At 41.3% G+C, this 288,358-nt stretch overlaps 13 protein-coding genes and 2 long non-coding RNA genes across 26 annotated transcripts; 9 read left to right on the top strand and 6 right to left on the bottom strand.

Moving 5' to 3' along the window:
• Positions 1–3,237: 3,237 nt before the first annotated feature.
• Positions 3,238–15,808, bottom strand: slc20a1b (solute carrier family 20 member 1b). The gene is made up of 11 exons (XM_061800943.1): positions 15,470–15,808; positions 13,655–14,284; positions 12,296–12,436; positions 11,321–11,406; positions 11,104–11,200; positions 7,989–8,108; positions 5,468–5,743; positions 4,517–5,081; positions 4,251–4,436; positions 3,992–4,076; positions 3,238–3,893 (listed from the first exon to the last, which is right to left on the bottom strand). Exons 2-11 carry the CDS (start codon positions 14,001–14,003, stop codon positions 3,729–3,731), a joined length of 2,070 nt encoding a protein of 689 aa, XP_061656927.1. The 5' UTR covers positions 14,004–14,284; positions 15,470–15,808; the 3' UTR covers positions 3,238–3,728.
• A 2,037-nt stretch (positions 15,809–17,845) lies between these two features.
• On the top strand, positions 17,846–24,021 carry stard7 (StAR related lipid transfer domain containing 7). Its single transcript, XM_061800944.1, has 8 exons — positions 17,846–18,681; positions 19,178–19,341; positions 19,416–19,465; positions 20,057–20,167; positions 20,712–20,794; positions 21,123–21,222; positions 21,318–21,402; positions 22,779–24,021. Exons 1-8 carry the CDS (start codon positions 18,257–18,259, stop codon positions 22,958–22,960), a joined length of 1,200 nt encoding a protein of 399 aa, XP_061656928.1. The 5' UTR covers positions 17,846–18,256; the 3' UTR covers positions 22,961–24,021.
• An 11,093-nt stretch (positions 24,022–35,114) lies between these two features.
• On the bottom strand, positions 35,115–41,032 carry drg1 (developmentally regulated GTP binding protein 1). The gene is made up of 9 exons (XM_061802129.1): positions 40,841–41,032; positions 39,707–39,830; positions 38,631–38,806; positions 38,449–38,518; positions 37,927–38,096; positions 37,669–37,799; positions 36,669–36,836; positions 36,420–36,542; positions 35,115–35,467 (listed from the first exon to the last, which is right to left on the bottom strand). The coding sequence occupies exons 1-9, from the start codon at positions 40,877–40,879 to the stop codon at positions 35,368–35,370; spliced, it is 1,101 nt and encodes a 366-aa protein (XP_061658113.1). The 5' UTR covers positions 40,880–41,032; the 3' UTR covers positions 35,115–35,367.
• Positions 41,033–42,028: 996 nt separating this feature from the next.
• Positions 42,029–80,185, bottom strand: kcnn2 (potassium calcium-activated channel subfamily N member 2). The gene is given in 10 exon segments (XM_061802004.1): positions 42,029–44,748; positions 50,108–50,177; positions 57,729–57,737; positions 62,379–62,506; positions 62,593–62,703; positions 63,786–63,927; positions 64,169–64,587; positions 78,855–78,950; positions 79,256–79,846; positions 79,849–80,185. Coding segments are annotated over 10 exon segments (1,983 nt in total). The 5' UTR covers positions 79,990–80,185; the 3' UTR covers positions 42,029–44,472.
• A 10,456-nt stretch (positions 80,186–90,641) lies between these two features.
• LOC133490617 (solute carrier family 2, facilitated glucose transporter member 9-like) lies at positions 90,642–98,175 on the top strand. Its single transcript, XM_061800899.1, has 13 exons — positions 90,642–90,681; positions 90,803–90,901; positions 90,978–91,138; positions 91,218–91,342; positions 91,863–91,992; positions 92,950–93,098; positions 93,180–93,367; positions 95,723–95,833; positions 96,302–96,403; positions 96,505–96,579; position 96,654; positions 97,037–97,164; positions 97,252–98,175. Exons 1-13 carry the CDS (start codon positions 90,658–90,660, stop codon positions 97,465–97,467), a joined length of 1,509 nt encoding a protein of 502 aa, XP_061656883.1. The 5' UTR covers positions 90,642–90,657; the 3' UTR covers positions 97,468–98,175.
• On the bottom strand, positions 91,438–149,593 carry LOC133490618 (uncharacterized). 2 transcript variants are annotated; one of them, XR_009792254.1, is made up of 8 exons: positions 149,317–149,593; positions 147,770–147,858; positions 123,791–123,857; positions 116,297–116,464; positions 94,907–95,014; positions 94,629–94,796; positions 93,465–93,549; positions 91,438–92,004 (listed from the first exon to the last, which is right to left on the bottom strand). It is a non-coding gene; the product is annotated as an uncharacterized LOC133490618 (long non-coding RNA). The 2 variants fall into 2 exon arrangements; XR_009792253.1 differs by lacking the exon at positions 123,791–123,857.
• LOC133490616 (solute carrier family 2, facilitated glucose transporter member 9-like) lies at positions 110,385–116,590 on the top strand. The gene is made up of 13 exons (XM_061800898.1): positions 110,385–110,562; positions 110,684–110,782; positions 110,859–111,019; positions 111,099–111,223; positions 111,744–111,873; positions 112,831–112,979; positions 113,061–113,248; positions 114,849–114,959; positions 115,419–115,520; positions 115,616–115,690; position 115,767; positions 116,109–116,236; positions 116,323–116,590. The coding sequence occupies exons 1-13, from the start codon at positions 110,515–110,517 to the stop codon at positions 116,536–116,538; spliced, it is 1,533 nt and encodes a 510-aa protein (XP_061656882.1). The 5' UTR covers positions 110,385–110,514; the 3' UTR covers positions 116,539–116,590.
• nt5c2l1 (5'-nucleotidase, cytosolic II, like 1) lies at positions 118,113–132,311 on the top strand. 3 transcript variants are annotated; one of them, XR_009792252.1, is made up of 19 exons: positions 118,113–118,246; positions 119,791–119,864; positions 120,225–120,342; positions 120,448–120,543; positions 120,670–120,761; positions 121,997–122,054; positions 122,141–122,234; positions 122,324–122,377; positions 122,582–122,665; positions 122,754–122,789; positions 123,045–123,143; positions 124,010–124,076; positions 124,217–124,387; positions 124,474–124,525; positions 125,812–125,872; positions 127,288–127,464; positions 128,963–129,045; positions 129,142–129,297; positions 131,639–132,311. XR_009792252.1 is itself a non-coding variant. In XM_061800897.1 (19 exons), the coding sequence occupies exons 2-19, from the start codon at positions 119,830–119,832 to the stop codon at positions 129,152–129,154; spliced, it is 1,425 nt and encodes a 474-aa protein (XP_061656881.1). In that variant the 5' UTR covers positions 118,113–118,246; positions 119,791–119,829; the 3' UTR covers positions 129,155–131,395. The 3 variants fall into 3 exon arrangements, 2 of the variants coding, with proteins under 2 accessions (XP_061656881.1, XP_061656880.1); XM_061800897.1 differs by lacking the exon at positions 131,639–132,311 and adding an exon at positions 120,106–120,140 and having other exon boundaries at positions 129,142–131,395; XM_061800896.1 differs by lacking the exon at positions 131,639–132,311 and having other exon boundaries at positions 129,142–131,395.
• A 5,702-nt stretch (positions 149,594–155,295) lies between the features above and the next one.
• On the bottom strand, positions 155,296–246,694 carry sppl3 (signal peptide peptidase 3). Of its 5 annotated transcripts, XM_061800727.1 has the most exons (13): positions 246,659–246,682; positions 245,409–245,509; positions 205,505–205,602; positions 170,636–170,713; positions 165,668–165,759; positions 165,477–165,596; positions 165,203–165,281; positions 162,401–162,513; positions 161,681–161,787; positions 161,101–161,264; positions 160,670–160,860; positions 159,057–159,166; positions 155,296–157,704 (listed from the first exon to the last, which is right to left on the bottom strand). In XM_061800727.1, exons 3-13 carry the CDS (start codon positions 205,573–205,575, stop codon positions 157,636–157,638), a joined length of 1,194 nt encoding a protein of 397 aa, XP_061656711.1. In that variant the 5' UTR covers positions 205,576–205,602; positions 245,409–245,509; positions 246,659–246,682; the 3' UTR covers positions 155,296–157,635. The 5 variants fall into 5 exon arrangements, with proteins under 5 accessions (XP_061656711.1, XP_061656714.1, XP_061656710.1 ...); XM_061800730.1 differs by lacking the exon at positions 205,505–205,602 and having other exon boundaries at positions 246,659–246,694; XM_061800726.1 differs by lacking the exons at positions 245,409–245,509; positions 246,659–246,682 and adding an exon at positions 208,783–208,943.
• On the top strand, positions 187,292–231,702 carry gnaz (guanine nucleotide binding protein (G protein), alpha z polypeptide). Of its 5 annotated transcripts, XM_061800732.1 has the most exons (4): positions 187,292–187,413; positions 188,041–188,148; positions 218,156–219,404; positions 230,188–231,702. In XM_061800732.1, exons 3-4 carry the CDS (start codon positions 218,682–218,684, stop codon positions 230,530–230,532), a joined length of 1,068 nt encoding a protein of 355 aa, XP_061656716.1. In that variant the 5' UTR covers positions 187,292–187,413; positions 188,041–188,148; positions 218,156–218,681; the 3' UTR covers positions 230,533–231,702. The 5 variants fall into 5 exon arrangements, with proteins under 5 accessions (XP_061656716.1, XP_061656718.1, XP_061656715.1 ...); XM_061800734.1 differs by lacking the exon at positions 187,292–187,413 and having other exon boundaries at positions 187,909–188,148; XM_061800731.1 differs by lacking the exons at positions 187,292–187,413; positions 188,041–188,148 and adding an exon at positions 203,212–203,722.
• Positions 242,248–252,615, top strand: slc5a1 (solute carrier family 5 member 1). Its single transcript, XM_061800724.1, has 15 exons — positions 242,248–242,406; positions 243,513–243,584; positions 243,657–243,761; positions 243,887–243,946; positions 244,034–244,138; positions 244,849–244,954; positions 247,571–247,651; positions 247,890–248,098; positions 248,651–248,786; positions 248,851–248,958; positions 249,025–249,175; positions 249,265–249,433; positions 251,080–251,295; positions 251,373–251,472; positions 252,169–252,615. The coding sequence occupies exons 1-15, from the start codon at positions 242,269–242,271 to the stop codon at positions 252,381–252,383; spliced, it is 1,971 nt and encodes a 656-aa protein (XP_061656708.1). The 5' UTR covers positions 242,248–242,268; the 3' UTR covers positions 252,384–252,615.
• Positions 252,616–256,857: 4,242 nt separating this feature from the next.
• LOC133490852 (uncharacterized) lies at positions 256,858–266,006 on the top strand. Its single transcript, XR_009792302.1, has 3 exons — positions 256,858–257,293; positions 263,819–263,950; positions 265,986–266,006. It is a non-coding gene; the product is annotated as an uncharacterized LOC133490852 (long non-coding RNA).
• On the top strand, positions 266,006–267,788 carry rnf208 (ring finger protein 208). The gene has a single exon (XM_061801419.1). It carries the CDS (start codon positions 266,727–266,729, stop codon positions 267,501–267,503), a length of 777 nt encoding a protein of 258 aa, XP_061657403.1. The 5' UTR covers positions 266,006–266,726; the 3' UTR covers positions 267,504–267,788.
• Positions 267,789–269,628: 1,840 nt separating this feature from the next.
• Positions 269,629–275,233, bottom strand: si:dkey-106l3.7 (uncharacterized). Its single transcript, XM_061802035.1, has 6 exons — positions 274,643–275,233; positions 272,184–272,327; positions 271,937–272,087; positions 271,761–271,843; positions 270,686–270,774; positions 269,629–270,501 (listed from the first exon to the last, which is right to left on the bottom strand). The coding sequence occupies exons 1-6, from the start codon at positions 275,231–275,233 to the stop codon at positions 270,402–270,404; spliced, it is 1,158 nt and encodes a 385-aa protein (XP_061658019.1). The 3' UTR covers positions 269,629–270,401.
• A 2,752-nt stretch (positions 275,234–277,985) lies between these two features.
• Positions 277,986–281,474, top strand: cimip2b (ciliary microtubule inner protein 2B). The gene is made up of 6 exons (XM_061802036.1): positions 277,986–278,041; positions 278,172–278,329; positions 279,536–279,690; positions 280,213–280,345; positions 281,068–281,253; positions 281,365–281,474. The coding sequence occupies exons 1-6, from the start codon at positions 277,986–277,988 to the stop codon at positions 281,472–281,474; spliced, it is 798 nt and encodes a 265-aa protein (XP_061658020.1).
• Positions 281,475–288,358: the final 6,884 nt, after the last annotated feature.

Raw genomic sequence — 288,358 nt, forward strand, 5'->3', positions numbered from 1 at the left:
TTCTTTTAAGTGAAGAATGGAAACATTGTAAATGAGTTCAGTGAAATAATTAAATCATGCATTCGTATATCGTTTTGATACAATAGCAAAATTCTGACCTTCTAACTTTACCTACATGACGTACTTGATACACGTACGGAAACAATACCATGGCAAAAACATGAAACATCAGAAAAACCGTGTAATGACATGACAATACACGGAATTTAACATTTTTTAAAATTTGTATTAATTGATAATGTTAACATGCAGTACATAATACTGGGCAGTAGGTAACGTCCATCCATTTTCTTTGCTGCTTATCCTCACGAGGGTCACAGGGAGTGCTGGAGCCTATCCCAATTGTCAACGGGCAGGAAGCAGGGTACACCCTGAACTGGTTGCAGGCCAATCGCGGGACACATAGAGACAAACGGTCGCCCTCACAATCACACCTAGGGACAATTTAGGTCTGCACATAATTCACGCCTATAAGCACAGAAAAAAATAAACCAGATTTGATCATATTATTTACGTTCTGCCAGACATTTTCTTTATTTTTTGGGGGGGGTCGGGGGTGTTAGCACAGTGGTAGAAGGGTACACGTCGGGTTGCCATCCACGAACACCCATCCCGTCGACCCCGCGATGTCTCACTACGACCCGAAAGCAGGCCTGCCGTGGCTGCCGGCAACATCGTGATAAACGTCGCAGATTTAGTGGACGCGTCCACCGGGCCACCAGAACCAAATTCAGGATGAGAGATTGTCAGTGTGCTTGCGTGTGTGTGTGTGTGTGTGAATGGGAGCTTATGCAATGCAGCACATTGTGGGGGAAACTGGATGCAACCGGTCTGGGTCAGCTGAAAATAGTCGAGAGCCATTTATAGGCCTTGGCTGAGAACACATTTACACATACCACACTGGCGGCTTTTTTTTTTTTTTTTTTTTTACAAGATGATGTCTGAAATTTACCCAAAACAATGTGAACGCTACAGAGATGACCAAATCTTTGTACTGGGTTATAAATGTATGACACAAACCGGGACTGTTGGGTTTAAACACCACTGTCCCTGAGTACTTATTGTTCTGGATATATACTGTCCTTTATATATAGCTATCTATATTTGCTTGCGGTACTTGCAGCAATTTATGAATGAATGGCACAGTTGTAGCTTACACACACCTTTACTGCACCTGTCTGAGCAAAACCGGTTCCGTGACTATCGATCCACCAGGAAGCTGAATTTGAGTCATGGCCAGCAGTGCTGGTAATTTCACTTTTTTATGTTTTGTTTTGTTTTCCTGCCTTACAGATGAGTGAGAGCTTATCTGAGTGAATGGGAGCGCCCTTTACAGCATGGCAGTGCCAAGTCAAATAAATTCTAAATTAAAAAAAAAAAAAACTGTCAAGCTTGTCTTCTCTACTTTGTAAAAGGTAAGCAGCAACATTTACGGCAAACCTCAGGACAAGTTCTTGAAACTTCTGAGGCAAGTTCAGCAGGGGATTTATGAGAAATATTTCAGGTTGGATGGGTTGTTATGCTCACTTGGGATGATTACAGGTAGCTATTCATTACCGGTAAATATAAACAAATATCCATCCCTTTTCTGTAGCGCTTGGTAAGCGGGCCCTATCCCTGCTTACTGTGAAAATGATTAGTAATTTAAACTTGTACTTCTGCGGGTGCTAAATCACAAGTATATCCATACAATTTCCATGTTTATGCTCTTTAGTGTTACTAGTGGTACCGCAGACTACAGAATGAACCCAATTTTAGCCTCAAGGCAGCTGGGATAAGCTCCAGCAAAGGTTCTGTAAAAAAATGCATTCACTCTTATCGCTGGACAATTTAATCTTCTGTAAACGCCCAGCAAGAGAACCGGATTATGCCCTGGGATAGCCGTTGGCCAATCGTAGCGCACTTGTCGACAAACTGTTCACTCACGTTAATACCTGTGGGCAATTAAGTCCAGGGAACCCAACGTATACTCTTGGGGTGTGGGAGGAAGTCCAAGTACCCATAGAAAAGCAATACAAGTATGGGATGACATGAAAACTTAAGAAAGGAAGCCCAGGATTCAAACCCAAACAATCCCTTACCATTATACAACCGTGCTCCGCATTACGTACTTGGTCGAATGGAAGGTTTCCAAAATTTCCACACAGAACTCAACTTTTATTGAGCAACAATTGAATTGAACAACTTAGACAAAACATTTGTATAATTTTTGACTCCATCCATCATTCCATAATGTGGCTCAGTGTGTCTGTATGTTTAAATAAAAAATATTCTTTGGTACCTAAAGGGCAAATGAAAACATTTAAGGCAACTAGAGCATGTAGATCAGAGGTGTCAAACTCATTTTTGTCATGGGCCACATTGTAGGTAGGGGCCGTTATGATCAAAACCATAAAAATCTTAAATCGGCTCATCATATTTAGACATGAAATTTATTAACTAGCTTTGGAATCACAAATCATGGATAATGGGTTTAACTATTGTTTGAGTTTTACTAACACAAAAATGCTTGCAATATCTCAATTTAGATGACAATTTGAAACTTTGGTAGATTTGAACTTGCCTTCGCGGACCACATAAAATCACGTGGCGGGATGAATCTGGCCCAAGGGCCTTGAGTTTGACACCCCTGATGTAGCTGTATGTATTGATAGGCAAATGAAAAGTAGCAGTGGAATCCAACACATGTACCCCCAAATGCACCACTGAGTTTATTCAGTTACCAGGTAAAGGAGGACACCCCCCCCCCCAAAAAAAAAAAATGTTTTCAGAGCAGTTGGACACCTGCGTGTAAATGTAACCAAGGATCCATACCGATGGGCTTCAGGACATTCTGGTTTGGATATCCAATTCAAGTAACAATATTCAGTGTTTCCATAGCTGCACAGATATTTTCCAAGGCGCATATATTAGAACAAGTCAGCTGTTTGTTTTCCACAGCCTTTTTTTTTTTTTTTTTTTTGGGTGACGCTTGCAGTGTGTTCTAAAAATAATTAACATTGCCTGGCACACTCAACCATCAAAATATCACACTAACCATTTGCCTTGTCACCTAGAACACAAAACGGAGATAGAGGCTGCTTCGTCTATTTCACAATCGCCACTTTTTGAGCATAGGTGAACGATGAAGAATTACCCATTAGGCTATTTTATGCACACCCATTTCTGATTTGCTGCACAATTAGCTTGTTGTTCCCCTCCAGTCATTAGCAATATAATTAGGGAAGTGGTCCAAAATTTCCAGTCCTCACCTTTGATTTTTTTAATGTAGAGAATACATCAGTCTCAGTATACCAGAAGCCTAAAAGAGCAAGAATCTGGTTTTTAACATTATCTATGCCGACTGTTGAAACAACTGCAAAAGTCCAATACTGCATTTTATTTACATTTTTGTTTAATCTAAATTGTCCTCAAAATCTAGACTTGGCCTTTTACAGAATTAAAAGATATGAAAAGGGAAGTTTGAACAAGGAAATGGAACCATCTTACTTGGAGGCCTGACTGGAAACAAGCGACACAATGTGAGCTTAACGCAGCCATGAACCTAAAAGGCCTATATCGCAAGTCCCATTAAACATCTGAAGTTTGTTTGTGGTTTTTTTTCTTTCCATTGGCTTGAGGTAAGCGATATATGAACCCCGCCCAACTCCACTCCTCTCCTCTCCGGTCTCGGTACACACCGGGGCGGTCGTCGGTTTCTCTCTTCTCCCCGGGAGGGGGCCAGAGCCTCATTCGGTGGGTTTGAAGCCATAGACGAAGATGGCCATGATGGCGGCGCTGATCAGGCCCGAGATGGGCACGGTGACGAACCAGGCCATGAAGATGTTGCGGAACAGACGCCAGTCCACCGCCTTCCTGGAGCGCAGCCAGCCCACAGCCACCACAGAGCCCACCTGCCAAAAACCATTCGGAATGAGTCTAGCCGACTGCTTCCTGTTTACTGGAGCCTGCCACAATGAGTGTGTGGCCGTCCAGCGTGAGCGCAGCCTACCTTGCAGTGGGTGGTGGAGACGGGCAGGCCGACGTTAGAAGCCACCACCACGGTCAGAGCAGACGCCAGCTCGATGCTGAAACCACTGCACGAGGTAATTAAAAGTCTTTTAGACGCTAATCCCAAAGCGACATTCAATAGATGTCTGTGCTCAAGGGCCACATTGTTTGGAGCTTCAAATGGAGAACACTTGATCATGTGAAATCCTCGGTGGGCCAGATGAAAGAATGGACAGTGGCAGGTCTGTGGAGAACCTTACCTGGAAGGAGTAATGGGGGTGAGGTCCCTGCCCATGGTCTGGATCACTCTGCGCCCCCACACCCACAAGCCCATGCAGATGCCCAAGCCCCCGTAGAGCAGCAGCCACGTGGGCGTGGGTTCATTGGACGTCACGCTGCCGCTGATGTACACCAGCCAGAGGGCGACCAGTGGGCCGATGGCATTGCTGCACAACGCAAAGCGGAACCGTTAACCCCGCCGATGCGTTCTAGAAGACGCGTGGCTTCACGATGAACCGACTCGTACCTAACGTCGTTTCCTCCGTGAGCGAAGGAGCCAAAGCACGCGGTGAGAATTTGCAGGAACTGGAAGAGCGTGGACACTTCGGGTTTGTCCGCATCCAGTCCGTCCTCGTCCAGGGAGCTCTGGGTGCTACTCGCGTCCTCCTTGCCCATCTCCAGCGTCACGTCGTCCTGGCCAAGGCCTTCGGGTGCGGCGTGCTCAGCCACGGCGTTGCAGTAGCTGGTGTAGCTGTCCATGCGTATGCGCTTCTTGTCCTGGCCCTGTCCAGGGGCCTTGTCCCCGTCCTGGGACTCGCCGTCCTTGTGCTTAAAGTCAGCGCGCAAGCCGATGATGGCCATGGTGTACGACGTGTAGCTGTTGTTGCGGCGGATGGGCCGCTCGCCACCCTCGCCCATACAGTCGCCAACCTTGGCCAGGTGGAGCTTGTGCAGCAGGTCCTTGTAGAGCCCAGAGTCCTTGTGGACCGTGTGGTACTGACTGTAACCGTTGCTCGGGATCTGCGCCGGCCGGTTGTTGAACTGAACCTGATGGGCTCCGGTGGCAGAACCGTTGCCGGGCTGCTTAGGGACTGCAGAGCGAGAGAGTGAGAAAGAAGTCCATTGGAGGACAGTTGGTTCACACTGATTGTTTTTTCCCCCTCCCCTTATAATAAAAACCACTTAAAAACTGAATTTTGCTTTTACTTCTATTGTCTTTGACCAATATTTAAATTTGTTAGTTCATGGCAAACATCTAAGTGTGACAAACGTGCAAAAAAATAAATCAAGAAGGGGTAAACACTTTTTCCCTGGCACTGTACATAAACTAGAGTTTGAAATTTCATCAGCCTGTAGCTAACATTAGCTTTGGTCTTCACTGGTCACAATGCCATCATGCTGCTGTAACTTTCATGTGACCTTTTTGCAGCTTTACCATAGGGTACCATGCAAAAATGCTGTGCTCCAGTATACTCACCACCGTTAGCATTGTTACACTCCATTTCATCCGACTCCCCAATGTCAAAGGCCACCTTGCGCTCTTTGATAGGGTCACTTTCGTCACAATCTCCAATGTTGAACGCGACGCGGCGCTCCTCGGGAGCCGGCGGCACCGCGGGAATTGGATCGGCAGCCAGACAGGACGGCGCTGACGCCTCCTTCTCCGTGTGTTTGAGGATGGGCCAGTGGGGCTCCTTCAGCTCGCCCTTCTTCATGAGGGGGCTCTCCGAGGGGCTGGAAGACTTGATATCTCCTAGTAAGCGGACGAAAGTTGGGAGTGAGATGTTAGTTGGGACATTTCTACATGGATTAAAAAAAACAATGCAATTAAAAAAATGACTTCCCCTATCATGAAGAATACTTATGAATAATAATAATGATTACTATTTTTGCCTAAAGTGTGCAGCCCAACTTGAGACACATCCAAATATAAAAGAAAAATACAAGCACGGGACACGAGGTCCCTTTCAAACAAAGTACATGACCAGTGGAGGAAAAATACTGTGAAAAGGCTCCACTGACCTGGGATGTATTTACAATACCGCTTACAGCTTGCCTTATAAAAGCTGTCTTGTGTCTCACATGACACGTGTTTGTAGATTCAAGATGAGCCAGTAAAGCAGGTGTGGGAAACTTCATTGCTCGGGGGCTACATTTTCATAACCTGATCTTACCCGCTGAAATTAAATATCATAAGTTCATTCCTGACCTGCCCCCCTCAAAAAATATTTATGAATACTTTTTATTTGTAAAACGGCACTATTGTGTAAATAAAGTAAAATGCTGAAAATAATCTAAAAGAAGTTAAGTGGTATTACATGCAAATAAGTCAAAAATGGTGCATTTATCTGTTGACGTGCACTTTCAGGAGCTATAAACAGTCCTGTTGGCCATTTACCGCACCATTCGTTCACTGTTAGCATCATCATCATGTTCCTTGCAAATGTTTTCATTTTGCATTTGTGTTTGATCGGGCCATTCAATTAACGGCTCATCCACAACTTTTATGCCCCGTTTCACTAAAGCGACGGCGTATCTGACGTTCGCTTGCAAAATCTTTCGGCTCACAAAGTAAAGCAATGAATAAATAGATTTACAACCTAAAACAACTTTTTAATTCCAGTCCGCCATGTTAACATGGACATTTGAATTCAACAGCCATCAAAGAGACAGCTTGTTACTCCCCCCAAAAATTCAGTCAGAAGGACTATTGTACAATTATGGAATAAAAATGTAAAGTGTTTTTAAATTTGTAATTCAATGAGCTAAATAAAAGATTGCAATTACCATAATTTCTTAAATAATGCGCACATTTTGTCAAAAATATTTTCAAAAACGTAATACGGCGCATTATATTTAGGTATGGATGAAAAATACAACCACATTGTATAGTCGTATACAGGTACATAACTAGGTAAAAAATGTATGCATATACATTTCGATATGCTATTGGATGTCTTATCTTACACATTTATATATATTATGGTAATGTGCACCCCCAACCTGAGCTCTCAGAGCTCCTCCAGGAGCTTGCATTTTACGATTGTTGGGTAGTATGTTTGTTGCTACTGCACCAAAGATCAAACACGACTGCCCATGTATTTGTTTAAACTTAAACTAAGACAAAAAATGTCCACGACAATGGCTCGTTGTGCAGCTGCTTTTAAAAGAAATCCGCCATCGCTCGTCCCAATGATGCTGGCAACCCGGAAATCGCGCCGCAGTCCGAAACAACGACAGCTCCCATCATCAATGGCTTCAGGTGGGTATCAAAACAATGTGAGTTCAAACAATAAAATACGAGCATCATGGGGACATTAAAAAAAAACGGGGGAGCACACACAATTGAAATGCTCGCTTTTTAAAAAATGTGCACATTACGCTTGTTTCTACGTAGTTTGACCTCACGTTGTTTTGATAGCCACCTGACGCCATTGTGAAAGATGCTTCGGATGGGGAGAGGTTGCACTGTGCAACCCAAACTCTTGGAATTATATCATCCTAGCGGCAAATTGGTGGTGCGCATTGTTCATTGGTAGAAGGGTTTTCCCGAGTTTTTAGGTCAACTTTGGGGGTACGCATTATACTCGAGAAATTACTCTACTTTGGGGAAAAAGAAACAGTGCTACAAAGATTACAGGCCTGTAAATGCTCGGTAGAATACGCAGGCGTATTGATGTGTACGCGGATACAGACTAGCAATATTCTGTACGCGGTTCTGACTGCCAGCCAGTCGTCTGCGCTCTTCATATGACACGCAGATGGCAAATATCGCATCAGCACCCTACAATCAAGCGTGACATATTTTCGACGGATGAGTTAAAGGCCGGTTAGTTGGGTTACTATGACCCACATAGAGCAGACTTACCGCCTATGAGTTTACCTGAATACCCAATCAATGGATTAAAAAGTAAACCGTCTTAAGTAGGTGTAGCTTGAGCGAGTTAATGGTTTAAGCGCTGTGCTCAGCAAGGAACCTTTTCCACTCATCCACTTACGTTCGATCTTCTTCTTCAGGCGCGGGCACACGATGAACCACACCACGACGGCCGTCAGCAGTGCGCAGCCAAGCGAGATGAGCAAGACGCCCCACCAGGGGACCCTGTCGAATCCCAACACTGGCGGATCGCCGGGTGCACAGTATAACACACAAATGGAGAAAGACAGAAAAAAAAAAAAAAGAGGCAGGTTTTTAAACAAACGGGCAGCGGGTGCCACCTTCCTTTGTGGGCAGCTCACACATTTGCTGCGTGAACTTCCAAGATGGAAGGGGACTTGAATACATTGTTCGAGAGTGGAGGGGCACATATACAGTTATTGGTTTCAATATTTCTAAAATACTAAGGTGGAAATTCCCAAAAGAGGTTCAGTGAAGACTAAATTCAATTGCCAGAGGGGGAATGGCTGCCCAAGTGACTGCTGAAAAGTGGTGAACTGACTGAAGAATCTCTGCATGTTCTGAACTCAACAACCACCATAGTGTGGCTGTAGCACCACTATAGAGTTGAAAGTAGTGCACTCAATGTAATGAGTTTGCCTGCCCACTAGTTAAATACTAATCCATTTTGCGTAAATACGTCGTGGGGATTGAGGAACATGCTTTGATTTGTGCCGCAGCAGACTCTCTGTGGCTCTGACACCCAGTCACGCGCTACTCCTGTGCTCTGTGCATAAATATTTACACAGTGCCGTTGTTAACCAGGTCTAGTTAAACATGCGTACCCCTTCAAAGTGAACACTTATGTAACGTCTAAAAGAGCACAGTTAGCATGACCCCCTAACAAGAGCACATAGACTGGGATTCCCTTAAAAGGAGACATTTCCGCAGGGAGTGAGAAAGGGGGTGTTGTAGGAAAGAGGACCTCGATGCCAGCACTGCAGCAAGCGCTGGTGCAGCTGACGTCGGCATGATGCAGCACGGGAGCACAAGTAACGACTTCCAGCTCCCAGGGGAAGCCGACATCTTGCTGCCGAGCGACCTTGTCGCTGGACAAATTTAATGAAGGCAAACAAAAGGAAGTGGGGGAGCGAGGCCGAGCGATAAGCTGTTTGAGGTCAGAGGCTGTGGTGGATCTGTGCGCCGACTCGGTCACGCTGCAGCATGAGACCGAAGAGCGCCTCGCTGCTGTTTATTCAGTTATGCAACAGAGCTGTGCACCCTTCGAGGTGGGCGTGGCACGAGGAGAAGAACCAGAGGGGTACGGCCCAGTAAACATCTGCGCTCGCTGGCCTTCACGGGGCTCACGAGGAGCGAGAGGTTCACAAAATAAAACACAAATAAATGATTCAAAGAAAGGGGTGGGTTTGCAGACTAGATGAGATTCACGTCAGTCTGTCTGTGTGTCATTGTGACTCACTTACGAGCATCCGGCAAAACAGTCCTGCCGCAGCCATTAAGTGGGATGGATGGGGCTGCGCAGGAAATGGAATTTTGACCACAGTGGTGTTCCACACCCCTCCTCGAAAAACCTCCGCACACCGCGAGCTGCATTACACAATTACGCGGTGTCTCGCCCCCAGAGTGGGCAGCCAAGTTTAATTACACAAGTGACAGCAAGAGTGAAACTTTATGGACGAGTGGGTGACTTGACCTGACTTCCAGCTGAGTGGTTAAGCGCTAAGGAAAAAGGTCTTGGAGTTCAACATTACAGCCTGACATATATAATCAATATATAAAATTAGCAACCTCCAAAGGACACTGATAATTCAGTTTCAGGACCAAGACTCAAGTTGAACAACAACCCCCCAAAAATTGGTCCATTTTAAGTTGGCTGCTCATGTCGCCACAGTGACAAATTCCAACTGGTGTTTGTTTTTGAGTGTAACTCGGGCAGAAAATCCCTGTCCAGTCAAATGCGTCCAGCACCCATAAGCGGAGGCTGGTGCCAGGGTCAGATTGCACCAACATAATGACACGCAGCCAGACACACACACTCACTTTGTCTGGCGGGCAAAAAGAGGATTTGTTTACTGCTCTGTGCACTGCCTGATAGAGAACATAGTCTTCAAATCTCAATGTGTACATTTGGGGTAAAATGCATTTTCATTTAAAAACACAATATAGATTTAAATAGGGCTTCCTTGACCTCATTTGTGGAAAAGGGACAGCTGACTCCCAACATCTTTGACCTGCAAGCTCGCTTGCCGACTTGGTCTCTGTCATGGTTATATGTGTATGTATATATAGGTATCCAGTATATGTATACGAGTCGGAATGTGGAATGCCTGGTGTCCTCTCACACCACTACGATAGCATCTGAGCCTCGAGTCTTGTCACAGAAAACCCAAGTGAACCGTCCTTACTTGGCTGCTACCATGTTACACTGTTATATTCACCAGGAGACTACGACCCCTTTGGATTTTAGACAACTGCTACTCACTTAAATATGGCCCAACTGCAGCCCGACTAACACTATGGTAGGGGGGAGGGTGTTGTAGGGGGATTAAAATGTGTGACCTACGATGCAGCAGGCATTTGATGATGTGTCTAAATTGCATTCTCGCACCTTCTTTTGTGTTTTTTGGAACCCAAGTACAAGGACAATTGTACAGAATGTGCCTGGCTAAGCAGGCTCACGGGTTACGATGGAACCGCAAGTGATCGCCTCTCAGTGCGCTGATGTGTACGTGCACATCAGCGCACCATATCTGGTCCTACTCTGGCCTGTAGCCACCATTTAATGGCCCAGGCCAGCTAACATCTTGTTAGGCCCTGTAGAGAGAAGAACACAAAAGGAGCAAAAGTTGCTCATTTAATAAAAGTGTTTCTTGACGTTAAATGGGGCAACATGTATTCAGAATGAACCAAAGTTATGACTTCAAAGACTACAGGCATTAGTGCAAATGTAACCGATGACAACACCGTTGTTACTTCTCTTTTCCATCTGCCTGCTGTGCTCCTCTTTTAACATTTTCATTCCACCTATGACCCACTTCCAACCACAAGCAACCAAGAGAGCCCCGAAAAAAACATGTTAAAATAAACAAGAGTCATAAGGATAAACAGTCTGGGTGAGTGTGGAATATGCGTGGGCATCCTGCAGTCTGAATAAGGGAGCAGTTTTATTTTAAGTTGCGGCCGAGGACAGACATGACCGAGAAAGTGACACTCACTCGGAGCTCCAGTGAACATGATGGAGAACAGGTTGATTCCCATCGTTATTGCGTAGAACACGGGCAGGGCCTTCAATCCATTTGGCACCGGGTCTTTCTGCAAAGAACAAATCGCATCATGAAAACCAGAACAAAGCCCTTACGCCAGCATTTAATTGACATCACACCAAGAAGAACTTACTTCTTACATAGCGCCAAGATCTAATCTTAAACGTACCTTGTGCAAGATGAACACGCGGACAAAGTAGAAAACCACAGCTGACGTTATACCGGACAGGAGCGGACTCAGAAACCAAGAAGCGACTGCAAAGAATCCAAACAGGCAAGTTGAAACGTCAGTTGCAATAAGAAAATAACGAGCAATAATATTATGCAGCAATGTTGAACTTCCAGGCATTCTTCCTCTCAGAATCTTCTAGAAAAAGCATCGCCAACCCTTGTTTAAAAAAAAAAACAAAAAAAAAAACAGCTACCGCAGTTTGAGAAACGCTTGTAAAATCGCAAATGTGCACAGATCATCTGACAATACAGTACCTGTTAGTAATATTCATCAGTGTGAAGGAACTCACCATGATAATAGTTTCTCACAACAATGATTACACAAGATCACTAAGCAACACTGTTTTCATCATTCTTTGCAAGCGTTTACATTTTCAAATAATTAGTTTCCTGGGAAATTGGGCAAACTATTCTTAAGATCAAGCCCACAGGCGATTCATGGTCCTTGGGGGTGGACCTGGCGCCCACGGGTACCACGTAGGCGGTCTTTGTTCTACAGCAATACCGTGGCTCTACTTTTTGGGAAGCAAGAGCCTCCCGTCAGGTTACAAACAGGAAATGCTTGCTCAGTGTCGAGTTACATCAGTTACAGCCAGCATTAGTAATTAGAACCCACAACGTGCTTCTGCGTCAGTGTGGAGGGGAGCGGTACAACAATGTGATATTCTGGTGTAGTTTTAAGACATCTGCTGCGCCTTTAGTGGGCACAATCGCCAAATTGAAGAGTTCAATGTGGTGTTAAACTTTAACGCCTCGAACAGGCCAGGGTCTCATGTGTCCTAGTTACAGAAACATTGGCACTCATCCTAGCAAAACAACAACTAGCATACACCATTATACTAACAAAGCAGCCACACACCATTAGAACATTAGAACCAGGGCTCGGAAAAGCCGCCAACGAGTCGTGCGTTACCGATTCGAAGAAGCTGGAGCCACCTGACTCCCTGCTGGCCTCTGGCTACCAGAGAGAAGCCGATGGTAGCGCCGACGATGCAGTGCGTCCCAGAGATGGGCAGCTTGAGGAACGAGGCAGCCAGCTGCCACACAGCAGAACCTGAAGGCAAAACGAGACGTGGGTCATGCGCAGCATCTTTGCTGTCCTCCACGTGTCTACTTGGCGAAATGTCTTTTTGAGAAAGTAGGAAAAAAAAAAAATTCTAAACCAAATATACACTGATACCACCATGTGTCACGGTAAACATTTACCACAATACACCGCCTGGGCAAGTGACATGGCCCTTGTAAAGCCGAGTAAGAGAACTTGGAACTCAATGTCCCCAAATATACTTGAGTATTTGAAATCAAGCAGGATTACTTTAGTGTGTGGGTGGGGAAATCAGGCCTGGTAAATCTGGGGTGAGTAAATAAAACACACATCGCCACAAGTGAGTCTTAATAAATAAGAATAAGGCAGAAAAGTGGATTTTTCTCACCAATTAGACTGAGTGAAACTTGATTATAGACTTAATACATAGCTAAATGCTTTTAAGGTCAATCATTAATTTCTATCTCACGCTTCTAGTTCCTGAGTATAAGGGGTTTTTGTTAGTTGTGCACTAGTATGGTATACATCTTTTGAAATCATGAAGTATTTCACTCTAAAAAGTGGTACAAGTGAATCTCCAAAATGTCAGTTTCACTTTTCTTTTTTCCAAACTGCCATGCGATTGGCTGGTGACCCGTTCAGGGTGTACCCCGCCTCTTGCCAGAAGATAGCTGGGATGGACTCCAGTACACCAGTGCAGAAAAATTAATAATTTTCCAATATTTTTAATGAAGTGCTTCATAAAGTGTCGTACTAGTATCACCAGTCCTACATATGCTCCCTCTAACGGTACGCAAAAGAATCACTGAATTAAGACAACCAGAAGAGCGCCCCCCCCCCCAAAAAAAAATCAATTCAATAGCCGCAGAATAAAATGACCTGGATGAATGAGAATATTTTATTACTATACATTTTCATTGAATCATGGATTCTCTATTTTAACACCAGTGTAAAGGTTTAATCCATCCCAAATGTTACAGTGTCTTATTATATTAGTTTCTATACTAGTACTACACTTCTGGATGATACTGTTGATTATTATTTACTGTTATCTAACTTGAAAAAACAAGTTTTTCTTTTGAGGTAGTACTTGTTTTTGCAATGTTTTTTTTTTCCAGGAATATTCCCTATCTGCTTAAATTGAAACCCGACATGGTGAGAAGAACCATTTGCTCTTTGTTGACAAATATGTGTGAGCCTGATCAGAAAGTCGGCACAGATACTCACCAAACATGGCACTGATGGATCCGGCCATCAACAGATGCTCGGAGCCGTTGTACATGCCCACGTCGATGATGCCCTTGCGGATGGTTTCGCTGACCTTGGCGCCGAGAAGCACCGAGCCCAGCGTCTCAAACACAGTGGCCAGGATGCAAGCCTGCTTTAGTGTGACCACCCCGGAGCCCACCGCAGTGCCAAACGAGTTGGCGACGTCGTTGGCGCCCACCGAGAAGGCCAGGATGAAGGCAATGATGAAGCCGACGACCAGCAGCCACAAGTAACCCGTGAGGGGGCCCTGCGTCGCTACCGTGGTGGCTACCATTATTGCAGTCACGGTTGCTGTTGTTGAAACCATGATTGTAGTTCACAGTACTTAAAAAAAACTATGAATGCAATGATAAACAATACAACTATTGGAGGTATGAGGAAATAAATATGTCTTGCAGGCTTGGCCTTACAGGACTTATCAGGGAGAGTCAAGAAAATGAAGAGGTACAGTGTGCCAATTTATGGGGCTTATTGCTATCCTATAATTATACTAAATGAGTTACAGTTTCTTTGGGTCTGAGTTAGTGCATGGTGTGAAGAGGCGGCCATTGTGCAACTGTTACAGCGGGAGATGAACAGGGGAGCATCCTGAAAGAACAAGCAGGGAGATTTGCTTTAGAACAATCCTTCCCTACTAGTGGGTAACAATAGATTGTCAGGCATGCACCAGGAACTGATCCAATTACAGTTAATCTGAAAAGTTATTGACTACAAATAATGGATGCTGCTTCTCCTATCCATTCCGGCCAAATACAGTGACAGAAAGAAACCATTTACCTATATATCCAACTTTTTACATTAACAACAACAACAAAAGAATAGCTTTGTCTTTATCAAATCACATTTGGGTATATCGAGACAAGATCAATATTTCAGCAAAGATTTTTACATGATATTATCGTTTTCTGGGATACTATACAAATAACAATTTTACCCACCCCCGGATCAATTTATTTGATACTTCTCCCAGGATGATGACCATACAAAGTTAGTTTTGAAAACACAGTGGAGTGCCGAATAACATGAAGCTGTAAAAGTCTCGGTCAATTAACTCCACGGCTGCCATTTTTGGCGGACGTCGTCGCACAAAATCGCATTTTTATTGCGCGGATACAAAACGGACTCGCGCACGACTCGACTTGGGAAGTCCGAGGCGTTCAACTGAACCAAAAGTGTTGCGTGCTGGCGCCGGAAGAGCCTAGGATCGCGGAACGAGACGTTTTCACGGCGACCACGTGTCGTCATCCATTCATAGGACTTTTTAAGTCCACACGCACTAGCGCCATCTTCGCCTCTACCCTTCTTCGTCGTTTCGCTCTCCACACACACACTGCAAGCGGGCCGGGGTGGTGGCCGCAGTCTTGCTCATTTGACGCAGAAATGAAATATCCGCACCGTCCGGATGTGGCAAAATTACTAAACCGTGCCGAGCCGCAATCAATGAGCTGCCGGACAGATGGCCACCACTTCTAGTATCCGAATGACGACTTTCATTGTGTCGCAAAAATGTAGATACAACTGGACTCAGACATTCGCCGAAATTGATAATTGGCCGGTCAAAAGACATACAAACTCTCGGTGTGTTTTGTCACATTTACGCTGTTTTAATAGTAGTGGTGAGACTTTATTCACGCTGACGCGTCAGTGAGATAATTCCGGGTATAACAATGCTAACAGTTAGCTTACATTCACCGGTGTTAACGTCGCCAACAAGTCGCTGGGGGAATAAACACGTTCTGTACTTTTAACGCGACACTGCAAAAATCCACTTACCGCACGTCCAGTTGTCAATTGTCCTTTTTAAAAAAAAAATCCTTCCAATAGCCAGCAAGCTAATTAGGATGGCGCGCGCGCCACCGGAACGTTATGACAGTGTGAGAAATTCAAATAAGATTTGAATCGAGGCCTGATAGTAATCACCCGCAAATGACTTTCAATCGGTATGTAGCGCAATCTGTGGATAGCAGTCTTCTTGTCCTGAACCGTCTCAATTGGACCGGGTTTCAGGACAGTGTGCCCTCCGACCCGTTTTCGCCGGCGAAGGAGTAGAGCGGGACGTGTGGGGGGGGACTCGTCCCGCCCCCCTCCACCGCCCAGTTGGCGGGCGGACAGAACCGCTGCTCTCATATTCAATGAGGGACTTTTTTTTTCTTATTTCCCAACACTAGTCGAAAAACTACTCACACTCTGTACTAAAGTTCAAATCAAAACAGTTGTGTAAAAAAAAATGACAGTGGCTCATCAATAGCACACTATTTATCAGATATTGAATTTGTCTTTGCTTTGTTTGCTGCAACCCTGTTGGCGAGGCCTACTGAATGACACCCGAAGCTGGAGTCGGTTGGCCATTTTGTTTGCATGTGAGAATCTGGGTGTGAGTCGGAAGCTACAGCAGCTCCTTCCGAATGTTTGTCCTTTGTCTCATGCTTACGCTCGAGTACAGATACCTGAAAAATAATCAAGTACAGTAATCAAGTATTTGTACTTTATTTCCAATATCTGGTTCCAAAACTCTGCACTTAGTTGAATTATTATCATGAGATACTCTGCATCAGGGCGGGACAGAGGTTCGGCTGGAAAGCGTTGGCCTCACAGTTCTGAGGTCCTGGGTTCAATCCCGGACCCGCCTGTGTGGAGTTTGCATGTTCTCCCCGTGCCTGTGTGGGTTTTCTCTGGGCACTCCGGGTTCCTCCCACATCCCCAAAACATTCGAGATTAATTGGACACTCTAAATTGCCCCAAGGTGTGATTGTGAGTGTAGCTGTTTGTCTCCATGTGCCCTGCAATTGGCTGGCAACCAGTTCAGGGTGTACCCCACCTCCTGTCCATTGACTGCTAGGCTAGGCTCTAGCACTCCCCGTGACCCTCGTGAGGATAAGCGGCAAGGAAAATGGATGGATAGATATATTTGTATGACAATTAGTGGGGGAAAAACACCACCAAAGTTGGTATTCCTTGATTTTCACTTTGTCAGTGCCCTTACCGACATTAAAGCAGCATTTGGAGCAGGATTACTTATCGTTTCCGGATAGTTGAGCAATGTCCTTTTGCAAAGACTGCTGCAAACCAACCAGGATGAACTCAGACTAGGAAGGCCGCACTGCCGAACACTCTATCAGCCAAAGACAACATATGCTGAGAAAGTTTAAAAATCAAAGTTGAATTTTAAGACATAACTGATATGATAACTTTTAAAAGTTGTATTTACGCGGTCTAATTATAGAAGAAATTCGATTTTGGCTTTTCCCTGTCCAGATCATAGCTATCAAGACGAAATTCAGCAACGTACTGGAGCAGCACGGCTAGCCGACGTTCCCACTCGGCGGCCATGTTGGGGACGTTGACCTTCCCAATGGATGGATGTTAGTACACTAAATCGTAGTTTGGTCGTATGTCATCGGAATTTCCCGTTATTTACATCTTTTGCATGCAGCACAATGCGAAGGTTGTTTTAATTTGCGTGGTGTCCACACATGTAATGGATACCGGTTTTGACTTCCCGATCTTGACTCTGTGGCCAGCAGTCACTTGACGCCACCTTCCGCTGGTTGTGACACATTACTTCTCGCTACACGTTTACCGTTATGTTCATTCAAATATTTTCTACTGCTAATCCCATTCATTCAATATTGTTCAATTCGGGAAGTTTATGAATTTGATTCGTATAAAATATGTTTTGTCCCATTTTTTGTTTGTTTTGCTAGCTATAATATGTTATAAAGTTTTACATTATAATTAAACGACAACGAATACAAAAAAAACCTAAAAATACTTTAAAAGACATTAATATCATTAATTTACAAAATCAAAATTCTATCCCACAAATAAAACGTGAATATCTGTGTAGCGGACGCATATTGATGACGTGTTATGCACCGTTTGACCGTTTTTTTTTTTTAGTTATTTAAAAAAAGTTGCAAAATAACTTTAATTACGCTGATTGTCATGCCCAAAACGATGATTATGTTTTATAAAAGAACTATATGACACATGGTACAAAAGCTGGCTTGTGAAAGTTCGGAACAATACATTTAATCACACTCGAGTCGACAAAGGTGACCAAACGCACTTGCTGCTCAGCGAGTTAAAATATTTAGGCGGAACTCACATTTTCACCAATCACAATCGCCTTAACGTCTATCGCTTTCCAATCAGATCGCCTTTTAGAACGCCGACTTCCGGGTAGGCGTGTCTCTGACCGGATAGGAAGAGAGGAGGTCAAATGATCTGCAAAGGATGCGAAACGTGTGCAACACTGCAAGTTATTATCCTCTTTCGAAGTTATTAACGGTGGATTTAAGCCTCTTATATCGCACGTAGTGGTACGATTAATTTTAAAACAAGCTCAATTCGTTCAGTTGTGCAAGTGTCTCGCTAACGTTAGCCGATGCTAAATGTCGCGTGTTCGCCTAGCGATAATGTAAGCGAGATTTGCGAGCGCAAGTCTGCCTCATGAACTTTTGATGTAAAAAAACCTACGTCGCTCCGTCTGCTATCATAGTTTTGGAGGAGTCCAACATTCTGTTGGGAGGGTTTTTGTTGGGGTCATAGCGAGCCGTCATGTTTCACTCAGTCCCGCGTCGTGTCAGCACCGAGGTGGGTGTGAGGTCACTCCGGCGGGCTGTGCGGGAGGACGGCGCCCGAGGCTCTGGGTCGTGGCTGGGAGAGGCCGCTGGCCTGCTCCTGTCCACTCTCCACAGGGTGGGCGTCCTCGAGACCTCCACCAGATCGAAGCAGAGGAGCAAGGGCTTGCTGTCCATATTCGCCGACCATTGCGGCTTTGTCACCGGCCAGAGGCTTCGGCGTGCTTGTCGGATCGCCGAGCTATACTCCAATCTGTACTCGGAGAAGACCCGCTGGACCCTGGCGGGCAATTTATGGCGCAGGTTTCAGAGCAAGCATTCGTCCCCGGGCAAGCTGATCGCGGCCCTTGCAGGGGTCTTCATGTGGGACAAAGAGAAGATTCAAGATGAGGAAATGCACAGGTTTGGAAGTTTTCCCCCCTAAACATTCCAACCACAAAGGAACTCCTTCATTTGTTATGCACCCTTTATTTAGCTAGATCGGGGGTCACCAACATGAGGATCAAGGACCGCATGAGTAACCTGAAGGCATTTTCTAAAAATAGCTCAATAGTGATGGGGCATTGTGATTTATGAGAAATATTGGAGAAGTAATCATTTGAAAATGTAAACACTGATAGAAATACAGTGATGCGTATTGATTTTTATGTACATCACCTTTCAAAGTCCGATGGGATTAGCGCCAGTTTAGCCGTAATCCAGACCAGAACGAAAACACTCCGGAAAAATAATGGGTGGAAACAATATCTTACTTTATGTTTGTCTTTGTGTGCCCTGTGATTGGCTGTCCGGTCCAGGGCGAACCCCGCCAGGCGCAGCTCACCAATGAGAGCAAGGCAGCCCAGTCAGAGCTGAATGATGAATAATGCAAATAACGTAATATTGTATGACCGTGCAGATGCGGGCTGGAGCTGCAGGCCCTTGAGACCGTCAAGAGCCTCAACGGACTCGCAGGCCCAGCGAGCGGTCACGCCGAGCCCGGCTGGGAAGTTGTGATGGAGAAGAAGGACTTCCGAGTGTGGAAACGGCCCATCCCCGACAGCCACCTCTACGAGTACAGAGGTTAGCGAAATCCGCTCGGCACAAGTTGACCATTTTGCGCTGTCAGCATGGTTTCGGTTTATGTTTCATTGCAGTGTTGGGCTCATACACAGATGTCACACCGAGGCAGTTCTTCAATGTGCAGGTACAAATAATCCATTTCTGTTTGGTCTCTGTTTTTTTTTTTTTTAATGGCCCGTTGGTTTGAACTGAGTGCTTGCATTTGCTTCTTGTCCAAGTCTTGACACACTCAAGAATTTTGCAAAAATAAATTTGAAAAATATAGCAAATATTTTGTAATAAACATAGAAATCACTAGTAAACAACAAAAGCAGAAGCAATGCACTTTAGTTGCTGTTACCCCTGCATGACTATCAATTCAATTTCTGCTTTCATGGTTGTCATTATATTCTTTATTTACCTGGTGGCACCACAAAACAGCCAAAGAAAAGTGTTTAAGTACAAATACGCTCTGCTATAACGTGCTTATTACACATTGACAGCCAAAACTGTCTGAATGGTTTTTACACCATCATCACTGTAAAAAAATAAAGTTTACAATCTCTCTCACATCTGTTTCATGTGGAAAGAACCCGCTCAACTATTTGTGGCGTCGCCTCTTGCACAACAACAAGTTTGCCACAAAGGCAACGTGAAGCGCCGCGGTTGCTAATATGGCGACTATAAATAGAAGCACTGTAGGCCGGAGTGACCGCTGCTTTGTTTTTGTCCCCAGTTGGATACAGAGTACAGGAAGAAGTGGGACGGTCTGGTGATCAAACTGGAGGTGGTGGACCGAGACGTCAACACGGGCTCCGAAGTCCTGCACTGGGCAACGCACTTTCCTGTCAGTTCCACTTCTTCTTCTCTATTTTCCCCCCCTGGCTACCTGTTAAGATCCGTAGTTGTCATTGTGCTACTCTGACCACGAGTTTTAAACGCACTCCCGCTGGTGCACAGGTGTCAAACTGAAGGCCCCGAACGCAGGATTTTCTGTGGCCCGCGAAGGCAGCTAAAGCCCATCAACTTCAATGATTGTTGTTCAAATCTACACCAAAATTTCAAATTGTCATATCATAAATGATAATGAGATATTATGAGCATTTTTCTGCTACAAAACATCAACAATGGTTGGAAAAGCTGCTACCCTTGATTTCCGCTTCGAAAACGAGTTAATCAATTTCATCTGTAAATGTGATGACGTGAAAGACTTTCAGGATTTCAGTCTTTTAGTAGAGTTTATTTCGCTCCAGTTATTTCACTTTTACGTGCAGTTTTACTATTTTGAATTTTCCTCCATGTATTACAGTGTGATTGTTCAAGCTTTTCAGGCCTTACGATGATGCCGAAATATTATCCAAATTTCAAATTATGTCCGATCTCCTTCACAGTACCCGATGTACTCCAGGGACTACGTATATGTTCGACGCTATGAGGTCAACTTGGAAAACAACCTGATGATTCTCGTGTCCAGGTTAGAAATATTTATGAAAGGATATTTATTATTATTAATTTTAAACTCATGCATTTGCATTTTAAATGTGGCTGATCCTTTGTAGATAAGGCAAAAAAAAGCTAAATTGAATATGTAAATTATTTTATATTCTGATTAGCGTTTATATGTTTTATGTAATCTTTTACTTCAAATTATTATGAATCAACCAGTAGGTTTTTGCTTTCTCTCAATTTGTAATATTTGTATTACAAAATAGCAATGTTTTAATGTGATTAATTAATACACAAGTGTAAACATGGAAGAATCCATTTGAAGTAGCTGGCGCTTTTGTCACTGTGTCGGCCAGAGCCGTGCAGCATCCTCGAGTTCCCGAGTCTCAGGATTTTGTGCGAGTCCACTCCTATCAATCCAAGATGGTCATCCGTCCGCACAAGTCCTTCGATGAGGTTGGCGTCGAACACTGCGAATTTCAGCCTCATAAAACACTCCCATGCCCCCGTGTTTGACGCATTTCTATCACTTGCGTTGACGTTGACGACAGAACGGATTTGACTACCTGCTGACGTACAGCGACGACCCTCAGACAGCCTTCCCTCGTTACTGCGTGAGCTGGATGGTGTCAAGTGGTGAGCTTTTCCTCTCGACTCGGGAGTGACCTTTGCACATTTTCACGCCTTTTATTGTTCGTTAGTCCAACTTTGTATCCAGTACGACTCATAAACATTTTTAAAAGTAACGTCTACCACTGACAGTTAATCCAAAACAAATCGTTCGCATGTACCGAAATTTCCGGCCTATGAAGCGCACCTGGTTATATGCCTCACTCAGTACATTTGTAAAGGAAATACCATTTGGTACAGTAGAGATGAAAGCCCTCCGGATGTTCCCAGAATTCCGGATTTTTAAATTTTCATGAAAATTGCTCTGGAAAATTGAGGAAAAATTGCCTAAAATTAATCCGGATATTAGTTGACAACATTGAGCGAACGTGTTTGAGTTCGTTGTTTTGCTTTCATGAGCATAGCCATGCTGAGGCACTAACACTAGTAACAGTAACGCCCATCCCCTCGCATTCTCTCAAGACGTCGCTTATTTTGTGTGGTCTTGATTAATTTATGTGTTAATAGTAATTACTACAGATCAACTTCTTTAACATGTTTTGCTGTACGGTGTAGAAATTCTAGGATACATTTTCGTGAATATTCTATACCTATACTATAATGTGGGGAAAAGGACAATTTTAGATGTCTTTTTACTGAATAGTTCACTTAATTTATTTGTCTTGAGATAAGATGGCCTATTTTAATGACAAATATGATTTTGTGCTATGCAGTGATAGGGGATGGGGGGCAAAAAAATTTTGACTTAGCCCTTAGGGAACTTCTGTTAGGAAAAAATGCACAAAATTAGCCACATCACCGAATAAGCCGCAGGGTTGAAAGCGTGTGAAAAAAGTCGCAGTTTATCGGCCGGAAATTACGGTTCTTGTTTGATCTGGTAAATTGAGCTTTTTTCTTTCTTTGAGATTTTAAATACTTTTTTAGTTAGTTTTTTTATTTAACATTTAAAATACACATTGAACTCATGCTACTTTTTGCCTTAGTGATTAATTGATTGCATTTAATGTTTGTTAATTAAAATGGGAAACATTGTTTAGCATTTATATTTATTAATATTTATTATTACACTTTTGATTTTGTTTTTGTAAAAAAAAATCATCTAATTTAATAAAAGTATGTTTCTTTAAACATGACGATTGACTTTTTTTTTATATTTAAGTAACTTTAAATATTTTAACTGTTTTTTTTTTTTTTTAACTAAGACAAAATGTGGTCCAAATATATTTATTTTAATTGGCTGAATTATTATGAGGATTTTCTCATGGGTTCTCCAGCACAGAATAAGAAATTGCCATTTAACCTTATTCAACCATTATGTGTCATGGTCCTTTTGTACAAAATGAAGCACATTTACGGCTGCGTCTCCTATCACGGCGCCACAGGCATGCCTGACTTCCTGGAGAAGCTTCACACGGCCGCATTGAAGGCCAAGAACTTAGAGGTGGGCATTCAGGACTACGCTGGCGTCATCAAGTCCAACGACAATGTGGGCCGCCAGCAGAACCCGGAGCGCCACTCCGCCGAGAAGAAACACACCGGCGGTCCCGGCCAGATGTTCGCCTGACGTGGCACAAGGATGCAGACGGCTTTTCACAGATGAAACCCTCCAAAACCCGTCTTTGTGGGTACCATGTGTGTGGAAGAAATATATTAATATTTGTAGGTTTTTTTTTTTTTTTTTTTTTTTGTAGTTTTTGGTTGGGCTGAATTGTCAAAGGCGAATTGTCCTCGCCCAACCGGTGTAGACTGACAGTCAGGCCAAAGCGTTCATTGTTTGGCCTTCATTGACATTTTGGTGGACATGTTTTTTGCAGTATTTCCAATACAACATGAGTACGCATTTCTGCACTGATAGACAAAGGCCTCAATGGGAGTACACTGGTCTGTTTTTTATTTGTATTTTTTTGTCTTCATATGACTCATATTCAGGCTTTTTCTGCTGTGTCCACACAATATGAGGGCTTTTAAAAACAAGCTAAACCAGTCCTTCTGCATCGGGGACGCAGTGTCTTATAACAACCATGGAAATCCTCACGTCAGTGGTACAGACGTGGTAGTCCTTGTTTAAACAAAACAAAAAAAAAAAAGCACTTCGTAATCTGTTCGCAGATCATTTCACAATGGGAAAATATGAAGGGAAGGGGAGGGGGGGTTAACTCCTTTGGTAGCAAGTGAACATGTCACACTGTGATTTTTTTTTTTTTCCACGCGGCGACTGTCCTTGACTAGAATTAAAATGAGACGCACAAGTTCTGTTGTTTTCCGTTATCCTGCTGCGTTCGGCCTGTTGTGAATGTAAGAAGAGCGCAACACGTGTCGCGTTGAAAAGCGTTTACAGTCTAGTGGCGTGCATTTCCATGTTATTCCTTTCTGTCTCGAGCTGTCCTGTGTTGATGTGTTCTTGTCGTATGGTGCAAATTGGCAATTTCTTGCTCTTCGGTCTCTCACCAATGCAGGGTGGTAAATTGGCTCTACTCCCCCTGCTTTATTTTATGTCTGCAAATGTCACACCTGCGTGGATACAAAATGTTTTTGCTATTGCGCGGCAACTGAGAACGAAGGTGTGGAATTCATTCTGTTGCATGTTGATCTGGAATGTCATTAAAACAAAGGAGATGATTAGAATAGCGTGGCTCACATGCTGTGTCTGTGCCAAGATGGGGCTCACACTTGGAAAATATTATGGGGAAAAAATTGCAACTATGTTGTGTAAATTTGTGATCATATTATTACCAGGGGGGAAAAAAAATCACAACAAAGTTTGAGTTTTGGGAGTAAGAAATTGGTAACAATAAATTGTACACCATAAAGTGGCCTGGACTGTAAGAGCATTCAATTTTTGAAAACAGTATTAATATTTTGAAGAAGAGTTGAGCAATACAACTCCAAGAAAATTATAAAACATTCTTTTCTATGTATTATTTGATTGTATTCAGACAGAATCTTCATTGACAAAGAAAAACATTTCATTGATGTTACGGTAAGATATAGCAATTATTTGGCTAAGCATATGACAGCAATGAGGGGAAAAAATGGCAAAAATGTATGCATAAAAATTTAATGAAGAGTAACGTTTTAATACAATATTTTTATTAGAATGCATTTAGACGACAATGCTTGTAAGAAAAATAAATCACATATTTACCGAAATTAAGTTGTAACATACAAAGTCAGAATATTACAAGCATCGTCAAAGTACGCACTGTATCATGAGAAAAAAGGTAAAAATCCATCCATCCATTTGCTGAGCCGCTTATTCTCACAAGAGTGCTGGAACCTAAAATAAGCCTCAAAGAGAAGCTACTAAAACCATTTTTTGTGAAGTATATATATGTGTATAGTGGAGGATTTCCAACCCATACCAGAAAAGCCAAGTACTTTATTTTAGTCACCCCCCCCAAAAAAAAAATGGATAACTGAAATGGGGGAAAAAAGAAGTGAATCTTACATCGCGCAACCTCGATGGTGTAGTGATGCACACACCTGACTATTGTGCAGACAGTGTGGGATCAATTCCCGCTCAGTGACGGTGTCAATACGTGCCCTTCGACTGACTGGCAACCTGGTCAGTGAGCAGTCTGGCTTTCGCCCAGTGTTAGTGACTCCCGTGACCTTTGTGAGGATAGGCAGCTTGGAAAATGCAGATGTATAGTGGAACCTTGATTTAACAGACTAATAGAGGGGCAGGGGTCATCCATTAAATCAGATTGGCTGTTAAATTGAATCGCTTTCTTTCTTGGGTTAAAAACATCCAGCACAGGACTGAAATAGGATTATTATTTTTAAATAGCCTTTAAAATTTTTTTTAAATATATATCCAAATTTATCTCGTTGGTGCATGCATGCATATATATATATATATATATATACACGGAGTTTTTTTGTCCAGTCCTTTGTGGCGTGCGACCGCACACTCTCCCCCACCCAGTTTACTTCCATGAGCGATTAGCATTTAGTTTGTCCAAGACAGCTGCCGTAGTGCAGCCTAATGGGATCATGTGCGTAAAGCCTGTCCCCCCCCCCCATCCCATCTAGAGTCTGGAAGAAAGGTCAAAGCAGGCAAAACACACTGTAACACATGCCTTTGTGTGCTTCATAATAATAATATTCTTATTATTAATAGTCTCCTATTGTGACAGAAATGAGAAACAAAAGTACTATTTCAGTTTTCAGATTATTGCTGTACTGTTGCTGCAATATTAAGAAACACTGTCTATGGATATTCACGATAATGACTGACACCATCAGAGAGGTATTAATGTAGCAATATGTTTATTATTTTAACATACAACAATATGTTACTGCAATGCGTCAAACTGAGAGCCGTTCCTAATATTTTGACTTGACCTGTGACCTTTACGTAGCTGTAATAATAACCTAATTGGTAAATGAATACCTCTCCGCAAATATCGACATAAAAGTGAACATTAATTTATAATACAAAAAAAATATGGTATGAGTGTTCACAATGATGGGTAATTTTGAAATAAATACATAACTCACGCTCTTTATTAGGGTGCAACAACAACAAAAATATTTTGAATTAAAGTAAAAAAAAGGGAAAAACTGTACTGCTTTCCATTTAAATTCTATGATTTTTAGTTTATTTTTTTCCTGTAAAACTCTGTAACAATAAGTTATTAAAGAAGACAGTGGTGTCTTCCTGTATTCAATGTGTACATACAGTATTAAAACGTGTATTCATTATGATCCAAGTATGCTTTCTGCCTTTCCAGGGAGCCGAGGCTCATACATTAAGTGGAGTACCGCAATAACATTTGCTCATCTCCATCGCCTCGTACGTGTCATTACGCAACGTCTGCGCGCTTTGATTTATGGATCCGCTAACAGCGTTAATAAATATAATAAATCGACCTCTACCGACTTGCACTCATTTAGCCGCATAATTGAGGCACTTACTCTGATTGAGACGCCTCACAAATTTGCCACGTCGGCTTTGGACACCGGATGTTGCCATGATGTTTATTACAACTTTGACACGTGAAGGCCAAACAGTCGGACGTGGTGTGAAGAACAAAAAAAAAAAAAAAAATGACAAAGGGATATTTTGGATGCAGCCAGCGCCCACAAGGCCCCAAAGTGCTTGGCACAACCATGGACAGAATCACACTGCATGGTTAGATCAAGCACAATGGTGCCCTGGGCAGTCACGGGAGGAAAGCGACAGGAAAAAGCCAATAATCATAAGCGTCATAATAATAGAAATTGCAACTTGAGTTGAGGGGGAGATGGAAAAAAAACTCGAGTTTCGTGTGGAAGAGAAAATAGGAGCTTTCTTGTGGATCTGTTTGACATCATCTTTAAGACAAATCAGCACCGGCTTCAAAAATACACTTTCACATCCTAAAAACACGTACATTTTGTATTTATTGTTGTTGTCATGTGAATCCCCAAACGGTTCATACTTGGGCCCCCATTTTGGGTTTGTTACCAAAAAAAGACATTTAATTATAACAATAAGGTTTAAGCCCTTTTGTGACTTTTTGATTTTTAAAAGTAATTTTAATTTTTACACTTTTTTTTAATAGGTGCACATCCAATATTCTAATTGTGTACTTCATTTGAATAACCTACATGATGCAAGAAGTTCGCTTCGCCTCTTTTGTCTCGTTGATGCGCCTCAGAAGACGTCAATGACAACAGCTGTCTTAAAAAAAAAATACAAAGAAACCAAATCAAAAAAATCACATGCCACATTTTTCTAATTGTATTGTAAAATGTATTTTTTTCCCTACAGTTTATTTTTTTGAATGTAGCCAACATAACCAAAAATTTTAACAGGTTAATGTGACCAGCTGTAAAAATGTATATCAGCAAAATGAAAATACAAAGAAGAAGAAAAAAACTAGGTACTACTTAACTTTATACTCAAAACAAAATTCTACTCCAAATTCGTGTCTTCTTTTATAGGGCACTTGAATGAACATAACCACAAAAAAAATAAAAAGTCATCGGTCAATGCAACCCAATGTATCTATTACTGCTAGTTAAAAATAAAATATAAATATGTATATAAATTCAAAAACATTTTTTAAATGATAGAAGATTCAAATCCCCTATATCTTACACACATTTGTAAAAGGTTTTTTTAAAGTAGTTTTTAAATTTTAAAATAGGTCACGATGACGTGCAACATAAGAAAAATGGTTCCTGATTGTGACCCGCAACCAGAAAAAAAGTGTATCGCAGCCTGTAATAAGCCATGTAAATTCAAAAAAGAAAAAAAATTAAAGGTGACCAAAAAAAAAAAAGAATTTTTTTTCTTCAATATTGTCCTTAAAACTCAAGTGCCTGTGAATACATAGAATGAAACCCCCTTTTTTTTTTTTTTTTTTTTTAAACAAAACGGTTCAAAATTTTTGGAGCTGTAGCATTAAAAACGGCAAAAAAAGATTAGTCATAGGTCGGGGCTCACCGCGGTAAAAAAAAAAAAAAAAAAAAAGGAGGAGGAGGGCTCCACCCTTGTTGCGGACAAACTGCGTCAAACCCCACCCAAGAACCATCAGTCCCCTTTTGGCGGACGTCCCGACTTTGCCGTAAAGAATCTCTCCAAATTGTGATCTTTTTTAAAAAAAAAAAAAATTCCCTCCAATTTACTGATCGCGCATGAAAGTCGCACCCAATCAGGCCAATTGACTTTTCGCGCCAATTCCGAAGTAGCTAAGATGTCACTTTTCATGTGGCTGGTGACGTTTTCCTCGCTAACCTCGTCGAATGACAATCTGGTTACCTTCCCTCGAGCGTTTCTCTCCTCCTGTGGGACGTTTTTCGTAAATGGGGCGAGAAACTTTGCCATTGGTGCTGACCCAATGGCAAAATGGGAAGATTTTGATGGGATGGCTGATGTTTTCATGGATGATTGTGATACTGAAGTGAAGTACTCTACGCATCCTTACCCCGGGTTGCTCACCAATGTTCACCTGTTGCGCTGCAAGAACGAGTGATTAATAACAAATCATAAGAGAACTTTGACTTTTTAGCCCGCCATCTGGGAAAAAAAACAACAACACGACCCACCTTTTCCATCGTGAGGACGCGCCTCTGAAGGTGACGACTGCTGCCCGGGATGCTGGAAGATGTTTCCAGACTGCTCTACTGGAGCCAGACTGTCCCGACTGGGTCCTCAACACCCTTCAAGTCCCTACCGCCTTCCTGCCCCTCCTTCCAGCTAAAGGAGGGGTCAGCGATGTTCTCCTCTCGGGATAGGTGCGCTGCCAAGGGGCGATGCTACACGCTACCATTGGACATGAGAAGTGGGGTGGGGTGGGGTGGGTGGGGTGTGGATATTTCTTTTGGAGGATGGCTCCTGTTCCGCATTTCATAAATATTAATACAGAGGCCTCCCTCCCGCGCCCACCCTCCCTAAATGGCTAGTTTCTTTAATTTTGTTAGTGGGGGGAGCGGGAGCGCTTTATTCACTAAATGGCTTTTATTAGTGGCCGGTCTTCAACTCTTTCATTAGCCAAAGTGCTGCTATAATTTACAGGGAGAGAAAAGGGGGGGGGGGGGGGGGTTGGATCGGAGGCCGAGTCTGATTGGTGAGCATGCCAGGCCGACTGGAAAGTCCTTCAAGTGCTCGGATTCATACTTGCTAAAATAACCGTGTCCCACCACAAATCAGAGTGACATGAAGCCCAAAAGGAAAAAAAAACAAAAACAATAAAATTATACCAAAGAGCGTTCAGTTGTGAAGTTAACTGCAATATTGATTGAATGCAACCACTTTGGATCGACGTTTGTGTGCACAAAAGTCTAAATACGCTGCACACTGAGAAGTTCATGTTAGCATGTCTGCATCCCAATTGAAAAGTTTTGGCCGTGGTGTTTAGTTTCTCAATAATAAGTCCGAAACTTTGGTGTTCTGATTGAGTCCGACCTGACTTTCAACAATCATATCAAATCAATCACAACAACTGCCTTCTACCATCTGAAGAACACATCTAGAGTCAAGTCTTGTCTCTGTAAAGCAGACCAGGAAAAGCTCATCCGTGCTTTTATCTCAAGTAGACTTGACTACTGTAATGGTCTTCTGACAGGACTCTTCACAAATTTGCTTTGCTTTGCTTACTATTGTTAATCTACATCAGGACTGCTTTCGATACCACATCTGTAATAAAATACTATTAAATCACCTCGGAACGTGTAAGTCTTTCTTTGTTTAGACCTCATCTCTCAGACAGGATGCACCTCTGAGTCCAGCACACATTAAGAATATGACCATAGCTGTTTTTCCATCTCTGCCATATCACTAAGATATGGCCATTTTTTCCCCTCACTAGCGACGCAGGTCATAGTCCACGGATTTGTTCCGTCTCGCCTTGACTCTTGTCGCCTGCTTCCATGTTTCATATTTATAGCCTGCAGTTAGTACAAAACGCTGCTGCAAGATTTTTAACAAGAATGAGAATGTTTGATTTTCTGCCTCTGAAACTGGAAAACATTCCTTTTTTCGTTTTGTTTCTCAAGCCTAAAATATTTTATGACTAGTACCATACGTTTCGTCCTGAAACTTATATTAGCAGGCAGGTCTTTCGGAACCAAAAAGAAGTCCGCAGGTTCTAGAGCATCTTTCTATTCAGGCTCCAGAACTCCTGAACACCCAACCTGTAGATCTTAGAGCAGTCAGTCAGGGATGACGTCAAGGATCAAACATGGTCAACTATGGGCTTAGTTTTTTTTTTTTTATTTTTATTTTGTATTCTGGACATTTTCTTATCCTTTTAATAGCATTTTAAAACATAGCTCTAAAATCTATTTAAAATTCCAGTGATAATATTTTGATTATCAATGCTTCACATGGTCCAACTTTAACCCGAACATGATTCAGAAATACATAAATCCCAATTTAAGGGGGAAAGAAAGTCATTTTTAAAAATCCAGAAAACCACAGTCTGAGATTTAAATAATTTATTAGCTAATTATGGGGGAAAATGAGTATTTGGTCAATAGCAAAAAGTTCATTTTAATCTACACTATTGTTGCCAATGACAGGAGGTCAAATGTTTTCTGCAAGTCTTCACAAGGTTTTTACTGACTGTTGCCGGCATTTTGACCGATTCCTCCATGCAGATGTCTTCTAGATCAAGACATCAACTCCCTCCAAAGATTTTCTATGGGGTTGAGATCAAGACACTAACTAGGCCACTCCAGGACCTTGAAATGCTCCCGATGAAGCCACACCCTCATTGGTCAGGCGGGAGTGATTGGGATCATCGTCTTGCTGAGAAACGCACCCATGTTTACTTTTCAATGCCCTTGCCGATGCAAGGTTTTCGCTCAAAATCTCACAATACATGGGCCCATTCATTCTTTCGTGTACACGGAGCAGTCGTTCTTGTCCCTTTGGAGAAAAACAGCCCCAAAGCATGCCGTTTCCTACCCCCCTGCTTCACAGTAGGTACGGTGTTCTTTGGATGCAACTCAGCATTTCCTCCTCCAAACACAACATTGCAGTTTTCCCAAAAAGTTTTTTTTTTTTTTTTTTCACCCGACCATGACATTCTCTCAATCCTCTTCTGGATCTTACAGTTGCTCTCTGGAAAACTTTAGACTGGTCTGGACATGTACTGGATTAAGCAGGGGGGACACATCTGGCACAGCAGGATTTGAGTCCCTGGTGGCAGCCTGATGATAGCTTTTGGGACTTTGGTCCCAGCTCACTGAAGGTCATTTCCCAAAGAGTAGTTGTAGGATTTTTACTTACCATTCTTGTGATCATTTTGACCCCTGGGGGATGAAATCTTGCATGGATTCCCAGATGGAGGCAGATAATTAAGGGTCTTGTATATCTTCCATTTTGGAATACCATAATTTTAGGCCTATAAGGCGCGACTTTTTTCACACGCTTTCAACCCTGTCGTTTATGCGGCTAATTTGTGCATTTTTCTAACGGCCGCAAGGGGGGACTCGAGCGGAAAAGGTAAGCGTGAGGCCAGTGGAATATATGTCCCGAGGACGTGACTTTTACCGATCCGGCCTTGTTAGCGCTGCACTCGCATGTTACTCCCGTGTCTCAGTGATTTTTACCGGTATTTTTTTTTTAAACCGACCCTGTCAGCGTGGCGCTAGCGCTAAACTCTCTGTGTACCGTCTTTGTAAATATCTCGTGTTTCAATGTGGGCACTTGCGGCTTTTACACAGCTGCGGCGTATGTATGTATTTCCTTTACAAATGAGTGAGGCTTATAACCAGGTGCACTCTGTAGGTTGGGAATTACGGTAATTACTCCCACAGTTGATTTTTTCCACACCAAGCTGCTTACTTGTTGGTAGTTTTGATCTTCCCAGCCCGGTGCAGGCCAATAATTTTGTTTCTGGTGTCCTTTGACAGCTCTTTGGTCTTGGCCAAAGTTGAGTTTGGTGTGACTGTTTCAGTTTATGGAGCACATAACATGGATGCTAGGATGAACATTATACTGATAATGAGTTCAAACAGGTTCCGCTAACGAGTAGAAGACAGAGGAGCCTCTTAAAGAGGTATGTGTCTTGCTTTTTTTTTTTTTTTAGGTTACTAAATACTTATTTCACAGAGAAATGTATTAATCCATTACAAAAATGTGATTTGGAGATTTTTCCCCTCTCATTTTGTCTCTTACAGGTGAGGCACGCCTACCATGAGAATTGACCCCTCCGTGGATATTGCGCAATCCGCGTCACTGACCAATCAGACGCCAGAGATCTGCATACACCAAAGCCCGTTTTTGCTCCCATCATTTTCTCAGACAACATTGCATGGTCCAGTATAGGTTTAGTTAGCGTTTTATCGCGTATTTGGGTTATTTAACAAAAAATATGGTTAAGAGGTGTAGTCACACACTTTGTAATAGTGACGACAGGTATACTGAAAGGCTAGTTGGTGGAGTTCGATTCGTACCCTTTCCAAAACCAAAGACCCAGTACGAAAAATGCCTTCCATGGATCAAACTTTGTGGAAGACCGGATCATCAACTAAATCCATCTAATATCAACCGGAACAGATATGTTTGCACGAAGGTATGCCCTATATTTGACTTTCAATACATGTTTCGTATAAATGAATGAGACGTTCTCCGCTAGCATAACACCGCTACGTGTGAACGATTGACACACTTATTCTTTGTTGAGCGATATTTAGCGATGATCGGACTGCACAAACGTGTCGCTTTCTTGCTGGCTCGCGGCCGAAGCTTAACCAGACTGTTTGGACGAAGATATGCCCTATATTTGATTTTTAATACACGTCTCGTATAAATGAATACGAAGTTCTCCGCTAGCATAACAGCGCTACGTGTGAACGATTGACACACTTATTCTTTGTTGAGCAATATTTAGCGATGATCGGACTGCACAAACGTGTCGGTTTCTTGCTGGCTCGCGGCCGAAGCTTAACCAGACTGTGTTTGCACGAAGGTATGCCCTAAATTTGATTTTTAATACACGTCTCGTATAAATGAATGAGACGTTCTCCGCTAGCATAACATTGCTACGTGTGAACGATTGACACCCTTATTCTTTGTTGAGCGATATTTACTGATGATCGGACTGCACAAACATGTTGGTTTCTTGCTGGCTCGCGGCCGAAGCTTAACCAGACTGTGTTTGCATGAAGATATGCCCTAAATTTGATTTTTAATACACGTCACGTATAAATGAATGAGACGTTCTCCGCTAGCATAACATTGCTACTTGTGAATGATTGAATGAAATCAGAAGCATGGCGTCTCTCTCAGTTCAGAATGTATTGTATTTAGAATCTATAATATAATGTTGATTTGAATGAAATCAGAAGCATGGCGTCTGCACGTCTAACAATGTATTGTATTGGCCATTTTTTACGAATTGTTTGTCTTACGGCAGCGCACGTGGCGTGATGTCACTTTAGGAGGCGTGGTTAAGTGCACAGGGGTCAATTACAGGCCTGTCTTTTTTTAAGTGAGAAAACTAAACACAATTGGTGGCTGCCTTAATTCTGTTTTTGCTCCGTTGTAAATATTTTTAAAGTGCACTGTACATTAAACCCCAATACGTTTTTTGATCTTGATATCCATGCTTTATTAGACCGTAGTATATCATCGACAAAACAGTCCATACAAGGGCATCCATTGTTGAGCAGAAAAAGGCTGTGCCTCTTCACACAGTATGTAACGGATCGACATATGCAGAGCACGCGCCGACTCTGATGAAATGCTTTTACGCCTGTGTGTGTGGGTGTGTGTGTTCAACAAGGTCTTGTTAGTTGTGAACAGCTGCTGCATGATGTCTCTAAACTGCATCTGAGTGAATGAACTGATTAACCTGAGTGGCTGTCCCGACTGGCGAGGAAGAAAAAGGGGGGCGATGCAAGGATGGAGGGGGCCACCAGGCTGAATAAGTGCCTTCATCATCAATGTCCCGTAAATCACTGAGCTGGACAGGCCTTTTAACTTACTCTTTTTTTTTTCCCCCCCGTTCTCTCTTTCTGAGCCAGAGTTGAATGGTCATGATGCTGCGGAGAGTCCTTTGCATTACAAGAAAAACTATCATACACAGCCTACCCTAATCGTGTACTGGGTTCATTTTTTTTAAAACTCACCTAATATTTAGACACAGCGGAATGCATGAGAGCCAATACAAAGCAAAGATTTAGTCGACCTTAAGTGTACTTTGGTTGTGGTTCCATGAGTGGGAAATGGAAATGTGGTTGCGTTCAGAATTAAACTAAACTCTAACCCATCTTAAGTGCGAGTCAGCACACACCTGCCACCATTTGTGCTTGACCGCGTAGGCCATGGTCCACAGATAGCCTCCACAGTATCAAGGTTGGTCAGTCAGGGTTAGGATACAATTTCCAAGGGTTTAAATGTAGCAAGGGATGTAGTGAATACAGTCAAGTCGTGACTTTATCAATATCAGGAGGTAACTGGTTAACTGAACACAGCCACACCTCCGAGGCCTCTGTCAGCCTGAGGAGAGCCGTCAGTCAGGGTTAGGATACAATTTCCAAGGGTTTAAATGTAGCAAGGGATGTAGTGAATACAGTCAAGTCGTGACTTTATCAATATCAGGAGGTAACTGGTTAACTGAACACAGCCACACCTCCGAGGCCTCTGTCAGCCTGAGGAGAGCCGGTGCTATTCTGATGGACTCCTACCACCCGAGCCACTCCGTTTGCACCACTGCCATCGGGAAGACGGTACAGAATTATGAAAACCAGGACAAATAAGACTAAAAAACAGCTTCTTTCCAACTGTCGTAAGAGGCCTAAACAATCACTCTCTGTAATATGTGAACGATACCAATGCAACACCATAACGTAGTATGCAGTAATTGACAATGTGCACTATTCAATTTCAGGTGCACCATATGTAAATATCTGCTCAATCTGTGTTTCTGTAATGTGCCTATTTATTTCACTTTAATTTTTTGTTCTTGAGCATGTTTTTTTTTTTTTTTACCTTTGACTTTGCAATGAATGGTTTGCACCTTCATTTTAAATTGCAATGACAAATCTGAATGTGTTGTATGGTGTGCACACCAGTGCAAGCACATTGCTATTTTAATTGACCCTGAGTCCCCCAGTCGCATTGTACAGACTATAGGTCATTTATGGTAGAAAAAGTTTTATGCATTTCTAATCACAAAATCCTGGCATTAGAAAAGGAGGGTGAAGACTATCCACCGTAAGTAGCTAGAAAAGTTAGGTAGGTTATGTTGGAAAAATGGTGACAGAAGAAGGTTCGATGTCTTACAAAGTTCTTAGACTCGCTCTTTTATTGTTTTATATTTTGTTTCCATTTCAATACAAGCGTTAACCAATATTCAATATGAACTAATCATGGTGTTGAAGTATTTCCATGTGACATGTACATCCATGTCATTCATTTTAAAAATAACAGCGACGAGCACACAACAGATGCTATGATGACTTGTTTTTGGGTTTGTGATACTGGAGCCATCCATGCACATTTTTTTTTCCCGCCTTGCCCAATTACTCTTACTTCTTCACCAACTGAATAACATCCTCGTCTTCCATCACGTGATCCTTGCCAACTTTTTGAGGGTTGTGTTTGACAGACGATCCCCACACCAGTGCGCTGAAAAGAAGCATTGCATGAATGACGTGGGATTGAAGCAAAGGTAAGCGATAGCAAGCAACACTTCGGTGACACAAAAGACACTAATGCGGTGTGACACCGCTTTGCCCCCGCTGCCTCCCCGAAGGATCGCTAATGCTTGGCAGCACTAATGTATTGACGACCCGGGCGCTCCCATTTGGAGATGGATCCCCGATCCAAACGGCTGCAGTTAATGTCTTTGCAGGATCTGTCCATAAGGAGGCCAACGACTAACTGGTTAAATGGGCTCTTTTCGTGCACTGCAATTCCTGGTTAGTGGTTGGTTTGGGACAAGTCCTGCCTTGTTCTGATAGCGGACAAAGCTTTGATACTTTTTATTAGCGAGTGAGTCCAAGTGGATACATCTAAATAAAGAGCTACTACTTGTGCGGCAAAATACAACACTTCTAAAGACACCCACACTGGGCAAGGAAGCACTAAAAATCTAATCTAAATAAAATCTTAATCACACAATGAAAACATTTGATACGCTTACTGGACAACTCATTATGGACACCTGCACATTATGTTGAAATACAATGTTAAAGATTTAGGGAGGTATTTGTTTAACAACGGGTAATGTCTAATGTTAATATACAAAATGGCCCCAAAAATGATAATCATTTGAAATATGAATCTGAGTAACCTGTCCTAATGTACTAGGAAGGAAAACTGTATTAAATGGGCTTCATTATGAAAAAAAATTAAAGATCTATTTACAAACCCCAATTCCAATGAAGTTGTGTAAAATACACAGACAAAAGCTGTTTGCAAATCCTTTTCAATCAACTATCAAAACTGGGAAAGTTAAGGAAATTAAAAACTATATATATATATATATATATATATAAATAAATAAACACACACACACACACATACACTTTTTTCCAAACATCTGTGTTGTATGTGAAATGAGTGCTACACTACTCACTACTTGAATTCTTTGATGAGGTTCTTGTGAATTTTCAGGCAGAAGTCCTCGACGGCGGTGTGCTGGTCGGGCAGGACAACGGGGGACGTGTAGTCGGGGAGTTGCCCTTTGGGTTTAGTGTAGCTGCGCACAAGAGCATACCACACCTCAGGTTAGGCAAGACAGGACAAGATGGTGGGGGCTAGATGTTGATTTGGGAAGCTTTTTTTTTTTTTTTTTTTAAATACAAAGTTTTGGGCAAAAACTTACATGCGTACGAGCTTGAGGTAGTCCCACATCTTTTCCAGCAGGTCGTCAAAGTTCCAGCGGTGGTGGGCTGAGATGGGCACGCAATGCGGGACCTTGTAGATGACGTCAAGCTCCTCGATAGAGATCTGGTCGATTTTGTTCAGTACATAAATGCAAGGGATGTACACCCTGTAGAGAGCACAAACTGCTGTCACCATAGGGAAAGCAAATTTATTGACCTGTCACGTAAATATGTCGAGGCACCCCCCCCCCACCTAAAAAAGACATTCAGATTAGAGTATGATTTGCAATGGTTATATAGTACAATACAGGACAGAGCACCTGGCCATTCCAATACTTTAGAAGGGGACTGTGTTTATACAAAAATTGAAAATCATGCAAAAACGTATTTCCAAAATTCCATTCAAAAAGTTAATCAGGGCGGAAAATTGAAACCATTTCAATTAATAATGTTAATTTTTACATAATTTGGGCTTCCAGCTCATAAATCCCACAAAATTAGGAACTAAAAAAACTGAATGCAGTGAAGAAATCATTTACATTTCAGTTTTTGCAGGAAAAAAAAGGAAATAAATTAGGCTCACATTAAATTCCCGATTTTATAGTTCTTAGGGGCTGAAAAACCAAATTATTAAAAAAAAAAAAACTTGTTTAAAATTGTGGGCCCTAAATCTATAGATTTATATCTATGAAGGTTTAACTTCAATAGAATTATGGAAAAACTTTTCTGTGATATTACAATTTTTTTGGAATGAGCCCATTTCTCCTGCATACACACGCACAAACCCCTATTCTTATACTACTAAATATTCGTCTTTACCTCCACAGTAACATTTTCAAATTTTTAGTATGGGTCACAGTGTGCCGCAACCTTTATTAAAGATTAGGGATGATTCCTGTTCAGAACCATGTCTAACACAGCCGGTGTCAAAAAAGCGGGATGTCTGCCGAGTGGCCACGCCCATAGCAAAGGAAAGCCGGTGGCGGCTCATCGTCTCACCGATTTCCCTCCACAACATCGATGAGGTCATCTGCAGTGGCATCGCTGCGGAGGGTGATGTCGGCATTGTGGATCTTGTACTCTGACAAGATTGTCTTCACTGTGTCCCCATCCAGCTCACTTTGTGCACACTACAGAGCATAACAAACACACCACATTTTACACACAGGACACAAAACTCATATCACACAGTACTGTGAACATGAAATCCAATATGCAAAATCAACTTCATCGTTAAATACGTCTAAAAGGACATACGGTGGCTGTAAAGTTGATGCCGCCTTTGTCCTTTTTCTTGAAGCCGATGTTGGGCGGCTGCTTGTTCAGTCGGATGCCAAAGCCCTCCAGCTCGTGTTCTATCAGTCTCTTGTGCAAAAGAGGCTTCAGCACATCTAACACTATCAAGATGAGGTTGCAAGTTCGAGCCACTAGAATGCACAGAGTGGGGGAGGAGGACGGGGGGGGGGGGGGAAAATCAAGCAATGTAGCATTTTTAGTGTGGTAAACATAAAAAAATGTTTCATTACAAATCTGAAAATAGTACAGTAAATATTTGTAAGAAAAAAACTTATAAAATATGAACATAAAAATACTGAATGAAAAACAAAGTAGAGCAGCAATTGAGCATGACTTCTTGTGCCACACAATGACATTCTTATCCCGCTACTTCAACTTACTGCATGGTTGTAATTTAAAAACTGTATGTTGGGACACTGCAACACAGCCATAATGTCGTATTTATGTCAAAGATTAATAAACGAGTCGGTGTTTTTGTGTTACCTGCAATAACTTGTCTGCCTCTGCCTTTGCCATCTTTCGCCCCTTCAATGATTCCAGGGAGATCCAGAAGCTTTTCAGGTGACATGGCAAAAAAAAAAAAAAAAAAAAACCCCTCACCATTAAATCACACACTTAAAACAGTCAGTCGCCGCTTAGCAGTTTTGCCTTTATGTTACATGTACCTGGATTTTTGCTCCTTTGTAGCGAATGACTCCAGGTACCGTTGTGAGGGTGGTGAACTCGTAGGCGGCAACCTCGGAGTAGACCCCTGCCAGGTTGCTCAGCAATGTCGACTTGCCCACTGAAGGAAAACCCACAAAGCCAACACGGGCGTCGCCAGTTTTTGCCACGTCAAAACCTGGAAAAAAGGCAACATGGGATCACACAGAGTGACTGGACACATTAACGTTGTTATATTGGATTTATTTAATGTTCATACTGACAAGGTTTTGTTGTGTAGTTGCTAACACTTGCAGACATTGAGGCATGAATAGATTTTACCAATTGGCAGCAACCACCAGAGGGTGACAATATTTCAGGCCAAACTACTTTCCTGCCTAACTGTGCTGCCACTAAAATCTAAAAGGGAAATAAAAACTTGGTTTTGTTCAGGGCCATTTACAACCAAGTAATAGCTTGCAGTAGAATCTTACACTACTGGGGGTCCCTTGATTCAGTTCCTATCAAAGGTACATTAAATTTGTACAAATGTGAGATGCTGTAATCTAACTTATAATACCGTAGTAGAGGCATAATTACAGGAAATATTTGTATTAAAAAAAACACTATGATGTAAATATAAAACATTCAAATGAAAAAGTACCTATGAGGCTAACATGTATTCTTTTGCCTTTAAGAAATCTACTGCATGAACCCAAAACTTCATGTCAGAAATGTGGGTAATTGTAATATAGATTAGTGGGAAGGAAATGGAAAACAAGCATGCCCCCCCGATGGCCAAGTTAGCTTGTCCTTAGAATTTGACCTGCTTTACTTGTAACGTAACAGCTGTTAACAGTCACAGAATGGTCTCTTGATGAATATGATGAGATTTGAGACTCATGTTCAACTAAGTTTTCTGCTTTTTTTGAGCTAGAGATTTGATTTAATTGGAATCAAATGATGGAATAAATGCTACTAATAAGGGGTAATTTTAGCCAGTCACTTCCTTGAAACACCAATCAATGACATTCAAAATTCAGTCCCTACTTTAAACAGTGACATGCGATTGTAAAGCATAAAAACTCCGTGAGTTAACCTTCTCCAGTGCCGCCACCGCTGCCTCCCTTTGGTGTGATGAGCTCCCTCCTTAGCTTGGCCAGACGTGCTTTGAGCAGACCCAAGTGGTGAGCGGTGGCTTTGTTCCTTTGCGTCCTGGCCATCTACAACAAAAAAAGCAAAGCAAGAGGAGGCACCTCCATTAGGGCTTCTTTGCCTGAAGAGCATTAAATCTGCCATAAATCAAAAATTCCAGTCATCCCTAAATTTTTTTTCTTAAGACTGGATTTTTTCAAATGAGCACAATGAGCATATTCTATTGGGATATTTTTATCAATTAAACCTTACTTTTGATGGTATTTTTTTTAAATTCTATTTCTATCCATTTTAAATAACAACAATAACAATACACTGTATATTTTTACTGCAGTATTGGTGTGTAATTGTTTACACCACATTCCAACTTGTGTAAAATTTGGTGTATATAAAATCTCCATAGGAACGGAAAACTGGGAGATACTAAAGTGTCTATAATGTGAAACGTTTCCACTACATATTTAGTATTTTCCAAATGCAATTTTTTTGTAACCTAGCATCGGTTATTTGCTGAAAAACTCAATTTTCATCATATTTTTGTGCTTAGACAGAAGCTCTAATATAATAATGCTATGATGCCACATTGGTTTACATGGAAAAGGATGACTGTGGCAACAAACAGTAAAAGTAGTGCTTTGTCGCGCGTAACCCTTGATTTAAATGACTAAACACGAGCCTAAAAGAATGAATACATTTAAAAAGCTCTCGTTGAGAAAGTATCAGCCACCACTAACGGTTCTCAACTGACGGCTATCACATTCATTTTGTTGCCAGACAGGTTTATTCGTGTACTAAAATTCTGCTTTTGAACCAAGGGTAAAACGCCAACTATCACGACTAGACAACGACGACAGCAATACTGTTAACCTTCATGATAAAGATACAACTTAGTGTCATGACAATTAATGTTTATTCGTCAAAAAATGGAGAACGGGCTTCCCATAAAGAGCAAAGGTAATGTATTAGAAGGTCCAGCTGTGGTAGCGCGGCTAATTTCTGCTAGCGCTTCCAAGCTAACCGTTAGCTACAACGTGACTTGATTCATTCCGCGAGCGCATTTTTCCTTACTCGCGCTTACCTCATTTTCAATCTCTGCTATTTTGGCGAGTATGCTCATGATGGCTGAGCTTCGTATCGCCGCTTAAACGTGAGGCAAATGACACAGAAACGCAGCTTAAGTTAGGAAAAAAAAAAAGGATTGTGCGGCTAGCACGCGACAACCAACCCACGCAGGCGTCAACGTGCACGTCCCGTCACAAAATCTCGCGATAAGTTACTTTTTTTCATTCTTTGGCTTAGTTTGACTGAAGACGAAAAGAAACAATTCCCATGTTTAGTTTTTCTTTACAGGAGTAAAAGGTGAAATTGTGAAGCAAATTTTGTGTAACAGTGACAGTAAAATATGGTATATACGGTTCACGGCTGCACTGTATGTACCAGCTGTAGAGCGTTGGCCTCACAGTTCTGAGGACTGGGTTCAAATCCCGGCCACCAGTTGAGGGGGTAACCTGGCTCCTGCCCGATGACAGTTGGGATTGACTCCAGCACTCCTCCGACCCTCGTGAGGATAAGCGACTCAGAAAACGGATGGACATACAGTACATATGTGCACATATAATTTTGCGACTTTCGTAGCTTTTTTACATTGCAGATTTTTACCCAAAGAAGTTGGCTACAGAGGATTTAAATTTTGTAAATTGTTGTTTGCTTATCATTTGGATTCAGTGGTTTTGTATGGTACCCACTCTTAATTGACAGTGTATTGTATTTTATAATATTACAGATGGAGGATAACTGAACTAAATTTGTTTACAGGATGAAATGATGATAACCACAAGTAACATTTCCTATTTTCCTTCCCTAATATGTTCCATGTGGGAACATGGTACACCTCTCTGTCCGCGACACTCTCAAAAATGGGAATGAGCAGCAAAATACTGGAGGCCCAACTTCTGTTGTTTCCATTATTTGAGAGAATAGTTTATGAAAAGATGAGTGGCGTATGGATCAAAATTAACAGGAGACACATCACTTGTCACACACATTTATCATTTCTGCTCTTGAATAGACCTCAGTCGAACAATTTCCTGTAAAAATAATTGCAATTTCAATGATGAGATATTTGAGGGGAAAAAAAACATCCATAATTACATTGTGAAAAGAACCTCGCATCTTTTATTTCATATTCATATATATATATATATATATATATATATATATATATATATATACACACACTTTATGTATGTACTCCATTCTGATGAGTTTCACACCACATGCTTGATATGCTGAATCTGTTTGTGCCCAGATCCCTGTTGCTGTTCATTATTACACTGTAGGAGGTGTGCTTGTCCTCATCAAAATATACAAAAATAGTAGTTTTTCTATAAGGTAGATACGGTATTCAGCGAGTTGTTCAGCGTCAGTAGTTGTCCAGCTGAGCACGAGGCGCACACAAAGGAAGGAGGGGCAATAGGAAGTGAAACACAGCAAGACAAGACAAAATTCATTATTATTGAGTTTGTGACATCTGTACTGTATCGATATGTAACTTTAGCTTGTGTAACACAAACACGGAGGGGGGGGGGGCTTTGCCCCATTCATCCACCCTTGCCGTAACTCACAATCTTCTTAGTTAGAATACATCACCGAACATCAGTCTTCTGCTGAAGTGCATTGATTATTAAACGTAAGTGCAGTCACCGACTTTGATGCATTCCCTTGACTGAAGACGTTTTAACTAAGACGGACGGGTACACGCATATCAGAAACGGGGGCAAATTTCCAGCATTTTTCCTCTCTTTTGATCAAAGCCTGCAAAGGCCCACTTGTCAGTTGCGTCTAAAAACTCATTTTGAGCCATCATCTTGTAGTGCGTGTTAAGAGTGACTTTCTTCCCCTCCCTGATCTACCAGTAAAACGTTCATGGCCGACCATCTCAAATGTTAAACCTGGTCCTTATTTTGGCTGTCAAATCCTTACTTGCAGTGGCGTTCCTAGCTTTAATGTCACCCGGTGCAGGAACCCACCCAATTATGCAGTATCGTGTCCCCTTCCCCAAACCTTTTTTTTTCCTGCATCCACATTGGTTCTTTTCGCTCATGAGTCATATCAGTGAATAGCTCTAGCGTAGCTCTAGAATAGCAATCAACTACCTTTACTGGATTTTTTTCGGTGGGTGATATTTAATTAAATATTTACGTTGGAACATGCTAATATTCAAATACGGATGCCGCTACTGTGCAAGCCCATTGCACAAAATCATGATACTACGAAGAAAGGATAGAAAGACAGCGTGGTTTGTGCATCTGCAAAAGGGCTCGGCATTGTGTCGTCTAAGATGTGCCCCCTTCAGGCTTTACTCTGTATCTCTCAATCAAATTTACGTAGTAATAAACTTGTAATAAATTTAAAACGCCATAGTATTGTTGTTAAAGACAGCCAAATTAATGCTACTGGTTTAATTTAGGCTGTAAGGTAGGTCTTTAAAATACTATCATAATATTTCAGCGCATATGATGTATATTGTTATTGGTACTATATACGTTGAATATTTTTGTAATAACTTTACTATTGACACTATGCACTAAATACATTTTATACTCTGGAATATCATGGGATTATTTTGAGGACATGCCACACAACCCAAATCACAGCATCGGATGTACTTAAAAGCTCCACTCTCTTCATACATGGCAAGCCCACCGGCTGACACATAAACCACATTTCATTCTTTTTTTCATTGACGTTATGAACGGCCATTTTATAACTGAAAATCAAAACATATCTCACGTCTTTTAGTGTCACATGAGCACCTGACCAATTTGTCTTTCATCTTTAAGCGTTTTGCAAAATTATTTCTTACAGCTGAGGTAAAGAGTGCAAAAAAATAGTTGGAAGTGTTTTTGACTTTGAGGTTAAAAACCCGATGCATTTGTTTAATTGATATTTAGCTCAAATGTGTTTATTTCATCTCTCATCTGTTTAAATATTCAAAATGTCTTCCTTTCTGATAATTTTTCCAAATACGGTACATTCTGCTACCCACAAAAGGGTGTGTAATTGCGCATAGATGCCACTAGATGGCAACCACTCACTTTTTTTTTCTTTGAGGCAAGCCCGTGGTCTCAATCATTGAACCTCCTCCCCTCAGTTCAACATAGTCGCTTGGTACCAAGAGTCCACCAGATGGTACCAAATTCTTTAGACATGGCTTTGGCAAATAGTGGACTTTTCCTGTGACTAACTAAGGATAGGTTCCCCAAATATCTGCAACTAGGTGCATTTTTGCAGGGGTTTACTGTATGTACTAGGCCTGATACTTTGCAGGGTCATACAATCAAGACGTGTTGACTTTGATGCTGTTTCTAACTGAAAAGATGATATTTGTTGGTATTTGCCTTCAGCTGTCACTACAGTTCACCCCGCTCAAACATTTCCTCCAATATCACAGCCAGTTTCCAGTGAGAAGCACTATTTTAGTGCAGTAGTTTCCCACCCGCTGAAGGGCCTGTACTGAGGGAAGCGTCACATCAACACTGAGGTAATAGGAAGCAAAAGCCTAAAAAAGAAACTGCATGTAGATACCCACTAGCTTGGATTCTGTCATCAGAATTTGGATAATACTTATTGAAGCCATAAGGCTTTAAGATAAATGCAACTTGGCCATATGATGGCAAAAGTCTTCAATGGAGGCTTTCCCTTCGGACCCTAGCTGCTCTCGGAAGAGGTGGGCGGTGCCGTGGACAAGGACCGCCGCCGTGACGCCGACTGCGAGCGTTCGGGGCTGTGTTTGTCGTAAGGCTGCAGCTGCATCTCCAGGAAGTCCCTGTGCTGCTGGCTGATCACCTGGCTGATGAGCGCGGGCAGAGCCTGCAGGTTGCTCAGCAGTGTCTCTAGCTTTGTCTCCAGCAGCGCGATCCTCTTCTCCATGTCTTCCCCCCGTTCGTTCAAGTCCGACACCATGTCATACATGATGTTCTGAGTCTGGGACAAGGCACAGGAGATGGAGCATTAGCTTCGGATCACTTCGTTCCCCCTTGATCACCTACATTACGCGTTAATCAAGAGACTTCGACCTGGCTGGCTGAACATGGATTTCTGAAAAGAAGGGAAATGAGAATCATATATAGAGGCTGCAGATGAAAATATCTTTAACCCTTCTACATATCTACAATGTAATCGGCAGTCACAGATACACATAATTAAGATTAGCAACATACTGTTAGAAGACACAGAGTTCTCCCGTTATTCACGTCGGTTACATTCCTTACACCCTGTGAATAATGAAAATCTGCAAATAATGGATGCAGTATTAATACACACTGGTTATACTGTCAGCATGCATGCCAGCACGTGTTTTGGCATGTATGTAGAGTACATGTATGTACAGTCTGCATACTTGTACACCAGTTAAAAATGTTAAAAATACTTGTGCCCTATAAAAAGACATTGTACTTAAATGAAACAGTCAATGTCATGCTATTGCCACCTATAAAAAATAACCTTGTTGCTACTAAACGGTAATAGCTGATCAGCAAAGTCCAAAGCAGCAAGCCCCCATAGTAGTAAGAACTAACAGACTGTATCCAAAGAGGAGTAAAGGTTAAAAGCAGAAGACCACATCCAGTATGGTTGGAGGCACATTCAATAACATGAGCAGATTACTTATCTTTACAGCTGTACTCGAGAGAAGAAGGCTGTAGCAGCGAATTTGCTGGAGGAGACACGGGCCACAAGAGCTAGTGTTTTAAGAGAGGGCACGCATGTTTCAGCACATTAGCCCGACTGACCTTGAGTTGACAAAAAAGGTGCCGCTGAGTTTTACTGTGTAATTTCAGCTTGTCTGGTGCATTTTGTTCACACACACACATTTACATGCTCGATGGATAGGGAGGGTCATTAAAAAAAAAAAAAAAATAGAGCTCGTGCACGTGACGGCACCATTTTCATGGCACCATATTGCCAGTCAAAAAGAGCTGCTCGACAGTGTGGGGGACATTGAACCGGAGCAGAATATTCACAATGCCCAAGACTTGTTGTGGTGTTGATTGCTACGACAGACAAGACAGATATTCAAAGAGATCATTCTATGGAATACTAGCTGAAAAGACCAAAAAAGATTGATGGATTTTGGTAATTAAACTTGATGGATGGTGCCCAACCAAATACACACGACTGTGTACCGATCACGTCACTTCAGGTTGGAATTATTCTTCTCAATCTCAAATTCCCAAGAAGTATTTATAATGCCAAGTTAGCTCATTTGAGAACAATGCGTTTAAAAAAAAAAAAAGACAGGGAGTCGTCTCCAACGTACACGGAAGCCTGTTGCGGCCACACGCTAAACTTCAGTAAACCTCTCCCTAGCAGATTTTTAATTATTTTAAAAATATGCATTGTTCTCAAATGAGTCCAATTCGTATTGAAAAAAAGAAAATAAACCGTCGGTCACACAGAGGTTTACGTAAGTTAATGTGTGGCCACAACACGCTTCCGTGTACGGAGGCTGAAGCCTATCCCACCGGTTTATTTTCTTTTTTTTAAATACGCATTGGACTAATTTGAGAAAAATGGATATTTAAAAAAAAAAAACATCTGTCACGGAGCGGTTTACTGAAGTTTAACATGTGGCCACAACATGCTTCCGTGTATGGAGGAGCCGACTCGCTGTCATTTTTTTCCCCAATCATAATTAATGAATGCGAGTTTGTGTAAAACCAGGGGTCATTTATTTAAATATTGGTATTTGTATTGAAAATATCTGAGTGGCTCCATCACTATGTGGGATTTATTCTTGATTGAGAACAGATCCAGCGACAAAGTATTTGTCTCTAGACTTTTCTACACTTTCAAACTTTTCCGTGTAAATCTCGACGACTTACTCACCAGATACTTGCGTAGATCCAGTTGTCCAAGACAAGCGGAAGCGGGTTAACAGTTCAATTTCTTATTGGCGAAAACATCGACTTCTGCATTGAATATGAGTCCTCTAATGTCAAGTGTCTCTCATTTTCCCACGAACCTTCATTTATTATCACCTAAATGTTTAACAGTATCGGACAAAACTCTGGGCGTCATGCTATCAGATGTATTTTCTCATCGTCTCCAACCGACGTAGCATTGAACCACACTTTGCTTGACCGGCAGTCTGGCCAGTCACGTGAGTTCGGTGACATAGGTGCATGAGCTCCATATATAGTGTGTGAAATACAGTTGTTGTTGTTGTTTTCCTTTCGGCTTGTCCCTTTCGGGGTCGCCACAGCGTATCATCTCAAATGAACGCATACATATGTTTGGCACAATTTTTACGCCGGATGCCCTTCCTGACGCAACCCTTCTCAGGGAGTGGAGGCCCCAGTGGGATACGAACACACAACCCCTGGTTTACCAAACCGGTGCTCTAACCACTGAGCTACGGGGCCTCAGTGTGTGAAATACAGTGGTACCTTCATTTACAAATTCTCTGACTTGTTCCGTCCGGTAAATAAGTAATTTGTCCGTAGATGTGAATGTTTTGTTTGCCTGTGCCGAGTGACTGACTAAGGCCCAGTTCAAGGTGCACCCCACATCTCGCTTCTAGGCATCTTAGATATGCTCCAGCTAATGTGCAACCCAAATGAGGAGAAGCGCTATACAAAATGGATGGACTGATCCGTACATTGCAAGGCTTCCAATTTAATAATGAACAGCTTTCACCCAACAGTTACCTGGTACTTGCCATAGATGAGAAAACAAAGGCCTTGGTTATATGAGAAACTCAACCTCTACAGCAGTGATTTCCCAACAGTTCTACTTCACTGAAGTGACCTTAAATTATTATTGGTTTTCTACTACTGTGAGTCTTTGTTCACTTATCCATGCCAGCGACGTGTAGTGACGTGCAGAGCAATTAAATGCTCTCCCACGAGATAACAGAAGGTACAATTCACCTGTGGACACGTGTATCCATTCATACAACAGAATACTGTACCAGATTTGTGTTCAACTAAAAAGGCTCAGATTTCACACTGCGTAAGCAAAGTAGAAGATCATCATTATTTCAGTTTTCATAATATAATATCTGTGACGTATTTGTTTGCTAGTGCGTTTTTTTCTCGTGTGAAAGACAGTATGCGCCTTGGCTCAATAAAAGTTGGGAAACACTGGTCGAGAGATACAAGAGAAGGAGTATCTTCATTTATTCGGAAAAAAATACCGGAGGAAAAGCGTTATATAAAATGTATAATATCATGTGCAGAGGCGCAAATGGTACTGCAGCTCCACGGAGAGCAAATTGCATCTACGTGTACTGCTCTCTTGTGGCAACACGTTCTCACAACAAAGGGGCCACAAACCAGCTGCTGTATGTGTAGACTTGCGGCTGTCTTTGTAGCACATGGCCAAATATTAGACTTCATGAAATGCTGGCGCTAATCCAGTTTGACTCTAGTGTTCTTTTGAATGTCAAACACTTGCTCTTTTCCCTGTCCTATCTGTGTGTGTGTCTGTGTGTGTGTGTGTGTGTGTCTGTGTGTGAATCATCAGACCCCAGAAATTCTTTTCCTCAGGTTACTGGTTCTGCTGTGTCAGGTTGGCCTGCTGCCGGGTCTTAGCCTAAAAGGTCCCTTTAAAAAAAAAAAAAAAAGCTATACAGACTGCTTTTGAGTGACTCTTTAAACATGGACTTAATATAAGTGTCAATTTCATAAAAAAAAAAAACACATTTGTTTTGTCATATGAAGATCACAAACCGGCCACACTGACAGCTGCAGTGGTGTGAAAAAGTATCAACCCCTTTTCTCATTTGTTTTTTTGCACATTTGTCGCACATAATTGTTTCCCATGATCACATAAGTATAAATATCAATGACGCAAGTAAACATACAATGCAGTTTTAAATGTTTTTTTTAAAGGGTGGAAAAAAATCCAAAGCTACATAGCCTTGTGTGAAAAAATTTGTGACAACTTGCAATGAGTCTCTTACAGAGGTGTGGAGGAATGTGGGCCCACTCATCACTTTTTTTTGTTTGCTCCCTTTAAACGGAAAACATTAATTTAAAACAGTATTTCTTTCTGCTGTATTTGGTTAAAATTTACATTTGTTTGATGAAGACAAAAACTTAAGTGTGACAAAAAAAATGGAAAGGGGTTAGCTAACCCTAACCAAAACTTTTGGGATTCAAAAAATGTTTCCCCACAAACGCCATGGATGGCACAGAGGATGACATGCTGTTGGAGTAAAATAGGATCGCTGTTGATGAATTCAGGAGGCACCAGAACGGGACCAAATCACCAAAGGTAGCTACGATGGATATTTTTCAGATTGGAGATGAGCCAGATGTTGCTTTTGAAGTCTTGGCCAAGGATGTGTAATGTAGAGGATTAACTGCACTATGCACAAAGGTTTTATGCACAAATATTTAATGCAAAAAATGTTTAGGTCAAACAGTGCTAAATATTTATTTAAGACTGTAATATGCGTTATCAACAGAACTAAGAAAATGTTATGCCATCATTGAGCATTTATTTTAGTTGGTTAAGGGATTCTGTTCTGACAATTACAGGGACCATGACAAGTGTCTCCTGTGGCATATCCCGAGATTATATTACGGCTACATCGGCACGTGCACAATGATTATTATTAATGACTGTTGTACAGACAATTTTTTTACAGGTAATCCCCAATATTTTTAAGTATATGGGTAGCAGCAAATTGGTGGTGCGCATTGTTCATTGGTAGAAGGGTTTTCCTGATTTTTTTAGGTCAATTTTGGGGGTGCGCATTATACTTCAGGACGCATAATACTCGAGAAATTGCGGTAATATCGAGAAACTCAAATGATCCAATTTCAAGTCTCTTGACAGAAAAACGTCTTAGTTATGAATGCATGGACGACTTTAATGTTTACTGAGGTATACCATAAAGACAATATGACATCCTAAATAGTACAAAAAGTTGGTTTGGGGAAATATGGGAGATTTAAAGCTAGTGTTTGGTGCATCTAGAGACAAACCTTTACAGAATAACCACACACTCTCACACACACACACACACACACACACACACACACACACACACACACACACACACACCACACACACACACACACACACACACACACACACACACAGTGTATGGGTGGGTGGGCTGTATTGTCAAAACACATTGTGTAAGAAAAGACGAGATGAGTGCAGACAACCAGAATAGGCACATGTGAAACGCCTGTCTGTTCATTTGACACCTGTAGACTTTGAAGAGTGAAGGGGCACGTGTCACAACAACAACACACACACACACGAGAAGTGTATCGGTCCTTTCTCGTGTGCAATGCAGCAAATATCTGTGATAGTCCTTATAGCTTACCTTGGCAAGGTCCACTAGAGAGTTTGCTTGGTCATTCAGCTTGCGTTGCTCCATTTTAACACTTCTCAATCTGAACACAAGACCATCCAGAGGCCAGTAAATGAACGCTGCCATCAATAGTGGGTGGGGTTAGCTTTGTGCACACATGGGGCATACACAAGCAGCGCAGTCCTGGGTCATGCACAGGGATGTGTGTGGAAAGAGAATGGAATGCAAGGGTTTGTGAGGCGGGGGGTGTCCACTCCATTTGCTTGGAGATGCATGCAAGTGAAAAGGAGCCTCAAGAAGGGAACACGCTACCGTACACCTTGAAAAGTTTTTTTGCATTTTTTTCTTTTTTTTTTGTTGAAACATCTTGACAGTGACAAAAATCATACTACAATCCTTTTGGTGCTTTTTAAAAGTGAGACCTGTGTTGATGTACTGTATAGTTGGGAATGGTTTTGAAAAGAGGAATGATGTTGGATTTATGCACCCCTGGGTTTGCTAAAATATAAGTTTGAAAGTGTCTGATGTTTTGAGATGGCCTCATGAAGCAAAGTGGATCCAAACAAATGACTAAACATGTTTAATCACTTAATTTAAAGAATTGTATTATTTTAACAGTTCAATTTGTCAGTCTATGCTTATGTCATTCATTTAACTGGTATTCCTAGGATTTAGAATTTAGGTAAACCTATGTTATCTCATACACAGTGGCTGAAATAAGTACAACACCATCTTTCTCACTAAATATATATACAAATGTGCGACTGGTGTGCAATTTTCACTAGAAGTTAGGAACAACACAAATAATCCATATATACAAAAAGGTCGAACAAATAAGATTAGAAATTAAGTTGTGTGTAAAAATGTGAAATGAACACATGAAGAAAAGGAGGTGCAAAAAGTTGTGCAAAGCCAATAAAACACCTAAAATTGATCAATAATCAAACAGCGATCTAGCCCCTTGTGAGTACAAATGGATATCAGCTAGTTCAGTCCTGATTGATGGCCTACAACAAGGTCTCAGGAGTCAAGACACATGAAAGACAGAGCTATCTCAAGAGCATTGCCAACTAATTGTTCCAAAAGATTACGACGGCATTGGTTACATGACTAAGCTTCTCAATGTTCCAGTAAGCATGGCTGGGGCCATAATACGTAAGTGGAAAGCCACTCATACTACCATAAATTATCCTTGATCAGGTGCTATTTGCAAGATTTCTGACAGTGGAGTGCAAAGAATAATCAGAAGAATTTTCCATGAGCAAAGACCACTTGTGGAAAGCTTCAAAAAGACTTGGAATCAGCAGGTATTGTTCACCAAAGGGAAACAGTGAGTAATCCACTCTGCCGCCATGGCCTATATGAATGCTCAGAGAAATGGGAATGCACACCACCCTAAAAACACCATACTAACACCGAAGTCCGAAAGGGGGAACAGGATGGTGTGGGGATGCTTTTTCACTAATAGTACTGGTAAATTTCATATTATTGGATACGCAAATCCACCGAGACATTCTCTGCTGCCATCAACGAGGAGGATGAGAATGAAATGAAGATGGACAATTCATCAGGGTAATGATTCAAAACATCCAACCAAGGAAACTCTTAATTGGTTTCAAAGAAAATAAATAAAGCTACTAGAATGGCCTGACTTGAATCCAATCAAAACTCTACAGGAAGACCTGAAACTCAAGGTCCATAAAAGCAGCCCACGGAACCTTCAAGATTTGAAGACTGCTTGTGTGGAGGAATGGACCCAAATCACAGCAGAGTAATACATGCGACTAGTTTCTCCACACTGCAGGCGTCTTGAACCTGCCATTGCAAAGAAAGACTTTTGTACAAAGTATTAAATTAAGACCGGTCAGCCCTCTCCCATGTGTCATTTCACATCACTATACATAATTAATGCATTCATCTTCTGTTCCACCTATCCTCACTAGGGTCGTGGGTATGCTGGAGCCTATCCCAGTTATCTTCAGGCAAGAGGTGGACTTGATCTGGAACTGGTCGCCAGCCAACTGCAGCATTTGCTTAAATTTTCATGTCAATAACATCTTTGGAAATATATTTACTGAGGAAAATGATGGTGTGTTAAACACTTTTTTCAGCCGCTCTATCTTTAAATATATTACAAAAATAATTGTTAACAACTCCAAAACTCACAGAATTGTTTTTTTAATCAAAAGAATAGTTTAGGTAATTGTAAGCATAATTGTATTTTGTATATCTTATTCAATTATACCATTATTATTTCACTAAAATTGAACAACCCTAAACATTGAGTTTTAAATTCCATTTAAAGAACAACTTATTTAAATAGTGGTGTAATTGTGGTTTTTACGTATTTCATTGTAATCTATCAATCCCCCCCAAACAAGTATTCCTCAAGTCTGAACTGTACCTACTCCACACAATATAATTCACCTGTACTAATTCGCTATTCTCCTTTCAGTGACTTATAAAAAAAAAAAAAAAAAACAGCTCCTGAGTTTTGACCGCGTGTGCTTTTAAAAAGAAAATCTCCATAAATAAAACGCTAGATAAATTGAATGCACTTACAGGATGAATTGGTCATGTAAATGCCAGCAGAATCACAAGGGAACTCAATGTGCTGACGGGGGCTCTCGTGTAAGTGGTGGAACACCCTTTGTCCAGGAGACAGGCACACACGTGGCCAGCAGTGGGCGACATAGAGACACTAATTCTCCAATGCCTCGACACCATCCATCCAATTTCTTAGCCGCTTATCCTCACAAGGGTTGTGGGATCGCTGCAGCCTATCCTAGCTGTCATTGGCCAGGAGGCGGGGTACATCCTGAACCGTTAGCCAGCCAATTGCAGGGCGCACAGAGGCAGACAACAGTCACACTACTCACATTCCCACTGAAGGGTAATTTGAAGTCTTCAAAATAAGGCATGTTTTTGGGATGTGGGAGGAAACCGGAGTGCCAGAGAAAGCCACGCTGGCACAGGGAGAACATGCAAACTCCACGCAGGCGAGACTGGGAATTGAACCTCAGTCCTCAGAACTGTGAGGCCAATGCTTTAACCAGTTGCCCCACTGTACCGCCTTGCCTTGACACCACAAAACCACGTATGAAACTATAATGACTCCAAAAATGTGGCTCTTCCTACCATCTTTATCCATCAAGTGTGTGACGGACAATATGTAACGATGCATTCAAAGTCACGCGAGCCTGCCCTCAGCTGATGTAGGACACCACTTCTGGATGACCGATAGCCGCGACATCTGTGTGGAGGTCAGTGCAGGGAGTCCGCCTCGCCCTGTCTTTTATTCCCTACGCGTCCCCTCTCCTCGGTCAATCAAGCGCCATGGGCGCCTGTCCATAGGAACAGCCTCTAAATCTGCTTGTTATTCATCAGGAGAGCCAGCCAACACAAAGCCTCTCGGCGTGTCACTCCTAGTTAGCGCTGTGCGCTTTTATTTATTTATTTAGTCTTTTATAGTGATCCTCTTCATTATTTTGGCTGGCTCATAAAAGGACGTGGACATTTGCGCCACCGAGTCATACTTTCATCTTAGCGGACAGTTTTATGGCGTCCATGACGCGGCCGTGCAAATGATGAGCCGCTGGCTTCGGCCTGACCTTCCTTCCGGGTCACGTTTCTCCCCGCATATCTCGCAGCTAAAAGGCACATAGAGTCGCTTTGCTGGCGTAGCTCTCACCTTGTCTCCCACATTGACCGAGGGGGTGGGACGGGAAAGTGCCTCTAATGGGATGGGATACTGTGGAACCTATAAAGTCCAACCGGGTGAGTGAGGGACATCTGTGATTACAATTTTATCAACATTTAGAATTAATGTTTTATTGTTTTTATTTGAATAATTAATAAGGTTAACTTACTTTTAGATTCACGTATGACAAATAATGTTAGAATGTATATGCCAAAGCTACATTTGCATTGCTAATCACCATCACAGTGTCTTCATTATTGAAAACAATGGGTGGGAATCAAACAGACGGATGGCAGACGCAACTGTGAGCCAAGGGCGGGTCAGATCGTTGTTGCTAAGTTCGTAGACCACCAGAGCCAGGCGGATCCGAGTGTGGGTGGGTTTCGCCAATGTCTGTCTGTCAATGTCAATGGACCAATCAAAGAATCTCTCTTATCGCCTTGAAATGTGGCACAATGACAGTTTTTATGGAGACCTCTCCATGCGAAAAGTACCACATACCCCCCACATTGCTCTGCTGGCCAGTGGGGGGGGGGGGGGTTAAAAAAAGTAATAATAATACTAATAATACATTGGCCACTTTTCACACATTTATGAATGGAGCACTTCTGAAATCCACCTCACACCGCTTTTGCCCCGCTCAAATTCGCCAAAATTGTATTAGCTCAGTGGGCTAAAAATGTCCCAAGTTAGACGGGGTTTGAGGAGGTTTAAAGGGGAAATGCAGTGCTTTCCATGAACAGTGTATCCAATAGGTCATGTCATATGTACCCAATTTTGACAATGTAATGTTAAATCCTCTCTCATTTAATAATGTTTTGAGAAGATTTTATCGACAATTATGAATTTTCAGGGGGGCTGCCATTTTCGTGAGTCACATGACCTACGTGTGCGGATGTGACGTGTACCGTGCCGCAACACACGCTCGATTACATGGGACACCATTTATGCCGAGCGCCGATTTCTTGGATTTATCTTCATCTGATGAAGAAATAGCAGTATCGGTTGATCGGGAAGACGGAGGAATACTTCCATACAGATTTGAACCTGTGGCTGTAGTTAATGTTGACTATTCGGAGGTTCTTTGGGCGGAATGATGCAGAGTCTAACTACTCGGAGGCCTACGCACGACATAAGCGCGTAAACAAAGGCCCCCGGGAGCTCCGGGCTGGAAGCTGCGCATGGTTCTTCGGACGGGAATGACACGGAGTCTGACAAGCGAGCTCCGGCGGCAGGCCTTTAGCCGAGCTTCCAGGTGGCGGAGGCTGTTAGCCCCGGACGCTGAAACTCAGTTAAAGGCCTCTGCCGCCACTGAAGGCAGGCTGCGAACTCCGGCAGCAGGCCGCGAGCCAGGCTTCGGCGTCTGGGGAGGCCGTTAGCCGAGCTTCGGGACGGCGGAGGCCTTTAGCTGAGCTTCGGCGTCCAGGGCTAACAGCCTCCGCTGCCTGGAAGTTCGGCTCGCGGCCCGGCGCCAGAGCTCGCTCATCAGACTCCGCGTCATTCCCGTCCGAAGAATCATCTGCGGCTGCCGGCTCGGAGCTCCGAGGGCCTTTGTTCACACACTTATGTCCCGCGTGTAGGCCTCCGAGTAGTCAGACTCTGCGTCATTCTGCCCGAAGAACCATCCAAATTCAACATTTACAGCCACATGGTCAAATCTGTATGAAAGTATTCCTCCGTCTTCCCGATCAACCGATACTGCAATTTCTCCATCAGATGAGGATAAATACGAGAAATCGGGCACAATGTAATCGAGCCTTTGGTGCAGCACCTTACACGTTACATCCGCGTACGTAAGTCATGTGAAACGCGAAAATGGCTTCGCCCCTGAAAATTCGTGACTGTCAATAAAAATATTCTCAAAACACAATTAAATGAGAGAGGATTTAACATCACATTGTCAAAATAGGGTACATATTACATGACCTAATGGATACACTGTTCATGCAAAGCACTGCATTTCCCCTTTAAATGTACATCAACTTTCTACCATCAAGTTTTCACTTCTCTCCAAGGACACACCCTCACTGCGTTAGAACACCCAGCTCGTCACAGACGGTCAACAAAAATAGAGACTGGAGTGTTAATTTGTTTGTAACACACGTCACACGTCAATACTGAATGTGTTTAATTTCTTCCATCCATTCATTATTTATGCCGCTTATTAGCAGTCAGCCAATCGCAGGGCACACAGACAAACAACCATTAAGACTCACCACTGCACCATTCAAAGTGTTCAATCGATTTAACAGATGACTGTGTGAGGAAGCAAGAGTACCCGGAGAAAAACCAAGCAGGCGAGCAAATTCTACACAGGAAAGCCAAAGCTTGAGTTCAACATCCTCCAACCTCAGAACTGTGAGGCGGATGTGCTAAAACACTCATCACACATGCCTGGTCAACTTCGTTCAACGCTGAAATTATAGAATGTTAAAAGATGAGATGCAATAGAACATACACATTACAATTTTGTCGTTAGTCTTCAAATATGAGAATTACACTGTCATAGGTTCCACTCCATTATGTCATAATAACATACATCACAATAGTCCCCATTTATGATAATTGAGTAAGATTTGTATGAAAAGTAAAGAACTAATAATACCGAAAGAGGAAAAATACACATGTATGTATTGGGGAAGTGTTATGAAAATTTTGCAATTTTTTACCGATAAACTTTGCACTTCACTGCTTTTAAATTGCAATGTTAACATGTTTTACTGTAGCTTGTCCACAGTGTTTTGATTTATGTACGCACATGTACGCTCATAGTGACGGAAAATAATTCAGCTTCACCTTTTGTATGCTTCCTACTGAGGTCGTAACAAAGGAAGGACCGAAAGGTTACACGAAAGGAAAATGTATCTGGAAGTAAATAAGTACCACCAGGATTTGAATTTAAGATGCCATAGAAAACAAGATTTGAATTTAAAATGTAAAGTGATCACATTTTCAATAGTTGCAAAAATTCGCTGTCTGAAATACAACCGGCTGCAATTCGGTGTCTAAAATTCATCATCTGTGCCACCAGGCAGGGTTACTCCAGGTAACCAACCAAGCAGGCAGCCAATCCAGTTACGCTTTCTTATTATGTGATGTCACGTGACTAAGAAAGTGTAACTGCGATTGGCTGGGTTTTCAGTTGCGACCTGAAGTAACCCTGCCTGGTGGGACAAATGGTGAATTTCGGACAGCGAATTGTAGCCGGTTGAATTGTTAACATTGAAAAGTTACACTGAAGTACAACTATTGAAAATGTGATCACTTTACATTTCAAATTCAAATCCTGTTTTCTGTGGCATTTCAAATTCAAATCCTGGTGGCGCTTATTTACTTCCATAAATGTATGACAGTTTCCGCCATCATCTCTGCGACCGTGCTATCCGACAGAGAAATAGGATGAAAACGTAGGCTGCAAATGTAGTAACAGGCCAAACAATGGTTCCACACACCGAAAGATGACCCCCCCCTGAGCCCTGATCCGGCTGACAAAGTTGTTCAGCGAAACACAAGCGATATGGTGGAAAAATGTTGCACGGGCTAGCTGTAGAGCTCTAGTTGTCATCCTTTGGTACATGAAAGCACAGTTCACTGGAGTTTAATCAGTTCCTTTCTGATTAAAGATCAAATAATCATCACACCCATGCAAAAATGGAAAGAAGGACACCTTCCATCACTGATAATTGAAATTCACTTGACGGGCATCTGTTGGCGTGTTGACACTGCGCAGTGTGTCCCTCCTCTGTCATAAAATCAGTGTAATTGTAATTTGCTTGCAGCGCGAAATGTGTGATCACAAAAAGCAAACTACGGCATGAATTTCACTTATCAGATGAAGGTGTGTCATTTTCAGTCACGCTGTCGGGTTCGAGGACAAGCTCTCGTTAGCATGCACACAACAGGTCTGGGTCTAAATGTGAGGCGAACACTTACTTTCGAGCTCTATAGCATTGAGTGAAGACAACAAACAGGAAAAAAATAAAGGAAACATGAAGTAGACAAATGAATTATTGCAACATCATATAGGACATATATTCAGATGGCAAAATAATCTGTTTCTCTCGAGTCTGGCTGCTGCGCAAACCACATCTCGACCGTCTTGGCTTATTGCTTCAGTAACCACAGTGTTATCTCTCTGCAGTCTCACTTGTTAGCTGCTGTGCTTGCTCTCTTCACTGCATCCAATTCCCCTCTTACACTAAGCCATCACACACACACACACACACACACACACACACACACCACACACACACACACCACACACACACACACACACACACTCTCTGAAGAGACGAAAACAACCTTGCTGCTGACGTCAGGATGCTTATGCTTGGCCAAACAGACAGACGGTGCCTCAAAGCGTTAACGGCCTTACAGCTGTTTGCGCCTCGCATCCTTTACTGCCACAAGGGAGGACGTCTCACAGCGATGCGATTTGATGTTTCACATTGCTGCTCCACACATCACACGGTGCATTCTCAGTGTGCCAAACTTTTCAGCTTTTTTGTCTTTCCTTTTTAGGCCCCTCGCAGTTTCACTTAAAATGATTTTTCTTCGTAATAAGCCACTGCCGAGCTACTCCTGGTTTTACGAGGTACTATTTCTTTAGAGTTCCAAGTGTGCCTTTTCTAAATATTCCAGACATTTTATTCTCATATTTTGTATATTAGTGCAACTGTTACAATACTAGTGTAGCCTTAACATGGCCTCTGTCTCTTCAAGCCTTGTTTTTGAACTACTCTCAAACTCCTAAAATCTTGCTTTTATTTATTGTAGTTGGACTGCAACACTGCTGAATATAAGGGGTCACAATAGATTATAGATTTGTCATAGTCCTTGTAACATTTGAGGATATACGCTGAGAAATAACAAAACATGAAAACAAACGCGACCATTATTTTATCATGTTGCTATAGGCTTTTATTGCGCAATCTTCACTTTGCTGCAACAATCCGTTTTCATGAGTCCCTCAGTCTCCTCTGCACGACAACAGACACAAACGAAGAATTAAATACACAATATGCGCCCACTCTTTCATTGTTTGTGAGTGTGTCTCATTCTGACTGATTCGTTTAGTGCAGTCGCCTAAAATTTAAAGGGGAATTCAGGTGGTTTGGATTAACAATGTATCAAATAGGTCACGTAATATGTACTTTATCTTGACAGTGTGATGTTAAATCCTCTCTCATTTAACAGTGTTTTGAGATGATTTTTATCGACAATTAGGAATTTTCAGGGGCACTCCCAGTTTCACAAGTCACATGCCCTACGTGGGCGGATGTGACGTGTTACGTGCCGTTTCAAACGCTCGATTACATAGGACACCATTATGCCCATGAGACACCATTATGCCCGACGGTGATTTCTCGGATTTATCCCCATCTGATGAAGAAATAGCAGGGCCCCGGAGCTCGCTCAGCCAGGGAGCTCGTCAGACTCCGCGTCATTCCGCCCGAAGAACCATCTGAATATTCAACATTATTTACAGCCGAGCGGCGGAACTCGCTCCCCGGCTGAGCTCCCATGGGCATAATGGTGTCCCATGTAATCGAGTGGTTGCAGTCACTCACATTTGAAAAATGTACGGGTGTGGTCAGTCATGCTCGCAGATAAAGTTGCGGGTGTGATTACGGACGACCTTAAAATAACTTACTGGATTAATATAACATAACTGTAAATCAAAAATAAAATAAACAAATACATAACTAAAATAGAAAACTAAAATTTCAAACTCAGAAATGATCATTTCCAATTTCAACTGATATTAGTACAACATGATATAAAACGGTATTTAAAATTTTTCATCAATAAAAATTCTGGATCTGACAAACTTTATCTGAAGAAAAGTTAAATGCACTAGGCTGTCAAGGAATAAACATGAATGGTCTATACTCGTAATGTAATGAAGATGCTGAAAGTTTAGTTCAACATAATCGGTGTATGTGGCAACTAGCTAGTGATAATTTGTAACAAACATTCCTGTCGCCAATCGTGATGTGTTGTTGTGGGGGGAGGACGCATCGTCGCAATCGCCGTAAACACGAGGCCAACTTGCGAGAACGCACCTTTATGCATGCGCTCGACGTATTGGCCACACCTGAATCAAGCGACGAAGTGGATGATAGTCGAAATACGGTTAACTTGCATTTCCTGTTTATGGGTGAATACTGCGTGTTTTAGAGCAGGCTCGTTTAGGTAACGTTTATGAAAGAAACATGTAAATTAATGTCAAGACCACACAAAATAAGCGACGTCATTCAATATCTATTTTTCTACTCGTAACAAATTTTATGCATGTAATTTTCGTGCTCGATTGTGCAGATTTGTGAGCACGGAGGCGCGCGGGCGCAGTTGCGCGCGTCAAATGTGAGTGACTGGGTTGCAACGGCACGTGACATGTCACCACCGCCCACGTAGGTCATGTGACTCTCGAAAATAGCAGCGCCCCTGAAAATTTGTAATTGTCGATAGAAATCTTCTCAAAACACTATTAAATGAGAGAGGATTTAACATCACATTGTCCCCAGACGCCGAAGCCTGGCTCGCGGCCTGCTGCCGGAGTTCGCAGCCTGCCTTCAGTGGCGGCGGAGGCCTTTAACCGAGTTTCAGCATCCGGGGCTAACAGCCTCCGCCGCCTGGAAGCTCGGCTAAAGGCCCGCCGCCGGAGCTCGCTTGTCAGACTCCGTGTCATTCCCGTCCGAAGAACCATGCGCAGCTTCCAGCCCGGAGCTCCCGGGGGCCTTTGTTTACGCGCTTATGTCGTGCGTAGGCCTCCGAGTAGTTAGACTCTGCATCATTCTGCCCAAAGAACCTCCGAATAGTCAACATTAACTACAGCCACAGGTTCTGTATGGAAGTATTCCTCCGTCTTCCCGATCAACCGATACTGCTATTTCTTCATCAGATGAAGATAAATCCAAAAAATCGGCACTCGGCATAAATGGTGTCCCATGTAATCGAGCGTGTGTTGCGGGACGGTACACGTCACATCCGCCCACGTAGGACATGTGACTCTCGAAAATAGCAGCGCCCCTGAAAATTCGTAATTGTCGATAAAAATCTTCTCAAAACACTATTAAATGAGAGAGGATTTAACATCACATTGTCACGATGGAGTACATATTACATGACCGATTGGATACATTGTTAATGCAAACCACCGGAATTCCCCTTTAATCCAAAGTGAAGAAGGGGAATAACATTTTTGGTCCATATTGAGAACGTGATCCACATAAAGCAGGGATCTATTTAAAAAAAATATCTCTAAAGTGGATAGACAATCAAGTATACCTTACATTAATGGGAAACAATTAAAGTGTGTCTGAATACTTTCTGAACGGACTGTACAAGGCATCACAGTCTTTTCTAACCCGCTGCTTTGATCTACACGCTGATGGCCATTTCCCGTCCTACATTTATCTTGATACAAGCAATGCAGTCAGTTAGGCCAATACTTGAGGCACTCTAACATAACGCACACATGCTGTACGCAACAACTTGCGCGTGTTAACAATGTGTACTCGACAGGATGCTCAGGATGCTACACGACCACGCAGCGCTGGACATGACTCTTTCCCCTCCCAATGATTCAGCTTTAGGGTCAAGGTCTGTGTTGTCATCGTCATCACATCATCGCTTCGAGCAGAGAGTGCACAAGGTCACGTCGAGGTGACCGTAAAAAAAGAAGCTTGACTAAACAGAGCCAAATGTGGATGTGGGTTGCAGCAGCAGCAGCAGACATTTTGTGTCGTAACTCGCCTTAGAAACATGAAGAGATATGTCAAATGAAAGGCAGACACAAAGGCCCATTTAGAGACATCAAACTACAGAGGGTGACCAAACATACAAACAGCAGCCCATAGTGCAGTTCTACGACTAAATAAGAGCACAGTTTGTCACCTTTAGTTGAACAAAGCACTGAGCTGATTGCCGCCGAAAGAAGCTTCTGTGTCAATGGAGAAAAAACACGAGCAAGGTGAGGCTACGATCGATACTTTAGCGGACTCGTGGCGCACTTTGGCTATCCTCAGAGGCTCGGGTTGAAAGACCGACGGCCAGGTAAGAGTGAGAACGAGCCCATTAGAGAAACCATCAGAAAAAAACGCTCAAGTCAGCCTGGCGCCAGGCTCAACTCATCCAGAGTGACGGCAACACATCAATACTACGTGAGTTCACGGCATTTCCACGGCAACACATATGCACGCACACACACCCAAGATGTTTTTACATCGCTCATTCCAGGAAGAAGTCTTTTTAACAGCTTTTTATGCTGACTACTCTAACGGTGCTCTTAATATTCATCGGCTTATAAGAGCCTCTTAGTCTTACGTGGTGCCGTGAGTGATTTACATGGATTTGTCACTTTTCCATATTCTAGCGCATATTGCAATGCAGAGCTCACACAAAGCCAGATCAACTCGTTAACTCTGAAATGAAAGCGAGTTAGTGAGGGGGAAGGAAGAAAAAAAAAAAATCAAATACGCATGAGAGCTCTTTAGTTTGCTACAGGTGTCAAACAATTCAGGATTCAGTTCCGGCGGAAGAAAAAGTGTGGTCGCAGGGCGTGGCGTGTGTGGCACCTACTGATGAATGGCTTGGAGAAATTTCCTCTGGTGCTTCCTGACTCTGGCATGGTCCATCTTCCTCACCAGTTTGGTGTTCTTGTAGATGAGCCACGTCTCCCTGAGAACATTCGCAGCTGTGTTTTTCACCTGGAGGGCCGAGCACAACGCAAGTTTAACCAGAATCTGAACCAAGCGATCGGGGCGACGGGAGCAGGCAAGGAGGGACGGCTCACTCGTTTTGTCAGCTGGGTGTCCATCATAAAATTGTGAACGTGCTTTTCAGCTTTGGTTAACTCCAGCTTCTTCGCCACCACGGCCACCACCAAGGCAGTGCAGCCTGCGCCCTGGGCAAGAAGCAGTAAAGGGCCACTTTATATGCAACTCAATTTTCACTTCAATAAATTCCAATGTAATGACCGCCGTGTATCCCAGGGGGCATCTTCTGAAATGTTTCATACATTCTAATAGGCAAGTCCAGGAAGGCAGCAGTCAGTGGGGTGTAAGGGTGCTGGCATAACATGTTTTGGATTCAAAATTTTCCAGGAAAATCAAATATAGATATTAGATTTAGAGGTGGTAGTAGTTGTAGCAAAACCCCGAGACAAACAGCCGCACTCAAAACCACACATAGGGGCAATTCCAAGTGTCCAATTAATGTTGCATGTTTTTGGGAGGAAACCAAAGTACCTGGAGGAAACCCACAGAGGCACGGGGAGAACATGCAAACTCCGGGATTGAACCTAGGACTTCAGGAATGTGGGCCAACGCTTTACCATCTGAGCCACCGTGCTGTGTTTAACATATCATTAGAATATTTTCAATGAGAAGGCGGGATTTCAGTTTACCTCATTTTGATCATGAGCTTTCAGTGTAGATGCTATCCCACGGGATTTAAGCACCAAAGTTGTTGGAGATAATAGAGACGTTATCTTTGTCCCCTTGTAGTAAAATACAACACACAATTATAAATACAATGTACTGTACCGTATATGATGGACAGGAGCATTATAACTCATTCAATCTATCAAGAGCTGGACCGGACCACTGGCTTGTTCATTCTGACTAACGTAGTCTAAATTTTCAGGACAAGTGAGGGGAAGGCACTTCCTCTTTCCCAGTGTCCAAAGCAAGATCCATAAAAGCACGCTTGGACGAGCTCGGCGTGGAAGAACTTAAATCACCAAACACTTTTGGACTGAACTGCAACAGAGATTGTGTGCCAGGCCCTCGCTCTGACCTCACAAATGTTGTTCTGGATGAATGGACAACATTGCCCACAGACTTCAAAATATTGTAGAAGAGTGGAAAGGGATGAAAAGCAATTCTGTATTTTCTTCTCTTTTCACTTCCCGTTAATGTAATTTCTAATTGTCTGTAATTTTTGCATGCATTGTATCACCCGTCGAGGCAATGTCAGCGTTCTTACCATAATACCAGTCAGGAGGCAGACTCCTTTCCCACAGTACGTATTTGGGACCATGTCTCCGTATCCGATTGTAAGAAAGGTGATGGAGATCAACCACATGGCCCCGAGAAAATTACTGTTGGTGTCGTGGTTGTCGTGGTATCTGCAATAAATTATAATGCATGCAAAAGGCTAAGCACATTTCTTACGCACATTGCGGCATTTCTCCCACAGAATTTCATTTCTTTTCAGGGTACAAGTAGAAATACGGCCATTCAGACACCAACTGACAGCCAAAACTGGCCAGTGCACTATTTTTCTCTTTATTGCTGTATATTAATTGAGCTCTTGGAAGTTCAGAGGCACAGCACGACGTGAGAGGAAAAAAAAATGGATCCATGTACCTCTCACAAGCTCTCACTGTCCACGCCGCGATGATCCACAGCGAGATGGTGAAGACCAGCAGAACCGTCCCGGGGCAGATGGTCATGAGGGTCTTCATGACGAAGCGCGTGTTGAAGTTGATCTTGTTGAGCGCCCCGATGCTGCGAGACGAGGCGTCCGTGAAGAGCTTGCTGTGCAGGAGCATGACGCGGGCGATCAGGTACAGCCGCAGGAACATGGGGATGGACAGGATGATGTCCACGTCGGCGTCCGTCTGGGATGGCACGTAGGAGTAGGCCAGGCGGGCGTTCCAGGTGAAGGTGTAGTTTCCGGGGATGGGGTGGATGGCACACACGAGGATTTCCAGGCAGATGAAGAAGATGCGCTCGTACGTCATGGCTATCCTCCAGTCGTCGGCCGCGTTGTCCACCATAAATAACTGCGAGAACACCAGCCAACATTTTCATCATTGTGACACCACCGGCAGCAGGAAATCATTAAAGCCTCTGACCACTATGTCGCTAATGGCCTCGGGTCATTAAAGTGCATTTCTCACCTCACATTACTCAAAGACCCTTATTTCTGATTTGGTCCAAGAAACAGGAAAGCGGGAAACAATTGATTGTGACTATGCCAAACATCCAATACAAATATTGTTTCAGGTCAAAAACCCAAATTAGAAATTTCCTCCCCAGAGGTCTGACGTACACAAATAAATGAAGTATTGATTGAACATCGACATACACGTACAAATTAATGAAAAAAAAAAAAAAAAACTCTAACGTATTAGAACAAATGTGGATCCAAAAGCCCTTTGCCAAGAAATCGAGTGCCTGATTGATGATCAATAAAACAGTTTACAGCATTGCACTCTGACAATCTGCAACCAAATAAAAATCCAAGCCAACATTCAGGAAAGTCAGCAATAAAAAAAAAAAAATACATAAATCAAAGATATACTGTATGCTTCTGCGTAAATTGACTGGTCACAGAATGAGAGGGATTCTAACATTCTTTATATTGTACAGTAGTTATTGTAATAATTCTTGGGCCATGTGGAAACTTTATGCTGTCGTTGTCGGCATTACTCCAAACCATTTGACTTTAAATCATGCCAATATCCATCTCCCATGGATTTTCTATAGCGCTCTCTCAGCTGATTTTGGGCAAGAGGCGGAGCACACCCTGAACTGGTCACTCGGCAGTCGTAGGGCATATTCAGTGAAGCTCACGTGCAAGTTTATGGAATTCGGGAGGAAGAAACCTACACAAGCACGGAGAACATCCAAATGACACACAGACCCTGAAAAGCAGAAGTTGAGTTTCATAGCCCGAACCTCAGAACTATGAGGCAGATGGGCTCACCACAATCACACCGTGCTGCTACATTCCAAGATTGGAATACAGTGATGCCTTGGTTCTTGACCCCTATCCGTTCCAGAAAACGGTTCGATAAGTGAATTGTTCGAAAACTGAATCGATTTTTCCCATTACATTGAATGGAAAAAGAAATAATGCGTTCCAAGCCTAAAAAATTAGGATTTTTAAAGCATTTTTGAAAGCTTTTCCTGATAAACTGCATAGTAGAAATACATGTATAGTTTACATACTTTATATAATTCAAGAATTTAAGAAATATATTTATTTTTTTGCTTAAAATGAATGCTTAATAGTAGAGTACGCTAGGCTGCGAGTGCATTGCTGTATCAGTAGCGACTCGGCTCCCCACCCTTGTAAACTTTTTTTTTTTAATAAACAAAAGTGCAGTATAACTTTAAGCAAACAATAATGAGGGTGGGAAAAAAAGTTTTTTTTTTTTTTAGAAAAAGTAACACAAAAACATTCGTAACTCGAGTAAACAAACAAAACATAAATGCAGAAATGCTTCAACAACTGTACGTATCAAATGTCTTCTGGGGTGGTGACTCGCCCCCTTTTAACAATAAACAAATCTAATGTCATTTGTTTCTACCGTCTCTTAACAACATTTCTGAAGTGGCTCATCATGACATCATTAAAATTTTGGAGTCCTCCACTACATTCGGATTTATTGGAGTGAAGAAGTTTGACGAAATTATGGATTTCGTCTCACTTGGCATGGCTTTTGATGTCAGCACTTGGGACAAACAAGAGTCACTACCGGGACATGTCTGCGATATAGAGAAGAACAAAAGACAATAAAGCCTGTCTGCGTGGGTCAGCTCCTTGCGCCGGGCGCATGATGTTACAGTATTTCCCGTTTTTGTTTTTCAGCGGCGTTCGAGTACCGATTTTCGTTTGAAAACTGACGCAAAAAATCTCGAAATTTTCGTTCGAAAAACGATTTGTTCTTAAACGGGGATGTTCAAAAACCGAGACTTTACTGTAAATACAAAATAGATTACCCTTTACTGTACATACACAAGTTATTTCCTTTGAACATAATTTGAGCTGTAAGAGTTTGCAAAGTGAAACATCCATAAGCACAGCATGATGCACCACTGTAATCGCAATAATAAAGTACTATTTTTAAATGAGTCACAAAAGTTGCTGCGTTCCATTTACCCGACTTTAGTGCAGATAATGTGGGTTCAGTTTCAGTGTGAAAGTGAATGTGATCACCTATCTGTGTACGCGCCCTGAGATTAACTTGCGTGTTGTGACCAGTCTTGGGCGCAGTCCGCCATTCACCCGAAGGCAGCTGTGATGGGCTCCAGGTCCTCACGACCCTGAACAGGATAAGCGGTATACAAAATGTTTGAATTGAATATTAAGACATCAAAATTTTTCTGGCAGTCTCAATCGAAAGGGATCATTATCTTTGATGAAGCATTTTTCATATTACCTCAATAAATGATGCCGGTGCGTCAAATATTGTGACTGAGTTGATGACTTGATTGTTTTCCCATGTGACTTAGTCACACAAAGGCTGTAAATTTAAGCCACGCTTGCTCATTTTTCATATTAATGCGAAAAGATTAAAAGCACTTTGACCAGTGAGGTTTGCACTCAAATGCAGTAAATTACACGACCAGCACCTTTTATCCTCCCGCCATTTATCCTCCTGTGGCTCTTATGCACAACCCAGCAAAGTGGGATAATGCTGCAACTAGTGTATGTGCACTTTTGCTCATATTCAGATATTTTGATTATTACAGAGTCTAGTGTGACAGATAACATATTTGCTGCACGGCGCCAATTACTTTCAAATATAACAGGACAAGAGAGGTGTCATGCATTAAATTTCCCACTCCCGTCCTGACTAAATTTCCTGCAAATTTAAGTTTTTATACTAATGTGAAAGGATTTAAAGCACTTCGGGCAGCGTTGTTTTCGCCAAAACGTAATGAATGCATGCGGATGGATTCTAACTGGGCTGGCACCTTTTTCGCTTTCTTCCACTTCTGTGATTTTTCTCACCACTTGGATTCTTTGAATAAACCAAGAGCAGAGAAAGGTGCAACATTAGCAAGGAACAGTGCGCATTTTCAGGTGAACGGCAACTTGCACTGATGCGAACATCTGCTGCCGCCACATTAGGTGCTTGCCTCCGAGTGGACGGTGCCGCTGACCACCAGTGAAGTCATCGGGGACTTGAATATGGCTGTATTTTCACAGCTTCCCAAACACAGACACACACAAACACGCATTCCTACTGATGCCCTTCCTCCCTACTCTTCGCCATTTTCAGTGCAATTTACAGCCACAGTATCTACTAAAATCAAACGCGTTCACCCTGAACGAATGGCAGCAGTCTGATCACAGTGATCTTATCGGCTTTACACACTATCTGGAGCTCTCTGTTGCAGATTAAAGACCATCAAATTACATTGCCTTCCACATTCACCCCCACCCCATGCCCCCGCTATTCCCTTTGGAGCTCCCATTAAGTGCACGCTGCAGGTATTTCCCAAAACGTGTCCCTCAGCAAACACACAGTAAAGGGGATGATTCTCCTTATAGGAAGAAAAAACATCGTGAACGGTAATCTTGTGCTGGTTAGCCTTGTTCGTCTAATCAAAGACATAATGGTTGGCATGTTTACATTCATAAAGCAATAATCTGCTTTCTCTTTACTTTTGTGATTAGGCTGAGAAATGTTGCCGCATATAGTTTTCATTCTGTTACCCATTCACAATACATTTTTAATTTGCTATCTGTTTATATGCAGCTTCGACACCATCAAATCTGTTCCAGGACAAATTGGGTCTAATTGAGCAGGGCTCTTTAAATCTTTTTAAAAATTTCAAATAAATTGAATCTGGTCAATTGACAACATGCACATTAATCTTTTTCCTTTTTTTTTCTTGCATCCTTGCAAAGATCAAAAGTGTGCAATCGCCACCTATTTTTTCTTACAGTATTTGGGCTCCCACAGTCGAAGTGTTGGGCATTTATCCAGAACCCAGGAGAGCAGCATTCACATTACCAATTCTATCATATTATTGTACCACTATGGGATTAGATTATTTGCATTATGGTATCATGTCTTATAGCAGGTAACGTGTACGTGTATAACAGTTTTCTTCCCAAAAACGGAAAAGCACTGGTAAATTTAAAACCCACTTACAAATCTCTGCAAACTCTGGAGCCCTGTTGTGGTACAATTACCATTTGACCAAAATATTTTTTTAAAAATAGACTCCTCAGCATACATCACTAGAGCTTAAAGGTCCACTGACACCAAAAGCATGATTTTTAGTATTTTTTTAATTTAAAAAAAAAAAAAAAGGCAGCCGGAATGGAAACATCTGTTTTTTCACCACACAATATGATTTTGACATATCTGGCTTTTTGTCACTCCCGCCATGAAAATCCTCTCGAGGCACACTCAGGCGGGCTTGTGTGTTTATACCGGTTTTAGCTGCTGGAAGGTAGCTCGTTGTTCCTTCGTGTTAGCCAAAATGCCGGCTCGTTGTATTGCTGGATATTGTTCGAACACTCAGGAGGATGGATTTACTCTTCATACTTTTCAAAAAGACCTGGTTCGGCGGATTGCACGGGTGCCAAGGAAGAGAGCTTCGTGGTTTCCAAATGACAGCTAGGTGTGTATACAGCTACAAAAAAAAATAATAATAATAGTTGGGGGTGGGGGTATGGGGTGTAATCCTCTCAGAATGTAAAAAAAGATCCGCGTACGTAAATCAGAGGTGCTAAATGTGTCGATGTCCTCGTCCGCGCATGGCTTCGGTTGAGGTGGCTCATACATGCTGTCGGGGAGTCTGTTGTTAGTTAGAAGTGATCTGCGTATCATCAAAATATGGCTCAAAATGATAGGGTAATATTGCCCAGGTCATTTCACTCAATTGTGAGATGTTCTCTTCTTCGAAAAGAGCATACGTGTTCCATAGCAAGTTGCCACTACATGTTTTCAATGGCGAATGTCCCAGTGTAACATCTGCTGGTGACGTTACTTACGTTACGAATACTTGAATGTCGAATGAGACTTCCGCAACTTTGCGCATGGATGACACGCTCTCCGCTCATATTGATTTTTTCATATCGACATTGAAGTGAATAATGAATAATAATAATTAATACTGTTATGTATGTATTTTTCATTACAATATCTATTTTACAATGTTTATAGGCACGTCACTTGGGCTTTAAGTGGGCTACATATCTACCGATAACCGTGTATAATGTGAAACGCTCACATTAAAGGCCTCCTTTCAGTCAAATTCAGCCATTATTGGATGGTTCTGAGGTTTGTGGTGGTGTGTTACGCGTTATTCTCCCTCCTCGATCTGCTCAGAAATCGGTCGGGGCCAAATACCTGTCAACACAACGCTTTGTAATGTATTTACGTGATGAAGCTAACAGTTATCCTAGCTTCTTCTATTTCTTCTTGCACAACTACTCTTTCTTGCTCTTTTTATTTTATTTTCAGGCAGTCAAGCTGGCTTGTGCCTATCACTGGTCAGTCTTGGTACTACAACAGACATGTTTTTTTTTGGGGGGGGGGGGGGGGACACACACAAATCCTGTCAGCGATATCGTTGTGTGTATTAGTCATTTGGAGTACATGCACACGCACGCACACACGCTACAAGTGGGCATAGGTAGTGGGTGTCAATAAGATGACTCAAATTCAATGCAGCGAGATTCCAACCTCATTAAATAATATTCATAATAAATAAAAATGTAAGTTTTGTTGTTATAAAATTAACAAACTTCATACAATACCTGCACAATTGTTAAAGATTATTTGACAATGAGTGTTGAACCTGAGGAGATTATTTCTATTTATTGTATATTTATTATTCCCCATCATTTCCTATATTGAAAAGCAGACAAATCAGAGAACAATTAGCGTCCCAGAATGATTTTTACGTGAGCGCCCCACGTATTTTAGCTCATTCGTTTATTTGAAAGGGACATTGCAATTTACCATAGTTGAAAGACAGGTCATGAAGCGGAGGTGCTGCACAAAGACTTTACAGCATTTTGCTAATTTACAACTTCCAGCCATCGTCGAGCCAACTTGGCCTACACAAACAAAGTGAGACTGCTTTGCCTTATGTAGGATAGCCTACATTATAATCGCACATAAAATATGGTCAGAACGGCAATCTCGAGTATGCAGCGTTTACAGTAATATCCATCAGATGGAACACTCGCTCCAAGCTCCTGTCAGAAACTTGCCAGCAACTTTCCATTTAGTCTAATTTGAGATTTCTCATTATGGAGGTGAAAACATTCCTGGAGGCCTAATGGGATCAGTGACCCAGATTGTAAATTTAGCACCGATACATAAAATTAAATTGCAGAATAGTCATTCCCCCCCTCAGTGCGATATTGAAGCTCCTTTTCATCATTTTCAAGGACAATGGAAACATGGGGTGGGGGGGAATCAATAATATGGTGTAATGCCACTTTCCTGACAAGAGGAATACACATGAACGCATCACGGAACCGAAGCCGCCTGCTGCGTCTCGACACGCATGTCAAAGTCTGCTTTCGTGCAGCCGGAACGCAGCACGCTGCAACTTCACTGGAGGGGCCCAACAAATCCTGCTCCGCTCATCTATAATTATTTAAAAGCCACAATCCGTTTCCTCTAAACACACGAAGACGGGCCAATTAAATTTTCAGCGCCTGTTGTTAATATCAGCATTGTGACACTGAGCTCTTTTGACAAGCAGACATCTGTCCGGGAATTGTTACCGGGCAGCCCCGCGTAATGCGCCAGACACACAAACGGGCAGCCGGGATCCCGCTTCCCGCCTCGTACTTACCTACTTTACACCAGTTAAATGTATTGTTTTCTACTGGTCTCAAGCTCCGTTTTATTTTACATTTTAAACAACAGGCCGGCCCTTGTGTGAAGCGTTTACAGAGCTTGTTAGCTCCAAACAATGTAATTAAACATTTAGACCTGGGCTGCAAAAGGAGAGCCTACATGGTGGCTGAAAGCAATTAGGGTAATGGCTGCCCCCGAAATACAATCTCCAAAGGGCCTTTTAGCGCGGAGCATCAACTATTCAATGGCAGCACAAGAACAACAGTTATGACACACACGCGCGTACAAAGCCATAAAACATGGAGTCAAACACCGTTGTCATAGTTTTTTGTTTTCAGCTTAGTGAGCCGGCAGGTCTCATGTTCTCGATGCGATGTGGTCAAGTTAACCCGTTCAACTAGTCGACATTTTGAACAGTAAAATTTGGTTAAAATTCCATCACATGTAATGTTGGTCGAACTTCATCGCAACTTAAAGGTCCACTGTCATGAAATCCACGATTTTTAGTATGTTATTAATGAAAAAACGCCAGATGGAATGGACAATTCCGTCTTTTCAACACAAAACATGATTTGGCGTTTTGTAACACGCACTATGAAAATCCTCTCGAGGCATTTGTTTTTGAGAAGAAGCAGGAAGTGACGTACGGGGGAAGAGCACCCTCAAGCGGAGTCATTTGTTTCTATTAGTTTTACCTGCGGGAAGGTACCTCTTTGTTGCTTCGCGTTAGCCAAAATGCCGGCTCGCTGTATTGCTGGATATTGTTCGAACACTCGGGAGGATGGATTTACCCTTCATAAGTTTCCAAAAGACCCCGATTCTTCGTGAAAAATGGATTGCACAGGTGCAAAGGACAAGAGCTTTGTGGCTTCCAAATGACAGGTAGGTGTGTATACAGCTACTAAAAAAAATAATAGTTTGGGGGCGAGGTAATCCTCTCAGAATGCAACAAAAGATTGGCGCACCTAAGTCAGGGGTGCTAAATGTGTCGATGTACCCGTCAGATGAGCTGCCGCCGAAGCCGTGCCTTGTCCGCTGCGATCACGACTTTGGCTGGGGTGGCTCATTCCGGCGCCGGGCTGGGGTGGCTCATTGTGGTGCGTAGCCGGGCTTGTCGCAGTGCGCAGGTGGATCAGAAGAGGAGGCAGTTTGGCCACGGCGTCATCATCGCTCGCGGGCGGCATTGTTTTTAATCACCGCCGCGCGGAGGTGGATTGGGCGGGGAGGTGGTTTAGCCGCATGCGGTTTGACCGTTATCCGCATATCATCTCAATGGCGAATGTCCCAGTGTGACATCACGGACAGAACATGCAGCCAATATGGCGACCACTTGAATGTCAAATGAGACTTCCGCAACTTTGCACATGGATGACACGCTCTCCACTCATATTTATTTTTTCGTATAGACATTGAAGTGAATAATGTTATATGTATTTTTCATTACAATATCTCTTTTAGAATGTTTATAGGGATGACACTTGAACTTTAAGGACACGACATTTGCATTTTGAGGTATGGGCGAGGTGTTCCTCTAAAATTTGACATGATTTCATTGTTGACTAACGTAATAATTTCTCGCCCCAGCGATTTCAAATCTTCCCAAAACGTGCAGTTTTTTTTGCAAACACTGTGTATAATGCTTTTTGAACGTTTTTCAGGAGGTAATCCATACATTTATAAACTTAAGAGCAACCTAGTGCGTGACTCCTTGCAACCATTTCCTATTAAATTCTAATGGGACCTTGTGGAAAAAAATTTTGATGTGGCGTGAGAAAACCCTCAGAAATGATTTATTCATGTTTTTGTTTACAAGCAGGAAGAAACTGCACACATCAACAGAATAATTAATTGAGTGAGAAAAAAGAAAAGAAAAAATTGAGTGTGTTTTTGTCTGTAGCGGTGGATCTGGTTTAAAACTCATCAACTTGAAGAGGAGAAAGAAAAAAATGTTTTCAAGCTGGAATGAACACGGACCTGATGGATTTTGTACATTAATGACAAAATGCAAAAAAAAAAAAAAGATCGTAGCTGCGGTCCACGAGACGAATGGCGAGTCGAGTCTAATGTATTTGAAAATGCGAGACATGCAGCCAGCCTCTTAGGGAAGTGAGTAAATAACGTATGATGCCTGCCGTTCTCCGTGGGTTGCCCCCCTTTTCTCGCTCCTTTTAGCTTCAAACACAGACGCTCACGTTTGGCTCTTTGTGACACACGATTGGATCCGCTAGAACTCCACCTGGAAAGGAGTCGACACGTGCAGGACACTTGTTGTCCGCGCAATAGTGGGCCAAATGATTTGGCAATGAAAAAGCGGCCCTGCTAGTTGGGCTGGTGAGCGCCTTCACCACACGCTCGATAGAACTCACGGAGTCCGGCTCAATATTTAATCTGTGGAATGTCGAGTGGGACGCATATATCTCGCCGTCCAGAATGGAATCGCTCAATTTCATTAGGGAACAAAGTTGAGAGGTTCTGCCTAATTAGACATTAATGCAATGCTTTATTTACGATATCAAAGGGAACCACTAAGGGACCACTTTGCTGTGTAAATCTGAAGCTGTCGTCCTTTCCCCGAGATTTTCCCTTTTTTCCCTCCCCGCGTTCTGAAATCGAGTCTCATGAATGCAAATAAAGTCTTTTTAATCAAGCAAAGTAAGCACCTAAATAAATCTCTCTTCTGTTATTGTTGCAGCCAAGATGCACACATTTAGTCAACTGAAGTGCCCCGCATGTTCGCATCGCCATGCGGCGCACGCTCTAGAGGACGCCATCAATAAATAATCTTTAGGGTTGTGGTGGGGAGGCAAAGAAAGCTTGTATGTTCAGAGAAAACATTCAGCGAGGCAGCCAGTGGAGTCAACTGACTTCTGCCTGAAGCCTCAAGTTGGCCTACAGTCGAGAGAAAAAGTCCCTATGCGTGCTTTTTTTATGCAATACTAGAAGCTATGAAAATCGTTGATCGTTAGTAAGTCTTGGAAAAAAGCAACGAGGGCCACAGCGGCAGTTTTATCAGAATCTCCAGTTCCAGCAGACAGCTGAAAAACATTGTTACTCGGTTTAAATGACGTTGAATTAAAATCAAGTTGGCCTTGATTTTACTCTCATATTGAAGTAAATAAGTACCACCAGGATTGGAATTTGAAATGCCAAAGAAAACACGATTGGAATTTAAAATGTAAAGTCATCACATTTTATATAGTTGCAAAAATTCGCTGTCTGAAATTCAACCGGCCGCAATTCGCTGTCTAAAATTCTCCGTCTGTGCCACCAGGCAGGGTTACTTCATGTCACAACCAAACAGCCAGCCCATCCAGTTACGCTTTCTTAGTATGTGATGTCACGTGACTAAGAAAGCTTAACTGCGCCACAACAACGTTTGTTTGTCTGAAGACCCCAAAAAATGAGACGAGACATGCGTACAAGGCACAATTCAAACTACAGGCTAACAGTGACGGGGGGTTGAAAATGTTAATAGAGCATCGGCGAAAGAATTCAACATCAATGAAACTCTCGTCTGGAAGTGGACGAATCAAGAAAATGAACTGCGCTAAGTTAAGTGAGGTTGCCGCAGTTAGAATGCATACTTGAACAAAGGATTATTGAACAAAGAACAGCCGAGAGAAAGTCTCAACAGTCACCATTCGACTGAAAGTCAATAACGATGGCCAAAGATATGAAGATCGAACGCTTTCTTTTTATGAAAAGGGAGCACCGTGGTGGAGATTACAAAGAAAGTATTGATTCAAAAATAATGCGAGTGTATAGTCGAATAAAATTGAACTAAACTCACTCCGTTTCCTTTTGATTTTGTGTACTGTATGGATCATTTCCAAGATACATCCATACATACCGTCAAACTACCCTAGTTAGGATAAGCAGTTCAGAAAATGCATGAAAGTTTCCACCCTGGATGGGAGGAAGGCGAACCTGCTGACCATTTCAAAGCGGGATGATGCGTGCGGGCTGACGATGACAAATCAAAGACAGGGGCGACGCAACGCAATCTCAACCGGTACGCTAAGTCGATGTCTGCCAACGCAGCAACCGCAGCTCAAGTAAAAAGTGGAAGAATTCCTCTGGCGGATGGCCATGTGTCAACAAGAGGCATCAAGGCAACTCGTTCGTCTGCTCACACTTCAAGGAGGACTAAAAATAGGCTCAACATCAGCACTGGGGAAAGAAATAGTTCACATAAAAGCGGTTTCTAGATGCTGAACCCAATCTAGTTCACGGGCACCCTGTCTCTCTCTCTTTTTTTGTGTGTGTGTGACAACAGATGCGCCTCTGGAGCCCACATGAGCACGGCAGATGCTTCCCAAACTAATTCCCACCACAGCGGGGAGGCTGCATCCCCCCCTGTCCGACGTGACCTTTTTGAGCGAGGAAAAAAACATTTCACGTTGTTAGCAAGTAGATCAAAGAGGAAAAAGTCCTTCCGTCAGCAACCGGTAAAAGCCCTGCGATATGCATGCCGGGCCAGTTGGCGTTGTCAACTTGTAAAGAAAGACCACACATATGTGTCTGATGATTTTCCAAGACAAAATATAAATATCACAGATCTTAAAAAAAAAAAAATAAAATAAAATAAAATAAAAAAAAAAAAAAGACTGGATGGCTCATTGGCCACCAAAACTGAAGTCGCCATCCGCCATCTTGATACTCCCGAAACAACCATGCCGACCTGTACGTTAATCGTCAGTTTCGTGGCTGTAAGAAAACATTCTACAGGTGAGTTAGCTGTTACACTGTTAAAGTTTCTTTGTAAACGTTTTTTTAATTTCTTATGATCTTAATTCACTTGAACAAAGTTTTTGTTTACGGTTGTTGGTGTTCACTGTTCACTCTCTGCTTCACCTTTATAGGCCGATGGTTTTTCGTGAAAAAGCGATGTAAATATTTTCCCAAACTTCATCAGTGGATAAGCAAGAAAACACATTTTCTGTGAAATTTTTGATGAATTTTATAAAACAAAACTCTGCAAATTGAATTACATTTTCAAATGCGAGGAAAGAAGTTTAAATCGCACAGACAACAAATGAACGATGTGTTTAGCATGTATTTTCCCATTGCGAGTCCTTATTTCCAAAAATATATTTGACTTAAATTTTATGTTTTTATGACCAAAAAAAATGCTTATTTTTTTGCTATATTATGATGGTCGTGCTTCACAGCGTATTTTGGGAAAAGTTAACATGACACGGAAATCGGACCCCAAGTAATATGCAAGGTTTCTTGGTAGTCATGGAGTTATATGTCTTTCCTTTGGAGTTAGCCTTTTTTGGCTTACCAAGTCGAATTAAAAATCCTTCATGTTACCACAACTGAAAAAATGTCAAGCTCACATGACCAGTTTTAATTCTACACGCCAAACTTTGAGAAAAACCCCACCATAATCCAACCTGTAAACCATGTTCTCTACACACGTTTTTGGAGTACCAAGATGGCGGCCGGCGGCTTCAACCAATCGACATACCGCTCGATGTGTATGCACTATCCAGTCTTTTCTTTTTTTTTTTTTTTAGATCAGTGTCTGCGTGTATGTGATATGCAAATGAAATGTTTGGTCAATTTTGAGACTCATTTACAACCTCCCCCCAAAAAACTGGACAAATTAACAAAACAACACTTTTTGGGTGACATCAACTTTGAAATGACAAGCGTCTACGTCGGGTGTTTCTGATGGGAACATTGATAAATGTGAGACTAAACAGTAAAATGGTATTAACGTTTATTATTACAGATGAGGACTGTAGCCACTTCGAAACACGTTCTACTGGGAGGTATTTTGATATTTACGTAACCTTGTTAACGTCACCGATGTCTTTTTAATCTGCTTTTGTTTACATTTCCTTGAGAGGGATTATGCAAACCGCCTTTGCCTAAACTTTGCAGGTCAAAATACAAACACATGAAATCTTCTTGAGGATAAAAGCGGGGATCTGGGATATGGGCTGTTTACTTTTATTATTTTAAGATTTTGTTTTCCCTAAAAAGTAAAGAATTTATGAATGTTAATTGAGAAATGAAGTCTTATTCAGATATCTGTTGCAAATTTAGACTTTTGGCCTTATCTGCCCCATAGCGCTCATCGAGTCAAGGTAGGCAAAATATTAGGAACACCTCTCAATGTTGCCGTGTGCAAATTGTTACCACGGTCGTGTGCATGATAACTATATTTATCATTTCACTTCCATTATCACTACAAAACTAATCTAACACTAAAGAGAATATCCAAGAGCATCAAACACAGTCCACACTCACGTGCACTCCAAGTGTTTATGGGGGCCGGAACCAATAAATGCGCGTGTGTGCGGCAATTGTTAACTGTTATATTATACTAACGGAAAACCTGCTATGATGAAAAATGCACGGTGACGAGATATCAATCGCAAATAAATCCCCACGTGACTCGCAGAAACAAATGTTAAGAGACGCCTCGTTTATGCATTGAATCATTTTCACATTTAAGATAGAAAGGCTGTAAAAATGTAAACAATGAATGTTAACACTTCCGCGCAATCGTAAGATCTCTAATTCATAAACAGGGCACGGGAGGGAATGGAACCACTTTGGATACGCGTTGAAGTATGGCAATGTGCGTTTCTATCATCCTTCATGAAAGAACATTTTACAATGAGGCATTTTGCTGTTGGGGCCATTCCAATGACAGATATTCCACACAGACTTGTAAGTTATGTAGTGTAAATGCAAGGCTGCCGCAACATATGACAATCAATCTAAATTGAGTATTGAACGGTTAGGCAAACATGTCTGAAACTGATGAAGGTGCATCTACCAAACATGTTTCCCTTTCAAGTTACATTGCAAAAAGGAAGAGTCTTGCGTGTGCGAAAGAAACGCACAGTAGATTCCTCGGTGCAGAATGTGTCACGATTGATTTTGTGGCTGTTCAACAAAGAAGCAAGTGCTACGGACGAAGATGAACTGTTGCGGTGCGCTTTCTGTCTGGGGAAGGTCATTTCAACTGTCCGAGTGCTCCCAGGACCGTCGGGGGGGGGGGGGGGGGGGGGTTATTTGTGGTCGACTGTCCGTAGTCATACACTTCCATGAAGCTTTTGAATCTAATCAACCTGAACGCAACCATGCTGAGTTAGGATTAATTTGGTAGACAGAACCACTGCATTTCCTCAAATAATGTCTGTTCCTCTAACGGACGCTGTGGCCAAAGGGCCTTACTTTTCCATATTGGGGGGGGGGGGGGGGGAGAGACGGGATTCCATGTCATATTTTCAGTGCCTGGATAAGTTGCTAACCCTTTCAGATGAAGTGGAGGATGAATGCAAGTTGGATAAAGGGGTTTCCTGCACAGTGTTCAAGGCGATCAGAGGTCATGTGGAAACATTGTCTTTAATAACGATTAGTGTGATTGTTTTGTGCATCCATCTTTATATGTACTGCGTTACGTTTTGGGGGGTTCCACAGCCTGAACACGACAAAGCACAATACAAAGTGTGTTTCATTACCTGGATCTCTCTTGCATGGTAGATGATAATCAGCCCCAGGAGAATGATGGTAGAAAGGCTTATCAGGCATTTTAGAGCTAATGAATACAGGGACTCCTGGAAGAAAGCGACAACACTAAAACCAAAGACAAGATTGTGGCATAAAAAAGAAATATCACACCGCAAAACGCAATGGCAGCACTTGGATAAAATGCGTACATTAATGCGTTCATCACCCTCATAGATACTTCTTGCGATGCTTATACTTTCAGCAACTCAGTTAGCATATTTACAAATATACTCGAGTGCTATAATGAGGTATGAGGGTTTCCTGGAACTTGAGGGAGCAAGCAAACTCCTACAATACTTCTCCGCTTGTGTCTGTGCACTTTTTAAAGTTGGCGAAATCTCATGGTACTCACCTTTCCATAGGATCCCCAGGAGAGTTCAGTCTCTATAACCATGACAACGATCCCAAACATCCCAAAGATCAAAGCGTAGTCGCTGAGGCGCTTCCTCTTCTCAAACAAGGCCCTCCTGTGACCGAGCTTCTCCCCAATGTTCTGGTTCTTCTTCTTGCCCGATTTCCCCCCGCCTCCGTCCCCGGACCCGTACGGCATGAGCGTGGCCGAGTGGTGCTCCGGCTTGGAGGCTGCCAAGGTGTCCGTCGCGTCCGCGGTCGAGAGGGGCTGCGACTCGGAATCGAACTCGTGCACGTTCCTGCGGGACGAGCTCAAGTGGCTGAGCGGCCGCATGACGCCGCCGTTGTATCTGCAGCTGCTCATGGCCGTCTCATGGTGGGGGGCGTTCGCGTGGCTGCATGCCCCGGCACGATGCTGCGGATGCTGCTGCTGGTGGTGGTGAGGAGGCGGCGGTGACCGTCGCCTGGAGGAAGGAGCATGACTAGAGGGGGTCGGGTGGCGGACGCCTCGCCCGGAACGTGTCTCCGAAGACGTCCTTAAAGTTAGCGCGGTGTGAGGTGGCGACGTCCCGCGGAGGACGCAGCTTGCACGGCTGCACGGCGGGTACAGTTGTCGGTGCGGGTGCGAGTGGAGCCGGCCGACGACGGCCGTCCGTTCGGGTGCCGGTGGGACTGACGAGGATCCAACTGCTGCTCCTGGTAGAAATGGTTCCGCAGCTGCGACGGGCTTCCCATGTCACGGCTTTTTTTTTTTTTTTTAAAGCAGCAGCATCGGCCTACCACTGAGCCATTTCGGCTCCTGTAGACCGGGAACACAGCAGATTCGATTGGGCAACGACGACCAAAACACCTGGGTCGACGTCATGAAATGTTTGCAGCCATGGGGTGACTACCTACTCTGCATTTCAAAAAAATAAATAAATACAAAATAAAAAACACCTCCCTCTGCATTATGTACACAGGCAGTTTATGAATAAGTAGCTATTTTATTCCCCAAAATATACCCCCAGCGTCAACCTATGATCTTCGGAAAGGAAAGACACTTCATATGAAATATCAAAAATAAAATAAAATATCGGCACTCGCGTGGTTGTGTTTTTGCAAGCTCCAAAATAGAACCTGTGGTGTTTTTGCGAACTTGTATGAGTATACTCGGCTGTAAAGGTCCCGCAAATATACTTTTGGAAGTGCTTTATTTTATAGTTTCCATCTCTATCTCCCAATCATACATTTGTTCATCTATCGACCAACCCATCTAGCCATCGTTCATCTATGAAATATTAATCCATCCATCCATCCATCCATCTAAGAAATGTATCCATCAATCAAATATTAATTCAGCATCACTCCACCCGTCAGTGTTTCTAGCTCATACAGTATAAGCCTTTCATTCAGCCCCATCCAACTCTCGAACTTTTTGCACTCGGAGTTCATTTTGTTACCAAATGCTTCAAGACGGCTGGATATTAAAAAGCTCATCACAAACACACGTTTTAAAAAAATGCATCGATAACCTGAATAGTAACTAACTATAAAATAAAAACAGACTGTAAACAGAGTTGGTGTCAATCCCACTGAGGAGCGCCCCCCCCCCCCCCCCCCACAGGCGAGGCAAACACACTTGTGACTTCACTAGTACAGTAGTCGTAGTTTTTTTTTTTTCCCAGACAGCGAAGTTGTCTCACTAAAGTTGCTTCCACGTGTACTAGTCGGACCGTGAACGAAATTCTCACACACTCACTCATTTATCACCAGGCGCCCTTTCATAAAAAAACAAAGCTTCTACCTCTGCACGCCATCGCATTGCGCACTGACCGATGATTGGCTGGGGCAGTGCATCACGTGACACCGCCCCCACCTCACCTTCTCTGTGCATGTGGAGGATCTACCCACCTACCCTCAAATAAATGATTATGATAGAACAAGCTAAAAACATTCGGAGAAACTATCCAACCTGTTATGAGTTTGTTACATGTCCCAACATTCTTGAAAAAGAGAGTTTTCCCGTTTTCATAAATGTTAAATGCATCCATCCATTTTCTTTTGCTGCTTATCCTCACAAGGGTTGCGGGGAATGCTGGAGCCTATACCAGCTGTCATTAGGCAGGAGGCGGGGTACACCTGAACTGGTTGCCAGCCAATCGCAGGGCACATAGACACAAACAGCCACACTTTAGAATGTCCAATTAATGTTGCATGTTTTTGGGACGTGGGAGGAAACCGGAGTGGCCGGAGAAAACCCACGCAGAAACGGGGAGAACGTGCAAACTCCACACAGGCGGGGCCGGGTCCTCAGAACTGTGAGGCCAACGCCTTACAAGCTCATCCACCGTGCCGTCAAGGTTAAATCAATCTTTAAAAAAAAGAAATACACATGCATTTACAGTTAGATGAGTGATTTGAGTGGCACATTGGAACATATTTGCTTTTGATTTTTTTTTTTTTTAAAAGAGACAGGTGGGCCAGGTCACCTTAAAAAAAAACAAATAACTAAAGTTTTATTGCATTTCATTCAGACATGATTAATCAACAAATTATTCATTAAAAACAACACTAAATATTTTTTTTATCACAGCAAATTAATAAATACAACAAAACAATGATTCAATTAACCAATTTCAATTAAATACAAGAGCTAAATGAATCAACAAATATTACAAGACTTTATATCATGTAAATGCTCAGCAGGGTGGATTAAAGAACACGAACCTTAAGCATATTATTAGTTAATTACTCGTGAAAGCAATAGTGATATAAAGAGTATGTTTGTCTCCCTCATTGTTCTGCGGTTAATATTCCTGATTTGAAAATTTGCTGGCGACAATTCCCGGATGTATCCCGTCGCTCGGCTGAAGTCAGTCGGACTGTGACTCGAATAGGGTCAGCGCAATCGAAAATGGACAGATGGAAGAGTTTGGAACAACAATAGCAGGAACGGCCTGCAGGAGGCATTTGAAGTGCCTTTAAACGTATTGTGTGATGGGAATGATTAACTCCCACACTCAGTGGTGGTTGCTTCCTGTAATAAGATCCCACCATGTCAAGTTAATGTAGCTGATGTGCTGTTAATGACCCAAGAAGCCGTTCCTACATTGCACGGGGGCACCGGAAAGTTAAGCTTTATTTGGGGTTATAAATAAAAGGTTGGTGACTCAGAGCTCGGGCCTACCGTTGTTCCTCTGGCTGTTAAGATGCTATTCAGAATGTAGAATCATCTAACCTCACCAAATATGAAAATTCCAGAGTCAGCACCGCTTTAGCCCTCCAACTTACTCATTTATGTTTTGATCATATATGACACGCTAAGGGCAAAATGATCTTTGAGGGAAGGGAGAAGAAAATGTTGGCAGCTTGCTGAGTTGAGTCCTTCTGGTGGTTCTTTAAAAAAAAAAAAAAAACAACCCACACGAGTCCATGATGAGAAAAAAACCGCTTACTAAGAGTCACATGTTCTGTTCCCAAGTTTTTCAAGCACTTCATCGCTTCAGAGACGTTTCTTCATTCATCTTTTTAAACTGTGATGGAAAATTTCAAATGATGACAATCAAGCCTCATATATAATGTCCTTTCATTTTGATTAACCCACACGATCAACTGGTCACTTCTGCATTAAATGTGAATAATCAAGAAAAGAACAATACATATGTAGAATGGATCTACTGGGTTAGCGTTATTAGATATTCAAGACCACGTCTGTTTCGATTAACAACAGCTCATTTTCTCACCCAATTGCATATGCATATCTATAAGATTGTACTCGCATTTTTTAAAAAGCCCATGTGTTATGGACCTTTCCGACCTGTCAATCACCCGTACAATAATAGCCTATCAGATAGCCGCATTGTCTTAACCCCTGGCTTGACCCGCCCTTCTCGCCGTATTGTCCCACAAGCAATGCTGGTTGTCAGTAGCGTGCGCTTGGAAAAGTTAACGTTACGAAGAAAATGGTCCTCAGATGCGCTCGGGGAATGTGCAATTGTGATGAACGATATCCGGCTAGGTTACAAGGGCGCCAAAGCCTAAAACACACTTGACGAAGTGTCGACGATGGGTTAAGGCTTGCGGAAGACCGCACGTACAACTAAATGTGAACATTATCAATAAACACAAGGCTATATGATCGAAGGTAAGGGAGAAGTAACTTCTCTGAGTTTGATTTCATTATTATCAGTGCTTTATGCATTGCAGAACAACTTTCAGTTTGTTAGCGTGCCACTGACCTGCTGAATGAAGTGTGTCATGTTTTATGCTGAAGAGTCGGTCGGGTTAGGGATACGTAAATGCGCCATGTCATGCAAGAGAAATTTCTATTTGCCCATTTGTATTACATCAGACATTTAAAAGAAAGCACTGGGTTCCATTACGAGCCAAGTCAAATGAATCCACCCACTGACTTATAAAGACTACAATGATATTACTCGTGATCCTTCCAAGTAAAAAGTACTCACCCCGCTTTACATGCGCAGTACGATTCCACTATTTTACCCAGTTGGATTTCAATATGAAGTTTGTGAGGCGTCAAACTTTTTGCATTGATCGCCAACGTTTGGCTGTGACTCTGACATTGCGTCCTGCTCCGTCCAAAATCTTAATTCCGTGTAAATATCTCTCCGTGAAATAGTTGAGACTTCTCTGTAGAACCCTTTTGGAAAAGTCTGACGCATTTGGCAAAAAACATACCCCAATATTGTCTGGAGTACACAATAGAGAATCGACTTCAAATATGTTATGTTCAATCGTCATTTTGAAAGCCTGCGGGACATGGCTGAGGGGGCGGAGCTTAAGGTCGCCATCGGAAAGGCGACGACTAAGTAGTGCCTAATATCCAAAGTCACCAGGTCTGACTCTTAACGCTTTCAGAAGACATGTAGGTTGGCGAGAGGGGAAATAAAAGAAGTTCCATGATGGCAAGTAATGACTTTCACTCGTGATGCACAGAACTTTTCTTTTAGCTTCCAGGCCTTCTCTTTAAGGCGTTCCGGGAATGGGCTGATTAAGACTGCAGATGTCAGTCTGGATGTGAGGATCGGAATCGCTATTAAGATTAAGAGCGTCAATTAAACACTAGACAGGACCGCGAGGTGAGTAAAGAGGAGTGCATATTAGCGAGAGACCGATTATAAAGTTCATTATTTCTCTGTACTTTGACATTTGTCTACAAACTCTGGCGACGGACGAAGTGGCTGGAGGGTCACCCCTGTCACATTTCTTCTCGCTTTTTTGTTTTTAATGAGACATTCGCCATTTGGCGGATAGACCATGAAAGTGTCACTGATGACTTAGTGAACTGCGTGAAAATGTCCCTATGCGCAACACCTAAAAAAAAAGGGGCAATCAACCAATAAGTATGGTATGTGGATTATTCTTGAAAAGAAGGGGTAAATGATGGATTTTGCAAAACTAAAATTGTAATGTGTTTGGTCTTGCACAGACAGACGTTTCAACAAAAACCTCCTGAGTGTTTTCTCTCAAGATCCTGACAGGATGATCCTCAGCAAAAGTTCCATCGTAGCTCCATCACAGCCAATTTCATGTCTATCGTTGCGCAATATGATGAGCAATCATCGTCATACGTTCAAAGAGGAGCAAAAGGTGACCTTGCCAACAGCAACATCCTGTCACATTTTCTCCCCACTTCTTCCTCTTTATTGTGTCTTGATAGCGGAAATAACCGCTGGGTTTTCATCACGCTGCAACCGACATAACAACCGTTTACGTCGAGCGGAAGATTTATGGTCAATCTGTCTTAAATGTCCCACTCAAGGCTATGATGGCATCATGCGGGATTTGGACTTACAGGTTTATATCCAGTGTCAGACTGATGTACGGCCATTGTGCGGATGTGTTGGTAAATTCCAATGCACATGAAGGGTTGTTGGCAGGGAACGTTGCACGGATAGAGAAGATCAAGCTTGGTATGCAAACAATGTCTTCACAATAATTACGTATTAATTGTACAGGCAACGTTTTTAAATCAACTTTACACATTCATAACGGTCAGGAAGATAAGACGTGGTGAACCGCTGTATAATGATGTTCATAAAAAAATAACATTAACTTTGATGACAGTTCCCAGGTGTTTATTCCAGGTGTGTCTTCACTTCAGCCACCGTATTGTGAAACCGCGAGTGGCTGGCGACAAGTTCAGGGTGTAGCTGGGATAGGCTCCAACACTGCGGCGACCCAAGAGAGAATAAGCGGCACAGAAATCTTTTTTCCTCATCTCTGAATAATATTTTTAGGTCAACATGACTCAGCGCTTAAAATGAAAACTCTTTATGGGCTTAATCATTACCTCAGACCTGGCGGGGCGGTGGGGACAGGACAGATTGGATTCCTTTTCTCCAAAAGGCAGAGGTGCTTCCTGGCCACTGAGGGGAAATATACTGCACCAGCGAGCGTATAAAACTGCATCTTACATTCCATCACAACGCTGTTTGGCAGTAAATACACTTTGATGCCTTGACATTTGATTTAAAGAGATCCAGAAATGTAGATGTCATTTAACAATGTGAGCCAGTCCACTTTTATCTGCTTTAAAAGTGCACGCTCGCCACAGCCTGGAGTGTCAGGATGACTTCAAGCAGCAGTTACGGCCATACGGGGAGCATTTAAGACAGCGCATCATTTTAGTAAGGGGGTTGGGGGGGGGGGGGGAGAACTTATATTAAGAATGCCAGCGGTTCTAAATTTCTTTCCATGTCACACCATGCGGAAGTTGACAATTATTTCCTTGTCCGTGTCTATACATGGATGTTCTATCTAGCATTAGGAGGCAAATTAGTCTGATAAGATAATATTCCCTTCCGAATGGTATGAACCAATTTCCGTTTTGATAAATTGGCCAAATTTGAACATTTTCTCTAGATCTTGTCTTATTAAATTGCATGGTTGAAGGAAATATCCAGAGGGAGTGAGTTCATGCCAGTGAGTTATATGGTAATTTGATATACTATAATGCAATGTTACGTTTTTAAGCTTGTATGTGATGAAATTGAGAAATTAAAATAATCTTTAGCAATGTGAGATTTGGGCTACCGCCGTGGGAACTGGAAGCCAATATGTCGTACTGTTCATTTTTCACCCCTTACGAAGCACATTTTTCTGCTCCGTCATCTTTTTTTTTACTCATTTGCTTGAGAAAAGGAAAAGAAAGATCGAGATCTGAGCTGTCATCTGAGGCGCGTCCTCTCAAAGTGTTTTAAGGTTTGCTCTCCTCAAGAAAGCAAATCTTAGGGTTTAATTAAACAAGAGGACGTCTGTAGGGTTTTGCTGCTGTGGCTCCTGCCGTTTTTACTCATTTATGAAATCAAACATTTGAGGGCAAATACATTTTAAGGAAGGATTAAAGGGAAGTGGAGGACAGTACCTATATTGAAAAAGGACACCAACCACTTAAATATATACACATTAATACTGTACATGCCAGATTACACTCTACACTTGTTTATGCTTTCTGTTGGCTCCCATTTCTCCCATTGAACATGCCCTTTACTAAAAGGACAGTGCAACACTTATTTTTTTTAAGCAACCTGACATAAAAACCGATAAAGGCCTCTGAGGCCAGTAGTCTTGGCACTTAGCTTTTAGCAATTCAAACAATGACAAAAAACAGGTGAATTTCTATGTAGTTCAGTGAGTTTTCTAATAAATTACCATTGAGGTGAAATGTACTTACAAACCCAGGAAGTAAAACAAACGGAAAGACAATATGAAAAACAGTTTTTCCTACGTTAGCAGGAACAGAATCCGCTACGTGCAGAATGTTACGTGGTCAAACCCAGAAAACTGGTTGGCGGGGTTCCTGTATGTGCCCTGATAGCTAACGGAACAACGAGTTAATGGCATGATGGTTTGCCAGAATTTTGTTTTCTTTATGGCTGGCGTATTTGCACAAAAGTTAAAACCATGTACGTTTGTCATCTTTGAAGACATCTTGTGTAAAACAAAAGACATCGTAGACTTCTTAACGTTCCAGTGGCTGCAATGTCCCGTCTTATGTTTAAACATTCACCCAACTCCCTGCTTTGACCTGTTTTCACAAATGTGTAAGTTGGTTGCTCATCAACCCTTTTAAATGGCACAGTCTTGCTTACACATACAGTACCACCGGTGAGATGTGCATGCAGAATTATAGGATCCTCAAAAGTATTTTTTCAAGTGTGTGTTTAATGAAATGGTATATTAGCTGCACTTTCAGAACTAGTGAAATTTTTTGAAAGTTTTTTAAAAAAAGGATTCTGATTTATTGAGATGAATTAAAAGGGGCATGGATGAATCAATAATTTCTTTCGGCTTGTCCCTTTCGGGGTCGCCATAGCGTGTCATCTCAGATGAACGCATGTATATGTTCGGCACAATTTTTACACCGGATGCCCTTCCTGACGCAACCCTTCTCAGGGAGTGGAGGCCCCAGTGGGATACTAACCCACTACCCCTGGTTTACCAAACCAGTGCTCTAACTAGCTACAGGGCCTCTCATGGATGAATCAATAATTATCAGAAAAAAATAAAATAAAAAAATCCAACACTTTAAGTGTAAAATACAATTTGGTATTTGGGGGAAAAATGGAAAACTGGGATCTACTTGTACTTAAAGATGAAGAAGGTAGAGGATCTTGCAATGTTATACTTTAGTATTGATTCCCCGCACTGTTTCTTGCATGTACACACCATCATTATGATAATATTACAACATTTCTCTTTATTCTTTGAATATTACAACATTTCTGTTTTGGTATTATTGCTTCTTCTTTTGATGGTAGCTCTAATAGTGTCTTGTAAAGAACCTAATTATTTTTGGGGGGGTTACAACCAAAGGTGGGGGTAGCCTAAAATTGACTAGTTTTACTTCCAAACAATTGCTTATGTATGCCAAGTACTCTTAAGAAAAAGAAAAAAAAAGATTAAATACAATAGCTTCATTAATATAAAACAAATCCATCTATTCATCCCTCCATTTTCTGTACGACTTCACCTTACTCGGGTCCCCAGCGTACTGGAACGTATCCCAGCTATCTTCGGGCGAGAGGCGGGGTACCCCCTGAAGTGGTCGCCGTCCAGTTGCCTCTGTCCCAGTTTTTCTGAAAACTCTTTAGAACTGTGAGGTACAGTAGATGTACTAGCCAGTCATCCATGATGGCGCCTCAAAGCAAATAGAGAACAACAAATTTGTTTTTCACTGCAACCCCATTTGCATCTAAACCTGATGCAAAAATTGTAACGGCAGTCAAAGCATATTTAATGAGTAAACTCAAGCTGTCACGTCCCATCGGAACGAGAGTAGGACCCAAATGCAGGACTCGGAAGATGCAAGGTAGTTCAAGGAGACACGTTTATTATATGCAGAGGTAGGGGATCGAGCAGGCAGTCCGGTGCAGCAGCGGTAGTTGGGACGTCGGGCGAAGAGAGCAGATGAGCGGACAGGCAGGAGTGGGTACACAGGGGAACAATCAACGCAGGCAGAAGTATCAAAGGAGTCAGGCTTACAAGGTTGGTCGGAGAACATGCGAAGGTCGGTACACACAGGTTGTCGATCAGGGATACCGGAGCACACGAACGGGACATGAAGATCAACGAACTGGCGCCGGCCAGTTGTCATCGCGGTCATATAAATCCACAGCATAATCAGGCTGCATGAGGCGCAGGTGTGCACCTTCCAATCAGCGCACCTGCGCGGACACCCGCTCAGCTCGTGCTGGAGCGGCAGGATCATGACACAAACGTAAAAATAAAACTCAGACGTCAATGCCTCTTGGTTGATGCTTATAAAAACAGATTTTACTGGAAACTGTGAGGAAACTCTTCCTACATGTTTTCGAACCAAGGTGTCAAAAGTATTCAGGCTCCTTACTCAAGTCGAATATTAGGGTTGAGGAAGACTTCTGTAGAAGTGAAGTATCAATGAGCATAACAAAAAAAAGTAATATGTACTATGTACTATGAAAAGTAAGAAAAGTTTGACCCTGTCCCTCAGGGAGTCCTTTGGGGGAGGAGTGTGGGGTATTTCAGAAGTTTGGGGTACCAACCCCCTGATATTGGCTCTTCGACCTGTGTCAGTTTGAGTGCCCCAAGGCTGGTCCTTTGTCACCAAACGTGTTCATTACTTTTATGGACAGAATTTCTAGGTGCAGCCAAGGCTAGGAAGGGGTCCGATTTGATGGCCTCAGTATTGCATCTCTACTTTTTGCAGATTATGTGCTTCTGCTGACTTCATCGAGGCGTGATCTCCAACGGTCACTGGAGTGGTTCGTAGAAGAGTGTGAAATTAGCGTCTCCAGGTCTGAGACCATCGTCCTTAGTCACAAAAATGTGGTATGCCCTTTCCAGGTCAGGAATGAAATACTGCCATAATTGGCAGAATTCATGTATCTTGTACATAAATGGGAGAAGAATGGAATGGGAGATCGACAGACAGATCGGTGGAGTATCTGCAGCAATGTAGACTTTGCATCGGTCTGTTGTGGTGAAGAAGGAGCTAAAGCAAAAGCTCCTAATCTACCAGTCAATCTATGTTCCAACCATAACCAATGGTCAGGAGCTGCAGGTCATGTCCAATAGAACAAGATCTGAGATACATGAGACCCAAATGTGTATCCTCCGCAGGGTATCTGTGTTCTCCGTTAGATGAGAACAGATGGGTGAGAAGCTCGGTCATCCGGGTGGAGCTCAGAGTAGACCTACTGTTCCTCAACACTTACAGCCAGATGAGGTCTGATTCTGATGCCTTCTGGACACCTCTCAGGTGAGGTGTACTTGGCATGTTCCAGGACATGCTTGAGAGACTATGTCTCCCATCTGGCCTTGGAACACCTCGAGATCCCCTTGAAAGAGCTGGATGAAGTGGCTGGGGAAAGGGAAGTATGGGTGACCTTGCGCCTGTGATACAACCTCAGATAACCAGTACAAAATGGATGAATGGAAGTTTTTGTTTTTAAGCACAATCCAAAATTATATAAAATGTGACTTTTCTAAGTGGAAAGAGCAAAAAGTAACAATTTTAGAAGAAGAAAGTAGTCTAATGCTTAGGTAAGGCAACAAAGTATTTGTACTCTGTTTTAGAATGCGCTCCCTAGAGTTTCCCCAGACGCCTCTAGATGAAGAATTATCATCACTGTGGCCCAGAGGAATGTTTTGTTTGTAGGTTCTGTGTAGTCCATTTGAATACAACAAGTTCAACAAGGATCTTTATTTGATTTGAAAAAAAGTGGTGAAATTTATCTTAAGTACAGCCCGCCCAGGTGTTAGTCATCACCTTCCTGCAAACGCAATCGTGAAAGGTATGTCAAGGGTTTTCTTCAGGCTGACGGTCAGGTTAATCATTTCAGGACAGGGTTATGAATGTGGAGCACCAGATTAGCATGTCAGTGATTGATCAAGATGGCCTGCATAACGAGACCAACAATGCTACAGCGGCTTACACTCCTGGTACGTCCTAATTCTATTTTGCTAATGTAATTACACATTCATATCATCAGTCAACAATGTATTATAGCCTGCATATTGAGACGAGGAAATGCACCCTTCTCCTCCTTCTTGTTCTTTGCAGCTGGACTGTCCTCTCGTCATCGTTGTCATTTTCATCTCGGGCATCGGAGGGACATTTCAGTATGGATTTGGAATTTCTGTCGTGGCGTCTCCTTCCGCTGTAAGTCCATCTGTTGCGCTATCGGCAGTGAGAAGTCATGATACAGTCAGAGAATGTTGCCATGTGCTGATTGCAGTACATCAAGGAGCTGGTGAACCAAACATGCATACGGAGATACAATGTCTACATACAAGAGTGGCAGCTCTCGCTCATCTGGTCCTTCACTGTGTCCATTTTTAGCATTGGGGGCTTGCTGGGCTCGTTACTGGCAGCTCCTTTCCTGGCAATTGTTGGCAGGTTCGTGTACAAAATATGTTTTCTCTTTCAAGATTACACTTGGCATTCATCCAGGTCGCTGTTTTCCCATCCCGCTCAGGAGAAATTGTCTTTTGTTTAACAATTTTGTGGCTATAACGGGAGCTGTGCTGATGCTCTTGAGCCAAACGGCCATGTCCTTTGAAATGATCATGGTGGGGCGATTTCTGTCCGGCATCAATTCAGGTGAGACGATAAAGCAGGCTGCACACGTAATGCTTTTTAATTTCGCAACTTTTTTTTTTTTTAAATGAGGAAAACCCGACAATGATGAGGAATAAAAACTGGCAACAATGTTTTTACTGCTCTTAAAATATAGTGTCTGGTATACTCAAGACAACCAACACGGCACAGAAAAGATAACTTCCCACATTACAATCAGAGTTGGTGCTTGGGCTCAACACTGATCACACAGAATTAATATTGAATACTTTTTATATTCTACCATTCTACTATGTTCTGAGTATATTTGGGAGTGACTTAAAACAAACAGTGGTTAGCGTCACTCCAAATAATCTTTTTGAGACAACTTGTGGGCTCAACTTGCCACCACTAATGTTGCAAGTGAACTGGAGTCGAGCCTAACTGATGTTGTTTTTTAATCCCCTGCTAAATCTGCTTCATTTCTCTTTTGGTATCAGTATAACTGAATCTTTGGTCACCACCGAATAGTTTTTTTTGTGTGTGTGTGTGTGTGTATATGCAGGAATCAGTCTGTCTGCTCACAGCTTGTACCTCACTGAATGCACCCCAAAGATGCTGCAAGCGATGGTGGGCGTGACCATCGGCACCTTCATCGGCATAGGGAAGTTCAGTGGTCAGCTTTTGGGGCTCAGGTGAGACGTGACCTGAGGAATAGGAACACAGGTGCAAGTCAGTAAATTAAAATACGGTGAAAACCTTCAGGAGCGTACACTTCCTTAAAAGTGAGAAGAGTGTCAAATTGTTTGGGAGCCTAAACATCAACAAACGATCCTCATCTCACATTTAGCTGGCCTTCTTCATTGTGGCCAAACAACTACAGTGGATTAAAAAAAAAAAAATGTAGACACCCCTTTTGAAATGCCAGGTTTTTGAGACCTACAAATAAAAGACCCAAGATAAATAATTTCAAAACGTTTCCCTCCACTAGTGATGTTACATAGAACATGTCCAACTCAACAGAGAAAAAAAGAAAAGAAAAACCTTTTCAAAATGGGTAAACCACAAAGGTAATTTGGTTGCACGTATGCGCACATCCCCAAAACGAGAGATGTGAGATCACATTCAAACTCATGCTAAAGGGGAGGAGTGTACAAATGCCATCATCCTTTGATGTACCCCGAACTAAACCGAGTAGCCTTTTCATTACCTTTTTTTTTTTGCTTTCTATCAGAAGTCTGAAGGCTTTGTAAGAATAACGATTGATATTTCATAGTTCATAATTCCCCCACTTGACTCAGGCCCCAGTTCCACCTGAAGAAATCCTGCTCCAAAGCATGCTGCTGCCGCCACCATGCTTCATTGTCGATATGGTAATCAGTCAATCACACATTCATTAATTCCCTGTACTGCTTATCCTCACGAGGGTCGTGGGCATGCTGGAGTCTACCCCAGCTATCTTTGGGCGAGAGGTGGGGTACAACTGCAACTAAACTGCAACACTACTCAGGATAAATGAAACCGAAAACTGATAGATGAATAGGTTTGGAGCCAGCGACTCTACGATCACATGCTGGCATTTATTATCATCTAGAAAATTCAAACAAATCGAGTAACTCCGATTGGTGCTAATTCAGCGACACTCCTTGCAGCGAGTTACTTGGCGCAGAGGATCGATGGCCCTGGCTGCTCGGCTTCAGTGGCTTCACTGCAATCTTTCAGCTCGTCACACTCCCGTTTTTGCCGGAATCTCCCAAATACCTGCTGCTAAACCGAGGAGACGAGCCGGCGTGCGAGAAAGGTGCGACCGCACACATTTTTTGTTTTGCAGTCAGATGCACGGCCATCGATGTCACATTTTTGCCACGTTGCGGCATCTTAGCTATGATGAGGCTTTGGGGAAACAAGGACCACAGCAGGGAGTTGGAGGAGATGTTGGTGGAGAAAGCTGCCCACCAGAACATCCAAAGTCACTCTGTGATGGAGCTGATTCGGGAAAGAAGCGTTCGCTGGCAGCTGATGACCATCATCGTCACCTTCATCTCGCTGCAACTTTCAGGCATCAACGCAGTGAGTGACGACATCGGTTACAAAAACGTTTCATTGGAACGGTTGTGGATATCTCAAATACAATATGTATAACAAGGTTGATGGCTTACTGACTCACCACATTTGTCTTCTGAATACCAGGAAAACTACTTGCTCTCCAGCCGTTATTTATTTTTCCTTGTCGCGTCACATGTTTGGCCACACTAGTAAGGCAGAGTTCACAAGTCAAAAAAACAATTGATATCACTTTGAGCTTAGAGTTATTATTACAGTAAATATTTTACCAGGGCTGTTTTTTTTCTTTTTTTTACGATGCCACATTACTATGCATTTCCTCATAAGGCTACGATGACTGTAGGCCACAGACTGTAGAGTATTGCATTCCAAATTATTATGCAAATGTTATTTTTCTCAGCATTCCAAATTATTATGCAAATTATTTTTTTGTCAGCTTTTGCCCAATCATCAACACAAATGACAGTTGATATCCTTTTTAAGTTATCAACACCTTATTATGACAGTAACTATATATAGTATTTGCCCACATTGTTATGCATTTCCTGGATGACAGTTAGCTACATACATTACAGTACAGGTAAATCATCATGTAATTAAACTATGTTCCAAGTTGTTGTGCAAATATTTTTTTTCTCAGTTTTCCAGAACTCACCATTGAAAATGACAGTTGAGATCAGTTTCAAGTTACCAACAAGTTATTATTACAACAAATATTTCACCAGGAATGTATTTAATTCTTTTATGAGGACACATTGCTATGAATTTCCTCGTTAGTCCCTGATAGCTGTAAGCCATATACTGTACAGTACTGCATTCCAAATTATAATGCAAATGACTCTCAGCTTTTCCTGAATCAAGTGATAATTGATATCATTTTCAAGTTATCAACCACTTGGGCATATTTGGAATATTTATGAACAAACCTACCAAAGCTAACAGTATTTTAAAATGATCCAAAATCCTCTTCCAAATTATAATGCACAACACAAATTCAAAATATTTTATAGGTTATTAAGAGCTGAGAATAATCCTTAGTTGAATTGGAAGCCCCATGAGTCCATATTTACTGGACTCATAAGCTAGTTAAAATAAAAACATTTTCACCGGTCAAGTTAGATTTTAACATAAGAACCCTTGTTTGAAAGCAGCTGTGCAATTCTGACATCCAATAAGCTCGTGAGTATGTTTTGTGTTTTTGCTTGATTTAAAAAATATTCTCAGAATGGTGTACACGGATGCTATTTGGATGTGAACTGGCTCTTACCTTTAAAACTATTTACTTGAGGATGTGCGAAAGGTTCTCAACAGGGTTGTGGTCAGGGGGAGATTGGGGCCACAGCATGACTTCCTCTCCTTTAATGCCCAGAGCAGCCAATGAAACAGAAGAATTCCTTGCAGCATGAGATGGTTCACTGAGGTGTGCCATGGTAGCCTGGATGGTCCAGACGGGTGCAGAAGAGAATATTTGGTGCATAGCCACCACATCACAACGAGGCTGTAACATAAAGGAGGCAATGGCAGATTCAAAGTAGAGCCTTTTACCTTTTAGGGTCCCTGAAGTTGTGAAAAAGACCAATGAAAAGTATCCAGACTTTCTGATGGAACCCTGCTGTCTGTAGCAAAATCATCTTCACGCTCCAAGGAAAACCTCTGCTCCATTGGGCAAAAAAGAAGAGAAACTCATGAGGGTAGAAGGCAGTTGAAACCTAAACAGCAGCTTTGACGAAGCTATTTTGACATCCCGCAAAGATGTGCAAATTCGTTGGATGTAAGAATTGTGAAACTGCCATCAAGTCCTCCTCTCCAAAATCTTTTTTGACGATGTTTGGTGCATTGAAGTTTAATTTCCTTCATTGTTTAACCGCTGAGCCATTTCAAGTACTCATTATTGGAGAGGAACTTTAACTGTCAATAGTTAAAGTTGGGCGGGACGGTGGCTCAACTGGTAAAGCGTTGGGCTAACAGTTCTGAGGACCAGGGTTCAATCCTGGACCCGCCTGTGTGGAGTTTGCATGTTCTCCCCGTGCCTGCGTGGGTTTCCTCCGGGCACTCTGGTTTCCTCCTACAACCCAAAAACGTGCAACATTAATTGGACACTCTAAATTGCCCCTAGGTATGATTGTGACTGCGGCTGTTTGTCTCTATATGCCCTGGAATTGGCTGGCAACCGGTTCAGGGTGTACCCCGCCTCCTGCCCCTTGACACCTGGGATTGGCTCCAGCACGCCCCGCGACAATCGTTAGGATAAGCGGTGAAGAAAATGGATGGATGGATAGTTAAAGTTGACTACTTTGCATGACGTTATATATCTATATACTGTATCTGTAAGTAAACATGCGTTATTACGCTTTATTGCAGGTGTACTTCTATTCTTATGATGTGTTCCGTGCAGCAGGCATTCACGAATACCAGCTACGTTATGCCGCTTTGGGAATGGGGATGTGTGAAATGTTTTCCTCTCTAGTGTGTGTAAGTACCATCTTATCATGACTTTTCTTTGTATAAAATCCTGTCAAGAGGAGTGATGTGAAATGACATCTTTATACTAAAACATGCAACAAGAGCCAACAACATTTCCTGTTAAATACACATTTGCTTCTTTTGATTTTTCAAAATGTTATTTATAAAAGGACAAGGAGAACTTACATACACACAACAAAAGCGTTTTTACACCCATGTGCATCCTGGGTAGTGGGAGATTGGATTTAAGGTGAGAGGCGAGGTCTACACTGTATTGCTTATTTGTTAATCACAACGTTGACATTATTCACATTGGTTCTTTTAAGACAATTTTACACACTTTTGGACGGGAAGCCTTAACTGCAAGGCAGCAGTGTAATTCTAGCGCCATCTCGTGGTAATTTGTCCATGCGTAACCATCACTGTAATACATTAATGTGTGCACTTTGCTCTGTGCCTTGCTCCCTGATACTCCAGTTCATGATCATTGACAGTACAGGAAAGAAATGGCTCCTCTTCGCAGGATACGTAGCTATGGCTGTAACCCTGGTGCTCCTCACCATTACTATCTATTTGCAGGTGAGCCACAGCAAAAAAAATGCATTTTTGCATTTTAACGTGTTCAAATGAAAAGGTGCAATGGGCACTTCATGTCTTTGGGTTTTTTTTCCCCTCCCTAGCATGACATCTTCTGGGTATCGTACTGCAGCATGGTCCTCATTTTCACCTTCCTCTCCTGTTTTTCTACGGGGCCAGTTAAGTTTGTCACTTTGCTCCTCCCCAAAAATAGATGAAAGAAAAATAAAGTGGGCGGGTGTGCCTACGAAAGGGTCTGGTGATAGAATGGTAAATGTTTTTTAGTCAGTTGGGGAGGTTCATTTTGACCAAAGTATTATTTTTGGGCCATTTTCATTCGAAGGAAGTGAACTGACGGGAGTTGAGTTTTCATCCAAGCAAAAGTAGTTTTGAAAAAAATGCTGATTCAAAAAAAAAAAAAAGGCGCGGGGGGTGGGTCATCGGCTACGGTTGTGGCAGGTCTTGACCTACTACTTTTGGGGTTTAACATTGACACTGGCATGCAACGGAGTTCCAGTAGGGATGCCAGCATTCACCTAGAAAAAAATAACGTCATCCATGTTTGTTGTATTGCAAAAATACATTTTGCTTCTTGCCAGCCTGAATGAATCGCGTCCATGTGTTTTTGCCACTTAGGCGGAGTAATTGCTCCCCTCCCGGGTCAAATTTTTACTCAGGCTTTCAAAGCGAGTGCATTCACTGTCGGCTGCACCATGAATTGGACCGGCATGTTTGTGGTGGGGATGATCTTCCCCATCTTAGTGGTGAGCTTCGTCATGTTTTCATCTGCATGCAGAAAGTTCTGATTGGGTTTACAAAGTCACCCAGGATGAAATTGCTTCCAATTCCAGGAGTACCTCGATTCCTTCTGCTTTGTCGTATTCCTGTTGGTGTGCTTGGTCTCTGCGCTGTTTGTGTACTTCAATGTGCCCGAGATGAGCAATAAAACAGCGTTGGAGATCGCTGCTGACTTCGACCGGATGCACAGCAAGTCTGGAAGGTCGAAGGGGGAAAAAACAGATGAGCAGTCATGTGATGTCTTTAAAAGATATGAAACCAAATTTTAGCTTCACTGGTCAAGTTTAATTGCAAAATTCAAATCTCAAACAAGAAGACAATATTTTGGGGGAAAAAACATGTTTATATTTTGGTGACGCAGATGTAGAGCGTTGGCCTCACAGTTCTGAAGAACGGAGTTCAAATCCCGGCCTCCCCCCTTTGTGGAGTTTCCATGTTCTCCCTGCGCCTGTGTAATGGTGTCATGTTGTTGTGCTATAATAGGAACAGGACGTGGAAGCGCACTTTTATTTTGAAAGGCACCACCTTCCTCAGTCATTTATTATTTATCATTCTTCTCAATGTTATTAATGTTATAAGGAATTGTTTGTTTAAAAATGTTAATTGTAAGGTGGAAAATGCCGTTAGATGTTAGTGGAAGATAAGAGAAACACAGGAAGTTGGCTGCATAATGTACTTTGAAGCCACACTTATTGTATGGCGGAGGGACTACTTCCTCTTGTTCATGAGATTCCTGGTCTAAGAGTGTTGGGAGTATTTATGAAGAGAAATCTGTGATCATCGGTGAATGTGTCTCCTTTATAATACAAAGATAGGATTAAACCATGATGAGACCAGCTAACGTGTGTGACTTCTCATTCATCAGACCAAAAAAATACACAACACACAGTTAGACCCACTACACCTGCATGGGTTTTCCCCAGAAACTCGTTTTTTCCCTGAATGTTTTAATTATATTATTGTCTACTGACGATGAAATCCTTAAATTCTTTATCATTGTAAATTGAGAAATGTTCAGTTTTTTGCTCAAGCAGTTGTTCACAAAGCAGGGAATCTCATGGTGGCGAACCCATCATTGCTTGGGAAGAACTGAGCCTTTAGGGGACGCTCCTTTTCATGACAGTCACCTGTTTCCAAATACTTGTTGAAGCACTCAACTTTCTCAGTCTTGTGTTGCTCCTGTAGCTGAATTAAAAATGAGCAAATATTTGGGGGAAAAAAATTACCGTTCATCAGTTTGAACCGTTGGGACTGAAAAATGATTCAATGACAAAATAAAGGCTGAATCTTAAATAATGACTGGAGAACTTCACCAGCATATGTTGAATGCTTTTGGGCAGTCGTCTTCAAACATCAGCACCAACTCAAGATTTAAGATGACTGCAATAGTAGCAGTTTCTTTTTTTTCCAGCAAATTGAGAAAATTACTTTTGAAAATAATTTTGCATGAGACAAATTTCCTCATTATTAATGCGAACAAATTGGTTTCTGGGTATGATTATATCCAGGGAATTTTACGAGGTTAGACAAATGTACTTGTTGATGGTACATCCATCCATTTTCTGACCCGCGACCCTCACGAGGGTAAGAGGTTCTGTTGGCACATTCCCATTAAAATAGTACTTTGAGTATTCTTTTTCTTTTTTTTTCTTTTTTTAATACACTTGAATGGATGTGATTTAATCTTATATTCCGTTGCATGCACCCTGGACAAATTTTTCTTCCACTAAGCTTTGGCTATGCATATTTTGACTCTGGTCACAAAATAAGAAAACCTGATGGTTTGAATGTCCACAAGGATAATTAATAAATTATTGAGCCAAAAAGTAATTGCGGCTATCTAATAATAACATCAATAGCACTGTAAGCGCAAATTGAGTTCAGATCTTGTACAATTTCAAAAATGGTAACAGCAACATTAAAAAAGAAAATATATCAAATAGATAAATGAACAAAGTTGTGGATGTTGTTGAGACCTAAAACAAAACATGCCCAACGTTTGTTTTTACATGATTAGAAGCAGCTGACTATTATGCAATGCATTACTGCAAACTGCAATGAACACCTTCTCCTACAGCGTCAATTGACCCCTCCGTACAGGGCACTTACACGGACACGGAGGGGTCAAGCCGTAGAAATTGTGTCATGCGCGTCGCTGACCAATCAGAGGCCAGAGATCTGCATAAACCACGCCCCTTGTTGGCATCCGCTATTACCTCAGACAACGTTGCATGATCCAGTATAGCTTTTCTTAGCGTTTTATCGCGTATTTGGGTTCTTTAACAATAGAAATGGTTAAGAGGTGTAGTCACGGACTTTGTAATAGTGACGACAGGTATCCTGAAAGGCTAGTTGGTGGAGTTCAATTCGTACTCTTTCCAAAACCGAAGACCCAGTACGAAAAATGTCTTCAACGGATCAAACTTTGTGGAAGACGGCATGATCAACTGAATCCATCTAAAATCAACCGGAACAGATATGTTTGCACGAAGGTAAGCTCTATATTTGATTTTCAATACATGTCTCAAATAAATGAATTAGCAGTTCTTCGCTTACATAACATAGCTACGTGTGAATGATTGACACACTTGATCTGTGTTGAGCGATATTTTGCGATGATCTGACTCCACAAACGTGTCTCTTTGTTGCCGGATAGGGACTTAAGCTAAACCGGACTAGCGAGTCCTAAAAGCCTTCGACATGCACTGAGACACCAAGACTGAAGGAAGGATATTTGAGGACACTAAAGTAGTGATTGTCGTACTTGGTGGGACTTACGTAGGTTCGGCACTAATTCAAGAATAATTATTGAGGGGAGCGCGTGACGTTACACAAAGAAAACGAGAGAAACAACTCGTAAATCAAGCCTCGCCTTCTTTTCCTTCATACGGCGGTTCACAAACGGCTATGCAGATACACATACAGATTCTGCACACAAGTGTGATAGGTAACACGAAAATAGGAAACTGTCAATGACGAATTCGTCTTTGGGTCATAATATATTATATTATGTGGCTTCTCGGTCTTCCTCTGACTCCGGAAAGATCTCGCGCTAATATCAATGGTTGCTCCGTCGATATGCATGTAAATACCCCTCGCTGAAATACTTGAAGCCCTGCTGTCTGCTTTTCAACGAAATTTCACTATTCGCTAAGAATGCGAGTGAGAAATCAGCTGGTAAATTGGACAATTTCGCTCTAGTCTTTTCTTCCTGTGCCGCCATTTTTGCTAATTGTTTGTCTGAGGTTAGCACACGTGGGGTGACGTAACTTCAGGAGGCGTGGTTAAGTGCCCTGTACGGAGGGGTCAATTGAAAGAAAGAACATAAAGAAAAACCTGTGTTGGCTCTCAATGAGTCGTGCACTAGCGAAGAGGGTGGTGAGAAGTATTTCAATATTTAAATGTCTGTTTCGCCACTGTCAAGCATGGCTCCCATGAGGAAAGTCCTAATTTTCAAGCACCACTCAGAGGTTGCCCCCCCCCGCCACGCAAGTGCATGTGTGCCTCTGATAACACAATCTGCATGACAATCTGGAAGCCCGCACGGCTCTCAACCCGCTTATTTGTTGCCGTAAACGACCTGACACATTTGAAATCAATAATAAGCAAACGGGGAGCGGGGAAGAGCTGTGGCACTCTGACATTGACATCAGTGATTTATGGCCCCTGACATCATATTTGCCTATGATGTAAAAGTGATTTATGGCTACCTGTCAATAAAAAATGACACTTAGGTGTGCGCGTATGCGAGTGTCCGTGTTTTATATACTCATGGCACGCTTTAGAGGCAGAGACGGGTTCTTCATTTTCTTTTCAGCTTCGTGCGAAGGATGATTAGCGAAACTTGCGTGTCTATTATCCAGGGATCAGGTCTGGGAGCCCCACGCAAATTGAGAATGTATTTGCAAAGGATTCAACAACCCCCAGCAGAAACACTACATCTGACCAGGATTCTGAAATTTACCGGAGACCGTTGCTCCTGGGGGTAAAGGTTTTTTCATGAAACGGCAGAGCTTCGTTTATACAAGAAGGATCCAGATGGGGAAAACGCAATTCCATCAAAGATAGGTACGTTGAATTCCAACGATTGGGGGTTCTTGAATATTGTCGTCCCACGGGGTCAGAGGTGGCATCTCTCTTGATCGTAAAATGGGTCAAATTCCTTGGATAGGACGTTTCGTCTCTAAAGTGAAAAAAATAAAATAAAATCAGATGACTCAATCGTATGCGTGTGTGTAGGCCGATGTTTTACTTTCGGAAACAACTGAGTAAAAGTCTCAGTTTTCCAACCCGTGTAACATCATCCATCCATACATCCATTTTCCGTGCTGCTTATTCTCACGAGGGTTGCGGGGAGTGCAGGAGCCTATCCCAGCTGTCAACGGGCAGGAGGCGGGGTACACCTTGAAATAGTTGCCAGCCAATCACAGGGCACATAGAGACAAACAGCCACACTTTAGAGTGTCCAAATAATGTTGCATGTTTTTGGGACGTGGGAGGAAACTAGAGTGCCTGGAGAAAACCCACACAGGCAAGGGGAGAACATGCAAACACCGCACAGGGAGGGCTGGGATTGAACCCAGATCCTCAGAACTGTGAGGCTAACATTTTCCAGCAGCTCCACCGTGTTGGAATTTGTACCAAATATCCTGTTTTCCTAGTTGCGAATGGTCAATTTGTGGTAAAGAAATGTTTGTCGTTAAGACCAACGTGCTTATTTCGTTCATCCGTGTCAACGGTGTTCAAAGTTTTCAGGAAGTAAAACATGATCAACATACCTTTGCAACTTGCCTTTTAACAAAAGCTCTTTGCAGCTTTGGTACTTTCTATGGGGGGGCTGAGCCCGTCGAAAAGTGTCCAGGTTCAGCGGCGGATCCAAGTTCGTGTTTGGTGACTTTAGCAACACTGATCTGTTCAGATGTCGCAACTGCCTGGATGGTAGGCACTAATCCGAGTTTTAACATCGAAAACCCATCTCAGAAATGAATCCACCAGTAAAAGAGTCTGGGGTGAAACGTTCACTGCATATGACAGAAGGCTGACCGGGGAATTCTCGAAAGTGAGTTTTTCTTTGGTGTGAACCAATGAGGCTCCATGCTAATCCTCAGCCCTGTAGTGACGTCAGAGGCCACTCCCCCTAAATGAGTCGTTTTTCAGGTAAGGGACAATAGGTCAAAGTTCGCGGACTTTAATTCATAAACATTTATATTTTTGGGTAAAAATATCGAACAGGATATGCATTTTATGGTACAGTTGAACATATATCTTTGTCTAGATCAGATCATTTGCGTTAGAAATTCAAAATTACCAACTCTTTTAGAGTGCCAGCAGTTTTAAACTTGTTTCCATGTCACAGCATGTGGAAGTTGACAATAATTTACTTGTCCGTGTGTATACATTTATGTTCTTGCATTAGGACCCAAATTAGTCTGATCAGATTCCCCTCCAATTGGTATGAAGCAATTTTTGTTCTGATAAATTGGGCAAATTTGAACATTTTCTCAAGATCTCGTGTTATTAAATTGTGGGGTTGAAATATGCAGAGGGAGTAAGTTCATGGCAGTGGGCCAGTGAGTTACACTGTAATTTCACATACTATAATGCAATTTTCCTTTTTTAAAGCCCGGGTGTCATCCCTATAAACATTCTAAAATAGATATTGTAATGAAAAATACATGTAACAGTATTCACGTCAATGTCGATACGAAAAAAAAAAAGTGAGCGGAGAGCGCGTCATCCATGCACAAAGTTGCGCAACTTAGTGTCCCTCGACATCCAAGTGGTTGCCATATCAGTCGCGTCATCTGTCCTTGACGCTATTGTCACTTCCGCCGTTGAAAACGCGCAGTGCCTGCTACTATGGAAGCCGAACAACAAAGATGTTCGCATTTTTCCGACGCCCTTTCTGACACCAAAGCTCTTTTCGAAAAGGACACCACCACGCAACCGAGTGAAGTTACTGGGGCAATATTACACTATTGTTTCGAGCCCTCGGGGCAATATTACACTATTGTTTCGAGCCATATTCAGATGATATCCAATCACGGCCAAACCGCATCCTGTCCGATCCACTCCCGCGGCGGAGATGAGCCATCGCGGCTAATCGCAGCCAGCCGGTGTGGCTTATGACAGAGCCGAGCGGTGCTGCTTTAGGGGGGTGCTCGCAGTCGAGCTGGGGCGCTTTATGCACGCATGCGACTGAGTAACGGATTCTCGGCTGGGTTGTTCAGAGCCGGCCCCATCACAAAGCCCAACGCGCAGCCTTTGCAGAAACTGTGACCGCAGAACGCGACGCCTCACCCAGTGTGGCTGAGTTTCTGCGCTCGTGGTGCCATATAAGGAGGGGGTGGAGCCGAGCTATGTTGCTTTTAGGGGTATGTTCAAAGTCGCCGCAGTACGCCATGAACACTATCGAGACATTGTTGGCTGGGCAACGCGCACATCGACACATTTCATACGCGGATCTTTTGTTACGTTATGAGAGAGACCGATTACGTGGTCCGCCCCAAACTATTATTTTTTTTAGTAGCTGTATGCATACATCAACACATTTCATACGCAAATCATTTGCTACGTTATGAGAGAGACCGATTACGTGGTCCGCCCCAAACTATTTTTTTTTGGAGCTGTATACACACCTACCTGTTATTTGGAACCCACGAAGCTCTCATCCTCTGCACCCGTGCAATCCATTTTTTACAACGAACAGGGTCTCTTTCAAACTTATGAGGGGTAATTCCATTCTCCCGAGTGTTCAAGCAATGTCCAGCAATGCAATGAGACGGCATTTTGGCTAACACGAAGGAACAACGCGCTAACTTCCCGGAGGTAAAACTAATGGAAACAAACGAGTCCACTAGGGGGCGCCTCTGTCTTGTACGTCACTTCCTGATTCGTCTCGAAAACAAATCCCTCGAGAGGATTTTCATGGCGGGAGTTACAAAAAGCTGTATACGTCAAAATCATGTTTTGTGGTGAAAAACACATGGGACCATATTGGCTGTGGGTTTTTCATTAATAATATGCCAAAAATCATCCGTTTGACGACACTTGAGCTTTAAGCTTGTGTGTGATCAAACTGAGTAGTTCAAATAATTTGCTGCAACGTGAGATTTGGGTTACCGCCGTGGGAGCTGGAAGCCAATCTGTTGTACTGTTAATTTTTCACCCCTTACGAAGCACATTTTTATGCTCTATTTTATTCATTTGCTTGAGAAAAGGAAAAGACACGTTGCGATCTAAGCTGTCATCCAAGGCGTGTCCTCAAAGCGTTTTTTAGGTTTGCTTTCCCCAAGAAAGCAAGCTTAAGGTTTAATTAAACAAGACGATGTCTAGAGGGTTTTGCTGCTGTGGCTCCTGCAGTTTTGACTCATTTATGAAATCAAACATTTGTGGACAAATACATTTTCAGAAAGGATTAAAGAGAAGTGGAGGACAGTACTTAGAGTCCCTTGTGAAAGTATTCCACCCCCTTGAAGTTTTCAACATTTCACCACATTTCAGACTTCAAATATAAAGACATAAAATTTTAGTTTTTTGTCAAGAATCAACAACCAGTGGGACACAATCGTGAAGTGGAACAAAATTTTGGGGATATTTTTAACAAAGAAAAAAACTGAAAGGTGTGGCGTGCAATATAATTCGGCCCCTTCACTCTCAGTGCAGAAAACTCACTCCAGAAGTTCAGTGAGGATGTCTGAATGATCCAATGTTGACTGATGATGATAAATAGAATCCACCTCTGTGTAATCAAGTCGCCACATAAATGCACCTGCTCTGTGACAGCCTCAGGGTTCTGTTTAAAGTGCAAAGAGCCTCATGAAGACCAAAGAACACACGAGGCAGGTCCGAGATACTGTTGTGGAGAAGTTTCAAGCCGGATTCGGAAAGAAAAAGATTTCCTTAGCTTTAAACATCTCAATGAGCGCTGTGCAAGCAATCATATTAAAATGGAAGGAGCATCAGAACATTGTAAATCTAACAAGATCCAGCCGTCCCTCTAAACTTTCACCTCGAACAAGGTGAAGACTGATCAGCCAAGAGGCCCATGATCACTCTGGATGAACTGCAAAGATCTACACCTGAGGTGGGAGAGTCTGTCCATAGGACAACAATCAGTTGTACACTGCACAAATATGGACTTTATGAAAGAGTGGCAAGAAGAAAGCCATTTCTCAAAGATATCCAAACAAAGTCTTGTTAAACGTTTGCCACAAGCCACCTGGGAGACACACCAAACATGTGGAAGCCACAATACAAAATGATATCTTTGGTGTAAAAGCCACACAGCTCATCACCCTGAACACACCATCCCCACTGTCAAACTTGGTGGTGGCAGCCTCATGCTTTGGGCCTACTTTTCTTCATCATGGACAGGGAAGATGGTTAAAATTGATGGGAGGGCGAATAGAGCCAAATACAGGACCATTCTGAAAGAAAACCTGTTGGCATCTGCAAAAGACCTGAGACTGGGACGGAGATTTATCCTCCATCAGGACAATGATCCAAAACATAAAGCCAAATCTACAATGGAGTGGTTCACAAATAAACGTATCCAGGTGTTAGAATGGCCAAGTCAAAGTCCAGACCTGAATCCAATCGAGAATCTGTGGGCAGAGCTGAAGACTGCTGTTCACAAACGCTCTCCATCCAACCTCACAGAGCTCGAGCTGTTTTACAAGGAAGAATGGGCAAGAATTTCAGTCTCTCGATGTGCAAAACTGATAAAGACATACCCCAAGGGACTTGCAGCTGTAATTCCGGCAAAAGATAGCGCTACAAAGTATTAATGCAAGGGGGCCAAATAATATAGCATGCCCCAGTTTTCAAGTTTTTATTTGTTAAAAAAAAAGTTTAAAATATCCAATAAATGTCATTCCACTTCACGGTTGTGGCCCACTTGTTGTTGATTCTTGACAAAAAAATTTAATTTTGTATCTTTATGTTTGAAGCCTGAAATGTGGCGAGAGGTTGAAAAGTTCAAGGGGGCCCGAATACTTTCACAAGGCACTGTATATTGAAAAAGGACACCAACCACTTACATATATACACATTTATACCAAACCCGGAAACTGGTTGGCGGACTTCCTGTACATGCCACGATAACTAACGGAACAACCAGTTGATGGCATGATGGTTTGAAGACAAATTTGCTAGAATTTTGTCTGCATATCGACAGGAAGTGGTGAGACTGGAGCTTTGGTGTTGTCATGGCCCTGCCGGTCCCTGTCCAGGGTGCGCCAGTCCCCGACACGGCACGCACCTGCAGCAATTAGTGGAAGCGCACACCTGCGCCTCGTTTCACGTGATCACGGCCTATACAAATGGGACCACACATACGGTCTGGCCTTTGCCAGATCGTTGCATCATGCCTCATTACCGCACTCTCCTGATCCTGTTCCTGCACTCATGTGTACAAACTCTTGCCTGCCTACTGACCTGTCTTTCATGCCTGCCGATTTTATTACTGCTGCTTCCGTGGACTGCCTGTTGGGTTCTCGACACTGGACTAAATAAAGACGTTTCCCAAACCTCCTCTACGCCTAGTGAGTTGTGCATTTGGGTCAAACCCCGTGTTCCGGTCGTGACAAGTGTGGTCAACACAACCTGCCGTTGAACACTCTAAAGACTGTAGAGATCAAATATAACAGCTTAGTAAAAATAAAACAAATCCATCAATTCATCCATCCATTTTCTGTACAACTTACTCGGGTCGCCGGCGTACTGGAGGGTATCCCAGCTATCTTCGGGCGAGAGGCGGGGTACACACTGAAGTGCTCGATAACCAATTGCCTCTGTCCCAGGTTTTTTTGAAAACATTTCAGAACTGTGAAGTCGATGTGTTGACCAGTCATCCACGATGCCACGTTAAAACAAATAGAGAGTAACGAATTTGTTTTTCATTGTAACCCCATTTGCATCTAAACCTGATGCAAAAATTGAGGTTCCAGTCCAAATTTGTTTAACAAGTAAACGCAAACATGTAAAAATAAAATTGTGGCTGAAGTCCACTTTTATTTAATAAGTAAACTCAAATGCAAAAATAAAACTCAGGTGTCAACGCTTCTTGGTTGATGGTTATAAAAACTGATTTCACTGGAAACTGAGCGGAAACTTTTCCTATATGTTTTCGAACCAAGGTGTCAATACAATTCATGCTCCTTGCTCAAGTAGAATATTAAGGTTTATGAAGACTTCAGAAGACATGAAGTATCAATGAGGACAATTAAAAGTAATAAACTATGAAAAAGTAAAAAGTACGTTTAAAAAAAAAAGATTCCATGAGGACAAAAGCTTAGGCCTTGGGTCAGGGGACTATTGGTCCATCAACATTGACTCTGGATGTTGGGAATCGGCGGGGAGAATACTTCAAAGACCTCAGTTCCACTGACACGCCTTCCCATGAGGAAGCAGAGCCTGGGGTGTCCGAGGCGACCTCTCCTATTTCCGTGGTTGAGGTCACAGAGGTGATAAAAAAAAGCTCTTCATTGCCAGGGCTCCGGGAATGGATGAGATTTGATTAGACTTCCTAAAGGCTTAGGATGTTCTCCTTGTTGACGTGCCTCTGCAACATTGCATGGACATCAGGGACAGTGCCTTGAGATTAGCAGACCGTCGTGGTGGTCCTGCTTTTTAAGAAGATGTATGTTCCAACTACAGGGGATCACACTGCTCAGCCTCGCCAGCAAAGACTATTCAGGGGTTCTGGAGAGGATAGTCCATCAGGAAGTCGACTCATAGATTCAAGAGGAGCAGTGTGATTTTCGTCCTGGCCATGGGACAGTGGACCAGGTCTACACCACTGGCAGGTCCTCGAGAGTACATGCGAGTTTTCCCAAAATTGCTCCAGGCTTTTGTGAACTTTGAAAGGGCCTTCGACCATCTCCCTTGGGGAATCCTGTGGGGGATGGGAGGAGGGGGGTTACTTCGGAAGTACAGGGCACCAAACCCCCTGATATTGGCTCTTCGACCAGTGTCAGAGTTTGGTCCGCATTTCTGGCAATCAGTCGGATTTGTTTGTGGTAAGTGTTGGACAGCCCCAAGGCCTTTTGTCACCAATTGTGTTCATTACCTTTATGGACAGAATTTCTAGGCGCAGCCAGAGCTTAAAAGGGGTCCGGTATGGTGACCTCAGTATTGCATCTCTGCTTTTTGCAGATGATGTGGTTCTGCTGACTTCATCAAGCTGTTATCTGCATCTCTCACTGGAGTGCTTTGTAGCAGAGTGTGAAGAGGCTCAGATGAAAATCAGCACCTCCAGATCTGAGACCATGGTCCTCAGTCAGAAAAGGGTAGTATGCCCTTTCCAGGTCAGGGATGAAATCTTGCCACGAGTGGAGGAGTTCATGTATCTTGGGCTCTTGTAAATAAAGCGGAGAAGAATGGAATGGGAGATTGACAGAGAGAGTGGTGCAGCATCTGCAGCAATGTAGACTTGGTTTCAGTCTGTTGTGGTTAAGGAGGAGCTAAGCCGAAAGCTCCCAATTTACCAGTCAATCTATGCTCCTACCATAACTAATGGTCAGGAGCTGTAGGTCATGACCAATAGATCAAGATTTGAGTGAGCCACAAGAGACCGAAATGTGTATCCTCTGCAGGGTATCTGTGTTCTCCTTTAGATGAGAACAGATATGTGAGATGCTGGGTCATCCAGGTGGAGCTCAGAGTAGAGCGCCTGCTCCTCAACACTTAGAGGATTCAGATGAGGTGGCTGGGGCATCTGATTCGGATGTGTCCTGGACACCTCCCAGGTAAAGTGTACCTGGCATGTTCCAGGACATGCTTGAGAGACTATGTCTCCCATCTGGCCTTGGCACGCCTCGAGATCCCCTCGGAAGAGCTGTTCTTAAAGTGCCACTGTCATGAAATGAATGATTTTTAGTATGTTGTTAATGAAAAAAATGGCAGCCGACATGGAGCCATGTGTTTTTTCTCCACAAAACATGATTTTGACATATACAACTTTTTGTAACTGCCGCCATGAAAATCCTCTCGAAGGATATGTTTTTGAGAAGAAACATGAAGTGATGTACTTGGCAGGACCGCCCTCAAGTGGACTTGTTTATTTCTATTGGTTTTACCTCCGGGAAGGTAGCTTGTTGTTCCTTCGTGTTTGTCAAAATGCCAGCTCGTTGCATTGCTGCACATTGCTTGAACACTCGGGAGGACGGATTAACCCTTCATAAGTTTGCAAGAGACCCGGTTCGTTGTGAAAAATGGATTGCACAGGTGCAAAAGACTATAGCTCCGTGGGTTACAAATGACAGGTAGGTGTGTATACAGCTACTAAAAAAAAAATAGTTTGTGGGGGGGCAGTAATCCATAAATGAGGGTTGCTAAATGTGTCGATGTGTGCATCGGAAGGCTTCCATGCACAGCTGCTGAAGGACGGCCTTCTGGATCGCTACCGGCCTTGTTGACAAGGCCGGACCTGCCGTCGGCCTTGTCAGCTGGGGTGGCTCATGTCCGCCGCGGAAGTGGGCGTTTATCACCGCCGCACTGAGGTGGATGGGGTGGGGAGTTGGTTTGGCCGTTATCCGCATGTCATCAAAATATGGCTCTTAACAATATTGCCTTGGACACTTCACTCGGTTGTTTTCTTCTTTCTTTGCTTCTGTGTCTGAAGGGGCGTGTCCTACAGTAGGGGCCACAGCGTGTTTTCAATGGCGAATGTCTGGGGTGACGTCACGGACAGGGGATGCAGTCAATATGGCGACCATTTGGATGTTGATTGACACTTCTGCAACTTAGTGCATGGATGATGTGCTCTCCGCTCCTATTTATTTTTTTCATGTGGACATTGAAGTTATCTTATGTATTTTTCATTTCAATATGTATTTTAGAATGTTTATAGGGATGACACTAGACTTTTAAACACAATCCAAAAAGATATAAAATGAGGCTTTTCTAAGTGCAACGAGCAAAAAGTACCAATTTTAGAAGTAAAAAGTAGTCTATTTATTAGTTTGGTAAGGAAACAAAGTCTTTGTACTCAATACCTCTGTTTTAGAATGTAGTTCCAAGAGTTTTCCCAGACGCCTTCAAATGAAGAATTATCCTCACTGTGGCCCGGAGGACAGTTTTCTCTGTAGGTTCTGTGTAGTCCATTAGAATAGAACAAGTTCATCAAGTATCTTTATTTGCTTTGAAAAACGTGGTTTAGTACAACCTGCCCAGAGTGTTCATCATCACCTTCCTGCAAACACAATTGTAAAAGGTATCCCAAGACTATTCTTCAGGCTGACGGTGAGGCTAATCATTTCAGGACAGCGTTATGAATGTGGAGCACCAGATTAGCATGTCAGTGATTGATAAAGATGGCCTGCATAACAAGACCAACAATGCTACAGCGGCTTACACTCCTGGTACGTCCTAATTCTATTTTGCTAATGTAATTACGCATTCATATCTTCAGTTAAGACTGTATTATAGCCTGCATATTGATACGAGGAAATGCACCCTTCTCCTCCTTCTTGTTCTTTGCAGCTGGACTGTCCTCTCGTCATCGTTGCCATTTTCATCTCGGGCATCGGAGGGACATTTCAGTATGGATTTGGAATTTCTGTCGTGGCGTCTCCTTCCACTGTAAGTCCATCTGTTGCGCTATCGGCAGTGAGAAGTCATGATACAGTCAGAGAATGTTGCCATGTGCTGATTGCAGTACATCAAGGAGCTGGTGAACCAAACATGCATACGGAGATACAATGTCTACATACAAGAGTGGCAGCTCTCGCTCATCTGGTCCTTCACTGTGTCCATTTTTAGCATTGGGGGCTTGCTGGGCTCGTTACTGGCAGCTCCTTTCCTGGCAATTGTTGGCAGGTTCGTGTACAAAATATGTTTTCTCTTTCAAGATTACACTTGGCATTCATCCAGGTCGCTGTTTTCCCATCCCGCTCAGGAGAAATTGTCTTTTGTTTAACAATTTTGTGGCTATAACGGGAGCTGTGCTGATGCTCTTGAGCCAAACGGCCACGTCCTTTGAAATGATCATGGTGGGGCGATTTCTGTCCGGCATCAATTCAGGTGAGACGATAAAGCAGGCTGCACACGTAATGCTTTTTAATTTCGCAACTTTTTTTTTTTTTAAATGAGGAAAACCCGACAATGATGAGGAATAAAAACTGGCAACAATGTTTTTACTGCTCTTAAAATATAGTGTCTGGTATACTCAAGACAACCAACACGGCACAGAAAAGATAACTTCCCACATTACAATCAGAGTTGGTGCTTGGGCTCAACACTGATCACACAGAGTTAATATTGAATACTTTTTATATTCTACCATTCTACTATGTTCTGAGTATATTTGGGAGTGACTTAAAACAAACAGTGGTTAGCGTCACTCCAAATAATCTTTTTGAGACAACTTGTGGGCTCAACTTGCCACCACTAATGTTGCAAGTGAACTGGAGTCGAGCCTAACTGATGTTGTTTTTTAATCCCCTGCTAAATCTGCTTCATTTCTCTTTTGGTATCAGTATAACTGAATCTTTGGTCACCACCGAATAGTTTTTTGTGTGTGTGTGTGTGTGTGTATATGCAGGAATCAGTCTGTCTGCTCACAGCTTGTACCTCACTGAATGCACCCCAAAGATGCTGCAAGCGATGGTGGGCGTGACCATCGGCACATTCATCGGCATAGGGAAGTTCAGTGGTCAGCTTTTGGGGCTCAGGTGAGACGTGACCTGAGGAATAGGAACACAGGTGCAAGTCAGTAAATTAAAATACGGTGAAAACCTTCAGGAGCGTACACTTCCTTAAAAGTGAGAAGAGTGTCAAATTGTTTGGGAGCCTAAACATCAACAAACGATCCTCATCTCACATTTGGCTGGCCTTCTTCATTGTGGCCAAACAACTACAGTGGATTAAAAAAAAAAAAATGTAGACACCCCTTTTGAAATGCCATGTTTTTGAGACCTACAAATAAAAGACCCAAGATAAATAATTTCAAAACGTTTCCCTCCACTAGTGATGTTACATAGAAAATGTCCAACTCAACAGAGAAAAAAAGAAAAGAAAAACCTTTTCAAAATGGGTAAACCACAAAGGTAATTTGGTTGCACGTATGCGCACATCCCCAAAACGAGAGATGTGAGATCACATTCAAACTCATGCTAAAGGGGAGGAGTGTACAAATGCCATCATCCTTTGATGTACCCCGAACTAAACCGAGTAGCCTTTTCATTACCTTTTTTTTTTTGCTTTCTATCAGAAGTCTGAAGGCTTTGTAAGAATAACGATTGATATTTCATAGTTCATAATTCCCCCACTTGACTCAGGCCCCAGTTCCACCTGAAGAAATCCTGCTCCAAAGCATGCTGCTGCCGCCACCATGCTTCATTGTCGATATGGTAATCAGTCAATCACACATTCATTAATTCCCTGTACTGCTTATCCTCACGAGGGTCGTGGGCATGCTGGAGTCTACCCCAGCTATCTTTGGGCGAGAGGTGGGGTACAACTGCAACTAAACTGCAACACTACTCAGGATAAATGAAACCGAAAACTGATAGATGAATAGGTTTGGAGCCAGCGACTCTACGATCACATGCTGGCATTTATTATCATCTAGAAAATTCAAACAAATCGAGTAACTCCGATTGGTGCTAATTCAGCGACACTCCTTGCAGCGAGTTACTTGGCGCAGAGGATCGATGGCCCTGGCTGCTCGGCTTCAGTGGCTTCACTGCAATCTTTCAGCTCGTCACACTCCCGTTTTTGCCGGAATCTCCCAAATACCTGCTGCTAAACCGAGTAGACGAGCCGGCGTGCGAGAAAGGTGCGACCGCACACATTTTTTGTTTTGCAGTCAGATGCACGGCCATCGATGTCACATTTTTGCCACGTTGCGGCATCTTAGCTATGATGAGGCTTTGGGGAAACAAGGACCACAGCAGGGAGTTGGAGGAGATGTTGGTGGAGAAAGCTGCCCACCAGAACATCCAAAGTCACTCTGTGATGGAGCTGATTCGGGAAAGAAGCGTTCGCTGGCAGCTGATGACCATCATCGTCACCTTCATCTCGCTGCAACTTTCAGGCATCAACGCAGTGAGTGACGACATCAGTTAAAAAAACGTTTCATTGGAACGGTTGTGTAAATCTCAAATACTGTAGAATATGTATTACAAAGTGGATGGCTGACTGACTGACCACTTTTGTCTGCTAAATACCAAGAAAATTACTTATGCTCCTACCTACCATTATTAATTTTTCTTTGTATTTTGACATTTTCCCACGCTTGCAAGGCAGAGTTCATTAGTCAAAACCACAACAGCTCAGGCTCAGCTTTTTCCTCAATCATCAACACAAATGACCACTTTGAACTTGGAGTTATTATTGTGTTTTTTTTTTTATCTTACGATGCCACATTACCATGCATTTCCTCATAGGGCCATGATGACTGTAGGCCATAGACTATAGAGTATTGCCTTCCACATTATTATGTAAATGATATTTTTCTCATGTTTTCCTAAATCAAATGACAATGGATATCAGTTTCAAGTTATCAACTACTTGAGCATGTTTGGAATATTTAAGAACAAACATCCCAAAAACCATTTTTAAAATGATCTGTTCCAAATTATATGCACAACATAAATTCAAAACATTTTATAGGTTATAAAGAGCTGAAAATAATCCTTAGTTGAATTGGAAGCAGTATGAGTCGATATTTACTGGACTCATAAGCTAGTTAAAATAAAAAAAATTTCACTGGTTAGGTTAGATTTTAATGTAAGAACCCTTGTTTGAAAGCAGCGGCAAAATTCTGACATCCAATGAGCTTGTGAGTATGTTTTCTGTTTTTCCTTGAAAAAAATTCTCAGAATGGTGGAAACGGATGCTGTTTGGATGTGAACTGGCTCTTACCTTTAAAATCTTTTGTTGAGGATGTGCGAAAGGTTCTCAACAGGGTTGTGGTAAGGGGGAGATTGGGGCCACAACATGACTTCCTCTCCTTTAATGCCCAGAGGAGCCAATGAAGCAGAAGAATTCCTTGCAGCAGGAGAATGTTCACCGAGGTGTTCCGTGCTAGCCTGGATGGGCCAGACAGATGCAGAAGAGGATATTTGGTGGATGGCCACCACGTCCCAACAAGGCTGCGACATCACCGAGGAGATGTCAGATTCAAGGTAGAGCTGGTTCTACGTTTTAGGGTCCCTGAAGGTGTGAAAATGACGGCTGAACAGTAACCAGTTTCTGACCGAACCGTAGTTTCTGTAGAAAAATCATCTTCACGCTGCAAGGAGAACCTCTGCTCCTTTGGGAAATTCATGATGTGGCCCACCATCCTTCCGCGACCTTATACCTGTTGAGAACCTTAAACTAAAGATTTATGAGAGTATAAGGCAGTTCAAACCCAAACAGCAGCTTTGACAAAGCTATTTTGACATCCTGCAAAGACGTTCAAATTCATTAAATGTAAGAATTGCGAAACTGCCATCAAATCCTCCTCTCCACGATCTTTTTTGATGATGTTTGGTGCATTGAAGTTTAATTTCCTTCATTGTTTAACCGTTGTTCCGTTTCACGCACTCATTATTGGAGAGCAACTTAAACTGTCATTAGTTAAAGTTGACTCCTTTGCATGACGTTATTTCTCTATATACTGTATCTGTAAATAAATATGCATTATTACGCTTCACTGCAGGTGTACTTCTATTCTTATGATGTGTTCCGTGCAGCAGGCATTCACGAATACCAGCTACGCTATTCCGCTTTGGGAATGGGGATGTGTGAAATGTTTTCCTATCTAGTGTGTGTAAGTACCATCTTATGACTTTTCTCTGTATGGAATCCAGTCAATTGGAGAGATGTGCAATGACATTTTTAAATGAAAACATGCAGGAATAGCCAACATTTCCTGTTAGATATATATTTTCCGGTTTGGATTTGTGAAAATGTTATTTATAAAAGGACAGGGAGAATTTACATACACACAAAAAAAACGTTTTAACACCAATGTGCATCATGGGAAGTGGGAAATTGGATGTAGGATGAGAAGCGATGTTTACGCTGTATTGCTTACCTGTCAATCACAACATTGACATCATTCACTTTGGTTCTTTTAACTTAATTTTACATGCATTTGCACAGGCGTTAACTGCAAGGCAGCAGTGTAATTATAGCGCCACCTCGTGGTAGTTTGTCCCTGCATAACCATCATTGTAAAACATTAATATGTGCATTTTTCTCTGTGCCTTGCTTCCTGATACTGCAGTTCATGATCATTGACAGGATAGGAAAGAAATTGCTCCTCTTCGCAGGATACGTAGTTGTGGCTATTACCTTAGTGCTCCTTACCATTACTATCTATCTGCAGGTGAGCCACAGAAAAAACTGCATTTTTGGATTTTTAACATGTTCAAATTAAAAGCTACAACGGGCACTTGATGTTTTTTTTTTTTCCCTCCCTAGCATCAAATCTTCTGGGTATCGTACTGCAGCATGGTCCTCATTTTCACCTTCCTCTTCTGTTTTTGTCTGGGGCCAGTTAAGTTTGTCACTTTGCTCCTCCCCAAAAAAACAACTCAAAGAAAAATAAAATGGGCGGGTGTGCCTCCGAAAGGGTCTGGTGATAGAATGGTAAATGTTTTTAGTCAGTTGGGAAGGTTCATTTTGACCACAGTATTATTTTTGCCTGTGTTTTGGGGCATCTTCATCCCAAGGAAGTAAGGTGAAGGGTGATGAGTTTTCATTCAAGCAAAAGCATTTAAAAAAAAAAAAGGGGGGGGGTCCATCGGCTACGCCTGTGACAGGTGCTGACGTGTCACTTTTGGGGTGTAACATTGACATTGGCATGCAAAGGAGTTTAGGTGGGGATGCCAGCATTCACCTAAAAAAAAAAAGGTTTTAACAACTAAATGTCAGCCGCCTGAATGAATCGCATCCATGTGTTTTTGCCACTTAGGCGGAGTAATTGTTCCCCTTCCGGGTCAAATTTTCACTCAGGCTTTCAAAGCGAGTGCAATCACTGTCAGCTGGACCTTGAATTGGACCGGCATGTTTGTGGTGGGGATGATCTTCCCCATCTTAGTGGTGAGCTTCGTCATGTTTTCATTTGCATGAAGAAAGTTCTGATTGGGTTAACAAACTCACCCAGAATGCGAATGCTTCCATTCCAGGAGCACCTCGATTCCTTCTGCTTTGTCGTATTCCTGTTGGTGTGCTTGGTCTCTGCGCTGTTTGTGTACTTCAATGTGCCCGAGATGAGCAATAAAACAGCGTTGGAGATCGCTGCTGACTTCGACCGGATGCACAGCAAGTCTGGAAGGTCGAAGGGGGAAAAAACAGATGAGCAGTCATGTGATGTCTTTAAAAGATATGAAACCAAATTTTAGCTTTACTGGTCAAGTTTAATTGCAAAATTCAAATCTCAAACAAGAAGACAATATTTTGGGGGAAAAAAATTTGCTTATTTCTTGGTGACTCAGCTGTAGAGCTTTGGCCTCACAGTTCTGAGGACTGGTGTTCAAATCTCGGCCTCCCCCTGTGTGGAGTTTCCATGTTCTCTCTGCGCCTGCCTAGGTTTTCTCTGGGCACTGGGTTTTCTCTGGGTTTTAAATGTAGTGCCACCTGTGACGTCTCCATATTCTCTGAATGTTTTAATTAAATTATACTCTACTGACAACAAAATCCTTAAATTCTTTCTAATTGTAAATTGAGAAACATTCTGTTTTTAGATCAAGCAGTTCTTCGCAAAGTGGTGAACCTCATGGTGGTGAACCCATCATTGCTTGGGAACAACTCAGCCTTTCTTGCACGCTCCTTTTCAATACAGTCACCTGTTTCCAAATACTTGTTGAAGTGTTCAAATTTCTCAGTCTTGTGTTGCCCCTGTACCTGAATACAAAATAAGAGAAATCGAAAGAAATAAAAGACGTTTTCAAACATCAGCACTAACTCAAGATTTACTGTAAGATGACTGCAATATAAGCAATTTCTTCTTTTTTCCGGCAAATCGAGAAAATTACTTTTGAAAATAATTTTGTATGAGACAAATATGCTTGTTATTAATATGAACAAACTGATTTCTAGGTATAGTTATACCCATGAAATTTAGTAGATATTTTTACTTCACAAATATACTTGTTGATGGTATGTTCATTCGTTTTCCGACCCGCTTAACCTCACTAGGATGAGGGGCTCTGTTGGCACATTTGCATTAAAAAAATACTTTTGAGTTTTTTTTTTTTCAATAAACATGCATTAATGAATTGATAAACAAATAAAATTTAAAATATTCATTCGTCAACTAAGCTTTGCTATGCATATTTTGACTCTGGTCAAAAAATAAAAAAACCTTCCGATTTGTATATTCACAAACATAATAGATAAATTATTGAGTCAAAAAGCAATTGTGGCTCTGGGAGTAACATCAATAGCACAGTAAGCACAAATTGAGTTTAGATCTTCGGGCAATACAATTTCAAATCCGGTAACAGCAACTTTAAAAAGGAAAATATATCAAATCGATAAATGAACATTGTGTGCATGTTGACACCCAAAGTTGAGAGCCCCAAAAAAAAAAATGTGGCAGATGTTTGCCTTTACATTATTAGAAGCGGTTCAGTATGATGCAGTGCATGACTGCAAACTGCAATGAACGCGTTCTCCTACAGTGCCATTCGAAAGAAATTGAGCAGAAAGAAAAACCTGTATTGGCTCTCAACGAGTCGTGCACTTGCGGAGAAGGTGGTGAGAAGTATTTTAATATTTAAATGTCTGTTACGGCACTGCCGAGCATGACTCCCATGAGGAAAGTCCTAATTTTCAACCACCACTCAGAGGTGCAGCCCCCGCAACGCAAGTGCGTGTGCGCCTCTGATAACACAATCTGCATGACAATCTTGAAGCCTGCAGGCCCCTCAACCCATCATCAATAATAAACAAACAGGAGCGGGGAGAGGCAGGGGCACTCTGACACTGACGTCACTTGGATAATTAAAGGTTACGTGCTGATTTTTCGACGTCAGCCACTTGAGACGCCATGGCCACAGAAAGCTGCTTGTGCGACGACTCCAAGGTGACCAGAAGCATTGGGCAAAAGTGAGTTTTTCATTTTGTAACACTTGAAACTAAGACACATATCACATGTGGAAAGATTATTATTATTTTTTTAAATCTCTGACTGCATTGTACATGAATAATGCAAAAATTGCTTACTTTATTTCTTTTTGATGACTTCATTCTTCATTGGTCTTGAGACTTACTTACCACTGATGCGCTTGAACAATCTAATCCCGTGAGTTGTGCTCAAGATGCTCAAGAAGTAGTTGAGTTTAAGAGTTTAGACAAGTTTGTGTTTGTGTATTAAATATTCATTTAGCCACCTTTACGTATAATCAGGATGCTCAAAACTGGACCATTGAAGTCCCAGAGAAAGTAAAAGGTTTTTTGACTGTCAGTCAATGGAGGCGAGCCTGAGAAGTGCTGAAGACACGATAAAAGGTATTGTCTCCACGCAGGCCTACTGATTGCGGAATGTCATTCTGGACAAAACAGCCAGATTAAAAGGAGGAGGAAGTGGGCCTATAAAACGGGGAAAACTTCAGAAAACCTGCAAAAAAAAGATGACAAGCAAAGATGCTTTGCCATTCTCTTGTTGGCAAATATAAACTAATCAATACATTGCTTTGGAAGTGCAAAAAAACAAATTGTGGTACAAAACACAAAAAACAAAACCCGAAACACTCACATTCATAAAACACAAAAACAAAACATGAAACCCTAACATTTCAGGAAACACACAAACAAACAACAAAACAAATTACAATAGCTAACACCCGAAAAGGGAGGGCCCCATTTCACAAAGATTCTTGGAAATCCCACGGCCTCTCAGCAAGACCTGCCCACGCTTCAAGGTGATTGGCTCCTGCGTCGGGGGAGGGTTGCCTATGCTGATGGAACAAGATATACCCATCCGAAATAGTGATAGTATAGTTTGACGCACTGAACAGCGAGCGTGTATAGCCGTTTGATGATCTATAGACAACAATTGGACTTGATCACATTTTTAAACCATAAAAAGAGTTATAAAGAGTTAAAATAGAAGCAGGTCACCAAAGAGAGGATGCTGGCTAGAATGAAAGGGAAAACGTGGATATTTGCAAATAAACTGCCGGCTCCTTTCATTTTTAGACATTTGAATGAGTGAGCGATCTAACTTGCATACATTCTGGTCAGGTCGATCGGGGAAGAAGTTGCCTAACCACGCTGAAAGCTCAGTTCATTCGAACTGTGGCTTGGGTGGTTTTCTTGGGCAGCCAATCAGTCATCCACTGGTTTTGATACAGTTCAGAATATAAGCTCCGTTGACGTCGCTCTTTACACTCAATCAAAATACAGAGAATCTTTCACCTACGATGAAAGTATTGCACATTTCCAGGTTTGCAAGCCTCGGCTCAAGCCATTTAACATAAGCACTAAACTATATTCATAATCTATAATGTGGCTCTCGATGAAAAAGCAAAGCTTGTGACCTTGAGATCAAGTCCAAGGTGAATTGTGGACTTGATCTCAGACAGTGAAGTTGAGTTGTGGTCATATGTCGGCTGACCTCATCTACTGCGCGTTCTTGTGTTTCATCGCAGGATTTTCGTCAACAGAAGCCTGACGCTGGAAAACATCAAATGTTATGGCTTCGACATGGACTACACGCTCGCAAGTAAGTACAGCAGTGCCTCCGACGAACTTCACGATAAAATGGTATAACAAATTTATTTCTCAACTCTAGTGACCAAAAGGATCATTGAAATCGATATATTCACAATCACTCATAAAAAATGCATTTTTTTAATTCATGTTTTAAATGCTGTATACCATAAGTGTTCTATATGTTATTGACACCATAAAAAATGCTAAATTAGCGTGCTTTTACCACTGGGAAAAAAATGTCATTAATGCAGAATTCCCAAATGCATCCCTACAAACCACGTGACATGTAAGACAGCTCTTTTGTGCAAAATGAGGTGTCTTAAGATAAAAAAAAAAGTCATGCTGCAGCCCTTGTGCGTTCTTATCAAAGTGTACAAGTCTCCAGACTACGAGAGCCTCGGCTTTGAGCTGCTAAGAGACAGATTGGTGTCTGTTGGCTACCCTCACGAGATTCTGCGATACACGTACGACCCGAGCTTCCCTACAAGGTGCGTTTTTCCTCTCCACTTCAATGGACATTTTCAGTTGTGACCGGTTGGCTTTCATCAGTTCCACTGTCACTGCCACCAATCATGTCCCCCACCTCGCCTCAGGGGCTTAGTGATCGACACCACCTACGGCAACCTCCTGAAGGTGGACTCAAACGGGAACATTCTAGTGTGCAGTCACGGCTTTTGGTTCCTCAAAGGGTAATGATTTTTTTTTTTACGGGTCAAAAAACAAAATAATGTGATTTTATTGGGTTTGTTTTGAGGAATACAAAAGGATAATTATTGTTCCAACAATGACCAAAAAAATGTGTTTATGCCTTCAAGCAACGAGATTCATCGCTATTACCCCAACAACTTTATCCAAAGAGATGACACAGACCGTTTCTACATTCTCAACACGCTCTTCAACCTGTCAGGTGTCATTTTCAACACTTCTTTCTGTTTCAAGACCTGTGGTTCACAAACTTTTTACACAATAAGTACCACCCATCATGACCAACAGCAACAATGTAATGTAATAGGCCCAAATCTTTATAAAAGAGGAGTCAGAGATGTTTTATTAGTCAGTGAAACATTTGCACACTTTGACCATCAAAGGGATAGTTCACAGCTTTTAAAAAGGTCACTTGTATTTGTTAAAACTATCAGCATGACTTTAAAGTAGCAGTAGTAGTACATGAACTCTGGGGGGGAAAAAATATTCTGGCACATCTTGTACCTCTAATTTGATTTGGAAGAAACTGCCATGCTGCAGTGAATGCAACAAATCATAGACAAAAGCGTCTGACTAACGAGGCGTCAATCATTTCTCATTTACTCATGAGACCTCATGCTGACCTGTTACCTCGGGCTTTGGGAGCTTTGTTGAAACGATAGTGGAATTTTCACCACCAAAAAATAAAAATGGCCATCCCTTGTCGAGCAATTAAGCACAACAACAGCAAACAGAAGCAGAGAAAAAGAACCTCAGGCAGCTGAGAGGATTCAGAAGCGGCGTGGAATTAACAACAGTTTTGCTCAACAGGCAAGTTGATATTTAAATGATGGTATGCTTGAAAAAATGTAAACGTTAAAAAAAAATTATGAAAGTCACATTTAGTTTTATAGTAACACTCCAACAGGAATAAGATGTTATGCTGCCATCGTAGCAGCTGATGCCAGAGGACCTGCAGAAACTTCATGCAACTCTACACAGGAAGCTCGATGCAGAGACTTCAACCCCAACCCCAAAATTGTCAAGACAGACAAACCACTTTGTTATTGGGCTGCCTTGCCCTTTAATTTCTTCAATTTAATTCTATAATGTTCTCATTAAACTAAAATTGGCAAAAATAATTTCTTCGCCAAAAAAGCAGCGCCCAGAGAGGTAATTAAAGTGTGGCTTGTTACCACATTTTGGAGTGTTAAAGACAAGTTTAAGTTATTTGGAGACTTGATTAACATCCCAGTAGACACACATGTGATCGCTACACAATGTTGTGTGTGTGTGTGTGTGTGTTCATGTTTATGTTCCAGGGAACTAGTCGACTTCTCCACTCCCATCTGCCTGATGCAAATCTGTACATAGTATTGTTTGATATTATTCTAAAAAATGCATTTCTACAAATAAAGGCCTCGCTTTCACTAAACCGTGCTTTCCATCTGATCGCAGAGACGTATCTCTACTCTTGCCTGGTGGACTTCTTCACCAAGTGTACCAGATACAAATGGTGAGTCTCCACCTTTGGTTACCCTCCTAGCGCAATCATTTTCTTTTGCATCCCAAATGAAAGTTAACCAAACTTCACATCCCCAGCGTGCTAAAGGGTTACCACTATGGTGACCTGTTCATGTCGTACAGAACCATGTTTCAGGATGTTCGAGATGCGATGGACTTCATTCATGACACGGTAACGTTTTTACAACACTAACATTATTTTTGTTTTGTTTTTCGCCTCGTTGATGAATAATACGTGTTACATTCTGTGTGGTTATGCAGGGCATCCTAAAAAACCAGACCATCAAGAATATTGACAAATACATCGTCCAAGATGTGAGTCAAAAAATAACACAAAAATACAACAAAATAAGATGTTTAATTTTGTGTAACATACACACAAAAAAATAAAGTGTAACACTTGTTTTTGTTACAGTTTTTTTTAAATAAATTATGGTCTATGATTTTACCTCAACATTTGGTACATTTAAAAAAATTGTATTCAAATAAATTACCGATGACTAAATATTTTTCTTACAGCCGAATATTATCGTTCTCTTGACCCGTATTAAAAATGTGGCCAAAATTTTTCTTGCCACCAACAGTGACTACAAATACACGGAGGTAAGCCCTCAAAAGATGACAACCTGTTACAAAGGTGACTTTCAAACAGACTAATAACAACTTTGAACTTCTTCCTCCCTTCATCCAGGCCGTGATGACATACCTTCTTGAAAACGGTAACAAGGTACGATCATTTTCCTTGAATATCCATACACAAAAAAGATAAATGTGGTAAAGCACTAACATCTGATTTAAAAGATTGTCTTGAAATAAGCCCCCAACTCCACCTAGCAAGGTTAGCACTAACAAATCAAAGTGCATCCCGGCTAGTCCACAAATATCAGACATCTTAAGAACGTGTAGCGTGTTCGCCATTGCAACAACAGAGCTGTTTGTTGTTGTTTTTTTCTCTGCATCTGCTTCCTCTCATTTTGTGCAGTCTGGCGAGTCGTGGCGCTCTTATTTTGACCTCGTCGTAGTGGATACGAAAAAGCCGCTCTTCTTCGCTGGGGGCACGGTGCTCAGACAAGTCGACACGGTATGAAGGAATTCCTGCTTCCTGACACTTTAACCGTCCGCCAACACCGGACTGGACAGTATTACAGTAGCTACATTGAAATACAACCACAATCTTAACTTGGAAAACTGAATTTCCCATCGAGATCAATTACACTTGGAACAAGTCGTACAACAGTAATATCTTGGCTATTCGCAAATCTCTACTCACAAATCCACCCTTCTTTCTGTAACAAAGGGTTAACAAAGATCAGGCACTGACACAGGCAAATGCAAAATTAAACCAACCACTGGAGTTACATTTTTTTTTTTTTTAAATAGCACACACATAGCGTATACAGGTACACTCCACCACCTTTTGAACATAAGCAACAAGCACAGCGGGTAGTGGAAGACACTAAAGCGGGGCACACACATAAACCAATTTCCTGGTGAATTTTTCTCCCTTCATGATCAAAGTCACAAAAGCCCCGGCAAATTTTTCATTGTCATGTGGGGTCTCTCACATCAAAAAAAAAACAAAACAAAAAAAATGTGAAGATGTTAAAACCAGCAACAGCAATAAACACGACTTAACAGAACCAACTCTGCCTGAGTACTGCCGATACTCACAAACTACCAGCAAACACTGGAAAAAAAGGATTTGGACTGAAAAAGAAGTCTGATTACCTCACAACCACCATTGGTGGGGTCTTCTTCTTTTTGTTCGTTAGTCAGAAGGAAAAAAAAAAACAATCTGAAAACAGCCAAAGGAAAAGCCAATCAGTGGCAGAGTAATGCTTTTGATGTGTGGGTAAAAATCAGACAATTTGACAAATTGTGTCGCATATTTGTCGTAAAAAATAAATGAACTTTGGAATTTTTTTTTTTACTCTATTTGGGGTACAGAACACAGGTAAACTTTGCATCGGGACGTACACCGGTGCGCTCCAGCATGGAACCGTGTACTCTGGAGGTGAGACTAACCAGGACTTGCCATCTTTGATTTGTCACGAAAGAATGTAGGTGTAACTAGATTTACTTATTTTAAAAAAATAATTATATATATATATATATATATATATATATATATATTATATATATATTTGGCCACAGGCTCATCAGACATCGTGTCTGACCTGCTGGATGTTAAAGGTAAAGATATCCTCTACGTTGGGGATCACATCTTTGGCGACATCCTTAAGTCGAAGAAACGCCAAGGCTGGAAGACCTTCCTGGTGGTACCAGAACTCACCAAAGAGCTTTATGTTTGGGAGAAGAAGATAAGTATGCCTCACTCCCATTTTAATGTTCCCAAGAATTACTTATTATTTTTACAGTTTTTAAAAAATATATATTTTTTGTTTTTGTAGATTGGTTTGAGGAGCTGAAACGTCTGGACATTTTCCTAGCTGAGATTTACAAGTATGTAATCAAAAGCTGGTTTCTTTTACAATATTCTCAAAAGGTTTGGGATGATGGACTTTGGAGTGAAATTTCAAGATGAAGCAAAAACTTGTAGCTACTTTTACAGGTGAACTTAGCTTAACCTTATCTGAGCCTTTGAATGCACACCTCAAGGTGTTCCAAGTTTTACCACTTTTTGTACAACTAGCTACTACTGTTACTGCTACTAGAAAAAGAGATGCTACTTTGTCTTCCATTTTACCTCTGCCCAAATGTAATTCCACGTTGGAGCCATGAAAATACTGTATATTTAAAATAAATACTACCATCAGCAGCCACACCTGCCTGTAGCCTCAATGCTCTTGTAGCTGTTGAGTCAGATTTCTTCCCCTCCCCTTCTCACACTTCCACCTTTGTTTGTATTAGGGAATGATTCATTTAGTTTTTTTAATAACAGGAAAAAACCAACAACAACAAAAAAGTCTAATTCCTGTAGATGTGAATGTGTGAATATTTTATATATGTATTTTTTTGGGGGTCTTGCAATTCTCACGTTCTGCTCTCCCGGGAAAGCTCTTTCGATAGAGGCACTGCGATCAAATTTTGCGTTGCGTCATGGGTAATTGTCACCATATATACTTCCGGTTTCGTCTGCAGATGTTTCTGTCCACTGGTCTTAGGCACGTTTTTACAGTGTAAAATCATATTTTACCTTCTTTACCATGGGCTTCAGGTGTGCTGCAACTCAATGCAAATCTGATAGTCGTAAGAGTGTCAAAAGATATCCATGGATGTCAGCTGTGCGTGGGCTCAAGTGGCCTAAACATCACAGAGGTGAGCTCGATGGAAGTGCCTTGTGAGAAAGGGTGGGAAAGATTCCACTGGCTATGTCGACGTGTTCAATGTTGACAGGCGTACCCGCTTGTGCTCAAGACACTTTGATCCACAATCTATAAGAGATGACAACATTTTGTCGGCCATTTTGTGGGTTGCTATCGAAAAGCGGAAGTGTTGATGGTGACACTCGGTGCAAAAATTGACCACAGCGCCTCTAGCGAATTAGCTTTTTTGGAGAGCAGAACGCGAGAATTGGCTGGTAACCAGTCCGAGGCTGGGATAGGCTCCATCTCATACACAATCTTAATGAGGTACATTCTCTGACGGGAAGAGATTTGCTATTTAACCAGTTTTTCAAAAAAATACTCAATAAAAAGCAGTAAGACATGACCTTTGTTGGCATAAAATGAGCATTCTCGCTGGTTTCTCGCAGTATTGACATGAATTAAAAATATTGTTCAATGCAGGCACCTGGACAGTAGCAGAAAGAATGCTCCTGACATCAACAGCATTCAGTACAGAATGACGGTAAGGTTGCCAATGGATGGATCCGTGAGAATGATTGACAGCTCCCTTTTGACCAATCAGTGAGCATCGTTTTCTGAACTCCGCCCGTGCTGCCAACAGCCGCGATCCTTTACCCACAAACAAAGAGTGTGCGCGGTTACTTTAAGCCTCTGAATTGCGAGTGTAAAGTCCTGCTTATGTCCGATCCGGAAATATGGTGATTCGATGTGGCTGGGGAACGTGTAATGGAGACGAGTGCTATCCAGAGAGATTACTGGGAGGATATCTGGTGTGCTTTCCCACCCCAAAGCGTAATTTAGATAAATGTAAATGGTGGATTAAGGTTTGTGGCCGACCTCACGACCAGCTGAACGTATCGAAGATAAATCAGCAGAAAGCCATCTGTTCCAAGGTAAACTATTCAATTAGTTGGTGCAACATTTATAAAGGAAGGAGGAAGCTCTGCCTGAGCCGGGCAAAACTCAAAGCTTCCAGCCGCACCTCGGCTCTGCTCTGAAGCGTTCTTATCTATCATTCAAAACATTACGTAAATACAAATATTTTGGGCCTACATTTACGTGTACAGTACGTACGTTTAGACCGATAGAGGACACGCATATTGCCATAATTTACGTAAATTAATCATCCACTATGAACGTAGATATCATTTCGAATCAATGTTTATGGAGCGTGAAAATGCAAACTTATCATGCTTTGCATGAACAATAGGGATCACAAATCTTATCGTATTTGATGTCCAACATTAGTTTATGAGGTGGTTGATTCTGTCGCATGAATGGCCAACACATTGCAAAAACTTTAACTGGCGTTCCCGTTTGTGAAACCTTGACATGATGAATATATCCCTGTTGAAAGTAATTCAGGCCTTTCTGTTCACTCTTTGTTGATATTTCTGATACCATGGGCAGTAAGGAAACAGAAATACTATGGGGAATTCGCTGTAATGAATCGCTCATAATAGGCTTCAGCCGCACTGCGTCTGCCATTTTGATTGGTAGCTTGGGGCGCATAACAACAGTATCTCAGTAGGCGTGGCTTAGGCACCCTGCGTCGAACTATCCATTACTATACGGGTTAGCTGAACCGTTTAGTTACACTACATACTATCTTAAATTATGATAAAGGTTTCACTACACGTCTTCATTGAAGTTATACAAAAAAAGTCTCTCACCATGGGAAATCTTTCATTTGAAACAAGTTTATGCAAGCAAAATCCCAAATATGAAAATCCAAATTCAAATTAATTTTTTTTTTGTTTGTTTGTTTTTTTTTGGGGTGGGGGGACACTGCAATATTTTGAGTTTTCTGGTGAAGAATTTTTTTCTCAATTCCGAAAAAGCAACAACATTTCGTTAAAAATTGTGATTTTTTGTTTTGTTTTATTTTTGACTGTCTGAATGCCCCCCTGCCCCCAGATTCTGACCTCCTGGATGGACATGTCTTACGGCCAGATGGGCAGCCTACTTCGCAGCGGCTCCAGACAGACTCTGTTTGCCAGCCAGCTCATGCGCTACGCTGACCTGTACTCGGCCACCTGCATCAGCCTGCTCCACTACCCCCTCAATTACCTCTTCATGGCTCCTCCCGTACTGGTCAGTCATCCTTCCCTCACATCGGAAGTACAGAGCATAGCACTTGTCCTCCAATGGGTTGTTTTCCCGTGACGTTACCCGTTGTGCTGCCTCGGATGGCGGCCATTTTTTCTCCCTGAGCTCGATACTAATACATACCCAAGGTGGACGACATTTTGTTTCTTATTGCATTTATTGAAGACGCGACCGACAGCACATCAAGCCCAGACTGACTACTAGGCTAACTGGCATACACAAATTATGGGACTCAGGTCTGCGTCACAAAGGTGCAGTATTGTGCTCTTTATCTTGACGTCACGTGAAAACAACCCATATTTAGGGAGTTCGTGGTTAAGTTTAGCTGTGTTAAAATCTCCTACAATAATAAGCGACGAATCTGGGTGTTTTTTTTTTTCAAATATCGTTTATCAGCGTGGCGGTCATGCTAGCTTGATTGGCTTGAGGCAGAATATAAACATCAACTAGGATAAAAGATGTGAACTCACGTGCCGAATAAAACGGCTTACAGTTCAAAAACAGCGACTCTAAAAGCAGGCTGCAGTGTGTGGTGAGCTCTGTAACCTCCGTGCACCATTCCTTGTTGAGCTTCTTATTTTCGTTTCGGTTTAAGCATATTCCACCGCCTTTCATTTTCCGTGTTAGCATACAGGTAAGTGCCCATTTAAAAACTTACTTTGTCACTAACCTGTATGCTAACACAGAAAACGAAAGGCATTGGAATATTTTTTTTTTTTTTAATATCGAGTCAAACTCCATTTATTAAATTTTTTTTTCAAAAAGTAAAACCTGTATATTAGTTCAGCACAACCAAAGCGAAATGTTCATTATTTGTTTAAAATTTTATGACAATAGCAGAAAGACAAAAGAATAAACAAATCCAGTATTTTACAAAATTTGCAAATATTTCAAGTGACTAACAAAAAAGGTTCTTCACTGTAATGTTGGGCTTCTGAAAAGAGTATTGGGTAAGCCTGTTAGCGCGGCGACACAATCAGCACATTGAGGTTGAAGCCGGAGCAGCGTGATAGCAGCGTTGACCACTCGTTGGGTACTCGTCCACAAAGCCAAGTCTCCGTGAAGCACAGAACCGCAGAACGTCTAGTCTTTCGTCTGAAGCGTTAGACGATGTCCCCGCTTTCAAGGCGGACTTGTACCCTGGATTGCGAGCCTCTTCGTCGCGAGGCTTTGAAGAGCACACCTACTAGCAACTCTGGAAAAAGCTTCATCAAATTGGCGAGAGTTGTCGGAAAAAAAGTCAGAAGAAGGCTCTCTGATGGTTAGCAAGTCCTCTCTTGTGTACTTGACTCCCGAGATGCCCGTGAAACACAAAAACACAAAGAGTAATGGAGAGCATTCTGGAGACTTCCACACTGGTAGGCCTTAGGTAGGGACCTTAAATGGCGGCATGCAGTGGTGTATGGGTAATTGGGCAAAAAATGTGACGTCAGTGAAAACAACCCATTGGTCAAACGGCAAGTGTGGCTCTCTTCCTTCCCAGATGCCCCACGAGGCCCCGACACTCAACTCTGAGGACTTCCCTTCGACGCCGCTCGCCAACTGTCAGTGTGAGCAGACGCTAAGGTAATTTTGGTTTGTTTTTTTTTGCTTTGCACCAATTGTTTATAATATCAAGAAAAGTAATATGCATTATGAACATTTTTTTTTCTCTTAAAACAGCGAAAAAATATGAGAATGAGAGTTCCTCCAGAGACTTACTCGCATGTTGGAATGCTTTGTGGCAGACATGAGGAGACAACTGGTTGCCTAATATATGGCTCCGCCTGCTGGATGGGAGTTGCTTTTTTTGATCCACTATTGAGTGAACCCCTGAAGGTGCATCAAATAAATTGGAGTATGGTAGCAAAGATTTATTTCAGTTATTTGTGTTCCCTTTTGCGCTCATAAAAAAGTATGGTAAAACAAAGAATACAATGATAATGCCAAAAAAATGTAAGGTAAAATTTAAACATTAAAAATATCCTAAATGTTTACAGATCTAGCTCATATTGTCTCAATTTCACCTGCAATCTAACTTGAATTAACAATAAAATAAACAACTTCTGATTCATGTTTATGTTGAACAACATGTTGACCCTGACTATCAGTTTTGTCTAAATGGTAGGATATACAGTGGGTATAAAATTTCTACACAACTCCTATTCAAATGCCTTTTTTGTCATAAGAAATGAGTCCACAAGAAATAAATTCAAACTTTTTTCCATTCTGAATGTAAAACTCATTTGCATTGAAAAAAAAATTGCACTGGAAGGAGAAATAAAAATAAGAGAGAAAATGTAGTTGCACAAGTTTGCACACCCGCTTATAACCTGAAATGTTCGGAATTAAATGGCCACATTTTTGAGCTTGTGGGAGTCAGCACACACCTGCCGCCATTTTAAGTGTCTTTGATTAACCACACATAAAGATCAGTTATTGTTATAAGCTTTTCACGACATTGCTCCAATTGATTTTCCTTACCAAGCATGTTTTCAGAATGTAAGAAGAAAACCAGAAAACAAGAACAGGGAGAACATAAAAAAAGTCACACTGGCAGGTTGGAGCAAATATTCCAACCTCTGACCGTAGAACTACGGGACTCATTACTGGGCCCTATAGTGCTGTAGAAAAGTCTAGTACAAACTCACACAAGGGCTTTGAGCGCTCCAAATAAATATGCAAACACAAAAACTGCGAATGACACTTGTACTTAAAGCCCCTCCTCTTCAAAAGAGTTCTGATCTCCGTTGGTTGGCCACTAGATGGCAGTAAATCACCATTGCAGCAAACCTGCCCATCAATCGCTCGCTTCCACGCCCTAACAATATATTGTATTGTATGGAACTACAATTTATTGAAATGCAAATATACATACCGACAATATCACAGTATTCTTATGAACCATTTACAGCTGGATCCAGACGTGAGTTTGTTTTTTTACATTCCACACAAACAATAAATACACGAGTGTACTTTTTTTTTAATTACAGGGTAGTATGAAATTGGTTGTTGTAGTCAATCACAAACCTTTACAAATGCAGTCGTAAAGTCATGATTACAGAAAATATTCCTTTGAAGAACGCTTAGCCATAAATTGAAAACAATCTAATAAAAATTCAGTACGGTAGTAACTGAAGGCTTACGCCGCTGGCTGATTAAGTCATTGCGCGACATATGTGGAAAAAATTAGAAGACGCAAAAGTGACGAAGTTTGTTATATTTGAACATAAAGATCAATTGTTATTGTCTCACTAAAGCAACACAGGCTGCTTTCAAACTGCTGCCAACTGTCAATTCAAATGAAGAAGATGAAATTTCTGTCTACTTTACTGTGTACTCAGAATGCTAATGCTAACACAATCCTAACAAGAATGACAACTACCACTAACATGAGCAAAGGTGTCCATGCGAGAAGCAACATATTTTGCACAAATGAGATAGTTTTGTCTTTGGTGCATCTTTTCATGCCTCCATTTTTTAAAAAGGAAACTTTACACAGCCTTTTAAAATCTAGAACTAGATTAGTATCTTTTTTTGTTGTTGTTGCAATTATTACTCAGTCATGTATTTCAGGACAGCTTCTAACCGAGATAACCAATAGATGATTTCCATAGAACATACAGTAAAGGAAAAAAGAGATCAATGAATCCGAATGGGGATTTATTTTCCCCCTATGTTACTTCTTTTGTCTGCCAATAATTATTCAGTGTTTACAAATAAAAATGTGTTCATCTATCTATGACAGTGACACAGTAGCAGACAGAACAATGAAATGTTCTTCCGCCGCATGGTGAAAGGAACAATAAACTTGCGGATCCACTTGTTGCCATTTGTGCAACAAAATAAATCATAGCTTGATGTGCTTGTATTAACTTTGTGTTCAATTAAACGGATCCAGATTTCAAAACGGAGTATGGCATCCTTTTTTTTGGGGGGGGGGGGCATTTTTGCTTGGTGCTGTGTGAGTTTTGAGACTTTTTTTTTTATGTGGATCCCTTGGCTCAATAAAGGTGAAAAAAATAGATATTGTTGAATCCTTAACATATAGCTTCAGTCAAGGTACCTCTATAAACTGTAGTGATATATATATTTTTTATTTTAATTTGTTTTTTTACGGACAGATAGACTATAGGCAGGGATGGTGGAGTGGTTCACATTTTTTTCACTTGTTTTCCAGAACTTCACCAGACAAGTTTGGAGAGCTGGCTCACTGCTCATATGGAATTTGTCTCTTCTGCAGAAGTCACCACCGCCAATGTGTGTGTGTGTGTGCAAGTGTGACAGTTTGTGTGTTTCCTTGTGATTAAAACAATGAGAGAAACAATAAGAGCAATATAAATCAAATAAAAATAACTGCGACAATAGTAGTGTGAAATGTGCAAAGAGGGCACAGCATCTTTGGGTGAGGATTCTGAAATGTTGATTAAGGGTCTGAAAGCAGACGGCGGTTCAGGACTGGATTTCTTTTAAGGTGGCTCCATTAAGAAGGCACCGAGGGACACCTTCATCTCAACACAAAAAGTTGATGGTGATGCAATGTGGACGTTATTAACTTGTTCTTTCGCCTAGAACGTGAAACGAAGTCCACAAGAGGATACACCCACTGCTTTTATTGGTGCCGCCTCCTTCTACAACTGCACACACATAGGCGCGCACACACACACACTTCCCAGATGATTTCATTTCCTGTATCAAGGGCTATTTCGGTTTATTTGGATTTCCCTCTTCATTGTCTGCTTGTCGGCTGGATTTATTATTGTTACTGTTTGTTTTTGTTTCGCCCTCCTTTTTAATAATCATTGTGTTGTTTTGTTTTAGTAGCACTTGGGTTAAATTCACACATTTCATATATATATATATATATATATATATATATATATATATATTTTTTTTTTACTTGGTATATTTATTCATCATATCTAATGCTGCTTTTCATGGTTTGGTGCACTACTTTAGAGACAAAATTATTTTTTCCTGTATATTTGATTTTAAAAAAATCAGATCATACATTTGGAATAAAAAGTCTAAAAAGTGGAATTATTTTGTCTGAGGTATTTCAACGTCTCTAATCTCAATTGGAGGTCATTGACACAAAGCATGCTTTTTAAATACTTTTCTTTTTTAAAAGAACTCTAAATTTAATTTAAGACACAGTGACCTCAAACATAGCTTTGTGTTCACTTATACTTTTTAATAAACCGCATCGAAATATCAAAAGGTTGAAGCAACTATTCCCATCTCCCGTAGTCTTACCAGCAAATACAATAGTAAACATGTGATCACAGTATAAAATTAGAGATATTTAAACCTAATTATTTAGGTTACTTTCATCTTTCCAAGTGGAAGACCACTTTGATAATTCAAGTTTTTCTGGGGGAGGGGGCAAAAAGAGCACTGCAATAGAAGACAAACCTTTCACCTCATTCTTCTTTACTGTAATTATGTGACTTAATAGTTATTTTATTATTTTTTTACACTTTACAAACCCTGTATCTCTCCTCCAGCCATAATTTCCATATTTACATGTTAAGTACATATCTTGAATCATCATCATTGGAGTGTTTTACAGTTGGACTTGGAAGGTTTGTAAGGCAAAACAAAAAACAAAAAAAAAAAACGTTTATATTAAACAAAGGTTTAAATAATTGAAATCCCATTTTTTTTTAAAGCAAATAGTGACTGTTTTACTTCCTGGCACTTAACCTGTATGTTTCTTTTCTTTTTTTTTTTTTTAAACCACCCATTAAAAGAACAAAATATATCATCTTAATTAATAAGAAGCTTGGAGCAACGTATTTTACTAGGATTGATAAATTGTGAGCACCAAGTTTTTGGAAGTACTCAATAGGCAAAACAATTTTTTCTCCACTACAACTTTAATACAGACGCACACAAAGGTACAAATACACGCAAGTGAAAATATGGCGCTTTCTTTTGAACAGTCGTGAGCGTGACTCTTTTGCACTTGAAAGTGCTTCTTAGCAGCCATGTGTGGCTCTCATGGCAGGATACTGTGCGCTCTTGTGTGGACTGCAGATGCACAAGCACCACCGTCCCCCATTCCACACATTCCAGGATTTCCCAGCAAGCATTGCAAGCAAGCCCAAACAAGTCACGTTCTTGCACAGGGGCGGAATTTCACACAGTCAAGTGACTTGCGGCGGCTTCTCTGTTCTTTTTCCGGGGGCCCTCGACCGACGCTTTCCCCGCCGTGGCGGTGGGCAATTGCAGACAAGTAAATGAGTCACTTTGCTTCATGACCAACATGTTGGATTTTTTTTTTCTTTAAAGCTATATGCACCAGTGGTCTTGGGGGATTAAAAGTGTCTTTTAGCAAGGTGCAAACAAACAGGGCTCTTTGGTCGGGTGGTTGCCCCCGGGGTTCAAACACGAGGCACAAACGGGAGCACTGACACCTAATCTCAACACAACCTTAGAGAGAGAAGAGGACAACCAGAGGGACGGGTTGGGGGGAGGGCGAGGGGCCTACATTCCTCCCCTAACGCTCCCCCTTACTTGCTATACACTACAAGGATGCTGAAAAACAGAGAGGCCCACCCTCGCACCACTTCTGCCTTTGAGCAAAAGCTGCCACTCCCGTGTCGCCGTGTTTGATGACACAACAACGCAACGTTGCTGGAAATAAACCTCCTGTTACTGTTGAATGTAATAAACAATTTTACCTCAGCAAAGGGGGCTTAACTTTACACTGTTTGCTGAATTAAGGCCACACAATAACTACTTCAAAATTCCACTAAATGTTTTTTTTTTTTTTTTTTTTTTTGGTGTGGATTCCCAACCACGGAAGCAAACCAATGCTGGTGAATGCCACATTCTTCTTGAAAAGTATACAAACGGGACATTCCTGGGCTCACATTCATTCGTTTTGTTTTTTTTAAGCAAATGCATTCCAACAATATCCAACTGTAAAACGTGTAAGGTATGGTACATTTGATTCAAATAAGGATTATTAGATTGTTGCAGGGTTCTCAGTCGCAGACTGAAAAAAAAATGAAGGGGAATTTGTTTTTAATCACTTTTGCTAATATTTCATGGACTAGTCTAAATCCTGCAAAAGCATAAAGACTTCTATGACCCCCATTTGGTTAATATAAACTTTTCCATAACCTCTCAGTGATTTCATCGAAGCGCACGAAAATTGAGGGCAACATTTTCGTTTTTGCAAGAGGTATATAATCTGTATGTAGTGGGAATTTTGAAACTATACGAGAGGGGTCTAGACTCGCATGGCGTGCCCAAAATATATCAATGTTGGAAATATATTTTTTTAAACTTGTAAGTTGAGAAAAAGCTTGAAAAAAAGACAAAAATAAAGTTTTTTTTCCCCAAGTTTTTGTAAGGCCACCAAGGAGGTTTCTTTCTTGTTGATTTCACTAACGTTGCTTAACTCGTTACCACAAAACTTCAGAGAGCAGGTAAGGTCGGTACCGAGGAAGATGCTGTTGCATTTTGTGAGACAGACCTGAATATGAATTAAGATTGCAGACACTAGATGGATTTTTTTTCCCAGCTTTGAGTGGCCATTAAAGAATTTTAAAGATTTTTTTTTTTTTTACATGTAAATCCAATATTGTGTGGAACAAAGAGGCACGTGCAGGACGTTATGTCATTCTAGATTTACAACATCCAATAAGGAGATTGTTTTAATTGCATTCTATTATTATGATAGCTGAATGAGGTTAAAAAAATTACTAATAGCTACTAAACTTTCAATGGCGAGAAATAGGTAAGGGGAGAACCCTTCAGCCTGCAGATCTGGATAAAAGGTGCAGATCTAGTTCTTTGCTGTTGTAGGAGCTTCTTCTTTTATTAGTTTGAATTAATCTGTGAATAAAATTACTCAAAGGGAGATGTTTCAGTCATTGAAATTTGAATTGTTGGGGCTCGGTTGGTTCTCGTTTCAGTTTATCCACTAAAACTATTTCCACTAAACTTTCCCTCGTGTTGCCGATACAAGAATTACTTTTTCACTTTTTATGCAGGCATAAAAAGAAAATATTCTTGCGTATTTAGCAGACAATACATTCATTCTAATGGCCAAATTCAGACAAATGCGTGGGGGTGGTTATCTATGAAGGGGAATAATTTTGCCTTGGTGGAAGCCAACATTTTAACTATATTACTTCCACCGAAGAATCCGTTTGCATTTGGTTTGTTTTAAACCAAGACCAGATCTGGATAAACGTGTGGATCCAGAACTTTTTAATAATTTGTTTTCCTCAATTTCTCAGAGAATTCATGATAGGGAAAAAAAAAAAAAAAAAAAAAAAAGACAAGCAGTACGAAGATGGACATTTTGATAAAGATTGGGATTGTTCTGCCTCACGGGAGGACTTAGTGTTTTTTGATATGTTCACAATCTTTAAAAAGGAAACAAAATAAGGGTGACTCACATTGATTGGTCAGTTAAAAAAAAAAAAGTGAGTAAACAGTGCAGGAGGCTCCACCACCTGCCACCAGCCGTCAAGTAGCGTCAACCAGTCCACTTCCACTGGCTAGTTCTGAAGCCAAATGCTATGACAATACTATTGCACTGCTAGAATGGATGGTACAGTAGTGCAACATTGTCAAAGCAGCTGACCTCAGCATGTGTCAGCACACGGACAGCATAAAGAGATAGAGAGCAGAGAGTGAGAGCGGGGGGTTGGGGGAGACGGCCATTGTTTTGGCTGCCAATCTACATTTCAAAAGGTTTAGTTGCAAAGCTATTTAAATAGTCGGAGGCTATATGATTGGTGGTTTTAGCTAATACGCCAAGGGTGGGGAAGCTACGGCTGGTGGACCATACGGGCCCAGTCAGGAGCATTTGTTTCGGACCCCCATGCGATGGGAAAGCAAATTCATATTTAAGAACAGCCCCAAAATGCTCTTCGTATATGATGATAATAATCAAGATATAGTAATGGAAGTTGATCGCATGAGGCCACTTGGATATTTGATAAGTGTCAAATTCTTTTAACTGGAGGGTTCAATTGGCTCCACTGGAGCCAGGCCGCGATACATGCTAATAATTCAAGTTGGAAGCTCTTTTAGCTGCTGCACTAAAAAACAGGATGTTACATTAACCCAATTCCTGAGTTGTATGCGTTGGGTCAAATTTCTGGGCCATTCTTCTGAGAAACCAAATCGGTGGGCCAATTGAACAATTTATGGGGCTTTGCATTAGAACCCATTGCTGAGCTCGTTTTGACAAGGTCATATGTATTTGTTTAATTTTCTGAACGTAACTAACGTAGTTGCTGGGTCAAATTAACTAATTTTGTTGACTTATCGATCAAACCTACACGGTGGGTTTCGCATTCACATCCCAGTTTAAGTTTGATTGGGACCACCATGCAAATCTAAAGTCCATAAATGCGAATATGGAATAATAACCATTTACTTGTTTTACAATTGTATTTTCTCCATTAATTTAATACTTGACTTAAACTGAAACAGGGAAAAAAGGTTCCCCACCCCTGTAATAAACATGCAATCTTTTTTTTAATTCCTTTTTACATTCTAATTCAAAGAGTGGTGTGGGTCCATCAACCAATGCCCTTTTAATATTGCACTGCTCATCCCCAATGGCCAGTAGTGCAACAGAAAAAGGGCAGTGGTCAACAACCATGGAGCCTCCATTGCACAAAAAATAAAACTTGAATGAGAGGATCAAAAAAAAAAAAAAGTTGGATGACCACAGAAAACGTAAAAATAGCACATGCTGTGTGTGACTGAGGGGGGGGGGCACATTAACAAAAAGCTGCTGGTGTGCTGAATTAACTTCCTAAATTTAACTGCGTTGCTTATACTCTCCTGGGAGAAAGGGGAATTTCCCGGCATGTGGGCCCATACTATTCTCTTCAGTCAATGACATGCATTCTAATTTGGGGAGGAGCGGGAGGAGGGGTTGGGGGTTAAAGAGAGCAAGAAAAGGAAAGAGAGGAGGGGAGGGGGTGCACATTCGAGCCTTCCACACCTCCACTACCAAACTCCCGAAATCGTTCAATCAGTTGCAGCTCTCGCGAGCGTACGTTTTCGCCAGAGCAAGGTGGGAAAACTAAAGTTGGAAAAAGCACGAAAACCTCTTTTTTTCCATCCCTCCCTCACTTCAAAAGTGCACGTGAGGGGTTTGCGCAACGCCGTCTGTGGCAGCCTGTTACACAACGTCCACTATCCATAGCATGAGGCGAAAAACGAGAACATCATGTGGTCGCAAGCTGCCGTTTACCTGCTCACCTACTCTCTCCGCCATGTCTACAAGGAGTGCGCGCGGCCTATGCGCCTCCTCCACGCCACTCCAGTCCAGTCCATTCCACGCCACGCCACGCCAGCCCGGAGTCTCGCTTTCCTGCCAGCTCACCGCGCAACACTGACGACTTGTTAGATTGCACAACAGGCTTGGCTGCACGCACACGCCCGCAACGTGAAAATGTAACCCCACACCCACCCCACGACCCCTCCCCTCCTCCTCCCCACACCTCCCTTCTTTTCCTCCCTATCATCGGATACCTATTAGGTGGCCAAATAAGGTGCACTTTATCCTCTTCAAGTCCACCCACCACTCCTCCAAACCACCCACGGTCAGTTTTCCACGCGTGGAATGAAGTTTTCGCGCGAGATTTACGTATAAAAAGAAGCTACAACTCACCGTGGAAATTAACCCAGCTCCCCTCCCCGTCACACACGCACCCCCACGCCTTTTTTCTACCTCTTGTCTTCCCACAGAATACTATCAGCATCAGAATCCGTGCATAGGGCATGAAAAACAACACCGACAAGGGAAAAGCGAGCCTCTTTCCTCGAAATCACGCCGCGTGGAAGGGGAAAAAAAGGAAGGGGGGGGCTAGATGGCTTCGGTACTCGGTGTCCTCGCGTCGTGAATAACCGCACAAAACGGAGCCGAAAAGCTTCCGAAAACGAGCATCGAATCCGCATGAAGCTCCTCTTCTTCCTCTAGCGTAGGTGCGGGTGGAAAAAGTGTTCCACGGCACACGTAACACACACGGCCCTCGCGCATACCGGACTCCATCTTTGACTACTTGACATTCACAAGCTGCCCAGGCTCCCGTCGCCGCTTTTGCATTGCCGCGCGCCCATTGGCTGCCTCCTGCGCTAGTCCGTGCAGATTGGCCGGCCCGGGGCTCCCTCCCCGCTTCCTCCGTGTCGATCATTGGTTGAGCGTGACGACGCGTCACCCGGTGCAGCGAATCCCAGATGAGCTGTGTCCCATTCACAAATTCCACCGAAGCTCCGCCTCCACCGCCTGGCGGTATCCTGATTATTTTATTCACTTTTTTTTTTTTTTTTTTTTAGGGGGGACCGCTTAAAACAAGGAGGACTGTCCATGATATTATAATTGGCCCTTAATTGCCGTTAGCGACGCTGGACATTTCGTCAAATACGACTTCTGCTCGCTTACATCTGCACTAAATCTGGATGAAGACAACCGATATGGATTTGGATTTAAAAAATAAAATAAAATTGCGTAAGTGCGCACGGTGGAGTCGAACCGCGGCGCCACCGGGGTGACAAAATGTCACGTCATTTTGTCACCTTGTTGGGTGCACAAAATGGAAGCGCGGCCAGTTCCCCCCCCCCCCCCCCCCCCCACCCGTGATTGACGCCCAGAGAGGAGAAGCGGCCTGTGAAATTTGGCATTCCTGGCCCAGAGGAGCTGAAATAATGGCATTATCCCGCGGCTTTTTTCTCCCCTTCACCCCCACTCGGTCCACTCAGATCTGATTGTGCAGCCGCTCGGTGCATTTTCTCTCTCTCTCTCTCTCTCTCTCTCTTTTTTTATCTATAAGGCGGGGCGTGATGAAGGTCCGACTCTCCTCTTCTTCCTCCTCCTCCTCCCCAAGTGTCGCGTCAAAAGCCACACAAGTTAATTTCAGCCCCGATCCACGAGATCTCCCCGTTTCTCCGTGGGCGTCCCCCAAGTTCCAATAATAAGTTCTGATAGCGACGGCTGGTGGTCCACAGCGTCCTGCTGGTAATACACAAACTGCACCGGGACGCACAGTCGAGCGGCGAATTAATGTGTAAACGCCCGATTAGCTCATTCATTACCCCCCCCCCACACACACACACAGTCGGCTGATGGAACTATAATGTAGCTAAGATTAAAACGTTAATAATAGGGGAGGATAATCATCTTCTTTGGATATCATATTCATTCAGATGGATGTTAAAATTCCCTCCAAGACAAAAACACATCAACAAACTGAGTACGATATGTTTAAAAGTGTTGCTATTATCTTAAACAAACAAGGCAAAAAAAAAAAATTCAAATGCCATGAAATTGGTTTTTTAAAAATAAAGATTACAATACAAAAAGTGCACACATTAATTGTTAGAACTAATTTCATAACAAAAAATACATAGTGTTTTTAGTTTCTTAATGACTTCTACATTTGGATAAACTCAGTAAAGGTAAATTAAAAATAGATCAACTGCTTTGTAATTAACTTCAGATGCTTTCTCCCCCCTTTTTTGCCAATTCATTTGTTACATTTTCTCCCCTCAACCATTTAATAATGGATACATTTAAATACAATGAATCTAAACAATGCAAGGAAAATAAATCTTTTAGGATTCATAATTTGGGAGAATAACTACACTACCGCTAATTAGATTATTATTGGATTATAATTTAGTCAAACTGATTTTTATGTTATGTGAAGCAGTCATGTCGTTACATTGAATAATTGTAAAATTTGGAAAATGACAAGAAGGATTTAAAAACACTGTTTCAGTGTGTTTTGTTTATTTCAGTGCAGTTTGTGACCATTTTACATGTCCATTTTAGTAGCTAATAAATTGGTCAACACAATCATATGGATTGAATGTGTTTTACTGAGAGGCAACATTTTTAAAAAAGACAAAAAAAAGGCCTTACATGTGTTAATTAATAACTAATGACTGAGATTGTTTTTAATCCAACTATAATTAGAAGAATTGTGATGAATGATAGGGTTAAAAAAAGTATTTTCTGTTTGTCCCTTTTGAAAAAGTGAACTTTGGATGGGAAAATATTTTTTTTATGATCCAATCACATGATTTTAAAACAAGAGAACGAAAGAAAAAGAAACAAAGAAAGAACAATAGAAAAAACCACAAAGACAGAAACTAAGAAAAGGAGGGGGAAAATAATTCATGTTTTGAACATTATTTTTGTTCAATGCAGTAGTAGTAGTAGTATGGCTGCCTGTGTGTGAGGTGTCATGTGGGGCTGGGTGAGAAAAGCCTTTTAAAAGACACCACTTATTGTTGCACTTCTCTCTCTTTTTTTGCCCCCCCAGCAGCTCCCATCCTCCCCAAATGTACCTCCTTTCTTCCTCTGCACTTTGACCTCTTTCTTCCCCTCCCCCATCTGCGCCACCACACACACATGTAGGCATATTTAGAGACACACAGCCGCCTCTTCGCCACCCCCCACCCCCTCAAAACTCCCCCATCGGGCCACAGCAGTGTGATGGATCGTCATTGATAATTTGGAAGAAGCTCAATGGTGAAGTTTTGGGTGGCTGTGGGAGGTTTCTTCTCTTTCTCATGAAGGAGCAGTGGCTGCCCCCCCTTCTCCCTCCCCCACTTACCCCTCCCTTGAAACAGACTCTATGGATTGCATGCATGACATTCCAGCTGTGTGGGTGGCACATTTTTTTTTTTTAAACTGTGTCTCCAATAATACATAGCAACCCGAAAGAGCGAGGCAGGGCCAGCCGCCATCTTTCTTCAGCCTCCATTTTACCTGGCTGAAAATAACCCCAAAACATTAGGTACACCTGCACAATCTAATGAGAGCCCAAATGTGAACTTTTATGAAGATAATGAGACTCCTATATGCGTGCAACTCCGCTCAAAGCCGTTTCTAGGAATATAACTCAAAATAAGGCAATCCAAATGGCTCCGTATAGAGTACTTGTACGAAAGTACAAAAACCAAAGTGAGCTTAGTATTTATTTATCAAGGCACAATGATCAATAATTAGGTCAATAAGTAGCATGTTGAAGGACAGAGACACTGTCTTTATGTAGTTTAATAGTGTTACTTTGCAAACTTTCATTTCAGAGAGATTTTGTTCACTATTTAAAGGACAAATTTGTATCAAGATACATTCTGGGTAATAATTCACCCTATGAAGCAGTCAAACTATTAGAAGCAGCTCTCAGTACGATGCGGTTTGGTTCCACCTCCCTCCAAACGACAAGGCCAGACTTTTTATGAAATCACAAGCGTTATTACTTTATTAACGGCAGAATGTTTGATCTCGCTCAGCGCGGCTGGTATTTTGCCGCCTCAGGTGAGGCGGGGCGACGCGAGACGACAAAAGCGCTGCGATGACAACAAGGTGTATCGCTTACCGGCAGGCTGGTTGGAATACGACGAAGGGACAACAAAATGGAACCAACTCATCAGTCAGCAAGAAGGGGATGAAAGAAAAAAACAACATCGTGGTAAGAATGTGAATACTGTATATCAAAGCAAGCTAACTAAATCAACACCGATGTTTTATGTTGTTTCCTTTTAAAGTTGGTTGTCCTGTCTGGGAAGCTTCTTGCCCCCAGGGGCTCTAGAAAAGCCCCTGGCTGTGAATTTACTTCATATATTTTGTCGCTGTTGGACTGACTCTTTATTTAAATCAAAGAAATCTCTTGAGTAATTCTCACAATCTACCCCCACCCCCTTAAGTGACCAACATGCATGTGGGGAAATGCTTTATTTTCCCCCTCAAAGTAATAAAAACAATAGAAATCGTCATCAGTACTCAGATAAACTTGGCCACAGCGCCTTGGTGAATGCAGAACCTTCGAGACGGCGCTTGAATTTAACTTTTTCCCACTGTTGTGGGCGGTGTGCATATGTACGTATATTTTGTTGTCGGGACTGACTCTTCATTCATCAAAATCCTATTAATCGCGTGAGAATTGTTTTTTTTTCTCTCGAGCGCACAGGGGCGATGAAAAACAATTCACAGCGGCGCAAACGGCATGCGCCAAAGACAACAATCTGCTTTGATTTATGTTAATAACTACTGTTTCTAATATTGTGAGGCCCTCATTTAACTCAATAACAATTGCACACACTTCTGATAATGTATTGCTAGAATTATGTTAATAATTATAATTCTGAATACAGTCCTTGTGATAGAGCTCATTAAATTGTGCAAGTGATGTTGTGTCTTTTGAGTGTGTACACAGTAGATAATGATTACAGAAAGTGGAAGATACATTTTTTCCTTTTTTTAAGCAAATGAACACTTCATTATTTAAACCAGCTTGAAGTAGGATTCCATAAAAGAACGTTATTTCCATAATGAACTTGATCATCTCTTTGTTGTTCATGCGGTCATGATTTCGTTTATGCACTGGAGCGATACGGCTCACAAATACAATATTTTGTACCACTCACTAACTTGTTAACGAAAATTGGTTCTTAATGGCTTTGTAAGTGCTGCAGGGACGATAAGAGAGTCATCATCAAGAATTTGGGGCCCTTTTGCCAAAGGTAAAAAGCTTCATTTTGCTGGACAAAATTGTTACATAAAAAGTTGGAATAACAACTGCAGTCAATGCAACTGTTATCATCATTATTATTATTTGAGTCTGAAACGTCTTAAAAACTGCAAAATTTAAGAAGTGCACAAGTTAGGGGGGGTAGTATTTGATTGTACCAAATAGTAGTACATTTTGACTTTTTCTTGCAAGAGAAAAAGATGGCGAGCCACTGACACTCGCGGGGAAACGCTTGCATCCCGGCAGCCTTTTGATGTTGAAAATAGAAAAATCATTTGTCCAGACATTTTGGAAACAATTTTCAACACTGATCGTTTTCTTATTTTCTATAGACATTAACTTATCTTAACTATGGCCCTCTTCGCTAAATGACTACATTACTAGAAAGAGCTTTCAGCATGTGCACCGATGGCCACATAGATAAAAAGCTTCTAGTTGACTCTTTATCATCTAAATATAGCATTGCCAAAAACATACGATATAAAGATATTCACACCTGCCCTTCTTTTCCAAGCAAAATACACAAAGAAGTGCAGCCGGTGCGCGAACGGTGACCCTGAAACGCTCTCCCGTGTTCACTTATTGACAAGCGCATTGATTACTTATTGATCACGTCTTAGCGTGCATGCAGGAGGCCTCGTCCACAACTCGCACTCGACATCTTCCTTTCCCCGTTCGTACATACGTTCACGCTACTCTTCCTCCTCCCCCTTTCCACTTCAACTATAGTGCATGAGCAGAGTCCAAGAGGGGGAGAGGAAAAAAAAAAGAAAAAGAACTCGAGCCCATTAAATGAACTTCAGAGGAATTCCTCACTTTACATACGGAATGCACTCAGGGTCGAAGGGCAAAGGGCCAGAGGGGAATCTGCCTGCGCCCGGGCAGGCAGGCAGGACGGCCTTATTTAAACAAGCCTGGAATGCCTGCTTTGCCTGCTCGCTTGTGTGCAGGAACAAGAACAAGATGAAGAAAAAGAAATCGAAGCAACGCAAGAAGAAGAAGAACCAGAAAGGATACCAACACGAGGGCCAAGAAACAGAAACACTTTTTAAAATGAGCCCCGAGGTGTCATTGGGTGTTGACAATTCAATTCAATTCAAAACGTCCCTACACTTACTTTTGATTGAAAATGTCACAGTAAAAGTTGCTTTCAAAGAAGCATTAAAAACATTTTCTCATTTAGCCACTGCAAAATATTTAGAAGCTGCTCACGGCGAAGTTCCACAAACCCACAAGAATAAAACATGTTCTGTTATGCTTCTGTTATGTTATTTCTCATCAACAGCAAAAACGCTGCCAAGGTAATTGTTTAAGTATTTAAAATGGTCCACAACAAACAAACAAAAAAATGCATAAAGAGCTTATAAGTCATTATTAACTCAACTTCTGTTGCAAGGTGATATGCTGATTACACGACATAAACTAAAGTTTCTTAGTGGAAAAATGGCTTGTCATTACTTTTACTAACTTGAAAACGAATCAACTTGACACAAACCACAACAGTGGCTCGTTATTAAACTGTTATGACTATTTCATAATCCCGACTATATTCGTTAGGAACGGTGCTGGATCTCATTGGAGTGTGCAGGTGTACCTAATGAAGTGGCCGGTGACTCTCCTGGCAATAAAAAATAAAACCGCCGCTGTTGTCGATTGCTCATTTTGTTGCTGTTTAAACTTTAAAATATCTTGCGAAATTGTTCTCAACAAACAATATGCGACATTGCCTCGCTGATTCAACTCTTCTTTTCCTCATGCGTAGAATCATTATTATGTTTTTATTTCATTCAATGCCCACACAGGTTGTGCTTATGGAGGTCCTGTTAACATGAATGCACGAAAAGACAGATATGTTTCTGTTCGTGTGCAGTTTGTGTAACTTTTTGGGAATTTCTGCACGCTGAATTTGTCGCTGTGAGGTAGGGGCCCGTTTAAAAGAGGCCCTCCAAACAAGTCCCAGCACTTTTTGAGAAACAAACTTAGCCAAACTGCAACAATTGGATTGGATCATATGAGTTGGACAAAAAGATTGTATTATTATTTCTCATGATTTACTGTCAAATGGGCACCATATTAGGACACTATTCAATTTGGTATTTTGTGATGATGTATACAATAATTACTATATTTTTATGATGATATAACCAGAAATAAAAATGGAAAAAGGTGTAACTATCTGGATCATATGATTCACATACACAAAAATAAGAGTGTTACACAATAGTGTGCAACAAATAGATCTCAAATAAATGTGATGTTTTATGGTGGTTGATAATTATTTCAAAATGATATAACTAGAAAAAAAGAAAGATTTTACAACAAGTCTCTGAAAGACCTTTTACATATTTTTTGGACAGTGTCAAATGTGTCGATTTATGGTAATAAATTGCTTTTAAGCACCGCTCCTGTTGAGCAAAAGCAGGAAAGTGAACTGTCCTGTTTCTCCTCCCCCACATTACAATAAAACCACAACAAACTATAATAAACCTAGTGTAACCCACCAAAGATTCATAGTAAAGTCTCTTAGCTGTATAAATACAATAAGCATATAGAATGCATATTAAAATAATATAGAACATCTGCAACAGCATTCAGAAGCATCTTATTACATTACAACATGAATAAAGTTCATGGAAGGCATCCAGACTGAACTGTCAAATATTTAATGTGAACAGATTTTTTTTTAATGCGAAACCACTACTTTATAATGAAACTCAAATTAAATATCATTGTTATATGTATCCAGCTGTTTTTATAATCTTATTCAACAAAATGAGGGCTGCCATTAAATAAAAAATGATGAGGATTTTATTGTTGTTGGCGTCAGAATGTAAAAATGTACTTCTTCTCTGAAGATGTTACAACAATAAGAATCAATCAATTCAAGAATCAATGCATTGGTTATTGTGTGTCTGTGTGTGTGTGGTCTGAGACTAATGACAAAGTGTGTGTGTGTGTGTGTGGTGCAGGGAGTGGGCGTGTTATCGGTATCCAATGAATGAAACAGTGCTCTAAATGTAAATGAATGCGTCTAATAGCAGCTGGACATCATCACCTGGTCATGTGACGTACGAGCATCCCTGGGCAACAAAAGCCAGACTTCCCAGCCCCCACACACACACACCCACATCCCCTTCTTCTGTTTTTAGGACCACCTCGCCAAATTTCCTTTCAAATGATGTGCTACAATCCCCATGGCCGTGGTGGAATTCCGGCCGCTTCAAAGCGGCGCAGGGCAGGCCGGGACGACCGGCCAATGACGGATAAGGGGCGGACCCCCGCCTGACTTGACCTCCCCGACCTTCCGCCCAACCCCACCCCCCACTCTCCCCATCTCGCTGAACTGCGCCGCAACCCCCCACCTTCCGTGTCAGTGAGCCCACCAAAAGCCAACGACTGGTCACTTGAGTCTTCCTTTCTCAACATCTGTCACGTTTAACCAGCGAATCGAAGTACACTCATCTCATTCATTTGAGGCGTTACGATGAATTTGTCGCAAATATTTGACACAATATGCGATGCTGGTATATAAAATAGAGAGGGGCGGGGGGTGTCCTAAATTTGCAACGGTGTTCCATTTGTACAGCAGCGACCTAACCCCAATTTGTTCAAATCCGAGCGAGTCGTAGTCTAACACCAAACGGAGGTAGCAGAAGTACTTACTCTTTCTACTTAAGTACAAGTACAGATGCTTGGGTAAGTCTGTGGTTAAAGCAGAATGAGTGATTCAAGTAGTTGAGTGAATATAAAGAAGAACAAACTCTGAATTGTACTATAGCACAATTGTATACATGCAAAAACACATTTCCACACACAAAGAAACATGTTTGCGCACAAAAGAAAATCTCCATCTTTGATGAATTTGCAAAGTGCTCATACTGTGAAGAAAAAAGAAATCACAGGACAGACCTTTGGTGCGAGCTACATCCTGACGGGAAATCAGGACTGCACAAAACAGAACAACACGACTAAAAGTGTCAAATTACTGAAAAAAAATCTTCCCGTACATTGCTTTTTCAGATTAGATGTGGAATTTTTGAACACCTTTTAGTTAATAGGCTTACACAAGACAAATGAATCACTGCTACGAGATATTGTATAAATTATTGACCAATACTTGGTTTCCATTTCATGTGGCTTTGAATCAATGAACATTTACAAAGCTGTACAACGAGGTCTTTGGTTTAGACCACTGCGCAAATGGAGGGCATCGGGTTGACTTTCCAAAGGCTTGCCAAATTGTCAACGGGCGCGAATGGTGGGGTCCCAATTAGACCAGTCCAGGGTGTAGAATGACTCTCGCCCGAAGTCAGCTGGCGTACTGTTCTTTTTATTTTTATGTTTTTAAGAAAACTGAACTGATTTGTCCAGCTCAACCAGCAACAGTACACTTTATATAAACTATTTTATTTTTCAAACACATGTTGTGCTGGTTGTGGTGCAAACCTTTAAGGAAACTCAGGCACCTAAAAACATATTTTATCAATAAAACCTTTTACAATGAAATAGAATACATTTTAAAAATCTAATTTAATTCCAGCATCACTCTACTATTCGACTGACAGGATTGATATTTAATGCCAATTTTCAGCATTTTTGCTCAAGCAGACACGCTAACCATATAATTACGCTACGCTAATTGGTCGAGAACAAACTTAAATAAACAGTAAAAAAATTTTTTCAAATGAATGTCGTTTTCTGATAAGTAAAAGGGTTGATTTGGTTTCAGCGACACGATTTTATGGCTGACAAAATTGGAAAACAAATGAAAACTGGAAGAAAGGACTTACCAGAGGTCGACGTGTGGTCAGCTTGATGATGTCATATTTGCTGAATCATGTGGCTCACATTTTTCCTCTTCCTCTCGATGATTAAAAAGCTTTTAGTCACATATAGAAATAAATCGAGTGCATCATTAATTCCTACATAAATTATTGCTACCCATGAAACCAATGACCTATACCATTTTTTCCAATATGTAAAAAAGTAAATGGAATAAATACATTCTATTTATCAGTCATTTCACTACAGATTGGAATTGCATGATGTGGTCAATTGAGGATGGAGGTAATATAAGGTGAAGTAGCAGCATCATGAGGCAATCCATCCATCCATCCATCCATCCATCCATCCATCCATCCCATTTATATTCACTAGTGTCACAGGTGTGCTGGAGCCTTTCCCAGCTGACTTAGGACGAGAGGCTCCAAACTTGTTGTTAGCCAGTCAATCACAGGGCATCATAAAAACGAAACAATTACATTTAACATTAAGACATATACTGCGATTGGCTGGCAACCAGTTCAGGGTGTGCCCCGCCTCCTTCCAGTTGACAGCTGGGATAGGCTCTGGCACTCCCGCAACCCTCGTGAGGATAACCGGATAAGAAAATGGATGGATTAAGACGTATAAACAAAAACATACTACAACGCCCTTTTATGTATGACACAGTTGCTGCTGTATTTGCAGTGACTTCATTCCCATGAGATGTAACAACAGAATGCACATTCATACAAGATCTGCTGTCGGCTACAACTCACGCCCAAGCGCTGCACCACATTCAGACGGCCTGACTTGGGCCAGCGTTCGTCGCTGAAATGTGCTTTGGTGCTTTCATCTTAAATGTTCCTTTCTTCCTGCATTCTTCCATCTCTTGCTGATGTTACAACCGCCAATCAACAAGTTTGCACTTAGTTCAGATATTACAACAGCACACTGACCACCCATCAAAGAGGGGCTGGGGGGCATCAAGATAGTGGTAGTTGTCGTGGGTGCGGGGGATGGGAGTGCAGTGCCCCCTTAACATTGGAACTCTGCTGAAAGCCCCCCACTTTGTTGACAAAAAAAAAAAAAAAAAAAATCTAATCAAACTAGTATGTCAAAAAATTTTATCTGCACGCCTATCTCCCCTTTTAACAAAATGGATAGGATGCAACCGTATCAGCCACAAATTTAGTTCTGCACATCGAGATTGGAGTTGGACCAAACTGGAATTTAAAAAAAAAAAAAAAAAAATCCCATGACATCGAGGAGGGAGGAGAAAAACCAATTTTAAAGTGTGTGTTTTTACATATGCATTAAAATGTTGTTTACTGTGGGTGTGAGGGACTGAATTAGAAATTACACTTACTCGTAAAAGAGTCCAAAACAACAAATGTTATGTTAGGCCTATACTGAAATATTACACGTATATTTTCAACTCTTTTGTTATCATTCAACAAAAAAATAAAAAAAACATTTTGACGTTCAAACGCAAACTTTTAATTTGATTTTCTGATCATTTGTTTCCTTGAGTGATTTCAATCGAGGTGCAATCTAAAACATTTTGCTGGTTTACCTTTCCTTGGAGATGAAGTCCTCATTTCCCTGGCGCTTCAAAAGTTCGTCCATCGAAATAGAGATTCAACTCATTCCCTCAGTGGCAGCCCCCCCCCCCCAACCCCCCGGTTGACTTCTAAAAACATCAATGGCAGCGAACGAGTTAATGGCAGCAACAAAAGTCGTCCTTGGTCTTCAAAAGTGTCTTTCCACCAGCTGGAGTAACTTTGTAACCTCCAGCAGATCAAAAACATTTTGATACAAAATGATGACGAGCTGTCCGGATGTTTTGTATTCATTCCTTACCTTTACGAATCACTTTTGCCCCACAAATTCAAATAAGAGGCTAACTGGCTAGGCAGAGAAGAAGAATGAAAAGAATGGGCCTGAACCTGTGTCGTCTCTATCGCCCCCTTCAGTATGGATGCTAAAGTCACTTTAAAAAAATGTTACTTCCACGTTATAAAGACAGAATATTGTCTCCACACTTTAATGTGATCGGAAAAGATAAACACCTAATAAGAATAGATGAAATACATTAGCCCGACTATGAAAAATCAGAATTTGAATGAAGCTGGGATAAAAACAGAATCCATCCATCCATCCATCCATCCATCCATCCATCCATCCATCCATCCATCCATCCATCCATCCATCCATCCATCCATCCATTTTCTTAGCCACTTATTCTCACAAGGGTCACGGGAGTGCGGGAGGCTATCCCAGCTACCATTGGGCAGGAGGCAGGGTACACCCTGAACTGGTTATCAGCCAATCGCAGGGCACATAGAGACAGACAGCCGTACTCACAATCACACCTAGTGTTCAATTTAGAGTGTCCAATGAATTCATGATTTTTTTGGGATGTGGGAGGAAACTGGAGTGCCTAACTGGAAACAGGTGAGTGTCATGAATGGCTTTAAAAGGAGCATCCCCAAAAGGCTCGGATGTTCACGAGCAAGGGTGGGGCGACGGTCCCCACTTTGTGAACAACTGCTTGAGAAAATAGTCAAACAGTTTAAGATAAAAGTCTCCTAACAGGCCACAATCAAGGAAATACTACTTCTTTTTCGCTTAACGCATAAAACAAACGCCAAAAAAGATGTACCCTCTCGCAGACAGCGTCCCAAAACTGGGACGGATATGTTATCAGTTCTGTGAAGTGGTACATACTAGAGATATGTTTACTAATTAATTCTTATTCAAGAATGATACTTTCGCATTAATAATACTGACGGATTAGCATTTTGAAGACAATCATGGTTGCATACTGACCTTTCGCCCCTTCTTCTCTTGGAAAACGCTCCATGTGTACTTGAGGCAGCCATATTGGGTCAGGAAGGAAAGGGAAAAAACTCCGTGCTAACTTGGACCGATGAGTTATCCTCTCCTGATACCAAATTATGGCTTCAGATTAAAACACTTAAATATTTCGATATACTGAAGGATATAATGCGTGAAAATCATGATGTCCCAAAAATGGGAGGCTGCCCACGAATGGTTTAACAACAACATTTCTCATTTGACGATTGCAAGGAATTTGGGGGTTTCATCATCTGGGGTCCAAAATTGAACGCTTGTGACCAGGTGGCACTGCATAAAAACCAACATCATTGTGTGGAGGATCTTGCCACGGAGGCTCAGGAACAAAAAAAACCCCAATGTCAGTTAACACAGTTTTGTATGACTACGTATGCAATTTAAAACTCTAGCATGCACCCCCTCCCCTCCCCAAAAAAATCTCCCAATCATGGTTTTGGGGACAGATTGGGATGCTGCCTCACTTCATGTCTGGCCTATGCACGTATTCAAATGGGAAATATGCAATTTCAGCATTTTTCACAATGAAATTATTATTTGAGACAAAGAGCTCATGAAATAAATCACAGAACAGAGAAATGAAATTGAAAATACGATTTACTCATTTGTTTTAGTTAACCGTTCATGATGCAGATGGTGGCACGATGGCTCAGCTGGAATGTGTCCCCCGCCTCCTGCCCGTTGCCAGCTGGGATAGGCTCCAGCACTCCCTGAGACCCTTGTGAGGATAAGCGGCAAATGGATGGATGGATGATGCAGGTGAGTGGACATCCCGATTAAGCTTTCAAATGTGTTTTAATGTGGACAATAAAACAATAGTTTTTGTACTGTATAATCCCGTGCAAAAGGATTTACCTACTATACTATACCACAATGCAAAACTACGGAAGCGTATTACTGCCACACACAAAAACAAAAGGTCACATTTCATACAATAATGTGTTTTTCTTATATCTATGTGAATCGTTTCACATTATAAGTTGAATCGTTTCATGTTATAGCGTGAATTAGTTTCACATACGCTTCCGTACAACAGTATTAAAAAAAAATAGATTTCTCTTTCCCATGAGCATCTTTTGGCCTGTCATTGACCGATTTCAAGCCCTTTTCTATATATTTATTCACATTGCATGTGTCTATCTGGCGCGAGCAATAAATTCTGAATACAACACATTTTAACAAAGTGATTTCCAACATTTACGGGGCCATTCTCACAGCAGCACACAACAAACAAAAGTGTCACAAAAGTGGACACATTCATGATGGTATGTACATCCTGTCATAAATAGAAAAACATTTACTTGTTCTGTCTGTCATGATGCCTTACAGGCATAAATGGAGGAACAAAAATCAATTATATCTTGTCACTACAGTAAATAATTTTTTGGGAGCAATTGCATGTAATAAGTTGGGGTTTACATGAAGTTTTACAGTTTCCCACAGCACACCTGGCACACGAATGTACCACGGCACACTTCTTGAGAATCACTCCTCTAAAACCAAAGTTTGATTGAAAAAAAAAAGAAAAATCTACTTGAAATATGTTGTAAATTAAAGCTTGTAACAAGCATATGCACAGTATTGACTGCAATGTCACTCAGTAGAGCACAGATCTCCAGAAAGGTTAAAGTGTGGACAAAACAAATGTCATCAAAAACTTCAATTGGCAAAAAGAGAGACAATAGCTACTCTTACTATTCAGTGGAGATGGAGACCTGTAATCATTTATTATGCCCAATACAAAGTTTTGATGAGCTAAAACTTAACAAAATAAGAGTTTGAGTTGCATTTAGTGGCGTAAGACACTTTAAAAACAAGTTGCAGTGGGAGAGACAGAGCACGAGGGAAGAAGTCAACGTTTTGTAGTCCAAACTCTTGACTCAGCGCATTTTGCTTTGTCATTGAGGCGGCCATTTTCTTCTCATGAAGCCCAACGTCCCCCCACCCCCCTTCCATACTTTCTACTCCCTGAAGGCACCAATTGTGTTCCTAATGTTCATACGATTTCATTTCCAACAACTTGATTATATTTCTTTCCTTTATATTTCTTTGTCACTTTGGATTAAATGTTTTTTTCTATATAATAACATGAAGTCGTTTACATGTTAAATATCTAGTTTTATACATATATTTTTTTTCCCCTCATTAAGATATCCATACACAAAGCGATTATACCGTGACTAAAGTAGCCGTCGTTGTGTTTCAGGTCGTTAAAAAGAAATAAAATAAAACGAGCCCTTCGTTTCCTGCTCGCAAGCAAACAGATGTTTGTACTATATCGCCCCCTGCTGGACAATTATCCGCATTTCCCTTGCTGCAGCAAGCAGGAGTGATTTGGAATTTTTTTTTTTTTCCCAAGGGGGCGGTGAGAACTTTCAACGATCGTCGACGACCAAACTAACCTGCTAAGATCAATTACGCTAATGTTTTTTTTTAAATAAATAAAGCACCAAATTGTAGTTTTAACAAGATGCTACACTCGTGTAGCTGTGGCATCTGTCCGCTGATTAGGATTTTTTTTTGAGGGGGGGTCCTTTCTGAATGATTTCTTAAATAATTGCTAGAATAAAAAGAAAAGTCACAAAATACACAATATCACTAAGTTGGGAACAATGGAGACAGACTTGCGTTCCTTCGGTAGATTTATACACTAGTAGGAATCTAGTAAACGTTAACCAATATTCAATGAATCAAAATAGAGAGGCTTTGTCATGAATTACTCACAAATATTTGAAACAAGTCAGGAACATTCTGGTCCGCATTAAAATACGGTGGCAAATGAGAGAGCGTGCCTTCAATTGCTCCATGACCAGTGTGGGGAAAAATTACTTTGGAAATACTCGTTACAATTACCAGTTACCTTGTCTGGAATAGTAGCTATTTCAATTACCTTTGCAGAATAAAAAAAAAAAACTAATTCCATTTGGAGAGAAGGCATCAATGACCCCGTGGATGTTTCTTCTTCTTAAAAAAAAAAAAAAAAAAAAGTGTATTAAAACCACAGAGACCTTTTCAAAATCATAAATGAACACACTGCACCACAAGGTGGCGCTTTGAGGTCAGATTTGGAAATACATGTCATATTTGAGACAATCGCACAGTGGCATCGACACATGACCAGAAAAAAGCCAATCAGAAGAGTCATTTTTGGAAGGAGGAAGTAACTTGAACCAATATCTGAGCTTTTTTCCCCGCAAATGTAACTCATATTGTAATTATTGGAACGTCCAAAATCAACTCTAATTACACATTTCCCCCCAGTAATTCAGTGGATTAGAATCATATACATTTTAAAATGACATTACATAATCTCATTATAACTAGTTATTCCCCAAGACTTTGTACCACCATACACTGTAGATCAGGGGTGGCGAACACGCGGCTCTCGAGCCACACGCGGCTCTTTGCCTCTTTTATGCACCGAAAGCCTCACATAAATCAGAAAGTACTTTAGTTCTGTATAGTCCAGTGGTGTCAAACATACAGCCCGCGGGTTGGAACCGGCCTGCTAGGAGGTTCGATCAGGCTCGCTGGATAATTTAAAAGTGAAAAAATGCATAAAAGACACCGAATAAATATTTCTAATAAGATGCAATTCATAGATTATCCGACAGGGTTTTGATCAGAGAAGACAACAGCAGTCTCTCTCAACGAGACAGACCCAACACAGCAGACTGTATCAAAGCGCCATCTGCTGCTTGTTACGACTTTGTTTTTACTCTGGTCACTACCCTCCCCTACACCCTCATTAGCCAAAATGTCATCATCCAAATGGAGAAAAGTAGATACGGAGTGTAGAATTTTCAATGAAAAACAGACCATGTACTATTTATTGATAGAAATCCACAGAAAACCTTTGTGCTTGGTGTGTTTGCAACAAGTTTCGATATTGAAGGAAAATAATATTCGACGCCACCGTGAGACTCTTCTCAGCGAAAAATATGACGGCTTACAAGGAAATCTGAGGTGTTTCATGAAATCTTTTATGAAAGGAATGTTAATTAAATGTCAACATTTTCCGAATGTTCTTGTTTCTTTACACCAAAACAAAGGAAAGACATGATATTTTGGTTATTTTATAGCAGTAAAGTATGGTATAATTTTAATGCTCCGACCCACTTGACATTTACCGAGGCCGTATGTGGCCCACAACGTGAAATGAGTTTGAGACCCCTGGAATAGTCTAAGCAAGTGTGTTGAAGCGATGCATCTTAACAGAGACACTCTTTGTACATCAGGGGAAGAACTCAAAGCAGGGTTTCGCTTCATGTGTTTATCTATGTGCACAAAACCAAAATGTTGTAAAATGAGATTGAAATGAACTGTTTTTTCAGATCAGTTTGTGGCATTTTTACACTTCTACTACATGCAATTAAAACATTTTTTAGGCATCCCATCAATAACGTGCATATTTTTCTGACCGGGCTTGGTTTTTATTGATTTGGTTTTCAGCGCCATAATGGCCCTGTGAAGGCAACCTTATAAAGCTACGATGTGGCCTACATTTTGACACCCCTGCTAGACCATTTAACATGTCTGTGGAGGTCTTCATCTAAAAGCATTGTACCCGCAGCCTTTTAAGCTGTCTTTGAATGCATGGCGTTCCGCTCGACTGCTGTCTGAAACCTGATCCAAATGAAGACAGAACAGCGTTTACAGTTAGTCATGTTTATTTACAGCACAATCTTGAACGAGGGAGAGAGACAATTGTGTTGCCCGTGTGTGGATAAAATGCATCCGGATTCATGTTTCACCACTACACTGTTCTTAATTTAATGAGTCACCATTTGTCTATACACAATCCATTCAGTTGCAATATTTAGAGAGCTGTGATCCTCCACTCCGTCTGAAAAGAAATTCTTGAAAAAAAAAAAGTCCACAATGATCGTCTTCAGCTATTTCTATTTAGTATATATACACACACACACACACACACGTATGTGTATATATATCTATATCTATATATAGATATATACAAACATATGTGCATTCATCTGAGATGATACGCTGTGGCGACCCCGTAAGGGACTAGTCAAAAGAAACTTTTATATATATATATATATATATATAAATCTATATTCTTTTCTTGCCATGTCCTTTGAGAGGTGATGGGTTTCTTGTTCTGACAGTTCAGATTTTAGAGAGAGTCTTCAGGTCCCAAATATTGAGCCTTTTTTTTTTTTTGCCACCCCAAGTCAAAAATGTGGCCAAACTCTCCTGTGTACATTGGGGAGGGAAGGTGAACAGGTCGAGTCCAGCTTCCCAAAAAGTTCAGCAGTAGCCCTCCAAAATGATTACACTGTACACTTAACATGCACGTCAAGAGTAAAAAATAACATAAGTACTTTGAAAAAGAAAAAAAAAAAGCAAAGCAAAAAAACTGCAACGTCCCTCAGGCTTCCTTGCCTCTTGCGGCATAAATTAGTAGAAATGAACCAACAACCACATTAAAAAAAGTGGAAAGACTTGAAAAAACAAAACAAAAAAAGGCTGGTTACAGTAAAAATATCCTACATGTTAACTTTTAGGTCTAACTTCCACTGATCAATTTCTGATCGTTAGTGATTTCCTCCCCTTAGATCTCAAACACACACACACACACACACACACACATATGCGCGTACACACATGTACATGTAACCACGCATGTAGATGTGAATCTCCCACTGACTTATCACAATAGTCAGGTCATCATCGCACTCGCTCGCTTGCTCTGTGCCAACGTTACCGTGTTTGTGGCCTTTTAACGTCCCTTTGGGATGACTTGTGCAAAAAAAAAAAAAAAAATTAAAAGATTGGGACAAAATAAAGTCTCCTGGATGAATGTAACATACCTTCAAATTGGTTCAACATTCATTTATTTGAAGAAACATCATAATATTTATATAAAAACACCGTTTACATTTCCACTTGTCTGGACTTTCCCCCCTATTTTGAAAAACATCAAAAAAAAAAAAAACATTTTAGTACATATTTTACAAAGGTTTACACAAAGGTGAGTCCGAGTAGTCCGCCCACGTGGATGCAAACCTGACTATTGTCACAGCCAGCCCGAATTAAAAGAAATTAAAAAAGCACGTCATCATTCACCCACACCCACACTTAAGAACAGGAGCAGGAAAATAACCGTCACAGAAATTGATGGAATTTCTTTTCTTTTTTCCCCCGTCACACACACAAATAAAAAGTCAACCGGCCATTGAGTTTCAACTCACCCGCTGCTCAACATGCTCTCAAACACAAACTCAAGAGATGGCAAAAATACATGTGTACACATATATACAAATGGAAGCCACGCCCGGCGGGTGTGTGTGCTTCGCTATTTAATAATTCATTGTCTTCTGTATACGCAGAGAATAAAACCCTTTCTAAATAAAATACGTTGCTGTCTGTGTGGAACCGGGAGCGAGGATAGCAGATGACCAGAGAGGAGGAGTCTGCCCACGTGTGTCTGTGTGTGTGTGTGCGCATATGCTCCCCTCCCCTCCTTCACCGCATGACCCCCTCCCGCCCACAGTGACACGCCGTGTTTGTTTGACATCCCTCTGCAGTAATATTAATAATGTCAAGAGTAATGACCACAACAATACTAAAAAAATATATATATAACACCCCCCCAATGTCTCACAACTGCAAGTCCACAAAGGGAGGGGGAAAGGGGGGGAGCTCATATGATCTGGTGTGACAAATCAATGCTGAGGAAAGACGGGAAGAAGAGGAAGTGAAACACGAGCAGGATGTACTATGATGAAGAGGAGAGGAAGATAAGTCGTGTGTTGGGGCATTTGTGATCCCCGCACACAAACACACTCACACACTTGTGTCCTTCTGAGGTGGTGGGCGGGGCTGGGGGGGTCGTGGGGAGGGAGGTGTGTTCTCCGCAGATCGGTGGAAAGCATGAACGAGTGGTGACGACATGGCCTCGATGTGAGGGCGCCCCCTCCGTCCCCCGCACTTCCATGAGAGTGGGGGTCCGCTGTCCTCCCCCTGGTGTCTGGTCGCTAATTGGCTGGGTGCATCATACCTCCAGGAAGCGAGAGCTGGGCTTGGCGTGGAAGGGCTCGGACCACATGCGTCGCAAATCCCCCTGAAAACACGTACACAATGTTTACTATCATGGTGGGCAAAGTTCGGCTCTGCTCTTTCATCTTAAGACAACACATTAACAAGAGTCTTGTTTCCTAAAACTGGCTATTTAAAGGTCAAGTGTCATGAAATGGATGATTTTTAGTATGTGATTAATGAAAAAACGGCAGCCGGTATGTACCCATTTGTTTTTTTTTCCCACCACAAAACATGATTGACGTATATGGCTTTTTGTAACTGCCGCCATAAAAATCCTCTCAAGGAATTTGTTTTGGACAAGAAGCAGGAAGTGACGTTGGAGGCAGTAGCGCGCTCAAGCGGACTTGTTTGTTTCTATTAGTTTTACTTGCATGAAGGCAGCTCGCTCTTTGTTCCTTTGTGTTAGTCAAAATGCCGGCTCGTTGCATTGCTGGATATTGCTCGAACACTCGGGAGGATGGATTTACCCTTCATTAGGTTACAAGAGACCCAGTTCGTCGTGAAAAATGGATTGCATGGGTGCAAAGGACGAGAGCTTCGTGGGTTCCAAGTGACAGGTAGGTGTGTATACAGCTACTAAAAAAATAATCGTTGTGGGCGGACCATGTAATCGGTCTCTCATAACGTAACAAAAGATCTGCGTACGTATGACAGGGGTGCTGAATGTGTCGATGTGCGCTTCGGACGGCTTTCGCGTCGTACCTCACAGACGAGCACAGCTTCGGCCGGGCTGGCTCATACATATTTCTGGGAGTCTGTCGCCACCGCGTCAAACGATCACGGCTTCGGCTGGGGTGGCTCATCGCGGCGACGAGCTGGGCCACTTTACGGCATTGTCGTCGCACGCAGCTGAGTGTGCCATTGCCGGCAGCGTTGTCCATAGCTCCCGCTGTCCATGGCGTCGTTCATAGCCGCCGCTGTCCGCGATGAACAACACCGCCGATGGCGGCGGCGATAAACAATGCCGCCGACAATGGCGCACTCAGCCACATAGTAGGGGCCACAGCGTGTTTTCAATGGCGAATGTCCGAGGTGACGTCACGGACAGTAGATGCAGCCAATATGGTGACCACTTGGATGTCGTCGAATGACACTTCTGCAACTTTGCGCATGGATGGTGCGCTCTCTGCTCATATTTATTTTTTCGTATGGACATTGAAGTGAATAATGTTACATGCATTTTTCATTTCAATATCTATTTTAGAATGTTTATAGGGATGACACTTGACCTTTAAGTGTATTTGCTCCTGGAGTACTATAGAAAATTGTGTTTCCAATTCAAACAAATAAGAGATCTAGCAGCACCGGAGATATAATGTTCGACCGCAGTTGACAATTGTGTCATAGAAGCAATCAATCAATGGGTGGAGGTACCTTCAGGTAGGCCATCGTGAGCAGAGGCAGCAGGGTGAAGGGCACCAGGTAGAGCAGAGCAGGCTGAGCAGCGCGATGGATCCTGGATGCCACGGTGGCCGTCAAAAGACCTGGCCACACGAAAACGTTTCAAAAGGAGACATAGTGCATCGTGAAGATCATACTTTTCAATTATATAGTTGGATATATGGAGCGCCTACGCAGCCATCAACTTCGAAATTAAGCCACCAAATTCATCTTTGGTTATGTGCCTTTTGGATTCATTGCCGTGTCATTTTCAGCTAGTTCTGGACTTGTCATCTGGTGTCATGTAAATTATACAAGCAACCCCACAGTGAGTTTCTCCACCCATGGCGTGACCTGAGCTAGGGTGACTGGAGATCCCAAACTACTTTCAAACCTTGACTGGAGTCCACACACCAGACCACATTGTCTCAAACACTATCATGCAGTTAACACCCACATTTCCCACGGATACAACGCCCTTGCGCTCGTGTCAAAACCACAATGGAAGCGGCGGTGCAATGAGTTTTGTTGGATGCACAAATTAGCGCTAGCTTTTGCTCAAGGCCGAATGATTGTGCGATGAAGTGTTGGGGTATCTGTTTTTGGGGACCCAGCGGCGACAGAAGATCTGCCAGGCCACTGAGTAACAAGGAAGAGGATATAAGAGCCGCTGTTATGCATAGACTGGACGACTCCATATTGGCCTTTTGACAGGCCAAGCAGTTAATGGGGGGAGGGCTGGCTCGGAAATGGGCTGATTTCAACAAGACATGAAATAGGATGGAGGTACGGTAGCTCAGCTGGTAAAGCGTTGCCCTCACAGTTCTGAGGACCCGGGTTCAATGCCAGCCCCACCTGTGTGGGGTTTGCATGTTCTCCCCGTGCCTATGTGGGTTTTCTCTGGGCACTCCAGTTTCCTCCCATATCCCCAAAACATTAATTGCCCCTAGGTGTGATTGTGACTGTTATCTGTCTCTATGTGCCCTGTGATTGGCCGATGTACCCTGCCTCCTGCCCGATGACAGCTGGGATAGGCTCCAAGCACTCCCCGCGACCCTCATGAAGATAAGCGGAAAAGAAAATGGATGGACGGAAGAATGAAATAGGGTCCTGTAATTCTTAATCCCAGGAGTATTCAAAAGCATGTCACAGGACCTGTGGAAAGTGGTTTACAATGTGGAAAAAAATGGATGCGCGTCCTTTAAATCAAATACATTGGTCGAATCATCTTAGAGGCGGAATAGAGGTAGAAGACGTGTGAACAGAAATTTCGTAATGCTGGGAAAAGAGCATGAACTTGAACACGGGTTGTATAAAAACCACTGTTGCAGAGTGTATGTTTTATGACATGCAAGTGATTATCTGTGTAAGTGATACAGTATTGTTTGTTTCACTGGGTGCTGTGTAAAATTCCGGATCATCTCCGATGACTCTGTGACAGTTATTCTGTGTTGTATCTTACATGCTTCCCTTCCCACGATGTGTGTGTGAACATGTTGTGCGTGGGGACGCTCAAGTGTTAGTAATTGGTCTCGGAACACGCTTAATCAACAGAGTCCATGCAAGTCGTTTAAATCCATCTACACGCCCATCGATCACTCACTTACCCACAAAGTATCCGATGAGAGTGCAGTGGAAATAGGAAACCCGCTGCATGCGTCCCGGGATGTTCCCGGGCCCCGAGGCCTCCCCGCTGGCTTGCTTCTTGTAGTTGTCATAACGCAGGACAAAGCACAAAAGCAGCCCGGGCATCACAATGTCTCCGATTCCCAGCATTGAGAAGTGACTTCCTGTGGAGCTGTGACATAGGAGGGACAACGGCCATGTTTAGAATGTTAAAACTACTCTCAAATATCTTGTCGTTGTGTGCAAATAAAGGACAAAGACACTAATTTGGTGGAGAAATGTACTTTAACAGCTCAGTGAGACTTTAATGCTCATTGGAGCGGGAAATTAAAAGTCACATGGAGAGACAGGAGGAGAAAAATGAATTCAATACAAAAAAAAAGCGACTGAAGGAATACAACGTCATTCCCACCTAGGAAAGACCAGTTTTCCGGGTAAGGAAAGGCGGGGGACATCACGGCCCATCCCTGGTCCCAGGTGCAGCTTCCTGGACAGGACGTCAATGGGATTTTCAGCAGGTTGTGTGGCAACTTTAACCATCACATTGCTGTTGAAGATGTAGGCTGAGAAGAACACCTGAAGGGAAAGTGAGGCATCAGCACATTGTTGTTAATCACTTGCGTATGTTAAAGTGCAGCAGCAGAGACTTATTTAGGGCCCAAATGTCTTATTTTATTGAAGATAACACCCCCCCCCCCACCTCCTCCATGATCAGAACAACCCCTGTTTATTAAAGCAGGAGATGGGAGACTTATTGTTTCGTTTCTGTTGGTTATTGTTCAATAATCAACAAGCTCTATGACAGTGGCAATAATCACAGCGACAAACACCAAAGTTAATACCACACCAGCCACAGCAGAATGTTTTTGTTCAAACTAATGTGGAAGAAAGTGAGCTCATGACAATGAGCTGGTCCTCAAGTCTCTTTGCTGGCAGCACTGTGTGTGTGAGTGTTAAGTGTGTGTCAGCATCTATGCTGGTGATGTCCTTACCCAGAACACGTCATAGATGAGCAGCCCTGACAGCAGCAGACACGACACCTTCAAACTGGGGAGCCGCACAAAGGCTATCATGGCCACGCATAAGCCCATTGCCAATGCTACAGGGAGGGAAAACCACAAGATACATTGCAAGCACACTTAAAAATATGAAGTAATGAATTTTTTATTATACAGGGCTAATTATGAAAACGTTTAAATGGCAGTATGACCTTATATGATGTCATCCAGACTTCTAATAGAAATGGCCATTTGCGTGGATCTACGTGCTCAATTAGGGAATTTATAAAGGGGCTGGAGAATGCCCTGATTCCCTGGTTACCCATTGCTAATGCCACGTTGTCCTCTATACAAAGGTAACTAGCTAGACTGTAAAAAAATAATGGCTATGCTGATTGTAGACAAGTATTCAGCTCTTGTACAATTTATATTCTGGGCTGGGAACAGTTCCACTGTGTCAAAAGCAAAGACGTTTCTTCATTTCCGTGCATAATCACGCCAACTAAAGAACCATTAATCAGCAAATGTTTATCAAAACTATGTATTTTTTGCTTGGTGAAGGTAAAAATAATTAAATCAAAGAGCAAAGATATACAATAGTGCATTCTTCATGCTAATTGTTAAAGAAACCCAAATTGCAGTGATCAAGCTGGTAGCCATTTTGCATCTTGGCAAGCACTGCGTAAACTTGGTTGTGGTGACAGGGTGACGCACCGTCCATGAGGAGCCAGTGTCCAGTCAGCACCCAGATGAGCACCAACATGACAGAGAGGGAGAAGGACAGGAGCTCGGCCAGAGTGAAGCGTCCGCAGCAGCCAAATGAAATCCTGCAATCGGATGAAGAAGAGACAATAGTAGCGACATACACAATTTTTTTCATTCCTACAGATCACTAAATAAACGTGAAAATATGTGAACAGGCCCATCTTAACAATGATTATGCAAGTAGTTTGGGATCTGTATGAGTAATCCATTGGTTGCATAGTTGAGTGAGTTGTTGCCACTCCTTGTGGTTCACCACTGTCATGAAACAGCTGCAATGTCCAGAGTAGACAATGCTAAACTTAACCTTTAGAAGACTGGATGGGGAGCAACTTGATTTTTTTTTTTTTAAACTGAGCAGATTAATTTCTGCACTGTCACAGGCGTGAAAAAAAATAATCCATCCATTTTTCTTCCACTTATCTCAAGTTTATTATAACCACAAAAACTAATGGTAGATTTTTCCAAGTCCATAAATTATTTCTCCAAATCACCACAGTAAAACAGGCCTAAAACAATGAGAGTATCAAGGTTTAAGACCACGTTGTCATAAAATAACTACAGCATTTCCCCGGTAACCTCCATAATAACCTCCATAATAACCTACAATCTATTCAAAACCGTGCTGTAATTATTTGAAGAAATATGCGCTGCGCTTCAAAGACCCCTGAGAGAAAAACAGGCTTTGGCAGTAGGTGGCTTTAATTAACAGTTTCTCATTATCAGGCATCTTTACAGAAAACACACACACACGGGCCGGGAAGCAGACATGGCATCTGTAAAGCTGAAATTTACAGAGCAGTAGAAAGCGAGTGTGCTACAAATTAGACATATAGTAATATGTGTGGTGGAAGTAAAGCCATACATAATACATTTAAAAAAAATTTTGGGGCGCTGCCAGGTTGGCATTGGAAATTAGAGTATGTTCTTATTTGCCTTACTTGGATAAATATAGGTTACATAAAAATTGGAGTTACAGATGAGGAGGAAGCAAGTTGAATTATGGGCTAAGTCACACCAGACAGGATGTGTGCAGTTTGATTGTGATAAATAAGACTGAGCATTGAGTCTATTTAAATGACCTGTTCTTTTAATGTATATACTTATGTACTTAACTGTTCAAAAATATATATAATTTACAACAAATAATGTATCTTTGTTCATATATTTATGCCGGTGAGGCACAGTGACAGGGACACTTCTAGATGGTCTTGAGTAAAAATTAATTACCTACTTTTTGTGACCTTTTTCTTGATTGGTGTACCGTGAGATTTTTCAATTATAAAATATATTGGCCCCGCCACATGGTTTTAATGTGACCCGCGGAGGCAAATCATGTGTGTCAACATCCATGATTCTTGTGAAAATCTGTACCAACATTTCAAATTGTCATATCATAAATGATAAGGTATTATAAGCATTTTTGTGTTTCCAAACATGAACAATAGTTGGAAAAAAAAACATCATTACCCTATCCTTGACTTCTGATTCTAAAAGTAGTTAATACATTTCGCGTGTACCTAAATATGATGAGGCAATTATATTTTTACAGTTTCAGGGTCATAATAGCCCTTTTGAGGGAAACCATAACTACAACGTGGCCTGTGACAAAAATGAGTTTGGTATACATGTACACTTCTGAGGTTGCTGGAACTACATTCATTACACAGTTATTCATACGAATGCTGCAAATAATGATTATTTTTGGAATAGATTATATCCATCTGTAATATTCTTAGCCACTTGTCCTCACAAGCGTCAGGGGGAGTGCTGGAGCCTATCCCAGCTGTCAATGGGCAGGAGGCAGGGTACACCCTGAACTGGTTGCCAGCAAATCGCAGGGCACATCGAGACAGAACACAGTTGCACTCACAATCACACCTAGGGGCAATTTAGTGTCCAATTAATGTTGCATGTTTTTGGCATAGGGAGGAAACCGGACTGCCCAGAGGAAACCCAGGCAGGCACGGGGATATCCAATATGCAAACTCCACACAGGCGGGTCCAGGTTTGAACCCGGGTCCTCAGAACTTTGAGGACAACACTTTCCAGCTGAGTCACCGTCCCGCCACAATAGATTATATTGACTTTTTTTTTTTTCCCCTTAAGATGATTATGTTTGAGTTACCCGTTCAATCTGTAATGTCAGAAAATTGGTAAAAATGATGACCATCGTTTACTATATTGATAGTACATGTTTCCAAATGTCAAATTTTGATTGAACAAAAGACAACCAGTCTACTTTGAAGAACGACTGCAAGAGTCAGATAATAGTGACTGTTTATAGGTTGAAATCAAAGGATTTGGACAATTTTAAGTTTAAACAATCGCACCTTTATGATTTATCGATATGAAAGGCAGTTAATTTGATGAGGGATTAATTGTCGATTAATTATGGCATCTCTACAACAATATAATGATAAATAAAATAAACATTGCAGCACAGCATTATACTGTATAGTTATCTTCTGGCATAGAGTCAAGATGGGAAACCAGAAACCCGTTGGTACATTTTTCTGCACCATCAATTTGAAATCTCCTCTTTTGAACAAAGACACACAGACACACAAAAATAAGTTCTGATTCATCAATTAAAAAAAAAAAAAAAACAACAACAGATTAATCGATTGTTAAAGTACACATTATCACTGCCCTACTCCAGTCTTTTACTATAAGACCAGTATGAAGAGCTGATGATCGATCAAGAACGGACACACACGCACACAGACACGCACACAGAGAAAATCATCTTACTTGTTCTGTGGGGAGCAGGGCCTCGTCAGATACTGGCACATTGGCAACAAGAGGAAAGCGAAAGCAATTGTAGCGAGCACTGAGGAAAGGGAAGAGACAGCACAGAACAGCAATGAGATACAGTCAGCTCATTCTCGTCCTTTTTTTTGTGTCCGGTTCACGGAGCAGCTAATGATCTTTGCATTTCCATCAGCAGAGCACAAAAAAAGAGACTACTGTGTGTGTGAGCTGTAGAGCCCTCATTTGCTGTGGTTTTGTGCTGTGCGGTGCTTACCTGCCGTGCAGATGGTGAATACCACCTGGACCGAGTCAAAGAAGAAGAACATGACTAGCAGAGACACGGAGGCTCCTATGGGTAGAAACAGTGCTTGCGTCGAGTCAATAGTCTGAATACCTGCAACACAAAACTGTCTGTTTTCATGGAGGCCCACACAAACAGTGCAAAGATGTGAAGACCACACTCACTGTTGTTTGTGTTGGTGTTGTTGAAGGAGCCCGTTGCGGTGGGATTGCCATCTTTGTCCTTCTCTTGGTTCTCACAGTCCATGTTTAATGACCTGCAGTGGGGACGAGAGCACAGTGCGGTAATCACAGCTTTACAGCCTTCTTTTACATTTCAGCACTCAATTTAATTGGGGCAAATTACTGACACCTAAGGTCTGAAATGTAATTTGATTTGTTAGCTGCTGCAGTAAATGATAAGGCCCACAATTATTTTTTTATGATAATATGTATTTTTGATTTTCAATCTGTATAGTTATTATTAGTAGTGTTATTATAATTTCCTCTCGTCTCTCTAATAAATTGTTTTTTTTCACTCTGGGATATGGAACCCCCTGGGTCTGAAATAAAGAATAGAAAGAGCTGCAAGACTAGCCTGACTGATATGGAGCCATCTATTCAGTTTATAACCCCAAACTGAACGAAAATGCTCCACATAAAAACCTCAATCGCAATAAATAGGCCAAATTTGAATGAAATTTCATTCGATTTCACAGGGGTGGAATATTACTTTTGGTGAACCAATCAGAACTAAATGTTTGGCATGTATAGTATCATTCAGAATAGAGGCAGGAACAGTTCTATCTGTGCATGCGTCATCTCGACGTAAATGCGTAGTGATGTCATCTTTAACCCATTTAGTGGGACATCATGACTTTCACACATTATATCCTTCAGTATATCAAAATATTTAAGTATTTTAATCTGAAGCCATAATTTGGTATCAGGAGAGGATAACTCATCAGTCAAAGTAAGCACGGAGTTATTTCCCTTTCCTTCCTGATCCAACATGGCTGCATCAAGTTATCATATTACTTAACCATAAACGAAAAAGAAGTGTTATTTGCTTGATTGTGGCCTCTTAGGGGACTTTTATCTCAATAAGGCAAAAATATTGCCACCCTGCCCATGAATGGGTTAAAGCACAGCATAGACTATTGGCTCCCGACGGCCCATGTTTTTAGTAAATTGTTTTTTTAGCATTTCTTTAAGGTAGTAATCCATCTATCCATCCATCCATCCATTTTATTAGCCGCTTATTCTCAAGAGGATCGCAGGAGTGCTGGAGCTTATCCCAGCTGTCAACGGGCAGGAGGCGGGGTACACCTTGAAGTGGTTGCCAGCCAATCACAGGGCACTTCGAGACAAACAGCCGCAATCACAATCACACCTCGGGGCAATTTAGATTGTCCAATTAATATTGCATGTTTTTGGGATGTGGGAGGAAACTGGAGTGCCTGGAGGAAACCCATGCGGGCACGGCGAGAACATGCAAACGCCACACAGGCGGGTCCGGTAATGAACCCGGGACCTCAGAACTGTGATGCCAATGCTTACCAGCTGATCCACCGTGCTCCCTTCAGTAATTTAAAAAAAAAAAAAATCCTAACTACTATGCCCATCAGACGATGGAACTCCATGTTGAGAAATGACGTGATGTTCAAGCCTAAGTGCGTAAGTCACACAGCTGCTTCCCAAAGCATCTCTGTTGTGTGAATCTATGTGCTGCACATAGAGCAAGGTTGTGGAATATTGGATGGAACAAACACTAGGAAGAGCTTCTTACACTGACTGCCCCTCCAGCCCAGTGGCACCAAATGACACAAGCGCCCTTCTTTAATGACTCAGTGTGTAATCTGGACACTGCCGCACAACAAAGTCAATAATTTAGCGAGTCTGGAAAAACTATCACATCCATTTGATTTATTAAACAACAGGTTAACAAGTTAAGTAATTCTTGTGCTAGGTCTAACTAATCAAGTATTATTTATATTATATTACTAGTACAATTTCAATGCTTACATACATGCAGACGGCATGTTTTGACTCCCGGTCAGTGCTACAATTGCAAGCCACTGCTAGTCTCAATTCCATGTGTTTTTGGGAAAAAAAAAAAAGTTTTAAACAAATCAGGTGAGTTACTCACTTCAGTGTACCTGACATAAAAAGACGAAAGATGCAACATACCGAAAACGGTCCAGTTATTCTGGGAATTGCTATGATACGCTGTGATCTATTAACTGGCTTGAAAAAGCTCCATGTAGGTCAGAAGGGTTCCAGGATTTGTATCACAAAAGATATACTTCAAATCCAAATTACAAGTTTACCCCTTTAAATTATTCCCCATGAGTCTAACGCACTGTCCCAATCACACCCTTCAAATAAACTTCAGAGTCACTGAACACGTGAGCATTAAAATCCCCCAGCAGAGCGAGGGAGACCCCAGCAGAAGTCGTCAGCTTCTCCAAGGACTCTAAAAGGGAGCGTGCAGCGAGCTGCTGTTTGATGCAAAGACAAAAATAAAAATTCTATATCAATGCCTCACACCTGAAGGCAGAGGAAGGCTATCCTCTTATCCCCCGGGGTAAAATCTACTACAAGCACCAACTCTATCTTTCCCACTTCAACTCAAAAGCATTCAGACTGTACCTTTCCGAGATGAGTACTATTTCTAGTTTTATGAAAAAATTCAGTTTTGAAAAGGAACGCAAACTGGAAGGCAGAAATGAACTAGGGACAGAATGTAAGTTTTATGTCCCCTTCTGATGATCTACACCAGGGGTGCTCAATGGGTTGGTAATGATCGAACAACCTATCGCCAAGGCAGTTTTGGTCGATCACATAACAATGTGCCCCCACACCCCAAAAAAGATGTCAGCCTATCATCTATCTTGCCGCTTGATTCGGGTGTGGCCAATATGTCGATAGCACGCAGAAAGGCGAGTTCCAGCAAGCTGGCCTCCTGTTTACCTGTTGCTTTTCCCATGGCAGCCGAGGCGATGGGGTAAAAAAAAAAAAAAAAAAAGTTTGGGCACCCCTGATCTACACAAATCATTTTCTTTGCAACGCTTGCAATTATGCTGCAGGTGGCGTTAGACTGGTTTGCATTGCTGGTGTTTGTAGAGGCTTGAGTCGATACAAAGCAGATGAACACAGTCTATCTGAATGTTGGATTGATTGTGTGCTCCATGACTAATGAGAGTGCAAAACCTGAATTCGGTGTGCGAGTCCAAACTTGGCGATACCATCTGGATGCCATTGAGGCCACTGTAAATTAGTGCCTTGTCTGTGTTTTTCTAATGCAACTAAATCCATCAAAACAGCATTACAGCTCTGGGCCGGTTGTGCTCGTAATGTAGCAAAATCATGTTACAACTACGGCACTGGATGCAGGCTGGCAGTGTAAAAGCATCCCAAACAGCTGTATGAGCAGTGCAACTGTCATTTTAACAGAAAATGTACATTTATTGAAGTCCATAAATCATTTTCATAATGCAGTGGCAAAACGACAGTAAGTCGTAGTTACGTAAATTCCTCTAAATCATAGAAGCTGTGTGTCACTGAACACAATTACTTACAAGGCTGATGTGAACGGACTCTCATTTACTCCACATACTATGTGAAAGGTCATTGTGTTGCATGACAACTAAAATCATTTCTCTAATGGGAAAAAATGGTGACACACTTCTGAATAGAATACTGATAAAGGAGCAACAACATACAGTAATTTGGCATGAAAGGTAGCGGTATGATTATGATGTTGCACTAACATGTAATACAGTACAAGGAAGTCATTGCCATGGGAATCCCAGATCAGATGCTCTCCAGGGTCTACACCGTTAATAAGAGTTTGGCGCACTAAATTGATCAGACAATGTTTATTCCAAGAAATTATGAATATACCAGTAGCTTCAAATCACAATTCACAGACAGCCCTGTAACAAACAACTAAAAACAATTAAAAACTGCAAGTCCCAAGTGCTCAGTTTCAATTCAATGGCTTCATACATTGGCTTTTTAGACTTCCATATACATTTCAGGTGACAAATAACCATTATGCTTACATTAATCTAACACATACAATGACTTAGATGGGCAAATGCCCAAATTGCATGCAATCCCACAAGTGTAAAAAATTACAACACAGAATTTTAATGAAGAATAAAAAAATTAAAACATGACACATTACATAATGTTTAGCCAGGCCCGACTCTCCCCATTGACTAAAATTCACATTGTCCACTTGCTGCCATCTACAATTGTCTTGCTTATTTTATGATGGACAAAAAAGGTTTGTAACTATGACATATTTTTATAATAAATTCCTCTATCAATTAATTGGATAAAACATCCTGCATCAAAATTAATTTTTCATGGGTTTTCTTCAGGTACTCTGTTATTTGAAGACTCTAAATTGCCTGTAAGTGCGAATGTGAGTTCGAATAGTTGCTTGTTTGTACCGTATGTGCCCTGTAATTGGTTGGGTCTACCCCGCCTCTCGCTCGGAGATAGCTGGGATTAGGTCCACCATGCCTGTGACCCTAGTGAGGATCAGCGGTGTGGAAGATGAACGAGTTTATTTTTCAAATAATTTTTATGACTGTTTATTCACCAATAATTGTTGTTAATATGGTATTATTTAATGATTAAAACCACCATTAAGCAACATCAGGTTATTCATACAACTTACAAATAACGCTTTTCTTTTTAAATGTGAGATTAAATTGACCATTTTTTACCACAAGGTGATTATGACACAATTACTGGTTTGGTCTGTAACGTATCAAAAATAGGGGAAGATGTTGGTAATTATTTTCCAAAGTAAAAACAGATGTTTGCAAGTCTTATTTTGATTAAACACAGAAAATCCATCTGCTTTCATGGAGGACTAGAGAAATTTGAGTATTTATTGCAGAGAGAGGGAAATCTGAGGATTTGGATAATTTTAAGTTAATAACTCTCAACAATGAAGCTATGACGAAAATAATTATGGAATGCATTGATTAGTTAATTAATTGCAGTGCCTCCACCATTGTGAGAAAAAACAGTTGTGTAACTTTGAACCATGCAGTGTAAATCCCAAGTGAAGTCGATGTGTGTTTGGAGAAATGCAGACACATTTTGACAAATGATCTGATATTTGAAACTCACCTGAAGCTTCCATAAACTATGAGAAGGATGGAGATGAGGAAGGTGGAGACCTGGCTGGAGTCGACTAAAGAGTACGCCCTGAAGAGAAGAAAACAAAAAATTAATAAAAATGATAACTAAAAAACTGACGTGATTTATTGTCCCTGTTGATTAAGAGTACAATGAATGAGATACAAACAAAGAAAAGTTTCAGAGGAATGCCTCAAAAGTGTTGAAATTTTGAGTTCCAGAAACATTTTCTCAAACAATAACATAAAAACACATTCCTACGAGTAGAACTAATTACACAACCTAAATATTTCAGGCATCTAGCACCACAAACTAATGGTGTTCCAGCATAGCTGATCTACTGTAATGTGGAAATGTACAATTATGAGTGCAGTAAAGGATTTTGATTTTGCACTGCAAAAAAAAAACAGCTATCTGAAGATACAGGAACATCGTACTTGTAAAGTATATATAGCTCAAGTGTTGAATGGTGGTGGGAAAGCTCAATTTGACTGCTGAACTATTAATAGCACAGTAACTCAATCTTCAGATGACCAGATTATCCCAAACATTCCATAAAAGTGGCAAGATATTAAATACACAGTGCATTCCTGCAAACTATAAAATGTTGAAATATGGATAAATATCCTACTCACATGAGAGTACTGGCCTTATAATCAAGCACAAGCAGTAAGTGGAAATTGTCAGAGAGTAAAATAAGACTACCAAGGGACCCAGGAATAGAAAATCAATTCAGTACAATTAATAACAATAAGTTCAAAATGGGATAATTTTAGTTTTCAGGCAAATTGTGACAAGTACAACCTAAGGGCTAATTATTTCCATGACTGTAAAAAAGTAGAAAGCTTTTGTCATTTTACATTTGTTTATTATGCATCACTTATTCTGATTAAAGTAGAACTTTGTACGGAAATCTTTTTACAGTTTGTTGAAAACTAGTACAATAAAATACTGTTTTTCCTAACATGAGGAAGAATCGTAATTAATGATGATAAATTAGGATTTTCGTTTTAGTCACCATTTCGGCCCTAAAACTCATTTGTAAAATGGATGTGGACCGGCACCTGGTAGGTGAGTTAAAATAAGTGTTTTAAAAATATTAGTCTGTTTTATTGATGAGTGACAACTTCTTTTTGAGGAGGGTAGGGTGGGTGGTGAGTTAAGTTGTGCGCTGGCATAAAACCCCCATTTCCCCATTCACAAAAGCTTGTCACCCATCCTCAGGCACAATGCACAAGAGAGTGCGTGACAAGGTTAAAGCATTATTGCAATCAATCAATCAATAGGCTCCTGTCAGTAAATAAAAAAACTTGTTTGGCAGTGAACAGACCCAAGACTGCTTTTTAAAAGATCCCAAAGGGATGGATTGCACTTGAATTTGAACTTGAAAGCAGCCAAACAGTCAAAAGTTAAGCATTTTACCCCAATTTTATCCTACCACTCAACATAGTAGCAACACCAATCCTTAAAGGATGACAATCAATAAGTAGCTCATACGGGACTGGTGACATTACACTAAAACACTTTTCTGCAATACTGAACAATGGAGGACGATAAACTGCAGTATCAAGAACAAACAAAAAAAAACATTGATGCATATTAAAAAAAAAAAAATCTAAAACTTACCAAGCATCCACTCTATTGTCATACACCTAAGAGCCCCTAGCGGGGATATTTGCAAGGCATCCAGGGAATGCTATAACATACTGTGACGCATGAACAAGTGTTCTGATGCTCTGGTCATTTAATTCTTTGGGATCTTGGCTGGGTGACAGCATCTCCCTACATTCACATAGAGCCTTTGTGGGAATTGAGAGCTCTTGTGCAGATATTACACTGACAGTGTCAAATGAAAGCACAATGTTTCTTCCTTCAAATGCTGCCTTGTGCTAATGCAAGGACTTTCCTTTCAGATCAACTTCCATGAGTGTGAACGTGGGAAAGGGGCTTAAATCAGATCCACCGTGTTGATTGAAATGTTGAGTGTTTTGACATAGCCTGGACCTGACCCACAACCTCCTAATGCAGGCCTGTTGCTAGGGAAATAGACAAGGCTGCTATTGTGGCTCACTGTTTTCTGACCGAGATGCTGACCTGCCAGTCGCCCGTCAAACTCATTCTCCTGGGGTGAGGAATGCAGTAGTGGACGTAAAGCCGCTATGTCCCACATTCCATTATCATTGCACTTCATAGAGTGTATGCATCACCACCGTATCCTTTTTCTGAGATAGTTTCTTTGGCAACCTTTTCATTCTCAGTGGACATTTTACTTTCCCTAAAATCCTCTGAGGGCCATACTAAATCAATAACAAAGCAATGCAATAACCTAACAAATATATTACATATTATGACCCCTTGTTTTATTTTCATAATAGTCCCTGTGAGGTTTTGGCTTTAGAATTGTATGATGGTTTAAACAAAACACTCATTCCCCAACACTACTCTATAACACATAGTGCTAAATTCCAGGATATAAGCTCTTAGAACTCAGAACACAAACAGAATTACATTAAAATACTACGTTTTTTGAAATACTAGCTCAGCAAGACGATGTAAAAAGGCCAAAAATAACAACCCAATTGCACATGGATTTCTTGTATGTTATTGAGACAACTTGCATCCATAAATTCCCTTTACATCACATTACGATGCTTGTCCATTTGCAATTTAAATGCATGCAATATTTGATCACATACAGAACGAGAGCTGTATAACTGTCAACAATTCAGCCTTTATTAATGCAACAAGAAGCTTAATAATGCAGAGACCTTTTCCAATGCCAAACAAGAAAACATTTGTTAACATGCTCTGTTGTTTAGACAATGGTGGTATGAAATATGCAAACTCGGGTCCAACATACTAAAAGATAATTTTTAATATTTTGCCTCTGACGTTGCCAAATAAGGGAACAATTTTATCATACATCCTGAAACCGCAGACTGTCTTGATTTTTCTTTTACTTTTACACCCACACTTCAAAAGAAGAGAGGCTTCAACAAGGGGTCTTAAGACAAGAACATGAGGACAGAAAGACTATACATATCAATTACCATTATGGTTTTGTTGTTCCACTAGAATAATGATCTGAAGAAGCAGCTTTGCGAAACATGATCCTTACATTGTATCGTTTTGAGGTTTTACAATCAGTGCTTCATTTATTTTTACACTGACCACCACATAAAATAAGTTAATGAAAACATTGCCTGTAAATGTTTTCATGGGTTTTATGATGAGAGCATTTTGATTGCAGAATGGATACATTCTGTCCAGCAAGAAAGACATCCTAAGAAAAAAATATTAAATTGGAGATTAAAAAAAAAAATGTTCTGCCATCAATCTCGTCCTTCAAGACAGAAATGTCACGTGATCAAATGCAAGCTAACAAAAACAAAGAAACAGCAACAACCGGGAAACAAAAGTTAGCACAGAAATCACATAAGGAGATAATGATTGTGGCCCGTTTTTTTTTTCTCTTACAAAAATATCCCTAGCTAAAAGAAAAGAACATGAAAAAAAGTTGGCTGAGATGTTAAATGAGCACTTTCAGGCTTCCCACAGTACCACGAGTTGGTCCTCAATTTCTGAGGTCCACTAGACTTTGTGTACGGGGTTTGGCGTAACCATGTTATTTTACTGGTATGTTTTTATTTTGATGGCCTGACTGATTCGCTGGTGGATATGTTGTGCTGATGTTTTCTGATGTTTCCCCAAGTGTTGCCAAAGAGACGAAAGGCAGGAGAGTTGGGAAAAAACAAATTGTGATATTGTCAGAGAAATGCTTTGTAAAATGCAGCTGTAAAAAGAACCCACTGATGCAAAAGCATTTTTTTTTTTAATTTACTGCCGCACCCTTGTTCATGAGTCAGGTAACTTCATGATTGGCTACATTCTGTTTCAAGTCACAATTCACAGATCCGTGACACAGAAGCAGTTGGCTTTCCCCAGACACAGACTTTTGGTCATTAATATTGAAAACATTTAATATTTGAGATCGTTGGCCCCAATTATCGGGACAAATTCACTCTTAAACAGGGCTGCACGATATTGGAAAAAAATAGGTATGATTTTTTTTCTTAACCCTTTCCGGGCAAGGGTTGCAAATTTGGAACAGGTTTAATATAATCGAAAATTTTAAGTCCAGAGTATCGTTTTCTGAAAGTATCAGATTTTTCTCTCTTCAAAATTTTATTTGGTCCATAGAGGGTTTATTTTTTTTTCTTCAATTTTTTTCAAACAGACACTGTTGCATGGTCGCTGTTGTTGATTTGTTCCTTGTTACGGAAAGCAAAATGAAACTTTTTACCAGAAATTACCATAAAACATTAAAGAAATGAATGTAATAGTTAACTTTCCCAAGTTTCCCCACTTGTGTGCATCTACGGCGCAAATGCCATTCTACCAGTGGCTTTCTGCATTGTGAGTGGCATGGTGGGTGTTACCACAAAAATGAAAATGCATAGATTCCAGAAAAAAACTTCTATTGTATTTATTGAACTATAACCGCTCTACTCTTCCTCTGATTGGCTTACACCAACTCAGGACACACATACTTATGGTACGTTGGGAAGCAGCCTCTGTACTCTCTGGACCAGTCGGAAACTGAGTGTTGGTGGAGTGTTTTGTTCGGTTATTCAGAGCCCCACACTTCAGGAGCAAACTCCTGCCACTATGACTCAGGAGATAGAGCTTGGAAGCGTCATAGTATGTGTGAAAGCTGTTCAAGCAAGGCAGTCGCTCATAAATTCAAAGAAACGGAGTGAGCTCTGCCTCTCAGAATACTCCACTCCCAGTGTAGAGTTAGGATGCAGAACTGAACTTTTGAAGGTATCCTTACTGTAAGTAGTCCTTTGATTCACTGATACACAGACACACACAGGGCGAGTTTTAAGCCATGGGTTTATGGACGCAGATTGAAATCACTTCATGCGTCCCTGCTAATTTTTGTGGGCTTCAGACACAGGAGACACATCATACAACATCAATGGATTTTTTAAAAAAAAACTATTGTGATGCAAATATTTTTTCTAGTAATAGTAATTGAATTGAATAGTAATTTCTTGTAATGCATTACAAAATAATCAGTCCCATTTATGCCTTTTTCCCTGAATGTACCTCCCACTCTCACACAGCTGCCACGTGCCTGGCTAGTTTCATTCTGAAGCGTGAAATAGGAAATGCGGCTGGGACATCATTTCCTGTGTCCTCATTCATAGTGATCATACAAGGAGAGAAATACACAACACTCTGGGCTACTCCATGTGTTGTTTGATTATAATTTATCAAAACACAGGTGATAATCTTATGAGCATGTCAAAACAGGTACCTCTACTGGTCACTTAATACTACATTTCACCGTATATTACAATGCACCAACATTGCAGTAGACAATGCGATGTGACTACAACACACAAGTACTGCACATTGCAATGACGATGCTCAAACAAAATATTTTGAACTCCTAGTCTTTACACACCCTATAAAACAGGTAATCTTGTCGGGTAATCTTATAACATGGAAAATAGTCTGATGTGAGTCATCCTTGGTCGGTATGGACAAAATCGGGACACAAATAGCCCAGTTATCTTTGGGTGTAACAGACCTTAGAGGTTCCACTGAACTCTTGGTGTTAAGCAATTTTTTAGTAAAGGTATCATTTATGATCAAACTATCCAAGTGGTTCTTTTTTCAAGATCTTTTTTCTTTCAAGAATGAACACAGAAATTGGTCAGAGAAATCATTAAAACCACATTTACCAACACGGCATCAAGGAGGAACTGTACTTTAACACTAAGTAAGACCAAGGTGATTTTGAGGCCTTTTTACATTTGCATGTGGTTCTAAGAGTGTGACTGAGGACGAAAAAAGTAATCTTGCAAGAACTTTACATCACTCAGTCAATACAGAGTAATAGACAGACAGTGAATGCATATAAAAGGTGCATCTTGTAGCTTTGCGCTACCCTTACTGATAAACTTCTCGGGCATCATTTTTACCTAAAATTAAGAATGGATCCCATTGTAACTGATCATACATGCATGTAGGTCATAAGAGACACATAAAGAAGCCATTTCAAATATGAGACCAGTTAAGGTGTCATATGGGTGGAAAAAAAATGTGGTCAAACTTGGAAAATTTAAAGAGAGCATTTCAGGAAGACTGACCATCTTATCTTGTTCCTGTCAGATTCTAATGATGTCACCACAGCGGCTAGATAGACACCGAGTTTCCTCTACCATGGAGCTAATTCGTATTCTAGCACCAAACTGGTTCGTCTGAATTCTGTGCACAGATGCCCGCAGAACATGGGAGAGATAGATGAATGGAACATTTAAAAACAAAATACAATCCCGGACTGTTGGGAGTCTGGATGAAAGCCCAAGGAGTCATAAGCCCTCCTTGTCCACTGACAGACTTTTCTCCCCCTCTTCCAAATAACAATTCCAAATCCGACTCCCAACAAGCGTGACTTGACCACAAAGGGTCAGCGGGTGGCAAAGGAGTCTGCTATGGGTGTCCAGAAAAATTATAATTTGTTGCATTTCACGTAGCCCATGCACAGTGCTGTATTTAACACACTTTCAGAGTAGCTACAGGGTGGCATTGCCTTGAGACCTCCAATTGGGGATTAACATTCATCTCCATCCGTCGTCTGATCCAATTATGGATGTAATGGGCTAAATCCTCAAGGAACAGGAATGTAATTTGTGATCAACTGCAACCTTTTTGCCTCCATTCAAACACATCACCTCCCCTTCCCTGCCATTTGGATGTAACGTGTTTGTTTGTGTTTCATGTGACATTTGTACAGAAGGCTCCTCGGTTTACAACATTTGTGGCATACAATATTGAGGCTACATGACGAGCAATGAACTAGTTTACGTTTTCATTTCATTTCTTGATCTTCTCAAATATTTTCATCATGACTTTACTACTCCGTTACTGTTAATGACTAACGACGACGAGTTCTGATTTACAGACAAAATTGTGGTGTGTTGCCAAAGCAAAAACAGAACTCCATAGCGAACCAAGCATTTTCATGAAAGACGACGATGAAATGATTCCTTTGAAGGCCTTTGAAAGCTCTTAAGACGACAACCATGATGAGACCTGTGCGAGGTTTCGTTGATGAGAGTGGACAAAAATGTTAGTGAGAGTTTGTTCTGTCAGGTGGTCAAAATGGACGCTCACTGTAAGCACATTGTTAAAAAGGGAGCTGGAATTTAACAATAGAGTATTTTGTCCACACAATGTTATCAGTGCCGCTACATTTGTCACAGGAATGAAAGGATAAATTGTTTCCACGAGTGACATTAAGTATGATCTCTTCAATATTTTAAGCGTGTGGGTGTGAGTGTGTGCGTGGAGGGGTTGTGAGATAACTCATATTTAAGTTGTTTTCCCAGGGGAAGAGGTTGGCAAGACCTCACTACAAAAACTGCGCCACCTGAGTCGAACAAATGATCACATAAGTAAAGCCTGTGTTTTTTGTACATTTTGTTTTTAAATTGAACCATTTTCCCTGCTACTTCCGGTTGCGGAAAAACTTGGTCACAGTAGGGCTGAGCGATATATGGAAAAAGTAATTATCACGATTTTGATTGATATTAGAATCAATCAATTATTAAAGTTAGTGTAGAGGCCCGAGGGATGCAAAATAACAGTTTTTGTTCCACCAATAACGATGACTGATAGATTGCCATTTAGCCAAGACGATGTACGTAGATTACCAAGATATTTTTTTTAATGGTTCATATCACGGGCTTTCAACTATTTCTACCCCAAGGACTCCCAAACTGATGGAAGAAAGAACCCCATTTATGTGTATTGTATACCACTGTATTTTATAACAAAATAGTTGGTTCATATGCGTTGTTAAAAATTAATATAAAACATTAAATATTTAAAAGTGCATTACATTGATATCGTGTACGAGATGTATGCAACAATGTAAACAATGTAATATAAGAATAAAACAGTTTTTATGGTCACTATATGTCCACAAGTACAAGACAGATAGGATGTATAGATCAGTCCCGCTAAAAGTGTTGAAATGACAAGTTCAATTCCTTTTGTTTCTGTTGTATTCTGAAGACATTTGGATTTCAGATCAAAAGAAAGGTCAGAATTCCAGCTTTGATTTGATGGTATTTACATCTAGATATGTTAACGCAGGACAGAGGACCTTTTGTTTGAACCCACCCACTTTCAAATGAGCAAAACTATTGGAACATGTGACTGATGGGTGTTTCTAGTTGCTCAGATTGATGGCTCAACATCAGATAGTGCTTGTTTTGGGGTTATGGGAGAAAAGCAAACCATTTTAAAACTGAGAGAAGAGGGAATAGCAATCAGTTATTTCAGAAACACTGGGCATAGCTTACACCAGAGATTCCCAACCTTGATTGAGAAAAGACACATATTATATTTGAAAAAATCTCACAGCACACCAAGAAACAAACGTCACAATAAGTGGATACACATCAATTGTACATTTTCTGCCAACAAATTGAAGAGCATTTCTTTGCTCTGTCTGTCTTTATATGACCAAGCGAAATATATGATACATAATATGATTAAGTGAAATTTGATAATTTCCCACAGCACATTGGTTGAGAAACACTGTCCTATAAAACAAATTTGGAATGTCCTGGAATGAATGCCAAGGATAGAAGAAGCAGCTGATGACAGAAAGACTGAAAGCTGTGAAGATACACCCAAAGCCAACAGTCAGTAACATCACTGTCAATCTCCGCAGGGCAGGTGTGAAGCTATCACAAACCACTGTTGGAAGAAGAGAAATATATAGCCCATACTACAATATGCAAACCACTAGTCAGCAAAAAAGAGGTAGTGCTGATCGAGCAAGCCAGCAGATGCTGGGATACACGCTCACACATTTCCCCGCCAAACGAAGGAGGGCTATTGTGTGTTTCTATGCTAACTACATTTGTAGATTATTCATTAAAGTTAATAATAAACAAGAATCAACAATAAACTATTACAGATGATTGTCCAGTGAGCTAAAGTCTTAAACTAAGATAAATATACTGATCCGGGTTTTTCCACTTTCGAATCGATACTGATATGAATTTGAATTTTGGCTGACACCGGTCCGATCTGCGATAAGCATACTTTATTTTGTATTATCAAATATTAGAAAAGGATTGAGAGTGAAATTACGCAGAAGAATAATCAGCAACAGTATCACAAAAAAACCCGACCCATTTATTATGAAAGAATGGGTTGCATAAAGTAACAAAAAATAAGAAGATGCCACGATTGAATAAAGTTAATTAGCAATCCTTAAAAATAACTTCAATAAAATTGTATTGTTATATTGCCTGTTTTTATATGGGTACACAGTGTTTCAGTACCAATATTTTATTATTTTGAGAGAACTGCCACAACTTCAGTGCGAATTTTTGTTAGCTCATCAATGTTTTTTTCCCCATTCATTGAGTGATAGCTTTGAGCTAGCAATTTTTGTTAACAAGAACAAAACAAAGGCTTTTGTTCAATACTGTAATTCTTCTGTTTAGTTTTACAGTGAACTGACATTAAGAGTCTCAATAAACAACAAACAACTTTTACTCTGACTTCTTGCTCCAGTGGTAGCAACAATAGCGACTTGCGATCACATGGGATCAGAGTACTTTTTGGGCACTGTTGGATTAAAGTGTAAAGTGGAGAATGTAATGGACACCTTGTATAAGGGAGGTCAAAAATCAGAGAATTTAGATCCAATTCGATACTCGATATTTTGCTGACGTTCCATGGATTTGGATCTCAAAGATAGGATCAGTACAACTCTAGTTGGCACCCTTGTATCCTGTTGCTATCATTATGTTGTACCTCCATGCCATCAAGACTCTGGTGGATAGAAATCCAGGAGCGGAATGCGGAATAAACTGCTTGTATTCATCCGTCCATTTTTTTAGCCACTTCTCCTCACAAGAGTAGCGGGAGTGCTGGAGCCTATCTCAGCTAAATTCAAGGGAAAGCCAGACTACACCATGAACTGGTCGCCAGTCGAAGCTTGAATGACACTGATGAGTGCTAAAGTAGATTTTAGATCCAGTCCAATATGATACTACTTTTTTTTTTTTTTGCTGACAGAACGATTTCTGATCCCAAAAGCTGCAACGGTAGGAACCTAACTTTGATCAGACAGAATCACCTACTGTAAATTGTTAAAGTTAGTAACATCATAATTTCACAGTAAATACCTGTATTAAAAAAAACTTGGGCCGTAAATATAAAACAAATGGATAACATTAAGTACTGCAGTAGTTCAGCTTCTGCCTTCATGAGCAGTTTAACCACTACCCAAACTAGTTTGTCAGTACGCTGTCATAAATTGAGGACCTCTTGAATTATTTTGAGCAGCTAGATGCTTCCCCATGTTGTTCAATTTCTATTTCTACATACACTTTTCATTTTTTTAAATTAACAACTGACGTCCTTTGGAAGGCACATTAAAAAACAATAAGTAGTTTACTCACTGAGCTGAGGTCTGACATGATGATCGATTGAATTCCAGTTTTAGAATATTCCAAATTGCAGCACATTTGACACTGGATGTGCAATTTAATCTGAATTCCACACTAAATTTAACTCATTTTTGGCCCACGCCACATTTCATCACACACGACACACACTTCTTACATCCTTAGTGGAGTTTAGAAGAACCACAGAAATTCTGACTAGCTTCAGTAGGCCAGTGAAATATTGCTACAACGAAGCCAGATCGGGATAAATACGGTGGTGATGATGATGATGGATAACAGAGAGGCACGTTTGCCAAACGCAACAAAACGCGCACACATACAACATTTGTTCCCCTCACATACAAAATATGTAATTTAGAAAATATAGGCTTCAGCCTTGTATCACAGCCTGCAATTACAACAGCACAACTCGAGGTCCACACTTTAAAAAAAAAAAAGTCATATTTTAAAGTCATCCATAATAGTCAAATCACTTTGAAATATTTATTTAGTTCCTTTATGCAAGATTTTCCAGATTTGCACACTTCAAATGACCACGGAAAAATAGCGAAACTATACTGACAGAAAGAGTGCCTTAACATATCACAAACAATGCGTCCTCCTATTCAGACGTATGCAAGGCCACATAAATGATTGGATACATACATACATGATGAATGGGTCAGTGTGAGCAAATGCTTGTGTGAGAGGTCATAACAATACGAGACAGCACTTATGTCCTCTATGAATAGAATGTCTACTTCAAGCCAGATGTCTGCAGCTTCATGAGCTGCAAGTTAAAGACAGAAAATAAGTTCAACGCAGATGTGACTACAATTTGGGGGTACAATAGTAAAATAAAATTAAATTGGAAAAAAAAACATTCCACTTCCCCATGTCCAGTGGAATAGACTTGTCATCAACAGCCATCCTAGTTTTAAGAGAGTTTACCGTATATCATGAGAAGGGGACCAGACAAAATAGTATTTAATTCATTTTTATTATACAGAATTAAATTTTTTAAAAAACTTGAAATAATTGTCGTGATGCACTGAAATGAAAACCCAAAACTAGAGATCCAATGTTGAGAAATGAAACACAACGGAGGGATTATAAATGATAGTGAATATGTAAGCGATTTTCATAAAAGAAATGTAACACAAAGGGCTTTCCATAAATTAAAAACAATAATTCTGTATAGTGTTTAGCTTCATTTATAGCTTCAATATTAGTTATTTTACTGTATTTATTGCTTCAATCTTGTACTGGTGGACACATTTACGGCCAAATGACGCCTCTTGCATGATCTTTTTTTATTTCCTTTCGCCAGTATTGTTGTTGAAATTATGCAAAATCCCCCTTGTCGGACTAATAAAGGTTACCTTACACTCTAAATATTATCTTAACTTACTCTTAAAGTTAGAGGCCCATGTAGTAGTGATGACGTATTAATTAATTTCCGGCCCCAGTGCTTATGTACAATATGTAGTGTACAAGGTTGTTTTCAGGCCGCGGAAAAGCTATGAGTTAGCAACAATAAACAATATGTAATTTCGGCTGTTTGATTGTGGGGACAAAAGTCCTTCAGTCCCAATCTGAAAATGCACTTTTATGCTATTTTGGTAGAGCGATTCACGTCTCATAATCTTAATGGTCACACAATTATGAAAAGGCTGTTTAGAGTTAAAACCCAAACTCAAACTGCTCAGTCATAAATGTAAAGATGAATTAATTTCAGATGTTCCTCAACCTCTCGTCCAGATATTTTGTATAGCGCTTGTGCACCTACGTCATAAAATCACGTGACATCACCATATTGCCGGTCAAATTGCCATTTTTGCAAGTTAATTCCCTTGAGACGAAAGGAAAATGTCTTATAGCACGACGCCCAGAGTTTTGTCAGATACCGTTAAACATTTAGAAGGTGATAATAAATGAAGGTACATGTAAAAATTAGAGACACTTGGCAAAGAGGACCCATATTTAATGCCGAAGTTGATGTTTTCGCCGATAAGAAATTGGACTGTTCATTCGCTTCTGCTTGCCTTGGACAACTGGATCTACACATGGATCTGGTAAGTAAGTAATCGAGATTTACAAGGAAGAGTTTTAAAGTGAAGAAAAGTCTGGACGCATACAAATACTTTGTTGCTGGATCTGTTCTCAATCAGGAATAAATCCCACATCGTGATGGACCCACTCGGGATTTTTTTCAATACAAATACCAATATTTAAATAAATTATCCCTGGTTTTACACAAACTCACATTCCTTAACTATGATTGTGAAAAAAATTTAGGACAGGGAGTCGTCGTCTCCATACACGAAAGCATATTGCGCCCACACGTGAGTTTCCATAAACCTCTCTGCGACAGCCGGTTTATTTTCTTTTTTAATAATAGATATTGTTCTCAAATGAGTCAACTTGGCATTAGAAATACTTCTTGGTAATTAGAGACTGATGAGAATTATTCTTACCTGAAATGATCATTACACAGACGTGTGTATTTGGCTGGGCTCCATCCATCACGTGCATGATCTTTATACACTTCTCATTTTTTTCAATACAAATACCAATATTTAAATAAATGACCACCGGTTTTACACAAACTCACATTCATTAACTATGATCGGGAAAAACATTTAGGACAGGGAGTCGTCTCCGCCGTACACTAGTGTATTGCAACCACACGCACACCTCTAAACTGCTCTAGAACAGACGTGTTTTTTTTAAAATATGCATTGTTCTCAAATGAGTCAACTTTGCATTATAAATACTTTGTGGTAATTTGAGACTGAGAAGAATAATTCCTTTCTGAAATGAAGTGATCACTACACAGGCGTGTGTATTTGGTTGGGCACAATCCATCACATTTTATTGCCAAAATCCATCAATCTTTTCTGGTCTTTTGAGCTGGTATTCTATAGAATGATGTCTTTGAATATCATTCTCGTCTGTTGTGACGACCAACAGCACAACAAGTCTCGGCCATTGTGAATATTCTGCTCCGGTTAAATGGCTCCCACAATGTCGAGCAGCTCAGTTTGACCAGCAATATAGCACCATAAAAAAAAGGTGACGTCACGTGCACGAGCTCTATTGCACTGGTCGTCAATTAGACTTCCAGGTGAGCTGGAGCCCATCCCAGCTAATTTTGAGGTACACACTGGAATGGTCGCCAGCCAATTACAGGGCACATACGGACAGTGATTCACACTTGTGAAAAATATACTGAGCGTAAAGTCGTCAATTAATCTAACTTGCATGTTTTTCAAAGTGTGATGAAGCCGGAGTGCCCAGAGAAAACACAGACAAGAACAGGTACAACACAAGCTCCACTCAGGAGAGCCTGACCTGAGATTCTAACCAACCTTTTGACTGTGAGGCCAATGTGCCTACCACTATTTCACTACGCCGCCCTTTTCACCAGTCTCTATTTTCTAGAATATTTTGTGTAATCTTAGCACCTCATTTTTAGTGTCCATTTCATTAAGTGTTGCGACAAATCCCAAAAAAGCCTTGGCCAATAAAGCTGATTCTGAAAAGGCACACACACCAAAGAGGAATATTTAAACTCTGTGTCTTATTGTAAATGATTTTGCCAAAAGTCTGAATTGGATTACCTCAAGGGTGCATGGACTTTACCTGTTCCACTGTACAAAGGGGTCCGCTTTACAGTGGTCCCATGAGGTTACGAAGAGTACAATGAACCAATTTGCACAGTGGTGCAAAAATGTCATCAAGCGACTCAAGAAATTGCACTTAAAGTACCTATTAACTTTTTTTTAAATTTAATGAGTTTATGTATGTTCTGTGTGTTTTTTCATATTCATTTACTGTAATTGTGACTACTATTACATTACTAGTATAGGTTAATGATGGGCTACAGACTGCTCCGACTTGTGTACAATTTTGGGTTACATTGCCACCATAAGAACATTAAACTGAGGGCTCCCTGTAAGTTTTAATTACAAATAACATTTTGATGTGATATATATTTTTATCTTGATTAAAAAAAAACAACAAAAATGAGCAAATCATGTGCACTTCTCCACTAGCCAACCGATTGAGATGCTGTTTCTCTGAGTATACTATGGAAAACAAAAGAGGAATACACCTGTCAATACACTTCTAGATGAAACGTACTGGTTTGGGTAAAACACTCCATGCAGAAAGAGAGCAGGATCCACAATGAAGAAGCACCAACGCTGCTTGAATGTGTTAGGCAAGTAAACGTCACTGAAGGCAATGGCAAAAGATGAGTGTGACACATCAGTGCTGGAAGTGTATGAGTGGGACTGATGTGTGATGCTACAGCTCAAATAAGGTTCTTGTGTGCACCGGAGATGAAGACAGAAAATGAGTGATTTGTTGATATTCTGAAAATGAAAACAGCAGCATTTAATTAGATATTACATGAGCTGCTAGTGTATTGTGAATAGCGTACTGTGTCACACCATTATAAAATACTCTTTCAAGGCGATGTCACACAATTAGGTTGCGAGATCCATGGAAGAAACAATTCAAAAAGAAGTGCTTAAGGACAACTGACACATTCACAAAAACTCAGTTAAGAATTGAATTCCAAGACAAACCAAAGGTCCACAAGAAATGGAGCTTAAGTCTAAGATCGTATATTAGCTCCAGTGGTTAGCAAAACAAGGTGACTAAAAACAAAACACTTTGTTTTTCATCAGAAATTGCGTCATTACATTTGACCTATTGTATCAATTTATGCTTAATTTTCAACTGTTACGACTACACAAAGTGTCTGATGACACCAACTAGCAAAACGGCAGGTAGATTTGGATGCTTAAAAGAAAAAAAAAAAAAGGTGCTCATTTTCACACAAAATTGCTGTGACGGTAAACCGCTCATTTTATGAGGCCTCAGCAAAATGGGGTGATTTTCATTCATGGCGCGTTTTGAATGATGTCCTCATCTGAAGCGAACGTCAACATTACCACCTGCGATGTGCGGCAACCTGTCGGGTCTCAAGCGGCGTGAAAAAAACGTGTCCTGTTCGGACACGATTGCCTCTAACAGTTTGCTTTTAGTCCCCCCACAAACGGAACCATTGTTATTATGTACGGCTCGTCGCTGGCCCTCTCTCTCTCTCTCTCTCTCTCTCTCTCTCTCTCTCTCTCTCATCAGCTAACACTAATTTGTTTGCACGGCTAACTTGCCCACTAATCTGCTTAACGCTCCCTTGCAATGTCACGTCCCCCCGAGGTTAGAAAACCAACTCAGATGATATACGGAAGAATCTCACATTATTGAAGCACACGTATTCGAAGAGAGTAGATTTCCTAACCAGCTCGCTGGTTGCCTAGCTCGTTAGCTTTCGTTCACAATAGCACCAATGAGAGCGACCTAAGCCGAATTGGCGCTAGCACGGCAGCATCATTAGCCGCGGCCGGCTATCAACATTCGGCTGCTCTCAGAAATAGTAAAACGAATGACATGTTGCGCTAAAAACGAGATACTTCGCTGGGAGTAGAGAAGGCAACTTTGACGTCAAAGGGCTTCCCTTCATGAATCGCACTTGCCAATGGCAACTGAAGAAGCTACACGGCTAATGCTAGCTGGTAGCACGGTGCCCGTGGGCACTCACCAAGACGAGTAGCCTTGCTCCGCCATCTCGCCGACAACAGTGGGACTGGCTCCGCTACTGTCGCTCACACGGATTCGGGTCCCCCGGCGGCGGCCCGCTGGGACCTCGGTCAAGTGGGGTGTGCGGGTGTTGGAGGGGTGGGGGGGGGGGTGCTCTTTCGGCGTTCCCCCCTAGTCCGTCGCCCTAGTGGCTACTTGTCGGTGATAACTTGGTGATGCATCCCGACAGCAGCTAGCCGAGCCGCTAGCCGAATATCGTGCACTTGAAACGGCTCCGACAAGGGGGGGGTTGCTGTGGTTAGGTGGACGAGACAAAAGCACCACCCGAAACATCAACACAAACGTTGTTTACGCTGGTCGCTTTTTCCGCTGCCGTCCGTCAACCCCCCCCCTCCCCCCAGCCGAGAAGGGTCGGTCTCCAGCGATGCTACACCCACTGTAAATCCATATTGAACGCGACGGTGCCTGGATAATTTCGGCTTGTTCCTTAAGTCTGCAGCTCTCGCTGTTATGGAAGACGTCGTTCGGCTTTGTTGTCTATAGCGAGAGTGGCGGGGGCGCGCACACTCGCCCTGCCGCGCGTGCACACGGGAAGGGCTTTGCATGTAGGACGAGCACTGGAACGCTTTTGTGCAGCCGAAAGCCTCACAAACTTACAACGTCGCACAGGTTTCAACGCGTCCAGATTTCGATCATTTTGATAGTTATTTTGGAAAGAGCGATGCGCTACTTTACCACACACACACACACACACACACACACACACACACACACACACACATATATATATATATATATATACAGGTCTAAATATTTATTTGAGTAAGAATATAAAAGTACTCCATAAAAAAAAACCTAATCATGTAAAGAATAACTTGTGAGTAAGTTCAGAATTTTAAATCAGAGCATGACCACTGAATAAACATACTCACACACACATATCCAACCATCCATTATCTGAGCCACTTATCCTCACAAGGGTCGCAGGAGTGCTGGAGCCTATCCCAGCTTTCGGGTAGGAGGGTGAGAACTGGTCACCAGCCAATCGCATGCCACACACACACAAACACAAATATTTACTTGTGTAAGAGTACAAAACACTCCATGACAAAAAATACTCAAATAACTTGTAACTTCATTTTTTTTTAACCAGAGCACGAGCATCAAATAAAATAAACACACACGCACACACAAATATTATTAAAGGATTAGTTTGTGTATCCATGCTATGTATTCAGACATATGTAATACATTCCATACAAATATGGTTCTAACTTGTATTTCTTTATATTTTAGATAACCCAAAGAATGCATTTGAATAAAGAGCAGCGAGTTGAAATCATCCTGATGGCCAGTTCAGTAAGCAGTCCTATAGTTGCAAGCGCATTTAACAGAAAACATGGGGTGAGTATCACACACACTGTGGCAAAACCTGTCAGGTTTATAAAAAAAAACAAAAAAAAAAACGGAAGTGTTTTAGATCAAGCAAGATGTGGTTGAAAATGTACAGTCAGCACATTATAAAAGCAACAGACCATAAAATTTACATCAAGAAACGTATAGACACACACACCACACTTCTTGCATTAAAATAGCTGGGATTGGCTCCAGGACTCCCACGACCCCTGTGATGATAATTGGCACAGATAATGGATTGATGAGTTAAATACATTGAAACTTTAAAGTAAAACCTTTATTTCCATGGGAGACTCTTCATCAGACGCTGTTTTATACAGCGTGTAATGACTACTGTGGCTTTCCAAAACAAAACGTCCCTGTTAGGGCTTAGCAGAGGCAAATTGAGACTCTTCCCTGGGTGGAGATTGCATTGGGGTTTAGAAAGAGGTCAACGGGATTCCCTCAATAACCAACGAGTTTGGGGATTACAGAAATCTGCAAAGATCTGTTTTTCTTCCAGATTATGCTCAATCTGTCCTCGGAAACAGAGTCATGTCCATTCAGCAGACAATCAAACTGAATTAACATGAAGGGCTAAGAATATCACCATCTTTCCCTATATTGGCACAACAGTCCTTTGCGACGCAAAACTCCTGTTACTTGATGGAGGTTGAAACACTGGTATTGCTATCCAGTGATGGAAATAGGTCAGATTTTTACCCACATATTTTTAACCAGGCTTGGGACAAGTAGTAATTGCTTATTGGGGCACTGACCGGAATTTAAAGAGACTTCTTCTGCATGAAAGGCAGAAGTATATGCCACTATAGACGAAATGTAGGAAATTAACATGCACATCTCACCCAAATTCCATTCAGATAGGCCTGAGCTGACGGATGGATGGCTACTTAATGTGACACTTACTGCAGTTAGGAATAAGCAATGCCAAGCTGTGTTTTCACATATGACCACAGGATGTCAGTCTTTGCATTTCAAGCAACACAAGCGGCAACAAGCAAGGCACAAACTGAACCCCCCCCCAAAAAAAAAATGTAATGCAGTGATTAATGCTAATAATTCATCCATTTTCTTATCCCCACAAGGATCACGGGAGTGCTTGGAGCCTATCCCAGCCGGCATACAGCCTGAACCAGTTGCCAGCCAATTGCAGGGCACAAGGAGACAGGCAACAGCCGTACTCACAATCACACCTAGTGGCATTTTAGAGTCTCCAATTCATGGATGTTTTTGGGATGTGGGAGGAAACACACACAGGCACGGGGAGAACATGCAAACTTCACACACACAGGGCTGGGATTTGAGCCCGGTGCTCAGATCTGTGAGGCTAATGTGCTAACCAGTTTGCCCACTGTGCCGCCCCATGCTTATAATTATTCCAATTTTTTAAAATCTAAATTAATTAAGTTTATGGGGACAGTTTTATTCTGGTGAAGATTATTTCCATGATTTCCTATGGCAAATTTCCATTTGACAGTATTCACTCATAAATGTCTGTGCATGTAGATTCCCAATCATCCAGGTCATGGTAATCCACAAAGGTTGAGTGAACACGCCTTGATTTTTCTTTTTTAATCCTTAATCCAAAAGGCTTTTTAAATTCCAACAATTTAGTTGTGTAGTGTCCCTATTCATGCCTCAGAGGGTGTGTTCAATAACCACAGCGCGCATCAATAGCCTATACTGTAGACCACCCCCGACGAATGTGAAGCAAACCAAAGGTTCTGTTGCTATGTGCTGCTTGAACTACAGCATATTAAAAACAAACATCGCTCACGCAAGCTCACAGATGAGTTTACAATCGTATGCGAAGATGAAGTTAACATTTTACTGCCCTGATGCGCCAACATTGTGTGTAGAGGTTGAGGAGCAAAAATCCTATTAATCAGATTAAATAAATATTTTTATTTGGCTATTATTTTTTAAATATAATATTTTACATTGTCAGGTAAAATAGTCCCTTTTTAATTCAAGATGACAACTGATGCGATGAAATGGAATTATTCTTCAGGGGCAGCAGAGGGAGACTGCGCTTCCTGAAAAGGAAGCTTTAAAAACAAAACAAAAAAAACTACTTTACTCCTGGATTAAAATATAATGGAATTATTTAACATGTGACCATCGTGTACTTGATAAGTCATGCACACCTCAGGAATGTGGTTGTACATCTTCTTAGACTTGCATGTGATGTTTGGTGCATGTGATGGCGTTCCCAGTATTACAACTAACAGATACTCCAAATTCAGGTCAGAACGATATTATCACTGTGGATTCGGCAGCTCATTTTTATTGGCGAAGAATGGTCCTGGCATCCCATGTCAGCGGCTGCACGTCCTGGTCTGACAAGGCCTCATGAAATGCTTCATTTCTCAGCCTGATTTAAAGCACCTGATGACATTTGTGAACTGATTAAATGGCCAGGCAGAATATACTGTCAGTATTGTTGCAGCTCTGACAGCGCTTCAAACCTTCAGATCATGTGGGTTGTGCGCAGAGGAAAGCATTGAACCCTCAAGTTATCTTTGAATGAAGTCATTAGAGAGGGCTGAAAAACAATCAGGCATGTGTGCAGTCACTGATGAAATTATGATTCAACTGCTCTAACATTTACTCCGCGTCAATAAGTTCTTGTTCCCTATTCATGGTGAAAGCAGAGTGCAAGGTTTAACACACATACCGATAATAAGGTTGAATTTGAGCACACCGATTATCCAGTAGAGTGTGGTGTGTGCTAAAAGTGATTTTTCCTTTCCAAAATATAATGTCAAATCTTAGGTCATACTTACTATGCCAAATCCTCAAGTACATGGTCACCACCGAGTTTGGATTAAAGAATCTATGATGTGTCACAAAACAATTAAAATTTTGAAACATGTCACTCTCTAAATGTTATTACCACAATATAAATGACATACAGATCGCACGTACGCTACTAGTTAGTTCTCGTATTCCTTCATGTCATGTACTTCTACTACTTATCTCTTCTTTTTTTGTACAGTATTTTCTGGCAGTCTCGTCGTTCTACGGTTCCGTGATGCCTCGTACGAATCAGTTTTGATCCTCTGATATTGATAGTATCTGTTTTGGGGGAGGAGACTCCTACTTGTCGGACAAAATATTGTACGTGAATGAGGTGAGCTATGTTGGACATCTGAAGTACACCGCACACTAAAAGAGCAGTTAAAACACATTTGACGATTTTTTTCCTCATCACGTGTGGGGTCTCTCCCAATGTGAAAGTCAGTTAATATATATATATATATATATATATATATATATATATAATATACGTGTGCCATGCTTTACTATCAACTAAAATAAGGGCCCGACACACTTGATTGCTTTGACATAAACACTTACCCCTGTGTATGTTTTTGTAACCTTCATGATCGCTGTTTATGATTCAATATTTCTGCAAGAATTACTTGCAGGGTCGAGAATAAGTTACCATGGGAATTGTGAATTCAGACCACCCCTACCACATACATCAATTTAAAACAAGAGACAGACGTGCATAAAGCGCATGCATTCATAAGGTAAACTATGAGATTCATGGACTGGCTCATTAATAATTCATAGTGCAGTTAATTTTAACTTGATGTTACTCTGATTAAATGAAGGATGCTGGATACAGAGCCATTCACGGTCATGATTACTTTGCATTAGTTGATGCATATCTTTGGCTTGTGTTTGCAATTTCTCTACCTGTCTTTTTAACCTCTGTCAGAGCTGGTTGTTTTAAAAACATGCACTTAATGGGCACAACATTAGATACTCCTCCACATAGATGTGATCATGATATCAAAGAGAAGAGCTGTATTTATTAGAGATGAAAGGGGACTTTCGTGAAAATTCCTGAAAACACAAATCTGAGCACTAAAGGGATCCGGGGGCATGCCCCCCCGAGAAATTTGTTAAAAAATGGATGGCTGTGGTGCATGTTGGCGATATCTGTGAACAAAATTCAGACAAAAATTGAAAGTAAAATTTATAAGTCCTGACCAAAAAAAAAAACAAATTCGGCAGAAGTTCACCAAGGGCCAAGCCCAGATTTTTTTGCCCCCATCCCCCTATCACTGCATAGCACAAAATCACATTTGTCATTAAAATATGGCATCTTATCTCAAGACAAATGAATTAATTGAACTATTCAGTAAAAAGACATCTAAAACTGTCCTTTTCCCCACATAATACATATTATAGTATAGCTATAGAATATACACAAAAATATATCCTAGAATTTCTACACCATACAGCAAAACATGTTAAAGAAGTTGATCTGTAGTAATTACTATTAACGTTTAAGTCTCAAACTTGTTACGTTGCATTGTACTGATACACTCGACCACATTGCTCACTATATTCGATATAGATCTAGTAATACTAATAGTATATTCAGTTGCCTTTAATATAATGTAGTGTGTGTATATAAACACACACAAAGTCACATTTGAAAAATGTACGGGTGTGGTCAGTCATGCTCGCAGATAAAAGTTGCGGGTGTGATTAGGGATGGCCTTAAAATAACTTACTGGATTAATATAACCTAACTGTAAATTAAAAACAAAATAAACAAATACATAACTAAAATAAAAAACTAAAATATAAAACTCAGAAATGATAATTTCCAATTTCACCTGATATTAGTACAACATGATATAAAACGGTATTTAAAAATTTTTCATCAATAAAAATTATTGATCTGACAAACTATCTGAAGAAAAGTTAAATGCACTGGCCTGTCAAGGAATAAACACGAACGGTCTATACTCACAATGTATTGAAAATGCTGAAAGTTTAGTTCAACATAATTGGCGTTCATGACAACAAGCCAGCGATACATTGGAAGAAACATTCCTGTTGGCAATCGTGACGTATTGTTTGGGGGGAGGTACGCACCACGTGACTGCTGTAAATAGGAGGCGGGCTTGCTAGAACACATCTTTATGTGCATGCACTCGACGTATTGACCACACCTGAATCAACCGACGAGGTGGATGATAGTCTAATGTTTTTTTTTTTGGTTTCTTTTATACACCATCACACTGCCTCGCGATGGACGCAATGAGCACCCCTGGTGTAACTGAATTTCCTTTGACATGCCTCATTATGCTGATGACTGTCGACGTAAATGCGCTCACATTACGTGAAGCAGTTCTGAACATGTGCTTTCATACTTGCTCCATACATGCTCGGTACGGTGAACTTGTTTCCTGTTTCCGGGTGAATAACGGTTGTTTTGGAGCAGACTTGTTTAGTTAACAACGTTTATTAAATAAACACGTAAATTAAAGTCAAGACCACAGAAAATAAGCGAGGTCTTGAGAGAATGCGAGGGCAGGGGTGTTACTGTTACTAGTGTTAGTGCCTCAACATGGCTAAGCTGTGAAAGCAAACAACGAAGTCAAACGGATGTCCGCTCAATGTTGTCAACTAATATCCGGATTAATTTGAGGCAATTTTTCCTCAATTTTCTGGAGCAATTTTCATGAAAATTTAAAAATCCAGAATTCCGGGAAAATCCAGAGGACTTTCATCACTGATTTATACATGTATATGTATGCATGTACTTCTTCTTCTTCTTTTCCTTTCGGCTTGTCCCGTTAGTGGTCGCCACAGCGTGTCAACTTTTTCCATCTAAGACTATCTCGTGCATCTTCTTCTTTAACGCCCACTGTCCCCATGTCCTCCCTCACAACATCCATCAACCTTTTCTTTGGTCTTCCTCTCGCTCTTTTGCCTGGCAGCTCCATCCTCAGCACCCTTCTACCAATATACTCACTCTCTTGCCTCTGAACATGTCCAAACCATCGAAGTCTGCTCTCTCTAACCTTGTCTCCAAAACATCCAACTTTGGCTGTCCCTCTAATGAGCTCGTTTCTAATCCTATCCAACCCGTTCACTCCAAGCGAGAACCTCAGCATCTTCATTTCTGCTACCTCAAGTTCTGCTTCCTGTTGTATCTTCAGTGCCACCGTCTCTAATCCGTACATCATGGCCGGCCTCACCACTGTTTTATAAGCTTTGCCCTTCATCCTAGCGGAGACTCTTCTGTCGCATAGAACACCAGACACCTTCCGCCAACTGTTCCACCCCGCTTGGACCCGTTTCTTCACTTCTTTACCACACTGCCCATTGCTCTTTAATATGTATGCATGTAGACAGGCTTTATAAACTAGAAATGCTTGCAACATACAGTAATGCATTTGTATGGCAACAAGGGTAATGATGGTCCAAACACAGGATAAAAGTTTCAATATTTCTGAATATTATTGCATTTATTTTTCTGCCTGTGATTGTTTTTCTTAAACCTTTGAGTAAAACATTTTAATCTGACATATTATGCAAAATTTAGTCAGTGTTTGCTTACAAATAACCACTCTTCTCTGACCATAACATAATAAAAACAGAATACTAATTTCAAGTAATGGAAGGACACAATCGGTCCTCAGCTATTAAGTCAAAGCCAAAAGGTAAAATGAGATGCTCTGAGTTTTGTTGGATGCACAGCTCGTGTTAGCTAACAGCACCGGCTTCTGATAATGGCACATACTTGATTGCAGTTGCGCACTGAAGTTATCCACTCATTTTACTTTGTCCATATGTTCCATATGCAGTGTTGTGTACTCAACTGCCACGGTGACACCTCCATGAATGACAAAAACTTTTCCAGTTTTTATTGTAATTTCTTTTCCCACGCACTTGGCTCTGCTCTTACAAGTAGAAGCCAGTCAAGTCATAAGTGGTGATGGTAATGAAGGTCACTGACGCAAAAGTCAATGGGTCGGGGGAGACATTCGCTGGTGTGCACGTGCTAATTTCAGCGAGACATAAAATTGGGTGTAAATGTTTACAACAATTCTAGATCCTTGATGGGGTATTTGGATGAAAACTAGTCCCGCATGTGTTCTTAAGACACCTGGGAAATATTTTAAACTGTAAAAATAAATGAGTCAAGATTATTTACAGAAAAGGGGTTATTGTATCATCAGCTGGTGCTCCAGTAACCTTTCATTATATTACGGATTTAGTTTCACCAAAAGAAAAAAAAAATGCTGAAAATTCACCACATCACAGCATTTCTTTTTCTTTTCCTTTTTTTTTAATATTGTGGTTGTAAGATAGCCCAAGTCATTGAAATACACTATCAGAAATAAAAGTAAAATGTACTGTGCTGTACATTAAAGTACAAAAGCTCAGTTGGGCTGATAATTAAAATTGCCATCTTCAGTGCATGGAGGTGAGCAGAGAGATTGTTTTTCACATTTTTGTAAACTTATTGATAGATCAGAAATAAATAACTAATCACCTCATTGTGTATCTTTGTGAGATGTAAGAATACGTCATGTGTTATGGTGCTTAAACAAGGCTCGTCATGGTTGGAAGTTCAGAAGATAGTTAGCAATTACAGCAGTAATCTTACAGAAAAGATAAAACTCCTTAACCCGTTTAAGGCTGAAATATTAAAGGGGTTGATTTGGCTGCATATTTAATTTTATTAACAATCATTATTTATTAGGCCGCTAACTTAGCATTTGTTACATGGAATCTTTCATAACTTAACGTTGTGTAAAATACACTTAACAGCAACAGAAAGTTACCTTGACATTCCTCAAGGACCATCTACACATTATACGACCAAGGCCTTTAGTGAAAATAGTAAAAAAAAAAAATCAAAAACACTTTTTGTCATTGTTGTTTCTGGAGCAGTTGGCAATGGGAGTCCACTACTTTCTACATGCCAAACTGTGGCGATGTCTTGGATTTGCAGGACACCCTACGATGGGGCCTCGGGTGAGCTGGGGATCACACACAGCCCGAATGAGAGAACGGTGACGACCGCATCAGAGCACTCCGGAAAGAGGAAACTGGAGGACACGGGCCAGGGTCCAGAAATATGGACCCCAGCCCCAGACCTGGAGAGGGCAAGGACCCGAGAGCGGGGCCAGTGGGCACCTCTGCCACCCAGGAACAGGAATTTGTTGTGAATTTTTTTTGCCAATAAATTGCACCCAGCTTCTCCAAAATGCAAGATAGCTGCAAATATATCTCAGGTTAATATAAAAAAATGCAGCCAACTTTTTCTCTCTTATGAGCACAGGTGCTGGCTATTGTTACCAGGGCATTTATATATGTCGCAATTCCCTTCTCATTAAAACACACATCTCGACATATAATCGTGTATCTCCCACCAACTGCATCGCAGGCTTCGCTCCTCCAGCCACTGTGATGTTACCACCCACCGTGCACAAATCACAGGAACGGCATAACTCGAATAACAATGATAATTGGAACATGGAAATAAAAAAAAAATGCTGAAGGTGCCCGAATTTAATAGAATAACTCTTTATAGGGCATTCATGAAAATGCTTCCAAATTCATATTTTGCACCTTTTTCCTCTTTTCATCATGTTTTTTTCTTGATACAATTGTCTCTTCGTGCCCATCTTTAGTTGTTTTGGGTTGGTTTTCAAAGAGAACAAAAGTACATACAGTGCCTTGTGAAAGTACTCGGCCCCCTTAAACTTTTCATTTCAGGCTTCCAACATAAAGATATAAAATTTTCATTTTTTGTCAAGAATCAACAACAAGTGGGACGTGAAGTGGAACAAAATTTATTGGACATTTTGTACTTTTTTAACAAATAAAAACCTGAAAAGTGGGGCGTGAAATATTATTTGGCCCCCTTTGTATTAATACTTTGTAGGGCCATCTTTTGGTGCAATTACAGCTGCAAGTCGCTTGGGGTATGTGTCTCTCAGTTTTGCACATCGAGAGACTGAAATTCTTGCCCATTCTTCCTTGCAAAACACCTCGAGCTCAGTGAGGTTGAATGGAGAGCGTTTGTGAACAGCAGTCTTCAGCTCTGCCTACAGATTCTCGATTGGATTCAGGTCTGGACATTAACTTGGTGATTCTAACAACTGGATGCGTTTATTTGTGAACCATTCCATTGTAGATTTGGCTTTATGTTTTGGATCACTGTTCTGTTTGAAGATAAATCTCTGTCCCAGTCTCAGGTCTTTTGTAGACTCCAACAGGTCCTGTATTTGGCTCCATTCAACTTCCTATCAAGTTTAACCATCTTTCTGTCCCTGCTGAAGAAAAGCAGGCCCAAACCATGAGGCTGGCACCACCATGTTTGAAAGTGGGCATGCTGTGTTCAGGGTGATGAGCTGTGTTGCTTTTATGCCAAACATATCGTTTTGCATTGTGGCCAAAAAGTTTGATTTTGTTATCATTTGACCAGAGCACCTTCTTCCACATGTTTGATATGTCTCCCAGGCTGCTTGTGGCAAACTTTAAAAACGAGACTTTTTATGGATGTCTTTGAGAAATGGCTTTCTTCTTGGCACTCTTCCATAAAGGCCAGATTTGTGCAGTGTACGACTGTTGTCTTTTGGACAGAGTCTCCCACCTCAGGTGTAGATCTTTGCAGTTCATCCAGAGTGATCATGGGCCTCTTGGCTGATCAGTCTTCACCTTCTTCGAGGTGAAAGTTTAGAGGGACGGCTGGATCTTGTTAGATTTACAGTGGTCTGATACTCCTTCCATTTTAATTTTAATATGATTGCTTGCACAGTGCTCCTTGAGATGTTTAAAGCTAAGGAAATCTTTTTCTTTCCGAATCCGGCTTGAAACTTCTCCACAACAGTATCTCAGACCTGCCTCGTGTGTTCTTTGGTCTTCATGAGGCTCTCTGCACTTTAAACAGAACCCTGAGACTATCACAGAGCAGGGGCATATATATGGATCATCATCAGTCAATATTGGATCATTCAGAGATCCTCACTGAACGTCTGGTTTGAGTTTGCTGCACTGAAAGTAAAGGGGCCGAATAATATTGCACGCCCCATTTTTCAGTTTTTTGTGTTAAAAAAAATACATTTCGTTCCACTTCACAATTGTGTTCCACTTGTTGTTGATTCTTGACAAAAAATGAAAATTTTATGTTGGAAGCCTGAATGTGGCGAAAGGTTGAAAAGTTAAAGACGGCCGAATACTTTCACAAGGCACTGTACAGGCAAGAGCACATAACATGATCAATAATTAAACTTGACAAAGCAATTCTTTCTTTTTATAAATACATACAAAAACGGCATTGTATTCTGTTCAAACAATGTAAAGTCTGCAACATTCAAACAACAAACAGAATATTTCCGGTTTAGATCTGAAGTAATACTGCTGGCGTGAGCCTCTGGACAGCACCTGCACCCTTGACAAAAGCTCAGGAATGGACACCCACAGAGGTCCCACCGCAAGTCTTGGAGGAAGACCCAATAGACCATGATCCTGATTTGCAAAGCCTCTTCTCCGATACAGCTGATTCTGGAGCTAGCGCCAACACTCCATCCGCCCTAGCTGCATCTGACCCCACTCACTTGTTATTAAAAAAAAACAAAAAAGATATGAAGTTTGTGCTTTTGATCACATTCACTTCTTAATTTGTTCATTCTAATAAGAGCACCGCATCATATTGGGAGACGTCTAATATTTGATCTCTCTACTGTAGTAAGTAAGTTGTGTATTTAAAAGGCTTGGTGGATCACTACATAGAGATTCACTACCCTCCGGGGGTATATCCCTGCTGCCTATGCAATGTCAGGGGGGTCCACACCTCTTTGATGACCCTCTCTCACCCCCCACCTCTGGACTCCAGGATTCTGTGGGATCCGAGTGTGCAGACACTGTTAGCGTGCCTGATATGAGGGCCTGATCAAAGATGGTTCATTCTGCCTGACCGATTTCCACAGGATTAGGGATTAGGGCAACAGGAAACTGGGAGAGGCCCACAGACAATTCTCGAGGGACAAAAAAAAATGGATGATGAAGGAAAGTGAAAACTGGTGGATAAAGAGAGGGGTCATGAGGCACTGGCAGATAATATTTTTGGAAAGGAATTCAAGACTAAAGGCCTGTCAATGTAGGGCTGTAGAAAAGAGTCCCCAGTACTTTCCTAAAAATATAATCCAATCCAAATCAATGCCACCCTACAATAAATAGAACATCCAAATTAATCTAGAATGGGTGGATGGACAGTGACAATCCTGTAAAGGAGGTCTTGAAGCTCATGTGCTTTTAGTCTTGCCATAGAGAGATGGCATTAAATTGTGAATTTTTCAAATCGGTGGCAAATCCATCAGGCGAGCAGCAATCAGACTCATCTGGGAGGGAAAGGGGGAAAGTGATGCGAGCAGGAAAAGAGAATTACCATAGTCAACAAGATTAAGCAGGGGAAGTTGTGTTTTACGGTCACCAAATAAGAGACCATTTGGAAATGAATATGAGAGAAAGCAACGAGCAGCTGCCTCTGATTAACAATAAACCAATAAAAATGTTTCAAAGGCCACATTCAAATAATTTTCAAATTGTTCAGTATCATTGTGTACACTAGTGATAAGTGAATCCAAGACGAAACTCCCACACAATGGCCGCAGCATTAGGCAGGGTAAGTAAAATAATCTTGAAATTCATCCTGAAATATTCAGGGAGTTAGTGAAAGGAAGCCAGGAACAGAGTTATGGGGACCCTCTTACGTACTCAGTTAAGAGGCCCGCAGCAGCATTTTGAGTAAACGGAGAAGTTTAAGAGAGAACTGGCTGACTTCAAAATAAAGTGCATTCCAGTAATTCAACCGAGATGTAATAAAGTCATGGATTACTGTGTCCAAGTGCACTTGTACAAGAAAGAGTTTAGTTCACCTTTGCCAGCTGTCTAATAAGAAAGACGCTGGATTTGATTCCAGCACTACTTTGCCGAAACAAGAAGTTCTAAACCATTGTCTTTGTATATACGTTGAATTCCCCATGTCCACAAGTGATGATTGACAAATTAAAAAAAAAAAAGTATATACTGTGGTGCCTTAAGATATGAGTAACTGGATATGAGCGCTTAAGGGATGCAGTGAATTCAACTCAACCCATTGAATGGCAGTAAAGAAGAATTGTTCACTGTCAGCCAAACTGCTGCAAGTGAAAAATTCTTCTTTAATGCCACCCCCAGTTGAGGTTTATTGTCAAACTAAATACAGCATAGAGTTTGTGCACGTGACGTCACCATTTTCACGGCGCCATATTGTCGATCAAAAAGAGCTGCTTGACAATGTGGGGGACATTGAACCAGAGCAGAATATTCACACTGCCTGAGACTTGTTGTGCTGTTGATTGTTACAACAGACAAGACAGGTATTGAACTGGAATACCAGCTGAAAAGATGAGAAAATATTGATGGATTTCGACAACTAAACGTGATGGATGGTGCCCAACCAAATACACATGACTGTGTAACGATCACTTCATTTCAGGGAGGAATTATTCTTATCAATCTCAAATTCTCAAGACGTATTTTTCTGCAAAGTTGGATCATTTGAGAACAACACGTTAAAAAACAAACAAACCAAAAGACAGGGAGTCATCTCCAACATACATAGACGCGTGTTGCAGCCACACGTTAAACTTAGGTAATCCTCTCCCCGACAGACATTTTTTTTTTCTAATATGCCGATGCGTATTTAAAAAAAAAAAAAATAAATCGTCGGTCACACAGAGGTTTACGTAGGTTAACGTGTGGCCGCAACACGCTTCCGTGTATGGGGGCTGAGGCCTATCCCAGCGTTTTATTTTCTTTTTTTAAATACACATTGGACTCATTTGAGAACAATGCATATTTAGAAAAAAAACGTCTGTCATGGAAAGGTTTACCGCAGTTGTGGCCGCAACACGCTTCATGTACGGAGGAGCCGACTTGCTGTCCCCCCCAATCATAGTCAATGAATGCGAGTTTGTGTAAAACCAGGGGTCATTTATTTAAATATTGATATTTGTATTGAAAAAATCCAAGTGGGTCCATTACTATGTGGGATTTATTCTTGATTAAGAACAGATACAGCAACAAAGTATTTGTCTCTAGACTTTTCTACACTTTCAAACTTTTCCGTGTAAATCTCGACGACTTACTTACCAGATACATGTGTAGATCCAGTTGTCCAAGACAAGCGGAAGTGGGTTCACAGTCCAATTTCTTATTGGCGAAAACATCGACTTCTGCATTGAATGTGGGTCCTCTAATGCCAAGTGTCTCTCATTTTTCCACGAACCATCATTTATTATCACCTTCTAAATGTTTAACAGTATTGGACAAAACTCTGGGGGTCGTGCTATAAGACATATTTTCGTGCCGTCTCCAACCAACTTAGCATTGAAGAATGATTTGCTAGACCATCAATATGGTCAGTCATGTAACTTCGGTGTTCATTTCCATATAATCTGATCAATAACTAATAAAAAAATTTAATCCAGCAATGTTTTATGCCACTATGATTTTATCGGGGAAAATGTCTCCTATGGTGAAACATTTCTACTTAAATTCAAAAAGATATTGATGATATAAAATAGACATTACTGCTCAAGGAAAACCTTACTGACAAAGTAAATCATGATGGCCCATTGAAAACCACTTTTTTTAGTGGTAAAGACAACCGTTCATAATTATAAAGATTTGAACAGCTTGAAAAACAAAATCACGCGAGCTGAAAACATGTTGCAAATAATGTTTCGTCATTTTATACACCAAATAGAAAAGCCATTTTTCATTAAAAAAAGTTTTTTTTTAAAATTACATTTTTTTTCTCTTCGAAATGATTATGACTTTTTGATGGATAACAACTGACCATAATTCAAATACACAATCCATCCATTTTCTGAGCTGCTTATCCTCACGGAGATCACAGGAGTGCTGGAGCCTATCCCAACTAACTTTGGGCAGGAAGCGGGGTCGCCCAGAACCACTTGCCAGCCAATCACAGGGCACATAGAAAGAAACAACTGGACGCACTCACAATCACACCTGAGTGCAACTTAGAGTCCACAATTAATAATTCAACCAGTAAAATACTAATAAAACTGATTGATTTTCAGCAGGAAATTCAATGGGCCATCTCTTTACAGTTATTGATCAAATGATTTTAAAATAACCCACAACAGAAGGAAAATGACATGTATTAAAACAACCACATAGCTTTGCCTTAGCTAACAAAAATGCAAATTGCCAAAGACGTGTTAATATCTCACAATGTTATAACCCTTTAAATAATGTATACAATGGACCGATACACATGGGCAATACAACAATACTCACAGGTAAATATTCATTATCCTCTGTCCAGAATAACAAAAATTACAAAATTAGTTCATATTAGCAAGCGGCAGGGTACAACCTCAACTGGTTACCAGCCAATCACACAAGGGGAACATGGAGACAGACAACAGTAGGACTCACAATCACACCTAGGGGCAATTTAGAGTGTCCCATTAATGCATTTTTTTGGGTTTTGGGAGGAAACCGGAATGCCCAGAGAAAACCCACGCAAGCGTGGGGAGAATATGCAAACTCCACACAAGCGGGGCTGGGATTTGAACCCCGGTCCTCAGAACTGTGAGGCTAATGCCCTAACCATTTACTCTACCGTGCTGCATGTGCTCTTGCATTACCGATTAATTATCCGATAACTTGTGATACTGAGCTTGGTGTCCAGGAAATTATATTACACCGCACACCCTCAGCTAGCCGACCAAGGATTTTCCTCTCTCTGCCTCCTTTTCTGTCTTCTGGACACAAGGGAGTTTGTGTGACTTCACAAATGAAAATCTACAACACATGTTGACAACATCTGTACGGGTTTAGCATCACAAAATGCTGTTTGCTTCCAGGAGGTTAAGCAACAATTGGAGGAAGACCATTTAAAAAAAAAAAAAAAAAAGAACAACCCATTCACACCCTGTGGAACACCGTCTCATTTGCCCGGGGTTCTGTCCGTTCCTGCTGTTAACCAATGGCAATAAACGAAGCGGGCTCACTTTCACGGAGACAGTTGGCACGGAAACAGCACATTACACCATCGTTCAAACCTCCTCCTACTGTGCTGTCGTCATTACTCTCCTCCCTCCCTCTCTCTCTCTCTCTCTCTTAGCGAGTATGTTTTTTCTGTCATTAATGAAATCACAAGCGATGCAAGCCTTAAACACAAAGACACAGACATACACTTATGCGCACACTGTAGCATGTCCATTAAAATCAGGAGTTGCTCATATTCCTTCATGGATGATCCAGTTTTCATCACTATTGCATAAAATAAAGATAAAGTAGAGGCTCCATTTTCCTCTCCTTTTTCCATTCTCTCTGTAACGCCCATGATTTAATCCTGACCATTTCCCTCTTCTCTCGCTCATGCTAAGCCTTCCCTGCTGCTGACTCCTCCCTCCATTTCTAGCCTGGACTCTCTCTCTTACACACACACACAAACACACGCCCTCCACCCCCATCGCTGCAGTGTCTCAACTGCCTTGGAGCAAACGGGAAAGGATACAGACGTGTAAAAGGTATAGAAAAGATAGACAGACACATACGTGTATGTGCGTGTTTGGGAGTGTGTGTCATTGGGAGTATGAGGAAGACATGAAAATGAAGAAGCGTGATTAAAAGGGTGGATTGATCAGAGGCGTTCTCTGCGTGCAAGGGCTCATCTGCAGTATCTTTTGTAAATGGATGCTGACTTGTCAACACGGTAAGGATAACTACTACTCAGACCGCTATTTTTCTTTCTTTTCGTGAGCTCCATAGCAAGTCCTGTTTTGGGACACAGTAGAACAAATACGGGACACCTGTGTGTGTTTTGAGTGTTTTTTCCTGCACATAACAAAAAAGGTGATGTTCACACCGATGGCATCAAGGCAGCCAGCTTGTCCGGCCCCCTCCTCCACCCTGCTAGCTTTGTGCCAGTGGGCAGTGCTATCATGCCTTGCTATTTGACTCATCATCAAAGAGCATCCTCTGTCCGGAAGGATGCTTCGCTACATCCAAGTGCATAAATCTAGGAGCTATTTTATGTAGGACAAGGGTGTGTGTGTGTCTGTCCGGGCCATTGGGGTTGGAAATATGTGCAGAGTAGAAGCACCACATGATCAGGTGTTGGCTTCAGAAGACGCTGGATGGGGATGTACGGTTGCACGGAGAAAAAAAAATTCCTTTTGAGCGTTGTGCTGCAGGCGCCGGGACAGATTGTAGGAGCACCGTGGGATTGAGGTTGTCCGCTGCTTTACGTCGGCATTAAATCGACATTAGCCATTGTTGAGTTGCTTTGTGGATTCTAATGGCAGGGAGTGGGGAAAAAAACAACATGATTTTTCTGTCTTCGCAGCCTTTCATATCACAAATATAATTGTCATCTTTTTGTACTGTATGCTAGTGCTCCATGTCTGAGAGACAAGGATCCATTGAGGAGGGGTGGAGGGGCCCGGGGTGGTGGCGGTGGCATTGGTGGTGGGTTAACACTAAGGAGGCAGATGGGGCAGAGGGGCGGAGGTTGTGATGGTGCAGAGAAAGAAAGAAAAAAAGAATTTGGATTGACTTGCATGTAAAAAAATAAACGTTATCGGAATCCTGGCTGCATAGTGTGAGAGCGTACACAGACGGGCCTCAAATGGAATTAAGCAAAAAATGGTAGATAAACTACTGTGCTTCTATAATGGATCAGGAAGATTGGCTTGCTTAAATACCTATAATGTGTGGTTTGGGTTTGTCTGTGAAGTCTGAGAAAGAATACGAATATTGATCAGTTTCAGTCTTAACACGGGCTTTTATGGGTGGCTATTCTTAATCAAGTCCCTGTTCAAGGTGTTTTACAAGTCAGATTTTGCAGCTTTTTCGCTAGGTTTGTTATCCAAAATGTGAAACTCATCATTTCATTTAGTCCTTACACTTGGCATGTATCACATCTGATTAATTCAATCTATACAAATAACATGAGCAACGTAGCTATTGCTTTCCACAAAAGAGATGGAAGAAAGCTGCGTCTGCTATTTGAAGCTTGAGGACGTCCCCCCATGTCAATTACTGGGAGCAGGCAACACTGTGGGAAATAATACCAGGTGGATCTGACTATAGTATTTCCACCTTTTTACCCACAGGCTACTCAGTGCTTAGAACACAACAGGAGGCTAAGGTTAAGCTCACTCTGACAAAAGCTCCGGTCAAGCTTGCAAGCTGCAGTAATATCTGGTAATATCTTTCCCCACCAAACAATTTACTTTTACACTTGTAACGTCTGATGCAGCAGGAAAGGATGGATGAGGTCCAAGTTGATAAACAGTAGCCTACAATAGCAGTGTGTGAAGTAAGTAAAGCTCAAAATCCTTAGACCAGCTTATATGTCCATGCAAATGCATTGGGAACATTGGATTTAACTCTAAATCAAAACATTTACAGAAATGTACAAGATTCTTGATGATTTCTAAGAGTTAGGATTAAATTAGGATGTTAAAACTAGTAGTGCCCCCCGAAGCCTCACCTTATCGTGGTGAAGGGGTTTGTGTGTCCCACTTGTCCAAGAAGCTTAGTTGTCTGGGGCTTTACGTCCATGGGAGGGGCACCAATGGCAAACAGGTCCTAAGTGAGGGACCACATAAAGTATGGTTCAGCGACTCTCTATGAGGAATAAAATAAATGGATGTAGATTTCCCTTGCCTGAATATGGGCACTAGAGCAGCCCTCTGGAGCTAGGCCCAGAGGGGTGCTCCCAGAACCCATCAGGTAGAACTGATGGGGCCTGGCTGGGCACAGCCCAAAAGTGTAACATGGATCACCCTTCCCATGGGCTCATCACCTGTGGGAGAGGGCCAGGGGTGTGCAGTGAGCTAGCTGGCTTCCATGGGTAAGAGCCTTGATGGTGTGATTCCTGGCTACAGAAGCTAACAACGTTATTGTCAAGAACCAAAAAAAAAGTTTGAAAATGTTTGACAGTTTCACATTTTATCTGAATTTAGCGTGACGTTGTGCTTTGGTCATGGTGACATTGGTGACTTACATTACTCATAACAGGTGAGACCTTTTCATGAGCTATGAAGAATTAGTGTGCTTCGTAGTACAAACTCCGCTGCCAAAGATGAAAGGCTTGGAATTATTTTTTACTTGTATTTAACAATCCAGCCATGCCGTGCGCACACTGCCAGTGCTCTATGTACAATACACAACAGATATAAGCATCATCACATGACCACCGCATTAATGCACAGCATTCAACATGGCTGCCATGTAGGCATAGGAGGTATCCATTTTGAAATTGGATCAAGTAATATTGTATGTCGGTGACCCTGAAATACATCAGTCCCATTCTCTCCCAGCATTGCGCCTTGGCAAGTGTAAAGAGGCCACTTCTGGAACTAACAGACTTTGTCAATGGCAAATTGAAACAAATTTTGGACACATTGTTCAGGTTCGTTATATCGGATATCTGTAGTACCGCTGCTGGTTATATTGAGGTTCCACTGTATTGGAAACATCCTAGTATCATGATACTTACACTACCAAGTTTGACGTTGCACTCTTGGCTAACTCTGTGTTGTTTGCAACATGTGGCAGATTGTCTGAGGCCTCTGCACCCATAAGAAACTTGCTTTTATCAGCCCACAAAATGTGGCACCTTTCCCTTTAGGCCAGCCAGTGTCTTCTTCGGCAAATTTAAACCTCAGACGTCAGATTATTTTCTTTGTTTGTTTCAAAATTCAAACTTAGCAGAGAAATTCTTGCAGAAAGCTGTGGCGACCCCTAAAGCTGAAGGGAAAAGAAGGAGCTTGGCTTAACATAGGCATGTTCAAGAAATGCAGGAGAATGGTGGAAGGTAGTCCAGTGGTCTTGGAGTTTGCCAATAAGTCACTCAACTCGATACAACACTGATGTGTAGCAGTTCTCATAAAAATTGGCTACCAACAAAACGTTTCTTTAGTAATTCACAGGAAAGCTACTAAATTACGTGTTCCTTCACTAATTGGGACTTTTTTCTTATATTGACTTGGAACACCAGTCTTCCCAATGTAAAAATAAAATAAGACCCACACTTCTATTATTCTGAAGCCAACAGGACTTTACATAGGTTAGTCCCAGGCTTGCCTGAGTGAGTTTTTAACAAATGATAAAACATATCTAGGTCTGGACCCACAGAAGGATTTTCATCACTTTTGCTTGCTGAATATGTCCTCATTCAGATCAACTCACGGCATATATATGAAATATGAAGCCTCTTCGCAACTGTGCCAATGACAAATGCTTGCTCTTGTTGCCACACTATGCTGCCAGTCAAACAGGTTGTGTGCAAACAAAACGAGAGCAATTGTGACAAAAACTTATGCTGAGATGACCTTCTTCCACCTCTTTTTGTTACTTGCTTCATTCAACATAGTCAAACTTGAATTAAAATGGAGAGCAATACCGTGCATGTTTATGCTCATGCGCTGGGCCACCAGAGTCCCTGTGGGACGTTAACGCCACCAAGTCAACAAAAATGCTAAAATACTCCTAAACTGCTAAAATAGTACCATTTACATTACCTTCAGTGTCACAAGATGGGACAAAAATATTGCAGTATTGCAATGTTTTATTTCAGCCCCGTATTTATATGCAATCATAATCAATATTATGGTTGTACAATGTACAATTTTGATCGTATATGACATAAATGTCAGAAATGTACTGTCATCTCTGTTTATTTAAATTCCCAACAAAAACTCATTATTATTATTTTTTTTTACAAATTCATACAGCAACAACTACAAAGTCATACAGCGACAGTTGCAAAAACAAGATATTAGATAGATGGGTACAAAATCAGTTCCTGTCATGTTTTATTTTTAAACAATATTTCCATGAGACATGGCTTTGCCCTGAGGACAAAAACAGTGAATAGGCTTTTTTTTTAGTTAATAATAGACCAAGAGGTCGATAACTAGCGGCCCGCGGGCCATAATAGGCTCACCGGCAATTATATTTGGGCTGCCAGCTGATGTTTGTCAAGGCTCAATAATGAGCCGGGCTGTTAAAGCACAACAACAGGGGACAAAAAGGCTGCTACAGTGCTCACTTCACTTGCTTGAGTATTTCAGCACCTGATTGGCCAACCCAAAGGACACCCAAGTGACCACAAATGGTGTGTCGTCGTTCAGTATGGAAGTAATGTCGATAAAACAGCAGCTGCGTCGGCTGGAATTGTTTACGAGGGGTGCACATTAATGACCTGCAAAAAAAAAAAAAAAATGTGGTGACAACTAATGGGTACTACAGGACACATCTTCGTCACTTTGAACATAATTTGCCTGTCTGAACGTCGCAGTGACCCTCGTGGGACAGGAGCAAAAGACGCTATGTGAGTGTACGTTGAGAAACCTAACTCTCCAATACTTAGAGGGTACTGTGCGCTAGGCTGGAGGCCCGGGCTTTTAGCTCAACGGTCAGTTCCCTCAACTTTCAACCGGTGACGATGTGACCATTGCGGTTGCAACCTAGTAGACCCCCACTCTACGCAAGCCATATCCAGGCTGCAACCCCGTTGCAGGTGAGACAAGTTATCTTGGCATTTACAGTATAAACACAGAGAGAGTCTTCTTCCCACCTTTCTTTGTACTTCCTACAACGCTCGAAATGTTTCTCGATTTCAGAACTGAAAAACAAGTTCATTGGATTTCGACAAGATTGACAGGTATATTTATAGGTTATTAATCCTGGTTAGGTACGACAACAGCACATCCAATTCGCTCATGCAGGCATTGGTGTAAGCAGGACTAATAAATAACTTACGGGCTTGTGTTGAATCAAACCCAGTCTTAGGGCGTGGGCTTGGTTTGGGTGTGCCTTTGGTGTTGTGTAAAACAACATTAGCTTGACCTGCTTCTTTCGTTCTCCTTTGACCTCACTCTCTTTCCCTCATTTATGCCCATGGCTACGTACAGCGACCCGTCTGTTTCCTCCCACCAAAGGCCAACAAATGAACGGGCTTTCACTTACAGCAGTCAAATATGAGAGGGCAGAGCGGTGGGACAAACAGAGCAACTTTGTATTCCATTGCACACAAATAACAGTGGTCATATGACAACAAGGAGGCAGTGGAGAGGAAGCGGAGGAGGGGTTGTGGTGGGTTTATGAGGGAGTGCTATGGTCTGCAACTCACGGGTGAGGAATATCACTTTGCAGTGAGAGCAATCAAAAATATGTTTGCATCTATCTTTTTCTATGACACACACATCTTGTAAAACTATGAAGACAATATAGGGAGTCTCAAAAGGTTGAAGATAAGTCATTCCATGGACAAACGGCCAATTTAACCCAGTTTTTAACAAGCTAGCCGGTTTTCTGGAGAAAATTCACATCAACTAAACAGTCATACAAAATCAAAACTAAGTTAAGAATAGTTTATCCATCCATTCATTCTCTACTCCACTTATCCTGTTCAGGATTGCGGGGAGCTGGAACCTATCCCAGCTGACTTCGGGTAAATGGCCGTTTACACCTTGGGCTGGTTGCCAGTCAATCGGAGGGCACATACTGAGACAGATAAACATTCACACTTGCATTCACATTACCACTAAGTGGATACTGAACCCATGCTCCCTGCACACAAGTCAAACAAATGAACCACCACTCACAATTGTTTAAAGTACAACATAACTACAATAAAATGCTCAATAATAATGTTTTGATGAAGAAGTGATGCAAAGAAGCAAAAGTCCAAGCATGCAAATTAACAGTAATTTTTGGGTCGGTTTTGTCACACTTTATGGTGTAATTTGCTCCTAAAAATTTGGCGTTGAATTATGGATTGCCTGACGGAGTTCAATATTTTTCTGCTGTGGTTGTGTAGAAAAGTCAGACATGTATCAGATAAACATGGAATAACAAGTAAAAACTTACCGTCATTGTTATAAACGACTTTTGTGTTAGCTGCAAGATAATACTTTGTGCTGCATGGGATCCTTGGCAGCAAAGATAAAAAAAATTCCAAAAATGTCTATGGTTTGAAGGAACCTGAAAGAGACTATTTTCTGCTGCAGACAAAGCGTTAGCATATCTGTCATGACCCAAATCAATACCGCACCTGAAGGAAGTTTATATGAATGTAGAAATTTAGCTGGCAGAAATGTTGATTGCCACGTTATTAAGTACAATGATCTTCAAGAGTGTGAGGAAAGGTCAATCTTCCAGGGACTTCTGGAGATGCAACAGTTCCAACATGCGACATTTCAAAGTTCTGAACGGCATCCAAATAACCAGCTTGCGCAGCGTTGCAAGAACACAGGGCCAGCCATGCGACACACGCTCAGGCCCTACCGTAGTTACTGCTTTTCATTGGCTGGTTTTATGTGCTTCGCCTACATCTTCATATAAATAGTTACAGTAATTATGATTAAGACTAGTGATAAACAGCGATGCATTTCAATTTATCAACAGATTTGAGTTTTGTCACAATAGGAACGGAAAACTGCTGTTGTTGTGGTCCAACTAAGAGGCAGACATTCAATGGACATGCGGGTGTCCACCTTGTGCACCATCCTTTTGCATCTGACCGCCTGCTTGTAGACGCAGCCTGTGCACAAACATGCCATTGTCAACATTGGCTGGCCTTGTGACTGAGTGTGACCCGTCGGATTGGCGCAAGGTGAACACAGCCACTGAGCATCAACAACGTTAAACACGACATTATCACAAAAAGAGAGCTGGCCCCTGCCACCACCATGCTGTCTCCGCCTTTAAATGGGCCCACTGTTTTGCGGGAAGAACAGCGAGAACACTGCCCTCCATTGTTTTCCAGAATGAATGAGTTTCATCCTCACGTCTGCGTACAGTATACAGGCATCCGTCTCTGAAGTCTGCCTTCAGTCTTGCATAATGGACACGACATTGGGTACATGCACACAATATACAGTATGTCCATCCAAGAACTGTATTCAGAATTCAAAGTTTACCAAAATAAAAACTGCTTGGTTTAGACTACTCCTCTGAACAATAGATCATTGTTACGATTGTGGCTCTGATATTCGATTCACCTGTGAGTGTACACTTTGACGTTATACAGCACTACAAACTACAACAAAAATAAACAAAGTGAAATTAATACTTCTCCGACAGCGTCATCCAAAATATCTGTTGGATTGGATCTCATTAGAGGTGTTCCAAATGTTATGAACAGCAGCATACTGTTTAGCATCAGCTGTTAGAGTAACATTAGTAAATAATACTTTGATTTTAAAAGACTTTCACGTTCTGTGCAAATATATTTGGCACTGCTACTGAGGTCATATATAATGAGTATCACCCATTGGTGAGCAGACCGTCACCAAGGCTGAACAAATACCATTGCCGTGGCATTTTTGTGTTTGTTTTTAGTGATCAGGCAATTGTAGTTTCAATTTCTTGAACAAACAAGTCATTCTTGATTGTTGAAAACATTGGGGAAATTTTTATTGCAATTCTTGTGTAATCCTGCTGCATGTGTCCTCATAATTATCGTTCCTTAGTAATCGTTTGTCACAACAAAAAGGTCATCGTAAGGTCGATTTGTGACTAGAGAACGGGAAACACGTGGGCTCACTTTATTTTCGAATGAATTTACAGACGAGTAGATCATTTGCACTGGACTTATAAAATGAGGCGGCACAGTGGACGACTGGTGAGACCATCTGCCTCAGAGTTCTGAGAACTTGGATTCCCTTTATTGTCTGTTTATTCTTCCTAGCTTTGCTGTGGCCTTCTTTCAGAAAACCTATTCAGTAAGATTGTAACGCTACATCTATTAGGATACTGATTTTCATTTGAGAGCCAAGTCAAATTTCCATATGGAACATATTGGGTAAGTCAGTGGTTCTTAAACTTTACCCTAAAATATTATTTGGGTCTAAAAGTACCACCTGAATAACCAATATGAAAATACAGCAGTGTTGTAGGGCAAAAAAAAAAAAAAAAAAGGACTACTACTGTAACATAAAGCATTGTTTGAACATTAACACTGCACTTGAATATGGAAAAATAAAAACTGTACTTAAAAAAATATTCAGTTTAAATGTAATAATAGTAGAACAGTAGCTAGTAATAGAAGAATAGAATGCGACTGCATGAGATGCTTTGGAGCCCAATTAAGTGTGTCCTCCATGCAGCTTTTAGAAAGATCAAAATGTAAAACTATCATTAAGTTACACACACTATTGGACACTGCAAAAAAAAAAAAAAAAAAAAAAAAATCACGTCTGACCTATATCCACTCTGATTGTGATGGAGAGTGGGACTAACAGACAGACTGACTCACAGTGAAGTGGGCTTTCTATTTTAGGAGTACAGTACTTTATGATTCTTTCCTTGACGATATGCACAGTAAAAAAAAAAAATGCATTACGCTCATTAGCACTGCAAAATAAGCCATGCTGCTTGTTTTTACAAACACAATGTATGATACAGTTACAATCTGGAAAGGTCTGCGCTCCCAACCGAGATGACACTGATCAATCATTCTGGAACCATGAAATTGACTGCTTTTTTTTGTCCCACATTCCATCTTGGATTTGCTGCGGAGCATCAACTCCATAAGTTAAAAACAGCTCATCACACATCTATTCATCGTGTTCCACGTCTGTCAATTTGTATTTTCCCTTAAACGTCTCACTATACTACTGTGCAATTAAATACAAATTACAGGGGATATTTATTGTCACTTGACTGCCAGATTTGGTTTTTGGTCCATTTGTTCTTTTGGAAGAATGTAGTTTCAAGGGAAACTGAGCAGGTTGCAATAATATAGTTGTGTTAGAATAGATGGCAATCCTGTTTAGTCGAGAGTTCAAAACGTTTTAAAACATATTCTTTATGGCTAAATCAGCTCTTATTGTAAGGGCTTAAGCAACAGGCGGTGCAAAAACACGACTGGAATCTGTTTTTATTCTTCCTCTGACGAATCAATTGTGTTTCGGGGGCCTTCACACACCAGAAAACCACTATACTTACAAACTAGTGTTTTCTGGTTCAAATCAATTTTAGGGACCTGGAACATGACGCCCAGTGGAAAGTTGGAAAAAAATGAATATCACACAACAAGTTTCAATGATCAACAGTAAATTCAGTAGTCAATCGTGACAGGATGCACAGAAAAGTCTAAAGGAACCATAGTATAAAATGGCACTGGAATTTGGCCATTTTGGTTTGAAGCCACCATTTTGAGTGAAATCCAGGGCCCGTACTTTGTTATCAGGACAAAACCAAATATGCCCCGGTTAGAAGCAGTTGTTCCTGACAGATGGGTGTGCTAAATTCCTGAACTTCTTGCTGACGCCATTTAATGTGAAAGGAGTAGGACATTAAAGATGGAGGAACATTTTGAGGATGAAAAGGGTGTGTGAGGCCCACTTGTCACTCCTTGCAGCTTTAATTTGATGTAGTTACTTCATTCAATCGAAAATGCCGAGGTATGCTGCTATTTATGGTGGCTGTGTTTGTCGGATCCTGATTAGAGGAGCAGCTTTGGGCTGCTAACCATAATGAACAGCAATATTCAATGGTCACTCCATGGGAAGAAATAAAAGTGACTTATTTGGAATGAATTGTGCTGAAATGAGGCTGCACATTCTTTGTTTACTGTTGTTTGGCTGCAGGTGAACGGCATGTTTAAACTGTCAACAGCGTCGGTTACAGACGTTGCCGTGAACGTCCCTTTGAAGGAAGCACAAATGCCCGCGGACCTTACACAAGGGCTCCACTGTAGCAATCATCACAAAGCTCTCAAAGTCACCTTGACTTCTATCCAAGTGTGGCGTCTGTAGCATAATACATACTTTGTGGTGCAATATTTGACACTAACATGAGCTTATCTGCTATGTCACACGTTCATATGCCTATTCAACATTCTCCTCATTTTGATTCCTCAGTATCCCTTCAGGAAAAGCCAGTTAGTTGCTTGTGTTTATACTAAACAGGCTTACGTGTCACCTTGTGGTGGCTGCACAACGTGCAAGACAAGAGTAGTCGAGGGGAACAAGCACATTGATCACCTCGCTAATGCGTTGCTCGTTCACCACATACATTAATAATGTCCCCTCGGAACCAACTCTTGTCTCAAATAAGAGACCAACATTCTTTCGCTTGGCTTTACGAACCCTGAAGAAAGTGAATGACCACATGCTGTAGTTGGAATTGCTATCTACCACAGAGGTAATAAATCTATGATATGATATGTGAAGATTGGATCATAAATTCCAACTATTTGACACTGAGGGTGATTTGGGATTAGCTAGTGATTTGGTTATTAGTGGAGAAAGTCCCCTCAATAACTTCTTTTAAAAACATGCTGTCAGGTGGAACATCGCTTGCGGCAAGAAGCGGGCACCCAGCTATTTAAACAGCGGCATTTTTTGCTGATTAAATGACATGTGAGCACTTTTCTATGAGTGCCTGCTCTGTGCTCCCACTCCGAGGCTTTCTTGTCAAAAATCCAAAAGTGCGAACGGGATAACCCAGCAATTGTGAGGATGCTGAGCGGCAAGTTTGAGCGAGCCCTTCAACCTGAAAGAAAAAGGAAGTACAGTCTTCTAAAAGTCACACTTCCTCTGCGCCCAACTGGTCTAAGTACTCGAATATTATCTAACACAAATGTTACTAGTTACTTGAACAGTGAAACACTAACACTAAAGTTGAATGTCCTGGAGGTAAAAAAAAATAAATAATAAATAATAAAAAGAAAAAATAAAAATTAATCAAAAGATTAATCTGTTTTTTCATCTTTAGGTGCTTATGGCTTGTTTGAAAAGTTTTTTTTAAATGATGTAAGAGCATTACAGGATATAAATTGTATGATATGCTGGTTTATAGTTGATAGCGTTTTAACACGTTCTTACACACATAGATTTATATCAAAAGACATGAAGAGATGCTTGCACCAGATTTAGCAGAAAGCTAATTTCCATTTGCAGTCAATCTATCATTAGATTTCCCTCATCGCTACTGAAGAAATCCTGAAATTTCTTTTAATCCGCTATGTAATTTGCTTGTGCCAAGCACAATTTCTTTATTGATTCGCTTTAAAACTCAGCACAAATTGGCAACATGGCATCCATTTATCTACTTTTAAACAATATCCATCAACAATGTGATCTTTTTACACAGTGCCCTGAATGTTCAGATGAAGTCAGGCCTTTAGAACAAGCTGACAAGCTTGCCTCCCTAAAAATCTCTGAAACACTTTATTAGAGCTTTTACTAGATAAATGGTAGGGATACTTAAATGTTACTTTTAATTCTTTGCTGTTTGGCAAGACTAATTTGAAAATGTGATTGCGTGGCACGTGATGTTGAAGCCCGGATTTGACGATTCATTCCGTAAAACATTTTTGTACAGTTATTCCCAAAAATGTGATGCGCTTATGCGTGACTTCACAAGACACATCACATGTTGCTAGATGCCAGCATAAATCATGAAAAAAAAAGAGCTCAATGAGCATCAAGTGATTTGGTTTATTGCTTTTTCTTTGGCTTTGTGTGGAATTTGTTTGTAATAGTACTGTTCTAAGTGGAAGGAAGAGAGAAAAATTGTAAAAATAACCTCTTATTCCAAGCTGTGAGAGGTATAACATGAGAGGAGAAGACGAATATACTCAAGATGTTATATAAAGCAAAACCAAATATCCATAGAGTAAAAAAACTTTGGAGCAACAGCTTGACCCTGGGAAATGGTTAGTTCCAATATCTATATTCCGATGGCTAAAACCTCCTCCTCTCATTTTTCCTCTGACATCATTGTTTGTATTTTATTCATAAATAGAAAAAAACGTTTTTTTTCATTGCATTGAAACCCTATGAACTTTAAAGCTGATGCACCTAAGTAGGATTACAGTTGATCTGTCAGCCTCAGTGATACACATCCAGTAATTGTACTTCAATTTTTTTCCCTCATTTAATGGATATAACAATATCATTCTTGAAATAGGGTAAAGTACCCCCTGTAACGTCACCATCATATGATATGTGTCGATCTTTTGACATTCAACAACCAGCCATTCTTCATCCATTTATTCTAGGGAACCACTCACTGCTGCAGGGTAGTACACAATTCGTTCCACAAAGCTTGTCCTCAATGTGGCTTCACCTCCTATTGGAATAAATGCTTGCTGAACTAGGATCTCGTGAAGTTTGTCAAGGTTTTGCATGACATCATGCACGCCAACCCTAATTTTTCTTAAATTTCTGAAACTTCATGATCTCAAGGAAATTAGATTTGTGGGTTTCACTCTATTGTGTTCAACTTTGACTAGAGTCCTGCTTTGAAAGTCAAATACTGAATTCTGCTCTCGTACAATCAACAAAAGCAAAATCCCAAACAAGGTGTACTAAAACACTACATTCTTCCATATTTCAGGAGTGAGGCTTTATTTTTTTCCGACAACAGACCATGAATGTCAGGTTTCTACTAATTGCAGTTCATTACTTTTAAAACAAAACTCTAAGAACATGCGGGTGTTACTGATTTTTGAGATGATGCACAACACAGAGAGACAGCACTACAATACTACTATCTGCAGTGTGACATAGTCATGATAGGATACCAAACGCGTGGTTGAAACGTGTGTAAAAAAGTAGGCACGGTAAAGTATCACCCTCCCTCTGGCTATCATATTACCCCAGCACTTATGATGCATTAAGACGACTGCCTGATAATACTTCCTCTTTGGCAAAATATCTCCTCTTTGACCCACAAGAAGCTGTCCAGAGTGAGACAATTTACAATACATGTGAATGTGACAGTCTCAAATAAAACATGAAATCTTATGAGCAATGATGAATTTGAGCCCATCCATCCATTATCTAAGTCACTTATCCTCACATGGGTCACGGGAGAGCTGGAGCCTATCCCAGTTAGCTTCAGGCAAAAGGCAAGACTACACCCTGAACTGGTCACGAGTCAATCGCAGAGCAGATATGAATGTCAGCCTTTTGTTGTCAAGTTCAGTACTATTCAAACTTTAAAATCAGGCTATGGTCATTGTCAGCGTTTTCTTTTTTCCTTTTTCATTTGCACTGCCAGCACTTGTCTTCCCTCACAATGATCTAATATGCTGTAACTTCAAAAGGTCCAGAAATGCAGTTGCTGCAAATAAAAAAGGACTTCATGCAGACCTTTAATAGAGTCTCAAAATCTGTGCATTAACCACCTTGGCTGGCTGAGTCATTTAGTGAGGGCAGTCAGGTGCCAGAAGCCAGGAAACTATGCAAGCCGTTTGTGTGGTGATGCATTGTTATGGCTTTGTTCTGCTCTGTTTGTCCTCTCGCTCTTTTGAAGAACGGACCTCGCTTTTCAAGCTCAGAGAATTGTTCTCTCTCTTTTTTCCTATCTGATAGGTCAGCAAAGTTGAGTTTTGCCAGCAAAACTAGGCCAGAGTAGGATTTCAACGTTTGTTACTCCGCCAAAAGAAAACAGCCTGTCTCAATGTGCATCTATTTACTACAGGCCATCTCCAGACCGGCAAAGCAGACGTTTATTAATGTGCCAAAACATATTAGCGTTCAATATTTTTTAACGAATAAACCTCTCCCTCCTGAACAACTAATACATGCCCCGAAAAACCAAAATGAAACCAGAACCCCACAAACATATTTGTACTTTTCCACTAATCGCAGTGTAGAACCTGGTGGATAATATCACAGATGTCTGCAAAGAGAAACTGCTTTATTGCTGCATTACAGTGCGGGAGAGGCACCTGCTGGCTTAAGCCTGTTATTTTCCCCCAAGACAGTAAATAACTATTTTACCTATTGTAATTTCATTGAACCACAGTCTGAGAACAGCAGACATTATCCGGAGGCAGTGAAGTGTTTTACTGCAAACAGCTTAACTTGGTGTTTAAAAGAACACATTTATCTTGCATCTACTGCATCATACTGCATATCTCTGCTCATTCTCTCTCTCGCGCTCTCTTTATTAGAGGTCATATTCTCAGTGTCAGTAACATGCAGAGGCCTTGGAAATGTACAGAATCAATGCCGTAGCATCATTGATATGCCTTTGCTTTTTACACAGAATCTAGCAGAGCCAGATACAGTAGTGCAGGGAGTGTGTGCACCTTGCAATTACATATACTCGATGCATGAGGATGTCAGTGCTATGTATAAATGTATGTCTTTTCTCTGTTATCTTTTGCCAGAATCTGAGAAGAATCCATCTGCAACCTTGAACAGATAAATCTCAATTAGGTGTGTATGACTGCAGAAGGCTGACAAGGAGGACAGAGCACAGGAGCCATGTGGGAATGGAGTGAGAAGAATTTTCCCGATCGCACCCATCAAGCGCAAACACTTCCTCTACTGACATAAGATAAACATTGTCTGCCTTCCTCCAGAGCTTTTCCACAAGGAGAACCCCTGCTATGATACCCAGTTCCCTTGGATTCAGCAGGCAGTCCAAGCTCAGTGCCAGGCACTGTGTGGGCATCCCACAAGTCTGGGTTTTGCCCATACAGTACTCACAGACTGCCCAAAAGCAAAAAGAATGAAACACTCCTGAGTCACTAACTTCTGTGAAGGCTTTCCTAGTTGTCGTGACATTGCCCCTGCCTTTAGTCCCAACAATCCTCGGGCTCCTCCAAAGTTTCCGTCACCCCTTCTTAGCGATTTGCTCACAAGTCAAGCGGCAGCACGAATTCCTTTCCGCTCACCACGTGGTGGAGGACCATGGGATGCCGTCAGAGCTCGGAGGAGAAGGAAGCAGCTCGGCGCTCACGGCGAATCGATCGCCACTTGCGCTCAGAGAGTCAGCGGCAGAGGCGTGAGATCAAATTATTGCTGCTGGGCACCAGCAACTCTGGCAAGAGTACCATCGTCAAGCAGATGAAGATCATTCACAGCGGCGGCTTTAACCTGGAGGCCTGCAAGGAGTACAAGCCCCTTATCCTATACAATGCCATCGACTCGCTCACACGCATCATCCGTGCTCTGACCACCCTTAAGATTGATTTTCACAATCCTGATCGCGCCTATGATGCCGTGCAGCTCTTTGCTCTCACGGGGCCGGCTGAAAGCAAGGGAGAGATCACTCCAGAGTTGCTGGGAGTCATGAAACGCCTCTGGGCTGACTCAGGGGTCCAAGAGTGCTTTCAGCGATCCAATGAATACCACTTAGAGGACAACACTGCTTACTACCTAAATGACCTGGACCGCATATCTGCGCCCGAGTATATCCCTACCGTAGAGGACATCCTGCGATCCCGAGACATGACCACTGGCATTGTAGAAAACAAGTTCACTTTCAAGGAGCTCACCTTCAAGATGGTAGACGTAGGTGGACAGAGATCTGAGAGAAAGAAGTGGATCCATTGTTTTGAGGGCGTGACGGCAATCATTTTCTGCGTTGAACTGAGTGGCTATGACCTTAAACTCTACGAGGACAACCAGACGGTAAGAAAAATGAATTGTTAAGTTCTCCACAAAGAGAGGCTTTAGAAAAAAATCAATTAAAATGAGGTTAACGAAACTATGCATCCATCAGCTTTGTATGAAGGTTAGCAACTTCCAAATTCCTGAACAAGACTATTATGAACACAAACAAACAAAACATGCATGCTCTGCAATCAAGTCAAGTTTACTTGTAGCCCTTCATCACATAAAAAGCCTCAAACGGCTTTACAAGATTCACAGTCAGTGTTGGAATATTTTTTTCCCCAAAGTTAATTTCACAATTCCAAAAATGAAGTAGTTCTGTTCACAGTTCAAAATAAAGAAAATTTTGAATGAAGTTCGCCATGTCAGAAATTAACTAGTTTATAGTTTTTTCTTTTTATTTTTTTCATACATTGTCAACAGGCTATTACCCTAAAAATACTTGCTGCACGTTTCTGCATCGTTTCCACCTATTCAGTCCATACTAGTAGCCAGCTTCAGCTTTCACCCTACAATCTAAAAAATAAGAAAAAAAATCTTAAATAATTCTTCTTTTCCTTTTGGCTTTTCCCATTAGGGGTCGCCACAGCGTGTCATCTTTTTCCATCTAACACTATCTCGTGCATCTTTTTCTCTAACACCCACTGTCCTCATGTCCTCCCTCATAACATCCATGGCCTCTTTTCAGTGGTGTGTTGCTATACAGAATCGACAAAATATTTTATATAATATATTCTTGTATTACGAGATCATTCCATATTATTACAGTGTGATTGCAAATTGACTTAACTAAAACTAACTGACAAATAATAATATTCGTAAGAATAATTTTTCACAATTCTGTAATGCATTACAAAACAACCCCAAAACACATTTGCTCCCATTTACGCAGTATCCCTCATCGCAACTCGTGCACACCGGCTGCTGTGAGGTGCCTGCCGAATGTAATCATGAATAGCGGTTGTCAAATATGGCGCTCGTCCCCCAACATAATACCATAGTGCTTCATGAACTTTTGTTCATTGAATTCATCCAGGTACAACGGTACCCACAGTTCATAAAGATCGATGATATCCGCTAGTTTAAAATCACCCAACAGGCAAGGAAAAACAAACAAAATCATTTTCGGGAAAAAAGGAAGAAGTCTTGAGAAGGGACCACAGCTCACTTAATCTTGATTTTCAGTATACGAACAGGCCTTGAAAACTTCCCCACAATAAATATTCAGAATGTAGCTATAAAATTATGTGCATGATACACCCTTGTAACAAGGAGACAGTTTTGCAACTCTTCAAGAAAAGCGCAATCACCTTATTTTGCATTATTGGTAGACCAGCACTGACACATTGAGGCTTTTTGGTTTTGTTGTCATTAAGACTCTTAATTGAATTATACATATACAGTCTAATGCAAATCAAACTGATGAGCTATTATTTGTTGGTATCTCACAGAACTTTAGTTGCTGGGCACTGTTAGCAGTAGCTGGCATGAGTAGTACACTTCCAAGCTCTGTGCAGTGCTTGTACAAACTTTTCTGAATGATAAAATGATGAAACCATATTGTCTCCTTGACTATATGCCATAACACAGATAGCCACCCAGGTTTCCCTTTGTGTCAGGGCAAATACAACCACTTTAATGTAATGTAGTAAAAACATAGCTATTTGAAACGTATCTGACTGAAGAGAGATGTTTGTGTTATCTCTTTTTCATGGTTTTGGAATTTAAAGGATTTCCCACCCAAAGCATTTCCATTACCTTATTGAGGTGTTTTGGTATGCTGTGCTGTTAATGTATGCCTTTTTGATAGATCAACAAAGGTTACCATTTCAGTTTTTGGTCAGGATCACTTAAGGGGTCAGTTTTTTTTTTTTTTTAAATAATGCAGCACATTTTCTTTCCTAAATGGCACCAGTGTCTACACTCAAAGGCCCTCAAACACTAAATAACGCATTAACACAGAGGAAAGTCTGTGGTTCCTTGTGGTTACTGGAGTGAGCAAACAATGCATGGGTTACAGACCAAAATTTAACAAGGACAGGTTAGAATGTTCTTTTTTCCATGTTAAAAATAGAGTCTGCAGAGAAAAATCCAGTATGGTGTTAATTGAGTTCAGAGAACCATGTGTGATGCTTTACCTGTGAGATTTAACAGATTGCAAAGTTTTTATGCAGTCAGCCCTGTGGGATTTTACAGGTGCTGGGGAAAAAAAAAAGATTTCCTGACTGCTCGATTGAAAGTAAAGAATAGTTTTTATAAGAAAATGATGAAGAATGATGAAAAGAATTGAAGCAGTATAGATAGCCGTCATCCTCCACATTTGCTGTAATATTTCAGCATGAGAGAACTAACTGTATTAAAGCCATTAATAGGCTAAAAAAAAAGTTTTCATCTACACTACTTGGATTTATGTCATGAGAGTGAAGCTGCAAGCTGTCAAAGGCAGAAAGTTTGCTTAAGCGTCTTCAAATTCAAATCTCCAAACGTATCGTTGCTGGCTGACAATATCTTTCTGAACTTCATGAAGACTTTCACTTTTTAATCACAATGAGAATGTGTTTTCCTCTTGTAATGTGCGTAATTAACCAATTAATCAACTAAAGACAAAAAATTATCACCCATACTTTGTTTTAATAAATAAAGCAGCAACAACAACAAAAATCGGTGTACAAGTGAGGTCCTGAACCGTAAACTACACAGATGACGGCGTAAAAATGAGTAGATCGCTTTGATGCCATTGTGAGTTTTTTTGGATTCATTCCATTTGACAGGTGTTATGTGGACCTATACCAAATGGCCTTTTTTAGACATTACAGACAAGTAGTTTGAAGCATGTCTTTATGAATTACTTTAATATTAAAACAGATTCATGGGGCTTCTGAAAGAAAGAGTAACACGGAATTTGTCTCTCCTGTATGGATCTGTAAAACAATCCATCTTACATTCAAAGTTACTGCAACAACAACAGGACTGATGTTGACTTATACAATCAAATTCAGTTGCATTTAGCCTGTTTGTATCAGTGAATGTTTTTTGCTATTAATATGCTTTAGTTTGAGTATATACATCTTGCTATGATCATTTATTAAGCTTCAAAGCCACTAATAATATGTAAACATCCCTGTGGAACAAAATTGTTTATTTGGTGCACCAGATCAGCAACACTGAAAACGCACCATAATTACTGTACAACATTTATCCGTCAACCCATTCCCAGTTGAATTTTCCCTGTCCCATCCTGGTCCTTGTAATGAATCGGTTTCCATGGTTACTGTTGCCTAGCAACAAGCCAGTCAAATGCTCCTAATCCTGCAATGTTGACAGTGAGCTGTGACTAGGGAAAGGAGGATGAGAATGAAAGGGGAGAGGAGGACAAGGGAGGGGGTAATCCAACAAACAACATCATGGAGATAATACATGTAGGTGTACAAGGTGTGTCAGATAAGTTTGACAACTGAGAGTCACAAAAGACAAACAGTATTTGAAATCCAAACTACAAACTTCAACTTTCTCCCTTTGAAGTAATCCCCCTGGAGTCAAAAGGCCTTTCCACACTGCACTTAGCACAGCACAACGTGCTGTTGAACAACCCGTTCATTGTGTATGTACAGTTCCGGGACGGCAATTTGTCCCCCAAATGCAAATTGTTCAATTTGGACGCAGTGCCGTTGTGAGGACTGACGATTCATCCAATAGGAGAGGTGATGGCAGTGTGATTTCAGTTTGACAATGGCAAGAGATTTTGGCAGAGTTGTACTGTAATTAGGATGGAGAAAATGGAGAAAGAAAGAATTGATGTGGTGTCCCAGTTTCCCACAAGGTAAATGACACACTGAGACGTGGTAAAGAAGACACATCGTTGGACAGAAATTTCCACTACATTAAATGTGAAAGCTTGGTAAAGTGAGAGAAAGACGTAGTTAACATTTTGTCTAAAAAGAAAATACAGTATAACATAGCCATACATGCCGCAGTTGTATCACATCTCTCTTCATAATAAGCAAGCATCCAAAACCTCCAGAAAATTCACCTGGCTACTCCCTGTTTGGTATCTTAGCAACCAGTACCAAATATGAACACACTTACACTAAGCTGCCGTTGTCTCTGTGCTGGACTGCGCCCTGAAAATGCCATCAAAACCAGTCTTTTGAGATTCTAAACAAAGCAAACGTTGCTGGATCTTTTTTGTAAACATGCTGACTGATCTGCTAAATGCAGGGATACACTCATAGTTTGGGTTTGAGATATATCTTTTGTGAAAAGTCCTGAGACCTTTCTGAGGCACATTATATTAACTATACTATATATGTGCATGTATTCATGTGTTGTGCTCAAGTGTACCTCTGTGGGGAATGTACTGGATTATGAATTCATAGTGCAAGTTGAAATGAAATTGCTGATGCAAAACGAGTGAAGCAAATACAGTTTTGAAGGAGGGTGTGAATGGCCAAATCATACCAAACAGCTTTATCGGTATTAAACAACACTCTTCTTTTCTCAAAACAAACAACAAAATGATCTATAAAGATTGTCCAGACACAGATCCTGATCGAAATTATATTGAGCATGTTAGGAAGATTAAGGATAGCGATAGAAATGTGTTGACTGGTTCCAGTAGAGTGCTGGATAGATGGAAAGAATACTTTGAGGATCTGATCAGAGGGAAATTAGCAAAAAAAGAGTGGGAGAGACAATTGTGGTGGACCAGGACGTAGCAGTGATTACTAAGGGGAAATCTAGAGACTAAAGAGGATAAAAATGGGAATTGGTCCTGATGAGATACTTGTGAAGCTATGGAAGCATGCTGGAGGTGTGGCTGTGGAGTTTTAGACAAGGTTGTTCAATAGAATGGAAGAAAGATGTGCTGGTGCCCATTTTTAAGAACAAGGATGATGCATGGGCAGAGCCATGGGTTGGCCATAAAAATGTGGCTATCTCACTGTTCACCCAATAATCTAAGGAATTCTCCAAATTGTCATGTCCAAATTATAGTGATATTCCAAATGGTGTCAATTGTGCTAAAAATTCCACTGCAATAGCACAAATGGAAGATTATTGGTGGACAGCAGGATAGGACATGTATTTGTGTCATTATTTTTTGTCAGAATTTCTTTTTTATGAAGGATTTTTGAGAAATTAGAAATGATCAGCGCGGGACAATGGAAGACTGGTTTGCATATCTCGCTCACGGTTCTGAGGACCAGGGTTCAGATCTGGACTCGCCTTTGTAGAGTTTGCATGTTCTCCCTGTTTGTGTGTGCCCTGCGATTGGCTGGCAACCAATTCAGGGTTTATCCCGCCTCTCGTGCAAAGGTAGCTTTCATAGGCTGCAGCACACCCGCAACCATAGTGAGGATAAGTGATATGGAAAATGGATGGATGGGTAAGATTTCAGGTTTTTTTTCTTTTTAAAGTTCCACAAATATGGCACCAACTTGTCACATTACTAGGAGAAGAAGAGGATGTAGTGTCAATGCTATGGTCGATAGTCATTTGATCTAGCACATAGGTTGTCAGATTTCTTTCTTTAGTTGACAAAATAATAAAATAACATGTTCCCAAAAGCAGCGGCTTTGTACATAACAGACGGTCTCTTTTACAGGCACATGCGCAGATGTCTGACTTGTCTCAAATCGACTACTCGGACACAGATGAAGACCTGTTTAGGAAATAGACTACAACAATATCATGCAATGTTCTTAACACTGTCACCCCTCAAAAAAAACAACTTCTCTAACAAGCTGTGGTTTTGATTGTATTGTATAATGCTGTGATCGTGTTTCACTGTAGAGACGCGACCTGGTTTTGCTTTTCTGTCCAGATGGCACAGACCCGACGGGGAAGTTGACATGGTGATTTTCCAATTTGAAAGTAGTAATAGATTGAGGCGTAAAGACATGCTAAGGTATATTCTGTGATGTCTGGACATGGGCGTGAAACGAATACTTCCACTCATAAAGATTACTCATGTAAAAAATATTGTACAACATTTTCATCCTTCTGCTGAGATAGCAACTACTGTGACATTGTACTTAGAGGGGAGAACTGGACACTGTATCGTCTGTTGACTAGTCAGCAGAGAATCATCACTTTTATGGCATAAAAGCAAAGGAATTAGAACCTTTTCTAAAACAAAGCTTTTTGTGATTATATAATAAACAGCCATGTGCCAAGAAGAAAGAACACACATTGCTGGATGTGCTCAATTGTTCCCCTTATCTGTCCTCTTTGTGAAAATTAGAGCGTTGTGTTGGTATGAAGTAACATAATTCACATCGAAGCCATCTGGCATACACTCCCTGTGGTGAAAAGACAAGCCAGGTCAAGGTTTACTATTCCATTCCATGGTGATCTGGACTGATTTTCACTGCTTGGGAGAAAGTGCAAATGTAACTGTGCCGTTTATTTTCCATCATGCACAAAACAGCACCAGCATAGCTGCTTACATTCACAACGCCATTAGTAATTAACAGTCAGAGAATAGGGAGTGGCATGAATAATATATTTCTCAGCAGAAAGATGGTGGTACAGAAAATAAAATCTGATTTAATACTGCTACTTTTGTTCAAATCTGTGCATTAACACATATCTTGTTTGCACCAAAATCAGAGCAGCGAAATTCCTCTGAACATATTCATTAACGTTAAAGCTATACATCTAGGAATGCTGTGTGAGGAGATGGCATAATAAGCTTACTCACCAGACGCTTCATTATGTACACGGCTATCTAACGCGATCCGATGAAACATTTTTCCGAGTGATGTAATATAGTAATAGGCTGTCAACACAGAAAAGACTTGATATATATTTATTTATTAAAAAAAAAAGTCCTGTTCATCTGCATGGCCTTGGAGAATATCTGGTGGATATGTGTGCCTTTTGGCACAGAGGTATAGAAAGTCATTAACACACCATAGAGCACAAACATATGTCTTGTAAATTTGACACACCAAATAGAAGTGTTTTTAAAAAGCCTGCCAAATTGACGGCCCACCTGACCTTATTAGTCCGTTGTATCGAGGTTCCATTGTACATACTTTATAAGAAGCCCTTTCAAGATTTAATATCTGGCCTGAGTATGTGTTGCAGGTATCTCTAATTCAGTTTTGCCTAGTCAAAAATAACATTTTAGATACCAGCAGTTCAAACATTCAGATAATGTGGTGCAAGACACTTCAACCACATTGCCTACAGATGAATGTGGTTGGTTGTTGGGAGAGGCCAGAAGCGTAAAATGTCAGCCAGGTTTCCTTAAGACTGCCCCAGTGCAGCTGTGGCTACACAAGTAGTTGACCAACTCAAGGAGTGACTGACGACTGGATAAGTAACACATGAAATTGTAAGGCATCTTTCAGTGCCTCAAAAAGCAATACTCTCACTGTAGTGCATTATAATTATTTTACTTGCAACTGAATCCAATATATCTGTAAAGAGACCCCATGGGCATAATTGGCAAAAGTGATGTCACTTATTCTTGGCGAAATTCCAAATCTCTTGACTAGGCAAAACTGTAGTAAAGATACCTATCTGTTGTTTCAACTCACCACAATTACATACCAGACCTCCTAAATTAAAATTCTAACTCTTCAAAATGCAGTCACAACAAGTCAGAAATGTTGTTGCTCAGTGAAACCTTTAAATGCCAAACCTGCCTGCCATATCCACCACGTGTGTTGGCTAGACATCATCACAATACACAAATTGGTAACGTATACCGTACAGACCGTTATCTGCCAAAACACAAATAAATATTAAAAAACAGCAGCTATAAATCTAAATACAAAAGCATACATCGTTAAACCTAGTCTAAATGTGGTATATCAAAAATAAGACCAGTAATTGCAGAGCTTTAATTGTGGTGTGATGCCACTAAATAGGGGTATAATGGTTTACGGTAAAGTCTCCTGCCATGTTGTTTTGAAATTAATTCTCATTGTCCCCCAAGCATTTTATGTCACATCATACGTCGTGAGTCAGAGTAAGGGTCTAATTATCTGCTTGGTGTATCCTGTGACATTGTGTGAAAGCAAACACAGTTGGAGCCTGCGACCATTAGGCGGGTTTTGTGGCAAATGTGAAAGTGGAACAACTGCTGTTTATTTTTTAATGGTTCAAATGAAATAATTTTGCGGGATATCAGCAGAGCTCTCACGTCCCTTGCGGGGATAAGCGTATGACAAAATGGATGGATCTCCAAATGTTTCGACTTCTCTTAAAGTGATTAGGAAGGAAACGAAAGCCAAAGGGGGAAAATTGCATAGCCTGAATGTATTTTTTGATGCTCTCCTAAAGCCCACAGTGATGGTTGATTCAAAATGTTTTGCGTGATCTTTAGTATCTTATTTCTAGACAAAAGTTCTTCTTACGAGTTTTCACTGGATCTGTCTCATTATTAGAGTTTGCTTTCATGCCTAATACAGACTGTGGTAAGTGTACATGCACAAGACTATGAGTTAAAATTGCCAACTGCACAAGAATTTTAGAGGACAGGTAGAAAGACGAGAGGCTTCCTGGGCTCCTGTGGTGCTCTCCTGTTCGGACACTGCAAGGTGGAGGACTGCGGTCAAAGGCTGTGTTAAAATAGTGTACTGTGTCTGGGTGGACTAGCCTCAATCCCTTTAGATACAGACGGATACAGATCAGTTTACTTTGCATCTGCACTATGAGTTTTTTTACTTGGTCTATTTCCCTATATAACACAGTGTGTGTGTTGTAGGTTTATGAAATATTGCTGGCACACAACTGATTCTGTGGTTTGTGTGGAGGTTCAATGAAAAAGCTGTGGATTGAAATCCTCACTGAGGGTTCTTGCTCCTTTCCCTTTGGTTTATCCAGAGTATCTTTTCATTTTTTTTCAGGATGTGCAAATCTTGTGATTTGCTCAGAGCATTGTGTTATTCCTGTAACCTTTTAAACAACAGCCCTCCATCTGACAGGGTCCTCCCAGTCACAAGCTACTGGCCCGTCGCCACATGCCAGCAGCTGCCTTGGGAGGCTCAATGTTCCAACTTTAGTTCTTTCTTTTCTGCTGTATATTGAACATATCATGATGATAAACTGTATGGGAACAAACATGTATAGATGCGTACTGGTTGAGTAGCACAATCAAGATAATTTTCTACGACGTAATTTTACGTGAGGTGAGTTACAACAGATGATTTTAAAAGTTACTGTATCTCACAACAAACACAGTATGACTACAGGCTATCAGATGCTTCCTTTAAAAAGACTCTTAAACCTTGAGGTCACTATTAGGTGGAATAAAAGTAAAGCTAGTTAACCACTGTGACAGTACATTACATGAATAAAGTCGGGGTTATCGTTCTATAATTTCTCAAACATTTAGGAAACTGCTCTTGCCACTCTAACACAAAACCACGTTATGAGCTGATAAGTTCTCCAAAATGTAACTGGCACATGAGGATCCGCCCCAGTACAAAACATACAGTTTAGTCAGATGACGATGGAGTCAGAAGGACCAAGTAAATCATAGCATTGTGTCATGTTTGGAACAGACATTGTCAGTGGGAGTAGCTTCAAATCAGCACAAACGACACTAAAATGAGAGACTTTCAAAACAACTAGCTACTGTCAAAATATGCAGTAAGTTTACAACAAAAGAAATGTATCCACCCATTTTCTTTTTCTTCTTTATTCGGTTTCGGTCCGCGTGGGCGGCAACTCAAGCAGGGAACCCCAGACTTCACTGAAATAAAATAAATTTGAATAATTCCATAAAATAAACGCTTGAATGACACTTGGGTTTTAAGGAGGAGAAAAGCGTTACTTTGGTTACGATTGCCTCCCAAGATCACTTACCTAAACCACTGAGGACCCACCTGGAAACATCTTCACTCTGGTTTGCATTAGCATCAATATGGATACCCCTGTTCGGTGTACAACTCTTGCAAAAATAAAAATATGCAACATTCTAAAAGAAACTTCATCTACTGATCCCTCAGAGGCACCTCCTGAAGTCAAATCTGGTTGGGTAACCATTCCACTCTGACGTGTTCACGAGTTAACACCCGACACAATACATACTGTGAATGTGTGCTATCATGTGGAAATCGTTGTTTAGTCTCAGATGGGAGCAATGTAAACTTAAACTAACGGGAAGAAGGACACCTTTTGTTCTGTGTTTATGATGTCATCAGTCTTCAAATGAATCCCCAAATTTTGATTAAATTGCTCCTGTATATTTCTTTTAGTCAGTTATCAGCTATTTTGCTTTTCTTCAGCTATATAGCTTGAATGAATTTTTTCATGACTGCATGAGTAATGGTACCCAGGGACCTTACTACTTAATTACTATGTACTACCACTTTTTCTTTACATCTTGTGTGGAAAAACAATTCAAAATTCATCCTTGACAAACCATTTTTTTGTGGGGGAGTCTAAATAAAAAAAGAACTATCTTGTGGGTGGAGTTAGCGCTGCACTGAATTGTTTGTGTATAACTGCTGTGAGAAAAAAAACACACACCAAGACAATTTCAATTTTCTGTCTTTTGGTTTTAGAGTTTGTTTTTCTCTCACAGCAGTTAGACACAAACAATTCAGTTCAAATATACAGTATGAAACCCAGCAATTTCGTTCATCTTTTTACAGTCTTGGGTTTTGGTTGACAACACCAAGACAGGCCAAGTTGATTTCTATGCGTGTGACCTCCACATGGTCTTGTTGTCTGACTTCTGTTCTCTGAAACAAGTGTGAGGATGCATTAGGTTGCACTAATGTGCATGCTGGAAGTGCAATGGCTTACTTTCTGATTCTCTTTCATTCCCCTTCCCTCTGTACAGAGCCGAATGGCTGAGAGCTTGCGCCTCTTTGACTCGATCTGCAACAACAACTGGTTCACCAACACTTCGCTCATCCTATTCCTTAACAAGAAGGACCTTTTGGCTGAGAAGATCAAACGCATTCCTCTGACAGTGTGCTTCCCTGACTACAAGGGCCAGAACACCTATGAGGAAGCGGCCGTCTACGTGCAGCGACAGTTCGAGGACCTCAACCGCAACAAGGAAACCAAGGAGATTTACTCGCACTTCACCTGTGCTACCGACACCAGCAACATCCAGTTTGTGTTCGACGCTGTCACGGACGTGATCATCCAGAACAATCTCAAGTATATTGGGTTGTGCTAGGACAAGACGTTTGGTTGGTGGGTGGGTGGTTGAACAGGGGTTGTATCTGTTTGTCTGATGATGAATCTAATTGATGAGGTGCAACAGTGACAAAGAAAATGCAAATGAAATGAGGTAGGGAAGGATGGTGAGGATTCCAACACTTTATCGAAGATAGAAATTTAAACCCAATGTGTTTGCACTGAAAATGAGTATGCAGAGACACCTAAACACACACACGTGGACACACATGCACACACAGACATAAACCTTTATATTTTCTCACACAACATTGAGAGTCAAGCACTTCATGTGACAACACTGGACATGTTCGACAGTTTCCCCACCAGCCTGCCAAACAAAAGACAAAGTACTTGCCGAGTGGCTTTTCGTTAATTTTTGTCTTTTATTTTGTTTGCCTGAGGACATTTAATGCTGCTTTACAAGAAACGTGGGGGGAAAAAACATCAATGTTCTCCTTGAAGATTTGTTTTCACTCTGACAATGGTAAAGAAAGAGAGTTAGAGATGGGGTTTTAGGAGGAGCCTGTGTTTCTTGGGGAGAAATGTAATGTGGGTAGACATGATGTCAAAGGTTTTTTTTGCCTAAAAGAGGAAACTGCCACAGTCAAAAGTTAAACTGAAAAATATTTTATACACACTTTCTGTTCTTCTCTACCTAACTCTATAAAGGTTGTTCTGTTCGTCTTTTCTTTTGCTTTTTGTGCATTAAAAAAAAAGAATATGTATGGCAAACCTGCCCTTTAAAGCAGGCCACTGACTTCTAATACCAGGAGTGTTACGGTTCATAGCATTAAAAGTGTTCGGGATGATAATTCTACTTTACAGCAAATATGACATTAACAGTGCCAAGATCCGTTTGTAAATAAAACAAACTACATTGATGATTATTTTCTGTTTTCATGGGGAAAATACTCTTAAAACATGCATGATTTTGTTACTTTGGGATACCACTCTATTTTCTTTGGAATTTTGTTTTTGTTTTTTTTTTAGGTTCGAATAATATATTCCCAGAACTATATATTGAAGTCAAACACTGTGTAAGATTGTACAGTTATTGAGGCAAGAATCTATTGAAGAGTTCTATCAATATAATTAAAGCGATGAGGACTTTGATGGTAAAAAAAAAGTTCATGATAATGACGAGTAAAGTCTGAGAAAATAAGAGGTGAAAAAGACACGCAAAGTTCAATCTTCCTTGCATTCTCTATGTGGAACTTGTCGAACAGTTGCTATAATGTGTAAATATACTGTACGGTACACTTTGTCAAAACAAATAATAGTGGTTGTGTTGGGAGACTGCAAAGGAGACAGAGAGAACGTGAGAGAAAGAGAAAGAGAAAGAGAAGGGGCTATTCCATTCGGCTCCGCCTCTTGCCCTTTCTTTCCACTTACGATGTACAAACAACTTAGCTAAGGGCTTCACGCTTGACTTTACAAGATGTCCACTTCAAGTACAAAAAATACAAAACGAAATGAAAAAGGACAACAATGAATAAAACAAGTTATGCAAATTTTCATGGTGTTGTAAATGTGTTTCTTGACACTGACTCTGTTTAAACTGTTTGTCTTGTCCCTATGCAACATCATGTGGATGGGAACTGGTAAGAGGCTGTCAAAAATGACGCAATGGACAGTGTTTGCCGCCGGTGAACGATGAAGCTGCTGGGGCAAAACTAATTGCCACACCAAGAACATCATCAAATTAATATGCTTAATAAACACGGACTCTTTGTGATTGGATGACAACATACTGTAAGTGACATGCAGGTCTTTGCATACGCACTGAAACTATGACAATGTTGTGGGATAATTCATGAACAGGGTAGCTCGTGTATTACAGAATAATATCTCACACACCAGATGTGTTCAAAAAAATTCATTGCTCATTTTGTGTTAATTTGTCCACTGAATCTTCCACGAAGTGAATTAGGCCTCCGGTTTATTCTTTTATAGACTGATTTGAGCAATGCTGGGAAATGCTGTGTATGATGAATAAAATCCACTGAAAATTGGACAGTTCCGTTCAGCAAGCCTCGTGAATGTCATGTGGAGAGCGTCAGTTTCAGACAAAAAAAATTTGAGCTGCGGAATATAACTCAACTCCAAAACAGAATCAAATGACTTTACTGTAAATGAACCAGGAACAACAACGACCATTGGGACAAAGTTTATTTCTCAGTGTTTTGGTCATAAGGTGGTGCTGATGCATGACCGGAGGGAAATTCCACTAGTCAAATGAGGACAGCCTGTATGTGGAGTCCCTTTTCTGTGGACTAAGACAAAAGGTGTAAGGCTAAAACCTCAAGTAATTTGTAAAAGTAATAAATTATTCCAGATTGAGGAAATAAAATTGCGACTTTCTAAACATCTGTTTAACACTTGAAAAAAATGCATCGAGGCTTTTCCTGACTAATCCAGATTTGCTTTTTGATAAGGACAATATCAGGGTATGAGAACCTACACCTCGAATTCCAAAAAGGGTGTCTTACAGTTTAGGAGAGAAGTTTTGCCAAAAAAAAAGAAATTTTCTTAAGTGTGGGAAGGATCAAAAAAGTGCCTGTAGGACTCTTTGAGTGCTACAGTCATATTAGAGGTCTGTGCAGCAAAATGATTGCTTTTGCAGTACTGATCTAAGTTTTGACTCTCGCCTGTCACCAGCTGAAAGAAGTGCCAACTAGGACATGTATCTTCCACAGGGTGGCCAGGTTTGCGCCTGCATTGGAGATGAGCTCAAGTGAGTCAAGAGTAGAACTAATATTCCACCTGGCAGCAAATCTCAGTAGAGGTTTCTCGGGAAAATAGGAGTGGTTGGTAGGATAAATCACACAGTGTGCTGTATTTATAAACTGCATAGAAACTGTCCCTGTCCGACGCATTGAGCTCGAACAGTGTTCAGTTGGACACTTTCAAGAAATCAAGTCCAAGTACAGTCAACATGATCTGATGATGGTGCCAAATCAAGGCGATACACTGCAATTTCCCGCTGTAGAACATATTACATATGCTTGGTACCTCATGCGGGCTTACAGGCCAGATCAACTGGGTTCATGTCTCTAGGCAGACATGGGACAAGTAAGAGAGATCATTTCTGATAGCCGTGTCCAGCTGGTAGACCGAGAGGAAGCAGCCAAGAGTGTGAAATTTTGGACATCCCTGTTAAAATAGCGGCTAACGTGACCCAGACCCAGATCAGCTAAATGTGACTCAAATTTCACGACTATAGAGAATTAAAAATGAAAAGGAAATTAAGGTATTTGTAATCATGCAACAACCTCACCAATAACAGCAGGCGACTACTGAAATTCTTGGCAGTCAAATAGATTCAACAAACAATTAACATCCGTAATCACTGCAAATACCACAGCCAACATTTCCAACCTTCCTGAATCTTTTGGGTTTAAAAAAGTTCAACTATGTACTGATGCCAGAAAGCCCTCCTGACATTTTTTAAATGACGTTTCTCAAAAGATATCTATATTAGTTTCTGTATCCTCTTCCAAAACAGCCCTTTCAAAGCCAGGCCTCAAGTATCCTGTGATTTTGCATCTTACCTCCCTATTTCATGTAGCTGACATGATCCCAGATTTTCCTCTGTGCCCCCCTGAGTAGTTTCCACAAATCCACCTACCTTCTCCTTGGGTATAGATTGCCTGGTGAGGAAAAAAGAAAGTTGTATTTGCCTCAGTGTGTTGACACAAAGAGCTATGATAGCATTTTTGGGGATCCTCTGGGCTCCCTCCTGTTACTACCACATCCTCTGAACGTCTGCCATGAGCCTAATGTCCGCAGCGACCCATCCTAACTGAAGCTGGCATAACTTCTGCCCTTTCACACCCTCTGCCTCCCAGACCATGAGTGTCACTCTGATCTTCCTCTAGACAGAATCAACTAACTGTTCATGAATTCTGTTATAGCTACCGTTGTCTTTGAAAAACAGCTTTCCGATTCACAGAAAATCAATAACCTTGTCAAGCACTCTTTGCTCTGTTTTGTTGGAAATATGATTAAGAGTAACAATCCATTGGTCCAGCCACTGCCAAACCACATTTTGAATATCGTGATTCTGATGTGAGGATATCTGATTTTGTGAGGCATATCTATATTTTTTTTTTTTTTTTTTGTAATCTTCAGAATTTACCAATGGATGTAATTACTCCAATACGTAAAGTCTTTGACTGAAGAAGCAGGGTGTCAAGGGCAGAGCACCGGATAAGACCCAAATGCACGACTCCAACAACAAGGGGCTGTTGAACAAGGGAAAGTTCAATTTCAGGCAGAGGTCAATACGCTCGTAGGCAGTCCAAAAAGGCAACAGTATCCTAACCCTAACCCTTGTGAGGCAAAAAGGCAACGTCAAATAAACACATCAGGGTCTAGCTTACTACGAATCAATGACGAGGAACAAGGAATGCTGGACGTGATGACGGGGTAAAACTGGCAACAGACAGAATGAGACACGAGGTTTATATGCATGGTGTAATTAGCGAAGAAAAGGCACAGGTGGGGAGGCCGATCCCAAGAGCAGGCGAGCGTAAGGCAAGGGAATGACCACACCCATAGCACAGGGTAGCTTGAACTCCACGTCATGAAATCTCTTGCTCGTATACCATAATTATCTCGAAGAAGTAATCAGGATTCTGCAGCCGTACTCCCTTAGAGCTGAGTGACCAGAATACCAATCCATTCTCCAGATATGAAGACTGAATTTTGAGTTGTTTGCATTCAGTATGCAATATCCGTGGGAAATAAAATCCTGTTTTAATTGCATAAAAAACACCGCTGCAAACATTTCCCAATAGCTTTACTATTTATCACAAAGATAACAGTTCCTTGGTATGATTCATTTATCCCTGGTGCGGTGCCATCCCCTTTCAAAACACATAAGTTTAACAGAGCAATCTAACCTCATGTGAACAGCATTTAAAGTTGGGCCATTTTGCCCATACTAGTCCATTTTTTGTCTCCCTTACGGTATGTCATCACACGATTTAACGTGTATTTCTGAAAAGACTTTAGCCTTATTTTAATATCCTAATTTCTTGGAAAAAAGTAACTAAAAAAACAGTCATTTCATTTGTATTTTTTCATTGGCAGTATTTCTTCAATACTTTAGTGACATATAAATAGAATATTTATATTGTCACGGAAAAAGTCAATGTTCCAATTCACAGTTGTAGTACCAACACTAAACAGAGCAAACAAGATGGTGAACAGTGTTAGCTTCCAGCTTGCTTAAGGCTAGTTGATTTTTTACACACAAAAAATAACTCAAAAGGTCATTTCAGTTCGTTCCTGTCATTCAGTGGACCCACAGTCAAAAAATAAACCATAACTAATGTTCCTATGTTGGTAACCAGTTCGTCTCCAGCAACTCGTTTAGTAGTATTGAGACTAAGGCTGCAAGAAATTTGGAAAAATTGCAAAATGCGATAATGTGGACTATTCAAATGATGGTATTACTTCAGATAAATAAACAAACACCAAAGGATACAATGTCGTTGTTCCTGCCAACAAAGATCCTAGACCATGAGTACTTACAGTACATAGAGATACTGTGGAAAAATGTGATTATTTAAATTCACAAAAATATGGTTTAACTGAAAATACATTTCTGGCTATAATTTCATGGCAACACAGTTTATCTGATCACATGGCAGAATATCCCTTTCTTCTTCTTCTTTTCCTTTCGGCTTGTCCCGTTAGGGGTCGCCACAGCGTGTCATCTTTTTCCATCTCAGCCTATCTCCTGCATCTTCCTCTCTAACCCCAACTGCCCTCATGTCTTCCCTCACCACATCCATAAACCTTCTCTTTGGTCTTCCTCTCGCCCTTTTGCCTGGCAGCTCCATCCTCTGCAGCCTACCACCAATATACTCACTCTCTCGCCTCTGAACATGTCCAAACCATCCAAGTCTGCTTTCTCGAATCTTATCTCCAAAACATCCAACTTTGGCTGTCCCTCTAATGAGCTCATTTCTAATCCTATCCAACCTGCTCACTCCGAGCGAGAACCTCAACATCTTCATTTCTCCCACCTCCAGTTCTGCTTCCTGTTCTTTCTTCAGTGCCACCGTCTCTAATCCGTACATCATGGCCGGCCTCACCACTGTTTTGTAAACTTTGCCCTTCGTCCTAGCACAGACTCTTCTGTCACATAACACACCAGACACCTTTCGCCAGCTGTTCCAACCTGCTTGGACCCGTTTCTTCACTTCCTGACCACACTCTCCATTGCTCTGTATTGTTGACCCCAAGTATTTGAAGTCGTCCACCCTCGCTATCTCTTCTCCCTGTAGCCTCACTCTTCCCCCTCCACCTCTCTCATTCACGCACATATATTCTGTTTTACTTCGGCCATTCTTCATTCCTTTCCAGTGCATGTCTCCATCTTTCTAATTGTTCCTCTGCATGCTCCCTGCTTTCATTGCATATCACAATATCATCTGCGAACATCATGGTCCAAGGGGATTCCAGTCTAATCTCATCTGTCAGCCTATCCATTACCACTGCAAACAGGAAGGGGCTCAGAGCTGATCCCTGATGCAGTCCCACCTCCACCTTAAATTCTTCTGTCACACCGAAGGCACACCTCACCATTGTTCTGCTGCCATCATACATGTCCTATCCCTTTAAGGCCACATATTTTACCAAACCAAGTTTTTCTAGGATTTGGGAGGTCATACTGGCTCTGTAGTGCCTCGGTAAATATATGGAATATGAATTCAAATTCTCCACGCATTCCTGTGGCACATTTTTCTGTCGAGAGGCCTGAAATCGGGTCGTTGGAATTTCTTGAGCTTATCTATGTCACTAGCGGAAGACATCCACCTACTTCTCCGCCCCCAAGCCAATGCTGTGAACATAAACACAGCTGCTCTCATAAGTAGTGAGGATTAGGTCTTCTACGTGGAAGAAAAAAGAAATCAGGTGGTCTGAGACAAATATGAACAAAGTGGGCACAAAACTGGGTCAAACAGACGTAGCTGTCAGAGGGTCCTTTTCTGAGGAAACCAAGGAAAAAAAAGGCCAAATATGTCCCTTAATAACAGGACTCTTGAAATAATCTAAAAATAATAGAAATAATTTCTATCCATTCATTTTCCAAGCCGCTTGTCCTCACAAGAGTTGCGTGATTGCCAGAGCCTACCCCAGCTAACTTTGCGCGAAAGGCTACACCCTAAACTGATTGCTGGTCAGTCGCAGGGCACTTAAATGACACAATGCATCAATAAAACTCTACAAACCTTGCTACAAATAACACTAATGATGTTTTTTTTCTTGTCCAAGACTACAGCCAAAGAAGCTGGCTACCATATTGGGGATTGACCCCATGAGGTCAGGTTCATTGGAATGACAAATTGACCAACTGTTTCATTGCTGCTGTGATTTTTTTTTTAAATTCAGTTTAATACAAATGTGACAATAATGACAAATGTTAAACGACATCCTCCCTTAATGTTGAAAATTCTCCTTCACAGGGAACAATTGTGTTAACATATCTGCCACAATGCGTGGTGGTGATTCTTATCAGTGTCTGCTGCCATCTACTTGTCACTCTTAGTTACAAAAAAGATTGACCGGTGACTCGTGATGTGGCTCCTAACCGGGTAGATATCCATATATGAATATATCTTATTAAAATAAGTGATGATTAATTTAACGTGGTTTCACTTTATTATATACATATATATTAAATTCTGTTTTAAAATCACCATGCTGATGTATGCGCCCTCATATAAGAGTGAACACGACGGACATATTAAAAATGGTGAATACGATGGCATATTATTTGCAAGCTTTCTATCAATGTTACAGCCCTTGCTCAAGATAACCTGTACACTGGTGAACGAACAGACACCATTCTTAAGAATTAACCACCTAAGTTTGATATTTGAAAATATTTGTTGTAACTGAAATTAAGCTATGTTGACTGAATGCTGCACTACTCACTACTTCCTGTACATGCGACAGATCCTTGAGCACCTTTTCCAATTCCTTCCCTGTGGAGGGCACTATTGACCACTGCACACTCCAACAACCTCTTTCTTCGACTTCTCAGCCTGCTTTGTTTTTTTTGCACATTTACCCTTGGAGCATGCACTGGCATCATTACTGTATTTGTTGTTTTCCTTTCAGCTTGTCCCTTTCGGGGTCGCCACAGCACGCATATATATGTTTGGCACAATTATTACGCCGGATGCCCTTTTGACGCAACCCTTCTCAGGGAGTGGAGGCCCCAGTGGGATACGAACCCACAACCCCTGGTTTACCAAAACAGTGCTCTAACCACTGAGCTACGGGGCCTCCATTATTTCTGTATTCATCATTGTAAATCTGTTAGACTATCATTTTGCATGCCTTGCACACATAGTTCTGTTGCTGATCAGTATTGCTGCAGTACTGCACATCTTACATTAAGAGTCACTGCAATTTGTAAATTTTCTGTCCTAAATACATTTTCAATTGTTCGTCCATCCATCCATCCATCTATTTTCTTTGCCGCTTATCCTCACAAGGGTCGTGGGAGTGCTGGAGCCTATCCCAGTTGTCAACGGGCAGGAGGCAGGGTACACCCCGAAGTGGTTGCCAGCCAATTGCAGGGCATGGTGACAAATTCTGTGTTTTTTAACATACCTGATTAATAAACATGATTGTTTTTCTTTGCAGTGCTAGGTGTGGTATTTTGGCCACTGAAAACAAATTATGCCACAATATCTTTCTCAAACTTTATTAGGAGTGTTTGGTTATTGTTTCATAACTTTATATCAGTGTATGATTCCTGTTTTCCTCAGTTCATAATTGTTGGTTCTCAAATCCTTTTTCGGAATTTTCCCTTGACATGCAATGAACTTCATGTTTAGTTTAAGGTGGCAGGTTAAAAATTAGACTTCTGGGTAGTGATGGCTCTCGGAAAAAAAAAATATTCCTCACTCTGCTGTTGGTCTTTGTCTTTGTCCATCTCTACAAACTGTTGAAAACCAGGATGTGTTGTGTTCTTAATAATGTGCCGAGCTCTGCTGAGGCACCGAGACAAGTAAATGTCTGCCACGGTGCGGAAAGGGGAGCCAACGATTTTCTGTGGTGCTTTGTTTGTCCTCTGAAGCTTTGTTCTGTCTGCTCGCGTACCAGATGGAGACATAGTACGTCTGCAGGCTCTCAATGGATGAGCGGTAGAAAGCCAGCCACAACTTTGTGTCTGGGTTGTTTTCCCTGAGGACTCTCAGGAAGTGGAGACGGTGTTGAACCTTCTTGATGATCACTCAGATGTTGTCTGTCCAGTAGAGGGCCACAGAGATCAGGGATCCCAGAACCTGAATGTGTGGACTCTCTCCACACAGTCGCCGTTTATGAAGAGTGGAGCCGGTTCAGTTCCTCCTGAAGTCCACAATAATCTCCTTTGCTTTTTTAGTGTTCAGTGTCAGATTGTTGTCTGAGCACCAGGTTATGAGCTTCTGGACCTCCTCCTTTTGAGATCAGTCCATCCACTCTTTTATGTTGTCAGCAAACGTGAGTATGTTTTTATTGTAGACTGAACTACAGTCAAAAGTGTAGAGACAAAACAGGAAGAGGCTCACAACGCGCCCCCGTGGTGAGCACCTTGCCTTGTTCCAGCAGCCTCTCTGGGATTCACAGCCAGGAACACACGCCTTACATCGTGCTCCTGTACAGTAAGTGGAGAGTTACTGAAGCCTGGTGGGTGTGGGGATGTTGTGTTCTCAGGTCTACAAGCTTCCCCTTTTTTCCTCCAGAGGTAATGGTCATTATGGTCATAAAGCTCCACTTTAATTTCAACAGACAACGTGACATGTTTCCAGAAGTTAAGATCTTTGTCTTGGTGTTTTTTTGCAAACAGTAATCTGTCTTTTTTATGTTTCTTTAGGAGTAATGGCTTCTGAGTGACCTTTCAGACCATGTCGGTGTGGGACTCATTTCACTGTGGATAATGACACTTTCTACCTCGCATTTTCACAAGGTCTTTAGCTTTTATTCTGGGCTTCATTCGCACATTTCAGACAAGAACACGTTCATCTCTGGAACACAGAGTCCATCAACTTCCTGAACGGTGTGGCTGGACATTCCCATGATTTTTATACTGGCGTACAATTGTTTGAACAGATGAACGTGGCACCTCCAAGTATTTTGAAATTACACCCAAGGACGAACAAGACTCTACAATTCGATCAATGCAAGTAAAAAAAAAAAAAAACTAAAAAGTTTTTTTCCCCTCTGGCAATTAAGTCATTAAATTCTTGATCAGTGAACCTACTATTTATTGCCTTGTGCCATTGTAGTAACACATCCTCACATGCTGCTGGTCCGAATCAGTATTCGTATTCGTAATAGATACGCTAGATTATCACACAATTTGTCACTTAAGACTGCTCCCTTTGCACAATTGTCATTGGACTGGTCTATAACGGGAACCACAAACGGGTAAGGGCACTCTGTAGAAGCTTAACATAATGTGGGGCAAAAACGCACTCTTACATGGTTTAAATGAAGAAGACTGCATCTTGCATATCTGTGGCTCTTATAATTAACAGTTATGAACTGTCTGTCTCTTGTTCTTGTTCTGAATGTCGACTGCCGGAGACAATTTCCTTGTGTGTTTTTACACACTTGGCTAATAATGCTGATTCTGATTTGACTTCAGAGTGAGACAAAAATTAAACGTGTTTTTGCACAGTGTATATAAAACTTTGCTTTCAACTCTAAGAACAGGAACAGCAAATTCCAGTAAGTAAGGGAAGGGCAAAGTCAAGATTTGAATCCCAAACATCTGAACTGTAAAGCAGAAATACCAACCTCTAGGTCACCATACTGTCCATTTAATGGTTGAGGCTTCATCTGTGTGAGAAAATTAATCATGCATAATATAATAGGGAGGTCATTGATGGTACAGTAGTACACACGCCTAACTTTGGTGCAGCGGGCGTGAGATAGATTGCCGGTTAGTAATGGTATTGATATGTACTGTGCGACTGACTGCCAACCAGTTCAGAGTGTAGCCCGCCTCTAGCACATTATTAGCTGGGACGGGTTCTGGCACTCCTCCGACCCTTGTGAGGCTAAGTAGCTTGGAAAATGGACATGGACAATAATTAGCATCTACGGAATCAACTGTACCAAAATGTCAATTTCCCTGTGAAGTGAATGTTAATTCAAAGTCATTGTTTTTTGATTCACGAATATTGCTGAGCCTTGAGAATAAACAACCCAATAAAGACCACAGAATGCCTCTCTGACTAGTTTCTTTAATCCCTTTTTACTTATTGAGAGAGTGAGTTTTTATTGTTTGTCAAACAGCAGCCAAGTGCAGATCTAAAATATCGTTTTATAATGGCATGATAACTGATTTGTGAGTCTTCATTATGTTTTCCTAAGGTGAAAAGAAACTGGCCGCTGGGATTTATCTGTAGGTGCTTTGTCTTACAGGAACTCTCAACAAATAGTTCCTCGTGTGTTGATGATTAACAACATATTTGCTTTTAGTGAACACAATTACACAATGAATAACAACTGAATAACTGAATGCAAGGTTTTTACTGGCTTATTTGACACGTGGATTTTTGCTCCATTATCACCCCCAGCTCTCCAACTCCCACCATAAATTCATCCAAATGTTACCAAGCCAGACGCCACCCCCTGCGGCACTGAATGGTTAAAGGTGCGTAGGTGACCGGAGGTCCTTCAGTCAGTCACTCGTGTGAGGGAGTGGTGGACAACTTCAACGATGTCTGGTAACTACTTTGGCTTTTCTTTGCTGAGGAGTGATGCCAGAAACAACACGAATCGGGTGGCCCTCAACAATGCTGCTGATATATCTGTCATTGTGATTTATTTTTTGGTGGTCTTGGCTGTTGGAGTATGGGTGAGTTGTTGAACCATTGGGGTACCTCTTTCTCGGGTATGAAAGTCGTCACCTGTTCTGTTTTCTTTTAGTGTTAGCTGAAACCTAGACCCAGATATAAAAGTAAACTAGCAATGAGATTCCCAAACTGTGGTGCACTTACACCTGGGGAGTACAAGTAAGCCTTCAAAAAGTGACATTAAAAGATTAGACACTTTGTTTTTCAAGAGAGCCTTTATTAACTATAAGCTGTTTTATTTCCCCTTTTCAGATTTTGTGCAGGGGAGAGAGGGTGCATAATAGGAGGTGTGTTGCTTAAAAAAATGAAAGCAAGATTGTTCCACTCCTCAGACACACAGTTGGCCTTTTGTCCATGTGACTTTATGATAAGGCTTTGTTTAGAATTTTTTTGATGCTATGTGCAGAGAAGAGGGGTTTTGCCAATTCTAGGAGGAAATATATTGTAGTGATCCCTCTGATCATTCCAGGAATTAATTTCTAGATAAGTATCATCAGACACCGAGGGAAGTCATATAATACCACGAAAACTAAGCATAAATGAACAAAATATTAGTTCCAGATACATGCATCGACACTGCTCTTGGACATTGAAGCAAATCCTAGTCAGATGATCACAAAATATAAAAATGATAATAATAATCATCATAAGACTGTGTTCCATTCATTGATTTTTAGAATGATTCAGAGGGTTTGATTCCCAGTCTTCACATAATTATGAATGGAATCTGTCTGACATCCACCACACGAGCTACGTACACTTGAGTAAGAGGAAAATGTTTCATTCCAAAGATAATGGAGAATTTTAAAAAGTATTGTAAGCATATAAAAATCTGTTGAATATTAGAGTTATAGTTTTCAGTGCTGTAAACGTCACTGCACTAGTATTGACATAGCCAATATTTTGACTCATGTAGCTAAATGAGGGCACAGTGGCACAGCTGGTTAGAGCGTTGGCTTCACATTTTTGAGGATCGGGGTTCAGATCCTGGCCCCGCCTGTGTGGCGTTTGCATGTTCTCCATGACCATGATAATGAATGACCACTTCATCTTTTAAACACCATAACTGGGGAAAATAAACAGCATGTTCCAATCCATCTGTTTGCAGGCTATGGTCCGCACCAACCGCGCCACTGTAGGTGGCTTTTTCCTGGCAGGCAGAAGTATGGTTTGGTGGCCGGTGAGACCCCCGATTTTAAGTCTCTTGAAGGTGGAATTATTTCTGAAATAATAACAATTCTACCTTCCAAAGATCGGTGCATCCCTTTTTGCCAGTAATATTGGAAGTGGGCACTTTGTGGGAATTGCCGGGACCGGTGCAGCCTCAGGTATAGCCATTGGTGGATTTGAATGGAATGTGAGTAAATTATGATTTTGAAACAATTATACAGTATATATATATATTCACACATACGCACACACATTTGTCTTTCACTCTATTTCGTTCATTATAATTTACCATATACACTATTTTAATTTTAGGCTCTCATTGTGGTGGTCATCCTGGGTTGGCTCTTTGTGCCAATCTACATCAAAGCTGGGGTAAACAGGTTAACTCTTTTGCAAATTTAAACAAGATGTGTTGAAAGTATGGGATATCACACAAAATGGGATTTTTTTTTTTCTAAGGTAGTCACCATGCCTGAGTACCTGAAGAAAAGGTTTGGAGGGGAGCGCATTCGCATCTACCTTTCCGTGCTCTCCCTCCTCCTATACATTTTCACCAAGATCTCGGTAAATCTGCAAAAACTGTCTTTTCTTTGCCACTTTATTACTTACATCTGTACAATGTAAAGCACGCAAATGGGGCAAATAAACCTCCCTCTGTCTTAACTTTAACAAAGACTTATGAAAATTAACAAAGTATAAAGTCCTAAAAAACACCACGTTTTTTTTTTTAACATTAGCCATTGTTATGCAAGTGTATAGTTAATCCTTGTTTATAGTCAGATGTGAAACAATAAAACATGCTTTTCTTTGACAAAGTAACCATGTGACTACACATACACACACACACACACACACACGATGCAACGTTTGGTATCATATTGTCACCCTTGTGACCCAGAAAAATATCCACATAAAGTTAATAATTTGATATGTTCGGAATGGAGCTCTAGCAAGATGTTACGCATTCTGGCACAACAGAAGTACATGTGTTGATGTAAGTGTTAAAAAATAAGAAAAGACACAAAGTTAATAATTATACTCAGAGCTGATGTCATGCATGGGGCTGGTTAAAAGTTAGTGGGTTTTTTTGTCCTTATCTTTTTTATATATTTGATATATTCTTCCAATTTAGAATTGTCTAACTCCAGGAATGTTGCACTTTAAGGGTTCCACTGTATTGTTGTAATAATTCAGGAAAAAGTGACATGTATGATAAGATCTAGTCAATGTTTTCAATTGATGTGATAATTGAAAATAATTTTCTTTCCATTCAGGCAGACATGTTCTCTGGGGCCATTTTCATCAACCAGGCCTTGGGTCTGAACATCTATCTAGCAGTCGTGGCATTGCTTCTGATTACGGCATTGTACACCGTCACAGGTCTGTCCTCCCGGGCTGCATTCATTTCCATCTCAGGCCACACATTACAAAATAAATACATAAATGGGGATGAAGTCTTCCCACAGACCTGACACCCAACCCATTTGTCAGTGGCATACTTGGTGGTTATTGTTGCTTATAGCACAGAATCTGGAATTAAAAGCTAGCCTTATGAAGCGTCTCTGCTAGTTGAAGAGAGCAAGATCTTAAGACAAATGTGTTAAATAACGGAACAAATATTAATACACTGATTAAATACCCTTCATATTGGAAAAGCCTGTGAATGTGATGGTTGTTTTCAGCCCTGAGGTTCTGGGGTGACTTTGGATTTTTAGTTATCATTTGAGGATTGTTTGGAATGCTAATTTAAAATTTACAAGAAGTAAGAATAAAATCCATAATAGGCTACATAAAAGCCATCATGGTGAAATAGTGGTTAGCACATTTGACTCACAGTTAAAAGGTCCACGGTTCGAATCTTGGCTCCAACCTTCCTTCCTGCACGTTCGCCATGTGGTTTGAGTGTTTTTTCCCCAGGGACAGGTTGGCTTCCTTCTAAAAATATGAAAGTTAACTTCACTAAAGACTACGTCCAAAGGTGTGACCGTAATCAGAATACAGTGATACTTTGAGACACGAGTGACTCAATTCCAGAGTTTTTCATGATAAGAGCATTTATTCAGGTGAATTTTCACTTGAGAAGGCAAACTTGTAATACGAGCACTTTCCAAACAACACTTATCTATACAGACATTTTCTTTGCCGCTTATCCTTACAAGGGTCACGGGAGTGCTGGAGTCTATCCCAGCTGTCAACGGGCAGGAGGCAGGGCACACCCTGAACTGGTTGCCAGAGACAAATAGCTGCACTCACAATCACAGCTCGGGGCAATTTAGAGTGTCCAATTAATGTTGCATGTGGGAGGAAACCAGAGTGCCCGGAGAAAACTGACGTAGGCACAGAGAGAACATGCAAACTCCACACAGGGAGGGCCGGGATTGAATCCGGGTCCTCGGAACTGCGAGGCCAACGTTTTCCAGCATCTCCACCGTTCCCACTCATATCTAATGTGTCATTATTCTCAGTATACTGTATAATGATTTACTTTCCTCATGTTGTTTACAGCTAGTGCTTTGTATTTTGTTTGATTGTTTTCTCACTTCTTGCTTAAAAAGTCCACTGTGACATAGTAAAACAATTCCAGCATAAAAGGGATACAGATCCTCCTTTTCGACCTAATACTCGAACAAGACATTAATATTATGATATATATATATATTTTTAAAGATACACGAGTGGTTTAATGGTGACAGTAAACTCAGTTCAACTCACTTAACAATAAACATCACTTTAACAAATGAACATTTCATCAAAAAGAAAGTTTTCAAGCTATTTAATGGCACTCCCTGTTGGCGTTTTCAGCAAACTAATAATAAAATAAAGAGAACACTACGTTCTGTTTGTAAAATAACCGCAGCTTTTCTTTAGGTAATCCGTTAGCTTAATGCTAACAAAAAAACAAAAAAAAACGACCAAATGAATGGCGAACTTCATCGACATGCTCACGGTTAGTAGCGACAGTTGCAATTTTTTATAAGTTTTTAACAAATGGATATTTGAATGCCTATAGTGGAACGACCACCACAGTTAATAAAATATTATCCACAAGCATACAAAAAAAAAAAAAACATTACAGCAACTTACTGAGTTGTCAAATAGCCGATGAAAACGAAGTCGTTGCTTTTGTTTTGTTTTGTTTGGTTTATCAGCATCACTAGTAGCGCCTCCTGGTGGCCAAAGCTGGCACACCAGAAGGCGCCTGATGGATGAAAAATTAATTCCCAAGAGTGCTATTTTCCCTTATTATTTTGCCTGATCTGGGGAGTGGGTTGGAAAAGGAGTAGAGGCATTTAATTTATTTTCAGTGTGATAGATGGTTTTAAATAACAGGTAGGTGAGTCTATACTGTGGTATACAGTATTTGTCTATTTGTGTCATGCACCCAGTCAGCTAAATAGAGATCAGCTCACGTGACCCTCGTGCCATAGTGCTATAGAACAGGAGGGGAGTTGATATGCAGTACTGGATTAAACTGAATGTACTGCAACAATAAAACGATTAACTAATTAATCCATCCAATATATTAATATATTTAACGACCATTTGCATGGCTTGTGGCAGTTCATATCGTGATGCATGAATCTGTGCTACAGTCCTAGATTTACATCTGGCTAGTTAAATGTCAAGTTTTTCCGCAGACAAAAAAAGAAAAAAAATCAAATACAACAAAACAAAACAAAACAAAACAATTGAATGATTGAACGCACAAACAGCATTTAAAACAATAGAGTTCATTCCAGCCTTGTAGGTAAATAGGACTGCTGATTGCCATGGTAAACACATAATATGATGTATATGTATTATTTTTTCGTTTTTTGTATTATTCTTTTATCAATCTTAGATGGTGCAAGATTTTCAACCATTTGGTTATATTTGACCAGTGGGAAATATCACTCAATAGCTATTATACAGTAATGCTTTCAACATGGTGTAGCAACGGTGATAAAATTCATTGTATATCTATTAAAAAGTATAACGTTGTGTTATATCCTTCAGGTGGCTTGGCTGCAGTGATCTACACAGACACCTTACAGACCATCATCATGATTGTCGGATCATTCATTCTCATGGGCTTCGGTAATATAATTTTTTTATTGATCCATTTTAATGAATATTTGAAGAGTTTGTTTTCAAAACGCGACAAAGGCATTTTTTTCAGATTTACAAAACTCGCGCCAAACCACTACCATTCGGAGCTGGATAATTTTGGCGCGAGTTTCGTAAATCTGAAAAAAATGCCTATGTCTCGTTTTGAAAACAATCTCTTCATTTGAATATCCTCGCAATGGTTAATACAGAAAGATCCGTTTTGCAGCCTTCAATAAAGTGGGTGGCTATGAAAGCTTCCAGGAACGCTACATGGAGGCCATTCCCACTATCACAGGGAACGTCAGTGAGAGCTGTTTCAAGCCTCGGGATGACGCCTTCCACATTTTTCGGGACCCCATAACAGGAGACTTGCCGTGGCCAGGACTGGTCTTTGGACTCACTATTCTAGCCACGTGGTACTGGTGCACTGATCAGGTCAGTCATATGCAGAGCGGCGCTACTTGCAGCACAGCTGTTGTCATAAAAAAAAATAATAAATAATAAATATGCCACTTTATCTTATCAGTAATCGTTTTGCCCGAGCAGAACTAAATAGCACACTTTATTGGTTCACTGTGGTTGTATATAATTTGCTTCTATGTACTTTGACTCACGCAGATAACATTAGCCGTCTTTTACTACTTTTATCTACTCTCTCCTGCGTAACAAAAGACTAATGTGTTTTCACTGCCATGTCATCGTTGAGCATAACTATTAAACACATCATTGAACCTCACGGAAAGATGTTCCGCTCCAGTTTTTCAAAGTCCACTGAGGTGGGCCTTCATCACTGACCTCCATCAATGATGTTAACCCGATATTTTGTATTTTGTCAGTGTTTTCATGAAGCCTTTGGAGCTGTTATAAGGACTGAGCTTTTCGCGCTTTTTAAAACTCGCTGCTATTGTTGAGTATTCTTAATAGAGTACTGTTCTGTCCCCCCCCCCCCCCCCCCCCACCCCCCCCCCAAAAAAAAACTGTGTGTAGGTGATAGTCCAACGTTGCCTGTCAGCCAAGAATTTATCACACGTTAAAGGTGGTTGCATCTTATGTGGCTACTTGAAGCTGATGCCCATGTTCCTTATGGTTTTCCCTGGGATGATCAGCAGGATCCTCTACACGAGTGAGTGATGCTCATGATTCGACACAAATTTGGCCAAAGCAGCTGAACAGTGCTGATTTTGCAGAGGAGGTGGCCTGCGTGGACCCGGATGAATGTGAAAAATACTGTCAGGCCAGGGTGGGCTGCACCAACATTGCTTATCCCAAATTGGTGGTGGATCTGATGCCCGACGGTGGGTAGAGGAGGACCTCGCCTCGTCCTCGTCGTCTGTCTTTTAATCCAACTGGTGCATTTTCAGGTTTGCGCGGTCTCATGCTGTCGGTCATGCTGGCCTCTCTCATGAGCTCCCTGACCTCCATCTTCAACAGTGCCAGCACTCTCTTCACCATGGACATCTACACCAAGATCCGTCGCTCTGCGACTGAAAAGGAGCTTATGATCGTCGGCAGGTGAAACATACGCTGAACATAAACCTATGCTTATTGTTCAGCTTCATGGTGCAGATTCCCGACTTCCGCTGTACGCGTATTTATTGCAGGGTGTTTATTGTGATTCTGATTGGCGTGAGCATAGCGTGGATCCCAGTGGTGCAGTCGGCTCAGAGTGGTCAGCTCTTTGATTACATCCAGTCCATCACCAGCTACCTCACGCCGCCCGTGGCTGCCGTTTTCATTTTGGCCATCTTCTGCAAGCGAGTCAATGAGTCTGTGAGTCCCCACTGCGCCATTGTTCGTTCATATCATTTACCAGAAGCTTGGAAAAACAGCGAGGTGAACTTTGATCTCTTTATCATGTTAAAGAATGACTATGCAAAGGTCCTTGCTTTTGTCAAAGCTTCCTATTCAATGTTGTGTAAGGTGGTGACGTTATGCAAGCCGGTGGTGAGGGATCTAAAATGGGTTTTAAACCCTTTTACAACAAGTAACAGAGAACAAACAAATTTAGCTGCCAAAGCCGACATTATGACCACCATTAAAAATATTGTAGCGGAGTAGCGTAGATGAGGAGGAACAATTAGAAAGATGGAGACACGCACTGGAAAGGAGAGGTATGAAGATTAGCTGAAGTAAAACAGAGTATATGTGCATGAATGAAAGGGGCAGTGGGGGAAGAGTGAAGCTCCAGGGAGAAGAGATAGCAAGGGTGGATGACTTCAAATACTTGGGGTCAACAATGCAGAGCAATGGTGAGTGTGGTAAGGAAGTGAAGAAACTCGTCCAAGCAGGGCGGAAGAGTTGGTGGATGGTGTCTGGTGCTATATGTGCCAAAACAGTCTCTGCTAGGATGAAGGGCAAAGTCTATAAAACAGTGGTGAGTGCACTGAAGAAGAAACAGGAAGCAGAAATGGAGGTGGCAGAAATGAAGATGTTGAGGTTTTTACTTGGAGTGAGCAGGTTGGATAGGATTAGAAAGGAGCTCATTAGAGGGACAGCCAAAGTTGGATGCTTTGGAGACAATGTTAGGGAGAGCAGACTTTGATGATTTGGACATGTCCAGAGGCGAGAGAGTGTGTATATTGGTAGAAGGGTGCTGAGGATGGAGCTGCCATGCAAAAGAGCGAGAGGGAGACCAAAGAAAAGGTCGATGGATGTGGTGAGGGAGGACATGGAGACTGTGGGTGTGAGTGAGGAAGATTCACGAGATAGGCCTGGATGGAAAAAGATGGCCCCTAATCAGGACAAGACGAAAGGAAAAGAAGAAGAAGAAGAAGTAGTGTAGATGAGGGCGAGGTTTCATTTTCTAAATATTATTGTCTGACATTCTAAGATGCAGTTTGAACATTTAAACACTGCGCTTAAATGATGGTTCAAACAAAATGTATTACATATAGACAGACACATTTAATCCACTAACACAGTAATACGCTTAAATATTTTTAGGGGTGATACCACTACAGGAAACTGTATGCGTACTATAGCTTTCGACTCACTGAGCCAGAATAAGAGCAAGCCTCTCAAATAATGACATGCTTAGCACCATGATAACCTCACCAGTTTCAGTATCAATCATTAGCTTTCACGAAGCAAGAAAGATAAAAGCCGTATTGTTTTGATTGCAATTTGTCGGATGGGAAAACCACATAGAAACCAAGTAAACGAGGATTATTGTTCTTGTTATTCCTGTGTTGGTTACTCAAGATAAAGGTTAATTGAAGACTACATTTTTTAAAGGTGTGAATGTGAGTGCGAATACTTGTCTATATAAGTATGGCTTAGAATTAAGTGGGGACTGGTATATGGTGGACCTCTTCTCGCCCAAAAGTCAGCTGGGATATAGGCCCAACCCAAATGAGGGAAGCACTATAAAAAAAAATTGATGAACGTACGATAAAAGAACTTCTTTTGTTCCGCAGGGTGCCTTTTACGGCCTCATTATCGGCCTCCTCATCGGCCTTTCCAGGATGATAGCAGAGTTTGCTTACGGCACGGGCAGCTGCGTGGAGCCCAGTAACTGTCCCACCATCATATGCGGTGTTCACTATCTGTACTTCGCCATCATCCTCTTTGTGATTTCGTGCATCGTCATCCTCGGCGTCTCCCTCGTGACCAAACCCATCGATGACAAACATGTGCGTGGGGTCTGATTTCATCATAAATATGGGAACGAGCGGCACGCGTCACTTTATACATCTTGTCTGGTATGCAGTTGTATCGGCTGTGTTGGAGCCTGAGGAACTCTACTGAAGAGAGAGTCGACCTGGAACAAGACGAGTGGGTGGAAAAGCGCAACACGATGGAAATCGAGGGTAATTGTCACCAGATTAATAAATCCATTACTGGGGTATTGTTTGGGCTAGTACAAATGTGTCAAACTCAAGGCCCACGGGCCAAATGTGGCCCACCTCGTCATTTTATGTGGCCCGGAAGAGCTTAAAGGCCTGAATGTCCAAAAAGAAATAGTTTAAAAAGCATACTTTGACCAAAAAATACCTATCCTACAATGCCTGTCGACTGTTACTAAGTGATGGCTCACCGTCACTACATAGCGGTGTTTCCGCATCAATGCTAATGAGTGGAATCAGGAGGGAAATAATGATCCCAAAATGTCAAGGATGAGAAAAGTTGGTGCAGATGGAAGACTGTTTCAAGAAAGATGGGAAGGAGAATACTTGTTTGTGCTACAAGGAGAAAGACCGGAATGTCTTTTATGTTACAAAACAGTGTCAGTTGTCAAAGAGTATAACCTGGGTCGGCATTTTGACACTACAGAGCTAATTATGCTAAAGCTAGCCTCGAAGAAAAGCAACAAATACCAGACTAGTATTTTTGCATTTTAAAGTAAAAATGGGTCAAAATAATAATAATAATAAAAAAAAAACATCAGTCCTGAACCATTTCATTTTTAAGGAACCTTTCAATGAGGTGCTGTACATCATAAACACATACACACATCCAAGCTCGCAAACCCATCACCTCATCTACTTTTGCTATTTTCTGTTAAGAACCACACGAGGAACCAGGCTGTTGCAAGAAGGCGCTGACATTTTTCTGCGGCCTGGAGCAAAATAACGCTACAACGTTGAGTGAAGAGGAGCAGGCCGAGCTGCAGAAGAAGCTCACCGACACGTCGGAATTGCCACTGTGGAGGAACGTTGTCAACGCCAACGCCATCCTCCTCCTCTGCGTAGCCGTCTTTTTTCATGGTTTTTACGGATAAACACACTAGTGTATTTATTCACCAACAATGAATATTCAAGAGGGTTTTTTAATAATGCCACTTGCATAACTCCCTGTGTTGACTTGCATGTTGTCCATGTAAGGTTTGTTGTTTTGTCTAACATGTGCTACTTTCAAATTCACTCATTGCTGTCAATCATCAATTTGTACAGATGCACTGACTCAGATTGCGTAATATATTAAAACCGATAAAATGTTCTTACATTACTTCATGTGTGGATCCACTGTTATTTAAAAAATACTTTTACATTTTGTGAAGATGTTTTCAAATGTAAATAATATAAATAAAAAAGAAATATTCCAATAATAAAATATTAAATTACGTGATTACAGCACTAACTCAAATGTGGCTCCAGTGTTGGTTTCTTTCAAATAAAATTAAATTTAATAAACATTTGAATTTAAATTTAACATTCAATATAAATTAGACAAAATATTTCAAACACCACCACACATATTGATGAGTTCATCATTTTATTTTTGTGGGCATCCGGTGTAAAACTGTGCCAAACAAATGTGCATTCATCTGAGGTGACACGCTGTGGCGACCCCTAACGGGACAAGCCGAAAGGAAAAGAAGAAGAAAAAGTTTTATTTGAAAGACAATCTTATTTAGAAGTACAAATTCATACATTATAACATATTTCACCCATGGATTCGCTGATAATTTGGTTTTCTTTTTTTCCCTATTTTTATCACCAAAATACAATTTAAAAAGTTAAATAAAACTGATGCAATGAAATGATCCATGGTTAAAGTTCGGAATGTATGATTTTTGTTGATTTCAGGCGACAAAAACAATACCTAATTATGTACCGTTAGAGGTCGCTGTTTTAGCTTAAACGAATTTTGTCACACTGTATCATGACGTCACTCGTGAAATTCTTGTTTTGGTCATCATTGAGGTTGTCCTTGGAACATTTAAACGTCAATTAGAGTGTCTAATTAGCAAGTAATGTGAAACTATCACGTACTGAGTGTCTTTCTACCTTGGCGCCACTTCTGGCATCCTATTTCGTCATCTTGTCTCAACCATTATGGCCTTATATGGTTAATGAGTGAACAGCAAAAATGTGTATTTCCTTATATTTTCTTCATTTCCTGTTTAACATTGACCTTTTTTTCATTTAAACATTATGGTATATTAAGGAGTGATTACACAGCCTAATGATTTCTTTTCATAAAATTTTTATTATTTATTGCTTTTATTATAGTCTGACTTGATTCTCCGAAAATAGTGACCTTTCGTAATATGATTCTTCTGTTCGTAATATGTTCGTCTTGACTGGTCGATTGCGATCGACACATTGAGCAGCCCTGCACTACACCGTCGAGAACTAATTGTTGCCTATTATTTTTCATTCCCCCCACTTTGCTCGCATTGGATTGCAAGCTTCCACCACCGTTCAGAGATAAATTCATAACCATAATGTAGACCGCTTCTTTCATACATTGACTTTACTGTCCAAAATATGTCAATTTATGTCTTCCAATGAATGCAGTTTCTTGTTGAGGCCCATGTAGACAGCTGCTTCTTCACTTTAACAGTTATCCTGTCTGTGATTGTAGATGTGCCTGCTGAGTGGTGGCTTGCTCTCCCCGATATGCAGTATACACTGTGTACATCAGTGTATTATTCACTGCTCTTGACCGCATATGGTGTACTTGATTTTAGCTCTAAACCTATAGCTGTAGCGATGGTTATTCAGCTCTGCCGTTTTTTTCCCCCAATCGCTTTTTTTTTTTTTTAAAGCTACATACTAAAGGTGTGCTCTTGCAAACAGGTTCAACACGATCTGTTAAACTGTTGTGCAACATCCTTCCTAAATATTCAAGGGAAGTTACACGGTCAGTACGTACTGCAATAGCAAAAAAAAAAAAAAAACAAAAAACAACCCAACATGTAATTCACATTCAAATTCTGCAAAATGTGCTGCAGCACTCTGATGCCTTCTTGATTAATTCATCATTCTAAACACTCATAAATACTTGATTGAGTAGAAACATGTGCAGGGGCCTGATTTGGAGCATAGCATGCTTGCACCAGACAACACAAGCTCACTGGATGAAATAATGACGAGAGTTCTGAGAAGTACTTATTGCGACAAAGACAGCGTTGACTTCCTGAGGTGCACAAAAAAAAACAGACTAAGTCAAGATGTTGAGATTTCACAAACATATTTATCTTCTGAGTTCATTTTCTCATTACCCTGTGCCAATTAGCTTGACAGGAAGCTGCAGGACTGAACAATAGGAGGTCTCATGGTTTATAATATACACAACGGCGAAGGCTTTTTGTAAGTTATGTAACTAAAATGATTTATGATATATTTTCTCCATGGATCTGAGGATTGTTTTTTTTTGGGGGGGGTGAAAGCTTAGAGAAATTGTATTATTATCGGTGTTATGCAATATGAAACAAAGCTAATAAAAATGCTGCCTCGAAGTTGGCTGCTGAATATATTTATAGGAAATAGGACAGAGAAAAATAGTGTTGGAGAGTATTAGAGTCAGTGACATGGACATATTAAAGCCTGTTCTCACTTTAACTGTGAGCCTCTCGTGGCAATGAATTACAGTATGTTGGTACTGTGATCACAGGTACGCTTGTAAATGCTTTTGTGTTTCTTTCAGTGCATTATGTTTGAAATTATCCATTATATACAAATTAAGGCAGGGGTTCTCAATGCATCGATCGTGTTTGACCAGTCGATGCTGGAGTAAAAAAGAAGACAAAACCTTTCATACAGAATGGAAGGTGGATTATTTTTCACAATGTCATTTTCAAAATGAGTTTCCCTCATCTGCCAGTGTACTTTTGTAATACCAAAGACGGGAAATGTGTTGTGGCATGTTCAAACTGTTTATGGAAACTACGACACTGACATTGCACTGAAAAGCAAGCTGAGAATGAGAAAAGTGAACGAACTAAAATCCCAATTGGCCGCACAGTAGTCACTTTTCACACGATATAGTTCAACATCGAAAGCCGCTATCGATGCATTGTTCGGGGTTCATCACATCATCCATCATCCATCCTACAAGTTCTTCCAAGATGGAGAGATGGTAAAAGAGCCACAGATGACTTCCGATCTTTAAAAATAATGCGGAAATATTATCTTCACTAAAATCTCTGCAGCTGTAAAGGAGTACAATTACACGGCGCTGTGAAGCCATGGCTAATGTCTGGAAGTACATCTCAGATTGTGTTTCTCACTGCAGTTGGATGAATCCACTGACATGAGTGATACAGCCCAAATGTGCATTTTCATTAGTGTTGTGTTTAGTGATCAACAACGTCAATTTACAAAAAATGTTCATTGTTATGTTGTGTTGTGCAATATTGGCTCATGCGGTCATCCAAGGCACACAAACATACATTTACACATAAAGAATCCTCAATATAGTTTAAAACAATTATGTTTTGCATATTTGTGGTGGGTAGATCTTTGTGACTTTGTCATTCTATTTCATCATTGCTTATTCTAAAAAAAAAAAAAAAAAAAAAGACGTCCACCCCCACCCCCTCCCCCAGGTCGATCGTTTATGGCTAAACCTTTAGCCACACTTATCCAGTCCTTGTCACTAGGAGCGACCAATCTTATAATAATGTGTGGTCAATTAAAACTCCCTCGTCATAAAACGAGACTACGGCTGAGCAATTTGGGAAAATGCTGTAAAAAAAATGCACTTTTCACAAATTTTGCCATTGCAATTGAATATGCACATGTCCGCAAGCAATCGTTCATCCTCACATTCACATCTACGGACAATTTAATGAAGCTGCCTGAAAAGAGGGGAAAACAGACCCCCAAAAAATGTCAGATTTGAACCACGAATCTTACAACGGTGAGGCAGATGGGCTAAACCCTAAGCACACTGCTGCGCTTCAACCTTTCATGTTTTTAAGTACTTTATGTCGTTATTAATAATTTCTAAACTAGAATTTTCAGGTGCTCCCTCCACATTTGAATCTTATAACAGGATGCCTATATCAACCACAACAACATTAGTTAATAACACATTTTTCAAGCAATTCTAAGTTTACCCTGGATGTAAAGTTGTGCTCATTGCAGAGAACATCACAGTTGGATGAAATCCATTTTGACTGAGTTTTTGGCTTGGTGTCAGCATCTTTTAGAACATGATTTGTTAGTGGATTTATGCTTCATTTAATTCTCTTGGCACTCTGTAGATTGGATCTACATTTGCGCCAGCTTCCTGTGTGTGTGTTTGTGTCCGTGTGCATCTATGCGTGTACATCGTTAGCTGAGGAGGGAGGGTGTGGGGGTTGGCTATTAATGTTCTTCATTGGCTGAAATATTTTTCTGGCAACTAGAACGCGCGACACTGCCTGCAGAGCCACTGCAGTGTGTGCTGCAGCGAGGGGATGGGAGGGAGTGTGTGATGGAGAGATAGAGGGCGAGAGAGCAGGAGTGAGAGATATTGACAGGGAGAAAGGAGGGACAAGTGAGGAGAGTGCGCATGTGCAGCGCTGAGGTGCGCTCGCCTGGAACCGAAGAAGAAGGAGGAAGAGGAGGAGGAGGTGTTGTTGTGAGAGGGACACAGGAGAGCGGGACGACGAGAATAACAGCGAGGTCCGACTAGATTAAAGAACCAGGCCCAGGAGGACTGAATAAGCCACAGCAGGGAGGAAGAGAAAGGATGGAGAGAGCCCACAGAGACGCTCCGAGACACACCGGCGGAGGCAGAGCGACGGCGTGAAGGACAAAAGACGAGGGATGTGGACGTGCCTCCACCTTGCCTCCTCCATCTTAACATTCCTGCCGTCGTCATCCTGCTGGGAACCAGATTTTGCATCTTCAGAGCCCCTACCTTGCATCTTGAGAGCAAAGAAACCGTCGAGACAGGACCTGAAAGAGGCTTGAGGTGAGCATGTTTTGGATCTCAGATGCAGAACTGAACAAGGTGCTGGTGGGCTTACATAGCTGTTGCATCATTGCACATGCATGACTTGTGATAGCCCTCCTTGGACCGTTTATGAAAAAAAAACATCAAGTGTGTTTTCATATCTACAAGAATGCACGAGCTGAATTTGTTTTGTTGTTGTTTAGCTTGATCAAATGCTGTCATAGGCTCCGTGTGGCCCACGGGCAGCAGGTTTCTCAGCAGTGCTGTGCTGGCTGGAAATCCCGAATAGTTTTGACATTCAACAGACCTCTTAGAATGTGTGCATGAGGTGTGTGTGTGTGTGTGTGTGTGTGTTCTGTGTCCGACATCCAGACCTGTATCCTGGTGTTGCAGTGGGAAATGTCTGATTGCATAACCGGGTCTCTTGAACGCACCTCTCTCTCTTCCTTTGCCAAAAAAGCCTCTCCATCTTGAATATTGTTCACATCAACAAGGGCTGCGAGCTTCTCGAGGCGGCGGGCCTTTTACGACAAATCAAGTGGCCTTAATCAATCGAGCCACCACCGGCATACTGCAGAAGCTCATCAATCACAGATGAGGTGGCGGGTGACGGTTTGGGCCTTTTCATTTTTCTGCCTGCGTGCACCTCTGCCATGTTGTTGTACGGGAACAATGAAGAGCACTTAGCAGAAATGAGTTGCAAAATGGCTGAAGCCAACTGTGGATGGTGAGAGACAGAAGCACTTCAATGTGAAAGCAGCACCAGTCTTGACACATTCAAATGAGCAACCGCGCTATCTCCACAAAGTAAACCATCGGATTTGGACTCAAGGTCAGCGCGTGTTACATAATCAAAATACAACATAATACCCTTCGAGCTGCTTTTTTACCAGTCAAAGCTTGGATGCGGACAGTTGCCTCAACATAGCTGACAAATCTGTCGGCGGCATGCGGTAGTCTCCGTGTCGACTCGTATGAATAGACAGATATGAAAAGGATGTGTAGGACAGATAGGATTCCATTGAGAGAAGATGAGAGAGAGAGAGAGAGAGAGAGAGAGAGGAGAGAGAGAGAGAGACGGGGTCAGCATGGAGACAGACTGATGACTCATTCAGAACATTCAGAACCCTTCTTCCTCTGGCGTCCTCCAATCGCAGGTGAATCAGCTCGGAAAAGATGACGGTTGATAGTGGGTGTGTGAGGATGACAGAAATGTTCAGCGGCCTTTTCTCAGGAAACAATGTTCTCACAAGAATGCAACATGAAATCATATGAAAAGGTTGCAAATCTCATAATATGGCCGTCCGTCCTGGGGTAAAGATGGTCCAAGTATATGCAGGTATAAGAAAAAGAACGCCCCACAGTAAACTTGTAAAGGCATTGCTCAGTTCCAACTGTACTTACTATTTTTCATGGAATCAAAGTTCTTTTCATAATTATAATTTTGCTACTCCTTTAGCATAGATTAATGGGTTCCAAAGTACAAAATCGAGTCACTTCCCCGCCATAGGAACGACACTTAATCATGAACTGAAGACCTCCTGTGAAGTTCTGCCCATTACATCTGTAACCAACAGGAAAAAACACTGATGTCCATGGCTACAAAAACAACCACTTTTGAAGCTAGGATAGAAAAAGCCAAATAAGTCACAAAGTCACTCCAAAAAAGCAAGATATAAAGTAACAAAGCAACACAGAGAACAATACACATACCACTATAAAGTACACGAAAAGATGACGTGACGTGAAACAGCAACAACCTTCTGACAGATTGAACAATGGAATAAACATGGAGGAAAGTGGTAAGTCAGAAAGGCCATAATTTTTCAGATATCATTTTCACACCTTCAGGGATCCCAAAGGCGCCAACATTCCTTGACGATTTTGAAGAGTTTCTGTTTGAATTTCTTTGCAGGACGTCCGAGCAGCTGCCCAGGGCTGCTTTTTGGATTTGAACTGTTTCCCACCCTCACAGATCTTTTGCTTGAGAAAGCCTCAAAGGTTCTCAAATAGGGTTGTGGTCGGGGAGGATGGGGGCCACAGCATGATGTCGATCCTTTTATGCCCATAGCAGCAAATGAAGCAGTGGAATACTTTGCAGCATATGACTGTCCACTGATGATTTCTGGGCAAGCCTGGAAGGCCCAGATGGTTTGTGGAAGGCCATCATGTCCCAACAAGGCTTCGACATCAGCAGCAAGGAGGTGTCAGAGTGGGGAAATCATGTATTTGGCCGGAAACGTGCCAGGGAGATCACTTATTGGGCCCTTTAGGGTCCCTGAAGATATGAGAATGACCTTTGAATAGTACACTACAGTATTGGACATGCTGACTGATCGGTTTTCACCTTGGTAACAAAAGAAGAACATCATTTACACAATTATTTCCAAGCAAGACAATACAACAAAACAAAAGAAATTGAAGCAACAACTCTCCAAAAGTCACAAATTTAATGCAATTGAGAATTATGAGAAAAATACTATTGTTATTATGAATTATTATTATTGTTCAAAAACAAGTGAATTAAATTTCAACTTGTTGATTGTTGCTCCCAAAGGAAATTTGCATCAACTTTTGGGGAAAATCTAAAAAATCCAACTTATATTAACATATTTATTTGAAGCAAAATATAAGTAAGTAAGTATAAGAGCGAGCAAAAAGATCAGACGGTCAAGTTGTCGGCATAAATAATTTTACAAAGTAGAAGACAAAAAGCATTCCATTGATACCAGCGCATTGATTACTTGTAAACAATCTACTAAACTGTCATGAGAACAGCTTGAGTATGTATGAGGATGATGTTTGTGTCTGATATCTGCTTGCCACGGGTTTGTTTGTCAGCCAAATGGAATGTAAAGCATGGCTCCCAATGAGGGTGACAATGCTGCATGCACATGGAAATGAGCAATAAGTGTGTGCGTGTGCGTCCATCTCCCACCATCCTCATGTTTGTGATGACAATCAGCATGTCGGATACCTACCTTGATTTCATTAGCATCACGATGGCCTTGCAAATGCACCCAGGGCGGGGGGGATGCAGACACATCCCTGGGCTCGCTGCGGGAAAATCTGCACCAGTTTGCAATTTTTGCTTTTTCACATGGTCGTCAGGGTCGGGATCAGCTCTTTATATAACAGCAGATGTCGATTAAGATGGAATCTGCGCCACTGCCGACCTATCTGCAGGACGAGGAGGTCTCTTATTGGCCTGTCTCGTGTAGTGTTGTCTGCAAATCAGAGAGGAGTCATTTTGGCTACTTTGTCTCCTCAGGGGTCAAACACTTCTCTTTTACAGGACTTTATTTCCATAACACGTGCGTTCTGTCTGATTTAGCCCCCAACTCGACACGACAGGTTGACGGACTGGACAGACACGTCTACATTCAAAATGGATGGTGTTCAAATCCTGGCCCTTTCTGTGTTGACTTTGCATGTTCTCTCAGTGCCTGTGTGTGTTTTCTTCTTCTTTTGCTTCTCAGGTTTTCTCCCACATCCCAAAAACATGCATGGTAGGTTCATTAAAGACTCTAAATTGCCTGTAGAGTAAGTGTGTGTGGGAACGTTTTGTTTGTTTATACGTGCCCTGCAATTGCCTAGCGACCATTTCAGGGTGTGCCCCGCCACTCGCCCAAAGATAGCAGGGGTAGGCTCTCGGACCTCATGAGGAGAAGCGGAACAGAAGATGGATGGATGGATGTGTAAACATGAATTAATTGGCCCATTTAGTTGTTATTCTCTGCAATAACATGGTTTCAGCCAATCCTATGTGACAAGCGTATTGTTTCACCAAATCACGTATTTCGATGTTTTGTGACTGCCAACAACGATAGCTTAGCAATTATTGCCTCGTCCTCCCTTTGTGACATTTTTGTAAGACAAGTGGTAAGAAGTGTCGCTTATTCATACCATGGAACTGATCATCAATGACTTACTTACTTTGACACTGGACACAAAGAGAACTTTCGCCTCCCTAGTTTGGCAGCCAGGTGGCGGACAAAAATAGTGTGCATCAATCAGCTATTCAATGACATTTAAACAATTTTGTGATTTTTTAAAAATTTTATTAAAGTTGGCATGTTTTCCTCAACAAAACGTAAACACTCCATTGAGAACTATCTTATTTATCCATGTAAATTCCACATTGTGTAAATCCCATTTTTCAAACCTGAAATGAAATAGTGACACAAATATTACTGATTTACTGAAAAACATTTTTCAGATTGCAGTGGAACCTCTAAAAATAATATAGTTGCTGTGACGAGAGGTCATGTGAATGTTAGTTAGACAGCATTAGGAGATTAGGATTGTTTTCTTTTTCTTTGGCTTGTTTTTGTTTTAGAATGCCGCCGATAGTAAAGAGGAATTTGATAAGCACACAAGCGAAAACGGAAATTAATACATCGGAAGGCGGTAACGACCACTCTGACTTTGCTCCACTGTAAAATATGGCTGACACGAAGTCGATATCAGACCAAACTTGTTCACGTTTTGAACCCAAACTTGCAATTAAAAAAAAAAAAAAATATATATATATATATATATATATATATATATATATATTGTTAGCGTTTTCAGACAAAAGTTAAATACATATTATTGGGTATATGCCTATCTTTTGTGGCTCTTGAACTCATTATCTGCAAAACAAAAGACATTTCACCGTTCATATGAATGGGAAGAAAGTGCTTTAATTAGGGGTGTCACTATCAAATCTTTTTAGAATATATTTCCAATTGATCATTGGTTAAATAATCAAATAATAATCACCCTCCCCTAGATTTTTTTTGGGACTACTAACGTGTTTTATCCACATTTATGACCAATAGATTTAGATCCTTACACTGTAAATATTAGTACTGAACGTATGCCATAAATTTTATTGTACAGAACATGAGACAGCAAAATGCTAAATGCCAAACTGTTAGTCATCGTAATTAAATGGTAAACTGGTAGTCATTGCAATTAATATGAGCACGCAAGTCATTACTATGTGAGGTCAAAAAACAGTAACATGGAGCTCATTTATAAATAATGATTTATGTACATGACACATCTATAACCGTCTGAAAAATAACTTACATATGCTCCATATGCTTGTCATTTTTGGTAAACTTTATTTATTAGAGGCCCAGCACTCCATCTTTCTGCAATAAATCTACATGTGACAGATGAGTTTGTTTTTTCCTGTTCTTTTGTTGTTGTTTTTTTTTCCCGGCGGTGCTTTGAGGCAGAAATTTTGCATCGACCTATGTATTTTGGAGTTCAACTTAGATGCGTTCTTGGATTTTATTTTTCGCAGCCCTTGCATCAAGCTGTTTTAAATAAAACAACTAAATGCATGCTGCAAAGTTACCTTGCGTTTTGCATTGATTTGATGATACTCACCTCCCTGGCACATGAACTAATTTGTCACCTGTCATCTGTCACTCGTATTTAGAGTGAGCAACAAGTTTTATTTATGCTGCAAATGAATCGCTCGTGTTTCCATGCTTATCACATGCGTGTGAACGGGAGGGGGAACAGACATGGGCTATTTCAGGCAAAGTCTTACAGATGCCCACTTAGTGAGACTGTGTGTGGAGTGGGGCGACAAACATGCACGGTGGGACGATAAAGGGAGGGAAGACGTGTCTAATATGGCCGCCGTATCATGTGAGAGTTTTTTTTTTTTTCCCTGTCGCTGTTGAGGGTGCAGGAAGCGTTGATGTCTGCACGCTCACACAAACCACAAATAGAAACCTGCTCTGCTGTGCCGCCTTTTTACTTTCTCTTCATTCGCCATGTAGGTCACCCCCTCTGCTCATTTATTTTGCCTCAGTGAATCATCACTTTGCATTGAGGCGTCATCCTCCTTTTTCATTTGCGTTTGTTTGTTGTGTATAATAAAACAGATCATCTAAATGCTTGACATTGTTAAACCCTCACGTAGGACAGGAATCCTTTGAGATCCTCTCCAATGGGTTTGAGAGCTCCGAGGATGATGGCGTGTTGAAAGAGAGAAGGATGCATGTCTGCCACAGTCACCTGCTCTCGCCAGACGTCTGTTTATTTAACAACTACACTCTCTTTCAACTTTAAAAGAGCTGGTGCAAACACATACTGCCCTCGAAAATTTATTAATGCTCCTTTTCAAAAGAGTTTCACGTGTGCGCAGATGGCAAAAGTAATTGCTCTTTTTACTCATGTAGAAATTCGGATACTGTAGTACCTTGACTTACAAGTTTTATTCATTCGGTTACCAAGCTTGTATCGCCATTTAAAATTTCAGGACAGGTGTCACAAAGGATATGTTTCAAATCCAAACTACAAAATACCGTTTTTTTTCCAATCTTTGTGGGCCACAGTTAAAGTAGCATGTCCATAAAGAGATTATGTGGTCTTTATTTTGATCAATATGAGAGAAAAAGCAAGAGTGGTGCCAGAAGCACTCGTGACAATACACCTGTGCGCAATGAGCATCTGACAGTTCCTTGTCAGGATTAATATCACCGAGCCGTAGCAAATTTCCATGTACATGTGATTTTTCCCCCCTCTTTTTCTTAGCTGAAGGACATCATCAAGGGGACCCAATTTAAAGATGTGGACCACATCAAGATCACCGTGACGACGGGGATGTGGAGGATCCTGGAAGAAGTTCTGGGAAAGCACGCAAGACTCCACAGGATTACTTCAAAGGTGAAAACTTATTGTCGCGTCCCATCGGAAACGAGAGGTGGACCCAAATGCAGGAACTCGGAAGACGCAAGGTAGTTCAAGAAGAGACACGTTTATTGTATGCCGAGGTCGGGGATCGAGCAGGCAGTCCGGTGCAGCAGCGGTTCTTGGGGCGTCGGGCGAAGAGAGCAGATGAGTGGGCAGGCAGTAGTCGGTACACGGGGAAACAATCAACGCAGGCAGAAGTATCAAGGAGTCAGGCTTACAAGGTTGGTCGGAGAACAGACGGAGGTCAGTACACACAGGTTCAGTCAGGAAAACGAGAGTGCTGGAACGGGGCATGAAGCTCAACGAACTGGCCCAGGACCAGTCGTCACCGGGTCCTATATATACGGGGGATGATCAGCCCGCATGAGGCACAGGTGTGTGCCTCCCAATTAGCGCAGCCGCACGGGCACCCGCACAGCTCGTGCTGAAGCGGCAAGATCATGACAGTAGTGGTCTGAGATCAGGTAGACAGTCCAAACAATCCGAAGTACCAGTACGAATGGGCTTATGAGGGTGGTCAGTGGACAGGCGTGGGTCGGTGCACGGAGATCAGAAGTCAGGAAAGCAGGAGTGCGGGAACGAGGCATCAGGAGCAACGATCTAGCGGAGTATTTGTCGTCCCCCGGGTCCTATAAGTACTGGGTCTACTCAGTGTTCATGAGGCGCAGGTGTGCACCTTCTGATTAGCTGGCCACGCCTAGCCCTGGCTTGAATCCAGGAGCATGACACTTATACTGTGATGTTTGGTTTTGAAATCTAAATTACGGTAGAACAGTCCTGAAACTTTTCGGACACACCTTGCACATTATATGTAATTCAATCCGTTCTCCAATCCCATTGAAATGTTGTGAATTTTGTTGTAATGTGTTTATTAATGCATAAATATAACATTGTGTTGCATAAAAAATACATCTGGATAACAGTAAATGTGAGGACAAACTGGTTTTTAGATCGCTTAATTGCTGCAAGTTGGGACAAGCTGAGTCACAACAATTCGAGCGAGTTTTGGCCTCCTGTTGCTAATTGCGCTGGCTCAGGACTTGTTGCCATTAGCACAATGTGTTCCAGTACCTTTGCTAACATTTTGAACTTTCTTACAAAACAATGCTAAATTAGTTGATGATAACCCCAGATTTTATTCAGATGGCAAACATTTGAAGATGAGAATTAATTTTTTTAGGCTGACTTAGTACACACATGTATGTATGTATGTACCACATATTATTCTTGAATTCTGTAAAATCAAATAATTTTATTTAATAAAATGTATTGAATTTTTTTGTAGTTATTCAATACAAGAAAATATTTAGCTTCTCTGAATCTGTTTTGTTCATGCCATTGAGGGTTAGGATTAGGGTCCCTGGTCAACATCTCAACTGCGGTCGACTTTACTTACTTTCTTTGACGCTCTTATTTTACATCTTTTTTCATGCCAAAATGTCATCCGTGAGGATTGAAAGTAGCAATGAATTTTACAAAGTAAGGAGGATAAAGCACAGATTTTTTTAAAGTCATCAGAAAAAAAATACTTGAATAAAGCTCAGATAGGTGGAAAATGGACTGAAGTACATGAACAAAGTAATGTAGTATCAATCCGAAATATTGTTTTGTAATTTCATTCGTTATTTGCAGGTCAGATTTTAAAAACAGCTTTAGATGGTTTGAGCCAAATCTGTTCCGGCGATTAAGTCAAACAATAACTAGTCTGCTGTGGAGCAGGAAGTAACCTGATTGCTGGGTCATGCTGAAAGAAAAACCTCGGACCTGGACTTAAGCTGAAATGCGGTTTCTATCATCAGATCAACGTATATAAAATGCTAATATGAACCGCATTAGCATTATTTTTACCACGGCTTCCTCTGCACAAGCTACAGCGAAATTCGTTTCAGTCGGCACAGATGAGGCTCACGATAAATGTCACAAGTCTTCATGCCCGTTGACAACCAGCAATTTGTCTTATGTGAATACATATCTAAGAAAAAACATTCCTTGTCTTGTGTTTTCACAGGTAGATGCACCAAAGCTATTTCACCGTCTAAAAAGGGAGACAACCACGGAGCCCCACACTTTTAGACTCTTATCACTCCCTCAACCCGAAACCTAAACTCCCACCTCGTAGGAATTCACGAAAGGAAATATTTCTGACCACGAGGACGAGGCTCAAAGGACACCTCCCCCAAATATGAGACCACCCGCTTGGGTGTCAAGGGTCAAAGGGTGTCAACCAGGGTCCACTGAGAGAATTTAGCAGAGGTTAGACAGAATACGTCATAGTAAAGTTTCACTTGGCCTGACATTGGATTCACTCTGAGGTACTTGGATCATTCTGCCATGTGCATGCAGACATCAGCCACCCTGTAGTGTGTGTGTGTGTGTGTGTGTGTGTGTGTGTATAAAACTGTGCATTGAAAGTTACCTATTGGTGCTGGCTGTGTGAATATAATGTTTTAATACTTAAGTAGCCAACACCAGTCTAACAAGCTGGACAGTTTATGCTTAAACATTGAATTAAGGTGCTCTGGCAAAACTCTTTAACCTGGCTAGCCCTCATCTGGACTCAGGCTGACAGGAACATCCACCGGGGTTGGGAGTAGGGTCTCGAAAGGCAATATGGATACAGTCATTCGTCCACATGTGCCCTCTAATGGCTGACATTAACACAACAACACTACCCAGTCGTCTTTCCCAGAACCAGGCAGGTATGCCCACTCTTCTTTAGAGCCTCTCTGCGTCCACTTACAAATTCCAAATGTCCTGCCTCAGGCGTCAGCCTGTCACCATCCCCATGGACACGGTCAAGATCATCCAGTCTGAGAAGTTCCCCAGAGAGTGCACGGTGCCCGTCACTCAGCCTCGCTTCGCCCCGCCCCCCAGAGTGGCATGGGATGGCGGTGGTGAAGGGGAGATCATTGTCAACCAGGCTTGCAGCGACCTAACGCTTGACATGACGGTGGCGACCCCCAGGCCCATGGTGTCCCCCCAGGTCCCCGTTGCCCGGAGGGAGCAAAGTTTCTTAGCGCAGCGCAAAACCAGTGCCAACGAGATCTGCTACCACCAGTTTCACTACAAGATGGATGACGTGATTGTCAACCAATATGTTCTACGCTCCTCCTCCACGTCCTCATCTTCGTCCTCGACCTCTTCGGGGCCCCCCATGCCCTGCGAGCCCCTGGACTGCCCCACCTGCGGCCACACCTACAACTTCGCCGGCAAGCGCCCTCGCATCTTGTCCTGTCTGCACTCGGTGTGCGAGGAGTGCCTGCAGATCCTCTACGAGTCGTGCCCCAAGTACAAGTTCATCTCCTGCCCCACATGCCGCCGCGAGACCGTGCTGTTTACCGACTACGGCTTGGCAGCTCTCGCCATCAACACCAGCATCCTGAGCCGGCTTCCCGCCGACCCCAACGGGCCCGTGCAGTGGGGCGGGGACGCCGACCGCAGTTGCTACCAGACTGTGCGCCAGTACTGCCAGTCGGCCTGCACCTGCCACATTGTCAACCCGCTGTCCTCCTGCGGCATCATGTAGACAAAATGCGGGCGCCACGTAACGCTGCTCAGCCACACCTTTGTCGACTATAAGCTCTTCCCTACCCCTCACGCGCACACACAAACAGTCAATACTCCCTCCACAGATGACGTATCTCTATATATTTAATAGGACAGATGGATGCTGTGTGGGACTAATGGATGCCGACAATTCAATAGATAGCAATTATATGTATTTTACGTATGGACTGCAATCCTGTTCACCCTCTCGTTTGGTTGGATGTGTTTGTCATCTCTTTTCATGGGAATGCCAAGGGAGGTCAATCCCGCTGTCCTTTCAAGGTGAATAAAGAATCAGTTAATGACAAAATTTTTTCCTCTTATTGATACTTCTTAATCATAGCGTTAGGGCTCGCTAACCCTAGGGCAGTCATTCCCCACCACTGCACCACCTCCCACTTTGTGTGCATTCATGTATCTATGCCAGCGACATACAGTGAAAAAAGTAATTGTTTGAACACCTTGCTATATTGCAAGTTCTCTCACTTAGAAATCATGGAGTGGTCTGAAATTTTCTTGGCAGGTGCATGTCCACTGTGAGAGAGACAATTTAAAAAGAAAAATCCAGAAATCCCAGTGTATGATTTTTTTTTAACGATTTATGTGTGTGATACAGCTGCAAATAAGTATTTGAACACCTGTCTATCAGCTAGAATTCTGACCCTCAAAGACCTGTTAGCCCGCCTTTAAAAGTCCACCTCCACTCCATGTATTATCCTGAATCAGATGCACCTGTGTGAGGTCGTTAGCAGCATAAAGACACCTGTCCACAAGGAGTGGCTCTGTAAGAAGCATATCAAGGTTCTGGCGCGCCTTAGCCAGTCTCCAGACCTAAACCCAATAGAAAATCTTTGGAGGGAGCTGAAATTCCGTGTTTCTCAGTGACAGCCCAGAAACCTGTCCGATGTAGAGAAGATCTGTGTGGAGGAGGGGGCCAAAATCCCTCAAGCAGTGTGTGCAAACCTGGTGAACAACTACAGGAAATGTTTGACATCTGGAATTACAAACAAAGGATACTGTACCAAATAATAACATTGGTTATCTCAGGTGTTCAAATACTTATTTGCAGCTGTATCACACAAATAAATAGTTTAAAAAAAATCATACATTGTGGTTTTTGGATTTTTCTTTTTAGATTATCTCTCTCACAGTGGACATGCTCCTACGATGAAAATTTCAGACCCCCTGCATGATTTTTACGTGGGAGAGCTTGCAATATAGCAGGGTGTTCTAATACTTATTTTCTTCGCTGTATAGTGACAGACAGAACTACTGAATCCCCTTCCACCAGATAGCAGAAGGTACAAAATCAAACTCTCCATCCACCTGCTGATATTCATCCAACGGAATAAGTTGCCGCACGGGTACACTGAGTTAGTATATTTGTGAGTAAATTTGGATGAGCACTTCATTATTCCAGTTTCCAGTGAACCGTGTTACAGACTCATATGCAGTAAATGAAAATCTGCAATAAAGAGAAAACTTTTTTTGCATGAAAGTATCTCCTCAGAACATGCAGTAACACACACAGTGTGGAGCCACCACGTGTAGAAGTTTGTTGAAACGCTCACCAAGATGTCATCATCTGCAATAGCGCGCGAGGGAAGCGGTTGACAACGTACACGAGTCACTCATTTCATAAAATTACAAGGCTTCGTAGGTACTGCTATTTTGGGTAGCAACAAAATTCAAATAGACTCTTTCATGTGTTTTGAATGAGATTATCACCCATTTCTCTCCCCGGGTGGTTAAAAGGGAGCAATGGAGCTTCCTCTTAAGAATTGATTCATTTTAATTTTAATTTTATTTTTTTTTATTCAAAACAACAATAAGATTTTTTTTTTGAAACCAAATCTTACCCCAATGGGACATACACTATATTGATGACAAATTAGCATGTGCTTTTTTTTCGCAGAGCCAATTTTTTTTTCTGAACAGAATTTCTGCTAAATATAGTATTTAATTGAAGGAAATAAAGTTTATATGAGAACTGTCCTGTCTGGTGGACTGAAATTTAGACCAGTGGCTCTCTTTTAACTTTTTCATGATTCCACTTTAAAAGAAAAAAAATAATAATAATTAAAAGACAGAAGAGTAGCGGGACTTGATGGTGTTCATCAAAACAAAAGTTTTATTTCTTAAAAGTATTATTTTAAGTCATTATAACAGTTTTCTACAAAAATAACAGCACTTTAATATAAAAGAAAAAGAAATTTAAATAATGATTTAATTCAAATGTATTGGCAGCTGGTAAGCACTGGCCGGCCTCCCACTTCTGAGGATCAAGGTTCAAATCCTGGCTACACCTGTGATGAGTTTTCATGTTCTCCCCGTGCCTGCGTGGTTTTCTCCGGGGACTCCGGTTTCCTCCCACATCCCCAAAAGTTGGAGACTTTAAATCGCCCCAAGGTGTGATAGTGAGTGCGACTGTTATGTGTCTCTATGTGCCCTGTGATTTACTGCTTGATGACAGGCTAGGATAGGCTCCAGCACTCCTGCAACCCTTGTAAGGATAAGCGGCTCAGAAAATGGATGGATGGATCAAAATGTATTGCATGAGTTAAATAAGAAATCAAAGAGCAATTTAGAGTTTCCATAAACGTGGGCACGGGATTTTTGACCCTGGTTCTCAAAACTGTTAGGCCAAGGCTCTGCAGCTGCCCCACCATGCTGCGCAAATGAACACGATAAAAATAAATACTATATGCAGTCAATATTGCTTATATTCTACAAGTATTTACACATCAAATCAATATTTGTAAATAAAGGTGTTATATGTTACAAATGTATGTTACAAAACATTGTAATACAGCAAGAACGTAGGAAATGCACTATGTATATTATCCTCCGACCTTTATAGCAAAGATTTCCTGCGGTGTCACTGTATGGTAGAAGCAGGAAGCGTTTTCCATCTATTCCTGAACAGTTGGCTTAGCTGTCGCCGAGTAGGGTTTCTTTCAGAAGACTGTGTCATTTGGCTGCAAAAAAACAACAACAACACATTGAACAGAGCTGCAATGAGCATTCTGTGGACAACAGCAAGCAGTCAGGAGGCAGGCCGGATGCCATGTTGGAGGACCCCCGCATGGTCAGGCACCATATGGCAGGAGCACGCGCCCCACAAAGAGCTTCTTTACACCAGTGAACAAGATTACAGCTCACCTATTTCGGTCTGGGAGGCTGGCGTCGCCTCTCTTTAACGACACGAACTTGATCTTTCGGTTCTTTCTGCCTTTAAGTGCGATGTCCTCCTTTATAGAAGAAGTAGTAGTATACATGGGGAAACAACCAAACAGAAGATATTTAGAAAAACAATCAATAAAGCACAAAACAGTAATCATGACGTGTTTTGTGAATGTATGTGAGAAATTTAAAAAAAAAAAAAACTACCACAAGTATTATTTTCACAGGTCCTTAGTCATTACTTTTCTGCCCCTTATAATATTAAGAATATCATTAATACTGAGAACAATACTAGTCTAATATTTAATGACTAAGATTAATCAGGTAAAAGAAACTAACTGGGATTAGGAGGATACGAAAACAAAAATATTGAAAAATTTTGAGGCAGGTATTGTTCCAAGCAAGTATCACTCATTATAATAATAATAAATAAAATTAAAGCTATCTTTGGGCGAGAGGCGGGGTATGGGGCACATATAAACAAACGACCATTCTCACTCCCATTCACACCTACGGGCAATTTAGAGTCTTCAGTCAACACATCGTGCATGTTTTTGGGATTTGGGAAGAAACCGGAGTACCCCGACAATACGGGGAGAACATGCAAACTCCACACAGGCGGGGCTGGGATTTGAACCCCAGTCCTCAGAACTGTGAGGCAGATCCTCCAACCCTTTGTCCACCATGCTGTATAATGGTAATATATTACATAAAATAATTTCATCAGGCATTGATTACAATCTTTATTATATTTATTAATTTTAACAATATTTTTTGGTTTTCAGTAGTAAAACTATAATAATTGTATTATAAACCCATTTTATTATAATTGAGTATTACTATTACTATCATCACTACCATTATTGTTATTAGTTGTAGTAGCAGAAATAAGAAGTGTATTTTATACAAATAGTAGTCATAATAATAATCGTGATAATACACTACTCATTTTTGCCCAGAAAATGATACTACAAACAAGTATCTGAAACAACTTAATGTGATGAAAGCAGTTTATGTGTTCGTACTTATTGGGTAGGTTGTAACGGATTTCTACCTGGATGTTTGCGTCATTAACTTGCTTGTCCAGTAAGTTGAATGTACTCATTTGCTGCCCTTTGAAGCCTAGGTTTAACTTTCCTGTAAATAAAAAAAATAATAAAAAAATACCATCAAACCTATTGAGCAGGACAACATTCTATTCATTAGTCATTCAAATAAAAAAAAACTCACGTAGATGTATCGATGATGAAGAGTCTGAAGCTGATCGCTGACGAAAATGCCCAAAAGGAGATTCTTTGAGCGGTTTCTTCTTGGAGTAGTACTCGTGCCTGGCACCATGAAAAGAAAGCGGCTGCTCCAATGATTGACAGCTGTTGCATTCCTGAAAAAAGGCGGAGAAGGAAGTTTTTAATAAACAGGATGTTAAGAACCTTTATTGAAATAATAATAATAATAAAATGAAACCTTGTGTGCTTGCCTCATCTATTTGACTCTGAGCCCTGTCCAAGTGGTAGCCGCCATTGGCACCTTGTTCCTTGGCGAAGTCCTCCAACCTCTGGCACACCTGCTCCAAGTACTTAAACCCAGGACTCAGGCCCGTGGATGCCACTTCATTGTGGTCCTGCAACATAGCATGCCGCAGCAACGTTACTAAGTTACAGCTCGTTGGATATGATTTGCCTTGAACCCTTAGCATTAAATTCAGTTTGTAAAATCATCCACCGATTAGGGCCGCGGGTCAGCTGGAGAGGCCAGGTACACACTGGACTGGTCGCCAGGGAATCACAGGGTACATATAGATAACCATTCACATTTGCACCTATGGACCGACACCTTTGTCATTGACACTAACATGCATGTTTTTCATCGTTTATTTTCCCATCACACAATGGCAGAGATCGCATGCAAACACTGAACTCCAAACCTCCAAACTCTGTCAAAAGTCCTAACCACTAGGGAACTGAGATGCCCCACAAAGTATGCAGTACGTTTTTAAAACCTATTCACAATACTCAGTGAGTGTGTCATACCGAGTGAAAAGGGTTAAAGGGTGTGGTTATGTCGGTAATTATTACTCTGTTGTGTTCTTGGATCCCAGCAAAACAAGCAATTCCTAAGTCATGGGGGCATTCTATACTCATGTTCTAAAAATTAATATACAAGGTCATCTTGGATTTTACAATCAGTGATCCTCTGGCAGTCCGACACGATACGTGTAAGGTTACTATCTTCAACCTGTTTAGCCCGATTGATAGCATCATTTCCCCCCCCCCCCTCCAAAATCTTTATGGAACTGCCCCTGTTTTTAAACTCTGCAAAAGAAAATTTAATTAAACATAATTAATGGTTTGTAAAATTACTGGAAACTATGTCGCGTGGTGTCGCTCATTGAAAGTTCAGGCGCTTGCCTCAGAACTCGTGGAATCATAAACTGAACGCACCAGAACAAAGGCAGGGCCTCGTAAATACTGTACACAGCGAAGTTAGTTCAACATTAGCTGTGCTGTTCAGACTGTGACGAAGGTAAACGATAGGCATTGAAGTTACACCTACAGCGTGAGAAAATGCAAGAAAAGGTGATATTTTGATCCTCCTTTGCAACAAAAGCAATTTCTACCCAAATAAGTATTAGACTATTTGCCACATGTACATTCTTTAGTGGCATTTGCTTACTGACTTTAATCATGCAGTGCCCAAGGACCAAAGCCGGAGCTTGTTCCAGGACCCTGACGAAGGACAATGACAATATACCCAGACATGAACAAACATGGAGAAAAGAAAACAAAAAAAGGGCCCAAATGTGGGTGTACAGAGAGGTACAAGCTACAATAGAACCAGGTTCCTTCAAGAGTGGTGTATAATTTAGTCACGGTCATGTTTTGCATACCTGAATTGGGCCTAGGTTCATTACTTTCTATAGTACGACTTTACTACTGCATTAGCAATTAAAACAGTTCATTAAAATCAAGTCAAATGAACATCTTACATGTAGCATGTTTGGTCTTTTGGAACACAACTGAGCCCCCCCAAGGCCTCAACTGCTTCAAAACTATATGGCCACTATTCATTAATGTTATTGCTGATGGAAATGTATTGTTTTTGCATTTTACTTGGCACATAAATTATAATTGGACAAATTGACCATTGTAAATCCAGCTAAAGATCGAAGCATAAAATTGTCCAAATGTCGTGGAATGACCTGCGCTAGACTGGCGATCAGTTAGGTAAGACTCAGAGCTCCAGAAATGGATAGATGTCTGGCTGTACTGGGAAAATGAAGCATTTAAATTCAATGGCAATCATGCCTTTGACCACTTTGATTGATTAATTACCTTGTGAAAGTTTCAAACGAAAGAGAACATCACAGACATACTGTTGAAATTCCCCTTCCATTACTCCCCCTGCCTGTGGGCGCCAAGTCATGTAGGCAGACTGGTTTGATCTCTTGCATCACAGACAAGAGTGTGTCAAGCAGTGCTGAACGTGTAATATTGTGTGTGTGAGGTGTGAACACAATTTGTAAGTAAAGAAGAGTCGTACCCTGTGCCCCCCCCCCTTACTTTTACCTTTACGAGGCAAACAAGAATATGCATGTTGCTGTCTGATTCATGTAATCTTCAAACTGCTCCTGGAATCTTGTAACATTCGCTACCTAAAATAAGGATGTCTGGTGGGAGAGGGACTCTAGCAGCCAGAACAACCACAAACCTAGCCCCAACATTAAGACTAGAGCCAAAGGCTCACCCAAAAACAACACCAACTAGTGTCTAAACTAACCCAAATGCAGACTTAATCCCTAACCCAAACCCTAGAATTTTTCACCCTACCTCAAACCCCAACTCTAACACATGCACCTAATCCAAACCCCAATCCTAACCCAACCATGGTCACCTAACCCTAAACTCCACTCCTAATCTTATATCTCAGCAAACATACCTGCATTAGTTCCATCGTACTTCTCGAAGGCAACATCTGTTTGTCCATCCCCGATACGAGGAATGATGGTGCTGATGGGTTGGGGGTCATACATGAGCCAAAACTCTCGGACCTCAGTATGGAGGGTCTGCGTCGGGAGGCTGTTTGAAAGTGTTGATCAGATGCATGGGCTTCAGATTGTCGCCTGGATTCTGATCTCTGGAGGGCTTGCTTCAATTTTTGGTTAAAGACTGCAGATCCCTGAACTCTTCTGGGACTGGTAGGCTGGGAGGAAGCAGGTGGGGACCAATAACGGGGCAACGAAGCCGATCCCATTGACGAAAACGCCATTTCAGTCCCTTGCCCTGATGCAAAAGAGTCCATCTCTGCCATATCCGTGGACAATGACGAGGTGGCGAAGAAAGTGTCAGTGCTGGCTGTCTCCACTCCAGAGTCCACAGATTCGGTTCGCACATTTTTCTCCCAGCCTGAAGAAGAAAATGAAGAATGTGTGGGAGATGCTTCGGGAATATCCTCCAGCAACTGCGGGTCTGGGCTTTGCTCTGCCACCCAGGCCTCCATTAGGTTCCCGAAATTCCTGTAGAGATTCATTAGCCCTTGCTTCGGTGCCGCTTCGGCGACACAATTCAACTGGAACGAGAACGTGAGCAAGGATCCAGTTTAGAGAGTCTGTTTGAGGTGTTGTTCAAATATATTTTGAAACATCCCACTTGGGTCCGCCTCCACACCTTTTGTCCCCACGCCTTTTCCACGTCGCCCGTCCTACCTCTGCCAGCCGCATGCTCACACTCGCGCCTTGCAGTCGCTCACATAGGAAAACAATGAATGACTCAGCTGCAGCCAGTTCCCCATGTTCCTTTTGGGACTCGCGTATAGCCATGAAACACGCAAAGCAGTACGTGGCCCACCGCCGAGAGATTTACATTTAAATATGGGAACTACATGTGCTGTAAAGATTTGATTTGAGAAAGAAAATGGTGAGGCATCAATGATGGAGCAATAAAACAGGTGAACTGCAGTACGTCCCCTTGCTCCTCGCTTCACAAAAGCATACATTTAGTAATGAACACACATGCACACACACACACATTAGATACATTTTAATTACCCCTAGAAGTTATTCTTACGTGTCCTTGAGTCCCTTTAAAGGCACTAATACAATTTTTTAAAATTTGATTCAGATTCATCGGAATTTTTCAAACAAAATCAATGGTTCCTGAGTCATTATAAAATTAAAAATATAGTAATGTAGAAGTTATATTATCATTGCTGTATGTTATGGGAGGAAAACAATCAGAAATTTGAAATTCATCCTATTTGTGAGAGTTTTTTCTGTGATTTATTATCTTTTCATATCTCAGATTATTTTGCATATTTTCTTCCATTTGTTCCTTTTACAAATATGACACAGGGTGTCCTCTGTTTCCAACAATTACTATTAGTCATAATTACTGTAAATATCCATCCATCCGTCTTCTTAGCCACTTATCCTCACAAGGGTTGCGAGGAGTGCTGGAGCCTATCCCAGCTGTCAACGGGCAGTAGGCGGGGTACACCTTGAACTGGTTGCCAGCCAATCACAGGGCACATGGAGACAGACAACAGTCACACTCACAATCACACCTACGGGCAATTTAGATGTGGGAGGAAACCGCAGTGGCCGGAGGAAACCCACGCAGGGATGGGGAGAAAATGTAAACTCCACACAGGTGGCTCCAGGATTGAACCCGGTGCTTCAGAACTGTGAGGCCAATGGTTTACCAGCCGCGCTGCCCTACTGTAAATATTAGTGTGTCAAACATTTCTATGCCATAAATGTAAACCAAATGAAAAATGTTGATTACAGTCGTAACTGAGTTTGTGGCGGGTGACCAAGTTTTCTTATGCTGCCGCACAAACTAGCTCATCGTGCACCATTTGTAGCTCCGAAGCATCATATTTCGCTAACTTTATAAACCATAGACCTCCTGTAAATGTGAATAACTTATAGAAATAATTCCCCCTTCCTGCCAACTTGACATTGTTTGTTATCTTTGCTTTTGCCCCGGAAGACTTTAAGGTTAGTCTTAGGAATTGACGTTCTCTGAATTAATTTGCATGCGTATGGAGATGGGGTTTTTTTTCAAAAGATTTTTTTAGTTTTCATATTTTGTCTTTTTTTCCTTAGCCTGGGAGGAAATATGTGAATTATTTTAAAAATGTATTTAACTTGTGTTGTCATTGTGACTCATTTGCATTTTTATTACTGCCAACAAATGCCTGAGGAGACTGAAACTGTATTTCACAACAGCAGTGACAAAATGTATGAAACAGAAGGAATGTGTAGAATGGACATTCCTCGCTGCTGATATGATCTGAGCTCCTTACGTCAAACACACACACACGCACGAACACACACACACACACACACACACATCTTTCACAATCACGTTTTCACAAAGTAAATGTCTATGTATCCCCTTAAATGTCCACAATGCAATTTACTTTTAAAAACTAGAAGATGATTATCTCCTCTATGAACACCTATAAATGCAAATAAATGCAGATTTAAAGGAAGGTGAACTTTCAATAAAATCCTCTTTTGTACACGTTACAACCAAGTTTCCAACTAAAGAAGTGAATGACCTTCAAATGATTCTTAGAATGCATACATCTAAATAGTTAATCAAAACATGTGGGCAGGACAGTGGACCTTGTGGTAAGCCTCGGTGTCCCAGTTGACTGGTTTTGGGTTCAAATCCCAGTTAGGGCCCTCCCTGTGGGAAATTTGCTCTCCCTGCTCATAGATGAACTCTGGCTTCCTCCCACATTGAAAGACGACACGTTAGCATCAATTAGCTCTAAATTGTCCTTTCGTGTTAGTGTGAGTAGGCTTGTTTGTTTATACCGGCCCAGCGATTGGCTAGCAACCAGATCAACATGTACCCTGGTTCTCGCCCAAAAGTCAACTTTGCTCTGCTCCAGCTTCCCCAGACTTAGGAGGACAATTGCAATAGAAAACAGAGGGATTTGAGCTTGATTTTCTCCCCAATATTTGCAGCAATATTCCACCAGAGGTAGCTGTTTCACAGTAATGCAATGTAATTCACACATTAACTAATATGAAACAGTAATGGGAACATGCATAATGTATTGATGACCTTTGAACCTAGACAACTAAATAAAATGGTTGGCTTAATTATGAAATATATATTCAGAATATTAAATCGCCCCATTTGTGAGTGTGATCCACAGGGTTATTGGCGTTTCGAGGATCTCGTGCATAGCAACCAAGCAAGCCAATACCCAAGCAACCAGTCAACAAGAGTGCTGGGGACTGGACCTTCCCTCCCAGACCACCAATATGGAAACAGGAGTGAGCACAGTTCTGTTGGAGCGCAATCCACATTGCGTACCAGGGTGAGTGCATCCCTCCAAGCATTTTGTAATATCGTTTGAGGCCAAGGATTGGACTGCGCTGGACTGTTTGAAGGCACTAATGCTAACTTTTTGGAGGTAAATTTTCTTACGTTGGCTTTTACATTTTTAGTTTCTCGGGGTATCGGCCACAGCTCAAATTCAAAATAGGTAAGTCTTACGGCCAGCTAATGACTGAGCTGCGGAGCCCGGAACTGCACTCTAGTCCAGCCTTGACACTCAGAAACATCCCTGAGAGACACGCCAGCCGAATCATCCCAGGTTACACTGGTAGATAACACACACACACACACACACACACGCACAACCATTTGGCAGTCTTCACAATGTGATTGAGCAACAAATCAGAAAATTGTTTGAATTGTATTCAGTTAATCGTTTTTGTTTACATTCAATTAACTGATTTGCTAGCTAAACATGGTTTCCATAAAATTCAAGTGATTTAGTTTCCTTCATGTCAATCCAATAAGCTTGGAGTTGGCCAGTGGAATGACTCCAATATGCTCGGCTACTGGGCAAATGTGCACGTTCACAAATTCAGGAGTGGCAGGAGCAGGGACTTTACAGATTTGAAATCCTTTCAACTGTTCAATTTTAACTGGAAGCAATTAATACACGCCTGAGACAATTTATTTTGCTCAACAGTTTAAGCGACGTAATTCAAGTTTTTGCCCTGTGAAACGATTTTTCTTTTCAAATAACCCCATGCAAACACACCAAATTTTCGCTACATGGAATTTAGGTACTAAGATAAAATCATGTTCATTCAATTAATATTTTTGTTGTTGTTGTTGACTTTGTTGTCTTGAGTTCAGCACTGTAACATATCATCCATCCATCCATCCATCCATTTTCTTTGCCGCTTATCCTCACAAGGGTCACTGGGAGTGCTGGAGCCTTTCCCAGCTGTCAACAGGCAGGAGGCAGGGTAGACCCTGAACTGATTGCCAGCCAATCGCAGGGCACATCGAGGCAAACAGCTGCACTGACAATCACACCTAGGGGCAATTTAGAGTGTGCAATTAATGTTGCATGTGTTTGGGATGTGGGAGAAAATCGGAGTGTCTGGAGAAAACCCACGCCGGCACAGGGAAAACATGCAAACTCCACAAAGGCGGACCCGGGATCGAACCCTGGACCTCAGAACTGTGAGGCCAACACTTTCCAGCTGATCCACTGTTGCGCCTGCAACATATCATGATCCATTTATTTTCAAATTTATTTTTTTAAGTCCATACATTGTTTTACTCTAATCCTTTCACCTGTGAAAAGCAGCTCTGTGTTTGCACCATCCCGACAACTGTGGGCGTGTGGGGGCCAGAGGTCATCCTAAACTAGATGTGCCATCTTGGTGAAAGGAGATCCTTTGAGGCTGACCATACTGTGATTTTCTCCTCGAAGGGCATCCCTTGATATATAAAGGTGAAAAAGCTTTGAGGACGACGAACTTGACACTCTTGTGTTTCTTGCCTTTAGGTTTCATCCCCAAGAGGAAGAACTATATCGCCTGCAGCTTTTCCAAAACGTGTCAGAGAGCATTTTCTGACTTTTACCAGGAGACTTACACAAATATCCAACGGGCGTCAATAAGTCCATCGCTTGCTGTCAACTCCACCCAACGGCAGTCAGGGGTATAAATACGCTTTACTTTCTCTCCATACTCTGACTGTGACGACGGCATATTCCACAGTTACATCTAATAATCCAATGAGATTTGAAACAACGTTTTGAAAGCTCTCAGCATGAAGCAGTAGTTTCACACCAGTGGAAACAGAAAATCTCAATAATATAAAACATTTTCAGTTCATGGTTAGCACATCTGTCTCACAGTTCTGAGGACTTGAGTTCAAATCCAGCCTGTTCTCCCAGTGCCTGCGTGAATTTTCTCCAGGCACTCTGGTTTGCTCCCAAATCCCCAAAACGCGTATGGTAGTTTAAACGAAGATTAAATTGCCCGAAGGTTCAAATGTCAGTGCCAATGCCGCTTACCCAGAGTTAGCTGGGATAGACTCCAGCACTCCCGTGACCCTTGTAAGGATAAGACGCAAAGAAAATGGATGGATGGAAGAATATTTTTATATGCATAATTATTTTATTTATTTATTTTTAATGAGGCACTGTTTTGGTGATACATGTTTGTTTTTTATTTGTAGGTCCACTGGCCAAAAGCCCCCCTCACTCCAGTTTCGGACAAAATGGTATCCAACAAGTCCTTGACGAACTTCACCCCAATTGCAAAACCATATTTGTTGGCTGATGGCCACCCGTGCAAGTACTACATGTCAGGTACAACACAAGGTTGATGGGTAACTGTTGGATGAACTAGCTAAGCTAAAAGACAACAAAGTGTGAAATTTTGGGAAGGACCCAAATACAGTCATGGTACAGAGAATAATTTTCACTTTTTGGCGTTTCAGTTCACTTGCGTGGGGGCCAACCACGTTCAGCACCATAAGCTATTTTACCACCAACTTTTCCAAGTATAAACGACATGCAATCAACTACATTGCAGAGTACTCTACTTATTTATCATTGCATTATTTGATATGTATCTATGGCTTGTTTATATTCCATGCAATATTTACTGTATTTATGATACGTTGTATAGAAAATGGATGGCTGTAATATGGGCCCTGCTTACTATCGGCAGTGGCGAGGTCGGGAATGGTGGTATCAGGGGCGGACCGGCGTTGTCACTGTTGCTGTCATCATGGGATCATTGCGCCTGTTGATACGGGTGTTGTTCTACGCATTGTTCTCTCTTCCCTCCCCCGGTCGCTGTAAAAGCTCTTTCCAGTTTGCCCTCACCGTCGACCAGCTGAGAAAGATGGCTGCCCCACAAAGCCTGTGTTTTCCTTCTTGCCATTGTGGGGTCAGTTAGTTTGGATGAGGAGTTTGTTTCCTCACTCGCTCAATTTGTAAATTGCTTTCTGCTGTGGATTGGACTCAAGAAAACTAAACAAACGGGGGGGGGGAAAAAAACAGTTTTGGATGATGTGTTTGTGAAGGATTTACAGGACATGTGCCGGAATCCCGCTTCTTAATCGGGAAAGGCTACCCCATCGCTACCAATGAGGCCCTCGTTCAGTTCGGGAGGCAACAAGGTGGCGGCAACTGTGCACCACTGCCCATTCACGCAATCTATCCATCACGCCACAAGGGTGTGGTGCCGTCGTTCACGGGACACATTCCAGGTACCGCGTGTATCGCACTGCATTTCGAATTATCTTCGGTATAAAGCTGAAGAAGAAGTTTGGACATCCTGTATAAGTACTGTTAACTAACTATTCTCACCCATCCCACAGGATACAAATTCATGTATGGGCACACCTTTGGTCGTCTGTCCAAGAGAGCTTTGGAGAAAAGTGCCACAGGCCGACCCCTTCCCCAAAAATCTGAAAGCAGATTTGAGTAACAACAAGATAAGTCTGTCTATATAACTGTTTTATTGAAATGATTGTCTTTGGACATTAAAGGATGCATTCCAGCGTTCATTCCTCACACATCACGCCATCGATTATTGCAGGTTATTGTGCAAGTCCCCGTTCGTATATGAACAAAAGTCTTCTTTTACAAGACATACATCAAAACAACACAGTTTACAATATGGCTTACGACTGTTTATAACAGAGGATTTCACACATCTCCATGAGACCATTTTCAAACCTTAACCTGCCTTGAGAATTCATCTCCAAAAATATAAACACAGTACTAGATTAAGTGATCGAGGTTTTGCTCTAGTACCAACTGCACTGTATGAATGCAATATCATGCAAATATGAAGGAAACACATGCAAAAAACTGTAAACAGTAACAAACACATAAATTGAACCTGGATCAACACGAGTTACTTGAATATCACCGCTGTCGGGCAGAAATCTCGCATGTTGAACTTTGGTAAATTTCATATTTTTGCGCAGATCAATACGGTTAGTCTGTCCCCTCTTTGTCTTTATTTTTACACAATGCTAACCATTTGAAAGTGGTGGAAAGAGCGTGACAAAATGCTCAAAATGTCTGAGAAGTGTTGTGAAACTGTGCCCATTTCCTCATTCTACAGAAGCGCATTTTAGACAATAATGAACAAAAAATAGTGATGTTCGATACAATTGAGTAGGCTTTATTGAAAATGAAATGCTGTAATGTTTTGATACTCGTCAGTCTTGGAGGCAACTTTGAATACACATTCATATCTGCTTAAATATCAAATTGCATCGCTCATGGCTCTGTATCATTGAAAAAGAATTTGGGATAATGACGTTACATAGGTGTTTACTTTTATGACACTAAACCGGCTTTTTAGCTGATCAGGGATTCTGTTTGACAGCGGACTTTGACGTGCAGGCTGTCTGCCGTAATCATAGCATTTTGAAGACGCAATAAATGAATGATTGAACCTAAATTTTGTCGGATGTTGCGTTTATGTGTGTGTTTATGTGTGTTTGGGAAGGCAGGATGGCATTTTTTTCCTGTCTTTTTTATTATTACCATAATTCCTGGCCTACAGAGCGCACCTGGTTATAAGCATAACCCAGTACATTTGGAAAGGAAATACCATTTAGTACATACGTACACTGCAGCTGTGTAAAAGCCGCAAGTGCCCACATTGAAACACAGATTGAAACACGAGATATTTACAAAGAAACACGCTACACAGAGAGTTTAAAACTAGCGCTGCGCTAACAGGGCTGGTTCAAAAAACATACCGGTAAAAATCACTGAGACACAGCAGTAACACGCTAGCGCAGCGCTAACTGGGCCGGACTGGTAAAAGTCCCTTCCTCGCCACATGTATTCCACGGTCTCACTCTTTCCTTTCCTCTCCTCGAGTGCCCCCTTGTGGCCATTGGGAAAAAATGCACAAATTTTGCTGCATCACTGCATAAACCGCAGGGTTGAAAGCGTGTGAAAAAAGTTGCGTCTTAAAGGCCGGAAATTACGGTATTTCCTGTGGTTTTGTTACCCTGATTCCACCCGACAGCGACAATATTTTCGATCTTTCTATATTGCGAAGCAAAAATTAAATCAAGTTACGATATTGTATGCTTTTTCTGAAACCTTTCTCCTTAAAAGAAATGGTTGGAATATGTTTAAGATTGGGAAAATGCAGCACCAGTTACATTTAAATGGATAAATTCCAAAGTAACATTTACACAATATCTGAAAAATGACATGGCGTTTTCTAAAATGACAAAATAAATTGTCACGTCCTTACTGTTACCTAAATAACTAGCTTCACTGGAAAAACATTAAATGAAAAAAAGGAAACAAGATTGTTGATTTGCACCCACAAGGTGCAAAATCGATGGGATTTGACACAAATAAGAATAATAAAATTCACACTGAAAAGTCTTTGGTGAGCATTAGTACATTATTTCAACTAAGTCGACATTGGCGAGCTATGCTAACTCTGACTTTTAATTAGTGGTTTGATTAAAATTCAAAACCAAAAGTATTGGGTGCAACTGGATGAACATGACAGAATAAATAGCTACCTCGCTTATATTGTGAGCCAACATAGTTAGCATCCCATAAAGAACATACATTTAAGTGAAATATAATATCCGGTAATCATAAGTGAAAATTGCTGTAAATCACGAAAAAAACTACAGAAAATATTTCAAAAAGTGTTTTGGTTAGCATTGTCTTTTTGTTTACTATTACACATTGAGTCTGGCTAACACTCATAATAAAAGGTGTTAGCACAGTAGTATGATTCAGAACAATAAATATTCACCTGTAAGAAACAATCAATCAAATTAAAGCAGAAAATCAAGAATATCAAATTAAAGATGGTTATTGGTGTTTCACAACGAATACATTTTTTATACGAATAACTCAAACTAGTATTAGAATACTTTTGCTTTTCACTTGGTCTCCTTTGATTTTGGATTATTTTGGAAATACCTGAATAACAAATATAAATAGTAGATTAGATCACTGGCTGGTTCCGTCAAAGATTCAGACTTTTGGCAGAAATGTTACACAAAAAAGTAGTTAAGACGCACTGGTTCGCATTAATCCCGACAATGTCATTAATTGTGCACGATTCTGGCTAACAGTAACTTAGTCGTATCTTACAGCCACATCAGTGAATATTTTTCAGAAGAAAACAGCTTTTTAATTGCTGACCTGAAGTTTTTTTTTTTTTTTCTTGTCTGCTAGCTTGAGAGGGGCTTTTGAATTATGGGTTGGTTTTAGTTTCATCCTTTCAAAAGACATACAGTAGCACACACAATAAATTGAAAAAACTTTTCGTACAGTACAGTCACTTCTTGATGACTGAGGCTGCCAAAGCTGTTAATCTCGTTATTCGTGTTCTCTGTGATTAGTGCAGCAGAATGACTGAGTGCTGTGTTCTTAGCTTTGGCATGCGCCGGAAGAATTTTTGTGAAAAAGCCTCTGAGCAGACTTAGTTCGTCTGACTGCGTCAAGGCTTCAAAGACCTGATGGATTGAGTCAATAGTCCAAGGTGTGATCTGTCCAGATGCAGCCAATGTGATGGACGATGGCACCTGAAAAACCAACAATTGGGAGAAACCTAAATCAAGAGAGTACGATCATTGAATTCATAAATCACAAATCATTCAAAAAGGAACTTCAACTGAATGACTCAAACGCTAAGCTAAAACGTTCGCTTAATCATCACCTGCACATTTCATAAATGTTTTCATGATTGTTTGGACTCTGTAACAAGCAAATCCAAAATAATTTATTTCAATGGAAAAACGTGAATTGAATTGAAAGAAGATGACTTGGCACATGGTGGAACCACTGTAGTGTGCAGTGCATCAATACAAGGTCTTACCCTTTGATTTGACTCTGAGAAGTCGTCCGTAGCCTGGTGGAAGTGTTTGCAGCTCCAAAAAGCTTGGCCCAACGCAATCCACCCTGGTGAGGTCTCCCAACCTGAGCACTAGTTGTGGTTCCACTGTCTTGCTCCATTTTCCTGGAGTCCATACTTATTGGAGGTGTAGCATCGAGACAGTTGTGGCTGCAGCCACTCCCATCAACTAAGCATTCCCCCAAATTCCTCCACTGTGGGGAAGATAACGCCACCTGGCTCCTGTTGACCTGCATCACTTCACATTTCATCTGACTGAAAGCAGCATTCTGAAAACTATCTTGTAGATGCCCAATGGTCTGCTGGCCTGAGATGGCGGCGAAGGGCTGGATAGGGGAAACACACTCCCCCAGTGGGCATGGTTGTGCATTACGTAACAACCTGGGCTCCAGCAGCAAATCAAGCTCAAAGGGCAAAACGGAGAGAGGCTGGAGTAGAAGCAGAAGTTCCTGAAACAAAGGCTGACATCGACCCAGCGACATGGACAGGAACCCCCAACCGTGGTAGTGGGAAGTCACAACATCTGTGCAGACAGGGAGACATGCTTGAGTAAAAAAAAATGTATGTTTGGCTTTTTGACACTTAAAGACGAGAAAACACACAGGGCTTCGAGACGTCCAAAATAAAATTATGGTACATGACCAGAACAGTGAGCCTCTCTAATTTGGCCTATTCCAATCGCTCTTAGCCAGCAGTACATTGGAACTGGCAGTGAGGAACGAGGGCAGCGAGGTAAAGTGAAACGCCATCTTTGTTGCCAAAATATTATGTCTAATAATACACTCATGTAATTACTCTGCATACTGTAGTAGCCGTGAGTTCAATTTTAAGGGGCACATAACTGTGAAGTTGCACTCACCTTTTTGACTGTGGAGGTGACTGAGCCAGAATTCCAAAGCTCTCAAACTGAAAGGAGACGAGGAGCTTTTGTCAGTGGCATTTCTTGCATCAGGAAAACTAAAAACTAAATGGAAACTCACTTAAGCAAGCCCATGATGTAGGCCTTCAGCTTCATACTGTGGCTGTTTAGTTGTGGACACTTGATGATTTTAAAGACCAGACCGGAGAGATCCTTGGTGGATGGACCTGTTGCATCAAGGTAAAGGTAAGTTAGTTCAAATGAGCTTCTTTCTATTTTTACTAAAACCATACTTTTAAATTACCAGGCTTGGTAGAGACTTCCACTACGGTCCAGGAGGAGTTACGATGCTGACCGATAATGACGTCTAATTTGTGATCCCTGAGGCCATCTTCCAAAATATTCTGAATGGCTGGACACAAGTGATCTAGGACAAGACTAGCCATCATGGCACTCACATAGCTGTTACCTAGACGCATCTGTGGTGCAAACAGTAGAAAAATAATCTGCTTAGGTTTGACTGTGGGGAGATGTTAGGGTTTTGAATATTATTGTGCAGGAATCCCTCTGAATGTTGTCATTTTTTCATCATTTCACCATTTTGTTGCATTGAGCATAAAAAATTCTGCACTTATGAGTGGCCGTAACGGCTCAACTTTCCATAGCTGCCATGATGCTTGTGTTACGGCAGCAAACCATCTGAGAGCGAATATGCTGGTAACAGCTAAGTAGTGTAGTCTGTTTTGCCTCAGTTGCTACAAGACGGGAGTAATGAATAATCTAGTCCACACAATCAACTGAATTATAACCAATGCATCTTAAATCAGTCTCATCCCGAATGTAAACCAAATGGGGAACAAGTTAGAATTCAGGATGATTATTACACATTTTTAATGTAAACATATGTACCTTTTCTTTTGGGTCTCTGCTGTTACCAAAATGAGCGATGATTAAATCCACTGCCCTGCTCACAGACCTCAGCAAACCTGCACACAAAGATGAATGAGCTGTAAACATCAAGCCTGTGTGGGTATCAAGACAAGTATGCCTTTGGAACACCCGTAGCGTGATAATATTAGATTTTATTTTTTATCTTGTTCGTGTATACGGTCGGCACGGTGGATCAGATGGTAAAGCGTTGGCCTCACAGTTCTGAGGTGCCAGATTTAATCCCACACTCGCCTATGTGGAGTTTGGATGTTCTTCCTATGCCTGCGTGGGTTTTCTCTGGGGACTTCGGTTTCCTCCCACATCCCAAAAACATGCAACATTAATTGGACACTCTAAACTGTCCCTAGGTGTGATTGTGAGTGCACCTGTTTGTCTCGATGTACCCTGCGATTGGCTGGCAACCAGTTCAGGGTGTGCCCGACCTGCTGCCCGTTGACAGCTGGCATAGGCTCCAGCACTCCCCGCGACCCTCTTAAGGGATAAGCGGTAAAGAAAATGAATGGATGGATAGTGTATATGGTCGGTATTAGGTAAAAAGAAATAAAAGACTGGTAAAAGAGTAAAAAAAAAGGTCATACTGTTTGGAGTTACTAAAGGTTAACTGTACCAGCAGTATTTTAAAAACACACATTTGTAAGATGCAGTAACAAGTTAACGGTTCCAGTTTTCTCCTCACTAACTGGGTCATCCCTTAGAAGCGAGAATGATTTTTCTCTCTCCATCTCGTGCTGGTTTGTGTCCGCAAATGTCACATTCTAAATTCTTTATGCGTGCTGACACTGCCTGCAGGGTCACGTCACACTGACAGAATCTCCCCGTCGGTGATACGTTGCCTCAAAATTTCCATTATTAAGGATTTGCAACTGTCTTCAAAAAAAAAAAAAAAAAAAAACTGTGATGCAGATCATAAATCATTTGTGCTATTTGTACTGCATCATTCCGGTGCTCTCACATAGGCCGGCGAACGGACGACTCAGCCAATCCTGTGCAGGGAGAGTTAAAAATAGGTCACGTTTGAGAGGAAGTCCCTTGAGGGCATTGAAGGCGCTGCTGAAGCAAAGTGATTTTTTCCTGCTCCTCTTTATAAGAGCTCCTCATCAGACAGATAATTTACCACCAAAAGTCAAGTTATTCATGGTGGTTTTGACGCCATTCAGCTTCATGTTACAAACTCTGATGTTGTGTTATTCTCACCTCTCCTCTGGAGATGACTGATGGACAGAGACTCATACGGAGTGTCAGGTGAGAGGTCTGTTGGAGGTCTGTCACCCAGGAGCAGCTGTTCGTCACCTTGACCCTCAGTGATTCCTTTGTCGGTTTGCTGATGTTGTAGACCGGAAGTGGCGAACGAGAGTAGAGAACCCAAAGAGGTAAGAGGGACCACCGAGGAAAGTGCATTTGTTAAACTAAATCCTTGAGGTTCAGAGGGTTGTAGGAGAGGGTTTGCTTGGTATGCTTTATTGGTTTGGGTTACCGAATCGAAGAATGTGGACTCAAAGAAGCTCTGGTTCTGGGACTGACCAAGAATTTGATGGGTCTCCTTGGGAGTTGTTAGGCTTATAAGATCCTGGTAGGTAGGAATTCGAACAAACTTGGGCTGACATGGGCCTGAGAACAATTCTGTACCAGTTTGTTGGCAGGTTCT

This window comes from Syngnathoides biaculeatus, chromosome 17 (genome assembly GCF_019802595.1).
Source record: "Syngnathoides biaculeatus isolate LvHL_M chromosome 17, ASM1980259v1, whole genome shotgun sequence".
Lineage (NCBI taxonomy): Eukaryota > Metazoa > Chordata > Actinopteri > Syngnathiformes > Syngnathidae > Syngnathoides > Syngnathoides biaculeatus.

Bases quoted from the DNA above. Each gene is read 5' to 3' on its own strand.
- slc20a1b (XM_061800943.1), bottom strand. From the start codon at position 14,003: ATGGTTTCAACAACAGCAACCGTGACTGCAATAATGGTAGCCACCACG. The intron at 11,407-12,295 runs GTAACGCACGAC...GATTCTTTGCAG, and splicing joins GCTCCAGCTTCTTCGAATCG to TCGCTTCTTGGTTTCTGAGT. The intron at 4,077-4,250 runs GTAAGGTTCTCC...TACCTCGTGCAG, and splicing joins ACCCCCATTACTCCTTCCAG to TGGTTTCAGCATCGAGCTGG.
- stard7 (XM_061800944.1), top strand. From the start codon at position 18,257: ATGTTTCACTCAGTCCCGCGTCGTGTCAGCACCGAGGTGGGTGTGAGG. The intron at 18,682-19,177 runs GTTTGGAAGTTT...ATGACCGTGCAG, and splicing joins CAAGATGAGGAAATGCACAG to ATGCGGGCTGGAGCTGCAGG. The intron at 21,403-22,778 runs GTGAGCTTTTCC...ACGGCGCCACAG, and splicing joins GAGCTGGATGGTGTCAAGTG to GCATGCCTGACTTCCTGGAG.
- drg1 (XM_061802129.1), bottom strand. From the start codon at position 40,879: ATGAGCATACTCGCCAAAATAGCAGAGATTGAAAATGAG. The intron at 38,519-38,630 runs GTACATGTAACA...TCACCTGAAAAG, and splicing joins ACAAAGGAGCAAAAATCCAG to CTTCTGGATCTCCCTGGAAT. The intron at 37,800-37,926 runs GTATGTCCTTTT...TATGCTCTGTAG, and splicing joins GCATCAACTTTACAGCCACC to TGTGCACAAAGTGAGCTGGA.
- LOC133490617 (XM_061800899.1), top strand. From the start codon at position 90,658: ATGCTACAGCGGCTTACACTCCTG. The intron at 90,682-90,802 runs GTACGTCCTAAT...TGTTCTTTGCAG, and splicing joins TACAGCGGCTTACACTCCTG to CTGGACTGTCCTCTCGTCAT. The intron at 91,139-91,217 runs GTTCGTGTACAA...CATCCCGCTCAG, and splicing joins TTCCTGGCAATTGTTGGCAG to GAGAAATTGTCTTTTGTTTA.
- LOC133490616 (XM_061800898.1), top strand. From the start codon at position 110,515: ATGGCCTGCATAACAAGACCAACAATGCTACAGCGGCTTACACTCCTG. The intron at 113,249-114,848 runs GTGAGTGACGAC...GCTTCACTGCAG, and splicing joins AACTTTCAGGCATCAACGCA to GTGTACTTCTATTCTTATGA. The intron at 116,237-116,322 runs GTGAGCTTCGTC...CTTCCATTCCAG, and splicing joins TGATCTTCCCCATCTTAGTG to GAGCACCTCGATTCCTTCTG.
- nt5c2l1 (XM_061800896.1), top strand. From the start codon at position 118,188: ATGGCCACAGAAAGCTGCTTGTGCGACGACTCCAAGGTGACCAGAAGC. The intron at 120,343-120,447 runs GTGCGTTTTTCC...ACCTCGCCTCAG, and splicing joins GACCCGAGCTTCCCTACAAG to GGGCTTAGTGATCGACACCA. The intron at 120,762-121,996 runs GTGTCATTTTCA...ATCTGATCGCAG, and splicing joins CACGCTCTTCAACCTGTCAG to AGACGTATCTCTACTCTTGC.
- sppl3 (XM_061800726.1), bottom strand. From the start codon at position 208,860: ATGTTGTTTTACACAACACCAAAGGCACACCCAAACCAAGCCCACGCC. The intron at 165,760-170,635 runs GTGAGTTTCAAA...TCCCCACTGCAG, and splicing joins ATAGTTTATGGAAGCTTCAG to GTCATTAAACATGGACTGTG. The intron at 160,861-161,100 runs GTGGGAATGACG...CCTATGTCACAG, and splicing joins GGAAAACTGGTCTTTCCTAG to CTCCACAGGAAGTCACTTCT.
- gnaz (XM_061800732.1), top strand. From the start codon at position 218,682: ATGGGATGCCGTCAGAGCTCGGAGGAGAAGGAAGCAGCTCGGCGCTCA. The intron at 219,405-230,187 runs GTAAGAAAAATG...CCCTCTGTACAG, and splicing joins TCTACGAGGACAACCAGACG to AGCCGAATGGCTGAGAGCTT.
- slc5a1 (XM_061800724.1), top strand. From the start codon at position 242,269: ATGTCTGGTAACTACTTTGGCTTTTCTTTGCTGAGGAGTGATGCCAGA. The intron at 247,652-247,889 runs GTAATATAATTT...TCCGTTTTGCAG, and splicing joins ATTCATTCTCATGGGCTTCG to CCTTCAATAAAGTGGGTGGC. The intron at 251,473-252,168 runs GTAATTGTCACC...TTTTCTGTTAAG, and splicing joins CAACACGATGGAAATCGAGG to AACCACACGAGGAACCAGGC.
- rnf208 (XM_061801419.1), top strand. From the start codon at position 266,727: ATGTCCTGCCTCAGGCGTCAGCCTGTCACCATCCCCATGGACACGGTC.
- si:dkey-106l3.7 (XM_061802035.1), bottom strand. From the start codon at position 275,233: ATGAATCTCTACAGGAATTTCGGGAACCTAATGGAGGCCTGGGTGGCA. The intron at 272,328-274,642 runs GTATGTTTGCTG...GCTATGTTGCAG, and splicing joins GTACGATGGAACTAATGCAG to GACCACAATGAAGTGGCATC. The intron at 272,088-272,183 runs GCAAGCACACAA...GCCTTTTTTCAG, and splicing joins CTCAGAGTCAAATAGATGAG to GAATGCAACAGCTGTCAATC.
- cimip2b (XM_061802036.1), top strand. From the start codon at position 277,986: ATGGAAACAGGAGTGAGCACAGTTCTGTTGGAGCGCAATCCACATTGC. The intron at 278,330-279,535 runs GTAGATAACACA...TCTTGCCTTTAG, and splicing joins AATCATCCCAGGTTACACTG to GTTTCATCCCCAAGAGGAAG. The intron at 281,254-281,364 runs GTACCGCGTGTA...CCCATCCCACAG, and splicing joins GTTCACGGGACACATTCCAG to GATACAAATTCATGTATGGG.